Raw genomic sequence first — 281,392 nt, forward strand, 5'->3', positions numbered from 1 at the left:
GCAGCAACAGTTGTCATCACGGCATTTATAGCAATAACCGCCGCGTATTTTTATTCACGCCATATGATATGGCAGGGTGATATTATATCGTAGCTGGATTAACTTTTCTCAATATTTTTTTTAGTGTTATATATCCATCTTGTCGTTTTAGTCAAAGAAGTTTAATCATTCTGAAAACACACACACAGAAATTATTATTTCTTCCTCGTATTTCATTTGAAATTAATCCAGTATAGATATTCCTGTAACAATCGCGTAAAACTACGTGAGAAATATCTTTATTTTTTTGCATAGTTCGCATATTTTACGGTCCTCGTGGAAAAAAGTCTCTGCGTAAAAGGAGGAAAATTTTCTAAACCCCGACACAAGAGAAACTTTTCTGTCATTACCGCGACGCGCGATGCTTAAATACAGATGCTCGGCCGTTCCCGTCTGCGTTGTATTAAAAGTCGAATATCGGAGTCTGAGGTTTTTTTTTCTCTCTACCATTCGTTGTGCATATCTGACGCGGCGCGGGGGCTGTACACAGACTTTATAGGAGCAACGTGACGGGAACACCGAAACGCTCTTGACTAGGAAACGTCGAATAGCAGCTCGGCTCGCGCCGTAGAGCGATCCGAACGAAATTTGACGCTTAACGAAACTCTAGTCACAAAGGCCCGGGCTGCCAGCAAATAGCCTATCTACGGGTTATCCCCGGAATTCGACACTGAGACCCGGGCCGTCCCGCGTTAACGCCGGATAGATATTCCGCCCGGGTGTTGCCTTAGGCTACTCTAGGATGAAGCTATGCCCATAAAGCTGTAACATTCCACTTTATCCTGCTTTGCGTGCTTATAACGGCCGGAGTGGTTGTTAGACATTTATAGCGAAATGTGTTATCGAAGGAGGGTCATCTCGGCACAACGCAATTTGACGCAACATTGTACTAAACAGGCGACAGAATTAATGCTTTCCGTTAGCTCTCAATGTTTCCTGTCCGTTGCAAGAATTTATCCTTGAATTAGTATCTTATACCTATTTCTATGCTTGTATAAAGTTTACGGAGAATTACAAAATTTGTTCAAATTAATACCTTTGCTTCAGCTATTGTTGAAATAGTTAAATGCTTATTCGATATATTCTCACAATAGGAAAATTAATGTACAAATTATTTAATAGCAGAATTGCAAATCCCCGAATTCTCGCTTTGTTCTCCTCGTTGCAAGAATTCATCCTTGAATTAGTACATCTTATGTTTCTGTACGCGTTAAGTTTATAGAGAATTACAAAATTTGTTTAAAATAATATATTCACTGTAGTTATTACTGAAATAGTTAAATGCTTATTCGATATATTTTCACAATAGAGAAATTAATGTACAAATTATTTAATAGCAGGATTGCAGTTCCTCTTCCCCAAATTTTTGTTTTGTTCTCCTGCTCCTCTCCCCCCCTCCCCCTCTCTCTCTCTCTCTCTCTCTCTCTCTCTCTCTCTCTCTCTCTCTCTCTCTCTGTGGCTTAGATCTATATAACTCTCAGCGCTTCATTTATCATCACGATGAAAAAGGACGTTTCGGCGCACGTTTCCCCTCGAGATATCCGTTACTCCGGGCTGTGTGCAGTATAACGATACTGGCACGGAATGTAACCTCAGAGTGCTCCGAAAATCGGTGTACAGAAACGCGCGCGCGGCGTATCAGAGCGAATTAAATTTCGTCTCCCGTCTGGCGGGATCGTCTTCGTCCCTGCCTTAATGCCGGCGGTTATCTCTCCGCAGATAACGAAAGCTGACGTTCTCCTGAGATAACGAAAATGTCCCCGAAGTACGGCACCCGACAGTAGATATATATATCCGCTGGTGGTACAGACCAGAGTCGCGGAATCCGCTCACCTATTCCGCAGGGGAACAGACTTGCGATTACGCGAGGGTGCGCGATTACGCGACGTCGTCGCAGGGCTGAAGAGGAGGGACGCGGAGCAAGAAATCGCAGGAGGGTAGACTCTAAACACACACACACACACACACACACACACACACACACACACACACACACACACACACACACACACACACACACACACACACACACACACACACATAGTGAGTGAAGTCAACTGAATCTCGTTTTCGTTCTCCTCGATAACCGGACGTCTTTGATAAGGACGCGGGGGCATCTTCGAGACCGTCCAATATTGAGCCGAGTCTGAAACGTGCCTAGAATCCCGTTGTTAGCAGTAGCTTCGACTATCTTCTTATTAAAATGTGTGGAGGTGCTGTTTATCAAAGTCAAATTGGTGACAGACATTTCACGGATGGAGCTAAAAACGTAATGTTCTTATCAACCTTCCTTTTTATAATCTCGTCTTTGATATTGTAAATATTTTTTCTAATGAAAAAGTTTCTCTACCTAAAGACCTTACGGTTGCATGAAGCACAGCATCACGTAGGTTAAATGAGAAAAGCATGAGGCGACATGACTTGAGGATTAATGATACCGGAGCATAGCAGCGGAGATTTGCATAATAAGTAAATGGTAAATAGCAAATGATAAATTGCTGTAACTTGGTAAACACAGTCGAATCGCGAAGTCGATCCTACATTTTCATTTACCTATAGAATGATTTTCTGATATTGCAATATGTTCCTTGCATTCGTCAGTTTTTAAAGATCTCATAAAACATAAAGAGAGAATTATCGAGATTCAGAAGACCGCGAGAGTAAATTAGTTATTCATCCGACAAGCTGGTTATTTGGCGTGAAAATAAAGTAAAAAAAAAAAAGAACATGAGCAACTTTATCTTTACATTCGGTTTACATCTACGGTGAATATGCTTTTTACGTCCATCGTTGCGTAATGTTAAAGCTTGTAACTACGCCGTGAATGGTTCTCATAGCCGACGGTAAACTTTTTAACGATCGATGAGAGCATTAACGGACTACCGTGATAAGCAGCACTGTAAAGAGTGTTTTATAACTGACGGACTGGAAAATTACGACCGTATCTAATCGAAAATTATGTAAAAATGATGTCGCAGAGTCGGGAAACGCTTATTTGTGAGAACCGATTTAAGTTTATGGTGAGAAATCGTCACTCCTTTGATTTATTATTTATTATTCCCTGTGGATGCGGCATTATCACGATTAACGCTAAATCGACGCGCGCTTTATATCGTGTCTCGCGTGCTAATGATCCCTCGATGGCGCGAGAGTTATAAACTCAGCTTACGCGTACCTGTTCGGATTTATCGTCATGTTACAAGTCATAACTTCGCCGTCAGCTGTGTCGTTCGAGAATCGGAGCGACCTACTTATCACTCGTGCGCTTGCGCCACTGAATGTGTGTGTTCTCGGTCACAGCACCCCCTGAATATTTATCGTTAACATATTTAACATAATGTGCGATATGCATCTGCTTCGTTTTACGTCCGAGCTACAATTATATCGAGTGTCCATCATAATTTCAGATTGCAGGTAAATGCGCTTTGACTGCACCCATCAATATTCGAGTTGCGATGATGTCAAACGTATAAATTTGCTGCTGGAAATCCCATGGAATTATCATAAAAGAGATATAAACAATAAATTCTCTGACTTACGATAAAATGATATTTTGCGAAAAAGATATTTTGCGATAACAAATCTGTGAGAACTGATTTTAATTTGTCAGCGCATAATTTAGTATATTTTTTTTCGACTAACTCTTTTCTGCGAGAGAGATTTAAATGTAATTATTTTTAACTTGACAACTTTTTTTCCTTTAATTGTTTTATTTTTAAACAGATTTAAATTACACGAATGGCAAAAGAAGTTCGCGCATTTGACAGCATTTAGCGTTAAGGATCATATATGATCTACTTCATATTACGTGGCGACAATTAACAAGAAATTCCAAACTTGCGGAGGAAATCTGTTTTCAAAGCGATGACACTCCGAGATATCGGATAATATTTGACGATGAATTAACTGTTACCAGGTTGCCGTGCTCTACATACCGTGCTTTATAGTCTATAGCATCCGCGCGCATCGATTATCTCCGCTCCAATTACCCGTGGATAATAAGCGGTTCGTATCTCGTAAAGAGGCAGCGCGATCGTATCGCGTTCTCTAACGCGATTCTAAAGTGCAAGTGAAGGGTAGAATCGCTCTTCGGAGGGATATGAGGAGGGATCGGATCGGCTGACTAATCCACGGCGAAATTATAAGGGAAGCGTACACACATATAGTCCCGTATCTAGCGTGTACCTTAGGTGTTTAGCGTGTCTCGGGCGAGGTGAAATGCCGAAGATTTTCCCTATTGCGTGAACGTCTAGCTGAGCGAGTAAAAGGGAGAGAATGCGGGTGCCGCGGCGCGGCGACAGAGTAGCGCTGTTTAGGACAGCTCGCAGTTAGAGGAGGGTATCTGCAGCCGACCGATGCGACGTCGGCAACTGTATGACGAAGAGGCGGAGGAAGATCGAGATAAGCACTCGAGACAACCGCAGGAGCGATTTAATATTAACGCGGATGGCGGCGTTGATTACACTCCATTGTGCCTCTCTCGCGCCTTCGGTAATCTATATACGGCCGCGCGCGCACCACCGTGTGATGCATATACCGGTCCGTATATCAAATGTGTCCGTACCAACGGAAGCGGGGACCAGGACCATTCACGCCGACCCTAGGTGGGAGAAAGACGGACAGGATGAAAGGGACGGGGAGGAAGAAGCGGGCAGATAACGGGGCAGGGCGTTTCTGAATTTCGGCATTCGGGCGGATTTCGTTGCCTAGTGGACTGGCTTTGAATACGTATTCTCTCGGCCTCGATTTTCTCTCGTGCATTTCCCCGTCGTGCGTATTTCCTCTGAAGATACCCCTCTGAAGTTTCATCACGTTCGATTTTTTCGACCTCGTTCGCGGCGGCCCCGAGATCCTCTTGCGATTCGAGTCATTTTTGTGATCGCAGAGTTTCGCAAACATTCTGGATTATCAATACCCATCTCGGAACTGTCGTACCTAGAATAGACTAGGTCACTTAGACGGTGCTTCCGAATTAAATAGGTTGATCCAGAAATTATTTATCGATACCGAACGAAAATGTCTGTTTATTCTTAGAAGAAGTAATTTGATTTAATTGATATTAGCCTTTTTTTATATTACATATTATCCATGTAGAAAAGAATTGTCCGTATTTGATTGTTCGATCAACGAAATGCAATAGCATTTACTAATCGTTTGCTCATTTGAACGTCTACTCTTCCGAGCTTGATGGTAGTTAAATTGAAATATCAAGCCTCACTGTCATGTGTCGTGCCGTGTATACGAAGCCCAGGTGCGTTTCGTTGAAAATTGGAAGGCAGAAGAGCAGCGGAGAATACGGCTGTGTCGGCGCACAAGAATGGCGCGTGATTAGCATGTCTTTCGGGATTGATATATATCCCTGGAGAAGAACGTGACCGCGTTTGCAATCAACGTGTCGCTCCTCCGGGCTCAAAATCGTCATCGCCACCTGTCGATTGTGCAATTTGCGTGGTCGCGCGTCAACGCGGCACAGATCGACGACCATCGAGTCGAGTCGAGTGCGTGTGTCTCGATGAAAATTTAATTACTCTTCGGATTTAGCTAAATCCGTACATTCGTTGATCCAGAAAAGCTTCATTGATTTAATCACAAGATTTCATTCAATTCTCAAAATGCTAGAAAGTATTATCTTGAATCTTTAAAAGTTCTAGAGAAGATTTTTTTTCTACAATTAGCAATTAGTGTTTCCACTACTTTTTGTGAATTTCTTGTGTCGCTGATTATAGACTTGAGACGAAAATGTGTAACTTTGGAGTAATGTGGATCTATTATTACACAGCTGTATACATATATATAGAGAGATAATTATTTAATAAAAATTCACACAGATTATTTAATTTTTCTACTCGCGTGACACATCTTTTTCCTTTGTCAATAATTGATATCACGCTCGCGTTAACAAGAAAGATTATTTCTCTTGGATCAAAATGGTTATGCAAAAGTGCGAGATGATTACATTTTAACGAAGTTGTTGGAAGTAATCAAAAGATTTCACGATAGTTTTTATAAAACGCTGCAGTGCAGTGTAACGATACGTTTGCCGGTAATTTATTTCTCTTTAGCGACGACCTGTTCCAGTTGTGCTTTTATCGTATCATTCAGTAAAGTGGGGCATAGCAACTCGGAAAGCAATTGTATAGCACCGTTACGATTGAAATTGAAATTCCATAGTGTTTCCTCTGGCGCCTATAGTAATTTTCTGTTCTATTTGATATCGTTATCCAAAATGCAATTAAATATTACATATAATCAGCCGAAGCAAAGGTCGTTTTGTCCGCGCATATTTCTCATATTCAACTGATGAGATAAAGGTCTACAGCCCCATTTATCTCAGAAACTGTGTCTGAATATAAATCTTGTTTGCCGAGTAAAGTGTGCGTTTTCAGCATGTACTCTTTGTTCAGTTCGCGGCAATGTAACGTGACTAGCCGCGTCAGCTCGTGCATTACATGAGCGCTCTCTTGATAATTTAGTAGTACGTCCGGCTTTCGCCGTTGGCGTAAAATCCATTAATTTTCTTTCGGACGCGATGAATATACCGGCGCGACGTTAATTAAATCGTTATTCGGATTTCGCGCGGTAAAATTAAATGCGAATTTAAACAAAATCCTCTTCCGTGCGCGCTCCGAGCGTTCGCTCGCTCGCGCGCACGCGTACGTGAGTGTCTGTAGGTTTTACATTGTAGCTACGTAATTTAGCTTGACACTTGTATTCGGAGCGTGTCGGATTGCTCATGGAATTGCCGATAATTTTATTTAAATCCTGCCGTTACGAATTGGCTCGTCGCCCGTGATAATTGTGCACTTTATTTTTTCCACGGGCTTTGTTCAACGTTCTTTATCTCGAAGTTTCAATTAATTTCGGAGATACGTTTTTTATTATATTGACTGATTACGTTTCAACCGAGTTTTTGATTACGAACTGATGCTAGTTTAGCAGAGCTTTCATTGTTATTAGTTAATTAACAAGTTCACCAATTAGAGATTGCCGGAAGGCACAACCCGAGAATTTTCCTACATACAGCGGGGTACTTCCATCAGCGGATTAATGAATGATTCAGTGATTCCAGAGCCGTTCCGCGTAAAGTTACGTAAGGTGTTGGAGGACTTTTCGCAGAGCGTAAATGTTTAATTGAAATTCCGTCTCCTGATCCGTCCGTTCTCTTAAACAGGAGACACTTAAAATATGGAGATATCTTTGTCCAACAGAAAAGGTGCTCATCCATTTAAGGAGAATTAATTACCAAGATATCTATATTCAGCATTTATCAGTTACGGTAAGATGGCTTAATTCGATATGAGAAATTTGATATGAGCTATTAGATTATAATTATGAATCATGCATCAAGATATTACACATTACTACGCTATTTTGTATGAATCTTGAGTGATTATTTCAAGAATAACACGCGACGAGCTTAATACGACGAAGGAATATCGAGAGGTTTTATCTAATAGGTGTCGTCTATGTATAGCGATTTTATATTTGGATTCTCGCTCATATAGTTTACTTTTTGAGCGAGAATCACTTACAAGTTGTTGACCGTTTGATCATTATTACTGGAACTGAAGCGCCAAGTTTTGCAATTTCGTAAGTTACGTAGTACTAGCATCGTGTAACGGATGTCTCGAGGCAGCTTGCTATCCTCATTCACTGCACGATTCTGCTGACGGGCAGGAAACGATCCATCGATCAATGGTCCTGCCTCCAAGCATGCGTTCGTCTATATACTTGTCCTGACGCGAGATCAAAGCGAGGCAACCGGGTTGAGTCCTCAGGGTCGGCGGCCTCCAACCATCCTCGGCTTTGCGAGAAGGATGTTGCCGTGCTCGCTACGACCTCTCACTACGGCGAGAATTCTCCTACGGCAGAGACATTGACATAGTGGCACTAGCTCTCGGTTAAAGGCGGCTCACCTCTGACCCTCGAAGCACCGGCAGATTAAGGGATGAATACACGTATAGACATTAAACCGCCGGCGCAATGGCCGGTGTGTCGACCGGGAGGACGGGACGAAGGGAGGAGCGCCACCTGATTAGCATTCTAAATTGAAGCGCTGCGGTCGAACGGTCGTCGTGGAGCAGGTCCAGTTTAGCTTGGGGGTGATTCAGAATAGAATCCTCTCCTACCCTTCTCCGTACGCCAACCCCACGCGGTCTGGACAACTCCATGTCCATATCGTCGTCAGTCTCGCTCGCACCGTTCTCTCGGTTCCGTCCTCCTCGATTCTCCGCGATCGGCCCATCAGTTAGACCGGGCCTATGCCATGCACCGCAATAGGTTAGACATTTGCATTAATCGGCAACCCCTCGTGTAACCGTACCGGGCTGGACCGCTACCGATCCCGCTCTATTCCCCCCCCCCCCGATTTATTGCGACATGAAGTATTCGAGTGTACTTAGTATTGGAGAACCAACTGATCCACGGTCACTACGGATTTTTCATCGTTATCATTATCCTCTTTCTAATGACCTCACTTTTTTGCCATCTCCATATTAGGCTTCCGTTCAGGATTCGTTAAGTCCGCAAGACTAATTAGTGACCAATTGTGATCTATTCTTAAAATAACGACAGAGAACATATATTTATTTAGATATTTATGAAGCTATTTTAATTAAATAAATATCGCGCTTTATAACAAAAAAAGAGAGTAATAAAATGAGAGTAGCAGTAATTTGCTCTTTTATGTTGCAACGTCTAGATCTAGATTAAATTCATATAGAATATTTGATATTAGCTATTTGGAGTTGACTAATTAGGCACATTTATTTGAAACAAGTGGTTCAAGTTAAAATCGCACATTTAATAAGTAGATTACAATTTTACAATCTCATATTATAAATGTTTATGCTTATATAGTTATCAATTTATGAATTCAATTAACTTTGCGTTTAATGCAATATTTGAAAATACGCTTTTTAAACTCTCTCAAGGTTAGATTGCCATAAATTTATTGACGAGTATTTTAAACAGATGCTGTTAAAATACGTGATATTCTGTCAATATTTTCTTATATTTTTCGATTTTTATATTTTATAATTTTTGGATATAGAATATGTTTGAGTGTTTTATATAGGGGAGACCTTTGCTATAGCAATGAAAATTTAATTGACTCAGTATTAACTCAACTTTCTTTTTTCGATTGCGGATATTTGGTTTTTGAGGTAATGGGGCATAAACAATGCACAAGCCGTAGAAAATCAACGGGACGTTCGCTGGTATACGACATGAAGATAATACAGTCAGTCGTGGTGCAATAACCACCAGTCATAACGGGTAGGCTGTCTCGCGAAGAGGGATAGGGAGGGTGAGACAGAGAGAGAGACTGACAAATGACCGACGATCCCGTCTTGTAAAAACAGTTGCATTGGCGGATCCTAGCCTCCCTTTCTCCTTTCCGACTCCGGTTCATTCATTTCCTCATCTCGCGGCCATTTTCTACGCATTCTGCAGTCGCCATGGTGACGCCCGCCGCGGGTGATTATAGCCGGTACCGGCTAAAGCCTTCCTTAATTAACGCGGGCTTAAGCCATTTTCGTAACGACGTTGCCTCTGGCGCGCCTTACGTAACGCGGGCAACGCATTATTCCGCGCATATATGCGTATATATACATATATACATATATATATTTTTTTTATTATAATTGCTAACAATAATAATGCTTATGAATTTATTGTTATTGACAGAAGAAAGCGATTATTTATGTAATATGATATATGCACAAGCTAACGGTAGGTCGATTCATATTCTATCTGTGTGAGAGCCGCACAGTTTATGTATTTATTACATCTTCAAGTACACACGCAGCAAAAGTACACGGACACGTATATATAAAAATTCACGAGGGACCTATAATAAGGTGCAAACATTGCCGCCTGCCTTGTTTGCCTGACGATAAATTTACTTTCCATAAGATTAAAGAGGCAGACGCGTAGGACCTTAAAGAGACTCCGCTAAGTCAGTTGTAAGCCCGAAGCATCCGGCGGAATCCTAGCCGTGTGTATACGATTTTTTTGCAAGCACGAGTATCTCGTGAGTGCAAACAGCCGGTTTCGTATAACGACGGAAAAGGTAAAAAGTAGTAATGCCTCTCGAGTGATGGTAATCGGAGGCGTAATTTTGAAGCATTACGTAATTATTTCGCGCCGTTACTCACCGAGTGTTCGAGATTTCTGCCTTTGTGCGCGGTAATTCGTACATGTACACAGGATACGATATAATTAGCGGACTTAATACGTCCGAGTTAACGTTTCCAAAACGCTGAACCGAGCCTTCATTCGCAGCTGCCAGCGTGGCGCGACTATTAATCGTCGCTAATGCCGGCAAAGTTGATTATCAGCGGTGGAAGGGTTCTCTCTCTTTCCCCCCCTTTTCCTTGCGAAACTGGGTTAGTTTGTAACGTGAAATATCATTTAATATCTTTGTCCTCCCGGTTCTGGATTGACGGATGATTACGTCGAGCGAGGGCAATTTTGAAAAACCATCGGCGTATCGATCGATCGTAGCGCGGACACGAGCGCGCGCGTTGTAATTTCCTACTATGCTCTCTCCTCGGAATCAGGTTGCACAACCCGTGACAGCTTACGAACAAAGCCGTCGCTCGTTATCCGCGATCGCACTTGCTTATATGCTGTAGTTCGGGATGATATAGGGGCCGCCGTGAAATATCGTTCACGCCCGCCATTATCGCGAATAAGCCCCTGCATATATGTTGTAAGGACGTACAAGGCTAATCGAGACGAGACCGTCTGCGCGGGGCTCCAGCTTGATTGCCACGAGCTTCAAACGCCTTGTAATTTTTTAGTCCGTCAAACGTTTTAGGCATAAGTGATGCACAGTTTTCAAGAAAAAAATTCGACGGGTGCTTTTATATTAATAAACAGCGGATGATTAATATTGTACTTTCTGCAGTGTTATCGCGTTTCCGCGTTCGAATCGAACTAAGGGAAATAATGTCGTCTTTCAAAAATTTATTAACACATTGAAATAGTATTACATAGCGCTTAAGATGTACCTTGTAATTCTTTTAATATTAAAGATGTGATTTTTAGATTCTGTAGAAAGATATGTATCACATTGCTTCTATATAATATTTTACAATACGTCTTTTATATACGGTAAACGTATCTGAATTGTATAGATACGTTCACCGTCTAAATTCACATTAGGGATTTTGTTACGATAATCATGACGTCGACGGTAATTGTGAACCTTATTCTCTTAAAAATAACGTTGGACGTTATCTGAATAGCGTTACGGTGAACGATGCGTGCACGCGCAGTTTTGCCTTTCGACCGATAATGTGAATTTAGACGGTGAACGTATCTATATAATTCAGATACGTTTATACCGTATCTGAAAGACGGCATTGCAAAAACTCCCTACAAATATTAACTACTCTATTGAAACAATACGATTATCGTAAAACATTGAACAAACAAAACACATAGCGCAGTATGAACATGCGCAAGCAATTGCACAACCAGTTGAAAAATACGTATACCACCCGGGACAGCTTATATATACATTTTATCGCGGCGTATTCATGAAACGTGCGATAACGATATCTCGCTTGGCGTTTTTCTTCGTATACCTCGCGACGTGTTTCTTTCATGTGAGTGAGTATCCACGAGAGCCACTTGAGGGTAACAAGTACGGCACTCCTATGTTTATCCATGGTCATGGTTATATGTAATTTTCTGTCTTAACTGTTCCGGCATCATTTCTGACGCGAACAAATTTGTATAATTCAGAGAAAACGTACGAACTGTTCTTTTCTATTTTTTTCTTTAATTCAAAAATTAGGTATCGAGTGAAAACGAAAGACACCCTTGAATTTTTAATCACCTAACGAATAATACACTATGTATCTATTTTGTAATTTTGGTTCTCTAGAGAGAATTTTGACTACTTCCGGAACATGATTTTAATTGGAATTACGCGGAGCGGAAAGGAATAAAAGCATTTGAGATCTCGTGCTTTTCAATATATCACTTTGCGGACATTGAAGACCACCAGCTATTTGACGAACAGTTTCAGCGGAGTTTAATTCGGTTTTATTTGCATTTCGCTTCCTTGTCCTTTCAATTACAGAGAGGAAGGTAGATGTGACCTTTGATTATGGTAACTTGCGATAGAACATAGGATCTGGCGATCTTTGTACATTAAAAGTTGTTCGCCAATGGAGTCTTCCGATAGGGGAATGGGCGCTTCGGGCATCCTCTATTTAAGGCTGGCACAGTGACAGCTCGTGAAAGGGCGTACTTTCCACGCGGGCATAATTTAATGAGAAAGCTGAATAGCTCAGCGACTTTCGAGACGAGTATCTTCCGCCAGTTCCGCCGAGCAAGATTAATGTCATAACAAAAGATTACGTAGGATTGGCGCCTCCCTCCGCCAGGCTAATAAAAGCGTCTTAAGCCACTCGATCGATTACGTTGAAATATTAATGTTAATCATCGGCCGGATAGCTGTATCGTGGTTACTTACAGTCAGTTTCCAAGCCGTGGACAAGCAGATTGATTGTCGCGAAATGCAAGAAAGTTTTATTAATCAAAACTTAAGACAGCCTTTGTCGTGCTACAAATTCTCCTGATTTACCCGAAGTTATAGTATCAGTAGACACAAGTTGAATTTACAATTAGACTTATATAAAGTCAACAAACTTGAAAGTAATTGAAAGTGCGATCACTTCCACAATTGTGTATATTCTAATATAATAAATTTTACGTAGAGAAAAAGTTACGCAACATTTAAAAAAATATATCAAACTTGAATATATATTTGAATAATTATAAACCAATATACACGACAGAGACATATTTTTCTCATTTTAATTTAATATCAGGGCATATGTAAATAATTGTAGAGAGTTTGATTGCATTACATTTTCAGCCAGTCTTTTCGCCGCTGACAAATGCGATGCTGTAAACCATCCGTCGCGCTTCCCAGTTTGAGTTTATATGCATAAGTTATCAACAAAAACTTTAATCTCGCGGCTCGGCTTCTTTAATTAGTTTTTCAAGGGGATGCTCTTAAGAGCTAATGAATCAAAACGTCGCTAACTTGTAAGTCGCGCTCATAATCTTCCAAGCTTATACATTATGTAAGGTGCGTTTTAATATAGCTGATCGATCCGTTGATAGACAATTATCTGAGCTGCCTGCGTGTCGATCCGGTTCTCGTTATAAGGGCGCAAAGCGATTAGCTGCGTTACGCAGACTGTGACGCAACTCGCGCTCGCGCGCGCGCGGTTTAATTAGATAATCCTTTGCCGTGCTCGCGTATCGTATTTGTACCTCGTTTGTGCTTGCTTGCGGATTGCAGTTTGTATCTTGTGATGTTGGCACTGTGACGTAACGCGAAGTTCCGGAGTCAACATATTTAAAGTTTTAAGTACACGGTCCGCCTACCGCTACGCGATGTCGACTGTCGTTCGCGGTTGCACAAAATAAATGAAATGGTGACGAAAGTAGAAAAGAATTCCCGTCTTTGGCAAGTAAGACATTTTCGTCGTATCTTTTTATTACGTTATGTTCAACAATTAAAAAAAACTATAAAAGCATAAATAATAAAAATAGTTTGGGTAAACTCTGAAATTAAGTACAATATAGATATAAATTATGAGATATTACGTAAAACTTTTAAACAATTCTATAATGCTCGAAGATAGAAAATTATTATGGATATTATTATGGATGTTATTATGGCTAATAATGTTAAAGTAACTTTATTTAAAATTTATATTACACTATTTTTTATTCTCTCTCTCTCTCTCTCTCTCTCTCTCTCTCTCTCTCTCTCTCTCTCTCTCTCTCTCTCTCTCTCTCTCTCTCTCTCTCTCTCTCTCTCTCTCTCTCTCTCTCTCTCTCTCTCTCTCTCGTCTTGACGTCTGGCATTATTAATATTCTACATGTATGACCAGCTTAGTAAAGTTACACCGTAATAGTGATTTAATGTCACTTACATTCGCTATTCACTCTTATACGGCACACATATTTCATAGCAAGATTAGCGGGCTTAATCTTAGATAAGGGCAGAATATGGGAAGATGGTATTAGGATGTAAATCTATATATATATTACCTAAATAGTTCATAAGTAAGCCAATATAGCTCTCACCTAGCATGTTTATTAAGATTTCACTCAATTTTAAACATTGTTTATATTCCATCGGCGACGGCATCGTATAAAGTAAATTAAATAAATTTTAATGAAGATTATTGATTGTGTCTTGACTATGTCGATTTAAGAAACACAATTATAATATTAATTGTTACGAATTGGGAACAGCTCATAAGACTATCGATATCAAGAAAGATACGGACGATCCAAAGAATATAGACTACTGATAGTTATAAATCCAAGATTGCCTTTGACTTGATCCTGATTGCAATTTCGTGAATGGCCGCGTCCGGTGCACCGACAGAATTTGAATTACACGGACCGGTAGGAATTTATCAAAGGCCAAATATAGCGAAAACTGTCAGTCTACGATACCGGGTCCGTCCGCCGTAGGGTGCATATGCGCACCGTGGGGCCGCAGATGTGCGTACAGTATAAAATACGCTCGTACATACGTACGCATTCGGATACAATTTCGCGGGGATAGCGCGTTACACAGGCACACGGTAATTTATCCCGCGGAAATGAAAAAAGAGCTGGGTTTTCGCAAAATTTGACGTGGGAATACGCGTTGTCCGCCACTGCAGTCCGTAGCGAACACTTCGACGCTCGCGAGATAGACGTCCGCGCGCGCACCGAACAACATCTCTCTCTCGCAGAAATATTGTTTAATTAATTCTGAAAAATCACGTAAAACAAGCCTTTACACATCATATATTAATATCATCACATCACTACGCCGATATATTTATCACGAATATATAAAATCGGGTATTTGAAAATGCTAGGTTCAATATGTCTCAAAATCAATTTTTTGCTGCTATATTTGATTATAGAAAATACATTATCTCATAAAAAAAACTTTACAAGGTGAAAAATATACGCCAAGTACATAAAATACTGAAGTATTGAAATATTTAACAACAGAAAATACATTATAAAAACGATAATATTTTTCTCTTAAATTATTACAATGCCATAATATTTTTTAAATTGCAACGTGTGAGAAATTTTGCGGAGCATCGAATCAACGCAACATTGCGAATATATGATGCCACGAGGAAAAATTAAATAACAACTTGCTTATCTTTCTGCAACTTATTACTTAACTTCTGCAGTTACTTGTTCGTTGGCTTTGTGTAGAAACCGAGCTTGTGATAGTTGTAAATTTAATGTATGTCCGACATTATAATTTTAGGTGTCTCTAGGGAAGTTTCTGCTATTCGAGAGCATCTGTAAAAACGTTTGTTTGGGTATTGATCCAAAAAGCTTTATTGTGTTTCGTAGCAATCGATCTCACACATTTGACATAGAAAGTATCATTATATAGTCAATGTATGCACGCAATTTTGTGCGCTGTTATACGGCAATATTACGTTCTCCTTTTTTACCGCGCACTTAGTTATGCCGTGACTGGTTCCTCGTTATATCGTGACCGAGTCTCGCGCTCCTTTTCCAGTTACTTTCATGGTGTATTGCAAAGAGGTACCGCTGCTAGTCGACCAGCATGACGGATGCCTCTCATCCGTCAGGATCAACGATCCAATCACGTTGCAGAGGAATAAATCACACCTCGCTGTTGTCACGTGGAAAGAACCGCTTTCATCTGATTCCAAACGATCCTACGTCCATTCGCTTGACAGTTTATTAATTAGCAGCTATATCTAATTTTAATAATATGAGAAGATAATTTTGAAACAATTAATTTATCTTTATTTTTAATTTATTTATCTTATGCTTAATTTTGCAACAATTTATTTGCATAAAAATTGTAACATGACGATACTTTTTATACTAAAGATATTTATATGTAAGTATGGATAGTAAAAAATTAGCTGTTAATTTGATTATTGAAAAATATTGTAATATTATTCTATTATCACTGACGTCTCTAATTATTTCGGCTGGTTACAGCCGGGTGATGGAAAGCTTTCAGGCCTTTCACAATATTATAGTTACCTATTTATCGCTGGTGTGCCCCTTTAAAACCTCGTTAATTGCCAACGTACTGACGCCTGCATGCTACCTGCTGAAGACTTAATCTACGCGATCTACTTCTCGCGATGAAATGAACCACGTAAGACATGCACGACAGCGCGTTAATTAAGACGATGGATAGTGGAAGGGCGTATGAAGAATGATACAGTTTCGAGATAGATAAGGTCCTCATTTATTAATTGCGTTGAAGAAATTTATCAAGCATTGGTTACATTCTCACTGTCTTTATATATATAGATTATACATTCTTTATATATTCTTATTTCTAATATTTCTTATACAAATTGCACATTATTACTCATTTTAATTCACGGTGTGATTATTATCGCTCATTTCATACAAGCAGAAATTACAAAAAAATCAGTCTTCGATAACTATGTACATTGGAGAATTGTTATCACGGATTGTTATCGTTCTTTGATCGTTTAACGGTATGTTCACACGAGTGCGATCTATAATATTTTCTGTTCAGGAAACTGTCCCCGTGATTCCGCGGAAATCATGATAGCTTCGTTTCGAACTCTGATCGTGCGGGGATTCATGAAATCCGCGGTCCTCCGCATTGATGCAAAGTTTCGATTGTGGTTACGCAACTCGATGTCCAGCGTTCGGCATATCGCACTGCTGATCATTGATTCGAGGTAGATACGCTATTTCTCGCCGCGCGCCGCGCACATCAGCTTGCGTTTCCATTCCGATTTCCATATATTTCCTGCAACGAACGCCGCAAAAAAAGAATATATCGTCGCTAACGTTTGTTGCGCTCAGTGTGCTTTGTTCGAGCAATATTGTGGAGCAAACGACTATTTTTTTTCGAGATTTCCTTCCAAACGAAGACCAGTTTGGACGTTCAGTTAAGCCCGCTTTTTTAAAAAGTATTTAATTTCAATGGGAAAAGATGGACTTTATTTGATCTTTGTGTTTAATCCATATATTAATTTAATACCTTTATTGAAATCTGAGTTAATCAATTGAAAACAAAGCTTAAATAAGATGTTGTGTCTATCTTTGTTTCTATTTTGTTTTCATTGTTCGACATCGTTTTTCTTCGATTGTACATAGCTACTGTATTGTATGAATTTTTTTGAAAGAGAGTCGTGAATTGATGTCAAAAGATCACTCGATATTCAGCTATGTTCTTTGCGGTATGCCGAAACGTGTTTGCAGGTTGAAAGTATCTGATAGGTTGGCCAATGTCGCTGGACAAACACATAAAGCGAATTAATGAGGCCCTGTGTGCGTGGCGCACTTGTAAGCTGCGCGACTTGAATAATGGATGGGCTGACAAGACAAGCTTCGCGATATATCCGGACGATCTTTCTCCGTCCTCTCGATTATCTCTCGGTTTCCTCTTTCCGTCTGTTCGTCACGTTTCTTCGTGATTTTCGACCGCGCAGCCGGTCCAGTTTCTAAAAGGACAACGAACGTGCGTCTCATTCGAGACCAGCATTGCAAATACGTAGTTGATTTGTACGTGTTTGCGGTATATGATTGCGGTATATGATTTAGAAGCTAAAAAAGATTAACAAAATACGTCATATCTGGTACTAGTCTCGTTAATTTATTAAGAAATAAGTAAGTAATCAATCTAGAACATGATAAATGACAATCTAAAACACGAATGAATTGTTTTGCAAATGAGTTACATCAAATTTCCGTCGCAAACATATAAAAATTTACGCACCATTCGCTTAGATGATGATTTTTGCAATTTCAACGTCTCCATTCGAAGGAGATTTAATTTTTCTTTATATTAGATTTAATATATTAATTTCCTTATAGTATATTAATAAATGTTTATTAATATATGAAGATATTCGGATTCGTAACAAATTCAGGAAGAAATGGATAATGAATAAACCGGAAGAATCCGCCATGCTGAAGTGCACAATCAAATACAATATCCTCTCGAAAGGAAAGTATATATATTGCTAATTTAATTTTAATTCTCGTCGCTACTCGCAGAAATTTCCCCGAAGGCGGTGTTTGATTGAACTTCGTCTTCTTGATTTTAATGTGGTTTTGATGTTGCATCTTACTCATTGGGCAAACTTTCGGAAGGTAGGCGGAATTGCAAACAAATTCGCACGACTAGCACAACAAGCCGAGTAGCGCACGGCGATTTGAGGTCTCTCGAATCATCGTGGCCAAGGAGATATCGGAGATATCGAATTTCGCGCATTCGCTTTAATGGGCATCTCGTGTTCAAACCTGAAAAGAAGAACTGCAGACGGACGAACGGTCGAGTAGATAGATGAAGTAACGGATAGTGTCTTGAAGTTATTTAATTAGAGAAAGGCGACTGGCGCCGCGGAGAGAAGGGCGGGGGGGTACATAGCGAAGGGTGGCCGGAAAAGTGGAGCTACGAGGTGGAGCTTGTATATACGCTGTATATTGGGTGTGCCAGACTTAAAACGAAACGTCCTCTCTACTCTCAGACGATTTTGGAGTCGATATAGTCGTTTAGCGAAAACGAGAACGAAAATTAGGCGGTAATAACTACTATTTAATCAAAACAAATGACTGTTTCTCGTTTAATGTTGAATATTTTGATTATTCAAGGAAAAATTTATATTAAATAAGTAAAAGAAAGAGAAAAAGATATAGAGAGAGAGACAGAAGAGAAAAAAAATCAAAATTTAGTTAAAATAAAAAACAAAGAACAAATGAATATAAATCTTTAATATTTTTAGTATTAAATAACTTCGTAAACATATCATAGTAGAAATATCATTTTTCTTTATTTAATTTGTAATACTCCTGCTCCAAAAAAACATTTGGTACATCCGAAGACACCCTATATATAGACTAGAACGACAAAAGGAGGAGGTGGTAAGGTATGGTTGTATCTACAGTGAGAGGTCGTGCTCGAAGGCGAGTGGAAGGTCTGAGAACACGACATAGCCGTAATGATAAATGAGATTCGAATCATTAATTAACACAGGGACCTCCGGTGGAAGGCACGGCTCCGTGCTTGCGTTGGCTTTTACCGCGTTGATGGCTGTCAGCTTAGATTCAGATAACGATACACCACCGTTATTATCGTTCTTCCGTCGCAAATGGCGATTGTCGTGGCATCTCGGCTGCGAGGAATATAAATTAACTGATCGGCGAGCATCGGAAGCAAAGAAAAACTTACTCTTTCGCGAAATTAATTATTATAGGACAACATTTGTATAAAAGCACCCGCAAGAAAAATACTTTGAGAAAATTATAATTCAAACTAGTGTATGTAAATACGTACGTATTTATTGTATATTATTCTAAATTTAAATTTTAATTAGTTTGTTTTTAAATAAGAAATAGACTCTGAATGTTTTTTATAATGAAAGCTGGAGAAATTCTCATTCTTGAGAATGGATATTTACCACGACAGAGGGCACAATCTTGATTCTTAATGAAAGTCCGGATTACAGAGATTACATCGCAATTTTCTATGAGTAATCTATGCTTGCTGTTACATTGTCAGAATAAATATTTAAGCGCTTTTCGTGGTAACCACAACACTGTATAAGTAGTCATATATTGTACATTGCATCACATTTTTATATTTATATTATATCACACACGTACCATTTACTGCTATCAATCGTACGAGAGTTGCGCGGGATTCTCGATTATAACAAAAGTAAATCCATCAAGGAGTTTGAACGAGTGTTGGAACGGGACGTGCGTGGTTTTCTGCAATTTTCCGAGGTTTCCTAGCTGTCGGTACTTTGATTTCATACCACGGTTCTCCGTCTCCTCGATATTGCCTTGCGACACTGTCTGTCCCGAGGCACTGTGAACGAAATTCTTATCTTAGACCTCGTCACGTTGGAATCTCTCCAAGAGATTTTAACGCGAACGATTTTGTGCGGATGAGAAACTTTTCGTAAATCACGTACGTTATTGCGCTGTAAAGTTGCGTTCGTGGATTTAAAGTGCGGGCTTCAGAAAACTGCCATGCGAGGACTTTAGTTATATCCGTGCAAAATTAATAGTGCGCAAAAATAATGTTTAACGTTTTCCTGATATCTTGAGCCCCTCGTTAATTTCGTCGATTCTCGCGAGAAACGAACAAAATCGTATTTCCATTGAAAGTGTCACGCGTACGCGTGGTTTTTAAATAATTAGATTATCAACATGTAAAAATAATGAGTTTCTTGCCGATTTCTTGATAATATCAATCACACACATAATTTTGCTAAAAAGATATTGCCACCAATGGCTGTAGTGTGTGATGTTATCTTTACATTTGAGTGAATATTTCTTTTTTACACTTCGTTTGATAGTTGAGGTAAAGAACATTTCTACTGCTTTTCTCTATCACGTTTAGAACTTTATTTTAAAAAGTTAATTTTTTAATTTTATTAATTCTTTTTATTTTTCTGCTTGCTAAATAAGATCAGAAATATCATATTATTTGATGATATGTATTACAACGACATACATAATAAAACAAAATATATAAATTAATTTCTGGAAAGTTAGTTAAACAATATGACGCATATTTTAGTAAATCCATATATCCGATTTCATTATTATGTATAATTTATGTTTTTAGTCGCTCCATTACATTACACATCAATATAATATGTATTTGGAAATTTATATTTTGTATAAAACGTTTGTATAAATTTTGGACAATTAAATTTCAATTTTTAATTTGATAATTGAAGGGTGTGCCGTTGGAGATTTCAGTGCGTTGCTCTGAATCCGCACAGAATCGTATCTGCTTGATTAACGCACGTGTCGTATCACAGCGCGATAAAAGAAGAATAGTTTCCGTGACGTTACGTCGACCAACGAGGGCTTTTGGAGAATCGCACGACCGGCACTTTGCAAAGCTGTTCGGCGCGATTTCATCGTTACGACCTCTTCCCACCCCCTCGCGACTCCCTCTTTCCGCATAAACAGTTCGCAACGATGGCCATCCGATTTTACGGAAAGTCCTGCATATCAGAATCCTCATAACCGTCGCGTCGCGTCGCGTCGCGTCGCGCGCGCGTTCCAGTTACCTCGGAGACTCGAGACTGAAGGTGTCTCGTACCATTTCTCGCCCCGCCTTATCACGCGCTCGCGCGCGATCGATCCGGTTCGTCTTCGGCTCTCGCTCATTTATATTCCGCTCGTCTGGCACAGCTTTCGACTTTCCTAGGCGATGGTACCGGTGCGTGGGTAATCCCGTTGCAACGGCGAAGTTTCAAGTAACGATTTGACATTCGCCCTATAAGTAAGTACACCCGCCGTCGCCGTCGCCGTCGCGTCGGAGAATCGTGCCCTCCCACCCGTAATAGGAAGGAGGCGTCGGTGACGAACACGGTTGCGTAAGCACTCCATTCGTTCCCCGGAGGTTTCGTTAATATCAGTTTCACCGGTCGCTTGCGTAACGAGCCAATTCCCTGCCAGTGACTTGGGAAGACTTCCCCTTCTGCTACTTTGCCAAGGCAAATCCGTCGCTCTAAGCCGCCTGTGATTAACCCTTCTGGCGCTCCTAAGCGACTACTTCGCTTGGTTTCACCCGGTTTGTGTCAATTCAACGACGGTAATCGCTGCATATCGATTAGGATGTTTTCATAGTGACGTAACCGAGTAATTCGCCGGCATTTAGAGCCGGAGCTTTCGGTTTGCATTTATATAACGACATGACATATCTGATAAATATCACTTAAATGACGTGTATCTCGTAGAGATTATCTGGGATAAAAGAGACTTGAAAATTTTCAGCATATTTAAGTAATTAAAACATCCCACGTATGATGATAGAAAATTCTGTTGCTTTTTCCGATTCCCAAGAGCGATATTTTGACAGTTGTGGACATTTTCTAAGATTATTCAACTTTAAGTGCCAACTGTAATAACAATGGCTTCAGCAGTGAAACAACTGACTCTGAGGATTGAGCGAATCGAGAACGTGGCACACTCTTGCCATAGAAATAGACTCGTAAAGCGCAGTATTGTCTTCCGGTATTGTCATCTGAGAGCTTATTTTACGGGAAACGTAAAATCTCGCTCCGCGGCGTACGTCGCGCGTCGCGCGTGCACGCCGACAGATTCGGTTTCACTTTAACGATTACAGCGGCGCGTTCGGAATTCTCCATGGGGGATGTTTATGAAGCCTCACGTTCCGGCATATTTATTAGTGCGGTTATTCACGTCCGTGCGTCGTTTAAACAACGTTTCAATTTTTATCATCGCTCATGCGTGCCGCGTAATTGCGTTTTACGCACGATCGTACAAATAATTACGGCTGTAAATTCATTAATCGAACCGTGAGTATACGCTAATTCTTTGCGCTTGTTTCACTTGATTCCCTCGCAGAGCGAGAGGCGATTACGTTTTCTTCTTCGAATTGTCCCTCTTATCTAGAAAGTTCTTTTAATTATGAAGCAAAATGAAAAAGAGAAAATAAACATTCTTCTTAAATTTACTTCTTTCTTCGGAGGAAACCTCGCCATGAAAGGGTTAACTCGCTCGGAAACTGTATTTATGAGCGATTTATGTCTATGAAAGAAAAGGACGGTAGTCGGGCGATGAAAATTTTTTTCTCAATGTATATTTCTTATACTTACTTCTGTTTTTTCCTGAAATCTCCTCTTCGTATGTTCCTTCATTACTTACGTGAGGTTTATTTTATCTCATTTGACGCGAATTAGTAAATGCACTTAGCGTTTGTTTTTTTCCGATGCTCGTAAATACATTTCTTGACTTATAATTAACGTTTTATTAATAATCACATTTTAATTGTTTATATAAAAATTTAGTGTATTTTATAATTGATGAACATTGTCATTGCTATCTTATTTTTATTCACTGGAGATATTTTAAGCCTTTGTTTAAGGCCTTATGTTTTTAGTGCACAAATATTTATTATATATTTGTTATTTAGATTTAAAAAACAAGACCTATATTTCGCGATAGGATAATTACGAGTAATTATAACATAAAAAAACTGAATCGAAATTATACTCTTATCTTTAAGCGTATTTTTTCTATTTATTATGCTGTTCGTTATTTCACATTTTGATTTCTTTCAACGTATGCAATTCTTCGATAAACGACATGCGAATGTATTAGAAACAATGACGTTTGTCGCGATATAATACTTGCAATAGAGACTACTGTGCAAACTACCGGTATTGGTAGAAAAACACGTACTCTCGCTGTCGCATCGACAAATTTTCGTTGCGCATGGCACGATATTTCTTAAATCCATCCGAATAGCGCACAACAACCGTTATATAAACTCAGTTTTATCATAAGAGAATTTGTCTTAAAGCCTTAAAAAAGTATTTTCTCTTCAGTAATAGTTGGAAACTTGCATTAATATATTTTAAGATTCTAATTATAAATCTTATTTTACTATTATGACAAATTGCATATCAAATTTTATCATGAAGTTTTTACATATGCTTTAATACATAATTAGAAATTGCAGCGAGTGTTGCTTTTCTGATTGCTCTTTTTGATTATTTTAATGATAAACAAATGGTAGAAAAAATAACTTCCTCCGCCAGTGATTAAAACCACAAAAATTATTTTATTACTCGACTAACTGGCAACAATATAAAAGAGTAGGCACTACGTTTCGACTCTAAGTTTGAGTCCTTATCAAGTGCAGTGTGTCTCATGTGTCAAATTTCCAAAAGTTTGCATATCAAATGAGAAATTCTCCGATGCGACGTGTCATGCGTGTGGAAGTACTTCGGAGACTTCGGAGATAAACAAATGTAACATTTTTCCATGTCCGAACTCTAATTATAACAAGCTTCAAGAAATATTTAACGTTTATACATTTTACAATGCGTTATATTTCTAAATTTGTACTTTTGATGATCCACACCGAAATGACCGCGTCGTTAACTGAAACGCATGCCGTTTCCTCCATTTTCCTCCATATTCCTTTTCGCTTTACGTTCTACACTCGCAGTTTTTTGCTCTTTATGCTGGCCATTCGGTTCCATTTCGCGCGTTAGCTGCCACACACGCGTTCACCACCGTAACGTTCTCGCCCGCTGAGAGCCGATTTGGGAGCATCACCGTCATGCGTGCACACACTTGCACACGTGTGCGTATGCGCGAGACGTGTCACAGCAATTTCGAATGAAGTTTTGTATTTTCAACTATGTAGTTGGCGCTTTGCTATCGTCTGCAAACGAGCATACTCGCTCGCTTACACGGCTCGTATGAACATGAAATTGGTAAGCCTCGGTGACGCAAACTCGTTATTTTTCTACGTGGCTTGTGGCGCCCGCGATTTGTCTTCTATCGATTTTTACGACACGTTCAAAATCGATATTTTGCTTATTAATCGTTCTGAAAAAGCCAAGTTACGAGCAGTCTTTACCAAATTTTATATACTGATTATATATTGGATTTTTATTTGAATTTCTCTACACAGAAAAAAAGAAGTGTCAAATCAAAACTTATATATTTGTATATACGCAACGATCTATAATCTTCTTATAAGAATTTCAACTTCTTATTTTAACTTTTTTTCTTGGTTGTGCTATGTAAAATACTTCATTCAAGCAAGCTTTTTTCATTTAACACAATACAATCCCATTTCAAGATTTCCGCATTGAAACTCAAGATATTTTCAAATCAAGAATATTCTTTTTTTCTGTGTACATGTCGAAATAATACTCCGTACATTTCTCGCACATCTATTGATCTTTTTAGTATTGATATTATTTTCATAAAATAAATACAACACACATAGGTACAGAAAAAGAGAGGAAGATAAAGTTAATAAAATATTGACATTTTTTTAGAAACAGAATGTAATCGTTCCATAAAAGCTATGCAGAATTTTTTCTTACAAATAATTATAATTTCTGAAATATTATGTTTCTAAATATGAACAATACATGTAATACATGTATGTAAATTGAATGTTTATCTTATGACATGGATCGTGTTATCGTAGCAGTGTGGTATATTTCCTCATAGCTGCTCGTTGTGAAATGTACATATGTTAAGCATAACACGAATATTTCATTATTGGAATGAGATATTAATTTCTTTCTGAAGTACGCTTTTGGATTGCGTTTCCTTTGACAGCTTCGCTCAGTTTTTTAATGGATATTCCACTCCAGCGAAACGGTAAATCTGCGATATTTTTTTTGTTTTGTTTCGTGTCGATCCGGTGTCAAAGGCAGGACTCTCGTTTCGCGCGTTTTTGAACACAAAAGCTATAAACGCGCTCTTATTGAAGGTATTGCGCATAATATGTCAGAACAGTAGGTGAGAAAAGTCAATCTTATGAACGTAATAAAAATGTGTACACAAACGTTGCGTTGGATTACGCTTCAATCAGTCGCAAAGAACATTTCTGATTTATATTTAATATAAAACGTATATTGATATATATATGTATGTATTTTTTATGCATCTCGCATGCTGCATGATATGATTCTAGAAGTATATCAAATTTTAGAGGAAAATCTAAAGAGATATGCGCATCGCATGTGCATTTACAAAAGTTTCCATTTAATTTGGTTCCGCTTTGTGCTTGCCATTTTTATGACAATTTTCGAAAGCGGAAATTATTTTCAAGCGCATGGCACGCAAGAATTCGTCCGCTTTGTAAATTACATCAAAATGGAATTGAGGTCTCTCTCACGAATTCATAAATGATCCCGGAATATATTCCGGGTACTATCGAGTGAATTAGTTATAAAATTAACTCGTAATTGTATTGAAATATAATCTAACGGACAACGAAGATTGTTCGTTCTGTATTATAAAACTGTATATTTTATTGCAATACTAGGTTCTTGTTTTTTTAAGAAAGCAATTATACCAAAAAATATCTTTGTATGTAATATATCACAATGTTTATTTTCCGTTATTTTTTAATTATTTTGTGAAATGGAATCCTTGTAAACTTGTACGCAACCAATGTTATTTAATAATTAAATTGAAAATGAAAATATCCTCAGAGCTATAATTGCTTAATTATCGGAGCAAACGCTGTGTAAACGAATACATTTAATGCAATCAATTTACAAGAAACACTATCAAGTATATTTAGAAACGCTTTTATACGGTAATTATTTATAAAATCTATCAATGAAAGTTTTTGAAATTTTCCGCAAATATCTCGATATTGGAATTCTTTGAAAATGCCAGTTTACTCACTTTACTTTACTTCAGTGTATAATAACCAAGTTCTATATATATGCCGAGTGAGCGCTTCAATATCTAAATTTCTCTCGGGAAGAAGTCAGTTTTTTCTACCGTTCAAAACTGATCGCCATATACGCCGTATACGCATCACTTTTCACAAATCGTTCCTCGAATAATAACGATAAATCGAACGAGCGCGGTTAAGAGCGAAACGTGGTCGAACATCGTCGGGGGACGATCTCGTAAAACAAATCGCGAGTTTCTTTTTCCGGTATCGGCTCGCAAAGTACGGTCATCATACTTGGAAACGGCGTGCATATCTATCGTCCTGCATATAGGTGAAATATTTTGCTGCTTCAGAGGTGTTAAGGAACCACCCTGAGAATATCATTCGCCTTGGTGGCCCTCTCTCTCTCTCTCTCTCTCTCTCTCTCTCTCTCTCTCTCTCTCTCTCTCTCTCTCTCTCTCTCTCTCTCTCTCTCTCTCTCTCTCTCTCTATATCTATCGATCCTTCGTGAGGGTTGCTGCCGTCGTTTGTTCGTTCGTGGGGTGCAAGGCGCGGGGGTTAAGTTGGGTGCGATCTCTTATCGGCGCTACGAGCAGTGCGAGTCTACCCACGTTTCCCTTATCTTTCTCGCTTCTCCTGCCTGTGGAACTTACAACCCCACTCATACATACGTATGATACATATTGTCGTTTGAATGTACGAGCTGTGCGCTGGCAGCAGCGAGCTCGCCTATGAATGGCCGCTATCGACTGCATGTCGTCATCCACGTTGTCCTTGTCGTCATCGTCGTCACAGTCGTCGTCATTGTCCCCGATGACGATGTTTTTCACCGTTTTTCCATGTCAGGCACTCGCGTAATCCACGTGATCATTTTCCACGGATAACCCTCGGACGTTTCTGCTCGATGTTACTTGCACGATGATCGATTCTCGTTCGTACGTACGTTCGTTGGTTCTCGAGTCTCAACGATCGGTTCGTACTCGCGAACGTCGTAAATCGAGCGAACGGCGATCGATTAATCATCGTCGCGTACGTTCTTTCGTTTCTGGCTCGGATTTACAGAAACGAAACTTCGGGCTGTCGATTGTTTTAGGATCGATTGTACTAGCAGGTGCGCGATATGTCGAGAGGGACGAGTCCGGATCGGGATGAACGCAGGGTGTGATCGGAGGGCGATGTCTTCCACGGACGTTGATCGTTTCACGCTACATATAGAGGGGAGTAAATGGCATAAGAAGCGATTGAACGCTCACATACGTAACGGAGGGAGCTTATATTTTTATGAAAGATGTCGTTTCTTCATCTTTATTGGAGTAAGCTATCGCTTAATCGCATCTGCAACTCCTCGCGGTATCGTCCGACTATTAAAGTTTACTGCGAAAGACATTTGTTCGTTTTTGTTTGCATTCAGCTTTACAATACGCCATTATGTGGTTGCCATTCACCCGCTATATTACCCTTTCTTTGGTATATTTACGTCTCGTGACGGTTAGTTGATATAGTAAATATTGAAGTTTTTAATCCACTGCAGTAAAAATTCTTGAATAGTATTAAAAAATAGATCGTGTTAAACATTGTGTTCGCGAGTATAGTTTGTATATGTATATTATATCACAAAATGATTAAAAACTCCTTTATCGCGGGTTTACAGTCTCAAAAGTAAACTGGGATTAAGAAAACGGAGCTTCTATTTCCAATTCAAAACATTATTTCTTTACATAATTATTGTATTTGTCTTAAGAAAGATAAAAGAACAAAAGTTATAACAATAATAATCTCGACATCAATAAGTTATGTTGATTGTGAAGATAGTGGTGACAGTGAAGCGACTGCGAAATGCGTAAAGTTTCCGCTGTCTTCAAGATGACAATACCGTTCATTTTCAAAGTCGCTTGGTTAAAGCTAAATATTGCCCTTTTTTCAAGTTTGGAGCAAGAAGCTCGTCGATCGGAATCGGACTGTAGGAACGTGCATACTCACTGAACTATCGTCCGCTATATATAGCCAGCCGCTTCAAAAACTCAGTCAGCCGGACGAACCCGAAGTAGCGAAAGTTTTTCGAAACTCCGGCAGCGTGGCCGGGAACGGGCGAGATTGAAATACATTCGTTTTTCTCTTCTCCTTTTTCTCCTCTTTCTCGCCCGTTCCCGCTCCCTTCGTTTTTCGCGTCAGGATTCGTTGCCTTTATCCCGGTGCGCCATGTCGGATTTGTAATTCGGCAACTCGGACCGGGCCTGATATCGAGTTCAAAAGCAGATAAAGTTCAAACGAGGCTGTGTATCCCTGAGGGCTAATTTACACAGTTCAATTTTGATTATTAGAATTCCAGAAAATCATTCAAAGTAAAAAAGCCATTGATCGTATAAAGTGGAAAGACTTTAATTTCTTTTAAACTGGTTTTAAATCTTTTTTTATTGTGAACCTATATATATTCCACACAAAGTTTAAGAGCTCTGTCTCTTCTCTCTTTTCCTCGCTCTGCTTTTCAATTTATCACATAATATATTGTACAATACTGAATATATATGGCTAGCAATATTTTTAGTTTAATTTAATGCAAATTGTATTTTATGTAATAAATAACATAAGGCTTGATCGAAAGAATATAACATTACTTTTATAATTTTTCTTTTTTAATATACATCAAAAGTGATACATTTTAAATTTTTGACTAATTTTAGGATTGATACTTGTTCACAAATTAAGATATTAATTTTTACTTAATATTGATTTATTTCAAATTATGTAAAAATTTTTAACTTAAAATATGTTTTTATTAAATAAATAACTCTTCGATTAGGGCAGTAATGCTTGGTAGTATTGACAATGTTATGATATAATAGATAATAAAATGATATTTGTATAGAATAGACAAAGAGAAACTATGTTATAATGAATACTAAAAGCAAAGAAATTAAGAAAATGCAAGCTAGAGTATATAATACAAAATAACGTATGCGATGATATCAAATATGCGCTTGCACGTTGATAGGAATGCAAGTGTTTTAACTCTGACGTTTACAATTAGTATCTCTTCTCTCGTCAAGTAAAGAGCGTGGGGCGTGCGAGAGATTTTTCCTCTCTCGGAAGAGAGCTTGTATGAAGCATTTCAAAGACATATGCCTTTTACAACTACATCGGTCCCTTAGGAATACGAGGGTGTAAATCCACAAATCGGCCTGTTATTCATTGCAGCTCCCCTTGGCAATATGAAGGATCCATCAGGTTGTTAACGTTGAAGGGAAGAAAATAAAAAGAAAAAAAGCTATTACCACGCGTTATATAAAATGAGGAACAGGTTGTTATTCGTGAAAACTAATAAAATTTAAGCTGCTGATCCCCGGCAAAAGAAGATTACGCGGTATATAATTGCGTTTACACAAAAATGTCAATCTTTTATATTTATATATGTTTTAAATTTAGGATAACAGAAAAGGTGGTTTCTATAAAACTCGTTCCTACAATATCTTTTTGTTTGATCACGTTCTTATCAGGTGCTTATTAAAATTATTAATCGAGAAATATTGAAGACGCTTTATAAATTTATACAGCAATTAATTCTTTGGCTTTTGTGGTGGGTTTCGAATATTTCATAGAATTAATCTAGTTGAGCGTGCAATTCAGGACGCGGTTGTGAGAGTGCCGTTGCAAGGGTTACACGAGGGCCTCAAGGGCTGCAACTCGTAGAATTCGAAAGTTTAGATTGCACCTCCGCGCCTTGGTCCCAACCAATTGGTTTAGTAGTTTCAACCAGTATAACAATGGCGGAAAATGTCGGAATCAGGATGCACTGGTCACGGAAGTGATCTTGAGGCATCTCAAACGAATTTTGTTATTCTATTTATTTTAGCTATAAATGTTAACATTATAAAATATATGGTATTGTTTTGCAAATATTGCTTAATTGTCAAATTGTTTTCTGAGAATTGAGAAGTAATTTATTTTTAGTCTCTCTTCGTTTTCCTTGCAATTAATTAATATATTTCTTAAAACAATTTTGAGTTTAAAAAATAATATATTTTACATTTTAATACATATATATTAATCAATATTAAAAATAATATTTTAATCAATTTAAAAATGAATATACAATTCATCTCAATAAATATATCAATAAGACAACGATAAATATTTTTTAAAAAGCCACATTACAAATTAACGTTTGGAACATTAATTTTAATAATTTGAGATTTTAGTGCTTGAATACTTAATCCAGCAAAATATACATTTATATATTTTATATATTTTAAGCAATTTTAACTTGAAAGTGGAACAAGTTATTTGTATTATTGTGTTTCACAAACGTAAATCTCGTACCGTCGAAAATAAATATTTTTTTATCTGAGCACGAAATTGATAGTGCGACTATTTACAAAGTAAAACCGCAATATGTACTAGGTATGTGTACCACTGGCTAACCAAAATGTTTTGTTTTATCGTAAATAAATTGTTTTTGAAGTTGCACTAAACTGCTTTTCCTATTTATATTGTCTTCTTTATGCACACGAGATCAATTCGTGTATAGAATTTAATATATATCAATTACATTTATGTACTTTGCAATACTATGCAATACTAATGTACATATCCAAAGTAATTTATTAAATTTAGTTCTATATTAGTTCTCTTCTCTTTGCTATGTTATCAAAAGGATGTACTATCTATACGATAGTACACTTTTTTCATACCTATTCCAATTCATCGTGCGTATGAGACTAATAAGAAATTCTTTTTCTTATTGCAGGCTTAAGACAACGTCCTACGGATTCTCCGAGAGGAGGTGAGTTTTATATAATTGATCCATTTTTTAAGAAGAAATGATGAGTAGAAACAGAATTATTTATATATATTTTTTTTTTTAAATACTAACATGAAATTTATTTGGAACGATATTTGCTCGTTTTCTGACCACTACAATATTTTGATTGTAACATTTTAAATACAAATTCTGTGAAATTATAGGGAAGAATTGGATTTTTAGGAAGAATGAATAATAATGATATACGATATTATATTATTATTTTGTTTATACCAAGGATGTTTCTACTCGATTATTTGTGTTCTATGGATTATGTTTACGCGCGTTACAATATTAATTACATTTATTATCACTGTATTAACGTAAAATAATAATATTATCATAATTATTATCGTAATAATGTTTATTATTCATCACGAGTACCGATTGAGCATGTAACCATGCGATTTATACCGCGCGCCGACTGTATGCTACATCGAGCGTATGTAATCCGGCGTGCGATAAAGAATACAGATACCTATTCGATTTAACACATTCTATAGGCATGAAATTTAATTCGGAAATACGTTCAAACGAGGTACTGAAAGCGCTCGGACTAAACGCGAGTGCTAAAACTCATGATCGCTTGTACTACATTCTGGCACGCTCATTAGCGTAATTAGCGTAAATCTCTCGATTAATGAGAACGTTCTGCGGGCCTAGGTGGACGTGGGACAAACGATGATACGTTACTTCATTAACTTGTACGAAAATAAAGATGTTAAAGCGTGATTAAGGTAATTCGGCTTGCTTTCTCGTAACCTCATCGTAGCATTTTCGATCGAGCGCACGCAGGATTCGCGTTGCATTTTGCAATCGGACGTCGATTCTATAAATCTTGTAATTGTATTTTCTAATTGCAAATGAAACAGCGCAGCCGCCACTGTATTTCGAGCTGTTTGCCTGCATCATAATTGCGCACTAGATCGCTTTGCGATCGCGCGTTGCAGCGTGAAATGACGCGTCCGAAGAGAATATGTTATGGATTTCGCGACGAGCTCTGTGAGTGCTTTATCGATACATTACGCTCGTACAAGCGGCCATTCGCGTTTTACGGTCGGTCAGGGGTTCACAGAAGAAAATTGAAGCGGGCCGTTAGCGGCTTTTCGCGCGTTCGTTTCGGTACAGCCGAGGCTGTATCTCTCCCCGTCGCTAAAACGTTCCAATTTTTCGACCTTCGACTGCGATGCCGCGCTCGAACGGTAACGCTAAAAAATACACACGATCGCCGTACTGCGGCACGCGAATTATTTCCGATGAGTTCCAGTTTGATTTTTATTCGGGCTCGTGACATTACTCTTTTACGAAAACAATCGAGTTTCCGCACGCGTGTAAACACGCGCTCTATTTCGACCCTAATTCAGATTGCTATTAATTGAATTGCTGATATTTGTCTCTCTCTCTTGTTCCTGATTGTACAATTGCATGAACGACATAAACGAATTTAACTTTTAACTTTATAACATATATATAATTACTTTCGTGCCGCTTCGTACGCTTAGGTATCGATGAATATTCCAAAAATCTATCTGAAAGGACAGAAAGCGTGATCGTTCTCTCCAATCCTGCTCGAAAAATAACAAGTAATAGAAAATAAGCAGAATTATACGAAGTGACTGACAAAGGGAAGTTCTTTCTTTGCCATACACGAGCGGCAATCTACAGTAATGTAGCGCGTGACATTATTCAAATTGAATCATTCGTACCGATTCGTAGTCGTCGCCATCGTTCCGCTCCCGATAACGCTATTCTGCTGATTTCTCGAGTCGGAATTCGCGCCGCGCTGGAAATTCGCTATTTATCAGAGAGGACCAGGACATCTCTGGCGCGAGTCGTTAAAAAGTAATGTATTCCGTTAGCGGCATAGGCGAGCGGAATACCGACGAGAAAGGGGGCCCTTTTGCCAGCGGCTCGTACGGATGTTTTCGTCAAAGGACACACATACCGTATCCTTCCCTGCAGCTGTTCCGGAAGGGGGGCAAGTCTCTCTCGAGTTTGGGGTCGCTCTTGCTCTCTCATGGAAAGCTAAATTGCCCCCGTCTTCCCCGACGACACCGCTGAATTTTTAGTTCGTTTCTGAAGTGTTCCGCTATCACGTTCATTCGCGCAGTCGCGATGCCACCGCAAACGTCTGATAAATCAGACGCTCAGCTTAACTGAGCGTTCGATATTTCCCAGAGTACGAGAGAAGCATTCTACATGTGTACACGGAAATACTATTTAAAGTGGTGATTATATTCACATACTAAGTTCTTATATCTAAAATAGAATAAGAGAGAAGGTAATGAAATTATACCAAATTAGTTTCCTCATATTTTAATCTGAAATAAATAACAGACGCGATATTTTAAATTGCTGACGATTAAGATATCACTGAAATATTAACATCTTTTTTTAAACACAGAAATATGTGTTCTAACAAAAATAATCGTTCTCATGGTATTTTTTTTTAGACTTGGTTTAAATCGCAAACAACGATTCAATTCAATCTGTTTTATAGCTGCATGGAAATGCTATTAAATCTCCTTTCGCTTGTACTCATCCTTAATTCATTCTTTGCGCGCCGCAGTCTTCATCACAGCGTGACATTTTATTTAGATCCGGGGTAAGATGATGCCTGTGAACACCAAACACGGCGATAAATCCTGTTGAGTGCGTAATCGGTTCATCCCCTGGTAGAATGGCTTAATTTAAACAGCAGCGTACGGAAGTCCCCCGCGTAATTACCGTCACAACCGAAGTTTTGTTTCGTATCCACAACAGGATCATGCGACGCAAGGTGCGCGAATGTCGCGCTCGCATCTGATGCAACATGTCTCTTCCGACTCCGCTGTAATTAAGACCGAACGAATTCTCTCTGCTTCGCGAAAGTTCCGATTATTCTGCCGTGGACGACAGCAGCGCGCTTGACAATTTTTCGAGTTTTTTTCCGATACCGATTAAAAGTTGTGATATATTCCAGAATGCGAGAACTGCGAATTTTCCAAATTTATCTTACTTTCGCATTTCTCTCCTTCAAACATTTTAAACGCATCTCACTCGTCACTTTGTTTTATTATGCCACTATAATGGCTCTTTCATCATACGTTTGGCTGGAAAACATTCTCCACGTATGAAGAGTTACTGTAAACTTTTAGTAACTGTCGTCAATTCGGGATAACTCGTATAAACACGTTAGCTTATGTAAAGCGAGAAAGTTACGCGCTACCATTTTACGCTCAGAAGAGAGTATTTATTCTTGAAAGTTGAATTTAGCGTTTCTCAGCCGCGCCGAATTTAAGCCGTCGCGGAAAACTCAGGGATCTTCACTTGAACTGCCCTAATAGCACTGCTCGGCTACAGTTTATTTTCACGAAGGATCCTTAGTGATTCACTTCGCGTGTTCGCGCGGTGTATACCTAGGAGATTCGCCGCTTTTCACGGTGGGTAACGTTTGAATCTAACGCTCGTATCTAATTCCGTTTAGCGGAGTGACCGAGGTACGTTGACGGCGCGGCGCGGCGCGGCGCGGCGCCGCACACCACACCGCGTCACACCGCGTCGCGGTGTGCCCGCTTGCGGGAAAGTTTAAATTATCCTGTCCGCCGGGAGGAAGCATCTCTCTTCCCCGCGGGGAAAGGATTCGGATTGGTTGAGTCTGATTAGTTCGGCGGTTTTATGCTCGTTTTATCCCTACTTTGCTGCACTCTCGTCCTCTTTTTCTCTTTCTTTCTTTATCTCTTTATCCATCTATCTATTTATCTATCTATTTATTTATCTATCTGTTTATCTACCTATCTATCTTTCTTTCTCTTCTGTCATCGTCCTTTCCATAGTTCGATAACTATCGCGTTAGACTAAAGACTAAAGAGGCAAGTGATGTATCCAGTCAAGGTGTTGCTACAACTTTCCTTCCGAACGAACTAACCGGAAACTGCGAGAACTGCCAGCGGACAGTACCATACTCACCTTGGCCTTCCTCATCTTTCTTTTCCTCTTTCGTTTTTTTCCCCTTTACATACATTTTCTTTTCTTGTTCTTTTAAAACAAATACGAAGCATCGTATCGCGTAGCCGCAGAATAGCAATGATCCCCGCTTTCTGTTTAATCAAACCTCTCCGAATAACATCTCGATGGTTTCGGAAGCTCGTATCAATTCACATAATGAACGCCCGGAAGGTGTAGAAGCGGCTTTATGGATCTCGAACCCGTCTCCCGAGAGACGCGGTCGGCTTGGTTTAATCAGCTGGCGGATATTCCTACGATATACACAGCAAATTCCGAATCTAGTCTCCAAAGTGGCGGGGTATAATGCAAATGGAATTTCTCCAAGTCATCGGAAGTTCCTTAATGCGCATATTCGTGCGGCAGAAATGATCACCTGGAAATTTCTTTAACAGAAAATAGCTGCCACGAATTCGTTGCACGATGAATAGAAACTTTATTCTGTTACTTGAAAGTTGCAAATGGATAGAAGTTGTCTAAATGGAAATTTGAATATGATGTAGAAAAGTTTAACGCACATCTCGATCAGCTTTAGAAAACCAAATACATTGTGCAAGTGAAAGATAATAATTACGTACACGCTATGTACGCGGGATACGAAAATGTGTGATGCGAAATGAGCGTCCAGGGAGTCGCCACCTGTGGTGACGACCTGGATCGCGCCTGGTGCGACGGCCGTGTCGTGCCGCTGCCATAAACTATCGCTTCCGGTAAATCACGTTCCATATCTCGCCGCGTTGATGTGTATCGCGCGAATTAATATTTATGGCATTACGTTGACCGTGTCCTCCCTAACGCGCGCTCCCTCACGCTGAGACGCGTTCTCCAAGTGGGAAGGGTGGAAGCGTTAGGATTGACACGAGATTGCATTCGTATCAAAATGCGCGCTGCGTGGATGTCAGATGGTGCGCCCTATCCCTCCCGCTGGTTTCGAAACGACGGTATGGGAAAACGAAAAAAAGAAAAAAAAAGAAAAAAGAATATGATATATACATATATATGTTTCGAGACGAAATAAACGAGATGGAAATGAAATGAATTCAACGAACCGTGGAGTATACATCAAAGAGCGGCCCACGAGGGCGAGAGCGCGAGAGGCGCGAGCTCCCTTTTGTATAGTATGCTGCGGCAAATGGGATGCAGGATAAAACTGTTGGATTATTTTCAGCGATTCATCATATCCCAATCAGTCGCGACACAACAGATGCTCATACGGGCGTACAAATTTTGGATCTCGCGTAATCGGTTTATTTTTTTTTTCCAACGTTTAATCGCAAAATCAGATTTAACTTTCGGTTGCGGAACGTTGCTCAATTTTGGTAACGTTGTTTTGATATATTTCGTTGTACCAACTTATATTTCCGATAAAAAAAATTTCATTACAGATCGATATCGAAAGTTAATAAAGTTAAAGATGATATTGAGTTATGCATATGTAACGATTTCACATAAATTTATTAAAGATAATTGCGCGATAGCATGTTTGTAAATATTACTTTTTTATTTCCTTTAATTTTAGCTATAATGCACAATTTAAAAATAATCTCGCAATTTTTTATACGACATAATTTCTCTCAAAAAATTTTATCCACGTATTTAAATATCTCGTACAGAGAGAAGATAGATGCATAACTTTCGAGGCTTGATAATCTTATTGCGATTGAAGCATTGTACAAAGGATGTGTTGTATGTACTTAGCGTCGCAAGTACGCGGCGGGAGATGTGGAAATTTAGAGACAAACGCGGAAGAACGTGATGCGCGACTATTATTATTCTCATATATAGATCTTGCAAAGTTCTGCGGCCTGGATCTGCTGAAGAGCGATAATGAGGCGAGGAAAGCGCGCGAACTTGCTTCTCACCGAGACGCATTCCATGCTAATTCGCTCGAACAGCAAGTAGCGTCAGTACCAGATGTTAGACGGCGCCTTTCGGCTGAGCGTCTGCATTTCGATCTGGATCTTATATATCTTATAACGGCGAAGTTTCTCCTAAATTTGGTGCCTGACTAAAAATTTTAGAGGATCGTAGCAAAGTTATACCGCGCGTTGAAGATGTTTGATGTTTCTTGAAAGATATCTTTAAAGCTTTTTTTTATAAGAAAAGAATCTTTATAGAGACCTTTGACCGAAATTTTTATTAAAATAGAACGGAATAGTTCGAGTGAAAAGAATATTGATGTGAAAGATGAATATTGATTGCTGTTCGCGACCGCTGAATGAAACTGAAACATTATTCGTATCTGAATAAATCTGAAGGAGGCCAGCAACGCTGTTATACAGATTAATAATAATGATGTTGCAATCTTTACAATGCTATTTTTATGGAAAAGCAGATTACACATTACAAAAGCAGTTACGGGAACTAGTTAACTTAGCTGCGCACTAAAGTGGAATTAATTCAGTTTCGTAGTTTTATTTGCACTTTCTTTCGTTTGTTTCGCGATTTAATTACCTCTTGCTCCTTCTTAATAGACATTTTAAATTGGGTTACACGGATAAATCTCCTTTCATTTTTACACTCGACGGTTTTCTTCCAAACAATTCTACGAAAGTACTCAATCGTTAATAAAACGTTAATTCTCGCAATTTCCGGGGGAAAAAAAAGATTTATGGCGTTTTCGAGATTTTCGATTAAATTAAAGGCGGGCAAACGCGAATTGAAAGGCTTTAAGGATTGCCTCCGTCGTTAGCTGTGTTCATAGAGGCGTAAGTCAGCCTTTCGCGCACTCTTCTTTTTCCAACGGCGGAAGTACCGTCGATACTCGCCGGTAATGCAACTCGCGCTATTTAATACCGGACCGGCGAAGTATTTCCCGGGATCGTAGGGGCGAAACTCAATTAACAAAGTGGCTCGTCATCGTCTCCGGCGTCGAAGCGAAATCCGTTTAATGCACTTTATCTTTGTTGCCGCAGCAACGGAAAGCACTTGAAATCCGTTTAATACACTTATCTTTGTTTCTACAGTTTACGGGGACCGTTTTGCTTTTAACGTTTATTAAGTTACTGCGAAAGCGTGGCAAGACGTGAAGCGAATGCGTCGGCATATACAGAGGAACGGTTACCGGATAATCTTGTCAACGGCAGGACGGCAGAGGCTACGTGTATCTGTTCGCATTACATTTTTACACATACTTTTCACGGTCTTTCTCTCACACATATCTTCTTTTTTTCTTTCTTTTTATTGCGATGTGGTTAAACATACTGAGTTCCTAAGACAAAAATCGTTAAATAAAATAAAGAAGAAAAAAAACACGATAAAGGAAAACTCGATAGACTCTTATTGCAGACATATGCACGGGCTTCGAGTTCAGTTCTAATATCAAGTTCTAATATCGTCAAACACCTGTGCAAATGGCAATTCAAATGTTGAATTGTTCCGTTTCGCGAGAGTCTATTTTTACGGCGTGAGAACCTCATCGTGCATCGACCTCTTATATACATCTTGTTGCATAAAAACTCGCGAGATTTTCTCAAAGGGCGGACAACAAGAGGAATGAGAGCAGGCTCGAGCACCCACCGGGGCTCTCGATGGATCGGAGAACTTCTTTGTACCGCCGAGTGGATTCCTTCGTCACATTCGACAGGTGCGCGCACGCTCGAGGCTGAAAGTAGACGGCACTTTGCGCGGAATTCTACTCCGACTTTCATCCCGGAGGCGTCTCGAAATCTCCGGGAAAAGTCCGAGCCCTCGTTTTATCCCCGCAATTTTCTCTCCTCCGTTGCGATTAATTGCGCCGAATAATTTCTGGATTCCGACAGTGGCAGTCGTTCCTCGTAAACGGCTCGTTGGCGAGATAGACGCGAGTCATCGGCGACGACAACGACTCGAAATTTGCAATTAGAGAGACGGAGCACCCACGGTGAAGTCGTGTCCAGCTGGCCCAACCGTGGGAAAATGGACATGGACAATGGGCTGGCCGCCTAATGGAGACAATTTATTATTTTCAACTTCCGAGCAAGCTGTACAACGGGTCGCCTCTCGCGTTTTCTCCCGGCAGGAGAGGAAAACTGTTATAGTGATGGATCGTGGACCGTGGAGCAGACGGGGTTGCGGAGGAACGGAGATGTGCAGCGGAATGAAATCGGTCGGAAACGAGGAGCAAAACTAGACGAAGCAGCGAGTTAACACTGCAAGAGGGAAGATCCGAGACGATTATGTTACCACATAATCGTGCACCGGACGAATTCGCCAGTCGGGAAATCGTGCTTTCGTCAGCACGACTGATAACTTTGACGCGTAACGACTCAACGTCGCTTTTACGTCTTCATTCAGGTTTTTATACATTTGGGATTGCTCCAATTTCGCCGGTGTTCTTTGTATATATGCAAATCTCTTCTGCGAAATCTCCCCCTGATGATAGATGTTCGCATATTTGAGTTATCAAATGCTGAATAATTTTGCAAGATATAATAGTGTATATTAATTGTTTATAACGTATACGTATTCTAGTAATGTAAAAAATGTATTATCGACGTTGAAAAGATTTGATTTGAAAATTGAAGAGCATTTACACGTTGAAATGTATATCCTAATAAGAGTTTCCTCTCAATTCGGGTACTCGTGCCGCTGCCTCTTCTTCAATGACGGCACGCGGTGGAATACCGATTCTCGGATGCTCGTATCATTATCTCGACCGCGCAAACAACGCAAACCGCAGTCGTACAGCTATATAGACGCTACGGACGAATTGCAGAACCGTCCAGCCTTTAATGCATCGCCAAGCGATGTTGTTTGTCAATGGCAACGGGACAAGAGGGAACTACAAGTGCGCGGCGGGCGCGCTCATGCACACGCAGTCACAACATATGCGTATACACGTGCCAGAGTTGCCGGGGATTGCGAGTCGCAATTTGCTACAGCCGGAATTCGTAAGGCTGGGTCTTGAATACAGCCGCGGGGGTGTGTCGAGCTAATTGGCTGCGGGGGCGAACTGGGCCACCGCCGCGCGCGGGTTTACTACCACCATACCGCCACTGGCATCAGCGTTGGCATTTTGTATCGCGTGTCGTGCGCGCGAAGTTTCCGACATCGGTGATTTTAATTGCGCTCGGAAAATCGGTTTGCGGTGCGGCGCGGCGCGTCTGGGCGACGCGTTCAAACCGAGCCTGATATGAGTTAAAAATTACGAAAATAAAACGCGTGCGCGAAAACAAACGGAATTAAGTACGCGACAAAAACAAGAGCGGAATTTTTCGTTTTTCTTTTAATTTTTTTGTAATCCTTATTATTACCTATACGTGATGACTTTACGATTACGCGACTCGAGGCTTTGTTCGCGAAATCATTCTAATTTCAAAGTATCGAAGAAAGTTAATTATCTATTCTGTTATTGTACGTGTAGATTTATTGTACTTGTGATATTTAGCGCTTAATCAATATTATTGCGATTTATGCTCGCGTCGTCCTGTTATTATACCATTTGCGATTACGGTTATTATCTGAGCGTGATGCACATACTCTGATATTCCGGATTGAATAATTTCTTCATCGTATGGGCTCACCTGTCATCGACATGCAACGCGCAAATCGGCGGATATCGAATCGGCGGATATCGAATCGTCGAACTTCATTCGATCTTGCCGATGGGGTCAGCGGCCGAAACGCGGGCCGTACCATGGCGAACGATTTCAATTTCACTCTCGTTATCGATCTTGCTGCACGGAACGAGAGTAGGCGTGCATCACACGGAATTAAAAGTTTATCGCCCGTTTCTGGAATACGTAATAACTCGGCGCGCTAACTCGTGCCACGCGAAAAGTTGTTAATTCCATTTACAGAATAATTTAAAAAAAATATATAAACTTTTAAATTTTTTAAATAATTTTTTTAATTAATTAATTTGTAACGAAATGTTAAGTTAATAATTTTTGTTCTTGAGAGACATCTCGTATATGTATATACAATAGAATTTTAATTTAAATCATCGTATTATAGTTTCAAAGGAATTACATTCAATCAAAAGCTTTTGATCAGGAAAAATTTATCGCAAATGAGTCAAAGGATCCGTGGATAAAAGGCTGAGTTCCGCTAGTCGCGGAATACTCTGTATCATACACGTTATTTTATTCCCTACTGCCACTGGCACATATTCGAGAAACTTCAATATACGTTCGCAATTACACACGATATATATTGTTAGACGTGCATAGAATATGAGAAAAAGCTCGTTTGTATTCATTGCGAGGAATATCGTTTGCTGTATAGATAATCTTAACGACACCGGTTATCTTAATAGGTATCAGAGACAATCGGCTATTAACGATATCTAAGCAAAGAATGATCGCGTGTTTTAATCTATACGAAAAACTGTGGATTAAAAATTTTGCGTTTTATAAAAATCGAAGATTGATTAGGTCTTTAATATCATACGACTTCTTACGCCCGCGCCATCGCTTCCCGCTTTACAGTACAAGACACCTTGACATTAATGATCCTCTGAAATTAAGTGCACGTGAGCGTTTTTCACGAGCGCGGACGTCGCCGTTAAATATCCCGCTCGGTCATGTCCGGCGTACTTTAGAGAGACGGTCTGGAGGTTTTATTTCGATTTCGCGCTACACTTATCGATTAACGGCTATCTCTCGAGAGTGGCTGCGGGCTACTCGAGTCAATCTGTCGACGGTGAAAACGTAGGGCGAGCAAAGAGGGAGAAAAAGGCGAGGCACGCGAAAGGCCAAGAGAGTCGAGAGGCAGGCGAAGACTTTGGTACTTATCCCTTATTCTGCGGCTAAGACTGAACTGAAATTTCTGCGGTAGGGACGAGTAGTCGCGACATGGAGGGTGCGATCGGAGAAACTAGGGGGAGAAGAAGAAGGGAATGAGGAGAGAAGGAACTGTGATAGAAAAGAGGGTAATTGGTCTGGCAAGAGAGCGTCTCTCGTCGTCGCTTTTTCAGACAATTCCAGACGGACATTTTAGCCACCGTCGTCGTTTCCTCTCGCCTCTCTAATACTCGTTTCTTTCGTCGTGGCGCTTCCGGTTTTGGCCGTCTGCACTGCACGAGCTTGAAAATATTCTCTTTTGCCTTTACCGTCAAACGATCATGTAATCTCTCTTTGAACGTTGCTAGAGATAGGCCTTCGAGTATCGCGAAAGCGGAAATCGCATTCGCTCCGAGGACTCTCGCTAATCTTATTAGTTTTTCATAATTTCGCGATTTGTGCGGAGGATTTCCGCTATATTACTCATAGTCAGCACGCTGAAATATAATAGAATTCATGAGGGTTGAAACGTTTGAGAAATAACATCCCTAATTGTAAATTCATGGTTATAAAAATTATGTTTTGATCGAGAGTTCCACAATAGGGTAACAAGCTTTTTACAAATATCTTTTATCTTTTGCAAACACGATGACATCTTTAATTATGGAATGTTACGCAGAATTGCTCTATTTATATTATTTAACATTATTAAAATGCTTTATATGCAACTTTATTGAAACTTAATTGTTGCATACTTAATCAATTCTTAAATTTTTAAATCATATATAATTATACCATTTATCTTTAAAAATGTATATAAAAAGATAAACTAACGATAAATATGAGACAGATAATTGGTAATTTATGCGTGACTATATTGTCATACTGCGTTTAATTGCAGTCGATATTGATATTACACCAGCAATTACTATACCATGTTTCGAGATTAAATAGCGACACCGAGTGCGATTGTTCTTGAAATGAGGTCGTGAAGACTCTCGATTCCGCGTTTTCAAGGCGTGAAAGTACTATTAGCTGTCAATATTTTCACCGCTTTGCCACCTTTTCTTTTTTACAATTGAGTTAATACCTTGTTGAACAAGTCTTTTCAACTTTTGTCAGATCGTTATTAAATCGCGGTATTAACGTCGCATTATGTTCCCGGAAAGCTCGAGAGAGCCAATAAAGTGGATTCTTTAACAAAAATTCTTAATGTTCTTCGAATTATTTCCTAATTGAAAAATGTAACAATCACTAATGTATAATTAATTATCTGTATACTTTCTATAAGATTGAATGTCATTCATAATTATCCCATTTATTAATTTATATAAGAATTAAGTCACATCGCTATTATTCTACATGTCTCTTTGTCAACAAACGAATCGATTCTATTGCATCGATTTTCTTTGAGGCATACACGTAATGTAAATGTTGAACTCTACACTCTCGTAATATTCAAAGCAACGTGCTATCGATCTAGACGTACCGTAGTGTTACAAACTTTGTTAATTATGTTACATTAATATAATTAAACGCGTTTGCAACAAAGTTCAGTCTTTTCTTCAGCTTGGTCGTTAGCTTATATAAAAATAAACTCCATCCGTCATTCATACACTTTCGTGATCTCTGATTTTGTACATAGATACTTTTTTTCCTGGAATTATCTTTTGCTTTATGATACGCCGTACAATAGCCAGTAAAATACCGAAAATAAGTTCTCCTTTCAGATCTCATTTTCGGACTTTTGTGCACTAAAATTGGCAATTTCGTCGTTGTTAAGCCGCCAAAAATCGGCTGATATCGAAATTTTTTTACAAACTGCTAGAACCGCCGTGGAGTGGAATTGCAGCGAAAAATCGTGCCCGTGATCTCCTCTCCTCGACCTAAATTTCATCTCGGTACGACGCATAGAAAACAGCGGTAAAAATAGGTTACCAGAACGAGAGGGCTTTTCATCGAATCTTTCGAGTATGCTTCGAGCATTTGAAGAAGCGGGCAGCATTGTTTAATGAGCAACGGAAATGGGAGTAGTTGAGCTGTTCGTTTTGAGATTCATCAGTCTGAAAACTATGCGATTACAGTATTTTTACAGTAACTGCAGAGTAGAAAGAAGCAAAACAATTATATGAATAGTTGTCTTCACTATAATGTCATTTATCATTGTCATAGAAGAATTCTTAGACATAACATATGTGCATATATGTGAACAATTGATTAAGTAGGTATAACACATAATATAATGACATAATACATATGATGATGGAATTTATATAGAATCGATAATCACCGCATGTTTCCGCCAATTAAGCAGATGTTTAACAATGCGCGATCGTAATTTAACGTTTCGTAATGCGACTTTAACGTTTCATAATCAAGCTTTATTTGCATATTTTTAACGAAACTGGTATATACCATGGATAATGTGAACGTTGAATTGTATGAAAAGGTTGAATTATACAAAGCATGCAATAAATACGAATGCGAGCAAATGATATTTCGACATAATAAAAATACAACGCTATTAGAATTCATTTCCGCAAATATGAAAATTTATGCAGTTGCTATCGATTAATCGTCCGATGTAACGGCAGGATATGTCGGCTGGATGTTCGACACGATTCTAGTTGCATCATATTTTATTATGACGCGAAACCGTGCCGTCAGCATATTTCGTTCGATTTCATTGTGTACGAATCTCTTATCACAGCTAAGCGTAACTCTGAAACGGGAATACATTGCTTCCTATTTATAGAGAGGCGGCTGTCCAACCGAATTTCGAATTAACATTTTCATTGGAAAGATTTGATTGGAAAACGAATAGTGTTCCGCCGAGACAAGTTGTCACGATGATAATTGAAAACATCAACTGAATCGGTTAATTTTAAACTATTAATTATCTATACACGGAAAGAATTTTTCGTTATATTTTACCATTAAATTCACTACAAACTTGGGGCAACTTGACAACCAAATATTATCGGTAGGATAGGAATTTTTGAAATATACAAGAGACATTTTACAAACAACGTAATAAAAATTGCCAAGCAGATTGGTAATTTTTGAAAAATTATTAAAATTTTACTATATATTTTAGTAAAATTAATCAGACATTTTATATTTTATGGTGATAGATATTAATATATATTTTTTATTATGGTAAATATTAATTAGAATAGCTCGCATAAAATTCTTCGTAATACATGTTGTTCCGCGACTACCACGATTTTCAAGGTAAATTCTAAGAGGAAATTCTCTCTGTGTAGATTCATAATTTTTACTAATTACACATTGTCTGTATATTTTTAAAGTGCGATATTTAGAATGTTATAATATTCTGCAAGCAATTTACAAAGTAAAGATAGAGTAAGAACGAAAAGATAGAGAGGTACATAGCTCTAGAGAAAGAGAGAGAGAGAGAGATTTTTAAATTTACAAATTTTATTCTGAAGAATGGAAAAATGATATGTAAGAGAGAATTTTAAAGGTTGTTTTATTTATTTCATAAATGATGCATACATATATTGAGCGCAAATTTGATGCCATTGTAGTGGTTGCATTTCAAATTATCTGATTACCGAAGTATTAAACACCAAATTCAATTTATTCGTTTCACTGAACACGGTTTCCAGAATTTCTCCGATAATGTCAAGTGTTCTGCTACTAACGTTTTTAACAATAATTACTTCGATGTCCGATTCCATTCATTATTTATTCATAATTATTCGTCAGCTTCAATTAAGGATTCAATCAATTATCCAGATTCGAAATAATAGAATTCTAGTCGAAATGAGACCGACAATTTCAATGTTAATTATCGCGCGCGACGTCGCTTAGTAGCATGCGCCAAAATTCGATTCGGTCTCGACTCGATGTTTCTCTGCGATATATTTAAATTGAGACGTTTCCACAAGTTACCGGCAGTTATCACGACAATTTTGGCCGTGACTCTCCGCAATGTATCCCGGTGCGGCGTTCCCGCATCTTCAAAGCGCCGCGCTGGGTCGCGCTTTAGCCGAGAGCAGTTTTAACGAGAGTTGTTTCGGGGTTGTTTTGGCAATTACGAGGAAATTACGCAGAACAGACCACCGCATTGCTGTTGTGGCGTTATAAAAGCCATGTCGGAGAAGGCCTCGCCTCGCTTATGAGCGACGAGTTAACGTTCAATTTACTTGTCGATGACGAAGCCACAGTTTGCGACAGCGTTTTTTATTCCCATAATTTTGCATAACATTAAAGATCGATTTATATTGACAGCAATTGTCGTATAGCTTGCGAATTGTGCTATAACAATAATATTCACATATTTGTCGGTTAATGTTTATAATAAAAAGAGCATGTTCCTTCTCTCTCTCTCTCTCTCTCTTTTAATACTTCCTTTTGTTTACGTATCTAGCGAAAAAATGATTAATTTCAGACCCGGAAAAGTCATCTTTTATCCCTTGAATGAACTTTTTAAACGGGAGGCGGAAATTTGCCGGGAAAAGCATTGAAATCGACACTATGTCGGATACACGCCGAGCGTCGAGTGTATCGCGATCAGGTTGATTATTTATTTACGGTACGCCGTCGCTTATTCCATCGACCGTTGTCAATTACTCAACGCGGCGCCAATGGACAAACAAGTGAAAAGTGGCAATCACATAGTGCTTTCCATTATGTCTTCAAAGAGCGTTGCGCCGATGTTGTATAATATTAATCTATAATTAGCGCGTCGCGATATTTAAATACGCGCTCGGCGCGGGATGTACGTTAAACATTCAAGCGCGTCGGCATTACAGCAAAGTCGGCCGCTATTTTAAATTCCGTTAACGCAGCTGCGCTTAAACGCGCGGGATATGGGTCGCAAATGTAATATTCCAGTGACGTATCGTACCCGCGTGCATTATATTGTTTGTAAATGGCGATCGGCTAAATAACAAACAACGCTACAATTTATTACGGTACTGTATCGCGACCTCTGTAATCACAATTTTTCTCGCACTGATCGAAACCAGTATAACATCCTGCGTGTATGAAAAGAGAGGAAGAGAAAAGAGAGATAGATAAAAATATGGGTTCCCTTATCTTTGTCATTGTACGTACGCATTTATTGATTCCCCTAAAGGAAGGGAGGATAGAGAGGGTCACAAACATTATCTGTTATAAAGAATCTGCAATACAAGAAACTGCAAATCATTTATTTCGTTTATGATTAACAAATTGTAGCTTATAACTAATGTTTACCAATTATTTTTTGTAATTGTGCAATTCTGTGCTTTGCTTATCAAAAAGAGATAAAGGTCGAAAAGTACGTGTAGTGCTACATAATCTCGATGTATCGAGAAAGACGTCAGTTTCTTCAGATACGCTTTTTCAGTTCTTAAAAAGAATAAATTTCTTTGAGAATTTATTTTTACAATCGTTTTGGAATCGCACTTCTAACACGATGCAAAAAAGCATTATAGAGGAGACGTTGGGATAAAATATATCAACCATCAATCATTTTTCTTGCTATTCGATAAATTCGTTCAGACATGTCAAAATGTGAAAGGAGACCGAGCGAGAGTGAGGAAGAAAGAGAGAGAGAGAGAGGGGAGTGAGAACAGAGAAACCTCGTTGTTTCTCCTTTATCTTTCATCCTCGGGATAAATCTCAACGAGCACCTTGACGTGCTGGCAGATTTAGCGGAAAAAATTCGTGACGCTTATAACAAGCGGTCGTTTTGCACATCTCGCTCTCTTACATGAGTCAACCGCGACGCTCATCGCCGGAAAACGACGATGTCGAGGATGCACTTGAGAAAATATACGAACTACTCTCTCGGTCATGCCTCTCGTTATCCATTCAGCTTCATATGCTTTCGAGAATAGGCGACTTTCACGATAGAATCCAGATGCAGCCGAAACACGAATACGTCACATCCGCATATAACGTTCGCGTACTTTCTTCTCTCCGAATTTACCGAATGTGCTAAGTTTAGGCTGGCGGCTGATGAGTAATAAACGCAATACGATGTAACTTGGCAGCTGACTCACTTGAGTTTAATCCGACGCAACTAGAAATATATATCAAGCTTATAACTCGCGTGATTTTTAAGATTTTAACATCTAGCCGATACTTCTCAATACCGTTGCATCGTTAAAAAGCTTAAATTTTTACTTCTTAATTATAACTATGAACGCGACGTTCGTTTTTCGTTGGTTAACGTTTATTAGAATGAAGTGTGAGTAAAACATGGCAGACACGATAGATTTCGCGGCTCAACGAGAGTTCAAAGAGCGAGAACGTATGTACTTCCGCCAGTTCCTCCCTCGTCTCTGCTACCCTTTTCGCCGTCTCTTTGCACCTTTGGGAAAATGTCGCCTGCACACATAATGACATAATGCATATACCCTTTTACATATGTATCTCGTTAACCGCATTGAGTTGATTTCAGTCGAGGACTACCTTCGTGCACACCCCTTACGAATTGCGAGAACATTTCTCGGCAAATAATTGTTTCAATTAATTGCGAATGTTTTTATCTTAAAACGTAGCTGTTATTTTTATTGCAAAATATATAGTATAATTTATTACAACGTATTGTGATAACTATAATAGCGAGATCAACATAGAAATTAAATGTATTTACGTGCATTTCATTGCCGCGATTTAATTTGCTTTTTAGAGGTGAATCCTCGAGTTTTTGAGAGTTCAAGTACTTATATATTCCGACTCAACAATTTCGTTTGACTGTACATCCTTTTTTTTAATTTAAAAGGTTAAAAGCGCAGGCAAAAAGCACAGAAAGTCAAAGCACAATTAAATTTCCGGTTTTCCATTTTTGAGAGTTTGAGTTTTTTCTCGTGTACTTTTTTATTGTTTGTCCCATTCTTCGTTTGGACGAGCATTCTACCGATCGTCGAGAACAAAAGTACGCGAGACCAGTCCCGTTTCCGCGGCCTGGCCTCGATTATTATTACTCGTTCAGTTCCTGTCCCCATGAACTAATGTAAGATACTTGTAATTACATTCAAAGAGGCAACTCTCGCGATATATTCTGCATAACTGCGCAACCGAGAGCGAGGGAATATTCGTGAGAGAACAGTCATCGGCATTTGCCGAATAATTTAAGACGTAAGTCCGCGGAGATATGCGCCGTATACCGACACAACACGGTTTGTTTGATGTAACACATTATAGAACGAGATACTCCACTTTGTAATATACTCGAGGGATATGTGTTTCGCGGTGGTGCCTATTTTTATCAACGCGACCTCATTCTTATGCGCTAAATGTCACATATTTCTTATGTCACGTATTTCTTGCCGTTTTTCTCTTCTCCGAGTTCTTTCGATATTCAACATTAAACATCTTGAGCAATAAGCTTTAAATCAAACATTTAAGTTTAAATAAAAAATAAATTCTGTTTCTGTTTATTTGGTTATAATTATGGGTTTATTAAACTCTCGTAATTCTCACTTGGTCATCTTACAAATTATTCATCCCTTAACATCGGAAATTCCGATAATTCTTCCTTCTAGTGTCCATAGTTCAGAGAAACTGTACGACATATATCGAGGACACTGCATAAGTGATTAAACAGCCGGTTGCAAACTTGCAATCGTTATTATCTATGCATGTCAATTGACGGTTCATTTATTATTCGCTTTATTACTTATTTACTTCGAACGTGACTGAGTACATCGAACATCTGTTACACGAAGTCGCGCACAACGATCGATTTTCGGCGGCGAAACAAAACTCGGAAATGTCAATTCTTCTCTCATATAACGGCGACGTGTCACGGACGATGTGTGCTCGCACACTCGTTCGCTTGTTCTGTATATACTTGCAATCGCAGCAGGACCAACAGCAGCAGTTGCATCGTAAAAAGTTCGGCGGATTAACGGCACGAGAAACAGCTCCAAACCAACCTCCATGGTCGGAAGTTTACGACGTATCGTCGAGATTGGCATACTTGCCCCTCTCGCGCGCAAGTTCGGATATTTACCGGGTCGATTTTACGCGACGGGCGGATTGTGATCGTTGACATTGGACGTATTTCAACCCGTGTCCCAGTTACAGCGTGACGCGCTTTTTAAGTTTTGCATGCATCAGAAATCTAGGGCGGCTGGCGCACCCCGTGCGACCGCCCCACTTAATTTCACTTTCGTCCATCTTTTTCCAGCTGCAGCTGTCGCTTCGGGAAATTGCAAATTCTCGGAATACAGTGTGCCTTGATTGAAGTCTATTTTAAGAGATCCTATGATTAAATCGCTCGCTGTTTAAATGGGATAGCATTATAGGAATGAAAGATGCCCGTTGCAGATTTGTTGTACTGCACGAACGAGCTCCAGTAAGCTTTGATATTTTTTAATTAATTGCATGACTTTTTCATGCAATAACTTCTGCGAAAGATAAAAGATTAGACAAAAACGCATATGCAATAACTTCTGCGAAAGATAAAAGATTAGACAAAAACGCATATGTGTAAAATTTTAATAAATATGTAAACATATAAATAAATAATACGTTACTAATCACATACTTTATCCCAGCAAAATCATATTCTTCTTTTTTTTTCATGCAAACTTGGCACACCGGTGTTGACTTTGAATTAAGTAGAATCAGGACTTTCAGCGTTTCTCACGTTCTCCTTGCTCACTTAAGAATCTTTCAGTTCTTTCGAGACCCGATTTTAGTTTCGACTCACAAAAGTTAGGAAGATCCGATTAAGGATAGCGGTAGCTACATGGAGTTACTTGAACGGCATCGAAAGTAGTTACGGCCCGTTCTAACCAGGCTTGACCCATTGTACCGACACAAAGAGATCTATGTCGATGGATTAAATGATTAAGCCCAGCTTAAATGTCCAGACGTAGTTGGGTTTCTTGCTCAGTTTGGTGGGATCTTTCGGTCAGCAGACCAGCCTTTTCCTAACAATCTCCAAGATCTGATTGCAAGTGCGCTATGACGCGCGATATGGCCCATTAATGAACATACGAAAGCAGTAACTTTTATCGCGGAACGTAATATCGCATTTCTCACACTTAAATGTTCCCGATAAAATTACTCGAGAGAAATTGACGTATATCGCGTAGATTGTGCCAAGGATTTGCTCGACTCGTGAGCTTAATAATTTTCACGTTAACCTCGAGAAAAGTCGGAAACTGGCAGAAAATTAAGAAATAGTATTCCGGTCGTCATTGACGCGAAAATATACCTACGGATAAATCGCAGATTTTGACGAAGCTGCACGTGTCTGACGGACGAAACTAATGGTTGATACAACGAAAGTTCTACTTTGCTTCGGCAGTCCCATCTTGACCGTTTCAACGAAATTACATTGACGTTGTTCCGGCACATGCCAAAAGGTCAATTCGCGCGACAACCGATCTCTGTGTGGGCTACCGAGAAGCACGTGAAACGAATACGACAGCGCATCAGTTTCTGCTTTGTTACCACCCACACTCCTCCCCTCAGTTTCCTTCGAAGTTATAAAGTTTACGTAACGCCTCGGAAGCGAACGCTAGCGCAGAGAGGACATCGGAAGTGAGATGCGCTTTCCGACTCGATCGTTGCTATCCCTTTGTGTCGTATAAGTTCCTCTCGAGATCAATGCAACCTTCAAACTTTTCCTGACATAACGCTCAAATGCGTGCGCGCGCGCGCCCCTTTACGATGAATTCCACAATCTGCAGTTACATAACGAGATATACATGTATATATACAGATATGTTAATTATTATTAATATATTGATTATACGATTGATTATACGGTTTTGGGGATGCACTTCATTATGAATTTAACATAATATCCAGATGATATCCGTTCGGATCAATTAATTAACGGTGACATATATTCTTTAAAGCGGTAACTAGACACCTAATAGATTGTAATTGATTCAGATGAGTTCTGAACTGTGATGCGAACATGTACTGTAATCATTGCCCGTGACATCTGCGCGGGATTGTATGATACATGACGCCCCGGACGCTGTTGGACGCAGTAGGATTTCTGAAGACCGATGGGATTCCGTGATTCTCGACTATCGCGTGACAAACTAGTCTCGTAATCGCGACTCTGCAAAGACAAAGACATATACTCCCAAGAAAGAACGACTACTTAGCTCGGTCGCTCTGGGTGGTCTGGGCATTTGGAATTAATGGGCAGTTATATTTCACTGCCGTTTTCTAGCATTATCAACGTATTCTTCAACGGCAATTTTAAATTGCTTGCATTTATATCCTTTCGTGCGATAAACGATCGCTTAATAATTTTTTTTAATAAACGCAAGACCTTCAAAATTAATTCTTACAATTCTTGAAGTTTTATACTCATTGTCAATAAATATTCTCAAGAGATGTGTCAATGTAAATTACACTTATACACTATTCTTTAAATTCAATATTAATATTCCAAACATTGATGACATTAATGTCTATCAATTTGAGCATACTACTACGTGTACTATTATGTATAAATTTTTCTTAAAGTTACATATAAATTTACTGTTGACCTGTTCAAAGTGTTGGGCAATCCCCCTGCATTTACACAAACAAATCAAACTCGATTATTCGGTCGCATTGTTTTCCCGACTTGTTTGTTTGACGATATTTGCTCGTGCACTTTCTTCCTCGTGTCTCGGCCCGCGAGAATTGCTTGCTCCCCTACCGGGGCGTCGGAGATAAAGTGAATCTCTTAGGATGTGAATCTTCTCTTAGGACGACGTGATATCGTCAGCGGGTCAAATGCTAAAATATTCACGTTTATCGCCTCGACAAATGCGAGCCTGAGAGCTCTGCATATTCTCCCGCGTGGGGGAATAGTGTCAAGGTATTACCCCGAGCTTGCTCGCTTGGATGAATCCTGTGTTACCCTCTTTACGCGTCAAAATGTGTCAAGTCCTCCGGATATCCGTCATGATATCCGCCTTATTAAAAGTTTGCCATGTTTGATACTTTCGGAAGGACAAATATCAGTGCCAAATGGCAACACGCGCAATTTGTTTGCATTATTCTGACGTATCCCGGATCACCGTCGTTGTTTGTGCGCGAAGTAACGAAATGCATTTCTTCGTCCACACATCACCCGCAAACACATTTCCGTTCTCTTACTGGCCTTGTTATTCTATGTTGTCGTTGCAAAAATGAAAATTTTCAGAATGTTTAACGCACTTTAAAAGACACTGCATATAATTTGAAAGTATTTTTTATAGAAAAACATTATAAGTAACACTAAAAATATTAGTACTCATAATAATTCATTCTTCGTATGATTCAATTTATATATATATATATATATAACGATTGATATATATCTCCAGAAATAAAAAATTCATGAAAGTATGCGATCTTGTTTGATGAATTTTAAATATATATTGCAATACGTATTGATCAAATATTACGTACAGAGAGAATTGAAATTATATAAATATTTTATATAAGTTTCATTCTGTGATTTGTCACTGCGTTTTTATTTTACACATGAAACTTATAAAATATTGCTTTACCGAGTCGATCCACTAACAATGCAAATCGGAATAGCTTCATCATTTATCGTCCGGATGACAGGCACGATTGGCGGATTATAGAGTAGGTTTTTAAGAATCTAAACTCGCGTATGCACACTTATCTGATAGCATTAAAACGTTTATCACTGGAAATTCGCTTCGTAAAAATTCACACGCTTTGGCGATGGTATGGACAATTTTATATGAAGTCAAAAGATCTCTGCAAATACACCTTTGCCTCGTGGAATCTATTTGCAGGGAAGATATTTGTCCTTTCATCTACTGCATCGGAGCATTATTTACAACGGCGAGCTCGCTCTCTCTCTCTCTCCCTCTCTCTCTCTCTCTCTCTCCATGTTTGATGAGAGTCGATTCGAAGATCGTGCAAAATAAACGCTTGTCCGGAGGAAATTCGATGGCGCAAGGTTTCCCAAGGCAGAATATTCCGATGAGTCCCCGACGATCTCTCTTTTTCCTTCCATATAATAGGCGGCTTGCATAGGAGATAGCGGAATATCATATGAGGCATCTCAGTATGCGAGCCTGTGTCTACGGCATCTTGTCGATATGTAGATATTTCTCGTCGATTTTTCCTACGGATTTTCCACGGGCCCGCAAAATTCGCGTGAATTTAAATTCGATGCTGCCACGTCGTCGCTCGGTAAGACTCGTTTCCGACGCTCGTGACCTCTCGTTAATATTAAACAGATTTTCGTTCGGCCATGACAGGAGTCATTTGCTTACGTGATATATCGATAAGCGACACGAAAAATTTAAGGTGCTGCAGAGCGGAAGGACGGTTTAAATGTCACAGGAAGATCCGAATGTCTATATTACGTTATTCTTTGTGAATTTTTTTATCGCGTCTGTAGAGCTATAAATAGCTTTGATTGATCCTTTGCGAATCAAACTATTTATTGTCGCAAATGAGTGAAATATTTTGTCTTCGACTTTAACGTAGATTCAAATGCTTAAAGACAATTACAACGCATTATGTCGAATCCAACTCGATACAGAACCATAAAAGATTAAAAGTTGCATCTATCATAATCACAATTCAAATTATATAGACTTTAATATCAAGAAACTTCCACATCTTCGATAAATTATGACGGGCCAAATTTACTTCGGAACACAACGTACTGCGATATTTAATTGTACTTTAAAAATCGATTCTCATGTCTAAAATACCTAATATCTGTGCACCAACGTAATATTACTTCATATTCAGAGAATAACTCTCCGTTCTCTTATTCACGTGTAAAGCAGACAAATTTTGCGATATATTTGATAACCGTATAACTTATTAACCGCAATTAACGGCAGCGGCTCGTGTTAACGCGCAGGACAATGTCTTAACTATGTGGAACTTGGAAATAATACGATTTCAAACTTCTCGAGCGAAATGTTCTAACGAAATTATCCGTGTCTTGCGCACGTCTTTGCGCGCGACAATTCATTCATCGAAGAAATTATCTACCAGTATTACTTTATCGACAATGACGATGACGAGGCGATGGCGGTACATGACATGTTTTCATCTCTTTCGTTTTTTAGATTCTGTAATATTTATTATAATATTTTTTCGATGAAATCTCTTTATATTTGAAATGTTGAAATGCGCGCGAATTTATTGAAATGAATAACTTTCACATTTATATTATACTCATTTTTCATGTTAAAAATCAATGGAAAATGAAAATATTAGTAGCGCACTTGGCAATGGAATAAAATAATTAAATTGTCGAGAGTATTATTCCTGGCAGCATTAATTGCAAGCTGAATTTCGGCAACCCTTCAGTTGTACATACTTATATACACTTGTACTTTGTATGGCCGGCAATACGCGAACGAAACGCACGCGAGAGTTTGTCGCAGACTTGGATGCTGTTCCCGCATACTGCGTGGAGTCGTGGCCATGGGCCAAAAATAATTTCGGCATGTTGTCCCACGACGCGTCTCTCCCTGAGAATCACGTCAGCCGGCACTCGCCGCCAAAGGATTGAAAAAGGAAACCGAGAGGCCGCGAAATATTTTTCGGCGCCCGACGTCGTGCTTTTTTCGACCGGGCGGAGTGTGAACTCGCGTATACAAACTTTCGTGCGTCCAAGGGGCGGGGGGGAGAGCAAAGGATATGCCGTCGCTTCCTCCATCGGAGTTTCCGTTCTCTCATCGAAACTGCCACTTTCTTTTATGGCATCCACTTTGTTCTCCGCGGAGCTTTTCCGACAAAGAGCACCGCAGGGGCGATATACGCCATGAGGCAAGAAGGAAAAAGAGTGACGTGGGTATAAAAGGTCCGAGATTCGGCGGACAGAAATAAACAATCGTAAACAGGGGCCGAAAAGATCCTGGGAGGACGCGAAAAGGGCACCTCGTATAGCGCGTAAAGACCTATAGACAAGTATGTTTGTCCTGTAATGCGTATACGTGGTGTCTTGAGCTTACTATATTTTCTTATTATATTTCCAAACAAATCTGGAATCGAATAGCCTCTTACCGGAAGTCTGATTTGGCATCACGTATTATAGTAGAATTTAACTTTCAACATTTAATATCTTACTAACGCAGCTTGAAATTCCAAAGATATCTAAGAAAACTCGGAATTTAAAAAAAAAACGTTTTGTTACCTGCAATGCTTGCTTTTCTAAAATCTGACTTATCAAATTTTGTTACATTTTTTATTCATACGGAAGAACGAGTGATATTTCTTCGATCTTGACTCCTGTTGTCTATATAATGCAAAGTATATCTCACATCTGGGACACCCTATGCAGAAGGCTGGATTCGCACGATAGCTCGCGATGTCAGTGGCTTGTTGCTCGAGGGCTCGAAGATGGTCACGTCGGTTACGAAGGTAGAGAGAAGACACATGTGACGGGGAGAGGGAAGGGACGCTCAAAAGAGAAAAGGTCGACGCTGGGATACATATTTTATAGGGCAATCACCGCCGACCCTTATCTACGGTTTGTTCGTTTATCTCCCCGCTTGCTTTAGCGCTCTTCGTGCGTCTTTACTTATCTTCCGTTCCTTCCCGTGAGACTCTTCGAACGAAGCGACTGACCCTCGCCAAGTGGCTTGGAAAGATTTGCGCGTTTACTAATGAACGGTGACGTTCCGCTGGATGTTGTTTAACTTACGCTTCGATAAAGTTATTTCTCGTACGGTATTTCTTTTGTCGATCTGGATAACTCTAACATTTTTCCAACATGATTATTCCAACATATTAATGTAAGATGTTCTATTATTTTTCACGTTGCGCTGTGTAAATAATAGAATAAACAATAAATCTATATCTTATTACATATATGAGGTAATTTGTGACGAATACTTATAAGTTGGACTTGGAATAAAAAAGATACATATGTTGTATTTTTTAAATTATAGTTGAAAGATCTTTAAATACTTTAAATAATTTCTATGAAAATATTTTTGTACAAAATTATAAATCTGTTAAAAAATGTCATAATTTACATTTTACGTGATAAAAAGTGTTATTAGATTTTCAAATATTTAAAAAGAATCCAATAACGATAAATAAATATTTGTTTCTTTAATCGATTAAAGAAGGGTGTTTAAATATATAGGATCAATCAGTCTGTCTTTATATTTTAGGCCTACTAAACTCGAATATGAAGCTTAAAATAAAAGAAGACTCTATTGTTCACAGTTACCGATTTCATATGTTTTTCTTATAGGCAGATTTTGACCCTATTTCAACAATCCTTTCGTGGAAAAGTTAAATTCTAATTATTGCTCTTTTGCAGAATATTTTTGTTTTGCTATATCCTCATGATAAAATTCATGAGAACATGTTGTCATGTAATATTTCAAGCTTAATAGCTGTTAAACAAAATAAACTATGAAATTACATCGCATTTAAAATTAAACATTTATGAACAAATAATTATGTTTATATATGTCCGTATAATACGTGATATAAAAAATTAAAGTACGATATAAATCAAAAATCGGGCGTGATAACGAAAAACGCAGTGGCACCGACAGAATATTTGCGAATCATACCACAATTCGCAGCCGCGACATATCGAACGTGCAAGAGTTTTTAGTGATACTCTATTGAATTCGTGCAGCGCACTTTATACGAATATGTTTGATTTCCTACCCTTGCCGCATTTGAAAACTTCGCTCGGGAATGTTTGAATGGACCGTAAACGAGAACGATTCCACGGCTTTGCCGTGTGAAACTCGGAAAAAAGCTGGCACCGCCTGTCGAATTGACAGAGTACGGTGGGAGAGGCGAAAGATTAAACGCGAGAAGGGGAAAAGAGGGAATCCGCAATCGCGTCGTTTGCTGGTCAATCCGCGACAAAGATTTTTTGATACTCGACGAATAATCGTGGTTAATAGCACCAATAAATCGCAATAACAGGGAGAAGAATTCTTCTAAAAATAATTATTTATACATATCGCGTTTTCTCGGATTTCTTGCGATGTAGATCACCGATATACAATGTGACAATAATTTCTGCGATGTAGGACCGACTGGAAATAGTCGACCTTTGAGATGAAGCCAGAGAACGAGGCGTGCGAGAGAAATGCAAAAAAAAAACGTGAGTAATACAAGAAATGTGGAAGTAATATAGGAAAGCGTTAGTATATGCACAAACCAGAACAGGTTTCGCCGGCGGGTCAGTCTGCTTCGTTGAATCTACATTCCCCGGAGCACTAAGAATATTGCACCTCTTTGTCGATGCACAATCGTCTTTGTGCGAGCGCTTCTTCCCCCTCCCCATCCTTTTTCCCAGTTTTCTTCCCTTAGACCTCACAAAGAGTCAAGAAGGCATATCGCGTAACTTATGGAAATCGTAAAGCTTTATTGAAATTATGTAATCATATTGATTCCTAAGAGCTTATCGTATTATCTGAACTATCGTGGAATTTCAAAAATAATGATTGACAAAAACTGAAATTTGCTATTAAAAACGTTCTGTTATATCTGCAAGTATTTTATTATGTTTAGCGTATTTTACATCACTCACATTATTTATAATGTGATGAAAATATATTAACCGTGTGTATTTTTTAAAGACGATGACGATTGTCATTAGTGACGATTTACGTGCTTCGGGAATGCTTTGTTTGTCTCCTTTGACAAACGAAAGTTGATTAGATCTGCGCTTTATGCGCAATCTAGGACGGTTCGCGAAAGTACAAACAGCACACACAGATACAACGTTGAAGGAGACGCACGTCTTCGACATGCGCGCGGTGAAATTAATTCGGCACCTCTCACTAAGTACTTAGACAGTGGAATTAACGAAGCTTGTATGGATCAGCCAACTCAAACGCAATTAACTCAGTAATTGTTTTCCGTAAACAATTCTGGAATTACCTGCCTCGCTTTTCAACGTATTCTTGCCAGGATGATTTGACGTGAGTTTTCCACGTCTGATGCCCATCACAATTATTGACGTATAAAATGTTTTAGTACAGAAAACGTTGCTTTCTGTTGTATTATTATTATTACTTTATATCGAAACGCGAGAAAACGCAATTGCAGTTAACGGATTTATGAATAAAAAATCATTAGATTCACTTGTTCAAAAGATTAAAAGATGAAGAGGGAGCGCTCTTTTTCTGCCGTATTTCACCGTCGGTAAGAAGTGCGCACGAGGGTGATGAAAAGACAGTAATGATGTATATCTGGTTTGGTAGCCGTGTACGATTAAATGACCGAGAACATGAAGCACCGCAAAAAGCGGCGGTGGATTTATAATTTCATTGGCAAGCGTAGCTAGGGCGGAAACTGGCGCAAAAAGTACGATGTGATTTCCGCTAGAGTAACTGCAAAGTTCGCAAACGTCATACCGTCTCTGGTGCACTTTGAAATTTTATGTTTGACTTACTACATCTCGCTTACTATCCTCCTCTCATGAGAGGCGCGATTCTGAATATACGGACGTTTTTTCATGTCATGTAAATCACCGCAATCGAGATGAGAAACTTGCGGTTTGGTGTACGTTGCAAAGGTTCGTTGCGATCGATAAATTGGCGTGCATGCAGAAATAAAAGTCGCGTTCATTAAGATGCGACAGTCCGTGAAGCAATGAATCGAGTGTAAATGGGCAGCAGTGTTACAACGAGATACTTTTCCTATATTTTTCTATAATGCACGTGGGGTTGTAAAGCCATTTACTTCTCTTGAATTATGAATATGAGGATTAGGAGTGAAAAATTGATAATCTGGAATAAGACAAACGTTAAAAGATTTGTGAAAAATATTAAAATTAATTATTCAGCTAGTTTCAAGTTAATTTTACTTAAATAAGATTTTAATATATACAATTCTAAATTATCAAAATATTTTTTTTAATATCCAAAGTTATGAAAGTATGAATAATATATACGGTTAGAATTAAGGTATCTAATCAAACTTTAGAGCTAAAAAGATTTATTTCAAATTTTTGGCAAATAGATAGATATATACGTATATTTTTGTATATTTTTATATATTACAATTAAATTAGTTTAGCGAAATAAATATCACGCAATTGACATTCGATTGTAAGACGCGGCAATGGATTAATGGATATCTAAATAAACATCTAAATAATCTTGGTAAACATGAAAGGATATATAGAATTCTCTTATAGAGCTACTTTCAAGTCGGCGTTAATCCGTCCTTGCAGAAATAAAAGCTTGCTCTCTTGGAAGCTGCTTCCGTCTTAGAGTTTCTTCTTTCTGGTGAATCACCACGACGAAGGTCCCGAGGGGGTGGCTCTCTTCGCCCGTTGATGATAAGCGGCCTCTTTCCCGCATCGCGGCTCCGCGGCCGCTCCTTTACACAGCGCGCGACGCAATGCGCTGCCAGGTGGTGACCATGTAAAATGCATGAGGGTCGTGTACGGCGTGTATACGAGCGCCGCCGGCTGGTAACCAAGCCCCTTTCCCCTCCTTGAATGTGGGAATTAAAACGCAATTTCCCCGCACAAAGCGGGACAGTTTATGCTGGGCCCTTCTTTCTCTCTCAGCCCTCTTTTCTTTCCGCCCTTCTCATCCTCCGCTCCTTCCACTTCACCACCGCCGTCTCTACAGTGCGGTGTCTGCTTAATGAAGCTTTCCCGCGAGGGCTGCCTTCCTTCTTTTTGCTCGGCCGCAACGCATTACACGCCGCTTGCAAGCAGCGCGTTGTTCCGTCGCGAGCTTTGCGTTGTTCCCCGCGTTCCGCTTCTGTTTCTACTTACTTGCCTTGTCTTTTTCACGACAGTCGTGACCAACCTTTCCAACACTTTTCGTCGGCGAACCGACTCTCTTAGTCGCACTTCCGTTTCCGCGGTCGTTTATGTGAAAGTCGCTTGCTACCGCGTTGAGTGGTTAAAGGACGTTTCTAGACAGACCGTGTACGACTCTCAAGAACGGTATTCTCTTCTTTTTCAGCGAGTTTCAATGCCTAACACGCCTGTTAGTTTGATAGTCCTTTCGTAACCTTTTAAAAGCATTAAAAAAAAAACAAGAGTATGTAATTTTGGGAAGCGTTCCAAATAAAACTGTTCCAAAGAAGTTTGTTCATATTTTAGTATATTTTTTAAATATAATTTATTTTTGTTTGTCATCAGTCTACTATCCTTCTAGATCTGAATTCGTATTACGTTTCTTTCAGTCTCTTTCATTAACATTAACAACGCACTTCATGCAACTTGACTTTTTCCCGCATCTGTGAATAAAAGCATTTTACATGCATACGGTGACTATGAGCATTCGCTTATGCAGAGGAATGTGTAGTACATTTTATTCATACCCAATTTGAACATAAACTCCTCATCTGAACACATCTTGACGACGAGGTAGAACCTAGGACTGTGAATAAACTTAGCTTTCTTATTCATATAAAATGTAGTTTATACTCGCCGTTCCCGGAATATGAGTTTATACTCCACTTTCTTCATACAGACCATTGTCTCGCCTCTGTCTCATCCCATTTCATCATGCGAGCGTCCTAAACCTGCAAATTCAAACCTCCAACGTGTTAGAGAGATGTGCTAGAGGCGAAGTCAAGAGGCGGCCAACGGTACTCGAGGAAAATCGAGTGAGAATGAGGCGTGTGCGTGTGTATGTGTACGTGTGTGAAGTCGAGTGGCTGTGGAACGGAGGGGAGGATTCCGAGATGGAAGTAAACTCGGTTAAGGGGTCGCCCGCCCCCTGCGGCCCTCTGCGTGGGTGCTGTGGCCCGAAAGAATTGCCGGTTGTTGCCTGTGCAGTGGATGAATGCGATTTTCCAAAGAATTCAACCGTTCACGTCCTCTCCCTCTCTCCCTCTCTCTTTCTCTATTTCTCTTTCTCCTTTTGTCTAGAACATAAAACTGCATGCACGTAACTACGTACGGGAACAGGTGTACAGGGTGTTTTCGACGGATTGTCGTCGTAAAGCGTGATAAAGTTGGCGCGTACGAAAGTAAAACATATGCCATAAACTTGTTTCTTAGTTACGATAGTACAATTTTACGTTACACGTTTTGTTTTTTAATCCACTTTCTAGCTAGTAATTTGAGTAAATCTAATATAATGTAAAAACTAATTTCTAACCAACAATTTTTTCCAATATTTTATAAAAATATGCGTTTGAGATTAAAACACGTTCAGAATAACGAAAGAACAGGAAATACTTGTATTTTTACTGTCCGGAGATTTTGTCGATTCCTCGCGCCACGTCATCGTCGAAACGACGTCAAAAGAGCCGCTCGGCAGCGTTTTTAGAAATCACATTTCGCTTCCGTTCCGATATTTGTACGTCAACGCCAACTTTTGAAAGAAGACATTTCAAAATGCATACGTGTATTATATGCAACGGCGTGCGACTAAACCTGCGACGCGGTGGTTTGTCCGCAAACTCATGCGACGTTGTCGTGCGCGTACTTGCTCGATTACGCTAGATGCACCCTGTATACATGTGCACGTATACATGTGTATATACAATAGAACGTACCATACGTGCTGTTTGTGCCAGCGGCTCCTCGCGCGTACGTTGTAAAAGCGTAAGGGGACGTAAATCTCGCGTCGACATAAATTCCTTTATCGCAGCCCGTCTTGCAGCGAGAGCGCGCGATGCCCGGCCAGTTTCTTACTTTTCTCCTTACTGCGAGTCTCTATAGGGTTCTTACAATCCACGGCGACATGCGTTCCGGGATAACGGAGGCTCCGAAGCTCCGTCGCGTCGCGGCGAGCTACGCCGACGCCCTTAGCAAATATTAGTTGTAAAATAAATCTGGCAAAGTTGGAACCGTGCCCCGACGATAATCCCTTGTTTACTGCGGGGAATAGAGGTCCCGGTTAGCAAAACGACGCGTAAAAATATCGTATTGTCTTCGATCCTATAGGGATCGCGCTCCAATTTTGCAGTGTTTCCGCGATGTTTGTTGGATTGAATACAGCGGCCACGATACACAGCGTATTCTCGCGTGAGAAAAATTGGGAGGGGGGGGAGCATACCTCTGATATAAGTTTATTAAACTCTATCCATCATCTTGCACTAAGACAGATTTTATATTAAAATTACGACATGAGGTCTAAGTGTGATTAATACCCCTAACTACGTTATACGTTTTCACATCTTGGATGTCATTTAATCGAAAGTCTCATAGTCATTACCTCAAATTCTGTAATTTAAATCTAGGGAAGAAGTTACATTAAAATAAAAAGAATGTCTTGTGTTTCTTTTTTTCTAAATTATATTTAAAATCTTCTCAAGATTTGTTATTATTGTCGATTATGTGTAGAATTGAGATATGTCGTCCGAGTTTGTAATTACTACGGTGTTTCTACTTAATTTCGCATTATTGTAAAAGACAATAAGAAATACTTCACCTAAATAGAGAATCAAAGTATAAGAGAGACAAGCGCGAATATCATTACGCGCGCGTTTAAGGCAATCAGTCAAACAAACATTTTTTTCTTTCTCTCGGGCTTTCCTGTTCCTACTGTCTGAAAATAGAAAGACGCGGATAGAGAAGGCTTCGGGATAGGTGCGGGATACACGTCGCGCCAATTAACAGTTCGCGAATGTCGCTCGAACGGCAATCGAGACGACGGTATAAGAGGAAACCAATTATCTATCCGAGCGAGTGGCTGCCCGCCAACGCAGTTGTTTCCTAATTGCGCCAACGTCCGGCTATTGCGCGCTACGCCCCGTACACATCCCTGCGGAAGCGGCGGCACCCTCTGATCGAGCAGGGTAAACTTTGCCCGAATTTGCGTTCGCCCAACGCGTGACGGCAGCTTTTCACAGCCTACGTGATAGGAATTTCATTCTGGAAAACGTGTTTTGCGTCAGTAAGTTACGTATTTCCGCTTGAAAAGATCGTTTATACTTTATTAAACGAGGAATTTAATCGCACATTGACCAAGGACCACGTTTCTTTTTAGATGCTCATAACGAATCAAGTCTGCTTTACATTATATGTATCTTTTGTTCGAACTTATACCGTAATGTACGTCGTATTCTTTTTCTCACATAAATTATCTTACAATAATGTTAGAAAAATGGAGTTGTTTATCAGTGAGTATAATTATTAAAAGATTGGAACGGGAGCCTCCAGGCTATTTTGTATGTGCCACGTAATTTCTAATGGAATTTTAAAATCGTCTTACCGTTTTAGCTGCTTTCCTAAGCGTAATTATAATATTAACGAAGAGGCAGGATTTTTTATATAAATGCATTATTCTTGCTATACAATTTCTATTTTTTATCAGAGCTTTCTTCTTCGTTTTTCTCTCACAACTGTTTTTATGCATTGAGAAAAGAGTTTTGAAAAGAAGAAATATTCTTGCTATTTTATAGTTAATAATACTTGAAAGAAATTTTTTTTTATATCGTGTGCAAATATTTTCTTTAAAAAACAAATTTTTGTTTTAGATATCATATAATATTAAAAATTGTAAATATGTAAAAATATATAAGTTATACTTTTTGTATAAGCCATGTTGTGTAGAATAAAATTTTTTACCCCGCGTTTATCTTCTACTTTTTTTACTTTTTATAAATATTAATGACAATATCTAAATATTTATTATATTTTCTCCAAACTTTTACGCGAAAAACATAAAATTACTAAAAAAAAACAGGTGCGTTTATTGATAGATTAGCAACACGTTACATTAATTAAAACGGTACTTACATTAATTAAAACTGCTATATTACATAATACGAGTAAATACGAGTAAAAAAGCGTTAGTTGAATCGTTATCAAAACATATTTGTTATTCGTTCACTTTTTAAAATTATTAATAAAGTCTTGATGAAAATCCAAAATGACCAAAACGCAAACGCAATACATAACAATTTAATTAAACAGTAAAAACAACATTTATAAAAAAAACGCGAATGTCCATTTTGTCTTCGCGACACACAACCGCGTCTGCTAAATTACAGCTGGGGAAGATGATACGGAGCTTAAAAATAACTTGAAAAGTCTCGCCTCCGTCCAGTATGTAATAAGCGTCCAACGCTATACATATAGTGTCAAAGATAACCGTGGTGATGGGAGGAAGAGTAAGGGAGAAGGCCCGATAACGCAATTCGCCGTTCGCGTAACAAAGAGCGCTCCTTTTCCAGTCGGTGCACATAGCGTCGGGATTGCACATATACGTATATCAACGCGAGCCACGTGTGTGTCCAGCGAGAGAGGGATACGTATACATAACGTGAATACGTTCGTGCAATATGTCCGTGAACGTGCGACGGGATAAGGATAGACGACGAAGGCGAGCGAGCTCTCGCTCCGAGACTGGTCTATATATGGCCCATCTTCCTCCGACAATGGCCCGCGTAAAACAGGTAGGGTAGGACGGGAAACGGCATCTCGTTGATACAGGCCAGGGAAAGAATTTATGGGAGTTACCGGGTATAAGAATAAGGGAAGAGGCGGCCACCTCGCATTTACGTCTCCGTTTTACTATCCCACTCTGCGATTTGCATAAGGTGCACCCGGCTGGTCTTTCTCTCTTTCAATCTTCCTATCTGCAATCCGTTCGCTATCGTTTGGCAAAATGTCCCTGTCTCGATGTATCGCGTGTTACGTTAAACGTGTACGAAAGCTGCGATGGCGTAGTGCGAATTTCGCTTTCCACGCGAGAAGTCGGAACACTAGACAGAAACTTCGAGGAAATGTTTTAAAATTAATTGAAGAATGACTAATAAATGATAGAATCAAGCATTATTTGATCGCATTAAAGTGATCACGTTATTGATTCTTGAAGTGTTTAATTAAAATTTAATTAATGTCAAATTCTACTTAGAAAATGTACCAATGATTAAACGTAAGCAAAAGTAAGAGATGGGCTCATTGTATTATAGCTGAAAAAATTATTCTTATTTGGAAGAGTTTTACTTGGAGATATTTCCTCATTAAGCCGTATATAAATTCCGCCCCCAGAGATATTAAGGGAGTTTATCTTCCTGAAAGTGTTAATTAAGATTAATCGATCCGTATACAAGACGTTTTCTTATGTGCCTTGCTTGCTACGCGATCACGGTTAATCAAAGTATGATAATTAAGCGTTCAGCAGGGAAAGGATTTTATATATGCAAACACACGTACGTACACGCACATATATAGGTATTGCTCTAAACCGAATTATTATTTTACTAGGCGTCATCGATTCTTCCAAGGTTAATATCGCACGTTTCGGTTGCACCTGACGCTAGATGCTGACATACTTATGAGGAGCATTCTTTCTCGGATACTCGTCCTTATACGTTATACCTTTCGCCTTCGTTTCCCGTCGAGCATTTTCTCGGTATTGCTCCGTGCGTCTGACCTGATTCGCCGGATTCCACTGAAACGCTCGACTTACGTCTGACATAGATTTCGTTTTACTACTGCGCTCCGTGATCTCTCATATACATATTTGACTATTTCCAAGATCTCCGCTAAGCATCGTCATCCAAACTCCGCATATGCACTTTTATTATATGTTCTATAAGAAATATGTTAACATTGATTAATTTTTAATTAAATTTCTAATGAAATATCGAATATCCTACTTTAAATGCCAGACAATTTTCAGAATAATCTCATGTCTTTGAGTCACATATCTACATCTACAATGTACAAAGATGTCTAATATTACGTTCTTCAAATATCTGCATTATCGATCCCATTATTATATCAAGAAGTAATATTATTCTTACTAAAATTCGGTTTATGTAGAACGGTATCGATTTATACTCAAACAAAGGGTGTTTACCGGAACATACGCGGTAGTTAAGTAACAGCAATATCCGTAGCCTAGTTCAGATACGTCGTAAAAGTTGGCGCAATCAACGCACGAGCATTTTCGCGAAAGCGCGCCTGAGTGCGCGCTTGTTTGTTCAGGACTTCGCACGATGGGAAGAACGCCGGCGCGTTTCGGGACGATCAACAGCGCGCTAGAAGTACTTAATTCGAAGAACGGTTAACGTTAACTTCGGCCGCGACTTGGAGCGAGATCAAGCGCGCCGTCGAGTATTAATCACGCGTAATCTCGCGGAGCTGGTGCGACTGAACCTCGATCTGGTTCCAATTAAAAGGGCCGCGGGAAGCTCTCGGAAGCAAATTGGCGCCGGGTGCATCCCGCGCGAACCGGTTCGTTGACTTTAATTTCGACATCGGAACACCTACCGGGTTCTACTCTTCCCATCGTCCTCCTTCACCCCCCCCTTCCCCCCTCTAACTAGACACCCCTCCCGCGCTCTCCGCGCCACCGTCCTTTTTCTCGCTTTATCTCGCGTTCCTACAGTTCCCGGCGAGCCGGCGACCGCGCCCGGAATCGACGACGTTTACGGAAGGACGTCTGTAATTGGATGGTCCCGCTTTATTGACGGTAGAATTAGCCGCCTCGAACGTGCTCTCCGAGCACGAGACGCACGGCACGGCATTCCGGGCCGCGATCCCGATTTCCGGCGAATTTCCGAGGACGTTGCGACTGCCTTTTCCGGAATTTCCGTTTACGCCGTGACGGATCTGTCAGAATCTGTCGTCACGCGCTCGCGTCACGATGTGATCGCTTTCCTCGATAAGCTTCCTGGATTTTCCGCGTAATAAAACATCGCATATTAAATACTGCACTCTTACGATATTAAAGCGGATATCCCGTGCGCGCGACATGTTAGGACGTTTCTTCAGCATCGAGAAGAACCTCGCTTTCCATCTTGCGAAGTATGCGTTCGGGAAATATTCTATATTGAACGTTTACGTAATAAGAAATAAAACAATTTTTATTGCTCCGTCCGGGATACTTATGTAATTTATATAAACGCGCAAGCTAATATATATTTGATCACGTTATTTCTGAATTTCATCGAAATGAAACGCAATAATTCTTCATATTTGTATAATCGTTGATTTTTTTTATCAGAATATCAGAATATTATATTTTGCTGTATGTATCTATCTCATACTGTACATATAATCGAGATCCGTTGAAATTTCTTTCTTGTCCATGCGGAATATGTATAGACTTTCGGAAAGAGGAAAGGCGGACAATCTATATTTGTATATCGACTCCCCTTGCAAACTCGGCCTCGATGTTCGAGTATGGTAATATCCGGCAGCACCTGATGGAAGTTCCTGTTTTTCCGAAGTCGCGCTCTATTAAAGTTTTCCTGCCTGCCTGTATGCCGGGATGCCGGGAACGAGGATGAGTTCCTGGAGCATCCGCGGACCACAGAATCATCCGATCCATCCGGAATGCGGCGGGGTGAGCGAGACAGAAACAGAGCGCGCAGAACCGGATTGTAAATTAGAATCCCCATAAAGCGTAAACCAGAACGCGGCACAGGGGTTGCAAATGGCGCTCGAGTCTCAGGGGTGGTTTACGTTACCGAAGGGTGCGAGTGGGAGCGGCAGACACACAAACGCAGCCGGATAGATGGCTGCGCTCTCTCTCTCTCTCTCTCTCTCCCTCTCTTTCTCTCTTTAACAGTGCAGATTGTTAGTAGACATTCGGAACTTCTTACTAGCGAGTATTACTTCGCCTTCGAACTTTTGTCGATGCTTTCAAGCGGTCTCGCATTCACCGTTTCGCTCTCTTTTCTTCCAATTTCCGCGACATACGGCTCCTCTCTTATTTCTAGGGCCATGTAACGATCGCGTATCGACTCTCTTACACGGACGCGGGACGAGTACACGCGTGCGCGCAGAATCGACGAATCCTGCAGAGTCCGCACATTTCTTCCGACTTCGTTCATCATTTCCGCGAACTTCTTTCCTTCCTACGTGGATTTTTCTCCCTCTAAGGCTTCCCGGATCGTCGGCTCCCGGCTCCCGGCTCCTATCTCGCAGCCGGGAATTTCGATTCAGCTGCATAGGAGAAATACGTAGGATCGGCTGGAATTTAATTAGTCGGGAAAGGACGACAGAGCAGTGAAAGATTTCCATCGCGCGCGCGGACGTATATATGCGTACACCCGAGTGTGCGTATGCGAGACGAAAAGATGTTTCAGGAACAGGCTACGAGGATCGTAGGCTCGAGCGAAGCGCGATAAAAAGAAGTCGTTATTCTTTTTTTATGCGAAACTCGATAAAAAGTGGAAAACGCGTGATTCTCCATCGCACAAGATAGCGAAACGTGGATAAGCGATATGAGCTCTCGGTCCTCTCCATGCGCGATAAAGTTAAAGTACGGCATAGTCGCTCGATTTGTAACGTTACGTTTAGATATAAAATTCGTAGGCCACGATGGCAGAGGATAGTCGCCTTTTATGACGAATAATAATGTAAAGTGCCAGGTGTACTCCGCGACAATTTCCGAGCGAAAAAGTGCGGCTAATGTCGATCTCCGACTGCTTCAGGATTTAAACTTTATTGGTCGACTTATCCATTTACAGTTTAATCGTAAAATGAGAGAAGATTGGATAAACGCTAGCCTGGCAATTTATAAAATAACCGACGAATATTTCTCTGGAATTTGTTTCCCCTACGTTTTTGCGTGTGACACAAGAGCTTTTCAAAATTTTAATTAAATTATTATCGTATATACATAGATATATCTTTTTGTGCTTTTTTTCTACGAGCATGCAGTTCTTGCTCTAAGATTTATCATATTAAACTTTGCAGAGAGCAACCTTCCTGAAAGGAGATTGGACAAAAATATATATTACTATAGCATTACCGTGACCTAGCAGTATAGTTTGCTACATATACAAGGATTGATATATCGAATAGTCAAGACTATTGTTAATCCCGCTGTATAATGCATGGAATAGCGGATGAACGGCCTCCAAGCCGGGTCGCAGTTATACCACAATGCAACTTCCGTTTGTCGCAAGCCATCAATATATAAAGCTCATTGAATCACGCTCACCCTTTCGAGATTGCAGTATTTACCCAACGATACAAAGGCTGCTTTAATCCGCGCAGTCATTTGCGAACGAATTATGCCATTAACCCTCAAGCAAGTCGTATTCTTGGAAAAAAAAACTCGCTACAAAGAAGTGAAAAGTTAAAGCCAACATAATTTATCTACTACATTCTTGCTGCTTTCATTACAAAAGGGTAATCATGAATTATTAATTACGAAGTTTTTGATAAGATTATAAGAACTCTTGGCTAGCAAAATCAGAGTTTTGTAACGGAAAAGAAGTTCTAGTAATAAGTGGATTTTGGTTTATTTCTGGCATCTGAGTTTCTTGAATTTTATCTAAACAATTAATTATTTTGAAGAATTCATTCAAGATTTTCTCATAAAAACTAGAAGTTGAGTAGTTAGTTGAGTAAGGAAAATCTATGTATATAACAATTTTCATATATAAAACGATCTATATTTTCACATATATAGCATTACATTTCTTAATACTATCAAACGTGAAATTTATGTTGCCATCAGTTTCATTGGCACATATACGACGCCCGCGGCGCGGCGCGTCTTGCCGTGCAATTCATCTGTTTCCGACGCGCACAGGCCGATATGGATGCCATTAGACGACGACGCGTGATGCTATCGGCCATGTAAACACGCGTGTGCGCACGTCGACGTGAGTTATGCCCGATAAATCTCCGGCGCGGACCCCGTTGATTCGGGCTTTCTTCGGGGGCGACCTCGCCATTTTCTGGTCGACCACTTAAGGATTTACGACCGTTCGGATTTGCGCGCGAGATATTTATGCTCTTGTCGGGCTGTCGCGGTTAGCTGCTCCGACAGTGCGCCGCGCGCCGGTGAGGCTCTCGATCGCGACAATTCGATCCGGCTTTATCCATGGTTAATTCCAGGAAGTCTACGCTGCCGGATTGTAATTGAATCGTCACGCATCGTGTAAGGCCATTGATTACTTCCCGCAGATCCCCGAATTACCGCGCGCATCGACCTCGATCGTTCGCGATGCCCGTCACGCGTCTGGCTATCAGTCGTAATTGTAAAGACGAATTTACATGGTTCATACTTGACAATTCCGGGAGAGTAATCTAAAACGATTTAACTGAAAGAATTTTCGAACCGTTGCGTTGACCAGCAAAGATTAAGAAGAAATAAGATTTTAGCATATGTAACTATTATAAAATTTGTTATAAAATACGTCATGGAATTGTAATTAAAAGATGTAATATCTAAAGGAACAGAAAATGATGATCATTTACAAGAGTTTGATCGTGCTGTAGCACAACTTATGAATATCTCAATAATGAAAAGCAGGCGCAGTTATAACATATGCGATTTAATACAAAAGTATTTTCGTATACATTCAGAGATATACTAATGGTTCCTCGCGTTAGTTACGCATCGCGTATAACACGGCGCAAAATGTCGACTGTACAAACACTTGTAAATTAAAATAATATACTTTTGTGTTACCGGTGAAAATAGCGCTGCACACGAAATGCAGGAGCCGCTCGCGGCTTACATCGCGCCGCGCGTTTAATGCATGCCGGAAAAATATGCGCGAGGTATTTGTCGGCTTTTATTTCGCTGTTACGAAAATTGGATTCTACGATATGATGTAGAACAGTACAATAACAATAAATAACGCGGATGCATGCGCTGCATACGATAAATAATTTACATGAACTTATGAACTTTTGTAAAGAAGATCCTAACATCGGCGTATTTACATCACGATTCGCACATGGAATACTTGAAGGAAATTAAACTTGACCCGTTTCTGCTCTAATGGAGCCGTTGCTAAATTTTACGTTAATATAGGGGCTCGTATATATAAAAACAATAAATAATTTATTTACATCCGGTGTGCATATCACGCATGATTTATGTAACTTATTAACCTTCGCAAAATTATTTAACGCTAGATGCTTTGCTTTTATCATTTTACGATTTTTCTGAATTATAACTTGTATTGTTTTTGTGACTGACGGTTACATAAAAGTACTTGTAATATCTTTCAGCGAAATATCGTTGTGTCTGGAATTGACTGTTGCGAGGTATCATGCCGTTAATAATAACGTTTTTACTTCAATCGAGCCAACGTAAATGACATTGAAAAATACGTTCGTTTCTCGGCGCGATAGATAGAAAAACCTTCGCTTTGTGATCTGTTCAATTAAATTTCGTAACGGCATTTCTCGATTTGTGCTGCATCGGTGCGCGCTATGAATGTCGCACGCAATATTAGAGTTATGAGTAATATCTACTTTGATGCCGCGTTTCTATGATCCCCGTCGCTATTTTTCTCCGCGCTCTTTATTGAAAGGATAAAATTCTCATATTGCTACGATGCGTCGTGATTGCCCGGCGTCATTTCATTTTTCCAATAAACTCTGCACAGCCAAGAGACGATCACCCGGTCTCTCGCCCCTCTTTCTCTTTCTCTTTTTTCCCCCTTTTTTCCCCCTTTTTTCACGTCGCTCTTGGATTATGGGGAGAAAGAGGGGAAAAAGGGATGACGGAAAGAGAGATGCACAAAGAGAGGCTAAGAGGACGGACTTCCGAAGGAAGGAAGGAAGGAAGGAAGCGAGCACGAAGAAGGAGTGCTTGGTGAAGTGTCTGGGGTCGGGGAGCGATAAGCAGATTATCCATCATGGAGCCTGTCAGATCGTATAGAGAACCTGCCGCGGGTGAAGAACTTGCCTTCCATCCTACTAACTTGTCATAATATTAATGTTCCCGCATCTAAGCCGCCTATTTATAAGATAATCTAGGGATACGAGGACCGTTCACCGGCGCATCGCGCAAAATTGTTTCGTCTGTCGTACCCCATCACAACCATCTCTCAGTTCCTCGTCATTTCTTTAATTTCGTTATTGTTACACGCGTCGCAATGTGCTCCGTTCCCCTTTCATTGACTTTTTACCATCGAGGCGTCGGCGTCGCGTCGTTGCCTGTTGAACTGTGCGATTGTCACTTTGGCGTATGACGCTATATCGATAAATGACACCTATACGTTCCCGGACATAAGTCGGAAAGATAAGATATAATAAGGATAACGCGAGCTCCCGCTACTCCTTCTCCAGGAGAAGATGTGGGAGAGGAGTCTCTCCGCGAGGTCGGTAGCGTCCGGTAGCGAGCAGTAGAGTCGGAAAAGCAGGAACAAATTCGCCGGTGAATTACTCGCCTTCCTGAATCCCCGCCGGCGCGGCGGCGGAGGATACCTACCTACCTACCTGCAATAATTTATTTCCCGTGGAATTCGTTGCATTCTAACGGGGTGATAAATTAAGAGAGATTCAATTGTTTCAAGCGAGCGAGCCCGCGGGCGGTCGCCGCCCGAGTCCGAGGACTCCCGGAGGCAGATAGGCAGACAAGGCCGATGAACGGGCAGGGATACCCAGGGAGGATCGGGCGCCGTGATCGTTTCTTCCTGCTCCGTTCGCAAATTCGTCGAACGGTTTTACTCGCTCTCGGACGTAGATAAAAAGAAGGAAGGGTAGAGAAGAGAGGGGGGCGTTCGCCTTTTTTCCGTATATAGCGTAACGCTGAAATTCTACGGCGAAGCGCGGCCATTGTGCCGGCCGATCGATATCGGCTTGTTACAGGAATCGTAATCCCGGGCGCGCACGCGAAAAGACGCGGCTTTTATTTTCAAATATAAAATAACACCATAATATCGGCCGGCGTGCAGGCAGCCGGGATAATAATCACCGCACGAGCGAGCGCGCACGAAAGCCGCGGTAATGCATGAGGAAATATTATGGAAATATGGCACGTATTATTGGACGTATTTACTGACGTTCGCCGGCCGCGGCGAGCTGCCGATGGAAAATCCAAAATGTCCGAAAACGCCTCCCTGGGTCTCACAGACGTACCTGATATCCAATGGAATAGAAATATCCGCTTGACGCTTACGTATATACATATGTATTTTATAGATTAAATACTCTCGCCGTGTACATTTCAGTTGACATGGAATTTATGCCATGCATGCAGCTGCCTATGTCGAGCTCGCACAAATATACATATAATCATGGCTACTTTTCACTTTGATATATTTGTATCGGCGTGTTTTAATGTACACGTCAAATACAATGTATAAATACGTTCGATCAAACAGGAGCATTTCATGGTGCACAAATGAATGGTATACTACAAATAACATAACTACAAATAACATTCCAGGCTTGCCTGGCTACCCGATGTATTGAATTTATAAAACTGAATTTTTGTATATCTACATATTCTCGCATAGCAGGTGATGGTAATTTTTTTTTTATCAAGTGGAGCTTTTAACCATATCTTTAAATATTAATATTTAGTATTTGTTTAGTGTGTGTGTGTGTGTGTGTGTGTGTGTACGTGCGAGACGTATCGTACGATGGAGGAAATATCTTTGTGCAGCTTTTTATAAGTATATCTTTGAAGAAGTAGAATATGTTTTATTTTCTTAGGGGGTAACTGTGTATTATGTATATGCGTGGGAAAAAAACGATATATAGACTTTTAACATAGTCAAAATCATCGCGTCTACATAATTTTTCATTATTTCCAGTTCAAACTCGTGGCTAGTACAAAATAGTATATAACAAGGAAGAATTATCGATAACGTTACGTCTAAAATTATCACTTAAAATTATTTTATCGAGTTATCTATAGCGAATTATAAATTGTCTGACATCGGTCTAATAAAGAAAAATATAGAAATAGAGAAATAGAGAAATAGAGAAATAGATTATATGTAATAACTTAATAAGGAAATAGAGAAAAGAGAGACACAATGATCTCGATTGCCTGGATATAAGGATTTATCATTCTCACGTCACGACGGCGCCACGAATGAAGCAATCGAAACGCGACGAGAGTTTGCGCCACAAAGTGGAAGTCCGGAGCCTTGAGGACTCGAGGAATTCTCAGTGTGGCGTAGAGGATTGGCGTTGGTGCTGTTTAATCGGGCTGGAAATCGTGTTAGGCGATTGCGGGTGCCGCGCGCACCGCTGTGTCGCGCTTTGCATTCCCGATATAAATTGGGAGCAATTACGTCGTTTGAAGTGGGCCATTAAGCGCGGCAATACGGGCGAGAAGAAAATCGCCGTAAAAAGGACCAGTGAGAAAAGAGGAACGGACGCCTTCTCTCACCGCTTTACGGAACACAAAGGATGGTAAATAAAGGATCTCGCAGAAAGAGGCGAGAACGAAAGTACAGAGAGCGACGCGCCGCTTCGCATGCGCCACGACGACGTACAATTGCGTGAACGTGTGTGTGTATGTGTGTGTGTGGGTCTGCGTACAGGATGTTTCACGTAAAATAGTCACATATTCTCCAGAGATTTTGGATATCTTCTTATCCAAATCCATTATTAGATTTTTTCGCATCTTTTTGGCAATATTTTATGTGCTACATAGTTTTTGTTACAATACTAATACAGAAATGTTTCGAATATAATTTATTATTGTCAAGAATTCTATTTTTGTTCAATATTATTTAGATATGCGACAGAATTGCGTTTATTTGGAATATCCTGTATGATACATGTATATATCTATGCGAATATACGTATACGCAAATGCGCGTGTACGTCTCAAAGAAGTTGCTGAGAGAAGAACAGAGTGCGAGAAAGCGTGAGTTTGCTCTTTTCACGAAATACCTGAAATCGTGTCGCGTCGTAACCGCGAGGTCGAGAATGCGCCACGACTGCGCAGGGTACACTGGAATTTTCAATATTGTGCCGGGGGATTGCCCTGATTAATGAGACGATATGGCTTCCGGAGACGTTGTTTGGTGCCGCATGCGATAGTGCTGTGTGCGCATCGTGAAAGCGGGGTGGAAAGACACCACTCCGAATACCCTTGAGATCGATTCACATACCGCACGCGATCTTTCGCAAAATACGGCCGCTCGGACGCCACAATTAAAGGAGAAAGCTGGTGCAGAAAGCGCAAGATGTAAGCTCAGGTTTGTTACAAAGAACTTCAAAGTTCTCCGTCTTTTCTATAGTCTTTCCGATTAACAAGAACTGCTTTTTTCTCATTTGCCTCTCCTTCTTCATTATTGAAACACAGCAGTAACTATTGTCAATTAAGCTTCTTCCCTAAGCCCTTCTTTATTTCATTTCTATTTATTTGTAATCTACAGAAAACTCTTTAGTTAATAATTTTCATCACGACGGGAAATTCTGAAAGTCTTTTTGTAAAAGGATGTAAAGCGTTGTAATACAACCGGTATAATTTCTAGAATAACTTTTCTCGTCGAAAGATTTTCTTTCAAAAAAAGAGAGAGAGGAAACTGTTTTTAGATATTATATATACATTCTGCAAAAGTGGCCATACAATAATATATGTGATAGTAGTATGCGGCCCCTTTGATATATGCGCGTACGACAAATATATTCAACAATTTTGCGTATTGCAACAATTTGATATGACATGGAAACCGGAATTTCATTTTTATTGTGAAACTCGGGGTGAATGCGTCACTTGATATAGCATTGTATTTCAGTCATCATAAGTATCAGTAAGATATAAAGCGAAAGATAATACCGATATATTATTGCTTTGATTATTGCCGCACAAAGGAGAAACGGTTTACAGCGTTATTACGCGCGTCACTTAGAGCGAATAACGCGGTGCAACGAGTTTGTTCGAACGTCACGAGCGGAATTATTACATTCGCGTCATGCAGTAAATTCTTTCGACACGTGTATGTGTGCAACAAACGCGTGCTTTTCATGCATCATTTTATATTGCAATATTCCGACGCGACATGACCAGGAATTTTATTCCCCTCGCGAAATTCAAACGGATGCGTTAGGTTTCTGTGTTTTAACTATCGTTGGTGATAATAAATACTAATGTACGTAATTAACGTAATTGTAGCACAATCCCATATTACATAATAGAAACATGACTATCCAGAAAAGTTAATATTTGGGAGATGTATCGGGAAGAATTATCTCGATAATAAATGGTAAATACCGTTTACCATTGGTAACGTCAATTTGTAAATAATTACTCGCCGGCGAATATGATGATCGAATGATTTATGCAACGAGAGGACGCTCATCGAAATCTGCGGTATATCAGTACTGATTGTTAATTCAACAAATAGTGCTAGGATAATAGAGATCCATTATACGGCTCGAATTCCCGATTTTGAAATACGGGCGAGTATGCCCTCGTTTAATTTTCGACCGCTCATTTTTTATGATAAAGTTGAAACGAAGAGCGAATCGAAATGAATTGCCTTTGTGTCTGAATACACGATAACGTAGCCTTAATGAAAAACCCTTCGACATTTTGCGAGGAGAAATCGGTTGAGCTGGAAGATTTGCCCCGATTACTGAAGGATGCAATATTAAAAAGTCTGACGCACTTTTTAACGTTCAAACGTTTCAACGTATCAATAACTGGTACACATACTTGAAATTGGTAGATAATCTTAAGAAGATTAATGTTATTAAATTGTATACTTGTGAATTCTACATCAAATTATACGAGAATAGAAGAAGAAAGATTAATTGCAACCTTACAAAGCAACGTTAGTGTATAAAGCATTTAATACTTACTGATGTGTACCATGTATTGTGTAAAATCAAATTTTTGTTAGAACATATCGAATTTAATTTAGGTAAAAAGTTTGTTATATAAGTCCATCCATGAAATTGGGGATTACTGATATTTTTATTGCGAACGAAGGTTTAGACGTGATTTTGAAAAACGCCCTAGAAAGACGAGGTAAGAGACTGCTCTGGAATTTACCGTCCTCCTCCTCTTCTCGAGCCGGGAATACCCAGCTGTATCCCTGGCTGGGAATATCGGCGAACGGTAAAAGAGGAGCTTTCCGCAGGAGAATTCTCCGATACGAATGCCTGCGGGAGAAAGAGAGTAGAGAAGCGCCCGGCGCCTCGCTTAATTCGCAGCGAACGGTGTTAGTGTGCGCGAGCTGTTCAGTGCCGGGAAGGCAACCTGTTAGAGAGAGGTCCAAAGAGAGCACCTCAAGAGTGAAAGAGAGAGAGAGAGAGAGAGAGAGAGAGAGAGAGAGAGAGAGAGCTCCGTTGGCCGCATACTGACGAACAGATAAATTCGTTAATTTCTCGCGCGAGAGAGGGAGAGAGAGAGAGAGGGAGAGAGAGAGAGAGAGAGAGAGAAGAGAGAGAGAGAGAGAGAGAGAGAGAGAGAGAGAGAGAGAGAGGCGAGAGCGGGAGAGAGAGGGAGAGAGAGAGAGAGAGAGAGAGAGAGAGAGAGAGAGGAGAGAGAGAGAGAGAGAGAGAGAGAGAGAGAGAGAGAGAGAGAGAGAGAGATGCGCGACCCGTAAGATTGATTCGTGATAAATCCGAAGGATGTAACGTTGTTTACGTCGACGTAACTGGCCGATATTTCTCTCGACGTCTTCCTTCCTTCCTTCCTCCCTTTTTCCTTCATTTCTTCTTTTATCGATATCAAAGTCCGACAATGTTTCCGTTAATCCATTACACCTGACGGATGGCGATATATGTTGTTCTTAATGAAATTAAATCATTTGATAGCGATAATGAAAGTAATAAAGTGATCAGAGGAGTTACAAGATTAGCTTGCTTTCAAATTTGCACACACATTTTCCGAAACTGAAGTTATTTTTAAATTCAAATTTAAATGTGAAATATAAGTTAATATGGTACAAATTAAATCACGACGAATAAAACAATAGGAAGCAATGTAAAATATTTTATATCGTTTTAACAATAACGTTTATGTTAAAAGCGAAGAGAGATCAATTCGATCAATAGCAATCGCCCAAAATAATATGTATATTAAATACTTGTAGTATATTAAATATTTTGTATATTAAAATTTTATTTTAATAATTAACTTCTGTAATAAATAACTTCTATGTGTCATAGATTAAAATTCAGTATTTTAATTCTTATATAGTTTGATTGAAATACAGCACTGAATTTGAATTCAACGTTTCTTACAGAAGTTAATTATTAAAATGAAGTTTTAATGTGAAAAATTATTAATTATTGTTTATATTAATAATTCATATTACTAATTTACATTAAATTAATATTTTATACCAATAATTATCAGCCATTGATATGAAAAATTACCAATTACACTTAGAACTCCGATTTTCAAGCAATTCTAAATAAATCTGCGAATTTTATTAAAAATTTATGACGAATAACAAATAATCATAGGTAATTGAAATACTTTTCATCGTCTATTCGTTAAACAACAATCTGTTTGTTTCCCAAGATTCTAATAACAATATTAGTTTTCTTGACACGAAGTCTAAACATTGCTTCGCTTCTTAGGGGTTTCTTAGAGTTCTAAAATCTCATTATTATTAGTATCAGGTATCAGTCCGACAGGGCGTGTTTAACGCGTCGTGCTTTTATTTCTGGCGACGAGAGTCGTGTGCACTTTTTAGGATTCAGCCCCGCGTTCGCATCGCGTCGACTCGTGCGCCAATTATATCCGGTTCATCGAGAGTAATTCCGGCCGCAGCCTCGCGCGCACGTATGCCCGCGCGAGTGAGCGCGCATTCGTGCGCGGGTAATACCGTCACGTATTACTGTGTGTACGGACGGAGTTGCCCGAAGGGACGACACGTTAATTTGTCTCTTGTCTCCTTGCTACGTACCATGAGCCCGATGCAATGCAACGCAACGCTACGCGACGCGACGCGACGCGACACGTTATATCTCGGTGAGCAATTTTCGATGACGTCGTCGGGCACGACATGACGCGCCCACGCGATAGCAAAGAACCATCGATAGATCATTAGTCAAATTCTAGCCAATTTCGATTAATTATTTCGATCGGTTGAAATGCAATTGGAAGCTCGGCTGTTGCCGATCAAATTAATCTTGCGCCTGCCTACTGTACGGATCCATTAAGGCCAAATTTGTTCTCGAATATATTTATATCATCTATTTATCAAGTAGGATAGAATCAAATTTTCGCGTGTTACGAAATCATTAGATCTGTGATTACTTGTTATTTTTATACTATTTTATTTCTATAATGCTCGATTATTTTATAATAAAATAATAAAATAAAACTAAATGTGAAAATTTAATCGCAAGTAATTTTGTGTAGAATAAGCAAGTAGCAGTAAATGTTCCTTTAAACCACGCCTCGTTCTTTCGCGAATATATCGATTTTAAATATGCATTTGCATCCCTACTTGACCTAGTCTCAGACACTTCTTACCACGTATTCGCTTCAAATACAAAAAGGTCGTACATGTGCTCAATATGAAAATTGCTTTTCCATAAAAAAAAAGTAAATTCCTGTCGTATAGGGAAAATAAACTTCGATTTACCGTTTCTATTTACGACGTTATCTTCTATTTGCCACGATAAAGAACTCTTTCATTTTCGCAATGCAGTTTACGCAAGATATCACATGAATTTCCACGTTAGTAGTTTAATTTAAAAAAGTATGTAATAACGAAAATGACAGATAATTCATGCATGAAATTCTTTTACTTTTTACATAAATATATAAAAGCGTTTTTTTACAATTGCATGTTTTGTGCTTTTAAAATTTTTCTGGAACATTTGCATAATTAAAATTTATTTAATAAGAAACAAATCTACATAAAATCTGTATTAAAATGAATCTATTTAGTACTTAACTCAAGAAATATTCGAGATGTTCGAATAATGAAAATATTATTATTACTTAACATAGCACAGACAATAATGTACGTAAGCAAAATCACGTATGTATTGAATTCTAAATGACGTCTGTACTTGCGAGGAACTTTCAAGATTTTGTCTTCGAATACCGCACATAGACTGCACTTACGACTTACGACGCATAGGCCGACAGCTGTATTATTCCAGAAGTGCAAGACAGTTCTGATCATACGGATCTGCGAGAGTAAGCGATATAAGCGCGGGAGAGCGCCGACAAGACAGCGAAACTTTGAGGAAAGCGACGGGAGTTTCGTGGCGGAAACGATGAACGCGCGAGGGACGACAATGGGAGTCAATCAGGTGGGCGTGCTCGCGTGTGGGTGAATCAGTTCGATTATCCGGTACAGAGGCGCGATGGGGGCCCGTAAGCCTCGCGCCATACGTATCATTCGGCTGTACCGAAATTTTGCATTTGCATTCGCAGAGGGCCTGGCGCAGGATGTCTGTTTCGGCGTGCAGTTAGTCTAAACGCGACGCGATGCAGCCAGGTTGAGGCGGGTGAATGTTGCAACGACGTTACCGTAATAGGGTCCGATTAAGATGTAAATTCGGGGCTGGGTCTCCGCTCGACAATTTAACCGGGTAACCGGGCTAATATTAAATAAAATGCAGGCCGCGCTGCGAGGAGAGGGAAGTAGGACGTAGTATAAAAAGTGAGAGAGAGAGAGAGAGAGAGAGAGAGAGAGAGAGAGAGAGAGAGAGAGAGAGAGGGAAAAGCGCAGGGAGAATTTTATTATGTGAAAGAGAGAAAAGGAGACCGGATGGAGAGTAACGGAGAGTGAGTCGTCAACATGGCTTTGCGCGGTGCAACGCTTGAAAGCGGGTAATTTTCATTTGAGAAATTGTTATTAAATTCTGCCGCTCTGCCTCGGGCGTCAGCCTCTGTCTGCCCTTATCTTTTCCTCATTGCTTTCCGCTTTCCTCCCTCTTCCGCATCAGGCGTGTTTTCCCTCTTCTTCTCCCACTCTCGTTACTTCGCTAGCGTCTTTTCATTCGCTTTAACAACCTTTTCTCCGTCCGCACGCGATTGCACGCTATAATTTTGACGAGCTACTGTCCCACTTTCCATTCTTTCGCAAGAATGCCCCTATGCGTAATTACATAATTTTCCACCGCGACGGAACGACTTGAAGAATATCTCGCCTAATTCTTACGGCGCTTTGTCTACCCAGCTGCGATACACGTATAAAAGAAAACATTTTTTTATCTCGCGGCGGGTCTCGAATATTAAAACTTTTCACGCATATTATCCGAATACTTTATTTGGACACACGGTACGACAAGCCACTTGAATCGCGATATCTCGGAAAGTAATGGCAGCTATACAGCGCGGAAGCATCTGTTTTAATGGTCACGCGCAAAGAGACATTTTCGCGCCGCGGAATGTTATCTGTGTCAATAAGTTCCTCGCCCGTTCCCGGGGACAGAGAGTAAGTCGGCTGTCTTTAAGCGTCGAGGGGCGCGCGGCGCCCGCGCCGCTTACACGTACACGTCATATAACAGCGGGAACGTAATTATTTGAGCTCATAAAAGTTATCCGCGTAAATTCTCCAAGCTACTCGCCCGGGCGTAAACTTCGCCGACTCCGCCAAGTCGTTTATTACGGCGGAAACGAATTACGGAATACTTGTAGCAGTTCTTGGATCTTCCTCTCTTTGCTTGTGCGCGCGCGATACAGCGACATCGTCGCGCTCGCCCAATTACTCTCGAAGATATATCCCGCCGCTGAATAATTCCCGAGCAAAATAATTTGATGGCCACTAAAAGCTTTTGGAATTTTTTCGCGATGGCGAACCCCTTGCCGGCCTATCCGCCGCACTTACTTGCGGCTAATGCAAAGATAATCAAATTGGACTTTGATTTTAACTTCCGAGTTTCGTCGTTGAATAGTCCCTCGATACGAGGTTGGACCACCGAACCACTCTTTCGCTCGCGGATTATAAAACAGGAACGTCTAATATAGAATCTGGAGGGCAGCGATGTAAATCGTATGTGTGTGTAAGCAGCTTATTGTAACTTAATCGCTAAAGACGGATGTTCGTTCGGTTTCATCGAGCAGGATCTTCCGGATGATGGTTAGCGAACCAATCCTACTAGCGAATGCACGCGAGAATACGATAGCTATAGCTTTCTACAGAATAACCAGAACATTTATGTGAAGATACTTCATCATCCCTTCTTATGACGATAGTTCGTTTATTTAGACGCTAATGTCGAATACAGATTAGACTTCAGTCAATATCCGAAGGAGTAAGTATATAAGACGAAAGTGATGTCTTTATTCAGGAAAGAAGTTGTCATTTTTTTTTTTATGTATCTGCTCTTTATGTGTCTTTTTTTTTATTATGTAAGTGAACTTACATGCTTCACGAAACCTCGGTGTCTTTTATTACGATACACGCATCACATCGTGCACGTGTGCCACACGTGCACGCATTTAAATAAACGCGCTATGAGAAAAAAAGCGCGGGTGTGCGAATTCGAGTTGCTAACGTCTGCTGTCGTCCATTTCGCAACACAATGCACTCGCGACGATGAGGCCAGACACAACAACGGAATTTCCGAGACAGCGGTACGGTACGGTAGATGGTCGCCGGTAGTCCGGGAAACGGGGAAGTCGGGAAGCCTCAGAAAAGTGCAAATAAGATTAGGCGCCCCGGAGTCGGGGCCGCGGAGAGTCTCACCTTTCAACGCTCGTTGACGGGAAACGAAAGCAACGCCGATGCGGATTCGGTGCCGGATGGCGAGATTGGCGAGACCAAACGAAAGCAGACGCGAACTAATGCACATCCGTTGCGGCCGACCTCGTCCGCGCAACGCAACGGCGTGTTCACCGTTCTCGCGAATCGATCTTCTCCTGGCTGCGGGAAAACGCCCCGGCTGTCGGTCACAGTTGTAACGTGTGCAAAATGCGCGATTTATCGCCGCTGCGCGTCGATACGCGCTTTTGCAACGTGCGCACGTGCCCGTGACCCGTGACTGATTAGGAAGCTGTACCGGATATCGTGATACGCTAGGTGTGTCAACTGTCAACAGTTCCTTTGGATAGCAAATTCATTGACGAATTTGATATAGTTTCTTTACCAAAAATTTTATCGGAGGCCATCATTCGATCGCAACTTTTCAACATGTTACATTATAAGTATATTTCGATAATTATGTTGGAATATGTTGGAGGACATGTCAATATATTTTAATATTAATGAAAGTACAACAAAAGTAGCGTCGACTAGTAATTAAAAGTAATTCAAATTTTCGACTCTGCACGTTCTGACGAAATTCAATTTGTTAAAATTTATCGCTATCTTTAAATGTTTAATTAAATCAAGAATTAAATCTGTATAATGAACTTTTCTTTGTAAAGAAATTAATTCTAAAATCGATTCAAAGAATCTGTAATTGAGAGAAATGCGCGATTTATGATATATACATATATATACTAAATAATAATAACTGGTGGATGTCTATACATATATTTTTTGGTTTATTAGTGTTCCACAAACAAAATTTGTACAAATACCTCCAAAATGCTTCATAATAAGTAATCGAAGCGAACACATTTGTTGAAATTAATTGGATTCTGCAGTATTGATTATAAAATTTTGTAATTAATATAAAATAAATCATTTATGCTTCACGCACTTATCGCGTTACTAACGACATACACAAAAAATTATTGAATAATAATTATAATAAATTATTAGTTTCATATTTTTTTATCGGCATTTTTATTCAATATTTCTCATTAGCATTTATATCTCTGCGAAATGCGCACGTCGGACGGCAAGATTCATTCGCGATACAATTTGCGAAAATTTCGTTGCATATTCTTTTCGTTCTTTTCTACGTTTCACGCATCCCGGTGGCTTATATGCGTCGCGAAAGAAGCTCTGCGTGCAACAGAATCGACTCTCGTGTGACATTTATTTTCGGAGAACACTTCCGCGGTGGTGCAACGTGATAAGCGAATTCCTCGGCGATTCGTGCGCGGCGCTATCACAGAAATATATAGCGAGGTCGCGTTATATCCTTGACCGAGGCCAACTTTATCGCAGCCGAAGAATGCAATTACTATTTTCGCTTATTGCAGCCATGACCGGTTAGCGCATCCCTCGCCGAGGAGAAAGTTGTCTCGTGCATGCGCGAGTATCGGTTTTCGAAGTCGTCTACAGATGGCCGTTCAATTATCGGTTTCCGATAAAATTGCTGTGATACATTACATTGCGCCGTATCTATTATGACTCGACTGCACATCGTTTATTCTAATTTTACAGTCAACTTACCATATCTTCGTCATTAGTCGCACCACGATGGATGACTTGCCGGTTCTATGTACGTCAAATGATCAAGAATCGATGGGAACATAAAAACTGAATGACGTAACGGATGATAATTTATGTTTGTGTCATTATCTTCTGCCATTTAAAAGAGTGATATTCCAGATTTATTGCAGTATATCATGATTATGCGTTATATATTTTATATAAGTTTCATTTCCAATAAAATGATGAATGAGAAAATTATTCGTTACAGTATTTTAATATCAAGTATTTTTTAATAATCAGTAAATAATTTTTTAAATGTGATATTAAAATAAGGTTTAGTTGAAATCAATTTACACACATTATTCACGTCAATTTTTACGTCTTCCTCAAGTCTTTAAGTTCACTTTATTAGAATGTATATTTTAATCTTTATTTATATTTCGAAAATAACTAAATTAAACACAACTGTCAGCTTTTTACTTTAGAACTTAGTATACTATCTTCAAGAGACGCAGTTCAGAATATTTTAAAAATAATGCAGGAAAAACAGAAAAGTAAGGAAGGTACGAAATATGCACACTCGTTCGCTCGGAGGTCCGTAATATGTGTGCTCTCGATATTATACCGTGATTTGTATTATATACTCGCGCGCGGGACACACACGCTCTTCCTGAAATCGATCCCGCGGATAAAGGGACACCCGACGTTGCACATGAGTGCGGCGCCATTTCTCGTCACCGTTACCCGCAATTTAACACGCGACTACGATTGCGGCGCGTGACGGCCGTCAATTTTCGTTCGTGGCCGATTTACTGTATGCACGTTACTCTGGGCGTGCGAGTTTTAAATTCCCGCGAACAGCTCAATTCCCGAACTTTCTGACGCGCGATTAGTACAATAATTTCGAAGCCTCTTTTAAGCCCTTTTTTTCGCACATCCCTCTTTTTATTTTTTTATTTTTTTTTACACGTTTCATTTATTTTGCAAGAGGAATTTGTCGAACACTCTGAATATTTTCCATTTATCTCGATATTGAATGCGACATGATGCGATATTGAATGCAAATGCGCACTGCGAATGGTATAAGTGAATAATCTGTGAATAATTTTTGCTATTACGGCGCGCGAAAAATATAGCGCGCCCATCTAGCAAAGCACGTTACATCGCATACGGCTGCGAGCTTCAATCGTTAATGCAGTCGGTTGATTCTACATCGATAGTGTCGGAATCGTAAATGCGAACATGACTGTAAACAAAGGCTCTGTTACAAAGGGCTTCGTTCATTGCCGAATGCGAAGTGAGAATATGAGCCATTGAATTTTCTGTCAACAGAACGGGTGCGCTCTTTATCGCATTGGCTGCCTCGCCTGCAGGTAGTCTGCGTCCGCCCGATATTTCGATTCATACAGGTGATGTTTCTCGCTGGGATTCGTTTGAAAGGGCTGTTATCTGGACGTAGGAAATTTTTACTGCGTTAAATCTTTCGTCGCCAGCACCTCCAATCCCGAATGTTCTCTTTATTGTTTGTAACGTTTAAATATGTAGCTTTAGTACGTAAAATAAATTTAATGTGGATGATCGTTGTTCAGGCCTGGTTTAAATTGTCATTTCAATCATTTGGTTCCCCCAACATATCTTCGTGTCAAATGCTCGATGTTATCGTTAGTATCAGAATATTGATAATGAATCCTATAGAAGTCCGAGAAGCGTTCACCCTGAACGAATGGCCGAAGCGCGTTTCAGTGCAGGGGTTTACTTTCTTTCTTTAAGTAAAGTTATCGGTGCAGGACGGAGTCGGATCGAATCGCATAGCGTCACGTCGCGCGACTTATGGCGCTTTAGGTGCTAGATGCGTTGACAAAGCGATTTGCCTCTTGTTACCTTTGTCACGTACGCGAGCAAGGCGCTCGCTAAGTTGCTGGAAGACCGAAGAAAGCTCGGGGAGCTAAGAGTACGCACGGGAGTGGCTCGAAGAACGAGTTTTCGAGTCGCGCACAGCATCGCCCCCGTCCCCCTCCGCTGTTTACCGAGCACGTAACCGACGCCGCGCGCCGGTGCCTTTGCGACATTCCAAAAATAGTGTAACGGGTGTGACATTCGTATATCTCGCTTGATAGCGCCTGCTAGGAATAACAATACGCCCGTTGCAGAACACACCCTTAAAATGGTGAGCGTATGCCAAGATACCGCATCCCGTTCGATGGAGCCAGTTGCGCATTCTCGTTAATTAAGCGCAAATAAAGCGAGAATATATGTTCATTGTGTGTTGGTGCGAATATCTTATAAATCTTTGCTTTGATAACCATCAAATTTAATTAATTTTAAAATAAGTTAATTAAGACATATAGATAAGTATATTCTGATCGGAAGAGAGATAATAAAGTTACAGGATATAATTCAGGCCATGTATGAGTCGAAAATACGGTATTTTTCATTTTTATATGAAAATAATTAATTGTAAGAAAATTACTACGATATTTACTGTAATATTATTGATGTTTATGCAATGAAGATCATATATTCTGTAAGATTAATAATTACAGACAACTTTTCTATCTTTCACGTACAATTATCACACATACACTGCACCGATCTTCAAAACTCTATTTATCTGTAGCAATTTAGCCATTACTCAAAAGAAGCAAAAGATCTCTTGCTTTGGAAACCACGGCAGAAACATTATTTTCTTTGTGAATTGATAACGGCCGTATCAAATTTACATAAGCAAATTGCTGTTGCGCGCGTTAAGCGAGATATACGAGCGTGCACCTCGAATGAGAAAACGTACGCTCATTTACGCCAACAATAATAAACTTCGCCGGGCAAGAGGAAGAGCGAGGTGACCCCGTGCAATCCCCCCTCCCCCTCCCGTTTCTCTCCGCGACCAACAAAAATCGAAATAATTTTCAAAGGAGAAACAAAAGCTACGCACGCTGCACCGACGCGACGTTCGCGCGTAGTAATAACAGCGCCGCGCGCCGCTGTGCGCTGTCGGGTCCGACGGGTGAATCGAGCCACGAGTATCGGAAAACGCTAAATATCGTTCGCGTTCCCGTGGCACTCCGTGTTCCGTGTCATTCATTTTATTTGATACCGAGCGTGAGAGCGGGTACGGTCGCGGTAACCGGTGGGCACGGAAAAATCGCAGATGCGTCCGCGCGGGGCTGAAATTGCGCTTCGCCATTTTCCTTAATAAATTTGCATGCGTTAATTACTTCGTTACCTTATCAACGAACGAATATTCATGATGTTCGATGTTGTAATTTACGTTTTTTTTTCCTCTCGGCTGCGCTTCCTTTCTTCGATTTAGATGCTGCATTTGAGCTTTTTGAATGAGGAATAATGCAGAGCATATTATTCCTCATATCTCTCGTCATTGTTGACATTATATGTATTTTTTATATTACTTTTGTTATCCGTATATTTGTAGGGGCGAGCAGTTTTTACATAAAAGAAATTGAAAATATTAAACGCTAGCGCTAAAGCATCGCGATCGTAATGAATGTAGAAATTCGACAAAAGCGAGGAGAGGAATTTGATAGGAACGCAGGATTGAAAATGGAGCGAATTCCATTCGTAGCGATGAAATAATGGCAACGTCAAGATAATTGTACCAGCGCGGAGAAACTCATTGACACATTTTGGCATTATATTGAAAATATGGGCAGAACTTTTGAGAGTTATGCAGATATACGTGCGGAAAATTACAGCGCCGGGCGCAATTTTACCCGATGATTCGGACGCACGGGTCCGGATATAACCGGAGTGGAAATCAAAGATTTTACTCAAACCAATCCCGATTCTATTTATCATGCCGTCGCGTCGTTTCGATATGCCATTTTCGATCCAAATCGCACCCCGACAGCGATCGTAATTCCGCGGCGATGCGGACGTGCCGGAACGCGCAGCGAAAGAGTGGAGGAAATGGTAACGAGCGATCGCGCGTATATGAAGAAATTACGTCGCGAAATTGCACGGAGAGCGATAAATCCGCGCGCATTAATCGTTACGTCGTTACGAAATAAGAAATTAAGCGCGATCGATGGGAATCGTCGGGCGAAACGAGACCGAGGGCTGAACGTCACCGTAGCACCGCGTCACCGATACATTTTTCAATACCCATAATTTCTGAAGAGAGTGCACCCGCTCTGCCGCCGCGCCGCGCGCCGCCCTCCGCGCGCCGCCCTCCGCGCGCCGGCCACATCCGCGATATCGTTTTCTATAATTCCCCCCGAACGGTAAATCACCGCGGCATTACCGTTATCGGGAACCCGGGGCCCTGATTAATCACGCCCCAGAAAATCCTGTTTTTCCTCGCCGCGAAGTAGAAATTGCCGATGAAATATTCATGCGCGCTTCAAACAGCTGATTTTGCGCGATTTAAATGACGCGTCCGCGTTAAACGAAGGGCATAGGCGGAAAGCTCCCCCAGCGCTCATTTATGCTCGGCTTTTTTTTCCGCCCCTCCTCTTTTCATCCTCGTTATTTTCTATTCGTCTCGTTCAATTGGATTTTGATGCAGCGTCTCTACGCGGTGTATCATCCGTTCTGCTCTCCCGTACGCGTGCCGGTTAAAATATATTCGTCGCTATGAATAGTAATCGGACAGCGCGCCGATAATCCGCGCGGTATAAATATATTATAGGCATTATACAGCGATATTTGTTAACCAAATCTCGCCCTGATCCCCGAGTATTTACCGCGCTCGGTTATTTTTTCTCTCCTTCTCAGCCGCGCGTTTTATGCGAACGGCCAATAAATAACGTCTAACGATGTATGTGCGTGCGCGCACACGCGCATTATAAACCCCGGCGGCGAATGATTTCAGGTGGAAATGCAGCGATCTGCAAAGTCTATTACGTCGTTAATCGCGGATGTTATTTTCGTTTCCGCCATTCCGCCGTCGACATCGCGTCAGGGCGTTTATTTGCTCGCGTGCGGCTGAGCCCTTTCGACAGCATATAAATCAATCTCTGCGCGATCGCATAAATCTTTGGTGGCGCGCAGCCTATGCACACACGTATCCCCACGTGTTGCGGCATGCTTAATGATCTGTGATCGTATTTTTCAAATATCGCCCACCAGGGAGATGGAAAAAGAGCACTCGACGTGCCCGGATATTCTTATACAGCGTTAAAAGCTATCCGCGGTGACCATTGTTCACACGATGACTGATTCACATGTAAAAGCACATTTTATGTAACGTCATTCGAAAAATAGAATGACTTGCACGCGAATATGACGTATTTCAAATAAATCAATGTCGATGTACATATGTCAGTATAAAATTGACAAACGCAATACTAAAATCTAGGAAACGTCAACGTAGAGCGCAGTTAAGCACTGCCAAAATATATCATTTTAGATTGATTTTGCCGATATCAGTATGTACAATCTTTTGTTTCTTACGAACAATGTGTACCAATGTATTACAGACTTCAAATCGCTATTCTTAATTTAAGACATCTTGGGATTAGCTTAATATATCTCATGTAATATATATATCTTTCCTCACGTGTAAATATCGCGTGAAACGCTTACGGAATGAATGAGCCATTTTTCGTCAAACTCGAAAAGTGCCGCGTTTCAGAATATTTACACGAGTATTGATCCCCGTGTATGTGCCGAACTAGTACCTGGTACTAGTGATTCTTCACTGTCTTTCAAGGCGTTCGCTGCAGACCCGGATCATTATACGAGATACCGCTGACGGGAAAAAAGGGAAAGGATTATATCTCTATATTCTACCGGATCTATTACATTATGTTCAGGCTTTACCATCACCTCTTTGTCAGCGCTCAAAATAGGCAAGGTGTGCCCGGCGGAATCCGGGATTATTTGCAAAGAAAGGGAAAGGTGAAACTGTGCCGCGTCGGAAAACTAACGCGCCACGCGGTTGCTCTATTCTCGAATGGGAAAATGGTCGGGTCCGCGTTTATATGGCGAAAGATGCGTTCAATCCAGCCAGATGAAAGCTATTGAGCCCCAAACTTTTTTAAACGGTTTTTCTCCTATCCTGCGACCCTCTTTATCCTCGCGAACTGAGTTTGCCTAAAGAAAAGGGTTCCGCATTGATGAGCTGCTTGTGCGAGACATATAAAATATACGTTGTGTGCTATATTTTTCGAGCATATAACGAATCTGATATAATAGGACTTGTTATATGTAATTGGAAGTTAAGTAAAATTTATTATTGCCTTCTGATAATATAAAGATAAACGCAATTTACCTGTATACCCTGAATTACCATAAAATTTTCTCTTAAGTAATGTTTTGAAAGGAAATTTAAGTTTTGTATATACACATACGTACATTCTAAGATAAATTATGAAAAATTTGTAAACAATACTTGTGATAAATTAAAATTATACTATAAACGTTTGTGGTTTGATGTTTTTTCATCGGACTTGTAGATTATCGTTCAGTCGTGACGTACCGGCTGCGGTAGCATCGGCACGGTGCCATTTAGACAGAAGCTACTGAAGTTTGTCGAACTTGGCGAACGGTCGTCACATGAAGGATCCGTCGCCTTTGAAGCGTGAAAATTGCACGAACAATAGGACCACGTTGCGAGAGGGAGATGGAGCGACAAGGCAAACGGTGTCGGTGTCGGCGTCGGCGTCGGCGTCGACGCCGCGGGGCGAAGAAGGAAAGGCCGTGAACCACAGGGAGATGATGCGGTCGGCGGCCGGAAAAGCGATGGGGGTTGGAAGGAACGGCTCGCTTTACCGTGAAACTTCTGTCGGTCCCCCGCGCGCGCGATATACTTTCCACGGAGTTTAACCGCATTCGCGCTCGTCGGGAGCAGATTTGTAATTCGCCGGCACACGTCGTCGCCGACCTTTCTGCGCGGTGACCTACTTCGCCGGTATTTATTTACGATGCGCGACGTCGCGGGAGGAACTTATAAGCGGCTCCGCAGGGACACGGGAATGCGATCTTTAGTCACCGCGAGAGCCGCGAATAAGGGGTGTCGGCCGTCGTCGAGAGAAAAAAAGGTCGCGCGACTCGCGCGCTCTCATTGCTTTTCGACGGTTCTCTCGGGTCTAGACCGACGTCGTGTGAATGACGATTTTATAGGTCGTAGCCGAAAGGCGCTTTTAAAACTTCTTTTCTCGCCTTTTCTCGCAGAAAACTTTTCATTTTTCCAACAGTACGTTAAATGAGAGAGGAAAGTTATCAAAGCGAAAGCTGAGGTCGAGTTGATGAAAAACAGATCTTCATTTTTCTGCAAGATATACTTTGATCGAACAATTTTTTGTAACATATTCCGAATTTGTATTGCGTCGAATGACAATCATTACCGAAATATGGAAGAAATTTGTATATCGTATGCGATTTTATTCTAAACTTTAAAAAGAAATAAGCATTGATATAACCACTATTTTATATTTATTTTTATTTAATACAAAAAAGTTGCAAATTGGTCCCTACAATGACGAATACAAAATAATCATTAACTAAAAGAAAAGAAAATACATTCTGTGTCGAAGCTAATTATAATGATGTGAAGCATAGCATTATTCCTTCAGTGTCGAATTAACATGCAATCTATGATTTTATTTTTCCTTGCTTTTATTCTACTGAAAAGCACCATTTTCTTATTATAACAATTCTTCGTACCGTGAAAAGCAAAGAAAAGTAAGGCTCTCGAAAGCGGAAGTCAGCGATGCGTGCTTAAAGAATTTGAGAAAGTTGGCTTCCGACTTTATTTTATTATGTATATATCTTACGATGTATATATGTCGTTTCTTTATTTTTATCCAATCAATTGAAGTTCCGGAGACGGGTTAATTGTAAAAACTCTTGGCCAATAATATCTGCAAGAAAGTTCGCGGCATTCATCGATTTTCTTCCTCTAATTGATTGCAATCGCTAATCCGATCTTTGCTCATACCTCCATTTCTTCTTACATTATCGTATTCTCCTTTTGTTATCAGTTAATCTACTTTCAACTAACTTATTGAAGGTAATCTTTGCGAATTTGCATTGTAAATAGTTATCCTTATAAAAATACGCTAAAGTTATCTAAACGAAAATCGCTAAACTGATTTATATCTTTAACACGCGAATTTCTATCTTTAACAGTCGCAAATAACAACAAAAATTGTCCTCCGTTGTGACATAACTTTACGATATAATTTTCTGCATTATTTAACAAAATTTTAAACAACATATTAGCATTATAAAAAATTTTGTCAACAATGTTAATATACGCATAATAAATATGAAGTGGATTGAGTCGTGCAGACTATATTTGATGGACATTGTGCTACGACTATGTAGATTTCAAGGTATTTGAATCAGCATAGAAGAGCATAGAAAGAATACGAAATGTAAGAACGTCGTCTGAAAAGATTTCGTTTGCACATCCGTTTTTCTTCTGTGCAATGGCACGGTATTTCCTCCAATCTTTATCTTCCTTTATAGCACTTTTATTGAAACTTCGTTGTTATTTCAGGCAGTTCGGAGATAACTTTCATTTACATTGAAATTTGCAACTTTGAATTTGCATTCGGTATAGCAGCAAATTTAACTGAAGAATATAAGCCGAGAGCGCGGACTACACATTTTTGACACCTTTCACACGTTAACTAAAGTCGTGCCGTAAATGAATTTTACTTCAGTAACGAAGAGCCTTATGTCACGGCGCCAGCAAACTGCTGGTTAACACCGCTTTAACTTTGATATCATATTCAGCTTTTTAATAACTCGCTTAATAGCGTTATCCACAAGTGTGTGTCGCAAGCAAAACGTGTTTAAGCGTTATACCGTAAAATAACGTAAGTATTGCAGCTAAAGCACCTTCAAGGAAATTGCTCGTATAAATAAAGCATTTAAACTTCATATTATAGTTTATATAATGGACATATTATAGTTTAAATTTCCCTATGGCCTATATGTTAAGCCATCATATTTTTTTAAACTTCTAAAAGAACCTCCTAATTAGATGAGATTGGCTCTTGCTTCTAAAATCACAATGCATAGTTCTTATGCGAAATCGTGATTCCTCCTTGGATCTCTTCCTCTTCTGTTTTTTCTTCTCTACTTGACTCTTCCTTCGATCTTTCGGTCGCTGATAACTTCTTTAAGTTTGCATTCGAAATGTTTCCAAGAAACTCCAATGCGGAATGTCATTGCGTTTTTACAACGATTTGTGAATTCAGGAAGAACAAATTACCTGCAACGGTATTTTAAAGTAAGTTTTATCGACATCTATCAACATATTAAAACATTGCATGATCTATAAGAAAAGCTAAAAAAACAAGTTAACTTGAATAATTAATGAAAGATATGCTTTTGTATACGTTACTTGAAATATACGATATCATATCAACTTGTTATTGTGTGATATTTTCAGAGATTTTAAACATTAAAAGATTACTAGCATTCTTTCTATTATTCAACCACTCATAGAAGAGTATAAAAGAAATTATTAACGAATATAACGATTTTTGTTTCTTAATTTTTTTAAATATATGTATATAACTGAAAATAAGTGTAGAAAGTTTTTAGATATACTTCGAATGCCGCATATCGGTAAATGATGCCGTTTCTTATACGGAAAAGCGCGACGAGAGAACCCTGCACAGTTCAGCTGGTGTCGCCCCTACTCGGGGCAGCTATATCGTCCGTTTCATCGGGGACAAGCTTTTCTTCGAGGAGTAACTATCGGACGGGACTTGGCTTGGTTCCATTACACCCGTAACAACGTGTTCTCGCGACTTCGCCTCGTTATTTCCTGGCGCTTTCGTCTCGTAGGATCTGCGACGAAGATCTCGCCCACGGGGTTTGCGCAACGGACTCGAACAACGGGCAACGTAAAGGTGGTGATGGTGATACTGCTCTCCAATTTGCGATTCGAACTCCTCGAATCCCCTCATCCGGAAAGACACGACAGAAGTTTCCCTCCCCCTCCCCCTCCGAGGACGACGACGGGATATCTATTAATAGTCCCCCCCCCCGTCCCTTGACATCGCGCTCTCATCGGCCGAACTTTATAAACGCACGCCGGAAACCTCGTCGTTCACGACTTGTTTAGACGTTCCGCAAAGTGTTCCGTATTGCGAGGCTCAACGTCGAATGCTGCGGCGCAGCACAATGTCAGAGAAGCGGAAGACACCGTCAGAAATGCCTCGTTCGCGGTGGAGGCCTCATTTCCGTGTGCATCGCTCTATCGACGTTTTCGAGCGCAGGAACAGTTGCCCGCGTTTGCACGGGTAACTGACGCGCGCGTTGTAACTTCCGGCGACCGCTGGCGTAATGTATTATTTATACTAGAAATTCTCTCTCTAATGGCAATATAGTAAAGTCAAATATTCGATTCTGACCATCAGTCTTAACATTTTCCGGAACTGTAAAGAAATGTTGTCAAAATTCAATGCAATTCAAATAGATACATAAGCTTTTGTGTTTAAAAATTTTATATTTTTACATTTTATACATCTGTTTGCTGGAATCAAAGATCATTTTAATAGAAATTCAAGTGAGTAGAAAGCTTCAATTTATCTGTTATACGAAAAAATCAAAAGCAAAACCCATGATAATAACGCATTTCTAGTTTGTTTTCGATAATCTCAAAAAATTATACTCGTAGCGTAGACAAGGTTTCAGAAGAGTATCTACATTCTTTGCAAAATATTTGGACGAAGTACACCGCGTTGATGTTTCCCTTTGCGATTAACACAGCTATGAAAAACTTTAGTAACATAGATCCAAAAACGTCATACAGTAAACAGTCCGCCATCCATTATTAAAATGTCATGCTAAATTTGATGTGCATTATTTTCGGCTCTATAAGGACTCAGTATCTTTCAATATTTTCGGATAATATTAAGTATTGATTTGAACTAATTGTAAGCGTCGGCTATTTTCGCGCCGATCCTAATCTTAGACTTCAACAAATATTCTTAGTCTCATCATTTATAGACATCGTTAAAAGGTGGTTTAAGCGATAACGGAGCAATAACGTTCTCGCAAATATATCAGCATGCAGCAAAAAACTATGTAATTTCTTCTGTATTGCATAACGAATTAACGGCGAGCATTGACCTTAGCGAGTATTCTTAAAAGTGTTGATCGACGCCGCATATTGTATGTTTCGCGAGCGAAACCTACCGCAACGGCAATTCTATTAACTACGGGTGGATATAGAAAATTTTTTATTTCGCCAGTTTACGACGTGCGCGGCCGTATTACCCATCCGCGTTACGCCCGACGCCCATCCTTTTACTTCCCTTCCGTCCTTAACGCGGGCGCTACTCCTCGCTTTTTCTTCGCCGCGACGCGGCGAGTCGTTCACCGCCGGTGCAATTCCCTCTGCGACGCTAAATGTGTAAGCGATAAAAGTATCTCTGTTGGGAGAGAAACGCGTCGTTTTATGTACCCTCTGCATTTCCTTAAGGTCCGGCTAGATATCCGTAAATTCGTGAAACGTTTTCAGGGAAAATCTCCCCGCCCGCGAGGAGAGAAATGTCTTTATGTCCACCATTCAACGACGTCGGAAAAGCCAATTGCGAATTTTTTTTAAACGGGTCAACAAACATGTTCTGCCCTGTCGTCAAGTTGTCGGATTTTAGGGCGCGCGATCGTTTAATAATTGACGACTAATTACTCCGCAAATAAATAGAATACCATATTGAAGAACGTAAAATAACAAATTCTACTCGCTAGAAAACGCGAAATAATATATAAACCAAAATACATAAAAAGTAATATATATAAATGCTTTAGTTAGAAAATGTCGACTTTTTGCCAACTCTTTAGTTATTTATTTCCGTCTTATTATATACTGATCTAGTTTGGCAAATAACGCAGATATCGATTTTCGTGTCACATGGAAAATCGAGTGTCGGTGCGATAACAATTACCACTAAACGACGGACGATGAGCGCTCGAACGGGAATACGAAACACGGTCCCCGCGCAGGCCACCATCAGTACCTCATTAATAACGTCAGTCACTCGTGGCACCGGTGATTTAGCGGGATCGCGCAGACACACGACAAGTTCCTCTTTCCCCTCTCGCCCTTCCCCTTTCTACCCCGGAGATCAACGGGCTTTCGTGAAAGAGAGAATAATGACGCTCGGCGTTGATCTTAAGCCCCGAGTTCGTCCGCTCGCGAAATTGCGATTAACGAAGACGCTTTCTTCGCATCCCGACGACCGTCTAACCGATAGCGGCGAAATTAAGCGCGGCGCTTATTTATGCGCCGCAATTGACGGTAACAGCCAGAGAGAGTGTCCGTTATTAAACACCAGCTGGCGAAATTTCCGCCCGGTACGGGTAAACTGCAGCCAGAAGCGTGCCCGCGATGTAATCTTAAGTGGAAAGCAATGCTCTCCCATTACACGGTGGCTTGCGCTTTAATTAATCTTTCACTGCTATCGGAAACTTGCAACTAGACCTGAAAGTATCCGCTACCGCTCGTAAATAAATAAAATGGCTTCCGATGGCTGGTGCTGACCAAGCGAGAGGTTGGCATGCCTTTCTTACGTGTATCAGATCCCAGAAGGGTCGTATCGGAAAGGGAATCTATTAGTTACACATGCACTACCCTAGAGTAGAACAAAAGGAACACGTCGCCGAAATCCGTGCTCCTTTAAGTCACATTTATCAATTGCAGCTGTATTTCCTGAAGCTAAATTTAAGCCGATATATTTTCTCAGATTACAATTTGGATCAAAATTTTAAAAAAGCACGCTCAACATGTATTTAATAGTTTCAACGTATATATATATCTTGAAACTCACCAAGATATTCTCAATATTGTTACAAGGAGTTTTGGAAAGAAATTGGAGCAGCATATTGACATTTCGGTTCCACCATTTTGTAGCTCCGCTTTATCATTCAATAATCTGAAGTTCAAAAATCGCGCAGCCAGCAGGATCGATCCCGGAGTCTCTCCCTTTCGCGGCCGTAATTTATGACGAGAAGCTTGCGTCCGCTCGGCAATTGTACCTTCCTCAGTTCGCTAAATCGCATTCCCGCACTTGGCATGGGTGGTCGGAAACCCGCGCACCGATTATGCAAAACGATCGAACGTAACGATAACAATTAAGTGGAAGTGTTCGTGGGGCGGCTAGCTAGCTAGCTAGCTAGCCAGCTCGCAAACGCGAGCGCGAATATTGTATTCGCTTCCTCCCTTTTCTCGGAAAGCTTTGGACACCGCGGGGGATTGACTTCCGATCTGGCACTGCTCGGACTTACGCGCGCATTCGACGCGAAAGTTCGCGTCGCCGCTCTCTTGGCCGGGCTTCAGAAAACTCGCGGAAACCGTAAGCTTTGCTTGGCAAGTGAATCAATCACTTGGTATCTCTCGAACACCGGGCCTATACGCGCGCGCGTTCCAAGCGATTTGCTCACTACGGAGATTTCTTCTGGATCTATAACGTGGCCCGCCGCCAGAATGGACCTTTCCTGATGGCTCCAGCTTGACACTCGAAAGATATATCCGTCGTTAAAGGCTCGGCGTATAATAGTCTTAGCGCTTTCAACAGCGATTGTTTATTGCTCTCTGATTGCAGGGGATATGCGCGCTATGTATCACGCTTGTATATAACATATTGCGTAGTTGTATATTTTTATCGTTACGTATCATTCATATAATACGTATAATAATTATCGTTTTATCTTATAATTGTCCACGATACTCTTGCAGAATCTTTTTCATCCAAATCGGAAACACTAAGATTATTAAATACTTGATGAAATCTTGACAAATTTCTTCTCGATTATTTTGTTGAAACTCTTTATGGTAGTTTGTGAAAAAATGTATTTTTAACCTTAAATTAATTCGAAATATTTATGCGCGAAAATTAATCGCGTTTTTATTTTTACTAACTCACATTATTTTCTATTAAACATCAACGCACGTCTCGATTATTTACTGTACACTCGCACATCTCGAGCGGTCCGAAAGGGCTGTCTGCTTCTGAATACGAATACGTTCGTACTTCGACACTATCGATTCCTTGGAATAATATCCATATTGCTGTCGGAGGAATAGTCACGCTATCGGCAGCAATGTTTACCAGCGGAAGCCGTCCAATCAGTGCGAAACCCTCCTCTGCCCGATGTTCGCCGTAGATCCACTCGATCATACGAGAGGATCTGACGACGTGGTCCTTCTCCCGACATTTTTTACGGTCGGACAAGCGAGCGATGTCCGGACGTGAGTATCCTACAATTTACTTTACATAGTCCGCGTCCGTGTTCGTGCCACAGATCGCGTTACCGGATTGATTGTGAGTCCTTGTGTGTAACAACGTTACGCTCTCGTAATCATCGGGATCGCACGCGGCTCGTGGAACGCGCGTGGCCGACGCGTTACCGCGGAATTAATCAGTCTCTATCTATATTAGAAGGCATGCCCTGCGGTCAGATTAGAATCCCGACGGATCCGTTACGTAGACGGACAGCTGTGCCCGTTAATGGAGCCCGATCGGCGGTCGTGCGCGCCGACGACTATCTGCGCGATAGTCGCTAATTTAGCCATATCGGGCAGGACTTGAGCGTCGCAGCGGCGAATAATCGCGCAAGAGCTCATCCTGCGGAAGAGCTTTATCGCGCAAGTAGCTTATCGATTATATATTCCTGTGCGATCGACAGATAAATCCGTTTGCCCAAGATGCTCGTATTATCGAGAATAATCGATTATTTTCGGTAGTGATTTGATGGATAATTAGTTTTATCACATATACTACGGTGCTTTCTCACACAAACTCGTTCTCACGAAATACGTCATCCGTGCAGAATTTAACAAAGTAACATATTTTATTCCGTAGGTTAAATTAGAATTTAAATTTTGATTAAAACGAGATGTGTGTTACGAGCTGCTCAAAGTAATGTCAGAAAACTGTCGCTTGAGAAAGATTAAAATTATTTGGTGCACGCAAGTCGTCGGTGACCATAAGACGTAAATTCCTTTTCCTCGCTGCTTCCGTGTAAAATAAATACTACTGCAGGATTTCTTCTTTTTGGATATGTGCGACTGCGGTCGCTCTGCCTGCAACACAGCAGGCAGATATCATAAGGCAGATATCAACGGGAGATGCCGGCCTCGACTTTATAATTTCAGATTTTTATGAGGTTTATGCACGCCTGACATCTGCGCTCAACAGAGAAAATGCGGGATATTTACTGAGGAAGCAAACACGGACACGGCAGGGAAAACACGGAAATGCAAGGAGCGCTGCAAACAATGTGTTACTTCTCGTACAAAAAAAATAGAATTGCACTCGGCGTCCATGTTTTTTTTCTTTTTGCAAGTTTAAAAAAGAATTCTCTCTCTCTCTCTCTCTCTCTCTGTTTTTCTCTCTCACTCTCTCTCTTTTTAGGACAGAATTTTTTTTACGTATTTCAGAAAGCGTTCGTTCTCATCATATAAGTTTTATATACTAAAGATCGCGAGTTATATAACTTAAATTGTATAATTTATATAACTTAAATTATGCGAATAATTTGAACTGCTTTAGTCGTGTATAGTCGTTATAATTGTAAAACGTACCATAAATAAAAGATTGCGCCGATTTCGTTACCGAGAAGTAATTTCTGTGGCTGTGAGTCGTTTGCATGAATTTCCTCGCTTTTGACGCCGGATGGCCGATGCAGTTTTGCCGAGCTTCAAGGAAGGTCCTGTATCGACTTTCGTAAGACCACGCGACATCTTCAGCATTATCGCTTCTCGAAACGCGACGGTTATTTACCCTGCGGGATATGAAGGGCTTAACTAGCAACAATGCAATTACGTTCGCGCGCTGTTTGCGATCGCGAATGAACGGAATTGCATTAGTCGCTACGGGATAATATAAAAACAAAAGTCGCCGAGGGTGCGCGGCGCTGCGCGACGCGGCATGGAGTTTTAAGGCAACAGCAATAAGAGAGAGGAGAGAGCGCGCAGTTTATAACATATCGACGGTGCTTAAAAACAAATGGATTCCCAAGTGCCCCGGGAATGTTTACGGTCGCCGATGGTTACCGTTATCGTCGTATCGATCGTAACGATTTCTAGTTACCTGCACCTGGCTCAACACGTGAGAGGCGGTCCTTTACGTGCAAGAAGAGTTGCCTCTTGTTTTTCTCGCTTAGTCGACGCTCGCTCTTTGCTGGATTCGCTTTAACGAAGCTCTTCTCCTTTTTTTCGTACGATGGTCGATAGTACTGCGGCTTAGAACAAAAACTGATAAATGACTCGAGTCTTATCGCAAATTATTGCAACTGCGTGCAGTTTTGTAACGGGGCTAATAAGATAGTAGCATTTAATGGCACATAAGTTTGGGGTTTCTGAATTTTTTCTAGTTTATATTAATTAAAAAATTGTTCTCACATACAAGTAAAATGAATAAAGAGTATAAAAAAGAGTCGATTCTCGTACTAAAGAGATATCGATTCTCATAATCAGATTGAGAGGATGTTACGTGATCAGCGACTATGTCCGTGTAAGATTACTTACTTCTTCTTCAAATACTGGTTAATTGTAGCTGGTGTGTTTAAGAGACTTACCTAACGTTCATCCAAAAGTTGGTCTTGTCAATCCAAATTGAGGCGGGCATTGCGGCCATCGGAATTAGTACACGCGGATCGGAAGGACAATCAGCCTGTAACTGCCACCACGCCGAGAGAGTATTACGAGAGCTTAGCCGATGACACCGTGAATGGGGATAAAGGGTGAGGAGGGGTCGGCGAGAATCGAAGGCAGGGAGAGATACGGAGCTGAGCGGAGATAAGCGGTGGGGCAGAAGCGCGCGAGCCTCGATATCGAGAATCACTCCCCGCGTTACCGTCAGAGATGATCGTGCTGCGAATTCCACGCGAAAGATAGATTCCCTTGGCGATATACACCCGGCAATACCGAATCTCCTCCCGTTTGCCTCGCGCGTTTGCTTGCTCTATTTCTCTCCCGCTCGCGTCTCTACGTGTTCCAGGGATACGGCCTGTGATCTTTGCCACTTTGTATACACAGCAAGGTCATCTTAGCGTCTATACGCCGTCTACCAACGGAGCGTAGACGTACGTAAAACCCATTCCCATTTCTACCATTCGCGACGATCTCCTCTGTATGTGATACGACTGCCCTTCGTGTCCGCGGCGACATGCGAAAACCTCTGAAGACCCTCGAAACTTTTCATCAGTGAACGACGGACGTCCTTGGCGCTCCGACGCTCGTTCCTTGGATCTGAATGCGGCGGGATGAGACACGGGTTTCGTTGATACGTTCTGGGACCGGCTATCCCCGGGCAACGCAAGACAGGTGGCTATAATCGGACAAACATAGAGTGTGACGTGTGCATTACCACGACGTAGCGAAAGACGATGCGGTAATAAAATATCATGAATCCCGTACTCCTCTTTCTTTCTCGCTCACAAATACGCTTCGTATATTTTATTCGTCGCTGCAGAGCTGCGAGCTCCGATTACGCGCTTTGATCATGTTCGGATTAATTTTCGTTCCGCTTCCATTCCAATATCGTAGCGAAACGCGTGATAGAGGATTCCCTGTTGACCTAATTACAACATTGCGCGAGTATCCGTTGGATTAATTTGTGATCAATCATTTCTCAGTTATACCTTTCACAACAAAAATTGTTGAAGAATCGAATATTATAAATTGAATATCGAATTGCGACTATCATATTACGTATACGTATATTGTATTTTTAAAAAATATATATGTATATATGTATACAGGGGTGAATCTAATAACTGAACTGAGTTTTATACATCTCTATATATATAAATATATATATATTTATGTATATATACGTATATATTGTATATAACTCTTTTCTAAGTCAAGAGAGAAAAAAATGGTAGGGAAAAATATAGTATCATCTATCATTGTGTGATTAATAATGCGCCGATGCACTAGCAAAATGCAACTACAACTTCTTTTGAAATGGAATATATTTTTTTATCGTAAATTGATTCTTCTCATTATTCCATGAAAAAAGTATTAGAATAAGACAATCGAAAGGAATTTTTCTTACGGATATTTATAAAGGATAATGTATATTTGTGGAAAGTTTATTTCAGGAAATAATTTGAAAGAACGAATTACAACAGCTCAAATGGATTGATGCGTTAAGTATTTGAAAAAACATAAAAATAATAAATCAAAATACAGTAAAAGATTTTCTTTTGCCATTTTTTTCTATCGTGACTTAGAAAAGAGCTATAATCTAGCCCAGTTACTAGAATCATTCTGTGTATGTAATATACCGTTTTACACTCGTTTTATCGTACGAATATAATAGAAAATTCGTAAGCTAAAAACTTCTATGCATCCTTGATAAGATCGTAACGGCGCGGCGCTCGAGAGAGTATTCGCGCTTAAAGTATTCCTCGAGAGAAAAATCATCTAGAATTCCGGTCGCGCGACCGAGCCCAGCCGAGAGAGAAAGAGAAAGAGAGAGAGAGAGAGAGAGAGTAAGATTAGTGGTGTGATAACATAAAGTAGATAACAGCCAAAGAGAGAGGCGGGCGTTACTTCGCGTCCTTCGCGAAACTTGGCTCATGCGGCGCGTAGTATTTCGCGGCACGAAGTTGCAGAGCTTGCCTCTCGCGGTCTCGTCTCGCCTCCATCCGCTCCATCCGGAACGTTCGACAAATCTAGTGCTTCGGGGATTCGAGGCGTTGCCTGTTGAAGTTTACCTGCTCCTCTTTCCAAATTATCGAAATTCCCATGGCGGATTCGTGTATTTCACCTTTGATGCGCGATGCGCGACGAGAGAATAGCCGGAATAGCGGCGCCGGCGGTACGTTGACAGCACGGATGTGGTAACCTAACCTAACCATCTCGTGGCGACGCGAGAGAAGCCCCGCGCATAGCGGAGAAGGAGTTTATCCGGTGACACGAGGTGACAAATCCTTTTAACCGCTTTATTGTCTCGCATTGTTGTTAATCGCGAATGTATCAACAATTGTTACATTGCACGCAGGAAAGCGCAAATCGCGTGAATTCCGCTCAACCCCCTCATCGTTGGTGATTATTAATTCTGGCAGATGCGGATGAGGAGACATTGACCGTGACATGTATGAAAAAGAAACCTCCGGTTGGTAAGATTTGATGGCTTATTTTGCTTATAAATTAACATGGAGTAGGTATCTATTTTGAAATTTTGTGTCGGCAATTTTGTGTTGAACGATATAATTGCGCTAACAAGTTTCCTATAGCGCGTCAATTCTACTCTCTAATCAAAGCTTTATCGCCTAGGTCGTGTTCTCGACTAAATATACACGCCGTAAGATCGTTGCATCGTCCTACTCGCAACGTTTTCCTTTGAGAGGGCCTGGCGGTGTCAACGTATATTTCGCTTGGCCTCCACTTTCACTTTCTGCCATAGCGACGTGCTCAGATACAGATCGCGGTCTGTTGACATCTATTGATCATGACATGAATAATGAATGGATACACCGCTTGAATAATGCATGCATCAACGTCGAACAACATCCACTCGATAGCAGTGTATAACTAGCGGGGTATACTATTGGGAACGTTGATGAACAGAGGCCACTCGCTATTGGCCAGCACCATGGATGTCGCTACGTGACTGTAGGACGATATATTTTCTTTTGCGTCCAGTGCAACTAAAGCTAAAATCGAATCGAACGTTTTCGTGCTTGTCCTCGGAAATGATAAACATTTGATTTCAATTGTCGAGGCGTCACTCCCACCCCTGAATCGTTAAATTTTTGCACGAGGAACGTTCATCGTACGTTTACAATCGGATTTTATATAAATTCTCTGAAAAATTCATTTATCTTCATATTAAGCAGAGTGTATGAGAGAACTAGCAATTGATATAATTGTAGTATTGCGGAGTATTATATTTATTAAGAAAAAGACATTCAAATATTATTACATTAAATTTACTATGGTCGTAAGTCGAACAACATTATTATGATAAATAATATTTTGAACTAAACTTGCTTTGTAAATGTGATATATATGAAAATAAGCTTTGGAAATAATTTGTCATTGCTAGATTGCGATTATTAAAATGCAGTTAGCGTTCGAGTCTTCTTACATTCCAATGTTTAGCAATGAACGTTTTCTCGTGAAATTACATTTACTATGATAACAAATCAATGATCATTTAATCGCAACGGAAATAAAATATGCTATAAACGCTTTCGCGTTTTTTCATTGTAAAGTTTCGCCTCTTCGTATTCCAGTTTAATAGTTCTCGAGAAATAAGAAGAACTTCGGTTGTCAGCTCGTCTTCTGCGGAATCTGCAGCTTTGCGAGGGCTTTATACGGCTAGTAAAGATAGAATCAGTATCCTATTACTTACGGAGGATATATTTGGTTCTTCTCCATACTAATACTTTTCTCTTAACTTGCATATTTACGTTGCACATTAATTAAACAGAATTGCTAGCACTAAGTAGGAATCATTTAATTATCTACAATATCTTTACCACAGATAATATGAAGAAATAAATTTAAAGCTGTAATTAATCGCGCATTTATTTAATATATTGCATACAATAATACACATTTTTATTTCTCGTTGCTATCGCTTTCAGCGTGCTTTATTTTTGAAAAACAATACTTATGCATATATTTAGCTCGGGAAAAATTAAATCTCTCTATGATATTGTAAGGATACTTGTTAAACTGCACGAAAGAACACAACAGAAACTCGTCTAAAGAAGTGTAGAGGCTAACAGTAGCTCTAACAGAGGCTCAAAAGAATGGAGTGTGTGCTTTAGCCGTTAGGTAAGAGAGAACGTTAATGAAAGAGCCACCGTAGAATTGCCTCGTGGCATGCAAACAAGTTGGGCTGTCGGTCGCCCTCAACTACTGGCTCGCTACAGAGGGATTGCGGGACTCGCGGCTGCAGGATGAGAAGGCGGGTCCCGGGAAGAGAGCTCTTAGTTGCGTTAGGTTAGGTAGTTGTAGCTATTTGCGGCTCATCGGAACCATAATTAGTTTTCCCCGTTGAAGTCTCGGTCGACCAAGCTCGATAGGCAGGCAGTTTTAGGCGAGGGCGGCCAAGCGTGCGGAACGACGGCGGCGCCTGCTCGCCGCGCCGCGCCGGATAGAAAGTGCCCTTCGCAACGACGTTCTTGTCGCGGCTTTATCAAATTTCAGGACCGCGCTAACTCGATCAAGTCTCAGTCTTCAGAATATTTACTTTCCGGTGAGGCGTAGAAGCGTGATGAAGGCGGACGACTAATCCTGTTCTGTTGTTTCGCCGTAACAAACGGCTAGATAATTTATTCGCCCTTTGAATTCGGGCAGCGCGTCGCTCTCTCTTCGAGCTTGCTTGTGAGTGTTTATGCAACAATGCGCAAAATAATACATTGCGTTTATTTAAACGCGTATCTGCGCTTCTTGTCTCAGGATTCAATTTTCGAAGAACATCCATATTGCAAAAAAAGCGTAAACTCTATCGATCGAGGGTTTTACGTAATTACAGGAACTATTTAATTACATAACCCGGCGTACAAGTACATTATATCCTAATTAATCTCCCTGTCCGTCCAGTTAATCAATCGTGGCCGGGTGTAAAACAGTTACAGCCGTTACAGCAGTACGTGGTAAATACCGATAATAGTTGAACTCGTGGTTGAAGCAGTGATTTCTTGCCGGGAGGTCACGCGACGGTTTATCCAGAAATACTTAAAAACCGAGACACGCCGAGAATACCGATAATAACAAAAGCGCGATAAGGCGACGGGCTATAAAAAGCGCGAGGGAAAACTAACGAAAAATGAAATCACGGTAACTTTCTTTAACGGTGACCACGTCAGAGAGACTGACGCCATTATACCGCGTCGTTGTTGCAGGCTCCGTGAACGAGGCTGGGGTTTTTGCGCTACGAGGCAGGCAGGAGGGTAGTCGGCGTGCCAGGCGAACTACCACCAGCACGACGAGCACGACGTCTGGCTCGACGTTGATACCTTTACCTGATGAAGTGGTACAACCCGCGGCCCTTTTGGCCCCCGAGGAGGAGTCATGGTCTACCAGTTCTTCCACCACGACCAACATTGCTCTATCCTCAGACATGGCCGACACGTCGTCCAATCCGCCGCTGGAGCTCGTAGTGAAGCCTCACAGTAAAGTCATCTTACCCTGCGAACTGGAAGGAAATTACTCGAGATTATTGCTGCCAGGAGCAAGGTAACACGCGTTCCCGCTTTCAGTCGATCTGCCAGTCGATTATGAATTGTTGAAATAACATTTTAGTTAAAATTGTCGAGAGCATGAAGTATATTTGAAGTATTTTAAATATATGTCCGCGTCTGAGTGAGGAAGTATCGTGTTTAAATTTCAAATAAACGCGTAACATGATATGTAATCGATAATCTCCATTTTCTTCTTTTGTCTAACTAAAGTAAGTCGTCATATCTTTTCTCCGCACATGTCTGTATAATAATATTCCCTCATTATATTAACGCATATATTAATATCCGGTTCATTTTATAGCAACGATAACTTTCGCGTTGAATACGTCACGGTCAAATTATTCCCTTTACTGAAACAAAGTCGCTCTCTGTGATAGTAACGCGAGTACGGCTGAAGTCCCTTCGTCGCCCGAAGATCGGGCGTAACGAAGTTTGTTAGGTGAACTAATAATGCGGACGCCGCGCTCCTTGTCAGAAGTTACAGAATACGACCGGCGACGTGGCTGCACGAGGGTAGTCCGGTGGATATGATCACGATAGACACGAGAACGGAGATGAGCGGAACCGGGCACCGGTACATCGGCGACTCGACAACCGCGCAATTGCACATAGATAACGTTAGATTAGAGGACGACGGTGTGTGGAGCTGCACGCTGGAGGACGACCGGGGGAAGATCCTTTTCGGCAAACCGGTGAAACTGGTCGTGCTCGGTGAGTGTCTTGCAATCTCCTTCCTGATGTTTAATCTTTTGAAGTCGAATTAACACCAAAAGTTGAGCCCTTTATGACAAATATCTTGAAAAATTGAATGCCGTTTTTTCTTCGTACTGCACTTATTTATCTATGTTTCAATCAGCATTGTGTATAAAATATGATTATTATGATCACTGACCACTTCACTATTGCATAAATAATTTAATAAATAATTTAAGAAATAAATACATTCAATAAACAAATACTCCATTTTAATTATGAATTGTGTTGTACGATTGAAAGAAAATATCTCAGGTAACGCATATGTGAAATATTTGATGGAGTCATACAAAATTTACATGTAAAACGGTTTGAAATATACAATTATTTATCCGCATGACTTTCTATATATATACGATATTGATATATTAATTTATAATTTGTGCGATCGATATTACTCGAATATTTTTGACGTCTAACAATTAACTGAAACGATTGTGCTGATTTGATTTATAAATCGAAATAATGTTCCTTTATTAAATAATGTAACATGAAAATTTTTTACCTCGGCTTTACAAAAAAGTGGCGAATTTTTTGAATATAACGCATTTTTATGACTTTGAAAAAGTGAGATGTATGCGAATTTTTTTCAAAACGTGATTCTATCTTGCATAAAGCCTTTCAATTTCGCGCGAATGATTAAATTCTCGCAAAATTCCGACTGATAAAGTTTTTTAGGAATGTGCTGGATACATTTAGGAGCGATAACATACGAGAGAACAATTTTTCCGCAGCGTATAATCGAGAAGGCAAACTTTTACTGTTCCCAACATTTTTCATTTTTACATTCCACATAATCCTTTCCTTAAAACTATCATCGCATTCAAATAATAATCAAAGACATTTATTATTTCAATTCTAAAAATAGTAAAATTTTATTCTCATAAAAGGATAAAAAGCATATAAATAGAGTTTTTATCGCTCGACAATACGTCAATTTCTAAATATTTTTCTTGAAATATCCAATTTTTCTAAAAAAAGATTTCTTCCTTTTTGATGTTTATACTTTGTCATGGTCTCTCTTAGCAGTATTTGATTTATCTATCTTAGTTGTAGTACTGACTAGATACTGACTACAAGTAGAACTTGTAGTACTGATTAAAATTTGATTAATTAAAAATTATTATACAATATATTAAGTGACTTACTGCAACAAGAAACTTCTCGGCATTTCTTACCCTTATTGCACCCAGATTCAAGTAATATAGGTATCGTAAAAGTGTTGCCGTTCTTAAGAATTTCTGGCAAGTAGGTCGGACCTCCAGAAATCGGAGGAAGAGACGTTTCAAGCTGCCTGAACCGCTGGTAATGGCAGAATTTATGCATATTAATTCGCACCACTTGGACCCGGCGCGGGCGCGGCGGTCGCATCACTACGACATGAATATGCATTCGGCCTAAAAGTTCGTCCTAAAACATTTTACCTTCCTTTTTTTTTTCTTTTTCCTTCGCTAGACGGACGCGTCATTCGTTCTACCGGCTGCACTTGTCTCCGCGGCGAGGCGTCCACGTTTACGCGAAGCAATCGCGGCACCGGTTAACGCGCGCGTGACGCTTTTCGAAAGCTCACGATCCTCCGACGGAATAAAAGCTTGCTTCGTGGCCTCGCTCTCTCCGTTCCTGTTTTTAATATTCAACCGCCAAACAGAACGAAGACCACAGCGAGCTTTTATCTACCGTGGCACGGTACGTTCGCTCGGGACGCGACGCGACGCGACGCGACGCGCGTGTGGTTGTACACTCTCTTCGCATGCATTTTTGTGCGTTCTTCTCTGTGCACCGCCTGATTATTCCTGGTTCACGGTGATGTTTATTTTTCGGTTCTCGCGCGCGAGCGCTTTGCACTGACAACGGTTTTTACTGACGGCAGTGTTCCTCGCGACTCCGCTTAGCACGGCACTTTTAAATGTTAACGTAGACCGAGATATTATCTACGTTATAGAAAACTTTTTGTAATTTTAATACTTTTTTATGAAGCATTTTCAAACTATTTAAATATACGAGAACGGTTTTTTGGCACTAATTTCTTGCGATCTATAAATATAAATACGATGAGAATAATGAAAATGAGAAAGATATGCAGAAGTTCGATAAACCTTTTGATAAATGAAATCTACTTGACGTTAACTAACAACTGTAAACATTATCTTGCGTGTTAGTATATATCTCGAGAAGTTTAATTCATGCATATATAACTGGCTTATAAATAAACGCTCACGCAATATCGGGAAATGGATTTGGACTACTTCGAAATAAATTCTGAAAACGTGACCAATTACTTTCTTTCACTTCCCGGCACTCCGACTTATTTCGCGTATCTCAATGAACTCCATCGACTTCATAAATCTCCGGATTTATATCTTCTCTATTGTGCCTTTCGCAAACCGGTCGGGTAAATATGAAAGAAGAGCGCTAAAAGTTGCCTGCCGCATGAAATATGGCATCGAAATCCGCGCGGCGCACGATAAGACGTTGAGTACACTTAACGTCTACCCTGGCGAAATCGAGAAAAACAAATCAACTCTGGGTGTTCCAACCCGGAAGCGCGCGTCCAGCACGCCAATGCGAGCACAGTAAGCTTTCATTGAAATGCAATAGCTTGTATTTCTTTCATACTTTGTTTTGTACATTATATACTTGCCATACACTCCATCGCAAGATGAGAGATATACCGCCGTAGTTGTATACGCTAACATCTACGAGTGTCGCAATAAACACATTAGATTTGATCTAACAAAAAATGCTTTAATTATTTAATTTTAAAATTATTTGTCTTATATATCATAGTTTCAATCAATTTGTGAAAAATTAATAACATAATTATGATTTTATAATTTGGAGAAAAGTACTAACTAACAAAATAAATAAAAAGATAAATAAAAGTGTACTAAAAAACTAAATAACAGATATATGTAATAAATAACAATATATAAATTAATAATCAACAGTATGTTAATTTTATGCTTATTTTATTCTAATAATATTAAGATTATCGTGTCGGATATTGTTTCGGCTTTTAGGAGCTCTATCGATTATCAGAAAATTTGGGTCAATTTACGATAAATTTAATGGTGGTCGCAACGTCGGGCCGATGTGACACCTTTTGACAATAATTCCATAATGTACGTGGTACATGTTGATGATTATCATGTTTCTCCGGTTATCGAACTTAGCTTTAGCTATGTAACGCATGTTGCTTATAGCTGCAACATAAAGCTATGAAAATGAGAAAATATACAAACTCAATTTGCAACATAGAAATTATTTCCCGATATTTTCGTGCTCGCAATATTCAATTATAAATACATGGCATACTTTATTTATCAGTTTAAAACGGCACATTTCTATGCGATTAATATTGTCAAATGCATGTTGACAGAGTCATTATAATTTTGCAATTTATTACTGTTAATTTAAAATGCAGAGCATCAGATCGACGAAGAGCGTTAATCAAAATGCGTGACGATAAAAGGGATTACAGTGAACCAACAAATGTGAAATGCTGAAATAAAATACATACGCAAATAATAATAATTAGTGGATGTAATGTTAACAGAAATAAGTTATAAAAGGTTATTTAGAAGAATTATAGAAGCAGATTAATGGAAAGCTGATTTTAATAGATTTTCTTTATTGTGCATGTTAAAAAGATTATATCAATACGAAGTTTTAAACCTATTTTTAATAGTACTTCACAAGTGATCTCAATATCGTTGCGCATCTTTTATTTCGAAAACGACCCTGGGTCGGTTCGGGGAAATGCATCTGAAAGGAGATAAAACGCGAACAAGTTTTTCTTTAGCGATAACATCATAAGGCACGTCCCGCGAAATCATCACCTCTACTTTTCACCGATCATTGGAAATTCAGCCGTTTTATCCCTCAGGCAAAGCGCACGAAGGAGGGGACACACGGGTAACGTCCGTCTGCGGCTGATAGGGATAGATTTGCCTAACGTTACCTGGGTGCTCGACGCCGAAATCCGCGAGCGAGAAAAAGTTGAGAATAATGCACGTTTTATGCGCGCGGTTGTCAGGTTCCTCGTATTTTACTCGACAAATAGACAGGGATGTTAAGGCGCTCGTCCTTAACCCGGACATTCGGCACACAGACTGTGGCTTCCTCAAGATTCATCTTCAAACCATCCACACACATACACTCGTGCAATCTTCCCTGCGCCTCTTCGAAACGTCTTTCGTACCCTCTTCCCTCCTACTGCGTTTTCATATTAAATCGAGATTCGGATTACGAATATAACGAACGTTTCTTTCATGCATTTGCCATACCATTTTCTACTTCAATGCTAGTTATTTTTCGTATTTTATTCCTTTCGATCTCTTGTTAGCCTTCTTTGTATACGGTTCTTATATTCTCTCTTCTCTATTTCTTTTATATATATATATGTATATATACATATATATTACGTAACAAATTTTGTTTATGTATTTTTATCTATTTTTGCATCAAAGTTTGCCCGCACACCAGTAATAAATATAGATTTTTCTGTATCTCCCACTTCCTCTTTTCTTCATTGCTTTCTTCGTATTTTTCTCTTTTCCTCTCTTAAAGGGAATTCAATTTACTGCCATCCTTTCCTGTTTGCGCGTGTTGTGGAAAGATCTGACGTCCACATTTAGCAGTTTACCGGCACTTGCAATCGTTATCACTCGATCTTTTCGATTTTTCATTTAACTCTCCATCGTGTCTCCCTACCCTCGTAATCTTTCGCTGCTTCTCTCTCTCTCTCTCTCTCTCTCTCTCTCTCTCTCTCTCTCTCACTCACTCACTTACTTTTTTGCCTTTTATCTTTCGCTTTTCCTGCGAGCTACCACTCTATAAAGCTGACAAGATCGGTATAAGGTACAGAGAAATCTTGTTGGTCTGGCGCGAACAGAGGGCATTCCACTGTCTGACCAATATCGAACTACTCCCCTTTTGGCTGACTATACGCGTGTCTCTCTACTGTTGCCGGCCAATGGCGGAACTCCATCGATATACATATAGAGCTACGTCAACGAAATTCGTGGCATTCCACTCTCTCGTATCGTCTTTCGATTGCGCTCGACATCGCGGCGCTTTTTGATTCATGTACATATCGATACCGTTGCTGCCTCGAGCATGTTCGACCTCGATGCGATTCGAGGAAATTGAGATCCTTGTCACAATGTTTTACGATTCTTTCCTTAAAAAATTATGTCCTTAAGCATCGATGAAACAGTAAAGTTTATTCGGAAATTCTTGCCATTCTACGCACGTGCACAGTGCACACAATTCATATGTATGTCATTGCTATTCTAGGAAGATTAATTACTTTATTTTGTACATACAACTTTATTAATTTATTATCAACATTATATGGCTTAGTATATAAAAAATTGCTGTATTTTAACTCATTTTATATTTAAAAGAATTATTACTATTTTAATGGCTTAGTTGAAAAAAATTTATTGCATATTTTTAAAAATACACGAATGCAAAAATAATTAAAAAATAAGACACCTAGAACGACCTGAATATTTAAATTAAATTTATTTCTATGCTCCTGTGACAACTTATTATTTGTCATTTTTAGGAGGGCAATTATCATGCTCATTATTTTCTCGCGTGCGCGATAGCATTCGAAAGTCGAAAGTGCACGGTTGACTCATTCGTCTCTTTCCCCCTTTCTTTTTTTGGCGTGCACTTTACTGCCATGCGACAAAAGGAAGAGTTTGCCAAAGAGACCGGCGTTGCTCATTGTCTCTATCGTTGTCATCGTTCAAAAGAGCGGAAACGCCGCGCTGCCTGAGCGCAAACCCGCGTGTCGTGAATAGGACGGAGGACGTTTACACGACGTTCGTAACGGTACAGAGGTCATAATAGCAAGGCGTACGCGTGTAAAACACACCGGCCGCGTGCAGCTCCGCGTACAAGTTTCAGACGTGGGGGATTGTCTCTTCGCGATTGAAAAAAGAAACGTCAAATTGACTGCCATGCAGCGATTGCACGCTGTCACTTTGTACGTCGCACGCATAAACGAGAACTGTCACGCGGTCTTTTTGTCATTCACTCAACAATCGGTCGCGAATGTGCGCGTTGACGCGATTTATTCGTGACTTTGTCAGCAGGCTGGAACGATTAATTAATTTTCGGTAATTTAAATGTAATTGTCGAACGTGAAGGTACTCAAAGCTGTTAAATAAAATCAGTAATGCCCTGTAGCACGCGTGCGCGCGAAAATAATTGAGTTTACTAACGTTGCGTGCTGTTAAAGTACTCTCATTAAATCCATCATCACTGTTTGTGATTTATTACATGTTATTTATGATTGATTAGAAGTAACGGCAATGCGTTCGGAAAATGCATCAGTCAAAAGCTCTTTTATGATTCTGTTGTGCTTCCACTTCATCGTGTGATAAAGTGGAGTCGCGGCAAATATGTCATCCTGATTGTTATATTCTAATTGTTGCTATCTCAATCGGTTTTGAATGATACGAGCAAAATGTTGCTTGTCATAAGAAAATATTTGAATTTGTGAATATAAAACTGTCTTTATTAATATTCGCTTCTGCATGATATGTGAAGTGAACAAATTTGATAATATATTATTTATGTTATTATATTAATAATTTATTTGTTTTCATAAGTATAATTTATTCGTCAATATGTAATATACTATAATTATATGTAAATATCTCTTTTATTCTACATTATTTTCCTCGCATGTCACAGTATAATATTTACATATTTTGTAATTAATTGTTTTATAATTAATCGTTTAAGATTTGTAATTATATTCATCATAAGACCACCGTTATTATGTGGAAGTTAAGTTGTGTAATACATCGCGGTAAATATTTTAATAATAACCAGTAATTGCTTCCATTATATAACGCTTCGAGTTCGCGTTTTAATAAAGTGAATTTAGCGCGATCTGCAAGTAGGATTCGCAAAATTTGATGCAAATGCTATTCGCGAATAATTCGCTATGTCGAGTTACGTGCTCTCGTAACTCTCCATACAGGCTCAACGCCTTTACACTCAAGTGCAACGTTAATATGCTCTCTCTCGTACGTACGAGTCCGTACGAGCCAGTGCGCGATGTGCGACTCGTACGCACACTTAGACAATCATTGTTCCAGACCGATAGAACAAGGGGACAGTGGGTACCGGGGCATTAGCGCAGGTGGAGTAAATTAGCGCATCAAAGCCCAGCGCCATACTACATTGCCCAGTGATTATTGACGCGAGCCGAGTATTGGCCACTAACTACCCATTGAGTAGCTGAAGGTTGCCTCGTAATTAATGGAACAGTCAATGGGGCATCCCCGAGCTGTCGCCGCATCGTGATGTAACGTTCACCTTGCTTTCTGATGTATCTCCAGCGAAACGCGAATTTTTACTCCACCCGTAATGGCACATTATTTCGAAACCATTTCAAAAGAGTGGTGGCTCGCCAATTACATAAATTTTATTTAAATTGGTACAGCTCATGTTATCTACAACTCGTTGTGTGTATGTGTGTGTGTGTGTGTGTGTGTGTGTGTGTGTGTGTATTTCATAATTAATAAAACTCTGCTGCAACGTTATTTCAATTAGGACATACAGTTATTACGTATTAATAAAAAAAATGGACGTAAATAATAATTAATGAAATAACATTTTAGTAACAATATTAATTATTGGCTTATTGATCACTGTATCATGTGTCTACATGCGACGAACGAATCTTTTTTTTTTTACTGACTTTGACAATCAAGATTTACGAGGCGTTGAAACTATATGTAAATGCACTGTTGTCCATTTATCTCGCGCTGGTGTTCTTGCGAGTAGCAGATTGATCGGTGTAAATTGCATACGCATTATGCACCAGGTAATTGCCCATTTATCTCGAAAGACTGGTATACAATCACGTCGCGATACGTGTATATAGGTAGATAATGTATCCGAAGACCAGCGCTGTGTGTCTTGTGATTTATGTAGTGCAAAAGAGCAGTCGTGTTAATCGTGTAATTAAGTTAGCCACTGATTTGGCGTTCTAGCTCTCTCGTGACATATCACATTTTCAACGACAACGTTCCAAAGTTTGAATTTCAAATGCAATTAATGCCGAATTAAATACTATGCTAATTTCTCCGTGCATTTTATATGTAATGGCCCAGCGCGTAATGCGGGATTTCAATATATGATACGCAATATCGGCTTTTTTCATTAGCTTATTCGACAGAATTAAAACAGAAATTAATTATTAATCGTCTACGAATAGGAATGCAATTACATTATAATTGCCTTTTAATGCAAAAAATGTGTCTTTGAAATCATTACATTTTTCGTGTTCTTATGATACATCTGTCTCTCGCTGTATTGTTTTGTGAGATCGTTTGAAAACCGATTAAATATCGAATATCGAATAATCATACTGACGATTGAACGACTTTAAAGTATACAAGTATGTATACATATACATATACATAGACGAGAATTAAAGAAAGCTATCTTAAAAGCTGCCTTTTCGTTCTTCTTTTTTTTTGCTTTTTTTATTTTTCTTTTTTCTCTCTATCTCTCTCTTCTCTCGCTCTTCCGCCCCCTCCCCTCTCTCTCTCTCTCTCTCTCTCTCTCTCTCTCTCTCTCACTATCTCATCGAACATATTCGAGTGTGTGCGTGACGTGGATGTGTCGGTAGTCCGTATTGAAGTGGAGTGGTAAGTCAATAACCCCGAGCTTCCGAGCGGCGGTGCACTCGAAGGGCTGTCAGTCGAACCGAAAGCTCTCCTGGCTTTACGACGTTATCGTCCGTGTGCATTTAGCGTCGGTCAGCGATATGCGACGGCCACTGTTTCCGGTGTTAAAGAAAGTGCACTTTGGCCCGTGCAACGCGCTAGTTGCCACGAGCGCGACGCGATTAACGATCTGCAATGAAAAGCGCCTCTGTCGCGGAAACGCTTGTTGAGCAAGCGCTTTTCCTGCCAGCGCGCAGTTAGATCTCTGTGTCGAATCATATTATTTTTATATTCTCCGTTGATTTGCCACCATTGAATATGTAAAATCAACGATTCATGTCCATTTTTATCAGTATAGATTAACTTTGATCTCGGTTTAACTTACTTTTTATCTTTTTCTAGTTCTAAGAACCTTAGAGATTAAAGTTAATCCGTATTGATAAAAATGGACGTTAATCGTTTATCTGTCGTTTTCGCGATTCAACTTTAACTGTGGTATAATCAAGTTTTGTAAACTTTTTCTAATTTCGCTTTTACAATTTATTTCAGCATTATAATGCATATTGTATTGTAGTTATCGTCATAACTACATGTGCACTTATTGCATATTCTTATGTATTACAGTAAAAAGTGTTGGTGCGCTCAAATAATCTTGTTTCTTCTCTATTAGATTATACTGAAATCCGATACACTGAAGTTCGATACAATCGTTACACTTAATATTTCGTGACGCTGTAAGTCTGCCGAAGTCGATAACAAGATTTATCAAGACGTAGGATAATGCGTCTTGATCTTTTGAGCCCGGTTTACTGCACCTTCTTGGAAATAAATGGTTTATACTGGCTTCGTTGACTCGCTTCATCCGGCAACTTAATTAATCGCTCGCGCATTGTGCGTCCGCTCTCATGGTGATTCTGGGAACGGGCTTGCACCGCAATACACATGCCATTGTTCTGTTTTCTGGCCTGCTAGGAACGCGATAATTAGTTGGCTAGGACTGGTCGTTCGGCTGCTTGTTCAGTTGCCGCGCAAACAGCTGCGGAACAATCTCTGGTGTTCGATAGGATTTAATGATGAAGCAAGACCGCAATCCCATTCGTGATCTCTCGACCGTGCATATTTGTTTCACGATGTGTGATGGTAACGCGGCCAAGTTAATCTACATTCTCCAGCCTGCATTCTCCTTTTCTCATAAATCAAATGACAAATCTTGCGAATTGAATGTTAAATTTTTAAAAGTATAATTCTAAATGAGCATAATAATTAGGTAAACTACGAAAGATTTTAAAATGACATTTAAATGTAATTCATAAAATAGCTTACATTTATTTGTTTCTTTATTTTTAAATTTAATTTACATTATTAGATAAAATAATTATTTACAATTAGATAAAACTTTGTGATAAACTTTTTCGTACTACGAATTTTTTCTTTTTTTTTCTTACTTTTAATGAAAATGTTTCTTTGTCGATATTTGGAGATTTCGTTGAAAAGAGGATGAAGATGAGAACAACTGAAATTGTGTGTACTCAAGTTTTTATAGAACTTCTTGTACATTTTTAAGGTTGCATAACGACAGGAAGCATTATTTGAAACGTTATTCATTCTCAGCATACTTGCTTCCAAAAAGATAAAAAATATACTTTTTGTACATTCTCGTGTTCGAGGTATAGTAAATATTTTTCGCTTGAAGGTTAAAGGAAAAAGAAGCGCCATCAAATTATATCTCCGCTGTTTCCTGGTGTTTAATTTTAAGAAGCAAGAAAATCCCAGCGCTTTTGTGGTACTCATCGCCCGTGCTTATGCGACTCATTCCTATATGTGAGGTTTATACTTTATAAGTTGATAACGGGGCTCAGTGGTGATGTCGGTTTTATACGACGGATTCAATATAATGTTCGCCAGTGTCTTTTTTCGCGCATTTATTTAAGTTTATGAGGCTATTTTTATGTTGAAAATTCGTTCTGATGTAGTTTTATCTAAAATAGAATCTCATATTAGGTAATATGTTCATAATATATATTCTTTCTATTTTGAAATTCCAAAACAATTAGATTTATATTGATGTATGTACATATTATATTGTATATTTCTATCACTCGATAAATAAGCCATGTATAAAATTTTAAACACAGACAAAAGCAAAATGTGCAATAAAAATTTGAAATGAAGAACGAATATTATGAGATTTTATTACTGATGTGAAATAGCTTATAAATTAAACCGTATAAAGTCTCGTTATCCAAAAGCATCTTCCAATCGAGCTTTTTTATGCGATAAATTTTATTGAAAGAGTTTGTTTCTTCGTATTGGGAAACATTTCATCAAAGCATCAAAGTACTTTGACGAAATACAAATAGATACTTTTATTCCGATTTTAACGATACTCAATCGTATTTCATATTCAGACAATTTCAACAACGACAGTTTCTTATAATCATATTGTTCGTAACAATAAGATTTCGTTCAATTTTACCCATCGCATTAATATTATCAGTATTTGAAAGATGGCGCATATATGAGTAATGCTCTTTAAAGCTTTCTCCTCCGTAGAACCGGAGCACGCGTGGAGCTTAAAAAGGGTGCCCATACAGATGATAGCGTATTGAAAAGTCGAGAAACCAATTCGAGCGACATAGATCCAAAGCTACCTCTGGTATTGAGTATCTATTCAATCGGTCCCCACGGATCTGATTTCCGTTTATTACCACGTTGCTCGAGCAGTATCACATCTTCAGTTAAGCGAAAAATCGAAGTGGATATGAAAGTAAAAACAATTTTACGGCTGCACTTCATCTGAAAATTTGTTTGATACACGTGTATATTAATATATTAATTCGCAAACAAATTGGTTTTCGCGTATTGCCTGTTTGTCATTCTTTCCCTCAGATACTTTGTATCTTATAACTTTTATATGTGTACACTGATCTCCTCTACCTTCTCTTAAAATCTACGCTTTATAATTCTTTAACTAATAATTGATATGTACTTTACTGCGTAATATCTATTTTCTAATTAAATATAATTACAAATACATAAAATAACGTAGTATGTGTACGCGAGATAAATTATCCTGTATACGAAAATATGAATAATGAGTTTCATAAAAATTTGGAAAAGTCGTTAGTTAGATAATATATTACAGCATTGGAAATGCGTCTCTCTCACATAGGAATTTTCGCGAATAGATGAGAAAACTGATGCATTGTGTACTAGTGGAGAGCAGCGGAATCCCATCGACGTATTTCCGTTGTGGGAGTTTGGCGTGAAATCCTCAATACACGTGCAACGTGTGAATAAAATACAGAATGAACGTAACGCTAGTTTCGTTTCGTTTCGATTCGAAAAATTGACAGAAATAGCGCATTGCTATTTAATTATTACAATTCGAATTAACAGAATTGTCTTGTCATGCCGACACTCAAAAATAGTGCTCAAGTTATTGCAATTTCATAATTACTATTTTATCTCGAGAGATACAATTGAAAAACATCTCTTTTCCGAAAATAAACCGTTCTAAAATAATCGTATTTATAAGATAAATTATGTAGAAACGGAAATGTTAAATTATTCAAATGCTGTTCGATATTAATGGAAAGTTGATATAATGCACGAAATCTGTCTAGAAAAAGTAATGAGACTCATTCTGTAAAAATATTTATTATAAACTTATTTATAAACTTAATTATAAATTAACTTTATCTCCTTCAAAATAATTCCCTTGGAAAGCCACACACCGACGGAAACGTTGTTTCCACTTCTGGAAATAGTGCTGAAAGTCTTCAGCTGACACACAGCCTTCAGTTGGTCCGTCACGACCTTTTGAATGTTGTCAACAGTTCCAAAATGGTGACCACGGAGTTAAGATATGATTTTTGGGAACCGAAAATAATCATATGGACTCACAAATCAAGGGAGTAAGGGGGCTGTGGTTTCACAAGAATATCCGTTATGGCTAAAGATTTGTTCACAAAAAATGTACACATTTTTTGCATGCCCAAGTCCTCAGTCAGAATATTATAAACAGTCTGGTGGTTTAAATTTAATTAATTACCAATCATTCTCACCGTCAAACGTCGATCAGATCTGATAATGCTCCCTTTGTCACATTTTCTCAATTCGTGCAGTGCTTGGTCGTCCAGAACGGGATTTACCTTCCACAGTCCCACGGCCACTCAAAACTGTCTTGTACTATCTAAAAATCTGTGTCCGGGTTAGAACTTGATCTCTGTTTTAACTTGTTAAATGTTTCCGTCGCGTTGTTTTTAAGTTTGACACAGAATTTGATCATGTAACGCTGCTCGATATTCTTGTATTCCATTTTCGGGACGCGTCCCCAAAACATACAGTTACACAAATGTTTGTAGAATCGTACGTGTTGACGTTAGTCGACGTTATCAAGTTGAAACTTGTACTGAAGGGTAGAGCAGAAGTGTAGGTTGATGCAGTCTTGGTTTTATAACGTTGTTAGTTCTTGAGAAAAAAATTCAAGTCTTATTACTGTCTCGTATTAGTAGCTCGTATAGACATACCTCGTATTAGTAGCTATTCTGAACATTTTTACTGTCGTATCAAGATGTGAGATATTTTTTTGGATCCAACATAATTTCGATTATTTATGGCTGAGTATAATATGACATCTGATTGATATTTAATAAAGATTTCATGACGTCTTCTCGCTTCTTTTCTATACAGATTGATGAAAAATTAATTTTATTTAACTATAAATAGCATTTGCCACATGCTATAACTTTCTAATAAAGCATTTTGAGAGACTTATGTTTATAAAACATTTTCTTCTTATTTCTACTCATAGAATATTCTACTAAAGTTTGTCCGGAAAAACTTGGGATACCCTGTATATTGTTTACTTTATAAAGCATCACCTAATAATCAAATAACTCATACTATTTCATATCAGAGGGAATTTTTGTTATATATTTTATCTTTTTTTTTTTATAAAAATGTAAATTGTAAAGCATACCTGTCGTGATCTCGGTTGAACATGGTTTTTACTTTTTTTGACATTTCGTAACAATAAAATAATTTAATGCAATTAATTTTATTGTGTAAATAATTTATTTTTTCAGAATCTAATATAACTTTCCTGCAGCTAATATATACGCGCAGCCATTTATATTTTTCTGACGCCCTAAAGAAGCTATTGGTTGTGTGAAATATAGAATTTTTGGAGAGATGTTACTCTCTCTTTCTTTTTCGAAACATCTGTCACGAGTCTAAGTTTATACACGTACGCGTTTGTGTATATACGTGTGCACGATCCGCAGAAATTATGACATAAATCACACATCCTTCCATTCCCAAACACCCGCGTCTTTCTCCCACTATCGCGCAGCCAATTGTCGATTTTTCTCAGCGTCGTAGAACTCGCACCCCATCAATAAGATCGCTCTCAAAGAGATTTGCCAGCGGCGAGCGATGGATGGAACGCGATGGATGATAAATATAGGGCGGCGCCAGGGATAGGGGGATGCGTATAAAGCACTGAAAAATTGACACCACCCAGCCGAGGTAACGAGCGATCTCTCCGAAGTATATAACGTCAGTCGTTAGGAGATTTCGTCCTTTCGCCCATCTCTACGCTTCGTCTTCACGCTCTCTTCCCTTGTCGGCTCTTCTTACCATCTCTCGTAACATCTCTCCTAGTCACACACACCTCGCACCCTCTTCGTTTTATTGCGAGTACGTGAGAGATTAGTGGATTAACCGCGTGCAAAGCATTGCTGATCAAAGCCTACAAGAAGCATTTCCGGATGTAGGGACCATCATCGTCTTACTCTCAGGAGGAAACTTACTTCCCATCGCAATATTCGTTTGTAAGAGCGAGAGAGAGAGAGAGAGAGAGAGAGAGAGAGAGAGAGGGAGATGCATGTTCAATTATTCAGATAATTTCAAGTGACTTTTAATATTACTATGTCGAACAATCGTAAAACAGAAAAGCTGAAATCAAAAGTGATTGCGATAAGAGAGATAAGATCGTTGATTTTTCTCGTTATAAGAAACAATCGTTCATTCTGTTACTTTATCAATGCACAAGTGGAAACTCGTAACAAAGAACGTGCTCATTCACGCAATCGTTATTGACAGCGAGAGGTAGTCTTGCTTTTCTGCAATAAGAGTCTAGATACTCAGAGGCAAGATCTTTATTAACTTTCCAGTTGGATCGACACGCAAAGTATATTTTTCCGTATCCGACGCGCTGCATGAATAAGATAAAACAGGTGGGATAAAACCACTTTCAATTTTCCCTTAATACCGAGGATAGAGTCTCGTGTATCTCGAGTTACAGGCAAAGGCAGAGTGTGATTGCCACTGGAGCCTCAGTAGTAAAGGAAAATCATTTCACGCTCCACTTGTCTCGCTGCTTTCCGTCTTACTAAGGATAGATCGTTTCGCGTCTCGTTAGCATCCTGTTCCCCACGGAAATACTTTACTGTGATGAATAACTGTTTGCCGTATTCATGTGCATCGGTACATTTTTTAATACCACGCGCATTCTGATAGCATCTTTAACGTCAGATTAATTCCTACAGTTTTTAATATATTATGAACATAACAAAACATTAAGAAAATGAAAAGAAAGATTTATTTGACTATATTTTACTATATTATATATTCTTATGTCGAGTCACCTTTTTTTTCGTGTAATGCTGTGTATATTGAATCGCCCTATCTTTGTATAACATGCTAATTACTGCCAGAATTAAAACTCTAACGTCATTATCGCTCGAGGAAGATTACTTCCGGATCTCTCTTGACTTTTCGGTCCCGCGTACCTTAATGCCGGGGGAATAAATGCGCTTCGCGTATCTCGATGGGCGTCGCGCGAAGGCGACGTAGTAACCCGGACTGGTAAAGGAAAATCATTTCACGCCCGACTTGGCGGCTCCTGTCCTGGCGGGAGTAGTCGATCGTTTCGCGTCTCGTTAGCATCTCATCCATCGCCCGTGTCTGCCTGCCTGTCGACCGCCGGCGGGCGAAATTTCGCAGCGCAGCGCAGCGCCGTGCCGTTCCGTTCCCTCGGGCACGCTCCTCCTCTTCTCCTCGTCACCTCTCTTCTCCCATTCTCATCCATTCACGATCTATCGAGAGAATCCGAGATTTCCTCTGAGGAAATGTGTGCGAAACTAGCGCGACAAGATAAAAGCGCGTCGGCCGCGAACGTGTCAACGATAGCGAAGCTAGGCCTCTTCGTCGACGAACGTTGATTGGGATGGCGTGGTGCCATTCGAATACGGCTTTTTCGTCGCCGAATCGGATGCGAGCGAATAAGTCGCTTTAAATAACGGGCCGATAGGCGAGCGGATGTCTGCATTTATTCAGTAACTTCGCGAAATTTCTTTTGCCCATCTCGAAATATGCGTGCGAGATGTCCCCATGAAATACAGCGGTGTAAGGTAGTGGAAAGTCGTCTGTTAGTTGCGTAATTTTGATTAACGCGTGCTGCGTTTCGCGAAGTATTACAAAATGTGATCTCTGATATATCTTTATCATTACACATTTGCAATTATAGTAGAGTCTTATTGAAATTGAATTTTTTCTTTAGACAATAATATTGAGAACTTTAACATGCTGTAATTTCTATTTAATGCAGAAAATAGTTTTTTATGTATAATAAAAACGATTTATTTGATATATATATTTTATTTTATATAAATTTTGATACTCACAAATATTTATTATATTGCAATAGTGTTATATTTACAGTGTTTATTTACATTCACTCTATGCATTTTCCATCTTTCTTTTCTCAGTCATCTTCATTAAATGAGTTTTATTTAAATAACGTTTATCCTTAAAATTTTAAACATGTATATGGCAATGTTTCATAGTCAAGAGACTGTCGGGGAACTTATACGTCGATACATAAGCTCGGAATTTATTCACGATTCTTCGATATACTTGGCGGGAAGTATTCTCGCAAAGTAATCCACGTCGGGGCAAAAGGTAATTTAGTACTTGTTTTAAGTCAGGCACGACGAACATTTTCCCGGGGTATAATAGAGAACTCTGCGTTGGACTTTTATCGTGCGCGCGTTAAAGCGACGAAGTTAGCCTCGAGCCGATATAGCCGGCAATCTCTGCTTTATAAGAAGCAACATTTCTTTCGTATGCTTTCCCCGCCGGGGGTATTTGCATTTTAAAAGAATCATTCCCTATCCCATTCAGCCAACGTGCTGGATAGACCCCTTGAAAAATTCGAGACTGTCGGGCTGGATGTCAGACCACCCCTCACGTCGGTTCACTGTAATTTGTGGCGTCCGTGGTAAAATCTCGACGAGTCTACCAGACGAGGCGAGGGTCACACCAGACACGTTCCAATCATCAACCGCATTGTGAAAAAATAATACGAGCTGTGCGCAAGGGAAATAACTGGTGTGACCGCCGATCTCATTAAATGGGCTGTAATTAACAGGGATTTTATCGCGGTATATTAATGCGCAATTAGTAGGAAACAAGAGCAAGATTTCAACTCTTAACTTTTGCGCAGCTAGTTGGAGAAGTTTGGATGACCTTTCGATCGTAATATCTTTTTCCGAAAAATTGAACCAAGTTTGAATGATATAAAATGCAGCTCACTCACTTAATATTTATTCTAGATTTATTATTACAAAAAAATTTCTTCTTTTTTTACTCACAATTAAGTCGGTTTGTTTATTTCTGTTTCCATCACTTTGCAAATTGGTCATTCTTTACACTTTCGGATACATATAAACGAATAATTTCTTAATCACCATTTATGTTAATGATGTAATGAATAGAATAAAATTTTAATATTTTTTTTATTTTCTTCAGTGAATTTATGTATTCGTATTTATTACAGGCATTATACAAGAGTGACAATTCTAAATCGCTTTATATATTCGTCTCTGATCCTTAAACTGATCTTCAAACAAAAATATGAATTTTATAGGACCCGTTGCGAGGAAATACAATGTACTCGCCAGTTTCGCATAAACTGTTTTGGCCGTTCAAAGAATTTGCAAGCGGCCGTTTTCCATATCAAAGGAGTGCAGATGCCGTACCAGTTTTGCCTACAACCACGTCCGATCGCTCGCGGGTTTTCCCATGTTCGTAATGAAACATTAGACGGCCCTTTTTTGTACCTGCGCTTCCATTAGCTTTATATCAATTAGCGGATCGTATAAAAGTTAATTGGCGTTTCAAGGGCGGAATAATTTTTTTCCACGTTCCCCATTCACGCCGCCATTTGCGAAAGTCGGACGTTCATGGCCGCGGGCGAGAGACAGGAAAAGGGTGACTAAGTAGTCCAATAACGGTAGGGCTTTGCGTTTCATAGCTCACGGTCGGAAGCCAGCCGTTGTAGGAGGAATTTCAGGCCGTCTCGGGCCGAGGGGATGTTCAAAGACCGTAGAACGGTAAAGTGAAATATGGCGAATTTGCCTTGGAAATTATTGCGATAAGTCTGAGTGGCACTTAGGGGTTCCAATTACACACGCGGGCGTTATCGCGACGCGTGACGAAATCGGAGTTTGGACGTACCACTCGCCATTGTGCGGAGCGTCGTTACTTCTCGGTGATTTTCGTCGGTGTCGCGTTCGACGATCGGTGAATTCTCCAAGAGAGGAGATATATCTCGACGACGATGCGACGGATACACGGAAAGGACGTGCATGGAAATGGCAGCTGACGAACCAACGAGATCCGTGAATATCGCATCAGCAACGAAACTTGCTCGAGACATGAATTTTGAAAAAAACGACGAATAGAAAAATAAATAGATCGTAGGTAGATTCGGGAATCGAAAATAAATTTGTGATTTGATCTAGAAATCTCACGGCTGTGATAATTGAATTGTAATAATTGACGTCTCAGCTGCATGCGCTAAGAGGAAGCGAAATTAAATCCTGCAGTAGACGTAAATAATTCAAATTCTGACTAAACTTGTTGCGAATGAATCTGGTCTTATTTACATATTTCCATCGCTATGAAACATGCAACTCTCTCTCTCTGTCTTTCTATCTCCTTCCCTCTCTTTCCCTCCCTCGCTCCCTCCCCGCTCTCTCATGTATCGCTTCCAATACACGATATCATCTATCTATCGATTATGTAAACAGATTGCTAGCAATTGTGATATCGTAATGGAATCGTTCATCGACACATTTCCGAGTTAATCAGCGTCAGTTCGGTTTAACTTATTGTAAATTGTCTTAATCCGATAACTTTGGAATTGCGAAATGTCAAACTCAGCGAAAAGAATCATGAACGTCACAAATGATTAGTCTGCATCAATATGATTCAGACCTTTTTCCATTTCTCGCGTTATGCTTCATGATTTTGTCGATAACGCGTAGCAAACACGTAGGTTTGATCAAATTAGAATTCTTGTATGACTCGTCTCGCGTTGAACTAGAAATCTCATATTGTACAAAGAGTTAGGATAAAAATAAATCAGATTATAATGACAGATTGCCGGGCTTTCGCCAGAGAAAGATGTATCAGTGATGCTCGCCAAGATTCATCATTGAATTTTTCATACGCGAAGACGTAAGAGCTTAGCGTTCCGAGAGCACAATCGGATACATGACACGTTCCGATTAATGTAGACAAAAAGTAGGACGTCTGTTCCACGAGAACTCGTTTTCCTTCGAGTATTCACTGTTTGAGTATGTGCACCTGTTGCGCATTTGTTGCGCACGGCAAAACGCAGCGGATTATTCTTTTTGGCGGCGCGTATCACCGCGTCAAACATCAAGCATTCGTATGCAAACGTACTTCACTCGCGTGCAACGACTTCTAAGCACGCACTGCTACGAGATTTAACTTACGATCGTGGGAGTCACTAACAATCTCCATTACGTTTTACATCTTTCTTATAAATACGGTAAAAAATCACGAACGAACCAATTACAAAATTAATTCAATTAATAATGAATATCATAACATTTCCTGATAATATGCATATAAAATTTGTATTGGTATTATACTCTCTAAATCTGAATAATTGAATAATCACTGATTCAGCAGTACTATTCACTGATTCAGATTTAGAGAGTATATATTATATATATTTTAAAATAAAATTAATTTGATACACTTTATGGATATAAACAATACAAAAGAAAATTTACATTTTTATTAATGGTATATATTAAATTAAATAGAATTATTTTATAAGAGTAACAAACGATATTACTTCAGTAATATTGTTATCTATAGCTTTTTTAAATCAAAAAAAGTAATTTAACCGAATAAGAGGACATTCACGCTAAATATAGTCAATGTAAGTTATAATTTTATATTTCGTATTTCAGTAAATATACGATGAATACATGCAAGTGTATGATGCATGAAATGGAAATAGAAATATTTAAAAAGCCAAATTTAATATTTGGTATTTTATTTAGGAAAGCTGAAATATATTCATTATTACAAACAAAAAAAGTATGTCATACATTTTTCAATTTTATTAATCTTGTAAGTTATATAATTCCGGAAATCTCTCTCTCTCTCTCTCTCTCTCTCTCTCTATATATATATATATATATATATATATGATTTTTATTAGATATATTACGGATATTATTAGATGAATGTTATTAAGCATTATTGATTTCATTCTGCTACGATTTTTGATCGTTGAATCTTAGTCTCTTAAACAAGCCGTCGATGGTTAATAACGAGCGATCGTTTACCGTCTACACCTTTCCACGCCAGAAAGGGTTGACGGCGTAATATACCGAAAGTGTACCGTCAGCACAGATTAATGGCGGGTCCTAAATGTTTTCGACGGCGTGAGTTCATCAAATGGGAAACGTCGAACACGCGCACCGAAAGGTACGAGGATAGCTTATGGTCCGGGATTCTCCTACGATCCGCAAAAAGTGAGCAAGCGAAGGAAGGAGCTAATCTTTCCGCATCAAATACAGCGCCAACGAAGAGAATCACGTGAACGGTAAAGTCGATTGAACGCAGTGATGCGTGCGAGCTTGATTCTACGAGAAGTTTTTCTCCGGCGGGAAGTCTTACGTATTTATCGGCCGTTTCTTATTACACATCGCGTGCGGGATTGTATGAAATATGATTATATTCTTCGACTTATATGTCTAATTAAATTAAATATCAACTGACATTCTTATAGGAACTGACATTCTTATGGTTTTAGTTACTCTAACTAATCTTTTTCTTCGATATAACGAAATAGACGATTTGTTTTCGATAAAATTAAATAAAAATTCTGAACACTAAAAGATTACTTTATAGGAAACTGTACATATTAAGCTTCGCTTCTATGACTATACTGACTTTTTTTCCGGAAGGGAAAAACGATAAAAGCATATAGCAGTATCGGAGATATTGATCTTATTTTCAAATATAAAATATTCTTAAAACGAATTGCTCGAAATTACGCTACGCTGCAAAATATCGAGGTTCTTACTCTGAATGTGTAAGGTTGGAGGACGGTTAGTCGTGAGAACGTGCTATATTACGCTCGTTTCGTCAGTCATAACTTGATAACGACAACGGAAAGTGCGATTTCACTTCCCCTAAATAAAAGCTAAGCGCAAAGTTTTACGATTCCCGACAGGTACTCGAGGCATGTCAATGACTCTTCGCCTTATTGACAGTTCCCAGTAATCCGGATACTTATCTGTTAACAGAGATAAGGGTTAGACATATCGATTATCGAGAACAATCTCCCGCGCTTGATTGGATTGCATGCATTGATTTACTTCATTTGTATTTGCCCTCTCAAGAGAGAAATTTATTACACATCGCGATGCATTATATAGCCGACGTAATTTTACCATAATTTCAATCTGCTTGAATTTAATAGACTTTAATGATACGACTGCGTTTATGATAAAACTGAAGGAATGATTATGAAATCAATGCAGTTTGATATCCCACAATTTTCATGTATTTTAAACTTGCTTCCGTTTTCTTATCAGCAACAGGAGAAATTAAAATGTTAATTGAGTTTATGTGTAAACGATTAATAATGAAGACGAGGTGCTTTGTTATTCATGTGAGCCTCGAGAATACGAGCGAAACAAAATATCGCGTTTAATAATTGTCCGTTATTGTACGTTATTGCATTGGAAAAGTATTTGAGAAAGAAGACGGGTCGTTAAGGCGTAAACGCTGCGGCGTTTAAACGACTTTCAAAAACATTCCACTCTTCTCGCGAAGGCGAAATTACCGAGACTTGCTCTGAATATTTAACGTTTCCTTCGAGTTTCTTGGATACCGGAGAGAGGTGGCGTCTCGAGACAGACATACTTTCCGTCTCGGCATCCGCCAGTATTGCAACACGCATTTAAGAACTCCCTTGTCCCGCGTTGATTCCTTCATTACCAGAAAGTGAAGTCTTTCTTCCTTAATCTCCAAGTTATTTTCTTTAAAGAGCGCATCGTCCCTCCAGTAATTAAATCAAATTTCGAGAGAATTTGCGTTCGCAACTCTCCTCCTCCTACACCCCGATACAACTTCAAAATATTTTTCAATCTTCAGCGCTCGCATATAATAAATATTTGTACACCGAATACTTTAATATACTACGCTAAATAATTTCCCCTTTACCTTGCTATTCTATGATTTATTATTACTTTGCGTTACGCAAAGAAAGTATAGAAGTATCAAGTTTCCCTTGTTTTAAAAAAGGAGAATAATACTTTATCCAAGTTGCTTTGAGCTGTATTTTTTGTTGTTTTTAATAATTATACGTACGCACATAATCGCGAAGTTATAGGTTATTATAATTTAATTATCGTATTATTAATGTTTTCTACGAGTTGTGGTTGTTCCCTAATTAAAGGTTTAAATGGATGTAGGTGCGTTTTGGTAATAATAATTAAAGTTCATCAATTATAATGTTCAATTGATAGCCATAATACTATTATCTAATGCTATACCTATGCATAATATAATAATGTTACGTGCGCAATACAAATATATCTGTAACTAAATCAGAAGAACTTAAATTTTGTAAAAATGTAACGTGTCTCATTCATCTACTTGCTGCTAAAAAAAAAATAACGCAAATAATTTTACTGCGAATAACACTTTGTAGGATTATTATACAACTGTTATGTACGTATGATACGTCCGTAAACGACAAACACAGTATTGTTTCATATACCGAGCAGTTCATTTGTTTTCCTTACACTTGACTTTCTTTCTGATCTCAAAGCAGGACGAAGGACGCGCTCGCGAAATATTATGAAATTTTACGAACTACAGGCCAACTGGGATCCTCCTCGGGAGCATATACGGCGCCATGTGCCGCGAATGCGTTTCCATCTACGTCTTGGGAATGTTTCTGGCGTTATGTTTTCGTATTAACACCTGCTGTGGACCCCTCCGTCCCTCTCCGCCCATGCACGTCCGGAGCACTCTCGGAACGTTGGTATGAGTTCCAATGCGACTCGTACGTTTCCTAAATCCACCGTGGCGTTGGACGTAACCCCCCGACGACTCAAGGAAAATTTCTTTCCCGAGACCCTATTCAGACGACCCTTTTGATGTGACGGCCAATGTGCGAACGTGGATTTTTGGAAGCTCTCCAAGATCGTGGATCACATGATCATTTCTTGAAATTTAAAGCACGTCGTGTTAACCAGAAAATTTTCAAAGGTCATATTCCATTCTTAAACGTAAATTTGCAACTTAGATATCCCAATGCATCTAAATTGCAAAATTTGTATCTTAAATCAAGAGTCGTTTAGAATCCGGCTCGCAGTGGCTCTCGAACACTTGAATGGATCTTATAAAAGCTCTCTCTTTTTATATTATGATGAAAATTCTCTTTCAGGATACAATGTACGATCATATAAATATCTCCTGTAATATTCGGAGGAAATATCACTAACGATCCACGCGATGCGATACATTTTATTACCGTTGTCGTTTTATTACCGTTATAAAACGATTTAATTACGTGATTCGGATTGACACGAATGTTGTTGGGTCAAATGCGGCTTAAGCTTTTGTTTCCTGATTTTTCTATTTTAAATGGTGCATATGTCCAATCTCTGAATGTGTTGGGAAAGGATTAAACCTTTTTCACCTCGTTTCGAGTGAGCAAAAATATCTCTGTCCATGCTAATACCCACTTGCGCGATATTTTGCCCGTTACCGCTCGAATCTAAACCTTTAATCTTTATCATGGCAATAAGTAAAACATAGCTAACAAACTTAACTACTAACTTACGCGATACACACAAACACGGCTATAAATATAATAACGTTGTTGTACGCTATTTTACCAAAATCTTGAATTGTACTTATTTAATCTATTTTCTAGACAGATATAAATATCATTTTTATGAATTCTTTTACGATACAAAATCGTGGTTTTATTGCTAAAAGATCAATAGCATTTATAAGAGAAAAATAATTCTGTCCGAAGTACAGTTGTATTACATCACGAAAATGTGTGTGCAATGGTATATAAACGCAATTTATTTTTCTCGTTTTGACAAAGATAATAAATTCGTATTTAACAATGTATTTCACATTTCAGAACGGCCACATTAAATCTTCTCACGTTAATATGATAATTAAGATATCTATAATATCACACGTATTAAAACACAAATTTATGCGCGAGGAACGGAAAGCCGTACTTCATGTTACGGAGAGAATTTCATATTTTTGGTATAGATTCGATTTTACAATCTTTCAACGCTCATGGAGCAACATACGTTCGTAGGGGAACATATAACCGTATTCACAGAACGGCGCGAGGACCTTTCTTCCCTCCAAACCTTTTTCTCTTTTCGATTCGCGATCGCGTTACATGGTTCTGGAATCTTTCCAAGGAGCCGGCTCCGCGATTTTTAGAGCGAAGATTGAGGCGAAAAGTGTATGCAAAGTACCTCCGGATTTTCTGAGATTCTTGATACGTTTTCGGGACTTCATATTACTATCTGGATAATATGGACTTGACACATTCTTCTCGTTGTTACATGAAGAATTTTTCCAAAATCGTACAAGCTCTAACGAGACTTAAAGCATTCGTTGCTATATTAATAAAAAATATTTTTTAAATAATATGCGTAATAATAGACAAAAAATTTTAGTGAAAATGAAAAAAATCTTATCTCTTAAGAAAACTTCCGATATTGTAAGAACAATTATGCTTATCCAGAATAATTGTGATTATGTTATACTTTCCAATGCTAAAATTGCTAATTATAAAATTATTCATAAATCGTGTACATTTTCTGTTATGATTTTCCGTATTCGCAATTAATTTTACCTAAATTTACTAAAAAGCAATTGATATTGGACAGATTAATATATTGGCAGGTCAAATAATAAAGTACGACAAATAAATAAAAATGTAATTTATTAATTTTTATTAGATTACAGATATATATATATATATATATATATATCTCTCTCTCTGTATATATATATATATATATACATAATACATCAATAAAAGACGCTCTTACACTGTGATGGACTTGCTAAGCTTTCGATAATATTAGTAGGATTAACAAGTATTGAATCCATTCAATTTTTATTGTTGTTTGCTCGACGTTTCTGACTTGTTGTTATTAGACTGTTAATATACCACGTAAGCCCAAATGAAGAAATTTCTTGTATTTACTGGCTGCATGTCACAAATGTAAAAAAAGCCGAATATAAAGTATTATAAAATTAAATAAAGTATATAAAAGATATACGATGCATCTCTCTCAATGTGGATATTATTAATTTTATATATTTAGTTAACAAATTGAAAAAGAACACAGCCTCGGCTATTATTAAATCTCATGATATTATTAAATTTTCCGTCATGCCTGCGCCGTTTTACTCGGTGCTGCAGGTGCTGCCCGCGCTATATTTTATTACATTAAATCATACTGGAGATACAATTACAATTTCTGTCTTTAGAAAGCTTTGCACGTTTCCTCTTATTCAGCGACCTATTTCGAGAACGTCCCTACCATCCGTCTTGGCAAGGCCGACAGTACGAGAAAATTTAATGAACGTGACTAGATCTTATCGAAGCGCGGCGGGAGAATGGCAGAGAAGTCAACTTGGAACTGGGAGAGATTGGCACCGCGCACCGCGCGCAGTTTATATAAGACAGACCTGACTTTTACGAATTTTCGATTCTCGCGCCGTAAAGCAATCCGCTGCAGTTTGCCTCATTCTTTTTCCGTCTCCACCGTCGAATAAGAATTACTCACCACGTTACTCTTGTAATTTAACTTGAATTTGTATAAATTGCTGTACACAACTTTCCTCGAAGCATTGTTCAAGTTCGCAATTTTCCACGTAAATTTAAATAGCGTTAAATAGCTTCTCGGTGTTTTCTCTCTCCCTGCAGGTCTTACAATTTACTACCGATATCTTAATGGAAGGTAAACCGGCAATTTGCGGTTCTACGGGAGAGCTTGTAAAAAATCGAAGCAAATACGAGTCCCAAATGAACGGAGCGCGGACGGGAAACGTTAAGTTATAACCGAATTTACCGACGTCTACTTTTTAGAGTGTTTACGCCTCTCACGAGAATACCCCGGATACCGGACGATTTGCATCGTTAGATTTTAATTACGCATAAGTTCCGGGCGCATTAAGAGTCGGGGGGCCAGAGCGAAAAAAGGAAGGGGAGAAAAACGGGATAAAAACCCGAGTTTCAAGTACATTAAAGCATCTCGCGGGTTTCCTAGGAGATTCGACGTAGACAAACGGTCGGATTACTTCTCTCGCGAAGCGAAAAGCGCGGCCGGGTAGAACGGGGAGCTACTCCTCTTTTTTTTTTGTTTTTAAAGCCGACTCCGAGTTGCCGACCAGGGGCTTAATCAGTTGTTAGCCCAACCTGGCCAATTGAAAGTTGGCGAAAATTAAAGAGAGCTTCGAGGGGACGTATCCGGGCTAATCTCCCAAGGGACTCGCGATTCGCGCGAGCGATTAAACCAACGTCGCAAAATGAGAAAAGGAGTCGTACTAGGAAGTTACGCTCTCGTACTCGGCGTTGTCGTAAAACTAGCCGGTTTCTCGCAGCGTGCAATGCCGCTCTGTAAATTGCGGCTCTCATATGTTGTGCTTTCTGCCCCTCGCTGCGTCGCGGTGTGTTCACGTAAAAAGTCCACCGTACGGACGACTTTAATTTACGTCGTCCACTGGCAACGATAGCACGTCTGAGACTAAAAACTATTTCGCTCGCGCGTTTGGTAAATCTGATTAAATGCGGCATTGCACTCGCCTCTAAATTGCTCGCCTGAGACGTTAACGCTGCATCTCATACTACACGCTGGTAATATATACTTTATGATAGCCGCGTCCGAGGAAATAACAACAAAATTGCTCGATTATAAAATGCAGGAGAATTTTGTAGTGCATAGTTATCTTACTTTGAATAAATGCAAGTAAAAATGTTTTTCTTTTCTGTGAATAGTTTATGTTTTTAAGTAGGACCCGCACCTCGCATATGTGGTTACGTCATTCACTAATATGTTATCTCCCCAGCAATTTTTGTATGGGTTACCGTGTACGCCACAATAGAATTTTCATTATCATGAAGAATAATAAAATATCGTGTAACATTAAATAAGACTAAGCTCACGAATAGTACGAATTGTATGCTTTATACGTTATTATCTATTATAGGATTATAGCTATTCAAAATTTTATATTATTAGAATACTACAAAGCGCGCGCTTCGCGTGCGCTATTTATTCTCGACCACTATATATTTTTAATAACGTGTATGAAATTTAATCTTCACAATTATTTGACATCACGTATCAAGATAACCAAAATTAATTACGATAACCTGTCATTTGTGAGTTGTCAAAACACGATTCCGGCGCTGACAGTTATTTCTCGCAGCACAGAGCGCGATGAAAATAATATTTACTTTTTTACAAGTGCCTTGAAATTTTTTGAAAGCATCGGCCATCAGTAATCATGGCGATCGACGTATTAAACGCGTTGTATTGTATATCAGAGATTTTTAAATACTATATAAAATCATTTCCTTTGCGTGGCGCAATAACCGCTCGCGTCCGACCAGATTTTTCAACGTTACGAGGCCACTAATTGAAGCGGTTACCGCATGGTTCCTTGTTACAGAGGCACCTCGTGGGACGTATCTGCTGATAGATGGCCGCCGGCTGGATCCCGGAAACCAGTTTGTGCCGGTGAAGGAAGGCTCGGAGCTTACTCTCGAATGCGCAGCCGAGGGTGGAAACCCACCGCCCATCTTGGCGTGGGGCATGACCTTGTCTCAAGCCACTTTAGACGGCCCGGAACAACCGCCAGACAACCTCACCGTGTTGCCCTCAACATCCGGCAGGCACAGCGGGGCTCACCTAAAGGTCTTGAGGGGACATCACAACGCCACCATCGTTTGTGTCGCCCGCCACATTACGCTGATGATACCGATGAACGCCAGCATCCTGCTCGACGTCCAATGTGAGTATTGACGATACGAAATTGCATTAGCTATTACGTTCGAGATAATCGCGTTCTAATGCGATGAACGGAATTCATATTTTATTTATTTTTAAAAAACTTTTTAAATAAATTTAAAAGAGCGATTCTTTTCTTTAATAAAATATTAAAGTCATTTTTGTTAATTTTTAATTTTTATTGAGTTTCTTAAGTAAGGACACTTCAAGTGTTATTTCTACCACAATTAAGTTGACCAAAGTCAACCGAATAACAAAGTTTTGTCTGTCTACATCTGTTTACTTCTTTGAAGAGATTTTTTTTTCAATCTTTTGGTTTAAAATATCTGTGTAATTAGACTTCTCCGAAAACTCACAACAAACCGGTACAAAAACAACAGAAAATAATCAGCAGTTATCATACATATGCATGAGCTTAAATTGCGTTTTGAGATAGAGCGAGCGCGAAGTAATTCGTTTTTGCTCAGGGATCGACGGGCACGAGCCGGTGGGATTTCCGCGATATTAAACCTAGTTGCACCATCGTGTCGGAAATGAGTACAACAAGTAACGCGTGTGTCGCGTCGAGGGCGGCAGACGAGCCGCCCGCCCATCGAAACTAAAATATAAACTTAATTAAGTCTGAATCCGACGGTACTCGCGACTTGTTTTAAGCGAGCCTGCGAACCGGGAAGAAGCGGCTCCCGCGTTGTATTTGAGGTGCGACGACCGTGTTGCAAGAGCTGCGGTAGAAAGGGGTTGCGGTGACGGCGTTGGGGAGAGTTGGAAAAGCGAGTGACTCCAGGGGTGACGCCGTGTATTATGCGACGTGGAGGTAGTTTATTTTGCGTCGTTGCGCCTCTTTCGCCACTCTCGCGGTCTCGGAAAGTCTCCCCCGACTCGCCCTTCGCTACCCCTGCTTTAGGGAGTGGTCCAAGTCGCCGAAAGAAGCTCCTCCAGCCGGTTTCGAGCCAAACTCCGAGGGATTAACGGGAGTTCCGCAGCGCGCGGACAAAAACTGGTAGAAGCGTGCGAGCGCGCGCTCGCGCCACCCCCGGCGCTCTTTTTACCGCGCGTCGCCTCTTCGGGCGTTTAGGGGAGGCTCGTCGAGGCGAGACCGCGAAGATATATCACCCGAAACTGGTTTCCTCCGCCTTCTCCTCTTCTTCAATTGGAGAACTTCTCGGGCATCTCGTTTTCGCTCCTGCGAGTTATAGAGTAGCACGTATTCGCGACTCTCGCTCTCGATCAGAGTTTCCCAAATTAAAAGTAAATTAGAAGTAATTTTTTTTTCAAATATCTGGTTTGAAGTTAGAAGAAATATATCGTACACAGAAAATTTGAAAATATCGATTTTGAATAATTAATAATATAGTTTTTGGATGTTGCATTATGACTAAGCTGCAGTCTCATAGGGAAACGTTATTTTAATTTCAATAGCTTTACGAATATCTGCATTTAGGCGTCCTGTCGCGCGAACCACAGTTTGGGAAACCCTACTCTAGATTATACGGAGACCGCCTTGAATTCCGCCGTCGCGGACAGTTTTTCTTTGTGGTGGGTGTAAGGGGAGCTCATTGTACACCGACATTATTTCGCTCTTTTAATTCTTTCGCGCCTGTCCGAGTGCCACGTCGTCCGGCGGCCTGAGGCTGAACGAAAACTTACTCCGCGAAGGAGAAAGTTCGCTGCGAGTCGTTTAACCGCTGGGGAAAAAGGCGACGAGATATACCGAGACACGTGAGTTTTCCGTCGGGGACTTTCAAGGACACCGCCGATCGACCACGTGATTAATGTTGCCTTCTCTTACAATTAATGAACTTTAATGCTTGTCTTGGAAATGATATTTAACAAATGATAACTACAGTTTATTTTATATTTATCGTAGAGCATTAGATCTTTCGGAGAACACGGTATAAAATAAAATAAAAATAGCAGACGATTTTCAATTATTTTATTTAAGGGAGTATTTTGGTTTGAAAGGTTGTAAAAAAGGTATTTTTCAGAAATTTTTTGCAGGGAAACGAAAGAAGCGAATAACGCTAATCTTTGTTCTTTTAGCCTTATTTTATAAATTTAATAAAAATATATTTTTAAAATAAGGCTAAAAGAACATGCAATGTTTAACGTTATTCGCTTCTTTCGTTTCTCTGCAAAAAATTCCTGAAAAATACCTTTCAAACCAGAATACTCCTTTAATATTCATCGCAATTTTTCTCCAACTTGATTTGTGAAAATCTTCGCGTTCGTCGTCGGATTTGTGGCGGTGCGGATACCTAATTTCAAAGACGATACGGGCGCGAGCAGTCGGGCTGAAACGTCTCGAGGATGCAAATTTTCTAGGCGAACAGCTTGCATGCTCAACGTCTTAGAGCGAAGACAGGATGCGGGTGCCTTACGGGCGATAGTGATATCGTACGGATCAGCCGTACGTCCTTCCTCCGTCTTTCTCCCTTACTTTTTGTCGCGAATTTATTTCAACCGTATTTACGTACTCCGGCTGTCGTGCCGGAGACAGGACAGAGGAGGTACATTTGTCGGCATCTGAGCGAGCAAATTTTCCGGTAGGACGGTCGCCAAAGGCGCCAAGGCTGTCCTGGGACGCCTTTATGACGCCGGGGTGAAAGGGGAACCCACGTGGTGACCCACTTTCCATATCGTCGCGGCGCATCGTCGTTTGTCATTACGCGTAATGCAAGCTATTACCGGTTGTCATCGCCGGGCCCCTTGCCTCCGTCCCATATCGAATAAATGATTTTACTTTTAAATCGTACCGCGACCGACAACGCGATTAATCATCGTGGCGCGCGTTTGTCGCCCCCTTCCCCCACGAGTCGAGTCGCGCGCGGCCGCAGCTATTTTACATAAGTTCGACTCTCCCGGCCGGAGTATTCGATTTGTACTTGCCGGCGACGGCCGGAAAACGCGATCGGATTCGCCATAAATCACGCTGATTTTTGGCGACATTCGTTATTTGCAACTGACCCGAATACGCGCGGCGGCAACTTCCGGTACGGGTCTCTTCCCGGCCTGACAGCGCGCTATGAATATGTAGCGAGCGTAGCCGTAAAATTGTAACCACGGTTGGATACACGAGCGAGCAAGACGAGCTTCATCTCGATGTACATTCTAATCGATCTACTCGCGGCGCGCGTGCTCGCTTCGTTAAATCGAAGATTCGCGCTGTGAATTATGTAGAAGTTTGGAAAAAAGCTTATTGTTCTTCTATGCGGTAATTGACAAAGTATCGTCCAACTTTATTCACCTTAATTCTCAGCAGATATCGCCGAAACTTCCAACTTCGACCCTCTTGGGCTTTTATGATACAAATTATAAAAATTGATTAAATTATTCGTTGTCTCAAAAGTCCAGATATTTAAATCAATGCAGTGTAAGACCAATAGCTATTTTATTTTTATCGGTATTATCGAAATAATTTATTTAATTTGAATTTGTAGATATTATGTAATGTAATAGAAGGCTGTTTTATATGTTCAGATACATCTTTGCTGTTTCTACGCAGCGTAAAGATTTGTAAAAAGAAAACACTATTCTCATAGAGATATAGTCTCGCAAAGCTCTGTATTAAGTCGTCAGTTATGATAACAAATAATAACACTTGTACGTATTTGCACTTGAAATACTAAAGTACTAATTGGCACTTCAGGAATCTGTGCCGCTGTTGTCGTACAGAAACACTACTGAGTCGTCCTCGTTAGTTACAATGAGAATTTAATCGCTCTGAAAGAGCACACAAATGCAATAGTATCCTACATAAGTTATATGACAAAGCGCTGTTTGCACAGTCGCCATTCGTAATCCGATTTCAGCTTTGAAGAAGTAATTGCCGCAGATTTGTCGGGTCAATGTATCAAATAATTTAATACTCTATTGACAGGCAACACATTCTTTTACGCACATATTACGTTTAGAATTATTGGATATATTTACAGGTTCTTATTTATCATGAAAGAAAAAAGATTCGATATTTTGTGGCAAAGCTATTAAATTTAGTAAAAATACGGTTTTACAAATATTGAATAATAACAGGAATATTGAATAATAAAAGGAATAATGAATTTCGACATGATATTTTAACGATTTGCCTATTTTTATGATTTGGTATTGCAAATTTTAACATAACTTTGAAAGCGTTTTGTCTGGCTTACAGCTATTTACTGTACTTATCTAAAATATGTAGAGATGATTGCTTGAATTTTTCTGGTCGTGGCTTGTTTTCTCTACCGTGCAGAAAATATGCAAATAACGTGATCATCATGCTTATCGCGTTCGAGTTTCGAAACTTTTTTGATCACTCTCAGACGCGGCGTATTTGACGCGCGTAACGTTCAGAGAAGGACCAACATTCGTTCAAGTCCACGCGAAAGTTCACGATATTGGCATGGTACTTCGGTTAATAAGATGCAAAATACTTGGGAACTAGCCGTCGCCGAAGACGACAAGCGAACGAAGATCAATATGCATTCTGATCATGAAACGCAGTCTCGTAAGAATGACGTAATGTACTCGTAAGAATTACAATTGTATATAAGTTTCAGAACGTACGCTAACTTAATTTTTGCTCTGAAAAGGGTATTATAAACCCTTCCACGTGATATGTGGAAATTTCAATTTTTCTAGATTATATTAACAAGGGATTTGTGCGATATAAACTCGCAGTTTTCTGACATTTACCACACGTGTTTTAATTAAAATATTCTTTCATATGAATTAATTAGCATAAGCAAAAATTAAAAGTAATTTAGCTTAGCTTAGTTTTAGCTTTTATAATATACTTTGATCAGATCGTATAGTTATCGTCTGTAAAATATGATATCGCATTTTATTAATTTTATTGCTGTCTGATCAAATTTACTTTTGCGAACTTGCTTCCCTTTCATAAAATCCGTTTTATTAAAAATCTCTCCCTCTCTCTTTTCTCTTTTCTATATTAAAAAAAAACTACGAATAAATAAATCATGAAATTGAATGTTGAAAGCTATGGCAGTTTCCAGCACGCAACAATTGTTTCATCGCACCTGTCAACAATATTTACTAACGACAAACAGCGAGAAAATGTTTTACTTGAAATTCCAATTCCCGATAACTTTTTTTTTTTTATTAAATCCGTGTATATCGCGACGTGTATCGTTATGGAATTCCGAGCTGCGCTCGCTGTTATCGGTTTTGGCAGGAAAGATTCGTTACGCGACGATATCGGTGATTCGGATATACCGATCAATCGGGATAATTTAATGAAAAACTAATGTCATATAGCCGGCGGCTCTCTCGTACGGTGCTTCTTAAATACCCCAAATATCAACAGGTTGTTGATTTCGCTGACCGTGTTCCCGGGTTATTTAGTTCACCTTTGGACAGGTAACTGCATGTGTGAATGTGGACGCCCATGGGTACCTGACATGGGACACACACCTATGCGTGACTGCTTTCAATATCCGATCATAGATACACACACGTGCACATGCACATAAATATACATATTTCGTTATACGCGAACATAAAGCTGTTACCTGTCGCGTAGATTTTTAATTATTCCTTGCAACTCGCGTGCAAACAACTGGAACCGTCCTTGTTTTACAATGTGCGACGCATGTCTCATCGCTCTGTTATCGGTCATTCAGGCCCATGAAAACGCATCAATTACGTATTCGAAGCTATATGGACTGTCGCGCGTCCGCAAAACTCGTATTTGTTGTGCGACGTGCGCGCGGTACGATATGATATAGTATACGTCATGATTAGCGTTTACGTAACACGATTTACGAGATAAAATACAATCCCATTGCGTATGCTTAAACGCGTATTAGGTGAGCTACGAATGGATATGATTACGGGACGGTTACAAGGGTCATCAATATTTTATATGACATTTAGCTCGCCGATATCATTTGCAATTTGCACGAGCACGAATGGCGCTCCATTGATTTGACAGGTTGTTACGAATTATTATTACTGCATGTTTTGCCCGTAATGCCGGGTGACTGTATTTCTGACTAATTCATTTCGTGTGTAATTCGCCATCCATTGGGCTGGATGGCGTAATTGTAGAGGCATCCAGACGCGGTAATGAATCTCAAACACGATTATTACTGGGACACGCGGCGCAACTTCATCCGTTTCAGCGGATCCCAAACACGATGATCTGTTTGCATCCAGAGAGATTAAATTAGGAAATGATATGGCTGAAGTCTTTGATCTGAAAAATTTGCATCGCACTCGATGACAATTAGAATTGAACGCGAATTGCAGTCACGGTCAATTTAGAATGTCGCGCGATCGCGCGTTTTCGACGATATATTAATACCGATGGACATTTTCTAATGCGCAGCTGCTGTCACTTAACGGCTCTTGTTTTTTTTTTTCACAAGCACTTTTTGCACGGCCGTACTTCGCAGAGCGTGTCGCAAAAATTCAATTCCGCGATGCGTTTTGTAGCGCTGTCGTACCAAATTTTACTCGCGCGATATTATTTTTTTTTTTCCAAGAGTGTACAAGTTAGCTCGTCGACAATACGCAATTCGACAGTGAATGTTTTGTATATGTCGATAAAAAAAAGGGAAATAAATGGTACGGACGTGACGTACTAAATAATTTTCTCGTCGGACTGCTTTATTCGACCATCACATCTGTTATTAAATATAATATTATTTAAATTCGTTGCATAAACAATTTTTAAATAAAGTTACATTTTCTACAGTTGCACTTAAAAATCACAGAATCTGATAAATGATCACTTCCATTTATTGTTATTTATACAAATTGTTTTTTTTTATAAATAATTATTTATATAGTTATTTCTAAACAACTTATAAGTACCTTTAACTTTAATATTAAAATATATGTATTTACTATGTTGGACGAAATTTCTTTAAAGTATGTACATTGCAGATTTTAGTATCAATATGTAATCTTTATTCATCAAACTGTTGATTGCATCTGTCGGCAAAATTACAAATGTCCTCGCAACTTGATATCCCGGGCAATTATTCATTACGATCACGTATGACGGCAATTTCGCGCAGAAAGTCTTTTCGGTTGATCCACGACCGGAGTCGGTCTGCCGGCAAACCAGTAGGCCAAAAATTCGATTGCGGTCACGGTTGGCGGAATCTTATTAACAAACGAGCCCCAAGGGGCTTTCTACCGAGCACACCACATGTCCGTCATTTCCACGGGATGATACGTGGCCCGTGAAAATGACGCGATTGGATCGGACGGAGACACGTGTTTAATAAAACTCGTCGTGCGCGAGATCGAAAGAGCCGTGGGCCAGAATCGAAGCTATGGGGGGATCAGCCGGGATTAGTTGAACACGCTGAATCCGCCCGTCCTCCGGACGCATGAAAGGGACACCTATAATTACGTTCCCCTTACGGCGAGAGGACGCGAAAAGCCTTGGCGTAAATGACGCCGATACTACTCTTTTTCAAAAGGGACGATATTGACGAGCTCCCGCTTTCGTGCACGTTCTCTTTTCTCAGCGATTTTCATGAGGGAATTATTCGCGTATATGAAACGTGCGTTAGCAAACAACGTCACATTTTCATATTGCTAGGATGAGATCAGACCGTATTAACGGACAAAAGGAATTATCTTGTTGATTTAATCGTCTTTCAATCGAAAGACGATTAAAGCTATTTGTACGAGCTTTAGCCTGTTTCAGCGTGTTCTTTCTCGAAAAGTGTAAATTTATATACTGTCATCAATTATTCGTACCGTAATTCTGATTGAAGAGCTTAAATCCTTCTGTGACAGGTCGAGATGCGCGATATATCATTGCTGCATTAATTATACCTTCCTGCATGAACGTGCTAAATTGATACATTTCGGGGTTATATATCTCACTTCAAGGCAGGAGCTTCACCTCGTTTTCAAACTCAATTCCTTTCAGTTATTTATTTACTGTTAAAGCGGTTGGTTCCGCGGTTAACGTTCCCGGGAACGTCTATAAATATATTCGAGCATTCACTCGCGTGTAATGGATATGTACACTTGGATACGTACACGTTTATGTGTATTCATATCGAATCCATACGACGGTATAAGGAAGGATGGGAATAGAAAGGTGGTCGTACTTTTTTAATGGCTGAATCAGATGTGAGCGCGGAAAACACTTTCCACACGTTCCATCTCTTATACCCCGATTACCGTAATGTTACAGCAGACGCGAAGTGCAGCAAATTAGAGAATTTTTTCTCTCTTTCTGCTGCTCTATCCCTCCTTCTTCCCTCTCTGTCTTTTTCTCTCTCTCTCTCTCATAGTATTTCTTTACCACGATGTGAAAATGCGATGCGGCCAAAGCGGGTTTTTCTCAGACTTCTCCTCGCTGCGCGTGCAGCAATTTAGTTTCGAAGGCGGAACTTTACGGAGGATCATCTTCCCTTTTAACATTACGAAGTATGCAGGTAACGAAGAAGTTATTTCTCTCCACGTTCTCCCCGAACCCCTAATAAACTCTACGAGTTTTTACTGGTCTGCCCTGCGCCTATTTCGCACCTACTATAAGCTTCGTTCGTACACGCAAGAGAGAGATGAGCTGTTCCAAATATTTTACAAATTTATTTGAAATATGTGTAATATACCTCAAATATAAAAAAGATTGCAGATTTATTTGAGTCAATTTGACGATATGAATGGAAAAAAATAATGTAATTTAAAATTAATTGTATATTTCTGTAACCAATATGACATTTATTGTAAAACAATGTAATTTAATTTTGAAGTTTTTTTATATCTATCTTGTTAGTAATTACATTATTTGATTTTTATTCACTTTATCTTTTTGATATCACACTCTCACGTGATATGTTATTTTACCGAACGTGATCTATTGTTTATAAGTCAGTGAACGAAATTCCAGCTTCATTAGAACGGCATGTTTTGTATGTTGGATATATAGCGGAGAAGTTTCTTTAACGAACGATAGCATCTCTATCGACCGCGTCTAGATAAAGTGCTTATAACAATGGCGCAGCGTTTGCGTATTCATTGGCAAATCTACCATTCCTCCTGCAACGGCAGCGCCCGGCGCGTCAATGTCGCCCTCGATCTTTTTAAGTTTCTCCCCCTTTTTCCCCTTCTCGTTTTTCCCTTTAGCTGTCGTCAGCTGCTTACCCGAACCAGGGTTCCCTCAACTTGCTCCATCCATATCGTGCTTGTAGATACTCTCAATCAATCATATTTAGATCCAGCAGCTCGTGCTTCACGATTCATTTATATGGACTCTCTCGTGAACACCTACGTGCTCACGTAAAGATGTTTGTGAGTCACGTACGTGTGCGTAATTCACGCGCGCGGAGTTTTATGCGAAAGCGACGTAACGATGGATTCATACCCATTTTCTTTTACGATATAAAGCGATGTTTTTTTTTCTTTTTAAAGATGCTCATTCTGTTACAGTACTATTCACGAAAACGTATTGTACATTTAAAAAATATTTTAACATTTATTAATATTTAAGCATATTATTATTAATAGTATCTTTTCTAATCGAAGGACATATCATTTAGAGATCTTTTTCTAATTTAATTTTATTTCTATGAAAACTGTAACATGTTATCGTTGACCATATAATTTGCTTCCCTGAGATTTGAGCTCAATAATACATGAAACTCTTAGGATCTCCTCTTAATGAAGGGTATGATTTCTTTATGATACGAGGTAAATCAGTGTGTATTAAGGGTCGTTATGTAAACTTTGTAGGGTACAAGATCGTTACACGTTCTAAATGATTAGATGGCTGATTAGCTGGCATAACTGAATATCTAGTTATTGCACAACCGGCGATCGATCCAAGTAATGAGATACAGTTAACCGTCCGTTTAAACGGTACGATGTGAATCATCGAAACCGATCAGTGCCGTAATTTATAATGGCACGATCAACTCGAGAAGATCCTACGATTGTTTCTCGAAGCTAGCCCGATATGTGAACTTTATCTGTCTGATTTGCAATGAAAATTCGCGCCGCAATGTACGAAGTTGCTTAGTTTAGATACCCCTCAGGTGAATCCCATGCAGTCATTCCGTCGGCGTAGGATGGTTTGAATCGCGAAGCGAAACGTTAAAGGTTGAAGCGATCGGCGAAGATAGCGAGTCCGAATTACTATTGCTATAGCCATTAAAGACTATTTTCCACGGAGATCTGACCGATTTGGCTTAACAATGGCCTGGGGATAATAGAGCGAAGAATAACAGGTATTTTTACGTTCGGGTTTTTATGTACTCGGTCTTCCATTCTGTCTCTATATGTTGATAAACATTAAGATATGTTTATGCATACTGCGTAAAAAATTACTGCTAATTTTACATCGTAATTTACATGTCAGAAAATTATGATAACGATTGCGAATTGCAATGCCATCGAGGCTCCAAAAAATTATTTGATTTTTGAAAGGGATAAGATTATGAGAGAGTAGATTAATTAACTAGTAGGTTAATTTTTTGTTATGTAATTACGCCGTAATATTTTTTTAATAAGTTTATTAGGTAAAAGATATCTAGAAAAAAAAATTTATATATTTAATCTGAAATCTCTCCCTCAAAATAGGAAGTGTAAACGAAATGGCAATAGTTAAGTAAACCAATTTGGATTCTTACGATGGTTACCGCGTATTAGTGCATATGCCAAAATTGGCAATCAACTAATTTTCCACTAGCTGGATTACAAACCGCCGAAACCGCTATGGACTACTGTTAGTTTACAAAGCAAAAGCCGTTAGTGATGCTAACAGTCTGTTTCCATGTTAACGAGCGTTCGCCCAATGTGGGCGCGCGTGTTTACATGACTGAAATCTGGTAATTAAGATGCGTCGATATCGATTCAAGGCATTTAGCGAAGATAATAGCGTGCACTTACTTGAAGTATTTCACGCAATCAATTGTAAATAATCATGGCATTGTAAGATCATAAATTTGTTAGGTAAATTGGCAATTTAGGCATGTTAATTTAGGCATGGAAATTCAGGCATTCCTACCCAAAACGATCGGATTTCGATTATGTCGCTACGTTTCGTCTACGAGGCGCACACGTATACTCGAATTATTTTTTTCATTTTTAATATGTTTTATATACTAGAAACATAAAAGCTAAACGTATAAAAACATTACGCAAAGTGCCGAGTTACGTTTTGAATTCTTGTATGTCTGAATAGCGGACAAACGATTGAAAGTTTTCCTTGATAATATAGATGAAAGCGGAGCAAGTGTATGAAATTAGCGGTTAACGTCAATAATGTCTTCTACACCGACAATTTCCTCTATGTTGTCGTCCATCTTTCGCACAGCGGGCGTGGGCAGCGTACCACGACCGCTGTTCAACGATGGATTACGGAATGAGTAGCCGGAATGAGTTAGAGCCGTTAACGACCCGCTTTCATCGAAGAAACCGCGGGTTACGGGCGCATAAATGTCGCTTGCCGGAAGTTATTTGCCACTGAGACGTGCAGTATCGATAAATTCTTGATGAACGATCGATTGAGACCACTCGATGTAGACTGATGGGAGCTAATATCATCACGATTACGTTTAAAGCGTATCTCATATTTTGAGTGATATTTCAATCAAACGTGTAATTTCCGTCATACGAATACGACTATAGAATGAGAAAAATTTTGGAATGACTTGAGAAATAATCTCGAGCTATTGACGTTCTGTCCTGTTTATTTCTGTAAATCGTTCGGTTAATTACTCGACAAATACATTCGTAACGGTTTATTGAGATACCGTCTACCGGGTTCGGTCATCGTCAGATTACGGAATAAGCCGCGTTACCGTTCCTAATGATCGGCTTTCACCGACTATCGCCGATATGGAGCGAGCCGCGAACGTGACCTGTCCGAATTCATCGGGCAAAGAGAGGCGGGCCGGAAGACGAAGTGTGGCGCAGTTTCTATTATCGGCGACGAGTACCTGTGCTGATGGTTTCTCTCCATTTCGCAGAGGTAGATTCCGCGCGCGCGCGCCATGAGTTTCCCGATCACGTCAGCGCCCAAAACTTGGTAGGGTTTAGTACGTGCCATTTCTCCGAGGTACCTGCGTGGTGGGACTTGTAATTGATTTACAAGGCTCGCTCCGCGAATGGCGGAGGAGGTAGGAGTTGGAGTTTCTAGGGCGGACCGCGAAGATGTCTTCCGCTATCCTGTTAAAGGGTCGACCCCTACTGCGTCGAGAATCTCACGGGAAGATCCTCCTTCGGGCGGCTTTCGCGCTCGATCATGAGGAATTAGTTAGGAGATGTCCTTTGGAACCTCAGGCAATAAGGTTTCAGACAGCGAAGAGCACATGACGAAGGATAGATCAGATTAGAGCAATGTATGTCGGATATTAATATTTTTCTCCTTTTCTTTTTACATTTTTTTGTTCGAAAACGACGAACGTCGCTAATGGAAGAACATTAATGTCAATTTGTGTAGCGAGACAAAAAAACAATTTTATTTATTACAAGAATACTATAATTTTCTCATTGATGTACTTTGCTTCTGTGCAGTTTAATCAATTAAGCTATGTATTTACATTAAAATACATAAATTTGCGAGTACGATAATATCATAACATAGATTTAATCGCACGAAATTAGTTCATAATTGCCATAGATTACCTCAAATTGGATAATTTTAAGTTCATTATTATATTATATTTTATATTATAATATCTAGTTTTCAAAATGTATAACGTTTATCTTTTTATGGAACAAGAGTCAAGTGGTGCGTTTAAAATGAATCAGATTGCATGTTATACCTACGCGATGCTTTTGAAAATGGACTTCAATATCCGATTCGATAGATGCACCTGGTTCGACGGAAGATAAAATCTCTATCTCTCTTCTATGTGAGCATATTATATAAAATTCTACAAAAATGTATATATCTACATTATTTAAATAAAACTTAGTATATATAGTTGGCGTAAGAGAAATTTATGATATTACGTTAGACGATTTAAAATAGCAAAGTTATTCTGGATGACAAAGAAGCATCTGTAAAATTGCAAAAGTCTAGAACAATAGCTTCGGATACTTTATCTATTGTATTTCACTTGCCTCAGCAGCAGCAACTTCATTTATATCTTAGGAAATCATTGTTATCAGGGGACGTCGGAATAGCACAGAAAGAAATCTCATCAATCATTAAGCCAAGAAAGGATTCAGTCGGGCGTAGTTCATTGTGGCATTCTTTTTTAACTTCCTGAATAGAATCGAAGTTCGATCTTCGACTTGAACGCGCCGCTATCCACGCGAAATTGTGATTTTATAGGTACAGTTGCTTTTCCAGAGATTAGCGTTATAATAGATGCGACGGATGTGAATAAATGAATCTGTGACAAATTTTAATTAATAATTATATAATTTAATAATTTAATAATTTAAATTAGCGTATAAATATAATTCAATTAAAGCATTGCACATTTAAATTTGTATACGCATTAACATGAAGCATATAATACATCGTATATATTATTCAAAAAATATTGAAGTAGAAGAAATAACTGATAAAAACGCAATTTTAAATAATTAATATTTCATTATGTGTTATATTCAACAATAAATTATTGTGTTATTTAAGATTGTATCATATAGTTATCTAGACTCCAATATAGACAGTTGAATTAGAATCGCGACGATGAGGGCCATATCGCTTTATGTGAAAAATCATAAAAAATTAGTTTATTATGTATTTTCAAACTTTGCTCCCTTTTAAGATAGAAACTGGAGCAAAGCTGTATTACGAAAGGATCGCTGTTTTCTCGTACCGAATCATTATCCGATTCTCGAGTTTGCGCTGCGATTTCTTCTTAGAAGTTACAGACTACTCCACCAACACGAGCGACTGCAATTTCCTGTCTTAGCTTAGGGTCAGGTGGAGATGTTAAGAGCGGGGGGGGGGGAACTAAGGTGGCTTGGATAGTTCTCGCGACGTTGCACGGCCATAAGATATTCTCGGATAGAACGCAAAGTTACATTACCCCGACTAAAGGGGGATTAGCGAGAGTTGTCTCCCGGCCAAAAGAGGCCAAGACCCATTACGCCGTGAAGGAGTGTGATTCTCGTTCGCCCCCTTGATTCTCTTACCGACTTCTACTCCTACTCGTATCGGTCTTGTCTTTCGCTCGTCCCAAGTTTCGCGGAAAATACCAGTAGTTGCTGAAACTTGTACGAACAATAGCAATGAGAGACACGAGAGAGAAAGTCGAACGACACGGCAAGAAGAAAGAGTAAGGGACTGAGACTACTAGCACCGTAAGACAGGAGCTAATTCTCCTTCTCTATCTCTCTCTTTCTGTTCCTCTCCCTCTCGCATGGCCTCTTGCTCCTTCGCCTCTAGATCCTCGATCTCAGCTTCCATTGAAAATTCATTTCATCTGTCGAATCCCATGGCCAATCTTCCTTTCCATTTAATCCTAAGATGCCGACTACGATATCCTCTTCGTCGATAATCAAGGATCAGGAAGATCGCTCGCTGGCGGAAGTTGACTTGTCCAGGAAAGGGGAAGCCGAAGTGGCAGCTGACTGCATTACTTTGGTTAAGTGCGCCGGTGGAAGGGACGGTGATTTCTCTTTCGTTGATCCCCGTGATCCGAAAATGTATGTGTACTTCTCTAAAAAATAAATTTTTATTTTACATGAACTGCGTAAAATAGACACGATAAAGTAACGGCAAAGATGATCTCTTGCACACGTTGAACAATGCATACTAATATCAATGTAAAATTTCGCGATGTACGCTTTTTCGCGTCTCATTTGCGCATTCGCGCATTTCTTCTTCCTCGCCTTGCTGATGTTTCCCATCGAGGAAAAGATTTACGACCAACGATTTAGTGCCCTCGTGTCTGTTCACTATCGTAATGAGAAAATGAGAAGGCGATATTTTAAAGCGAGATAAAGTCGCGATTGTGGCGCGAGGTGAACAAGGACTTGTACGCCGTCCCTGCGAAGCATTTGCTGCTGGCTTACATAAAGAGATAAAGTAAGTATAACGAGGAGGAGCGCGAGGAAGGGCGGAAATTGGCCACCCGGCGCCAATCGGTCGGAAAATTGGGTTACATAAACATCTTTTGCTCTCGTACCCCCATCTTTGTTGCCGTCTTCTTTCTCCGTCCTCCCACCGACGCGAGGGACGATATGTACTTTTTGCTACTATACATGCCTTCGCGTCTTATCGGCATCGCGTTTCTACGATCTTCATCCTTGTTTTCAATTTCTTCAAAATCGAGGATAAAACAACGTCCTGCCGCTTTAAATTTACATCGGGTCTTAGGAGGCCGCCTCTCTCGTTCACCGGGCATTACGTTATCGGAATTCGATAATTTAAAGCTTTCCGCTGCAGGCCGTCCAATAGAAAAGTAGTGCGTAGGAAAATTCTTCGCTGCTCGCCAGAAAGTCAAAGATGCCATCTCAACGTGGAATGCATAAAATATAATTAACCGTGTCTCTTTCTCCCCTCCCCCCCCTCTCTCTCTAGCTCTCTCTCATCGCGATGCAAGCAGCCTCTCCAATGTCGTGACTTAATAATCCGCGAAATCCTCCTTATCTCTTCGCCAACTCCTCATCTCATTCGAACTTGTACACGTCTTCAATCTTACGGCTGATGTGATTTTTATGAAATCCGACCGTGATCCTCACGCTGTTTTGCGCTGTTTACGACGAGCAGGGAATTCATATATCCGTTGAAGTTCTTGCCGAATGAAACTCTAAAATCGCGCGGCGAGAAAGAAGCTACCTCATGAAAGAGGAACTTTGTAGGAATGTACGCGAAGTTGTATGTAAACTTCTTCAAGTACTACAGCGTGCTCATTTGCATCCTGCTATCTTTCACAGTTACCCTTCTTATAACCGGTCTGCATCGCAAAGGCACTCGAATTCCTGTTCGTCAGCAAGTTCTCCGTATTGTAAAGTATGTATATCTTCGTTTTCGATTAAAACGCAGAGTAGACGATTTGTTTTTTAGTGAACTCTCATTTCTCACGTTATGACATATTCCTCACATATGCTGTTTTTAATCTTTTACCAGTTACCTAAATGGCTTATACATATCTACCTGTAATTAATATATTTGAGTTTGAAGTTGAAACATAGACATTATTGTATGTATACGTTAAAATATTACAAATAAAGAAATAGATGAGTTTTAAAAGAAGAAACTGTTTTCCTGAAAGCTGTTTTTAATCAGCTTTCAGGAAAACGCCAAAAAATGTATATGAAATCATATAATATTTACCTGTCTTTAAATGCAGTTTGAATATAAAGTTTCAACAAGCGTATTAAAAAACCAGATGAAAATATCCGTTATGATTATACGTTCATACCAAAGGATCGCTGTGACTCTGCGATGAGTGTAAAAGATAATTGGCATCATCTCTGAGCGCTGGCAGCTGTTTGAGCATCGTGGCTTAATAATCATTTGCATACCTTTACCTGGTTCAATGTAACATCGGCTATCTAGCGCGGCGTCGGACTCTCCAACTTTTCTCTTTGTAAACCGACAAACTTAAGCTCATCAGCTTTGCCAGAGCTGAGCTTCCGCTTTTTCGTCCATGGCTATGGACGATCTCGAGAGGATGGGTCTTGGAAAAAAAAGGGAAGGAAAAGAAAGAAGAAAAGTGGTCGCGCACACCCACGTGTATACAAGCGTGTGCGGGAAAATGATTCGCCTCGGCGGTGTTGGAACAAGACGCTCGAGAAGAGGTAACCGTGCTAATGAGCTCCGTCAATTTAGCGAAGACTGGCTTATGGGCCGTAAGCTTTGCTTAATATGAAGTAATATCGCCTGCTACCCTGGTTATAAACCCGTCCCGCGATTCCTTCAGCCTCAGAGGGAAATCATCCTCACTTCACATTAATAGAACTGAGCCGTGCAAGTTTTGTAAGTAGCATCGTTACCTACAAAAATCCTAGTCACGAAGTCTTAACACCGCAATAAAGTACCTCGCGCAAGAAAAAACATTGGTTTTTCTCTTTTTTTTTTCTTAAGCTAGGGCGCTTTCGTAGACGCGCGTGAAGAATTTTTATGCTTATCCTTATCGTAAGATTATTTTTTATAGGCGCAGTTTTGGAGTAAGGGCAAGAGATTTTTTTTACTAATATCCGCAAAATAGTACATCCTTCAGCAACTTCAAAATGTCAAACGCACGCCATGACATCCACATGCGAATTTGAAGATTTCACACGAATTTCCAGATTTGAAATTATTGACGCAGACTCAGAAATATATAAATAAAATATTTAAATATTAATCCAATCGGAATATAGAAAATGAAAATCCTAGGCTTTTATAATATTGAAATAATGTTTGATAATATTATTTATAATCGTTAAATATTATTACTATTTATTTCAAAAAATATAAAATTATTAAAACGTGATTTTTCTTTACAAAATCAAAATTGTTTATCTTCACATTTCAAGATCTAAATTCTATATTATTATAATATCTATAAAAATATATATAAAAAAGCTAGAACTAGAATCTAGAAAACATTATATTACACACACACACACAAATATTGTTCATTAGTATAAAATATTAAATACATTAATTTTATTTACTAAACAGATTCTGCAAATTATTTCCTCATAATAAAAAATTGATTCTTATTCCGTCATTCAAAGAGCGACAATTTTGCTGTAATAGAAACGTGTATTTTATTCAATTTAGCGGCAAATTAAATTCGCTTTAATAGCAAATTCGCATTTTTATGAATAAATTTGTTCACTGTCAACAAGATTTTTACATTTTATTAATAAAACAGTCTTGCGCTGAAAATTTGTTCGCTTTCATGTTAAATACTAGCGGTTTTGTTGCGACAGCGAAATTATTTTTTCCTATGTATACATATACACACATGCACACACGTAATTATGCTGGGAAAACTTCAAACGTATACAGCAGACTTTCCTAATATTACTAGGAAATAACGCGCAGTATATATCGCAAGTTACATGGCGTGCAATAATATGCATAAAACATTTCTAATTCCGGTAGAGAATACATGTGTCTTTTCTCCCTTTCGTGCAAGAAGATACATTCTTGATTCTTATTGAGCTCACGTAACCGCTCTCGCGCAAAAAGTCTTTGACATCACTAACGGCTGCTCGGTTTATTAGTATTCCAAACCGTTGCGAGAAACGAAATTCTAATCATTGCGGAACGATGTTCGTTAGAATTGGCAGGATTGCTAGGGCACGACTTTGTACCAAGACAAGCTGTTAAACTGAATTTTTAGCTCCTAAATCTACAGCGATTGTTTCAAAAGAATTTATTACTGTAAAATATCTCTCAATAAACTAATTCTGACTAGAAGTATGCTTTATCGCACGAAATGTAGAGAACAAAAATTCGAGACACACGGCTATATTTTATATGTATATTAAAAGAAAAAAGAGAGAGAGATATTTTACCTGTGCTATATATCCACAAAAAGCAGAACTAGAGACAATTATGAAGATAGAAATTCTCCGCGTCTCTATTAGCTTGCTAATGAGTTTAAAACTAGCCTACCGCGGTTGACGTCAGGTTAACGCTCATCTTTATGCGTCTTCACGGTTCAGCTCTCACAGAGTTTTCTTTTGAGCTGGTTTTTACTATCTCTGCCGGAACCTTAACGCGCCTGCCAGCTACTCCATCAGCTCCACGGAGCGTATTTATATTTCACTCCGAGGAGTAGCCGAGCTTCTTCGCTATATACACGCCGCTCATTATACGAGTAATTTCACTCGTGCCAGCAGTACTCGCGGCGTTACAACGGTATTTACTACTGTATTATTCCGACGAATCTGCCACTCTGTCGTAAATTACAGCGCTTAAGCACGCGTTCCGCCATTCGACGTCTTACGACCATTATTATCCCTCCGGAGGGGACGCGAACGACACGACGGAAATGTAGATCGTGAAACCGACGAAAATGAATATAACTCCGACGACCGTACTCGACTCTCGTATTCTTCGTAAAACACGAACCTGCAACGCCGGAAGCATATCGGCAACTGGCGCGCACCGATGAGTCTCGCTCGCAATCTTCGGGTGCATGCATGGCGCGCGATAGTTTAACTATCTCGTTAAGGTAAGGTCAATAATGTTTTTACGGTAGACCGGAGTCACCGCGGGCGGAGACAGGCGTTAGGTCGGGGACCAGTTCCGGTCCAGTGCGTAAGTTTGACTGTGCATCTCCGTGCCCGGCGACACCGCTGCACCGAGCGAAGGTGCCGCAGCGTGGAAATTTGAAATTCAGATTAATATCACGAAACGCGGAATCGTTAACGCTTGACGTAAAGCCACCCCGGCATTACCATATACACGCTGTCTCACGCAACCGGATGTGTATCCACGAGGTCTCGCGTCACGCGTATATTATTCGCGTGCGGTATTTACCCTCCCTCGGTCGGGTTGGGCTCGCAGAAGCCGCGAGGCTTTCAATGAAACGACGTTGATTCTATCAGAAAGTAGACACAGGCGTCTACGCTCTCAATAGACCTGTGATTCTGAATTGGATACATTATTCCGTTCACCTTTTGAAAACTCCCTTGGGAAAAGGGATGCTCCCAGATTAGTACGAATGACACTCGTGCACGAGTTGCATAATAAAATATGGCTACTTCACGACGAATATTAACAGTAAACTCTTCTTGATTCTATATATATAATACGAGAGAGAGAGAGAGAGAGAGAGAGAGAGAGAGAGAGAGAGAGAGAGAGAGAGAGAGAGAGAGAGAGAGAATCCTGAAGTACATCACTGATAAGAAAATTACACAAGTCGTATTATATCACTTAATATAAAGAAGCACATTAATATAGAAGCAACTATAATTTGATTAAAGTTGGACTCTTTTTACACATCTAGAGCAGTGAGTTTTTATGCGTTGATAAGAAAGACATTAGAGAGATTACTGGTTGGTCTCTCTTGAAACATTATTTTATCTGTAATTGAGCACGTCCATAAACCAGGCATCTGTTTTCTGTCTGTCACTTAGCTCTTTTTCTGATTAAGACTTTAATTCTTTTTCAGTTAATTATAATGTAAATTTGTACATCTGTAATATAAGCAATATCATTATTTTTAAAAGCTTCTAGCTAAACAATATATATTATTTAATAAAAGACTGCAAAAAAACAAGATATTCTTACGTGTTAAAAAACATGTTATCAGTTAAAAAATGAATTACATATATATGTATGCTTGTAGATAATAATATAAATCCGCATAAAAAACATAAAAGATTAAAAATTTGTAGTTTATCGCTCAATGAAATCACCGCATCAGATTCCGAGTCGACAAAACAATACTTGGCAAATAAAATCAATCAGGATAACTCTGATTTTGAAACATTTTTCATTGACAAATCTGATAAAACGTTCATACCACAAAATCTTTAAAGTCTCTAAGGTAAAGTCTCGTTTTGCGCAATCGGTCTGATGCTTGCGTACCGGATAAACGGCCGTCTCTGTTGAAAAGCTCACGATTCGAATTATCCGTAACGCAAACTACTCCCCGACGAACCGTTTCCCCAACCGACATCGTCGGTTCGCGTCGTCATTATTTACAGATGCCGTCGTTTACACTGTCGACGTCGTGGTTTAAGCGCCAAATGTCCGCGTTCCGCACACCGACGCTGACTAACGTCAACGAGTTTACATCGAGCCTCTATGCCGCGATCTGCCTAAGTCCCGGATTACGCGTTCCGCGCGGCAGCGGCATGAAAATGTTCCGCGGCAAAATGAGACAGGTCGCGCCCGGGTTCTAAAGCACAATTGCGTCTGGGCCTGTGCCATAACGTTCTGCTTTTGTGCCGGGATCGACTAGCCGCCAGTTTGCAGGAATCCCCCTCCGTTCAACGGGCGGAAGTTTGAAATTGTTGAAGAATTTTGTGCTCTCGTTTGTGGACGGCTCCTAAACTGCGGCTTGGCAAACGTATAAGCTACCGACAGAAATTGAAGCCAATACATTCTCAATAAGTTCAGATTCTAATATGCTGGTAGAAATGGAAATTTATGTGTTTACGTAAATAGCGACGGCCGCGGCGTGACAATTAGGATAAAATATTCTTTTTCGCGTGTATGACATCGAAGATTGAATAAAGTATCGAAAATAATATCTCGCGTATTCTGAAGGCGTAATAGAAACATTTCAATAAAAAGAGGGGATCGCTTTAATTAAAATATATTCTCCAACATATTGCTATTGGACCAATTATAACAAACGCAATTATATTTTTTCGATATCTTCATGAGATTAGCACATCTCTGCGTTAATATCACCGACTGTTTCCCCACGCAGCTGCAATTGCGTGAAACCAACTTCGCAAATGAAATTCCTTCGTCATACGAATTCGAACTTATTTTCGTACGACCGAAACCCCACCCCTTCTTCGCGGTCGAAGTTAATCTCCAGCGAAGTGTGACGTATAATGTGCCATCCCAGCCGACTTTTCTCGCGTGTATCCTGTTGCCGGGCCGCATTAATATCACTGTTAACGTCTACATGCGGACAGCCCTCCGCGCGACTGTTTCTCTGACTCTGCCCCTTTGCTCTCCCTCTTTCTCGTTTTTTCTTCCTTCGCACAAGCTACAGCGAGTTTTCGTCGCCGTTTCTCACTTTTTCAACTCCCGCGGTGAACCATCTCGTCTCACCTTCCTTCGCGTCGCTCATCCGACCACCGCCGTCGTATATAATTCCCAGGGCTGGTCGAGGACGAGAGATTTCTACTACGTACATACATATGTGCGAAATGAACGTCGGCTGTCGTTGTGGACGACACTTCATTAAAGCGACGGGCTGACGATTTTCCTTCTGTCCGGCCGTCCGCCGCGCCAGCAGGCACATTCCCTTCGTCCGTGAATTAAAACGACATATACCACGTCGTTAGAGGGTCTTTTATCGCGGATTTATTCTATGAAGTGGTAAAATCTTGATGCGGAAATGGAGGTCGGTCAGTTTTTTTTTTTTTTTGTTGAAATGACGACGCGTGCGGTCTAAAGACGTTAAATTATCGGTAATATTACTGAAAATGTGCAGTCGGACACGGTGATTGCGTCCATGCATGTCGATTTAAAGGACACGTTTCTTAATCGAAAAAGAAAAACAAAAGTGGCATTGTGCGGTGGACGACTTGCTCGCAAGGGCGTGTTGCGCAGTCTCAGGGAGCGCAGGAAAATCGATATCACTGCGATATCGCGGAAGAGCTGCGATTATTTTAATATCAATTTAGATAATGGCTTTCAAATATTTACGGAAAATCAAATTAGTTTCATCAAGTTGAGAGCCATAATTTCTACATAGCTAATTTGATTTACAGTTGTATGTCGTGAATCCGAATGGAATCAATTAGGTACTGTAGAAAGGACAGCATAATCAATTACATTTTTTTTTTCTAAAAAAAATATGATATTAAGATAGAAAATTTGTAGTAACCAGATATTATTCATATATTATCCGTAATAATCTTCATGAAACGACTGGTTTACTGATAAATAATTACGACAGCCTTTGGAGTCGTAATTATTTATTATTTCTGAAGAAAAGGTTGCACCTCTTGTGACACTTGCCCTCTTTGCACTGGTCAGTTTTATTATACGAAAATGAGATTCCGATGAAATCAGTAAACAGCGCGCGCGGTTATTCAATTGCTGTGGACCGAGCCGTCTAGTTTCCGCTCTATTTCTTATATCGCAAGAACTGACGGGGCGCTTCCCGCTCGGACAGCTTCGTGGGCGCCTCACGTCGACGTCTAAAGTGGTGTATTCCCTGTTGAGGATATGGAGGATATAGGATATCTTATACTCCGGGGAACGCAGAGAATGTACCCTCCACGTTCCCGAGTATATTCTATAGAGACTACACCGCTGTAACACCAGATTCTAGTTACGTATAATTATATAGCGTATGCGATACACATTTACTACATCTACAACAACAAGACTTGATGTAAGGAGTTAGACTAAGAACATTGTTACGCGATTACGTACGTGTATCTGTACTGAAATGCTTAAGCTAACAGTGTAGGTATGTAGATCGACCGTTCGTGACAAAAATCATTATCGCAAAGACGTAATTTAATAACTGATAAATAATTTCTTCCTTTGCAACTCTCTTCTTTTTATATTTTTATTATTTTGTAGTATAACGCTACGAGATCGCTATATATCTACCTCTGCGAGATATAACATAACTTGTTTCAAGTAAGTCCAGGTACAAGTAAGTTTCTGAAAGCTAATAACTACTGTATTCGAGAGAGAGAGAGAGAGAGAGAGAGAGAGAGAGAGAGAGAGAGAGAGAGAGAGAGAGAGAGAGAGAGAGAGAGAGAGAGAGGGAGAGAGAAAGAGAGAGAGAGAGAGAGAGAATGGCATTAGAGGGAAGTAGTTTGCGAGTGCTTAATCGAAGTTCGACAACGGGTCGAATAAATTTGGTTCATACGTAGCCTCGAGCAGCAATGCGAATACCTTTGATATCGACATAATCGCTATTCGAAGTTGAAGTCTTCATAACCCTCTGGGGTCTCCTCAAAGGAGCACCGCTCGCAAGATGAAAAATTCTCATAAAACTTCATAAATATTTCAAGGATTCGCATAAGCGGGCAATTAGGCTGAATTAGGGATCCCCGGAGTAATATTGCTTTTTCAAACTGACATCCTTGAGTTTCGAGAAGGTTGATGGTGTTTCTCGATAGTATTATATCTACGAGCTTGCGACAGTGTGCAATAACAGTCTTTCGCTTTCTTTTCTTTCTCTCTCTCTCTCTCTCTCTCTCTTTTTCTCTCCTACATATATTTATTATTTGTTCTTTTTGCACAAATTTATAAATAGCATAGCAAAGTGGAAAGATACCACAAGATATTCAATATACGAAAAGTGCATGTAAAACAGATACCTACTTTGATTCTATTTTCTTTCCGAGTTAACTAACTTTGATACAGTATACGTTTTTATTTATTTCAGTTATTTATCTAATTAGGTACATTAGTGCTAATAACATTAATTTAGCTTTAAAAACTTTTCTTTAAAATGTGATAAAAACAAAATAAACATTTTTATCGTACCTTAATTTCCGAATATTTATTATCTAATCGTATATTTTTTTACTTGTCCTTTTTCAATAGAATTACGTCCATTTATTTTTTTATTCTTTAATTACTTTTTCCGCAAGCACGTATTTTATTATCATTTCTATACCATCATTGCCTTTTAACAGGATCGACATGCTGTCATTAACCCTATTGTTTTTACCTGTCCTAACACTAACACAATCAATACATTGTATTCACAAGCAAAGTATGCAACTCTAAGCGACACTGTGTTTCAACCAAAATCCGATTTGCATCGCGACTCCGCCCGATGAATGCGTTGTTCGCAGACACAGGTTGCATATCGTCCCGATTACAAAAGTGCACGCGAGCCGACTAGCTTCAATTCACACGCGTCCGTGTTTTGTAGGCGCGTCTGGCTTGAATAACACGGCTACGAGCGAAGCCTCATGCGAAATTGCACCGGTATGTCGGCTGCGTGGTGGTTCCGACTGATCCGAAAATAACTTGTAGATTTGTGAAATGGCACGGTGCGCCGGTGTACGCGATAATATCATCGCGATATAGTTATGGCGGTTCAACCGTGTCTGCCTCCAAACCCCCACGGCGATAAAACAGTTGCGCCCCAGACGAGCGTCGCATTAAACGTATGTCTGGGATCGTGGAGGTCCCACAGTGAAAATTCTACCGCTTGTTTCGAATCCCTCTAATGTGCATACACACGCGATCAAGTGTTTCCATTATTCCCCGCCGCAATTTGCATCGCGCTTATCGCACGCGTGTAGTAGGTACCGTTGTTCGTTTACATATTAGTCCACGCTTAGCTAGTCAGGGTTAAGGACCGTATTATCTCTATGACATTCGACATCTTGTTAACTTTTTACATTATTTACATTCGCAATTGTTAACGTTATCGTTTATCTTGAATTTTACGCCCATGATTTATTTTCAATAAAGCAATCATTCTATTCTGTTCTTCGAACAAATGGCTCACCGAGATTTTTGGATATGACATATCTGCTGGCACAGCGCTGGCTATCTCTAAGCACAATCTGGCATGCAGTGTCGTATACGGTGCATCAACCAGATTAATAGCAGCTTAATAACAGGCGGCAACTCTACGGTACTTGGTAATTATGTAGCAACACGAGAATGCTTAGGTAGGTAACAAGGACTGGTATAGCTCTCGCGCGGTAATTCCTTGGAGAATAACTGCTAGCTTAAGGGCGCGCGGAAGCTGCGTGAACTTGAGATTACGATTCGGCACTGAAACGAAGTCGTTGGAGTTTACAAGATCAGGTGCCCAAGTTTCCCTTATCGCCTCTTATATTCCCTTTTGCACAGAGCAATGAAACAGCGAACAGTAACTTTACTTCAGACCTGTTTCGATTTATGTAACGCACACGAATTGACTAAAATATTTGGATCTTTATTTGGATCTTTATTGAATATTTAAATAAGTTGTGTCTAATGTAAATTTAACGTATTGTGAGTATCATTTACTACTGTTTGATGTAATCTTTTATATCTCCAATTGTAACTGCATATCTTGCCTCTATGTTTATAATACATTAATATTTTATGATATGAGGATCACCGACGGCATTTTTCATGGCATCTTCAGTTTCCATCCTTTACGTCTTTCCGGATTGTTTGTCGGAAACGTTTATCTCTCCCTTCAGACTATGTTTAATAAAGTCACGCGGCATACGTGCCACGGTTGAATGGGAAAACCGCGCGACGAGGCGTTATTCAATGTCTGCCTCTTTGGCTGCCAGCCCTTTGTGTACCCGACACGTTACGAGGGCTTAATTTTCGCACGTGGTGCGCGTTGCCTATTGACCCAATAAAGCCGGACTTAAACTTTAACGGCTGCCATCGTAAACCGCGGTCGTTTCGATGTGCATAAATCTGCTACATACCGGTCATGGTTTAGCACGGCGGCTGATACAGACGAAATGCAAGATCGACAGAAATCTGTCTGTCGTCCTCGTTTCGTCATCCGGATAATCGTGATGAATTATGACGAACTACGTAGGACCACCATGAGAAACAATATCAGCTTTCGAGCTGTCAATCGAAGAATAAGAATTCAATAGTCAATTATAGTACTCTCCAAATGATTAAATTATGGATTAAAAAATTGTAAAGAGAAAAGTCTAAAATTGGATACATTAATGAGTCAGCATTAATAATTAAGCATTTAAAAAAATATGCAATTTATTATACGGTTGTTTCGCTCAGAGGCAATTTATTTGAGGAGGCGGAGGAATGTCAAACGCGTCCCGTTTCCGGGTAGCGCTATACATAAAACCGACTGTAGAGAGCTGTTCGGCGCAGATGACACCATGATGCAACCGACGAATTTTTGTATGCTCTCGGTGCTATCCTGCGGCTTGTATTCGCACTACGCACGCATCCCCGCCATTTCGTCGTTTTGCAAATATATACAACGAACATTATCGCATTGCAACGAGAGCCATTCGGTGGTTTGTCGTTTCAATAACGACGCAGTTATACCGATGATGGTTGTTTAATGATTTGCAATCGGCCGACCGCGAATCGCTCTCTAATTTTTTTCTCTCTCGCTGTTATACCTCATATTCGAGTACCATCGTATCCCCGTTTTCGCGATCGACGCTTTTCGCGCTTCTTTGGATCGATGTCGGTTTCCTCTTGATTTAAAGCAAATTAACACTGCTGGCTGTGTCGTTTATTTTGATTCGCGTAAAAAAGCAATCTCGACAAACAGAAATGGCATGTCGAATACAACAATAGAAATAACAATGCTGCGTTACGTTGAATTCGTAAAATTACTTTTACGAACGTGAAGTTATGTTCAAAGCCGTATTTACCATAAAATTATACCTGCAGTCATTTCGAGTTTTATGCCTCCGAAGTTTATTCAACTTCCATACGTGTAATTTCGAAGATTTACTGAAATTCGCCTCGTCAATCGTTATTAAATTTCGCATAAGAACAATATAGATTCTACGTACATAACAAATTTCAGCCGTTTAATAATGTCATCATATATTTGTGCGTTCTACCTTTTCTACGTGCACGCGTTCACGAAATCCTCTCTCCCGCAGATCGTATACAGGTTTACTTAACGGCCCGTATAAAGTTTACCGGCGTTCCGGCTGAAACAGCGGGAGAAATTTCTTTCGAAGAGATTCATTGTATGTGAGAGATGAGGACTTCGTGTCGCCTTAAATATCCGCGCGGTCCGACTCGTACGATTTGCGCCGTGTTGAGCAGGCAATTACTTGCTATTACCGTCCAACTTGGTCAGTCGGTATTGCTGATGAAGGATAATACAAATGAAAAAATAGAAGATACAAAAAATTAGCAAGCATTGCGTTGCAAATTCAAAAGAGAACGCTCGAAGATCACGAGCTGTATGAAGAACAGAGAGTGCAGTCGCGGTAAAAAGCGCGCTTCGGTGATATTAATGGATTCCTGTAAAAGAGTTTGGCGGAATCGCTGATAAAAGGATTTTATAGCGCCCCACGTTGCACATTGTCGATCCTGGAATAAAAGATGAACGGTAGTTTGCGGGCGCGCTTTAAAGTTCTCATCAAGCGATCGAGGTCTGTGGGACACTTCTGTGTCTCATTGTTCCCTTTGTTTGGTGTTTACGCTGTTGCACCGGGACTACAGTGCGGCGTGCCCGGCGGCTACGACGGACCGGGAAGAGGAAGGGGAACGAGCGAAACGAGGGAGTGAGGTCGTCGGGGTGCGCCGGGGAGAGAAGCTTTCATTAAGCTTGCATTGTCCCAGCACCGCGCTATTATAGCCGAGTGAATAACTTCGAGCCATCCTGGTAGTCATGCCGCCCTTGTCCCCCCCCTCTCTCTCTCTCTTTCTCCTTCCTTCTTCCTGCGTCGCTTCGCCTTCCGTTTTATCTTTCTCCACTTTTTCGTTTTTCCATCTCGTACGCCCCATCCGCGCGCTATTTTGCTTCCCTCCGCGTTCCGCTTCCGATATTCTGCGCACCCCCTTCGTGCCCGCGACCCTTCTCGTCACGTTTTCCAGCGGCTCGTCTCTTCCTTCTCTCGTGCAATTTGACGCATCTCCAATTTATTCCGCGACTTCGGTGGCTGGCTGTCCCGTTAGTCGCGGCGCGATATTAACGAGCCGAACGGTGATATAACGGTAACGGCAAATCGCTCGAGCGGCGCCGGAATGGGCATCGAGCGACGTCCCGCTCGTCGGGGCGCCAACAGAACGCGTGGATATTTCCACCATTCGTCGCGTTGGTGTCGATGATGGTACGGTGACCTTTTAACGAACACAACCTTGGCGCTCGTAAAATCTTGATTGTCCCGTTCGTTAATTACTTGCCGCGACCTCGTTGTATCTATACCTCGTTTGTTCGGCGACAATTTTGAAAACCTCCCCTTCTCGCCGCTCTTCTCGGCCGTTCTCGGCCGTCGCCCTATATACACACTAACTGAATATGCCTGAACTCCGTAATTCGCTTCCACGTTGGTCGCTAATGACATGGAAGGGAAAGGCCGTACTGAACGCAAAAGAGAAAAAGGGATGATTCCCAGAGGTAACGGCAGGAACGCGTCACCTCCGACGATTACATTTGATTTCTAGAGGTACTTGATGCGTTCAATTACTTCTTCTCGGGATTTGCTTCTTCATTATAACGAGCATTCCGTTTTAGCCAACGTTTCTCGTTACTCTCCCTTTTACTCTCTCTCTCTCTCTCTCTCTCTCTCTCTCTCTCTCTCTCTCTCTCTCTCTCTCTCTCTCTCTCTCTCTTTCTCTCTTTCTCTCTTTCTCTCTCTTGTCGCTTCTCTGCGCTATATCTATTTGGTGATGATGTGAAGTTATGTCGCTGCGCATAATGTCGCTCCGGGGCGGAAAGCTGGTTTGTATTCGGGAAGTGAACTCCGCGCGAAAGCAGGTCACAATGAACTTCTATAGTGAAAATAAGCATCCTACGAGGTTACCTACAAACAAACTATTTAAACAGATATTTATAATGTGAAAAGTATTTTCACATTACTGAAACGCGCTGAGTAAATTTCGGAGAGAGCACTACTGATCTGGAAATGTTATTTAATTCAACCATAGAAGAACGATATCTGTATCCAGGCCACATTTTGGAACAAAATTGAATGTACAACAATGATATTACCGAAGAATGTTTTATTACTATTTTTATATTCAAAGCAGACAGCATAGTTATTCAATATGACAAAAATGTTGCCCTGCGATACAAAAAATGTTTAATTTTTATATTTATATCATATCATTTATATCATTTTTTGATTGAATTTACTAAGATATTAATTTATTTATTTAATCTCTTTTTAAGTAAATGTACATAATATATTTCTTATTTTTGACGTTTGGAAAGCAATGATCAAAAGTGATAAGGATGGAAGTCAATTGAAAGATTTTTCTATTCGCTATTGTGAATTGTGTATGTGTGTGCGCATCTCTCAGTAATCTATCTTCTTAAAGTCTACTATTTTTATTCGAAAATTGGATATTTTCGTGCACGTAGGATTCAATCTGCAGCAGTAGCCGATAGATCCGTACGTAGAATCTCTCTCGTACAAAGAATGACTTTCGAATGCGTAGAAATCAGATTACATTGACCAATACATTTCAAGATTACCGCGGAAATCTTATTCGGAAATTGCGAAGTACCGAGTTCACAGACTTGCTATCGTCCGCGAAATAAGATTGCAATTCGCAATTGTTGTGACCTTCTGAATTACTTATTAAACGACTGTTTTTATTTTGAATTTCATTATAGAATTCATTTAGAATTTTAGATGAATATTACGCGAAAGTAGGGCAAGTTGAAAATAGAAAGACTCTTGTATTTTCTGCAATTTAGATATCTACGATGTCGTATTTCTTTTCAAGATAGTTTGAGATTATGTTTCAAGATAGAATAAAGAAGGTGGAATAAAATTGTACTTTATGTCACTTTAATTCGATCTGCTTGCGGTGCAACAATGGTCCTAATGTCTTTGATTTTTCTTTCCTTTTTTTGGTGTTTCTCTGTGATATCACAGAGTATATCGACCTCGTGGCATTGACACTAATTGTCACTTAATACCTGTTTCAGATACTCCATCGTTCGCGATAACGCGTTTACCTGGTTTTGGAATTCCGATCGTCGAGGGGATGTCTGTCAGCCTGAAATGCGAGGTAGACAGCAATCCAGCCAGTACTCCAATTTGGCAGCGCGGTAAGTGGCGAGCGAAAAAAAAGGAATGGAATTCGCGCGCGCGCGCGCGCGCGCGCGGTGCGTTTCGTCTGGTTTCTCGAATTGGGCCCGGAAGGACAACTAACTTACTAATTTAATCAAGTTTAGATACGTTTCGCGCAAAGCAATCCTGTGTAAAAATATAACATTTTTTGCATGCTTTTTAATTTTTAAATCGTGCATTATGCGGAATAGAAAGAAGTATGTTTTATTATTTATTTGATACTTATTTTCTTTTTTATTTAGTTACTTTCTTAGTTTTTGTTTGGTTCTTTATTATGTGAAAAAATGAAAAATTGCATTTCTTTCAACTAACGATGCAATGACACTCGTTATTCATGCTGGATTATTTGCAAGGATATTGAATGGATTGTATATTTATTCATTCCGAGCCATGCGTATTCATCACAATCAACATAAAATATATACATAAATAAACATATTCATAATTTACTTGTAAGTTTTTAGGAAAGAATAGTTTGAAGGATAATTAGTTAATATAAATAAAGTAATTATAGTTAATATAAATAGAGATTAAGTTGGTAAATCAATATCGTTAATATCTTTTTTTTTTAATTAATTAACGCCACTTGTTTCCTCGCACGAAGTTCTAGCGATCTCAAAACAGACCGTTATAATAAACGTATTATACGTTTATTATACACATATCACGTTACATTTTATCTTTCATTTAAACTCTACCATTTGAATGGCGTGGAGATTAACTCTTCTCAGCAGTAACGTTATCCGTATTTTCCACGGTGGGTAAATTTTTGGCGATTTAAATACGTCCGGTAATGAGATTTTTAATGAGTTACCGCCGCTACAAACAGCCCCTTACCCGAAGCGAATTTCAACCTAGTAATTTACATCGTACGTAAACAAACGCGCCAACTATTTATTAATTTCAAATAGATTTTACCTTGATAAAATATGAAGATATTGCCGGCTTTTATGAATTCTCGAAAATTCAATAATGCATGTCACATGTGAATTAAGATAGTTATTTTTAGATATTCTTTCCAATCCCAAACAAGTTTTTTATTTTTATATAAAATTAAAATCTGAACATTGGTTACGATTAGATATATTCAAGACTGACTGCGATAAAGTTGATGAAATAATGCACAATAATCTTTTATGAGATCTTTAGCAGGAAAAACATCAATTACGAGCTAATCGAAGAGAGAGAATTTTTTAAACCAAAAGTAGCAACAGCGGAAGCTTGAAAAGAAATTCAACCTTTTTTTAATCATCATTCTTTCTAACATTACTCGAAAGTTTACGACTTAGAAAGGGTGCTTTCAGTATGTCCCGTATACATATATGTACAACATATATTCGCAGGCAGTGTTTTGGCAGACGGCGAGTTGCGAAGCGCACGTGCATTATTTCGTGCAACTCCCCATTCCCTATACAGCTAGGAAACGCGTCACGTTGTAGGTAGACACGTTAGCGCGGGCACGTGTAACGGCAACGTGAGCATAATTTAATCACTGTAAACAGGCACTTGGATGGGATGGAATCTGATGCACATGACCCTCGGCGTAATATCGGCCTCGTAATAACTCTAAAGGAGATGTAACTTATCTGTAAACGCGCGCGTCAATGCACTGATAAGCGTAACACGGCTCTAATTGAATTATCGAGTTATCCTCTCGCGTTAACCCTTTCTAAACAAAATGTTCTTATCGATTCGCGAAAAACGCGGCTTATGTGATGCGCGTGTAATCACAAACTAATAATGGGATCGTAAAAATGACTTACTTGATTAAATTTGTATCATTATGAGGAGAATTTGGTTCTTCCTCATGTAAAATAAATGAGCTAACAATGCGATTGCGGTATTGAAATTGAAAGACTAATTGTGTAGATAATAGAGAACGTGAGCTGACAATTATATGCGAATTTTACTATATATATATATATATAGTTATACGTACATATTATAATATAATAATTATCGCATGGCGCGCAAATAATGTTTCGAAGTAATAATATTGTAAGCGCCATTCTTAATGTATTATACCTTGCAAAATGCACTCTCTATAGAGCCGGAGACTTTCCTTTATTTCCATGCGAAATCCGCTATAACGTAACAATCGCGCACTCATTCCTCGAGAGAAGTAATTCTCGCGTAATTAAACCATTACCAACGATATGCTTAGGTGAGTCAAACGCATGTCGCCGCTCGCGGCATAATAACGTCGTCCTTAGCTTAGGGGTTTGAGGAAGACGAGGGAGGGTTCCGAAGTTCTCTGCATTCACGCGATTTCCGTCAACCTTGTCGTCTCAGCGTCTCACCTCCCCTAAATCTCGGGGATCCCGGGCTCGAGAGTCGGGGCGGGAGGTAAGGTGGTACATCCCATAATCACATTATTACGTACCGCAACGGGCGCGACAACTCTACCACACAGACGCCGGCAGAAATCGGGACAATGGACAACCCCACGCCGTCGCCGGTCCCTTTCATCCCGGCAATTCTCGCCGGCGCGGCGCGGCGCGCTTTCATTCGGCTCCCGATAGACAGGTGTACGCGCTCGATATTATCCCCGTCTCGATGCACCACTACACGCGGCTGCAAGCCGCGCCTATTTCCGCACTGTAAATTTCGTGCCGGCGTTATATATAAAGGGAGACTTGGCGCGCTGCGGCGCGGCGCCGCGCCGCGCGCCTCGTCGTGCCGTACACGAGCAACGTCGAGGAAGCTGTTACGCGACGCGTGATATCGGAGCAGCACGTTGCTCCATCTAATCTGCCCTATTGGCCGACACTTGTACGAGAGAAAGAGATAAGATAACGGGAGCGATTACGCGGATACATCAGATGCGACGTGAATGCATCGCAATGTCCCAGGAATCAGAACAAAGGAATTGTGTATCTACTGGTTAACAATTGCAATAACTTATTGTTTTATTAACATCAAATTGAAATATATTCCATAATGTACTTTTCGTATATGTATAAATGTGCATATATACTCTTACAGAAAGAAACATTATTTATGTGTAGAACAATCATGTGTGAACATTGTTTTTTTATTATTTAAAACGTGAATAATATCGTTCCTTTATATTTGACATTATAATTAATCAAAATGCAACTTGTGGTAACCTGTGTGTTCCAAAAAATAAAATATTTTGGATATTGTAAGGAAAAAGTCATTCTAAAATATAATTGAGCTTATTTACTTCTTTTCTAGTATTTAATAACAATAATTAATTTAACAAATAATTTCTATATATATAAAATGGTTGATCCTGATGAAGATGAGTAACAATATGACACCGTAACGACGGATTACATAGCCTTGCACTTAAAATGTAAAGTAACTAAAGATTATCGTGATTTGCAGCACAGAGTGTTTCGCGTTATAATTAATTCGTATTAAAATTTACAAAAAGACGAACGAAAGGGGGTACTCAGACGCATAGACTCATTACCATTTGGCTGTTCTTTGTCGTGGGAGAACTCACCGGCCGCGGCCGCTTCTATGGCCTGATAAATATTTAAAACTGTCTATAATTCCCTCCTTCCTGTGAGCAGTTCCTGAACGTTTCATGGCACTTTTAATCCCACCGTTATTTCATATTCCAAGCTTAATCTGCCTTATCTCCCCCAATCGGGGTGTTCATTGATTGGAATAAGCGATATAAATCCGCGTTCCGTGAGAAATTATCATCGTAGCGAAGCAGAAGAAATAAAATTTCTACGGAGCAAAAAGATATAATTGACATCATCTGAAAATTAACGATGAATAAACGTGAATTGTGAAAGAAGAAATTTTTATACATTATACATATTTTTTTTATCAAAGACATCTGATAATTTTACTTCAATTTCAATGGGGATTAAAGATTAATAGTGCAAAGTTAAACTGCATGCACTAAATGGAGATAATAAATAATTATACTTTCTTTCCGTTGCCACATATCGCTCATGGCGCTTCACCTTGGTTACTTTATTAAGTTAGTGACTTTCATGAAGCAATCTCTCAACTTGATGCCTTCAGCTAATGGGGAGTAAAGCAGTAAAATTTTAATAATCTCGCTGATTTTATATATTTTCCTAAAGATCCCGTTTATATAATTCATAAAACCGCACTCGATTGGTTACAGGTAGTGTGATCAAAAATTAAAAAATTTTTAAGAGTGTAACTTAAAAAAATATAGATCTATCGAAGCAGAGCTTTATCTTCCCTTTAATTTCACAAAGTATACTTTTATTAGTAGCAGCAATTCAATTTGGATTACTGCAGTTAAGATATTAATATTGAAAATAAAAAAGCAGTAGGAAAAGATAAAATCTTTGGGCGAAAGAAAACTCTTTTCAAAGAGGTAAAGTCCGAAAAAGGGAGATGCTCCGTCTAAGATACTCCGTATACGAATCGCTCATGAAAAACACAGCAAAGTAATTTCGATAAAGTACATCGGCTGCTGCCGGATATCTGCTTTCAGCTTCGCGTGCGGAAAGCAATATTATCCACGTCATCGTTTTTCATGAGTCGTATAATTTTGCATAATGGACACCGCGTAAACACATACGTCCATCAAAGAAAGGCGCGCAATAACGTTTATTTTTATGAACCTTTCGCCAAGAAAGTGCGTAGGTATGTGAAAAAATTGTCTTTTTAGCAGCGATGCATCATCGCATAGCTATGAAATGCAGTGGCGCATATTTATACACTTTAAAAAAATGCTTCAAACTCAATACTATTTAAAAATCAGTAAGCTATTAAAATGATTTTTATCTCGCAAAGAGTCGATACCATTTTTATTAATAAAGAGATACGCATAAAAATCGGCAGAATTTCAGAAAACATTCGTTTATTATGTGTGTATTTTAATGGTCAGACCATGGCACGCTTTACCAAAAACGTTTTGCTGTCGTATACATAACGAAAATATGGAATCGCATGAAATCCAGCACTATAAATTTCACAATACGCCGTTGTAGTCACGGTATTAAATTTCGGTTACGTTATATCCGTGTCACAAATACGGCTCTCAATATACATATACAACCAGCAAAAATCTGTTTACCCATTAAATTCCGCATATTCCGTGTTCCGTTATCGCCCGGGTCATTAGCATAATTAAATTGCATAAAGCGTCGTGTATTACGAGATGTTATTACACGAGCCGGTTTGCTCTAACCAGCCAACTATATTTTTATTAAGCCAAATTGAATCCCGCTCGGCGTTACCAAATCGTATATCTCCATCCACTCTCCGCCGCGATTTCGAAACCTTTTTCGGAATTAAGGCTCCCGCCCCGATTTGGATTCTGGAACAGGATTTACGGTGTATACACCGTCGTTCGTGGATCGGTAACGACGTTGCTTTTTAGCCGGTGCGGCGAATAAAAGCTCACCGCAGCATAATTTCCTTTATTCATCGTCAATCAGCGCGGCTTGAGCCGGGTAAGATAGGGAGAACGGGGGCCGCGGACGAAACGAAGAGAACGAGAGGGATTTCCGCGCGGAGTTCGCCGGCGAGACCACTTTCTTGATTAGACCGTACCGTTTAAGCGGGTGAACCCATTACATTCGTTAAACGTACTCGCTGCGCCGACCAACTTTTCGCCTAGGTGCATCCCGTCCCGCGCCAGGGTACTGCACTACGCGAGTCAGCCGCTTTTGCCATGCATTTCACTTCCCCGAGTGAAAATCGGAATCGCGATTTCTTGCTGTGAACGAATCGGGCAGGTGTTGATAAATATTTAAAAGCGCGCCACCCTGCATTCCGGAAACGCGAGCTGCATTGCGCTTCGACTACAATATGGGAAATGGATGATTTTTTCCGCGCATCACGCCGATCGATATATCTCGTACTTTGATTCGATTAAAACGCAAGATAATTTCAAATGGATCCTGTCCTTAATCTGCGTTACTCTGCGCTAAGTAGTTTCTTTTTGAAGTAAAGCATTAATGCAGAATATAGAGTAATAATACCAATAATTCCGATATTAATTATATCATTTAGCATTAAGCATTAATTATAGCATTTCACATACAGCGTTAATAATATCATTCAGGATTAATTATATTTATATTATATCGAAAATTCTCAGTGCTTAGTTTCGACAGACATTCAGAAAGAACTGAAACTATATTGAAATAGCTCTGTTTCGCTTTTATTCGCGGATATTATTATTCTTTCTATTCAGCAAATTCGCGTCGGTTATAATCAATGCAAAGAATCAGCTCGTACAGATCCAGTAATGGTCTCCACGAGAGCCAGTGCCGCACACGCCCGAGTGTTCCATCGAAAAAGCAACCTGAGTTTAACGCGGCCGATTAAATCGCTTTTCAACCAACTTTTTTAATCCGCCCTTCCACGTTCGTATTCTGCTCGTTAAGAAACACCTTTTTAATCCCCTTTACGTAGCCTGATCCGCGTAGTATTTACGCAAGACTGCCTTTTCGATCAACTTTATACGATAGGAGTGGAAATTACAATTTCTCTTGAATTAATCAGAAAAGCATGGAGAGGCACTCAAACGAGAAGCTCATTCGCGACGCAGCCCGCCGCGGCCGTCGCCGCCGTCCCCACCGCCGCCGCCGCGCCGCCGCTACGATGAAGTACCATCAGCCTCGCTGCTGGCGTAAATCACAATCGCGAATAACAATTTCGAGATTCGATAGAGATTTCGCGCAGCGCTCTATTCACATCTCGAGTGAATCACGATCGTCTTTCCGTCTCTGCGTCTTGAGTTATTTATTGTCCGTTAAAACTTTGAGCAAAACTATGCTTCCCTTGACGTACCGACGAAGTCGGTGCGATCGTGCGATGGAAGTGTCACGAAAATAAAGTGCGCGTTTCTACACTATTTGATATATATGAGGAGTCGAAAGACCTGTAAAAATGATTACGCTGAAAAGACGAAAGGATTTATAGTCAAATGTTACTGCACTTTCTGTTATTCTTTATGTCGCACGGCCAAGAATTATAGATTGAGAAATATGTTGTATAACGTTTATCCTTTTACAATTATCTGTGTAAATTTCATTATCATTTTCAAGCGAATTAATATTAGCTCTCTGTGTCGGCTTTAGAAACTTAAATTAATGTTAATAATATAATTTTATACTTTAATTAGGGAATTAACTGACTATTTGAAGCGTTAACTACTTGCCGCAAATATCGCATTAGAGACTATATAAATTGAACGACAAATTAATGCGCGAGTTCTTTCGGAATATCGATAAAAAGAATTGCGTTATCAATCTAGGATCTGAAAATTCGAAAAATTTGACTGATTGTGTAGTTGCGTTTATCTCGTTATTGAGTTACACAAAACGCTGAGAACAGCTGCAGCCGTCACTTTTCGCTGCGATCAGCCGCGTACGAGTGATAAGAACTATGATGGACGACCTGTTATTACCAAACGTCAGAAGGCACTGCGATTTCTACAAGAATTATTGCCAAATACTGCTCTAAAGTAACGGTTTAGCTGTACGTCTGACGTGCTGCGACTTTTTATACCGCGGATACTCTTATATCATACACCACGATAGAAGAATTAGGTACTTAATGGCCGCAGAAATCCCTAACATTTTTTATGTAACATTGTACGTGAAACATAAATTTGTCAATTTTTGGTATAAGTTCGCGACGCTACAACTTTCTTCAGTGTATCTATTTTAATGTAAGATAATAATTTGCCTATACGACTCATAATGATCAAAGATTAATTAATTAAAAATTAAACTTGCATATTACATTCACACATACAGCTATTCGCGTAGTAACAATTTTCCCGAATAAAAGCCTTTTTCGATTGATAATGAAATACTCGGCTGTCAATCGTATTACATTCGTGACATTAATTATTTATTTAATTTAATAATATCTGAAATTTGATTTCTCTTCGAGAATAATTCTGACCTCGCTGTTAAATTAATTAAACTGCCATGTTGCCGATATAGTCGTTTGTTCTGTGTGATGCTTCGGCAACGAATATCTCTGTGATCGCAGATCTTATTTGATATATGTGTGCTCCTCCAATTCTGCTTGCGACAGACAATATCTTTCTCGTGTCAATATTACTACAGTCGTGAGCAGGGGAAATCGTAGCCTTTTGTGCGAGGATGTATCGCGGATCGGTGAAATAATTTTTTTTTCTGTGTGCACTGGCTACGAAATAACTAGATTTATTAAAGTCGTCCCCGTCTTCGTATTACGTCCGGGCAGACTGTATAATTAATCGGCAGCCACGGGACGTGACAGAAAAATCGACGTCCCGTCGTCGTGACGGATGACGCCGCGCGGCTGCGACGGGAAGCGGCTATATGTGAGTTATCCTATTAAATATTCAATTATTTCTGCCTTCCACTTCTGACGTCTGGAATTCGCTCGGCGCGACGGCGCGCGCTGCGCCGAGCCAACGCCGCGCCGGCGGCGGCGGGGCCAAGCTTAATCCCTATTCATAGACTCAATCGAGTGATTTCGAATAAATCCTTCCCAGCCGTTCCGCGAGATCCGCTGCAATTAAAATACTTTAATATCCTTTGGAGCACGTATCCGCCCCGGGCAATGCCTTCGCCGTCCGCGAACCTTTTCCCCAAACTCGCTGCCGCCGCCGCCGCCCATTCCCAATTTCTTTTTGGTACGGTTACTCTTATTAAACGTCCCATTCCTTCTCGAGAAAGCACGTTCGCCTCTCGTTCAAAGCCTTTATAGGGAAGGCAAGTAAGGCAAATTCAGACTCTCCCGATTTCCCGTATTGCAACAAATAGTCGATTTCGCAATATGGCTTCACAAAGCCGGGATTCGCTTTGAGACTAAAGGGGAGTTTACACACGCAATGATTAGTGGCGCCAACTGACTGGCATTCATTGGCGCCAGAAACCGACTGGCAAACTCACGAGTGTTTACACAGTGATTGGCGTATAATATGGAAAATATTTAACATTTATTAAACACACAGTAAATGACAGCAAGCATATAACCTCAAATTTTGAGGTTATATGCTTTGGCCAATAACCGCCAGTAAACGCCACATTACTAGCGCCAGTATGTATTAAGTGTTTACACTTGCATTGTTCCTCAGTTCCTGGCGTTAGTCGATTGGCGCCACTAATCATTGCGTGTGTAAACTCCCCTTAACGAATGTTTAAACGATTAAGCTAGGAACTAAGCCAACAGGAACTATGCCATTCCCGGATGTGTAATTTGTGATTGTATCCAACGTGGTGGTATCCTCCGAACATCTTGCAGCATGTTGGGGAAACTTTCAAACAAAGGTCGAAGTAAAAACGTAAAAATAATTTATCATGGTTCTGTCGGATGATCTATTACGCCGATACATTGGACGCAGGAACATTTTGCAAGAAGAAACGGGAGCGTCAGCTGCGTGAAATCGCTTAAGGGAAAGTCGATCTTTATACGATTATCATTCGGAGGTGGAGCGAGGATATCAGAACTCCAATGATATATTCAGAATAATTCAAGGATACCGTTCCGAGTCCGTAATTTTATTAACTTTAAAGTCCGCGCTTTATGTCCTTGTATCCTTTTGTCTAAAGAAATAATTATCAGTTGCGGCAATTTATAAGTGTACTTATTACTGATGTTAGATTTTATTTCTTCAACTATATTATGTATTCTTTCTTTTTATTTGCCAACATGCCGGATATTTTAGCTAAACATTATTTAATAATATTAGCATTTTATGAGTGACAACATTATTTTTGATAAGGAGAAAAACAAAACTGGTATCATATTTTTTAATATTTTTTTATGCACCTTTTGGACAGTTTTTAATATTTTGGTTATGTAACAAATCTCCTTTGCAGTTTATACAGATCAGCATTTTATTCCTGTATCATAATATTTTTTAACACATATACGTATCATAATATTTTTCAACACAGGTATCTGTGTGATACGCGATATATGGAAGATCGGTTTTTGTTGCACGTCGCTGCGTGTCAATTTTTCGTTACAGCGTTTAGAAAATCGTGTACACTTTTTATGTAATTTGACAGGTGCGCTAATCCGTTACTAAAAAACAGGTGCGAAAACATGTACACGTGCTTTGTAACATGATGCGCCATGTCGAGAGAAATGCGTTCGTGCACTGACCAACTCCGCCCCTAGATTTAAAAAATCACACGGATATAGATATAATTGCCAATATATTTGCACAGAAAAATTGTAGGGCGATAATCTTGGTCTCGTTTGAAAGCTATGATTCTACTGCTTTCCAAGAGGGTCAGATTGTTTATCTCGGACGATTAGTTTGCGAAACATCGTAGGTTAATTACGAAAATAAAATTGCTTTTGTCACAAGAATCTTTATCGTTGAAAATCTTTGTCGTTGAAAATAGAAATCACCATATGTTTCAATTAATTTATCATTATTATTTTATGTCATAATTGTATATCTCAAAAAATCGATTTTTTTTTAATAAACGAAGAAAATTATTGGGACCTTAATACACCGATAAAAGCCTGTATGCGAAACACACTTATAATTTACCACGCGAGAAATTTTCATGTATTTAATTTTGGCAGGAAATTCTTCGTCCTGCATCTCAATTTACTTCGAGTTGGCTTCGTTTATTTCCCGGCCGAACTTACCACAGAAATGTCATGCTTTTTTTGGATCAAGTCACGGCCTGGCCCTATTTCATGCGAAACGGCGCCGCATCTCACGAAGTTCGCCAAGGATACTGTACCGTTAACACAATCGAGCATGCCTTGGCAATGTTAAAGGCGAGCGGTGTCTTTAATAGAATAGCCCACCACCCTTCCCGTGATTATGACTGGCCTATATAAAAGTTTCGCCACAAAACTCCGTCTGGCGATACATGGAATCCGCTCCTTCTCTCTTTCGCCTCCAGTCCTTTCTCCGATATCTTCCCGCATTCCTCGCCTCCTGTGTAATCCTCCACCTTTCATGTGAGTGTGTCTTCCGACTACGCTCTCTCTCTCTCTCTTTTCCTTTGTTCCCCAGGGTAGTTCCACATTCGCCAGAGCGGTATACTTTCAACTAGCCAATCCGACAGCTGCGTCGAATCCGCGGCTTCGCTGTAACGAGGTCGATGGTAGAGGAGAGAAGGGATGAGAGCGGTGATGGTAGAGCCGAAATAGTGGAGAAAGAAATAGGCTCCGGCTAAATGAAAATTTCGGCGATAAACGGCAAAAGAAAGGCCAGCGGGATTGATACCGGCTCTCTCGGAATCATTTCCACATTTATGAATAAGTTGAATGAATGTCCTTTTGGACTCTTCTTTTCGGTCGCCCTCCACAATTCAATTATTTTCTTTTGGTATTATAGCCATGGCACTTGCATCAGCAGTAATACATTTTTAATTCCATTGCAGTGAGTGATGTCGCGCTCTAAATTGCCGTATTGCGTAATTATCTTAATTATCTTGTGAATAATTTGAACGAGAAACATATGCCAGCTTTCACCTTTTCTCTCTCTTTATTTCTATCCCTCTATCTCTCTCAGACAGTTCGCCAATACAACTTTAAATCAATTATCCAAGAACATTTAATCACGAAAATGATATTTCATAATTAATATAATAGTGTTATCTAACGGGATGGACCACGTCATTTTAGAAACGCAACAATTTCGATAATAATATATAAGTAAGACAAAATCATTACAGGCCAGATTTAACAAGACATCATTAACATCTTTTATAATCTTGTCTAAAAGAATTTTTACGATCTAATTAATTATTTTTGTGTCTACATCTCTAATCCATGCTATCATTAATGAAGATCCACATGTCATATTCTGCCAAAACAATACATTCATAAACAAACTTTATGCACATTCACACAAGAAAAAAATAATCTAATAATTTTAAATCTATTAAGATTGTGGAATTAATTAAACTTTAACTTTTGATCCGCTTCCTCTTTTCGACGATTAATAACTAGTAGTTTCAAGTAATTAATGATCGAATTGCGTGCGCGGCAATTGTCTCTATGAAAAATGTCGCGAAATCATGAACAACGAGAGAAGTCGCTTGCAGCCGAGACTCGCTCGGCTGACGCGAACTGCGCGACGACGTTAACGCAAATCCGCGGACCGTGCGTGCTGTTTCCAGTGCGTTAATTCGTATATCCACCAGCTTTCCGCTTGTGTTTCAGACAATGGACCGCCCCCCGTGGAGCAGAGCGATGACGGATGGTTGAACTTCACAAAAATCACTCGGGCCGAGAGCGGCTGGTACAAGTGTTACACGCGGCATATGCTCGGCATTTTCACCAGCATCGGATATTTTCTCAACGTTCGCTGTGAGTAAATCGTTGTCACGCCACTTTGTCGCTTTCAATAGCGTAGGATTTCTCGCGCGGGATTCGAGCAGGAACGTCAAGTTAATAAATGTATCTCCTTTGATAAAAAAGAAAGAAAGAGTATTCTTTTGAAATAATTTTGGAGAAAGTTTTCATAATTTAACTTGCTAAATTGAGATTTCTACGATTTTTACGACGCTTTCAATTATTAATTTTTATAATCTTACAATTAAAATAATAGACCTTTGCCGGTAATATGGAACTATCGTGGTTGACAAAGTAATAGACGATATATTACAAAATGATTTAATTAAGGATATGTAGACATTTATTTTATGCATTGCTTTTTAAATAGCTACTCGACAGAATATAAAAGTTTTTTTTACAAAATTGCGATTATCAAGAATATGTTTAGATCTCTTATATGCAAGAGACAAATTTGTTTGTATTGACTATATTCTTGACAGTCCGTCAAGCTGTGCTTCTATCTTTCTATATGCATTTCTTTTTTCAAAATTAGTAAATTAAATGTCACGTAATGTTATAAATATGTATAAAACGACGGTAGCGCCTACGAAAGATAATTACGTCGCAGTGCATTTTTGGCTGATGTATTGTCTATCCCCTATGCATTTGATAGCGCTCGAAGAGACATTCCCCCTGATTCGGAATGCGAAGGGGGTCGTCGCTGCAGCCAATAACCGGATACCACAGTCATTTGTCAAGGGCGGAAACCACCGAGCCAACCGGAAATTATCCGTGCCCCGTCGTGAAAATTTGCAAATTTCCTACCTAGCCCCATTCCTTCCATCTTGCCATTATAACCAGAGGGTGATGCGCACCCTGCATCTCAAACCTGCGGCCCTCGTCTCTCCCCCATCCTCTTGTCTTCTATCTAGTTCTCTACTCTTCTCTATCACTCCCATTCCCGCCCCTCTCTCTCTCTCTCTCTCTCTCTCTCTCTCTGTATCTCTCTCTTTCTCTTTCTGCCCCTCCCCTTTTCTCTCTCGCGCTCTCTCTCCCGATCTCTCGTCTGCTCCTTCGACCGACGATGCTGGATACGGGCTTCCGAGCACCTAATCTCTACGCAATTTAGATGGCTAGAGAGCACCTATAAACCAACCATCCTCCTTCGTGGGAATTATCGATTACACTGCTACTATGTCCTGTTCGAATCTCCTCCTGGATTACTTATCCGCCGGATAACGTCAAGGCGGGTTAAACCGACGCGCTAATTTCGCCGGCTTGTAGACAGTCTACAGATAGGACGTAGTTTAAAGGGACAGGAGTGATAAGACCAGGGCTATCGACAGCCGAACAGATTTTTCTCGTGACTGTTACTCTCGTGTAGTATAGATGATGCAAACTTACATTATTTTTTTATACATTACATTTTCATGTAATATATTCATGTATACTCATGTAATATTCTATATAATACATGCTTAAGTATAATTGTTAATTTATTAACGTTAAAAAAAATTTATCATATATTAAAAAAATTATCTCTATTAAGTCCATAATAGTGATACTTGATAATGTTCAAACATTCGATTCAACAAAGCATCTTGGATGTGCATAATTCAATTAGTAGGAACACGAAAGGCATATCAAAGTAATTAGAGATAACGCGATCATAGACGGACGAGTATATGAGAATCTTAATCACCTTAGCGCACGCGAATCGCATTAAGATTTAAGACGATCACAAGCCACCACCGTAGAAGAAGAGACTTCAGATCAAATTTGGAGATAACGAGAGCCTGTTGAAGAGGGGAGTAATGCTGGCTGACGAAAAACGTCAAATTACCGGCCTGATTACCGAGCCTTCCGTTCTCTCCCTTTTCCTTTCCTCTGTTTGTTAAAGCGCCACAGCGGTGGTGTTTGCTGTAAAATTCCGAACAAACTACAAGACAAACGAGGTATAGTTGGGAGCCGAGCGAGCGTGAGAGGAAGTGAAAGCCTCCTATCGCATCCGCACCACTTTGATCCCTTTGTTTTGCTATAGGATGAGCTGGAAGATCAGCTTGCTAACTCAAAGGACTGCTACGTCCTCCCATTCCCCCTTCCCCGCTTCTTTCTCTTTCTCAGCCGAATTCCGCTGTAGCAGTCCGGCTCTAATTCCCGAACAGAGATACGAGCAACCCCCTTCATCTACTCTCTCGCCCCCTCTCTCCGCATTTCCTCTTCTCTCCCTCTCTCCTCCTCCTCCTCCTCCTCCTCCTCCTCCTCCTCCTCTGTTTCTCTCTCTCTCTTTCTATCTCTCTGTCTTTCTCCCTCTTTGCAATTGTGGACATAGCGCTAGCTGGAGAGCAAACAATCGTAACCGTATAATTCCATAGGTGGAATCGGAAAAGGACGAGAGGGATGAGGAAGGGTAGAAGTTGGAACCGACAGTACGCAACGTCGCGGTGGGGAAAAGATTTTGTCGAACCAGGCACGTGAGGGTAGAGAGATATTGCCTCAACTTTATCTCTCGTACGTGCCGCTGATTTCTGATACTCGAGTAGTTCCTCGATGACGATGAACGATATCGAATCAGGAATTCAAAATAATAGCAAAAAGTGAATTTGGTGAAAACTCTTAGGCACATTTAGGATTCGCAAGAGCTACTAATTATGAGACACGCTTTAACATTTCTTTTTGCGGCGTCAAGGAAAATTCATATTTGTATACTTGCGGAATCTAAAAAGATGAAATATGTGTAACGACAGATGTAAAAGCATGCTAAGTTTTTAGGTGACAAACAAAATCCAGATTTTCAAAGATATTACGATATTTTTATTGTGAATTGCCGCGTGTTTTATCACATTTTTTACCATATTCACAAAGTATAAAATGTCTAGGAAGGAAAGTCTGAAAGTGCCGTTTTAGATGTGCGTTACGTCCACGTTGTGAATTATTTTTCGTGCATTGTCTTATTCTCCTGTATGCCCCTATACGTTTAAGTTCGAATCTCGAGTTTGCCACTCGTTGAGAGATTTAAATCAATGGCATTTAGATGATCCAGATATGGAGACCGAGGCGGAAGCGCTGAACGGCGAGGCGACCGATTCCCGAAGGATGGAAGTGCAAATCGGTGGTGCTGTGACCCTCGAGTGCGACGGCGGCTGTTGGGGCCACGGGCCCGGAATGGATCCGGTGGGAGGGCCCGGGCCTCTCGCTCTGAGCCGGGTGGTCTACCAGGAAGCCGGGGAGTATCGATGCGTCGCGCCCGATCGGAAAATGCAGGACACGTGGCGAGCTCAGTTACCCTATCACATCAAGGTTACCGGTAAGTCCGATAAAATCTCTACCAGAATAGACTGCCAGGTTTCCCGATGTTTGCATTACGCGGTTTTTCCCCCTTTCGGCTTGTTTGTGTATATCAGCGGCGCGCGCGTATACGTCCCTCTGGGCACTGGCGGGAACGTTTTTTTTTCCTGTCCGCGAGTGCGCAAACCAAATGCGATAGAGATTATCTGAAAACCGATTAGACGTTCACAGTGCGCGTCTGCGAGTTACAAATTGAATTGCGATTCACATGACGTTGATAATGCGCGAGATGCATTGTTGCCGCGATTGGTATCTGACGAACATAACATTGTGCGGCGTGTCGCATTGTACCCGGCTGCATTGTAGGTTGCGGCTAACTACCTTGCCCGCTATCTGGTTCTAAATTTAATTATAACAGTCGACATTGAATTAACTGTGTTACGGTGTAACCGTGTTACGGCGGTAACACATTAATTATCGGCTTAAACTTTTGACGACCTGCTGAGGAGTATAGCAAAACGTCGCGTGGAGTTAATGCATTCCTTTAATCCGTTTAATGTAGTTACATTTCGGCAAAACAAATAAACTGGAGCAATACTCTAATGGTATAATTTGTGCATTTACATTTCATGTACACTTGTGTACACGAAGTTTGTTACGGTACGTACGCGGTTCAGCGGGTCAAATAAGATACTCCATTATGAAACGCGCGAGTCGAGTGAAGAATTAAAGGGCATACATTTGACAGAAATATCTAAAACTCTTAATGAATTACATTATAATTACGTATATCATAACTACATCGCATCGAATAGATTAAATAGTTAAATGCTCCAAATTTAAACATGTCCAAGGATAAAGTTTTCTCACAAGCAACTAAAATGCAGCAAAGCAAAATCCAAAGCAAATACCCTTTAGATTTATCGGAATTACAATCTGTCGTTCAACCCCCTTAGCTTTAATTGGAAGTTTTGCTAATAGTATTTTGTTATATCAAACAAGTAAAGCGCAGAAATATTTTTATAATAAATTTTAAGCTTTAAGAATCGCATAAAGAAATAACCTACACATCGATAATATATCGCTTTCATTTAACAAAAGTATTTTCACACTCGTTAAAATTTATATTGTTCTAAATCAATATTATTAGAAAAAATAATGCTAAGGTGTGAGGTAATAATGCAAATTTATCTTTGTTTGATTCGAAAAAAGACACATCACATTTTAGTGACAAAAATCCTATGGAATGTAAAAGCGGGAGGCAGAAATTTTTGGTTCGTTACATTAATTTGTCCTCTCAGATAAAAGCCGTTGCGGCTAGCATTACATTGTAATTATGATAATATTTTTTAATGGATATGGCCGAATAATAACCATCGTAATGTTTTAATGTTACCACGTGAAGCCACGTGAAGCCATACGGCTAACGATTGCATAAAACTTACACACCATGTGTAGAGTAATTAAATACTTTTTCACCGTCACACATTGCGGCCGGAAGGAATTAATTAAACGATGAGAATGTGAAGCATTTTCATTCGTTATTAAAGCTTCGTAATAGCTCTCAGTATCATTTGCTGTACATCGGACCGCGCCATAAGGTCATAAAAATATACGTATATTATTACTTTCTTGTGTTCTCCGCGAATTTTATCTCTAAGTATTAGTTTGATACACCATAAATGACTGAAATACAATACAAATATGTGCATTATACAATACAAACATATTGAAAATATTATAATATGTGAATCGTTAATACTTATATCATTTCTCTTTATATAATATAATATGTATTATTTAGAATTTATTAATGTTATATATAATGTTGGATGTCTTTAAAATTATTTATTTTATGCTTATTTTTTGCTAATTTTTTATTCAAATTTCTTAAATAAAAATTATAGAGAGTAAAGATATTTTGATTTTCATAAAAAACATTTATTTGCATCTGTTTTTAATTCGAATACTCAACTGGTTATTACTGTTAGTAACAACTATAGATTATAAACTATGAGAGCATTTACATAAATAAAAAGAAGAAAAGCAATTATATTAAGTTATAATAAATATCGAAATGTAATTAGCAATAAAATATTTTAATATTTTACAATTTCTTTGGAAACATTGCGCGTAGATTAATATAATTTATCACAATAAAATTTAAATGTCTAATATCTTTGGTCAAGATATTTTTTTCAATAATTGTACACTTCCAGTTTGAAACTCGCATATAGTCTTATCATTTCGAGAGAAAAGTCTCTGTATTTACTAAGAGTACGTGAGCTTTAGTTTCCATTCGAATTGAAGTTGAAGTCCGAATCCGATTTCGAATCTGCGCGTTTTTACCCGTCGAGAACCTCGAGAGACTAAACGGAAGCGCGAATGCTGATAAAAGTTGAGGATACATACTCGGCGCAACACAGATACCGGTCGCTTAGATGCGCACGTAGCATACTCTTCGGGGATAGTGGTCAACGGAACGTGACGTCGTATAAGGCGAGCAGAATATCAGCTGCGGATAAACCGGGCCAAGTTAAACGTCTTGAAATGCTGCGCTTGAACGCCTGGATGATAATAGAATTACTTATAAATGTTTTGCTTACACGATATTAATCGGTATTATCAAAGTGACAATTACATATAAAGAGACTTTGATTTAAAAATTTGTGATAATCATGCACGTGACAAAACTTCGGATAGGTTTGCTAAAATATTGGAGCTGTACAAATAAGAATTAATTTGTATAACTGCCTGTATTTTGTGTATTTCAGTAATAGAATTTGACTTTTACGACTTAGCACAGTATTACTGGAATACATTTAAACGTAATATCTAGCTAGACGATCGATAGAATACGCGTAAACATTAATAACGACTCTTACCGATAACCACTTCTGAACCACGTTACATAGTCGCTACTTTGGAATTCGCATTCGCATTCGCGACACTATGAAAGAAAACAACTTTATGACGCGAAATGGGAATTGTTGCGTCGTAAAGCAGACTAGTGGCCCGGCATACTCTATCGAGGCGATTCCCGTTCCTTCCTTCGATAAGAGATCGATATAGCGTCGAACCAAGAATCACAAGGCTATGTATTGGAAATCGTGAAACACCCTGGTCGTCCCGCGGTTTTACTGCCACGGTATCCCTCCTGTTTGTCTTCGATTCCTCTGGCTGGGGCAACGGTGAAAGAGCACCCTGCCCAAAACTGTCATTGTCACAGCAACGTCGAAGGACGGAACGGTCATTCGGCGAGGAGCGCGGATGAAAACGACGCGAGGGAAACGACGGTAGAGGGAAAGAGGCAGCGCGGAAGAAAGTTTGCGAACGTTTAACTTTTCCATTCCTCCTCTGGGGTCTTGTCCTCGTAAAACGGTTCCCGGACATCCTCGCCGACACGTCCGCCCGCCCTCGTCCAGGGCTTATAAGGGTGCGCGTTGATCTGTCCGAAGGGTGTGCAAGGCACGTAGCAGCACGCCGCGATATCTCGTTTCGTTTAGCTCTTAACGAGTTTGCACGGCTCCCGAATGGCTCATAATTTTGACCCGGATTTTCGTCTGAAAACTTGAATCGCGAGCGCAAATTAGCCTCTTGTTAATTCTCCACGCGAAAATTGAGACTAAAACGCACGGTTAATGTCAATAATACTCGAATAATCCCAATCTGGATTTGAATCCTGATTACATACAGTATTAAGGCGTATATGTTACTTATATAGGATAACAAAATATATTAGATACACGTACTTGGAGAAATTTCGACAGAAAAATGTGGAAGAGTTACGAGATCTCTAAAAAATTTTCAATTTGGCATGAATTCATTCTTTAAAACGGAAGAGAGCGTGTCAATGAAAATAGTTATAGTCAGTTCGATGATAGAGAAAGAAATCAATAAATCGATTGGACGAAATTTTTATAGAAAATCCTCGCTTATTCTATATTTTAGGGAATTCACCAACAATTTCTTTTAAATTCCACCATCGTTGAAATTGTTCTCGCTCGAGATTTTCGGTCGTATTTCGCGAACGTATCATTCACCCGATAAAGAATCACAGGTACCCGGATGAATCCATAGACGACAAAAAGACACTCGTCCATTGAAATACGACGACGTTATACGTTCGCAATTGCGAGAGACGTTGGGACAGTTTCGTCTCTCGGTTTCAGCCGCGGATACGAGACCATGGGAAATATCGTGTATGCCCGGTTATTTTCCCTCGCCCTATTTACGCGACGATGATAGATGCAGAACGTTTTCTTTCTCTTTTACCCCGCCCGCGTATATCCCTCATGGCCGGCGCGCGTTCTCTCTATCCGCTTCTTTCCTTCCTTCCTTCTACCACCATTCAGCCCGAAGCAATCGCTGGAGCAATCCCGACTTCTTATTGATTGCGGCTCGGGGAACTCGTGCGTGTAAGGCGCTCACAGCCCGTCCGCGTCGGTCGAACGTTCGCTATCCCGGCGAATGCTTCCTACGTCGTTTCCATGGAAATGAAAAGACACAGAAGGCACACCGAAATTATTTCGCCGTCGTCGATCGTCGTAAGCAATAATTTTTCCACCTCACTTTATCACTCGGCGCGTAACACCTCCCTCGGGGGTCGTACAACGCGCGAGATATAAGCTCTCGCTCGTTCGATATCAAAATATTTCGCTGCGATCCTAATATGTATTTCTCTAGGTTGTCGATCCTATTTCCCGGCTTCGCGCTTTTCCAATTCCTCCAGTAATTCACTCGACTTCGTTCGTCGTATCTTTTGAGAAATGCTGCTTCCCGAAATTTTCTGACGTCTCTCACGCGGAATGGAAGATTAGAAGTTATTGGAAGTATATACGGGAAGTGCAATCGATTCGCCAATTATGATAGCAAGATACTGCCGATTCGATTGAAATTTCTATTAAAATTACACCATTATTTTATGTATTATATGGATGTATACTTTTATTTGTATATTTTCCATTTTATCCTCGGTAATATAACGAAACAATTTAAATATTTCGTAGTAAAAAATCAGTATTGTTTGAAACATTCGCCAGGATATATGTTTAAACTTCTGTTCTCAAACTGATACACGCAATAATCGTGCAGAGATCTTTTGTTCCTTTTGTACACGTTGTTTCCGAATTGACCAAGCATGTAGCGATACGAGAGAAGTGTGGAGATGAAAACGCGTATCGTGCAACTTCAAAGCAACCATCAGTTGAATATATTATGGAAGCGCCGTACGTGCGGTTTGTATGATATTCGGTACCATAGTATGCGCGGCATGTTTGCAATAATCTCGACCGTACTTAAACGTTTGAAACCGCGATACACATTCACCGCACATCCCTACATATGCACATAATTTCTCTGCGAAAAAATAGGTAAATCGAAAAAAAAATGATGGAAACATATTTTGTAGATTAATAAATCCTCCTCTTAACGTTCTGTTTTTATTAAGTAAATTGTTTTTCGATTTCCAATTGCTTTTATTTGTATTGAAATTTTATTTGTATTCCTTGAATTAAAATTTAAAAAATAATAAAGTATTTCTTCCATTAAAATTGATCTAGTTTTGACGAACAGAAATGTAATATTGGAAAATTAATCCCCAGCGCAGCTTCTTTTTAATATATCTATTTTTCTCTTTGCGATTATACTTTTTGTGCAATTAGCAACTATGTGAGTACTCTACTTTGTCCTTAGCGAGAAAATAAAGCGGCCTTTGATTATTGTCACGGAATACGCTTTGGCTTTTGCTGAGAACTTTGATCAATGGATTTTATGAAGTTTGTCTGGGGACAAAATAATACACGTTTAATTAGAAAGCAAAAAACGAAGCAAAAATATTTTTACTTCTTGCCGTATACTTGTAGAGCGAATCGGTAAGCTAAAAACCCTCCTCGTGTACTACGGCTTCATCAACGAATCAATAACAGATGGCGATTAATTCTGTCTCGATGCTGGGAAACGAAAACTAAACTTGAGGAGTCTGTTGCTCAGCCTACCTCTCTACCGTTCGCTACTTCGTTAAACGTTCATTAAATCTTCGCGTCTTCACGACCTGAGATAAGGATTTTTTTTCTTTAATTGATCTGTAATTAGATGTGTTTGGATTAATGGTAGAACTTACGTAGAACTTTCGTATGTTCTCGTTAAATCACCGTCCAAGTTCGTCTAGCGAATACCACGTGCAGCTATTCGTTGTAGAAAATTCAAGCTTCTTTAACAAACTAAATGGCACTGTTTGAATAATGTATAACCGGATAAATATTTTATAACTCGAACAAGTTCCCAGTGAGGGAGAAAGAGAGAGAGAGAGAGGGGGAGGGAGGGAGGAAATACAAACAATTTTCATGTAAAATAAAGCTTAGGTAACTGAGCTCGGTACTTCGATAATTGAGCAACTAATTTTCCTAAACTTATTTAAGTTCTCTCTCCTTTTTCATGTTTCGAATTTTCTTTTCTTATCTTGTTACGTTCTTTGCTCGATTTCTTGAACTTACAATCTTGTCGTTTAAATGATGGATTTTTGTAGGAAAATCTAATTAAATCGTTGCAAAAATGCAACGAAAATTACAATAAATAACTAATCAGTCGTCCCTTTCGGCGTTTATGATGCTTTAACTAGAATTAACGAGAAAGTACTTAACAAATTTGCGTTAGTACACCGTTGTCGCGTCGGGAAATTTCTATTGATCTATAAAACACTTGCTGGAATCGTGTATACTTCGAATAGATCGATACAACTTTCCACCGTGGCGCAGATAACTGCCTCCTTCTCTGTGGGTCCGAGTTACCCAAGAGCTTTCCATGGTTAACCGCCGGAGAGTTAATTTCACCCGTACACAACGATTGGAACGGCGAATGTGCCTCGTACCAGCTGTAGCGAGCAACTTCGTATTTGCATGCTTGATAAAAGGAACGGTCGGATCTAGTCATTTGCGGAAGCCGCGCGTAAGAAACAAAGACTTGATTATGCGATCAAAGCGGAGAGAAGGAAAAATGAATCGCCTCGGGTTCAAAAGGCATGTCTTATCACGGCCGCTAACATCTCACGGCGTGTAACTGAATCTTTTAAAAACCAACGTCAAACCTACGTTTACAGATAGATACCTCTCCGTAAGATCCATCCAGCTTCAAACGCGCAGATCTCGCGCAGAAATTAACTCGTTTCATTATCCAACGATGTGGATAGTAGATAGACGAAAGAACAGCTTCATACCTCGTACTAACGAACGCACTAAACTTCACGGTTCATTAACGATAACTCGGCGAAACAAAAACTGATCTCGTATAATAAAGTATATTATATACTTATATATGAGCACGTAACATTAATATGTACAGATTACTCATCGCTAGTATAATTTCACTGAGGAAGAAAAATGTTTGAAAAAAAGAACACGACCTCCTGTGAAAATAACTCAACATAATTTCAACAAAATCTAAAATGTGGAGAATAATGTTCGGATTTTATACAATGGTAAAATTATACAATGGAATTATATATCTCTGTAATACAAATAGTTTCTGGAAAAAAGTATTCAGAACATATGCCAGTTATATTAATATAGGATATATCATCTTTCTCACACACGAGGTTTTTATATGAAATTTCGGTTTAATCAATGTAATATAAAGTTACAGTAGTATAAAATTACAGTAGTGACATCGTCGCTAATCACCAAAACGACAATTATTTCGCAAAAAGTAACGACATTACCTACGTTTATATCCATTGTCAGTGTACCCGAGCACGGTATAGAGAACGCATGGCCGATTAGATTTAAATTCACATTGCTATGATTCACATTGCTACGTCGTTATTCGAACGAGATTCGGACGATGGGAAATAACGACCCGAGAGACGCAGCTCTGTACGCTGCATACCGGGCTCAACGCGGATAGAGAAGGGTCGGGATGCACGTAACAAAACGTAACCCCAAAAACGATGGTGTACACGGGTTCCCCGAGGGAGCTGTGCAGCATTCAAACGAATCGAACGACATACAATCGTAACCCCGAAACGTGAAAGCCTGACCGCAGCTGTAAAAATCCTGCGTTGTCGATAAAAATTGCCTTCTAACGAAGCCGAGCTCGAATGAGCCTTCGAACACCCGGGGAAATTCTTTTGCGTTTATATTGAAACTTGCCTCTCCACTTGTATAGCGCCATTCTAAAAAAAGAAAATACGTTATTTCAACGAAACGTTATTTGAACTTCACACATTTCTTTTTACTTGAAATAATTATAACCGATATTTAATTAAGCGTAAGAGATGTCAAGTTTTAAATAAAAGGATTATTTCTATTCGGTTAATTTTCTGTTGGAATGTATATTACATGATTTTGAATGTTGGATTAGCAGAGTTAATCTGTACATTTTATTTCTATAAATGTATTTCTATATTATACAAATTTTACAATTTCTTTATTATAATCTTGAATCTAAAATGATTACTATAAATCGCGAATTATACAGTTGCCATTTATTTATACCATCATAAAGAATGATTATATGAATACGAAATACATATTTTGTTAGAAACAATCATAGGTATTAAAGTTTATCATCATCATAGTTTTCTTTATAAATAGTGCATCCGGAAATAATTACTAGAATTACTTTGTAAATAAGTAAATAATATAAAATTATATATATTAATTATTTTAAGATAAAGTTTGCCTCCAAATCTGAATAGGAGCATGCAAATTTAAACGGTAAATACTGTAATCTGTCTTTTCGACACATCACAATTCAATTAATTGTAGCATAAGATTTATATAGCAGTCAATCACTTCTGTTTAAAGTTGATCAATATTTTAAAATAATGCTATTATATACTCAACCCAATGCATTCAATATAGCCCACATTTTTCCAATCACATTTATGTTAAATATTTGGATTTTTATACTTTTTTATGTTACTCCTCTTAGTTTTAAACTTAAGGTAATGTATCGCATAATATATCTCTATTTTTTCTTGTCTAAATTTGATTTTTTATTTGCACTCAAATGCATTTTCTTGTTCTCAAAAATGAAAAAATATATATAAAATCGAGGGAACATGACTCATATCAATATGAAAAAAATTGGAAGGTTAAAAAGCTTTGCAAAATTATTTTTCGATTCTTTCACTGTTCTAATTTGGTCGAGTTAGGGTTAATGTAACTTTGATTGAATAATTCGTGGAAAAGGCAATCGGCTAAGATCACCAATATAAAGATAAGATTTAATACTTGTCGATGAAACTTTTTGCTGTGGCATCACATATATACACGTCTGTTCGGTGATCAGATGATGAACGACGTAGCTGCGCTATTTTTACGCCACTACTTTATCGCGAATGCACTTTGATGCTGCTATACATACATATATATATATATATATATATATATATACATACATACATATTTATAAAGGATAACGTGAAAAATTTCCTCTTGATGATACGAACGATATTTTAGTTACACTCTTCATATGGATAACTGCTTTCAGATCATACGAGTGATACGAGATCTATTTTGAAAGTAAAGAACATTATTTCCGCGTAAGTTGATATTATTTAAAAGAGAAGATAGAAAATTTGGACCGTTCTCTACATCACAAGCTGCTTTATTGAATACATATGTATTTTTAATAATGGTAAAATAGTTTTTTAATTAGTTGTATTCTACAATCAGGAAGCAGTCCTTCGGTCTCGAAATTATTACTTCGCGTTTTAATAAGATGAATATGACATTGTATAATTATTGCAGAAAATATTCCTAGAACTCGTGTTCCTAGAATAAAAAATACAAAATAATGTAAGTTAAACTAAGAACATGTCTTTCACACTTTCCTTTACTTTCTTTGTAACATGCAAATAAACTTTATTCCACTTACTTTCAGGAATAAGAATCTTGTTGCAAATGCCTTTTGCATTTTCATGCTTACAAATGCAACACACAATACTTTGTTACTTTATTTAACAAGAACTTTAGAGAAGAGAGACTTTTTTAAACTTTTTATTTTTATTGTTAAACAAGACATAATAATGAAGGACAAAATAAAATTAATAAGAGAAAGTTAATATTTCTTTTTCTCAATTATAGTAGTCGTGCAATCATGCCGCGATATGATTTCTAATTTTATCAGTTCTTTCCTTCTGATGTATGAACTCCGGAGTTTCGATGGCGTTAATCGACTTATGAAATATCACGGAAACAAATTATTTGGTATTGTCGATGACACATGGGAATATAGCGGGGCCCTTCCCTTCGCTTGTGTCCGGAGAGCCTGCGGAGAAGAAGGGTGGATGTAATCATCGGACGCCTCGGGGGAATGATGCAAGGAAACGGGGTCTTGGAAGTCAATGACTCTCGGTCGCGTCTCCGTTCTCCCTTGCGACTGGGCCCCCGTCAGGCGGGATTACCTTTTTTGTCATTCTTGTCACGTGTATCTCTCCCCTAACCCATCCTCCCGCGACTGGGCCGTCCCCGCATCTCTTTCTCTCTCTTTCGTTTTCACGCAGTCACGCCGGAAAAATTTCCATTCCGTCGCTTTCTCACTCGCTCAATCGATACTTGATTAATTCCATCTTTTGAATATAGAGATCGCGAATAATTATTTATGGAAGCGTCGCGTCTCCGAAAAGATGAATGTTATTTCGGAGCTTACAATACCGCGATAACGACACTTGTCAGCTCGAGAATACACGTGTCTCTTTTATTAGGAAGAATGCAAATTTGTGGGTGCATAATTTATTTCTTTGTTTGCTAAGGAAGACACCAAACTATTCTGTTTGAAACACTTCGTCTTGTTTATATTAACACCTGAATAACTTGTAGGTATAACCATTACTATTACCATTGATATATAATTTATATTGGATTTAAGTTTTAAGTTTTATTAAAACGATATTATCTAATCTTTAATCTCGTTTCCTCTAATCGTTTTCTAATTTCCGAACTCCAACTTGAAAATTTTTTGCCGCGAGGTTAACGAAACCAATATGAAAGATTTGACCTTCCCTTTGATTATCCTTCATCGAAAACTTTCTTCTTGTAGCTCTCACGCTGATGAATATTTGATTAATTCCGCCTCTAGAACGCGGGGATTGCGAACGATCTCACATTCGAGACGCGTTCCGCACCGGAATTAAATTTTATTTCACAGACCAGCGCCGTGATTGTTGCGGATGCAGGCGGTAAACGTTTACTTTATTCAAATTTTCAACTCTTTCCTCTCTCAATTACTCTTTCAACTTCGCGCAATAGAGTGTGATGCGCTTGATAAAATTCTGCCGGAATATATATATTTCAAATGATCCAACGAATACACAGTGCATAAAGCTATAAGATGGGGTCCTTATAAGTGAAACCAAGCCCCATTCAATTTTTTATTACTTCAAAGAATATTTTAATTATTTGCAAAATTTTTATATTTTTTGGAAATAAAACAATACAAGTTGGAAATAAAACAATAGCAGAGACTTGCTGGTAACTAATTTTACAGTACAGTTTACTTTGAAGCTTCGTTTTTATTTCAGGATTCGCGCAAGTTTATTACATTTCTAATTAAAATATAATGAATTTCGGTCTTTACGCTGCTATTTCTATGTGTTATTTCAACAAACGTATTAATCTGACTTAGGAGCAATTAATTCTACCTTTTTTTGTAGACGACATATTTATGCTCATTTTTAGATTTAAGTTGCATCATACGCGATGTAAATTTAACGATTGCCGATTCACGTAGACTCGCCTCCCTCATTGTGACAGAAGACGAATGACGGAACATTTGTAGCGTCTAAGGAGGATATCACGAGACTCGCCTTCAATTTTCGCGATAGGGAACGAAACGGCTGCTGTTTAGTATCGCGTCCAGTGTCGCGCTATGGAACGTCGTTCGCAGGGAATTTAATTAATGGAGAGAGGAAATATTCGTTCGAATTTAAATCGAACAACGTCAACCGTTTTAATCAAGCGGCATAATTATCTTCCTGGCGAGTGCAAGGGAGTTAATGAATCTAATTACAAGCCGGAGCGAATAAACATATTTTACAGCGTGAATCGGATAGTTAATAGGATGATAATCCCATCTCCTCTCCCTCCCCCGTCCGCAATGTGTAATCTGATTTATAGCTTTATATTGGATACTCGCACGACGACCATTAATAGTGCTATACTTACTATAAAACTGTACTGGCAGCTATTTCACTCCGTAACGATCGCGGTGGCAATTTAATAGTCCTGTAATTAACATGCCGAATGCATCCAGAATGCGTTTCACCATTAACGAGCGGAATTGAGGAAAGTTAAACAAAATTCATTCCGGATCTCTTTGCCATACTAATCGAGAGATTCTCGCTTCAGATTATGGTCCACTGGAGTGGATTTTCCCTACCGTGGGATCGTTAAATAGTTTAATAATTTAAAACAAGTTAGTGTGACTTTATTTATTTTACATATTTTTTCTAAAAAAAAGTAACAATTATAATTTCAGGAATTTTGGTAAATTGAATTTTTTGCTGGAAAAGTAGAGCGTTATATATTCCATCAAACTGTCCGGTGTTCAAAATCCATGTTTACCTTGTTGATAAAATATAGTTTGTTTGGGAAAAGTGATAAATATAATTTTAGGAGTTTTGATAAACTGAATTGTTTGTGTTGCTGAAAAATTAGAGAATTATATATCCTATCAAATACTATCTGATATTCAAAATCCACGTTTATAGAGATAGAATATACAGACTGTTTGGGAATATTGGACGTGCAATAGATACTACATAAATCCCGGAATTAAAAACTTGTCGTATCAGCAATTGTTCCTAAAGCTTTTAACGGTCCGTCCGTCGGTGAGAGACGAAGACAGGAACATAATAAAAGCGCTATTAAGGAATCTGACGAGATCCGCTATGCAGATTAATCGTATTCCGTGACCCGCGCCTTGGCTGAAGAATATCGCCAGGGGATATTAGATATGCACGGCGAGACGCCGCGACCATAAATCAATTTGTATCCCGGCCGTAATGTGTTCATAATTCATGCTTAGCCTAACATAGCTCTATAGGTGGGTGTTGAAAAATTAATGCAGCGAAAATGGCCGGTATTATTCCGCCCCGTTTCCGCCCGGCCATTGTTCCGATTGCTGCTCGAATATCAGTGTCTTCGAATTTGTTATCTCGCTGAAAACAACCTCGTTAATTACACATTCTTATAAAGCAAAAAGCACAACGACGATAATCAAAATATATCACTGTGCTATTAAACGTTATTAATAATCAATATCTGTATTTACTGTTAAAAGCAGATATACATGTCTATGCGTTCGTAACATTTCATTAGCAAAAATTAATTCTCGATTTTGATTTTTATCCTACCCTGTGCTATTAAATCTGTGTACGATTGCAATTAGGTGGGAATTTTCTGACCCTATATATATACATATATGTGTGTATGCTTCACGTTTATATATTATTGTATCATAGCATTATTAACATTCGTTAATGAAAAATTTTATTGAATAAATAAAGGAACAATGACAAAAATAATAATTACAATTTTTTAAATTCTCTACCACTGCTAAATATTTATCATTTTACAATAATTTTATAATGGCATAGTATCCGTATAATAATATAAGGCACGATGTAATAGCTATTAACTTTAACACTGAGTTATATGTTGCGACGACGTCCAATCGTTACAATGTTCACCATGGACTTCACTGGACGCGCATTCTTAGGCAGATGCGAGAATCTACAGACAACAGCATTGGAAATGAGCACAGCGGGCATAGTACCCATCGTAATACCCACATGATCTCTCGCTCGCCATACCGCGGCGGCTGCTTATTCAATAACAAACTCAGCGCGCATATCCGCGTCGAATCAACATACAGATAAGTTCATTCATTCGTATCGCGGATGTGCGCGCAATAGTGGCAACGGCAACGTTATTATCCGCTCGCGCAACAGCGAACACGGTTAATTCAGGGTTGTTTCGAGAGCGTGAAACGAGCCGCCGCGATGTACCGGCGGGAATTGCGCGGAGTTACGCGCGATTCCACGTAATAGTGTAATGTCCGTACCGTATAGCTGTCACATACGCGCGCGACCCGCCTGCTGTAGCTCTTTTATTTCTCCTCCTCTCCCCCTTTTTTTTCCTCTTTTACGGTGCCACGCGATTCCAATGACCGCCTCTGATGCAGCGGTAATTCGGTCTATCGACCGATCGACTGTCTCGTATTCACGGAGCGCGTTCGGAGCGATCGTTCTTCCATCTTACCGCCGATGCAGATTGACCGGATCTTTTTTCCCCTTTAACTCTTCTCGAGCGAGAAACCTCGCCGACTGTTTTTGCGTTCCGAGCGAATCATCGTAGCGTGTCGATTGCTCGGTAAATTGCATTTTCCACCGAAAGCGCCATTAATCTTCCTCTCGAAATGGATGGCTCGCACGTCTATATGTAAATATATAGCTACATACATTGTATATGGTATATAGTATGTAGAATATATATATATAGTATATGTACACCTGTATATACAATATTACATCTGTATATGTCCTGCTTTCTCTCTCCCTCTCGCGTGCACTTTTTCACAATTCATTTGTGTTTTAGGAAATGTCAAGCGAGCCCGCACGTTTCCATCACTCCTAAAAATGTTTCCTTGCCACATCTCGCCCTCCGTGAAAAATATTTCATTCGTGTATAAGCTACGCTTGACTTCTTACGAAACATAATAGAGAAAGGGCAACGTGGAACAAATATATTTTTCTCGTAGTTTTTTGTAATATTACGTTGCCCGTAATATTCATGATTTTATTGTATCCGCGTATCGACCAATTTCGCCCAGCATCGCAGCTTCCTAATTCGTTTTATACGCGCGATACATCGCGTGACTTATCGCGATAGGAAATTACTTGTTCGCTGGCGTGTTGGTGTTAATTTATTCCGAGTACGGGGTTTTTTCCTTCGGAAAGTTGCCAATTTAAATAGAACTATATTTATTAGCAAACACATAGAAAATATTGTTGGATTAGCGTGAGTAATTGCAATTCTGGAAATAATCCGGTGTGAAATTCAGAAGCATTCTATGCTAAACACAATAAATCTTTCCGCACACAGCGCGTTCTATTACATTTTGTAATTGATATTGGGATAACGAATGCGAGTGATGAATTTTCGCAGTTCAATAACTCGGATATTTACAATCAATTTGTCGAATATCGATTCCATCGATTGCTCACATAGGCAAATTAGATTAAAGAGAAAAATAGAGAGAACTTATTTCTAGTATATTTTTGTAGGCACTCATATGGCCATAGAATTGCGTTAAAGCACTATTTGTACAACGATACGATTCTATACGTGTGTACGCGTTCTTTGAAGCGGAATACTTATACTATGCGAGAAGAAAAAAAACAGAATTTTTGTATTGTACATATGTTTATACGTATACGTGCGTAAGCAGATGCGCTCTGTTATTATGCGCATATGCATGTGCCATCATGCGTATGTAGATACCATAATGACCGTGTATTCGAGGAGCAGAATCCTTAGTAGTAGGTGAGACGAGCGGAGCGAAGAAAGCCGCGGAGGATCTACCTTGTGTTCCCAGATTTCATGCAAATTTGATACGTTTGTAACGCGCAGTTCTCTGACGGGTCTCCGTGAGTAGATTCTCATTTGTAAAACTATCCTGCAAAAATATGTCTCTGATTAGTGGCGGAATCCGTCTGTGTGTTAGCACAGAGAGAAATCTTGGTGCGCTCCGGTAGCTAAAAATTATTTAGATAGAAAACACGCCTGACGGAGATAGGAACAGGGACTGCCCTGGGAGACTTTATGTAGAAAATTACAGTGATCTATCATCGGCTTCCGTGAAAGAATTTGCCAAATGAAGCGTCTAGAATCTGCGTCTACTATACGGGCGTGTATTCCCTTGTGGTAAAAGGCGACGAGATTTTCAAAATAACAATTTTTTTCTAATGAAACGTGCGCCAATTGAATTTTTGGTTGCATAAGAATGAGACATAATGCAGGGAGAAGCTGCACGGACTTAAGAGACGGGACTGCAAAAAATAATTCAACCGCGTCGTGGATTTCGTGAAGCGTGCACGTAAATCTCGTCGAAAGTCCTATTCTGACATGAAATTCCGCGCACGCATAAAATGCAATAATAAACATCTCTGATTGCATAGAAACTATCAAGGCCGGGCTGAAAGAGAGTTTTAACGACGACCGTCTAGTTGGGTGCGAGTGCGAAATATATAGATCGAGTAGAAATTAAATGCTTTTGTATTTAGTTCGCCACTACGCGCGGAGTAATTGTGTAACACGGCCGAAGCAGAAAGTTATTATCGCGACAATTCTCGCAGCTCCTGCAATTCCTGAAGTATTTTGCATCGGCGAACTCGAATCTTCCACTACCGTCGCCTCGAACTTTACGACTTATTACCAGGTTATATTGTGTACACCGTTGCGATTCGCGCGCGTCGCTGGAACGTCCCTGACTTTCCATTTACCATAAAACGCCGATCTTTAACTACACCCGATAACCAGTAATTTCCTAGCTCGTGATTTTTCCGATTTACGACTGCAATCCCCTTTTAATCAGGAAAACACGTTTACGCTCAAGAGACGCATGACTCTCGCGTGCATTAACGTGATCTAAAGAAGGGACAGGGGTTGAGTTTATCAAGATTCAGATTATCTTTTACTTTCTACCGCGTTGACTTAACATTCTTGATGGCTAGCGAAAATGTAGCGAAGTGCAGTGAAACGAACGACTCATGAGATCATCAACGAACGTACATTTGTTGATAAAATCACGATATAATCGTATTGACAGAGGAATCGAATCTCTCCGCGGCCGAGCTACCTATTGTTAATGAGTCTCGTCAGCATCCGCACGGCGCGTGGCGTCTCGCCGTTCTTCTTGCGATCGGGCTTTAAATTATTTTGCCGACGCAGCGGGGATTAATGACACGGAACACGATCACCGCAGAAAACGTGATTACACCAGTCAACATTTGAGCGGAGCTCGTCCGGAGCTGTGCGCGGCGGAAAATTCCTTTTTCCCGGGGCCGCAACAATAGCGTCGTGACTCCCGGCCGTTGACATCCACGCTAACACCAGATTCCGCGTCGTCAGGTACAACTTTCACGACGGAGGAATACGACTTCCGGTCGGCTGTCAGCCCGAAATTGATCGATAATACGCAGCGCACCGGCCGCTTGTCGCCGACAGTTGGCCAGCACACATCTCTCTCTCTCTCTCTTTCTTCTCGAGATCGCGTACATGCTCTCGCCGCACACACGACACGCCCACGTGAGCGTCGGGATCGAGTAAAATGTCGCAGTCGGAGGTACAATTACTCGCGTTTCACACCCGCTCTCGGTCCGCAATCGCGTTTCCATTCCCGCGCGTCGTGTTTCTCAGCTTCGTCTTTTTTTCCCCTCTCCGCGGCCATCGCCAACAAGAACTTCCTTGCAGTTTCCGCTGGCCGGGCTCGCGTTAATAGCCCGCAGGCGAGCTCGTCGTCGAGATCGCGCGTATCAATCGCGCCGGAAAAAGATAATGTTTGATCGGAAAGTATACGGTGCACTTGTGTTAACTGTGATGATAAATAAATCTGATTTGATTAATTTGTTCTTCTGAAGTTACAAAGAATTAACGCACGCTCAATGTGTCGTTTTACACCAAACAGATAGCGAATAATTTTCGTTACGTTTATTATTAATTCATCGGTAAGGAAAAAACATCTACATTCAATAATATTATAAAATTAATTTTGCAATTGTTAATTTAATCGTTGAACCTTTGAGAAATACCACATAGTCAAAATGCCGAGGACGCAAACGACCCACATGTACGGTTGCACGGTTAATTTTACAATATATTTTAGAATAGTCTTTGTTCTAAAAAAATTCAATCTTTTAATCCCAAAATTTTCATTTTATATACTATACGACTACTATCACTCTCAGTTTAATGTAACACTAGCAGTGCTAGTAGTGCAGGTCAATCACAAAGTCGACTCTACCTTCACACACATATTCGATTTCTTCGAATTTAATAAACGTATAAGTATCATGAGCCATTATATTATTCTGCATACATCAACGAATAATATATACACATTATTTTCTCAAAGAAAAATAAAAAATAAACTAATGTTGAAATTTCTGAGCGAAAAGAGAACTTTTTTTTAATGTGCATTTCGGTACATCACCACGATAGTAATAAATTAGAGATTTGCAAGATGCGCTGTACTCAAGTTTAAAACTAGTAATCCGAAGACATTAATGTCATCCGTATGGGTACGACTACCACATTTTACGTAGAATCGAATCAATCGTTGTCGATGAAATCTGACGGCACGTTCTTAATTGATTTGCACGGAAATCTAGCGCGGTGCGAGTTGGCTCGTATCGGTTCCACCGAATTCGCTTATAATCCGATTTCGCCGCAGTAAGCTGTCTGTTGGCGTGTACACGCGAATCTGGAAGGTAAACCCCGTAGCAAGGAGGTGATCCGCGTATGTCACGATGCAAATGTTTGCTTACTCGGCGAGTCGAACTCGTCGGCTAGTTCGATGCGTCAGGAGCGCAGCTGGCATCGGACGATACTTCTCCCCGGTGTATTGAGCGTATATTTCCGTACGAGTTTCTCGAAAGAGGTAAAAAGCCGAGGAGAAAGTATAAATTAAGGATGATAGATTAAAATGCAACGGGAAATTGCATTGCAACTTTATGTGTGTGTGTGCGTCTTGATTTAAAACTTTTATCACATTTAAATTAACTTTTAACATACTTGACGTTTTTATCCAACTTGCTGACGCTAATTTGAAAGTTTTATTAATTTTAAATAAATTATTTCGTGTTATTCTCCGTTTCTGCCTGTTCATAAACGAATCCTTTTATCCAGATATTTATTTACAATCATGCTTTCCACTTCGCGAATATCCAACTTATACGTGAGTTCGCGTAAATGAGGGACCGAGCTCAATTCTGGCATTACTTTACAACAATTTATCGAGCACACAGCATCACGCAAGGCTGCAATTATCCTCGATCTTACGCAATCTCTCATCTCCGATTTCAACTAAAACCCATGGTTTTGGCAAAAAGCACGTATCTGGAGGCGTAGAGGCGATTACACGCGATTTCTGTCACGCGCGTAATACGCCTGGTAGAATAATCAGTCGCGGACCGATTCAGACATTTATCGGATTTCACAGCTTCTCGAATCTGAGACTTTCTTTCTAAAGACTAACGAAATATTTTTAGCCCGAACGCAGAAGATATATTTCTATTATTTGTGTTAATTTTCTTATCTTTATGTAGTAATACAATTATGTAGTAATACAAAATTACAGATTTGTCATTAATAACTGAAAAATAATGACAAAGAAAATATTTGTCAGTACAGTTCGCGTATTCTGAAAATCTCAGTTACGCCGTTGTTCAATAAACATGCGTGAAAATTCACTCGAGCGGAAACGCAATTCGACCGGATGTCGCATTTTCCCACGTTACTTCCGACGGAAGTGCTCGAAGTATTTTCCAAAGCTTTTATTCTATTGAATATTCAAGGATCGGACGAACTAGCATATACATATGCCTATAAAGCGCTTCAACCGTGTCTCCGAAGCTAAGCGATCTGGTAGATCGTAAATCCCCCCAAAAAGAGAATAAAGGTCGTCCACCGATCGCGAAGTTTATGCACGTGTGTCTACGAAATAAGACCAAAAAATTACCTATTTCCCGTGCGAGTCAAGTAAGAGGGTCTGCGAGGACACGGTCAACTCCCGAATTCAGCACAAAAGAAGATCTTCCCTCCTTGCATCCTTTTCTGCCCACTGCACTCCTCTTTCTCTTTCACTATATATCTATATATATATTTTCTCTTCTTCTCCCTTATTTTCCTCTGTCCTTTTCATCTACGAGTGTTTGTGCTAGGTGGGTCTTATCCGTTATATACGGCTACGAGGTTAAAGGTGAGGAACTGGCCAGTTAGATATATTGCGTGGGTGTTGAGTTTCTGCGGCGCCATTGAGATAACGGTAATCTGAGAGTTGCCCTCAGTCCAGTTACGAAGAAAGGGTAAAATTGAAAGACTTCCATCGAAAGAGATTGCTCTTCACAAGTTTCTGGTTAAAAATATCTCGGCAGGAATAGCGCGAGTTGCGATCTTTGTCTACGCGTTATTCGCGCAGGTGGAATCCTGCATGCGTGCAATTTGTGTTAGATGGGTCTTGTTCACGATTTAATTTTGCATCTTTACACACGGAGGCACACGAGTATAGATTCACACAGAGGCAAGATGCAAATGACTTTGAGTACATATTGCATGAAAAACTGCACCACGTGTATCATGAGTTTCATATAATGAGTAATTAATATCTCATGTTTGCAAGCTAGGATAGAGAGTCAGTGATTGACTGTTAATCTTGACAAGAAGAAATGCCTGAATTTATAACTATATAATAATTAGATAAATGTGTCTCGTGTTCTCTTTAAAAAACAATTACCTATATTACTGTACAGCAGAATGTGTCGCAAATCGTGATTTGCGGAAGTGATGTCTCGTATTAAAACAATATAAAATTTTTTCGAGGAAAATAGCTTTAAAAATTAAATAAGTAATAAAGTGTTTACACATTTTTCTAAAACTGTAATGAATTTCAACGATTTTTTAATATTTTCAAGTGTAATAATCATAGAGTGATAAATTTGCATAAAAAGAGATCTTTTTATATATTTCCCTTAATCTTGATTACAAAGTTAGAAATCCTCATCAATTTAATCAACGAGATAACAAGTTAGTAGCACGTATTCCCCATTACAATTGTACAATCGTTTCGTCCGGAGACAATTCCCCACGACAGATAAAAATTCTACTCCCTCATCCCGCTTGATTCCGGTCGTTGACTTTCGGTGGATTCTGCCTTTAACAAAGGTCAACGATTCCCGAAAGATTCGCCACCGCGCTATGATATCGCGTCGATCGCAATCTCCGCTCGAACGAGGTCTTATCGCGTCGTCCGGGAAAATCGAGAAGGTATTCTCTTGCTTTTCGATAGTAGTCGTTCGAATTCGCAATACCACCAGAGAATCGTAAGTACTCCTTTGTGTCAACATATTTCAATGAATATCTACTTATGTCGCGTCGCCGCCGCACGGCGAACGTAACGATACCGTAAACTCTGAATTTAACTCTGAATTTTACATCGAGAATCTCGCAAAACGTCATATGGAATCATTTTGTAACCATGCAAATAAATAACTTTACGCCACATTTATGGCTAGCTTTTAAGACTTAATGCCTCTTTAAAAAAATTTGTATTTAATCTTCAATTGATACGCAATAGTTTCTTAAATCTCAGCCTCTATTGTTTTGTTTTAATCCTCTAATTCAGTAAATAGTTTCCAATAAGTATTCCTTATCCTAGGACCGATATTTATCTACCTAGCTATTACATAAATCACGAAGCAATGAGAATCCCAGAGATCCCGCGGATTCTCTCGCGTTCAATATTAATCGTGATTATGACGGCAATACTCCGGCATCGTCATCGCGATGCGATGGTTTGCGCGTATAAACCGTCTCTCCTTTGTAATAACAACTTTTATAGAGAAAGTTTTACGGCAGCAAGCTTCCTCTCACTGCTCGGTTCGAATGATGTTTTCGCGAGAGTTTCACGCCTTTCGGGATTACGCGGCGAGCCCTTCGTAATCGAAAACCCATGGCACCGGAATCGCTCGCGTACTCGAACGAATCACCACCGTCCTTCGGTTTCCGTCGCGCAATGGCTTCGTCAGTTTCCCAATAACGGCCAATCCCAATTTGTTCGTCAGTCGTAGTTAGTTGTGACCACTGACAAAGACATACTCAAATCTCGAACATTATTTTCTAAAATATCAAATGTAGACTAAACAAAAGTACAAAAGTTGATATCAATGTTAAATATAACAAGCATGAACAAGTTTGAACGAAAAAAAAATTATATTGAATATTCCTCTGTTTTATATTAACACAGAAAAATAAGGGCCGAGAAAAAATTGTGCCAGAGATACATAAATTTTCTCATACATTTATAATTTTCAAATTAAAATTTTTTGCTATAAAATATATTTTTACGATGTATTAAATGTATACAAAAATATTATAAATAATGTATTACTGCTAGAATTTGTTGAAAAGATTTCTAATAATTCTTATAATTTTACAATTTTCTTACAGTTGTTAGCGTGTGACACCTCTTATTATTCGCTAGTTGTCAGATTAAAATTTCATTAATTGGGATTAGAAGTTAATTCAACCGTTCGTCCATGCTTCTGCCTTTATTCCACATCAAATACGATGGATTAAAGTACAAATTATTTCAGACCTACTATTCTAACGCTGACAATTCATCAGAGCGTAAAATCAACACATTTATATCGAATCCAGGACGACAATAAATTAATAAAGTCACTCAATAAATGTCGACGGCCGAAAACTCTTGAGAAGTAATCGTGACAAAACTCATCAGATATCTCTGTTCGACTATTTGCGCATTTTACGAGGTTTCCCTCAAACAAGAGGGTTAGAGTCCGTTCAATGAGCTGTCAGCTTGTGACGCGATAGATGTATTTATTTGGCCAGAACCCTTAAGGACTGCTTTTATTACTGCCACTCGTCCACTTTATTTCCTCTACGTGACGCGTGTGCGAGCTTCTGATAGGATCGCCTCTGAGAGAAAGGCATTTCTTTCGGACTCCATTCTTACTAGCGGAATAGGTAATAAAAGAGAAACGATATACCCCGTAAGTTTCGAGATTATCTCGAACCGCAGAGCATTTATTGCTCCCACCGCGTTACATGGGGGCGAAAAGTTGCCAAAGATTCTACGAAAACGCGAATGAGCCGTTCGCGTAAGGGCGAGTAGCATTCGAGCATCTTGGAAATTAACGTAAAGTATTGCCTATGTAAATTTATTCTTAAGAATATAGAACGAAGTTCTACAGGAAGAATAGATAAAACGGAAAGATACAAAGTTCTTAATGCTTTTAACACTTCAACTTCCATGTCACCCATATCTGGGTAACGCGTGAGTTTCTGCAAACACTCCGTCACTCATTTGTACATGACAGTTTTATGTACCCTGTTAAGAATAATTTTACTAAGTATTTAAAACATTAGAATAGTATAATTTATATTAAGCATAAAAAAACCAAAAGTATTAAAATAAGACACTAAATTTATTAAAAACATTTGACACATCTATTATGAGATTCCAAATTTTTGAAATCTGGTATCATCTTTAATACTTTTATCTCTTATGAGATTGCTTGGCTTAGCGAATACGCGTTTCGGACTCGCAACATGTTAATCTTTCTCTTTCTCTTTCTCTCTCCCTCTCTATGGAAAATACGGCACTATATTCCTTGGGATATGAATCTTTCTGAAAGCGTCGCGGCAGCAAAGTTTTGCCGTTTCCGCATCGCAAACATCACGTCTCTTTCATTAAGCTGAGAAAAGAACCTGCGAAATAAAATGGCGTCGCACACCGCGAGTAAACAACAAGAGATCACGAATGAGTTTCAGCCCTCTTCTTCTTAATAAGCTCGGTGCTGAACGACGGTTTCCGGGGAGTTTGGAACTTATCAAAATTCACTTTCATTGTTCGCCGTAGCTTGATGATGATTCCGGCTCGTATTTCGGATGAGATTTTAATTGCTGAATTGCCACCGCCAGAACTTTCTATCTCGTCGTAAATTACGACCATATTTCGATGCCGCGAGCAGCTGATAGATCCTCTTATTCACACGTACCTATTATTATAATTGTTTGATATATCTGTTCTATTACTTACATTTAACATTGTCAATCCTTTCTCGCGTAGTTAGACTATACGTCTTAAAAATATTTCAGAGCATAATCCAAATGCCTAGACTTATGAAAATATCCACGCATTTCACATTTATATGTTTGTCATCCTAATTGTAAGTAAACTCTCAAACCTTGTCTTCTCTAAATAAATAAAAAAACATACTAGCCAAAAGAAATCAGAAACTAACAATAAGAACTGCACGTGGATACCTCCTAAATCTTTTGCATTCTGTACCTTAATTTGGCGTTAAGGCCTGTGTCGTTAAGGCCTCCACTTTGACTGAATTGGATCAGCTGGAAAGCCGCAGAATCATGCAGTGAGTGATTATCGCAGGGAAGAACATCGTCACTTGGGAAGACTCAATTTCAGCGGCTCCACGACACGAGTTACCCTCCGCGCGTGGCCATTTACGACTCGAACTCTCTAATTCGAACTACGCTGATTGCTATCGATCGACGCGGCGCGGCAGCGCGATTGCCAGCGTCCGTCCAATCGGTTTTGCGCTTCATTGTCGTCGGAACAAAAGCCGGCTCGGCCCGTTACGACGGACGCGCAGACAAATGTCGACGATGGCGGCGGCGGGCGGACGCGAAAATCGTGATTTTCGACTTCCGGCCGTACTTTTTCGATGCGGGCGACAAACCGGCGCGCTATCGGCGTGTACGAGGGAAATCCGACGGGACCCCGACGACTTCCGTTGGCCGGTCGACGGGCGTGCGGAGGGATCGATCCGGATACGCCATTGTGGGATATTGAACTCTTTTTTTGCGCCGACCGCTTGCTTGCGTCCCGATTGCGCGCGCTGCAGTCGTGATCCGAAAGAGCATTCAAGTGTGCAAAGATCGTGCACTTAAGCGTCGTATCCTGTCGCGCGAGCGAACGTATAAGTTTCAGAATCGATCAGGGAGCCATGTGCCATGTACGCCATCCGCTTGCTTTATTATTGCCGCGGACGGCGAGCGAGATGCGCGGAAATTTAAAGTTAAGAAATGGATACACGGATAGAGTACATTGAGTGTTTTTTAATATAAATATTAAATGCAGTTTTCAAGACGATACACGATCCGCGTGCGCGTACAAAATAAATTTAATATCTGAGAGAAAGGTTCCCTGACGCTTTGACTTGCGCGTCCTTTGGTTATTTATTATATACCTGGCTGACGTCACACTGATAAATATTAGATCCACCCTTGAAAACCGAAAACAATGGCGTTACATAATGCAGAAACCATTAAAAATTATTAAGAAACACATTACTTTTTCGTTTCTCTATTATTACATGTTTTCATATTACATTACAAAGAAATTATATTATATTTTTAAAAAATATGTTGTTTACTGTATATTTGTAGGTATATATACGTAATATTCATCTTGACGATGAATTGAATTTAATAATAAATCGCACGAATTGTGAACTGTAACGGGTCTTTTAATGATAGCTTGGATTATATGGTGCTATACTCAAGAAAAATGCCATAAACCGTACTTTATAGAGAGACAAATGTTGTAAGTGAAAAATGTGGACGTAGGTATTTCTCTTCGTTCTATCGTTCACCTTTCGTAAGACGATTCGGACTCTTCGATCTATTTCATGAAGGTGAAAGGAGCCAATAGAAACGTCACGTTTTCTTCTTTGTCGAGACGCTTTTCAAGACGTCAAGCCATGTTAAAACGTTGCGTTACATCAGGAGCTCGGGCGAAAGATGCTGTTTCCACGAATGGCGAATGGCCCCTTTGCGCAGGACGTCGTAGGCAGTTGTAGTGCATCCCTGCCACCTTGCTGTGTGTCTTAAAGGACTTGCATTTGAAAGGTTACCTTCTCGACTAGTTAAATAAGTCTTTCTCGTAGTTACGCAACACGATATCTTTTGTCTTAAAATTGCTTTCCTCATCATAACGTCACGTGTACACGCACCGGCAAGAATGATGTTCCTCGGCGGCTAGGTATACGCGGCTCACCCACGTTTCTGAAAGGAAAGAAAGGAAAGCGTTTTAAGAAACTTAAAACGTCAGTCGCATACGTAATTAATTTTACTACATGCATATAGTATAGTAATAAAGTCCAAAAGCTTTCAGCTCAAAGATATTAAAAAAGTGATATAAAATGAAACAACTATTTTTATTTTTTAATATATTCATCCTTTAATTCATTTCAATTTTGTCGAATTAATTTTTTTATACCATTAAAAAAATATTTTAAACTTTTGTTTTTAAAATGATATAACACTGCTAAGATTACATAAAAGTTCAAAGTTTGGAGAAAATTTAATATACAAAATAGTAATAAAATGAAATATATATATAAATTTCTGTGGGATCTTTTAATTTTAGGGGTAATTATCCTACATATATATAAACATACTTCTACCTCCATAATTTTAAAAATAGAATTGAGATTTGCTTTTTATTTTAAGAAAAATATTTTAAAACGTCTTTGTATATAAAGTTTATTTGATAATATTATATATTATATTATTACAACCTGTGCATGTATTGTTATAATCTAAATCAAAGTCTATTTCTTAGTAAAACCCGTTCAAAATTGATGATATTGCATTCGAAGCACTAGAATAAATCATAGTAAGAAAAAAGTAGTTAGATTTAATAAGAGCACAAGTCAAATTCGAAACGCTCAAGCATATTATCTAAGATATTCTGTAGATGTATCCAGACACAACACACTGTGTGCGTTAATAAAAAAGTTTAATTTTATACTCGTACATGGTATCATAAACGCGGCACGTGGATAGAACATGTATGTGTTCCAAGATGAAAGTACGCATCGCTCGCTACACGATGGGCGTGCAAGGTAATTCGTTCGCAACCTGTTTATATTGTAGTCGGACCGAGACGCCTGTTTATCTGACGAAGGGAAGGACGTACAAGTGGTCCCGGCGGGATCTCAAGATAGAAGGAACGTCCGCAGTGTGTTTTTCACGAGAACATTGCCTGCTCTTGTCGGCGAAACCGAGTTTCTTCAAATTTTTTTTTCTGCCCTTTTTTGCTCGAGTTGCAATCTGCGAGTTACTGTTTCTTGCGGTTGCATCAGCGATGCGCCGACCCGGCTTTTATCGAAAACGTGTGGCTTTAAAATTCTGTTCGAGTTTTCCATTCTTTCTATCTGCGCATTTTATCATCCTGCCATTTCTTGCTGACAATAATCCGCCTCGCGAAAACACATTTTTATTTTTATGTTAAATACGTCTTGCTGAAGGTAGAACACGTCTATCTTGTAGATGTAGAAGATAAGACGCATATTACTTTACAACCAATAAGCGCAATAAAAGTCCGCTGTAATAACGCTTAGATTGATTTCTCACGCACGAATGAAGTGGTTTAAACTTGGTAACGTTGATATTGGTAAAGTTACATATACGTATATTTGGGCTCGATCAATTCCACTTTATTTTTTATGTTATAGGCATAAAACGCTATAATTTGTAAGAAGAGAGGTAATGGATCACAAGTCGTCAGTTTACCCGGATTGTCGACGTAACTGTCCTAATGAATATAATCCTCACATAACGAGTGCTTATCAAAAGTTGCCAAAGATTATTATTCTCAGATTATCGTTAGTAACAGCAAAAATACTTCAGTGCTGCGATAATTGCGCTTTGGGATTACGCGTTTGTCATATGCAACCGGGCATTATTAAGTAACGATCGATGCAACACGCGGTAGCGATCTTTAACGACGATCCTTAGCGAACCGTTTCTCCTTTATTGTCACTTAGCTAAACACGCGAGCTCGATCAAAGGCGTCATCCATAATTGGACCGTTTTCCATGCCACTGACCAGAGTGCCCACTAACCTCGGGCAGTTCGAGGCTGGCCGATGTTTCTCGATATCGATCGTTGTACTCGAGTCAAATGCTGCTTACGATAAACCCAAGGTGCACTTGACATTACGTGACCAATAATTCGTAACCTCGCTTACCTCTCACTACCCAAGCCCATATCATATAGATGGAATTTCATCCAATTGCCTAAGTACTTCTAATAACGTACAGAATAGTTCGCGATTGATTAAATAAAAATTTTATGGACTAATTTTTTGCTTATATATTTGCAGTCACTGCTTCATTGTTGACAAATATAAATTTGCGCGTTGTACAGAATCGAAAATTAATAACTCTTCGTCAATTAAACCGCAGACAGATAATAAATTGTTTTTTAAATTTAATTTCAAGTACAATTTAACAGATTTGTAATTTAAGAATTGGTGTTACATAGATATTTAATATTGTGAATTTAATTTTACCCTCATTTCAACAATATGATTCACATATAAGGATTGAAAAAAGTTGCGATTTATCGTATTTTCCCTAACGGAATTTATAAATTAAACATCGACAAGCTTTCGATAGTATCGTTGTATCCGCATAGTAAAAGCAGCACGATATTTTTATATCGAGAGAGGATCGTTGGTATAGAGGCCGACATTGTTGAAACAGCAGATACCAGATAAGCCTACGTGGTTACTGTCGAGTGGTTGCTCTCGATTCGTCAGATTATGCAACTTCGATTTTCTATATCCAGTTATAGGGACGACATCGAAGCTCCATTCCTGCGGCTGATCTACAAACTGGGTCAGAATGAATTGTCGATGTATTGCGCCGTCATAAAAGTGTTTAGTGAAATTTACGTCCACGTTGCGGGAATCCTTTTCTACGATGTAATGTGAGAAATAGCGCTTTCGCAGCTCTTATAGCGCGGTATCTGCGGTTACACCAACGCTTCACAGAGCACTTTATGCATCTGGTACACTCGCAGCGCGCGTTTCTAATATCTACGCGTATGCAAACGTTAAGCAAATACTGAAACATCGCTTCTGGGTGTTTAATTTCAAAACCGAATTAATATAGAATCCGTATGGACCGTCAGCGTGGTATTTTCTAAATATTTTATCTCATCCGACACTGTCTTAATTAGTGCCTGGAAAAATCTTTCTGCCAGACATACACAAAACCTCTCGATAGACACAGGTAACTGTACGTATCAGAAAGTTATTAATTTATAAACGTGGAGACGATTTTATTTTGATTTATATGTGTTATATCAAAATATATACAGGTCTGTCTTAAAACTTCGTTATAAGTATATTTTCAAAATATTTATTCCTTCCATTATATGGAATATGTAAATATGAATTCTTTACTTAAAAAATTTCTGTATTATTATATACTTATATGTTAAACCAATTTTTACAATGTTTGTTTAACACTTTCATAATCAATTAATGAATATTCATTCACTTTGAAACAACAATTTTATACCTGATATATCATCTCTGTGTTGTCTACCCTGTGGGACATGTCCGTACATGTTCGATCCGAACTACCTTTATTACGTAAGATCAAATCATGATTGCTTCCCTGCCGCAAGGCTCTGCTTAATAACCGATGTATCCCGTCCGTTGCTTAATACACATGTTAAACACATCTATATGTGTTGTTTGCTCGCTTGTCTCTTCAGCCTGAGGCACGACCATCATGATAGAGATGAACACGCTGAAGGTGTCAAACACACTACCTCATCATATTCGCCGAACATGATCGTGAATGTGCGGTACGTTTCGGTCATGGACTCCCAGCTTTGTGTCTGACGATCGGTGCGACTGCGTTTGTCAGACGCTTGTAAAAGTGCATCACGCCCTTTGTGAACGTTATCGTATCCTGAAATATATCGCCGCGCACGGAAAGCCAGCTGAAAATGTAACTTGAATTCGTCATTATCGAGCTAGAAATATTTAGGAATTTAAAACATATAAATAGATTGACAATTAGACAATATTTCAAAAATGATTATAAACATTTTTCTATATTTCTATTCACATTTGTACATTATACAGAGTATCATGTAAGTTTAAACACGAGCTATGGAAGTATTGATAATAAATATCTAAATGAAATCGATTATACTATTTTAGTTTATAACGAATATTATTGAAATACATAGCCTGTAGCCTGTAACTCGGAAACAAAATCAAACAAATGTTTTACACGAACTTTTTTTTATTATTTTTATTGTCCTTAATTCACTCTTGAAGTTACGTCCACATATATTGAAACACCCTGTATGTGTACTTTTAAAAATTTATTCGATTAAAACACTTTATAAAACATATAATATAACGTATTGAAACATTTTGCATATTATTACGAGTTGAGTGATACAAGTCGATCGATGGTCAGACATAGGCTCGCCTTGCTTGAAACGTAATTCTTTCCGATGCTATAATGACCGCAATTAAATGGTTTGAGATATAACGATGAAAAAATATAAATAAACGGCGGTATCAAAGCCGTTATTGTGATCAAATCCAGATCGGCGGGGTAGGCGCAACAATTAGCGCACCTGTCAACATCATTCGCGGCCGGGTATACCGTCGCGCGTATTGTTCACGCTCATTATCTCACATGGGTCGTCGCTTTATTTCTTGCGGTGCATTGTGACGTTAACGCGGTGTAGCCGGTGCGGCTGGCGTTGATTAGAAAAGCCGGGGCAGTTATACGGCATACGTACACACCGCCCGCCCGATGTTGGCTACAGTTAGGTATGAGTCCCAGGGCACTCGTTATACAGCCCATTGATTTCAGAACTCTATTACTCTATTACATGGTGGCTTTCGTGATTGCCACGACCGACGATCGGGGTACGCCGAAAAATACACCTCCATGAATCAACCAGCGCTTCCACGCGCGCACGCGCTCGTGCCCGTGTTTTGGACTATAAGCTGATTTTAATCTGCCGCCCGCTTATATATTCCACGCGGAAACGGACTTACATCCGACGTAATCACAACCGGTTATCGGTGGCCGGGCGTTATTACGTTACCGCTCGCTTCCGGATACAACCTCGGACGAAGTCATTAGGACCGAAATTACGACATGACTCTCGATGTATGCAGAGAAAGAGAGAGCGAGAGAGAGAGAGAGAGAGAGAGAGGGGGGAAGACAGAGAAAGAAAAAGGTTTTCTCTCAACGAAACTATTTTGTCCTCGGAATCCGTCGCTGGAAAGGAAGATGAAGTATCGCGACGAACTTGAAAGAAGTCGCGGCGAAGTAACCGACTCGCCCGGGCGCCGGTTTTACGCAAAGTGACGCGGCTAGAACTCACCGCGACTTTGAGAAAAGCATTTCCCGCCTGCCGGTGACACTTGCATAGAGCCTGGTGCGCAAATTACATTGGCCCCGGAGCTTTTCCATTCGCACGCTCGAACATTGTGCGATGTAATTTTAGCCCTCCTACCCCTTCCCGCATGACACTCGTGGATTCTTGCATCGCGATGGAATCCGATGAAATTAAGGCGACGTAATTATACGTGGTTATATACAGCGTTTATTTAATTACATATTTTACACGCTTATTGAAGTCCGTACAATGATAATTATAATATGGTGCTGCCATAGTTACTGTAACGAGTTGCAAAATAATTTAATTTTCTATCATGCATTATATTGCTTTGAAACATCTCCCAACTTTACATGTTTGATAGCTTGCTCTATTTTATCTACCCCATCGCAACTGTAATTTCATTAATATCTGCACTTTTGCGTCATAATATTCAATTCGCCCTATCGTCTGTATATGTGCTTCTTACAAATAAATTCTCATTGTGTCACTATTACGTGTATTACGCATTATTTATAAGAAGACCTAATAAACTTTTATTTGAATTCGCACTGAGCATTTGGAGCATATAAAATGATACGTCAACATTATTAAAAGATACGTGAAATACTTACGAATGCATATACGCGAAGCATTTAAACAAAGTTTAACTTATCATAATGTAACTTATCATATATCAAATGCATTTTGTGTTCGTTACGAGCATGCTACTACGCAAGATCGCGTGATTATTAACCGTAAATCCTAATCAAGCCTTCATCAGTTTACCTAATCGATCGGTTCTACAAAGGTAAATGGAACGGCTCATTATCGAGCGGCACATTATGCAACGTTGGTCGATCGGAGAATGGTTCGCGTATATTGAACGCGAATGAAAGGACTTGAGAAAGTTTGCCATTCGATTCACTGCCGTTATCAGATGCTCCGACAACAAGCAAACACGTTTATTAGAGCGTTATCGGCCTGAATGTCTTGAGACGTAAATCGAGACTGTCGCTCTTCTTCCCGATCCGATCAGTCGGCCGCTTGCGCAATTTATTATGTTTCGTCTTTCTCCTCATTTAACTCGGGAAATCGAATGGAGATTTTCATTTGGCGATACCGGTTGGGCTCGGTAATAATAACAGCGGTCTCTCACCCTCTTTCTCGCCTACAGTCGCTTATCGACCGTTGTCCCACGTAATTATTATATTCGCGACGACAAGTCGCGTCCGTCCCGTCCCGTTCTTCGTTGCTGCGTTTCTGTCATTTGCACCCTCGTCAGCAGGCTGCCTTTTTTTTCTCTCGACGCGTTACGCAATATCTGTCCGCCGCACTCCTCATGGATCTGTAACTGTATAATATGTACCTATAATATGTCCCGGGATGACGGATGCACCGCGGATACAAGAGCGCGTATTAATTACACGACAGGATGATTCCGGTCTGGGAGATTAATTAGCATTATTGTCGAAGTGAAAGCTGCATAGATAATTTTAATCCCATTGGGAGCGCGAAAAGAAAATGCTCGACTCTTGCGAATAATCTCGGGCAGGAATTAATTTGACTGCGATAATCCAGTGACGTTGACGGACGTCAGACATTAGCGATAGTATTAATATTTCATATGATCAAATAACTGACTTCTGCATAAATACATGGCACTGTGCTCGTTTTATGCATTCACGCGATGCGTTTAACGCGAGTTTACTGGCACAGATAGATTAAATTATTAATGTTGGCACAAACAGTTATTTGTTATTATCTACAATATCAAATTTATATTGATAATATCCCCATTCTGTGTTTAATTATGTACATTTCGAATAGATCAATAATTATTCTAACGATAACATAGTAACTATTATTGTTTTAACTAAGTTAAAAATAATATTTAATGTTCTTTATTTGTGATAGATATGTAACTTTTCATTTTCTTTTAGAACATATTTTTTAAATTTATACTTTAGGAATAAAACTGGTCAATTATTTAACGATTTCTAATTGACATCATAAAATCAGAAAGAAATGTGTCTTTCATTTACATTTTCGTTCATATGGAAATTATGATATCCACAATATCAAGATTTAAATTTGTTGAAATAAATGCGCATATTGTCTTCTACTTTTGTGCTATTGAACGCGAAAAATGTATTTATTCTGTTTGTGAAAACTCGAGAGTACAGAAGTACGTACGAAGAAAAGGCGCCATTAATCGATTTATGCTACTGCGATAATAAGAAAAATTCGATCGAAACAATACCGGGCGACCAGTGGAATACAAATGATCGTTCTGGCAGCGCGTTGCCAGCTCTGAAAATGAAACGTCAGAGTCTTCCAGGGACAATTTCTCCACGTCCAAACCGGTCGACATGTTCGACAGTAATCTCAGCCGGCTCCGTGGGGTAGATCGCCCACCCCCTTTCTTCCCATCCCTTCAAACTCTTCCTACGGAGTGGCCAATCACGACGAAATCGCGTTTTCTACTGAAAAATTCTGCCGATCATGGCAGTTGTCCCGAAGAATTTGGTTCACCATTGTTCGCCGATGAAAACACCAATTCTGAAATGTTCCGCACAATCTCGACACGATTATGACAACGGACCCTCTTCTTTTCATCGCTTATTATCTCTGACAGAATTTCTTTTCAACCATTTCTCCTTGCCTAAATAATTCAAATATCGTAGCGGTATATTTAACCAATTTTATAACGATTAACATTTTTATCCTGTATTTTTTTAAATGTAGTTCAAACATTTAAAGTGTTTGTGTAATTTGTGTTTTATTTTAAAAAGTTATCATAGACCAACAAACTTGTAATATTTTACAGTAAAACTCAACGTGTTGCAACTCAAGAAGGAAGGATTAGAAATTGTATTAATGACCAAAAAATGTTCTGATGAAAAGAGATCATCTTTTTTGTGGTCAAATAGCTTTTGTACGATTACAGTGTAGATCCCTGTTGCCATCAAGCTACCGCAGTGCGACCCGAGTGCAATCTGCAGTGCCGTGTTCCCCGGTAGATCAGGCAAAACCTCCTCTTAACTAGAAATCCGTCTCGTCACTACCGGAACTTCCGGGTATCGTTGTCTGGGAAGTTTTCGACGATCGCAAAAAAAAAACCCGGTAAAAACTTACTTCACGATGAAGGAAAATTACGCGCTCGCGTCCCGAGGTCTTCGCGAATCGATGAATTCGTTTCTTTCGGCATTGAGATTGGGCGTATCGTGGCCGTTTCTGCACCACGTCATTGTATCGCCCTGCCATTCCCTGAGTTTAAAGTGTTAATATCGCGCAAACGTTTTCCACTCACCTCGATGGATAGAAGCCGGACAGACGAAGGAGGGGACTCGGTACCTCTGGTTTCCGTTTCCTGCTGCAAGCCTAGTTCCGCCTAGTGACGCTCGGCCGCACGTAACTCGGGAACAATACCTCGTCCGGCGCCGTGAATAATATCGACAACTCCATTTATACTCGGGCGTTGCCGAAACGGCCGGCCCGAGCCAGAGAAAATGTCTAGCCATTACTCGGCCCGACGGACGCTAACCAGCTACGTGCTGCAGTAACGTAGCCGAATCGCGCCGAGAGCGGCACGGCGCGGCCTCGGCATCCGGAGATGTTTGCCGGGTTTATTGAAACTGTCGATCGATATCGGCGATTTTTGTTACCATTACGTCATGGATGGCGTAAAAACAAGCGTTAGTCACCGGACGGGTAGGGTTACGTACTTCCGTGTTCCGGGTTTTAACCCGGAAATTGCTTGAAGTGGCAAATTGAAGCGCGGTTATTGCGCTATAGTATTGCAATTCTAAAAGCCGCTTGCACAGTCGAATAAATACATATATATCAGAGATCGCGATATTTTTTTTTGGCGGAAGTTCTACAATTTACGTACACGGTTCTCTTTTAAATTTTAATTTATTAAAAAATCTTCAATTTATTTACGCTTTGATGGCAACCGCCACTCTTTGTATCTTTGCTCCTACTTTTGTCCCAGATGAGTTGCTCGATACATCCGTCATTTCTGATTTATCTGCATCGTTACGTAACCAGCTCGCTCGTAAGAATATCGTGTTGCTTGAGAATTCCCATCGTCCCTCCGATGTCTCTTGGAAAGTACCGGGAACATGGCCGCGAGCTATGCTTTCGACTTGTTTTTCATTTTAACTACCACAGTTATGTGCTTACAGTTTGATCGTTTTGCGATTGGGAGGGAAGCGTAAAGTCGCAACGTCAACGTCGTGTCGTCGTTGCGAAACAGGAGGTCGCATCCAAGACCATCGCGAAGGCGAACCAATCGCGGCGCGCTCTTCTTTCTCGCCCTCATACGACCCTCGAATATACGACGCCATATTTTGGCACTGGCGCGGGTCGTTTTATATATTTCGTATGCATGTGCTGTGCTGTGCTGTGCTGTGCAGCTAGGGTACAGCGCGATGAAGGGGAGAGATGGAGAGGGGGAGGGAGTGCGAAAGGGGCTGGCGCAGAATGATTCCGGAGCGCAACGGGGTCGACGAACGGGCATTTCGCGTATGGAGTTTGGACTCGCCGCTTCACGCTGCATTCAAATTGTATTTTTCCCCTTCCCCACAAGATAACTTTCGTCCGATATTCGATTTCGCCTCGCGATGGGGAAGCGTCCTGAAAAATGACCGGGATGGTATCAGGCGAGTTTTCGCAGGCGCTATATATTGCCATTAAGGGTATCCGGAAAATTATGAGAAACCGAAACACGCTATGCAACCAGAAAAATTTTTCAACGTGCACACATTGCGATTTTTTTCTGTTCGAGGGAAAACCCATCAAAAAGTTTTAAAGCTGCACAAGCCGAATCGCAATAATCTCGACGAATACGAAATAAAATAATAATTGCGAATTTCGAAATATGAACTATAATTATGGATTATGGTGACGGTTTTTAACGTAATTAAGGGGATCCTATAGTGGAGGCCGAACTTCCTCGACGTCGGTAGTGTCAACATTTCTAATTGCGAAAACATTCGCTTTATATAAAAATTCTACAATGTATTGTTACAAAAAGACTGTGGCGTGGACGGCGGATTACATCCAAAAATACGATACCGTTGTCAGAATTAGGTTTAGACTCTAAACAAAAAAGTTATCTGTGACAAAGCATATCACGCGGCGGATAGCGGCGCTGCATTGCTAGTGCACGTTTGCAATAATGCTTTGTCACAGATAACTTTTTTGTTTAGAGTCTAAACCTAATTCTGACAACGGTATCGTATTTTTGGATGTAATCCGCTGTCCACGCCACAGTCTTTTTGTAACAATACATTGTAGAATTTTTATATAAAGCGAATGTTTTCGCAAGTTGACGCCAAAACAAATGTCGGTATTACAGACGACTTTAGGATCCCCTTAAGGTGAGATTAAAACGCGATACGTCATTTACGTTTAATAAATCTTAGAAAAATATAAATTGAATTGAAATCCGATAGCGCTATTGACGTCCGTTGACGAGAAAAGAGATAACATTACATTTCACGGTTCAATGCTTCCTGATAAACCGCTTCGCGACGAAACATCTTGGCGCATGTTTCACGCATCGCCCCAAACTATTGTGCAGCGATTGAAACTTCAGCAACACAGTCGGCTCTTCCGGCCTTCTGACATTGATGTAGTTTCAACGTTACGAAGAAAGGTCGCACAACATCAGCTCGAAGGCAAGCACAATAATTGCTCATCGCCCGTGAATGCTCGATACGCGCTCCGCGTATACGATAAATGGTCGCACAATGGTCGCACAATTGCAATGGTCGTACGGCGCGAATCTATGAAACCGTGAAATATTAGTTAAATCATCGCGAAAAGTTGCGCATAATCGCGCGTGACTTTTACCCCCTGTGATACACAACCTAGATTATTCATACAATTTGAACGCGCCGGCTGCAGTAGACTATCTGCTTGAATTCGACGACGCTTGCAAAAACTCGACCACGTCAGGTATTCGCGAGAGAATAATAGTATCCAGGAGGTAATGCCAAGAATTTTTTTTCTTCCGTCCCGTCGCATCTTACGGAGCACTGGATTGCGGAAGGATGAAGAGAAAAGTATACAGAGGCGCATCACCGCGGGTCGAGATTTCGAGAATGAATGTTGGCACGTAGGCCGCACTTGTTGGTATTCGGAATCACGGTTCGTATTTTCGTGGGAGAGATATTTATTCCTTCTTGCCAATTTTGTCAATTTATGTTGACAAAATTCGTACACACACCAGAACTGTACTTTAATCGATCAATATCTCGATAGATTGTTTATTAAATTGAATTAAAAACCATTGCATCTTGCAGTTTAACATAATCACCTTATATTTTATTTAACGCACATGTTCGTATTTAATGATATATTCGATGACTCTAACAACTAATAACAATGCACAAATAATGTAAACGTAAAAATTATACACAGTTATATTCGTTATTATCTACATTACGGCATTATCTATACGGATAAAACTTTTTTAATATACGGCTGTTTGTATAAAAGCTAAAGCTTTCAAATTAGATTTTGTTTTCATATGTTTTTGTCATAGTCGTTTATCAATGAAATGCATGAATAATAACTATAGATTGGCTACGTACCAGTTTTTAACTGCGAACTCCCTACATTCTCTGTGATGTGCAATTGACAAAGTTTTGCAGTAACCCCGTTTTACAGACAAATATTGACCGCATTAAAGAGTCGCGATGAGGCTGAGTTCGCTGTCTGTCGTCGACGAGACTGTAAACGTGACATTTAACCATATCACGTTCGCACATACCCTCCCTATCGCATTAAACAGCATTCCTCGCGTGCGAGACGATAGCCGCGACACGTACTTTTTCCATAAACTTTGCCGACACGTAATAGGCAAAGTTATCGCCGTCACGCGTCGATCAATTTCCACTCGGATGTCGGGTTATTGGCGGTAAACTTCGCCAGCTTCTCGCCGTGCCGAATAAATCGATAGCCTGGAGATTGCTTTGATTAATGCCGTTCGTATTCACTTTTATGTTCATCAAACTCCCGCTTGTAGAACGACATTTAGATTTACTAGTTTCAGAATTTTTATTAGGCTTTTTCCGATATTCGCTAAATCGCATTCGATAATAGACCAATCCGCAAAACTTGCGTCAACGAATAAACGAAGAATTTTGTTCATTCTGTGTTCGATTTTCATGTTGTATTATCTATGTATAAACTTTCTCATCAATTTTGATGGTATTTTGACATCAAATATTCTGACTATAAAGCACACAATATTTCTAATGATTAAAAAATCGGATTGTTATTGCGAAAAAAATAAATATTGCACTCAAAACGCTCATTAATTATGTTATATGATTTCTTTGAAGATTTTCAAAAACCGATGTCGCTAAATTGTGCAAGCAGTTTTTGAATAATTCCCTGGGATACACTTTATATGCAAATAATATCTATATCAGACATTTCAATTTGAATTTTTACGGTATAATATACTTTATGCATAAAAGTGGGATTTTATATAGACGCTTGTATTATCTAAATATTTTATTTAATAAAAATATAGATGGTAATAAATAAGGTATAAGAAATGCGTATGCGACATCCTTGACGGAAATTATTACTGATTAGATAAATTCCAAAATTCATATAATAAATTATATCTTTGTATAACAACACTTTTGGACTTTACTACATATAATATTATATTGTAAATATTACAAAAATATTCTCTCGATACATCGTATTAATTATATCGAGAAATTAACAAGCACCAAACGCATATTATCATCGATATTCGTTGCTACAACTAACAAGCTCTTTATAATTTATATCGCATTGTGTTGGATCCTCGATCGATTTTGCGGAACAAAATAAAATCCTTTTGAGAGATGTACGTGAGCAGTCACAATGCACGTCTCTTTCCGCACTCGTAACCGGATCGGCAGAATTACTACTAGTCCCGAGATGCGCTTGAGCTTCTCGGATTCCGTATCCGAGGCATCTGACGCGCAAGCAAAGTAATCCGAATCCGTAAGAATACCGAACATCACGCTCGGGGAGTCGCGAATAGCGATAGTCTGCTGGTACATACAGATGCCCGTTGCATGACGAGTCGGAAACTCGTTCGGACAACGCGGCCGGATCCGGTGCATATCCTTTCTTTATGTAGCCGACCCTTTCGATTTAAAGTTCCGCGGCGGATAGGGGCTGTGTATTACGACTGATAACGCTGTCACTACGGTATCGTCAAACTTTCCTACGTGCTACGTGCAACATTGTCGTGCCTGATATCCCTTATAACGCCGTGTTGTTTCATTAAAACTTTGCGATTCCGCGCCGCTACAGTAGTTTTCTCTGCTGAAACACACGGGTGACGCGGCTAATCTGACTTTCAAATAGAGATGCGCGCACACACAATGAAATCACGAGTTTCTTTAAGATCATCAATGCAAACACATTTGCCGTATTCGAGACTCCCTTTCCTCTTAGAAATTCGGTAAAGCAATCGGGAAACAGATTGCTAGTAGCCACGGGGACCTCGGAAAACTTAATTACGTCATTATTCTGCAAATTAATCGATACCGCAATAACGTACAGATTCCCTGCTGACTTACGCTGCTAGCTTAATTGCGCTCCCTACGGCTCTGTTAAATAATAAAAAGTGAATGCACCTCATTACTCTTTTAACTCGTTCGATGTCAAGCCCAGAAAAACTGTTTTCGGCAACAAATTGCCCGCTTTCGCTGCTGCTGTTGCAACGGCGTACAAGCTCTCGCACCATCTGCCCTACAAGAAGCTTCGGAATAATTAATATCAGCGTATTGACACGCACGATATTCTACACTCTACAGCATATGAAAAATCGCTATGTCCGCAATAATTAATGAGAAGTAAAAGTTGTTGCACGTAAGGTATTATAAGTAAACGCCGGCTCCTTATTCAGCGTTTCAAAATGTTTTTGCCCTTCGCTAATTTATGAAAGACATTATTAAATTTCAAAATTATGCTTAGGAAAGTTTTCAGGAAAATTTGTAACAATTTTTGGCGATAGACATTGCGAAGCGTCATTATTCTAGACGATATTTCTCAGCTATCAAGCTGTAGTCTACTTTCCACGTTGTATTTAACGATATATAATGGCTGCATTTATTTAATTACTTCTGTATAGAGAATGCGATAGTAAATAAAGGCAAACGATGCTTCCATCAGTAAATTTCTCGCAAAACAACGTACAGACTCTTGTTCCACCAACAGAACACGACATGGTCGAAGGCTCCCGGGAGAGTAAGTATCGAAGTATCGATACATTACTCTGTACGGTTCTGAGAACACAGATCGCTTCTCAATTTATCCTAGTTAAATATTTAAATTTTCGAAATGACGTATCAATTAAATGATCAAAATCATCTAATAAACAAATTTGATATTACGATATTACAATAATTGCTATAAAATTATGTTGTAAAATGCAAATCATATTCTATAAAGAATGAATAATATAAAATATATGTTGATAAAGTTACACAATATAATAAAATTTTCCAGGAAATAAATAAAACCGCAAGATATTTATTGTACTAGACAGTCACAAGTTTTATTCCGCAGATATTCTGCGATTATACGCATCAAAGCATCGAACGTTTGAACGACAGCGATTTGCAGATTGTGCCGACCAGTAATGCGCAGCCATTCAAGTAAAGGCATAACAATAAAGCTGGACTATTCCGGAATCTATCTATTTTTAGCCATCCTATACATTTATATGCCATTCGTACTCTCATTCCCACATACTTCCCAGACATTGCGCGAGCTTTTATGGGACGATAACGCCACGAGCGAATGGGGGGAGGGGACGAATATCCACGACCTCCCGATAATTTGTCTTGTTGCCACCCATCCACATCTGCCGGCCTTTGAAAAAGAGTGGGAAAAGTTGGATGCGAACCGATAGTTGGGAAAACGATGTATCGTCCCGCGGGACTTGTCCTCCTCCTCCCGTTCACGTCCCTCCATGAAATCTCGGTTGTTGCTGCCGGTTTTAAGAGAAACGAGAGAAGCTGATAAGAATTCCTCGTCGTATTAACGGATACGCAAATTTAATTTGACTTTTTTAGTATATTCCCGTCATATAAATAAAATTAAATATAAAACTACTTAATCGCACAAGTTACAATTGTATCGATAACCCTATACTGCTTCTAACATTTTTAAATTCGATAATCATTCGTTATCGTGCTTTTCTAATATCATACTTTTTGTAGATAGACAGGCGCGTGTATTTGGCGTCTTTTTACACCTTTTTTTAAAAAGGTAACTTTTATAGATTATACAAACTTCTACATATATTAACTATATATTTTCATCTCTCACATTTTATCTCATCTAAAAACAACAAAATATTACTAAAATATAATTTAATTTCCTGCATAATTAATTCTGTAATCAATAAATTAATTAATCAATAAACTGGATTGTGTATCGTACTTCGTCTTTTTTATGCTTATATGCATATTATTATTGCAAAGTTCATATCCTACGCACTATATTAAATTTCGTTCGGCTAGAAGGCAAAATCGCAATCATCCGATTAATTGACGAATAATTGCGTATTATGTTTCGCGAATTTCGTTAACGGGGATGGAGATTTCGAACGTTTCGCCGTAATGCAATTCAGGACGATTCATTCTTGATGTAAGAGCGTCTCCGGCGGTGAGAAGAAGAAATGCTTTCTTACCTTTTGGAGGAAACCTCTCTCTCTCTCTCTCTCTTTCTCTCTTTCTCTCTTTCTCTCTGTCTCACTCGCGACATTGACGCTCATTCCTATCTCTGGAATCATCGTAATTGGCTTTATTAACCGAGTCCTCCTTTCGTATCCAATTTCAATTATCGTCCCCGGCATTACGCGCGCGATCGCGCGCTCCGAGCGCGCCGAGGAGTTTTTGCGCGTCTTCTCGTATTTTAATCCCTAAATTAGAACACGTAATTACAGCGCGCTACCTCGGTTTCGCACAAATTGTAGTTTGAATATTAAAACTTTGCCGTATAATTGCTCGTTGGTATTATATCGTTGATGTTGCGTTATGGCGTTATCGTTTACTGTTATTATAGATTAATGTTCTCTTTCCTTCTTTTATCCTTGTTTGTAAAAAAAGTTTATGTTATTTTATTTAAAGGAATGTTCAGCGAATAATATTTAATAAAAAATAAGTATTTCACAAAAAAAATATAAAAAATCAAAAGAGGAACTTAAATTAATCTTGATAAGAGATAATTAAGTAAACTGAAATCACTACATTAAGAGTATATATCGAAATAATTATTTATTGCAATTATAATATAGAATATCTTAAAATTATCTTATTTTTATAGATCTAAATTACTTAAAAAGTTATTTATATTTAGTTATTGATTTATTAATTTGAGTGTGCATATTAATTTTGATATTGTTCCTAGAAATAATATATATTATATGTACATTATTATAATAATATATAAATAATGTCTTCTTAGAATATCGAGGAAAAGAGGGAACAAATTAATATTAATGTAATATATGCTAAATATGACAGTTAAAAATAGATTTATCTATTCATCATTTATTATCTCTATGATTGTATATTAAACTTCGAATTTCTTTTTCGCCATCGAGAGAAGCTATTTTTAAAATATGCACACATATGCACACATAGGAGCTTATATATCCAGAATGATATCCAGAATGAATCCAGACGTGAACAAGTGTACATCATATGTATGTTCACCATTCCCTTTCCCTCTCGCTTTCCTATTTCTTGATAATATATCGAATCGAGAAACTGCCCAGCTGCGTCGCACTTCCCTCTTCTTCAGACACGTTGCACATGTATATTTCTCACCAGCCAAAGCGCAGCTGATCGAGCATATCGATAATATAAAGGCTATTTTGAATGATAGTAGCAAATCGATTGAATTCTTCAAAACGGAAGTTGCATTCGTGCACAGCAAAAATGCAAAATATAATACAGTATCGAAACAATATGAAGCATTTCGTAAATCATGCAGAAATTAACTCATGAGATATTAAACGATGATCTTGATCATTCGTGACATTTTCATTGTTACGAATTTTATAATCCGCAAATACGTCAACAAGGCTGAGAAATTATAAAACAGATAAATTATAAAACTTTTTGTCTCTTGTTATAATCGCAAAATATTAGGATGACATTTTCAACATTGCTGCGAAAAACAACGTAGAATGTAGCAACTGCAGTAGCTGATTATGCTACTTTTTAATAAAATTGCAAACGCGTAATAAAAAGAAATTCGTAATACCGCTGTCTGCGCTGCCACAATAATAAAATGTAAGATAATGAGCTATTACTATAATACGGGACAAGTGCAATTTTCAGCTCTCCATTTTCCAACTTCCTGGCCGGTCGACTTTTTAACGCTTCTCGAAAAGTGAATTAACTCATAAGCGTTATTAGATATTTAATAAGGGTGCGCTAATGTCTGCGCGGACACACAGGATAGTCGGCGAAAGTACTGGCTAAAGCCTGCGGGATAAAATTTCATCTAATAACCCCGATTAAGGGATTAACCTATATTATCCGACAAGTTCGCGCGGCAATGTCGTTCTGCTCCGGGAAATTCCGTGCCTCTCGCGCAATCTCGCCCTCCGCAAGAGATCACCTCCCATCCTCCTCTCGTCCTTTTTCCTCTCTTCCGAAATCTCATTCAGTCGTAACATTTCTCAGCGTGGATCAGCGACGTATACTCGAGCAGCTCTAGCTCCTTCCTCGCGATTGATTTCTTCTACGCGAATTTCCTGTGCGCAAAGACCGTGGAGGCCGGACGTCGGTACGCGGCGCGGGTCAAAAGAAAGTTGAGCTTTCGCGACGGTGGCAAAAGTTAAAGAGTCCCCGCTCGCGTCTCGCCTGCCCTACCGTTGGTTTATTCAGCCTCTCCTGGCTGTTTATTTCCGCGAAATCGGCTTTTATACCTCTCTGACAATGCCGTCCATCGCCGAAAATGGAGCAGGAAATGCAATTAAGGCGCCGCGGGGCTCTACCCGTTTTCCGCTCGCACCGTTGCTACGCCTTTTATCTCTCGTTCCCGTTCGATAACTGAAAGGACACGAGCTGTTTGATATGTATCTGCCAATTCCATTCTGAAACTATATCTCGCGCATAGAGTAGGTGTAGCGCGCAGCATATATCCATTGTGCCTTCAGTTTTTGATATTTAATTTTTCATGTAGCCGCTCGTTCTGGTTTATATCAATATCGGACGTGGCAGAAAACAATTGAGAAGCATTAGACATTTCTTTGAAGATAATATCAGAAACTTGACTTTTTATGAGTTACTTCGCCGCATGTACAATATTGATTGTATAATTTTTTTTTTATTTAGATTTTAAGTGAAAAAGTATAAATCCCTTTTTCATTGAAATATAAAACTTTTTATTTTTTGTAAATTTCTCTATACTTTTGTATTTTTATATGACTGTTTTATCATAGTACAATTTTATTTCGATAATCTACAAATATTCGTAAAATCGGTTATAAAAAATAATCCAATAATGGACATTCTGCAGTAATTATCCAGCTTTTGCAAAAAAAACTGTAAAAAAATAGTGTTTTGTAATTTATCGTCGTCTGTAATTATCGTAACTAACAGACCTGGCATGTCAAGGCTCTAGTGTTTCAAACAATGGCGTACTGTGTCACATGACGCGAGATGCCCGAAAGTTATCGTCGGACAATGCGGACAACAAAATGCCAAAATTGGCGGACCGAAAAATAACGACGCATTTTTGTGAGGAAGCTTTCGCCGGCCAGCCGATTCCGCGATCCATTATACGACGCATTGTGACAGCCTATTTTTCTTCCGTTCATATAAATATGACTGCGCTTTATATCCCATCATATCGACCTCCGCCGTCAATGTTTTTTCGAAGCAGCGCGAACGTTGCTGGCTTCCATGCGAATGCGTTCTCGAACGAGTGGTTAATTAGTCATTCGGTTGCGACAATGCCGCTCGAAACACGGTCACTGCAGAATTTTAAAACTTGGCCGCCACCATTTACGCAATACATGTAATACGCGCCGTCGCGCCGCCGCGGCGCGTAAATTTCGTCTCGTGACACTCGTAACTTTAACTACGCGGACGCATAAGTTTTCGAGCTCGTGCGGAGCCGCGTAAACGTCGGTGCAACCGGCTGTAAATAAAATTATTGCCCGCGCTACGAGAGTGAAACCTCGCGACTGAGAAAAGTTTCTCGTAAAACTCTTGCCGGATGGCACTTCGCCTGATAAACGCGTCGTTTTCGCGACGCGGCAATTATCCGCGCCGGAAGAGAAACGAGGCGCCGCCGATTATTGGTATGTGAATTGCGACGGCAAATATATATAATTCACCGTACATATATCACAAATTTTATATTTATAATAAATAAAACCATTTTTTTTAAATGGCTAGAAAAATGGATATCTCTCCTTATATCTCCTTCAGTGAAACTATTTGCTATATTGAAGACTTACTAAACACGACTAAATGTGTTTTTAGAACTGTTGAGCTATTTTTTTTTTTAAGAGTTTGGGATTTGAACGATTAATCTATAATAGGCACAGTAAGAAGTTTTCAAATGTTTTAAAAATAATAAGAATATAATTTTGCGCTAAAATACGTACACTTGAATTCTTCAAAAACAAACGTAAGCACGACGACAACTTTTAGTTCGTGCTCACAAGAAGGAAAAGAATTTTTTCAACGAAAATATCTTCCGCGTTCTCACGATAAAGCAATAAAAAAGGAGCATCGACTAGAAAGAACAATGCATAAACTTATTAGAGAAGAAGCGGAAGTCTTGCGGGGAGCTCGTACGATGTCCTCGAGGGATCGAGGAAGATGCGGTGAATACGTGGTATGGAGAGATGCTGCGGCGCGGCGGCGGTAATGATAGTGCTTAAAGAAAATGTCCCGGATAGAGCGAACGTATAGTATAATATGAAAGAAAATGGAAAAAAGCGGCATTAGGGATAGATAACAAATTTAAGATGTTAACTGATTATCCTTATTAAGAATTGAGAGGAAAAAATGTATGGAAAAAATACTGGCAATATTTTATTGCAGTGGATTACAAGCTTTGATATATCCATTAAAGTAAATATTTTAATTTTTATACAGATCCAAATTTTTAAAAATGTTTAACGGAATGTTTTAATCTTTCTCTGTCGTCAATCATCAAAAGGCACAAATGTCAATATAACGGAATGGATATCGAATATGATAGTAAAACATTTACATACTCGCTACGCAAAGCGAGCACTGTCAATAGCGCTTTCAGTGTTACAACACATAGTAACAGTCAATGTTTGGTGATACCGGTCATTCAAAGTCGGTGATAAGTGATAGAAACTGTTTTATATCAGCCGCTATCATCGCGCGAATAATTTCACATGCGAGATCATTCCCCAAAGTATCGTATGAATACCGAAACCCATCACATCCCGCCGATAAAATGCCGATCCCTTGGGTCGAACGTATCGTTGAAATCGGAGGATCGACTCGAGCGAAAAGAATGGAACGTTTTTCATCGTGTATGCCGATGATAGTAATATCGAGCGCGTCCCCTTGAACATGGGTGAGTCGTATTTGACGACGATTTCTAAGGTTTATTGCGAGGGTACGAGTCGCAGTAGGGGCAATAGTTCGCGGGTATTCTCTCGACACAATTACGAACTCGACCTTTCATCATTTTTCGAAAAGGGTCACTTCTTGAGGGTAAGGGTGCCTTTCTGGAAAACAGCGCGTATCGTTTACCGTTTCCAGAGATGAAAAAACGAAAGTCCCGAAAGTTAAAGAGGCAACACACGATCACCAGACCGCGCCAGTGTTAACTTAGGACAAATTGAAAGCTCGAGGGGCAGACGACTAGCTTCAATTTGGTTTCTTGCTGATTCCTTCTCGTCCTGTTGGCTTCTCGTCTCTATTCGCTTTTACCTAAATCATAACCGATCGCTTATTGCGTTTACAAGCGAAGGGAATCGTGAGAAGAATTTTAAGAAGAAAACTGAAAACAGCGCGATGATACCTGAACGAATATTCGTACCATCTCCTTTGAAAATCATTCCGTAGCTGCATTTTTGAAAGAATATTATTTAAATTTTCTGTTATATTCGATCTTCGACGATATATATGTTTATAAATAGTATATAAATATATATGAATAGTAAGAATAGACATGCAGAATTACCATATATAAAAAACACAATGACAGCAGTGCAATAAATGCTTTTAAATTATGAAATTACATTTCCTTAGCAAAAATTTGTCTGGGTTTTTTCTTCTTTAATTTTTAATCACGTAGCATCTTCAATTTATGTTGGTAATTGGGTTTTGATTAATATTTTACCCTCATAATTAAAATTTAATTCAAACTTTTCAAGTATATTATAATTATCCTACTCATGTTTCTTAAAGTTAACTTGCTATAATATCTTAAGTTTAAGTGTGAACTTGAAATTAATTTTATAATTAGACTCTGGTTGCAATTTTGACAAAGAAAAGATTCTCTAGCCCGGTTGTTCCAAAGAGGATATTGTTTTTGTGTTTATCACGCGTGATAAAATAAAAGAAAAAGAAATGGAGGAGGCGGTAAAAACGCGAAAAACTTGCGCAGCGAAATATAATTAATCCAACTTTAACATCTGTGGAATTCACGATTACCACCTTGATTTTAATAAGTACCAGGGAACAATGGATAGATAACTGCTGTGCAGCTTGCTAACGCCTTGAAACAATGGCATCGCTTCGCGGACGTTATCGCGAGTCTGAATGGGCGTTGATGCTTATCGCCTTGAAGTACGAGTAACCGAGTGAATCCTCGCACGGATAGCGTCAGAACTTTGCGACGATGTATCGTTCCCCCTCAGGGGGAACGATCCCGTGTACCATGATTTCCCTCTCTCTGTTTTCCCAGAAATTCTAACCCGACGTGAGAGATTGTCGGAAAATATTTTCGCCAGGTCGCCGGTTATACCAGTCCCAACCGGTACAACAAGTGGCCTCATGCATAATAATCTCATGATGACTTGCGAAAACTGTAATGTAATTTTAATATATCTCTGTCTTCCTGGAGCAACGCGCAGTCGTGGTGAGAAGCTTGGGAACATCTTTCCAAGCCAGGCAACGATGGCTGTCGTCGATCCTTAAAAACGGTCCAAGTGAGCTATAAAAGTTAACGTTTACGAGTCGTTCTCAGCGCGCAAAATGGTGCGCTCTATTAAATCAACGAGGATATTTATACTTCGAATGTCACCGAATATTACGCCGTTAAATCCTCTGGCAATCCCTCTGGGGAGTTTACCGCACGTCGATGCCATGCATGCATGCCGAGACGTGTCTGTAATCTTGCGGTAATCGGGACACGTACGTTGAGCAGTTGTTGTCACCCGAAGCGCGACGTTGCCGATTTCGAGATTGGAAATTAATGAATTAATTAGCAGGCTGTTATGCTCGTGCACGAACATGAGAAAATAATTCGGTTTCGTCACAGTCGCGAAAGTAATTTCACGGACAAATTACTTTTGAATTGGACAACTCTTTCACAAATGGAATTCTTTTAACGCCACGGCAAATATCTGCTCCGCTTGATCGTTCCTTGCGCGCGTTGCCTGTCTAAGTCTAAGTGGAACGTAAATTAAAACTTAACTTATTTTAAGATATAATATAACGATAAGACATCACAAAGTAAAATGCCATCGCATAAAAACTTACCGCAATATCGAAACATAATAATGCCTGTTTTCTTTTTTAAAGAAAAGATATTAGTTTACATTTTTGTGAAATAGCATACCGTGCAGAAAATTTTCTTCCTAGACGTTGCCTCGCTTAATAGATTTAATAATGAATCGCTACGAAGAGAATTCAACAATCTTCAAATTTCAATGGATTAAATTCTAAAAGCTAGATAATTTGAAGATATAAATTGAGATGTCTGATTTAAAATTATTAAAAAATTAATAATTATATTTTTTAAGATACACGACTACAAAACTTTATGTTATGGCAACTTTTCGCATAATTCGGTTTAATTACCAATTAACAAAAAATTTAATCGGCGATATGATCTCTAAGGCTGTCTACAGTATTACTTCTTATTCTTAAGTTCCTTCTTATATTACGTAATACGTAGAAAGTATCATGAAAGCCATCGATAACGAGAAATACGGGCTATCGATCCGCAATTTCTTTAAACGACGGACGATGTTCGGCAAGAAGATTCAAATCCGTGTCGCTATCGATCTAAACTTCGCGGCAGACAAAGTGCAAACCCTTCGTTCCACAGCGAACGATACGACGTTCGAATCGTCACGAGGAAATTCGTTACTTTGACGATCGTTCCCATCGAAGCTCTTTTTAACGGCGCACAATGAAATGAATCACGTTGCCGTTGTAGGCAATCGTTTGCGATTCATTTAACTTGCTAAGAGATTTCTTCCGGAAACGTCATGGTGCGTTCCAAGTGCCATCCAGGAAAGGAAATTTTCTCGAAAAAGATCCATTTTCAGGAAAGGACGTCCCGTCGCGTCGTAGTTGAACACAGCTCGTGGATTGTCGTCGTGCTCTTCTTGCCTAAGCCCGTCGTCGACTAACGATCGTTAACACTCTCATAATCATTGTCGCCAGTTGTGCACCGTGAAACCAAATGGCGTGCATAGCGGACCGACCATTCAGACATTGTTTACGGTATTTCTCCCCAATTCTGTTCACAATTCGCGCAAAAGTTCTGTTTGTTACGATATCTATTATGCACTTAATCCTGATATAGTCATACAGTTAAAAGAATATATGATACTTTAATAAGTGAATACTGATTAATATGCGTATAACACAGAATAAATATTGACATTTTTGATTGTTGAATGAGACCTTATGTCGAATAATAATCTTTTGTGAATTTTATACATTCTGTCTCTATGCTTTTTAAACCACGTGCCGGTTACTATTTCATAAAATTGCGTTTTAAGACCAAAAATGTCAATATTTATTTATTCAAAAATATATAAGTTAAAATAGTTTTGAAATCATATAATTATTACAATTCTTGACATGAAAATAATTATAAATAAAAATTTAAGGCTGGTAAACAGAATACCTAAGAATATATAAATATAATTGCCTATGAGATTAATAATTACAATTATGTATATCAAGTTTTCATTACACAGTTTCGTTAGAACCTGTATTTCACAATTAACACGAGTTCAACCAAAATCAATTTTGAGAATGTAATCAAGTCCCAAATTATTCAAATATTTGTAACTACTAAATAATTAACTCACGCGATTAAATGTAAATTATAAATAAATATTCTAAAAAGACGACTTTGTTTCTACGAGGTTTTTGGCCTCGTTCACTTCAGCAGGCGCAATCCTGGCACGCAGATCACGCGTGGCACGCATCTGCATAATTCACAGGTCGGAACGACACCGTCATAGGTGCGTAAGAATATTCAAAAAAGGTGAACGCTGATGAAAGAAAGCTCACCGCATGAATGAGCTCGGTAATGTCCCGTATCGTCCCCGTTATGCGTTACTGGTAAAGCGGGGCTGACGGAAGGATGGCAAAAAGACTCGCCCCTCGGCGCAGGGACAAGAACCACCTCCAAGATATTCGAGCAATTTCAGCCGTAGGAATATTCATGAACGATGCTGCGGTTCCTGGCTGTACTGTTCCGCTTCTATTCACTCGACAGACGAGCCGGTCGAGGTCAGAAGGCTTGCTTTACGAAGCAGGAAATCTGTGCAGATGAGAGGCCATCTAGAGAAAAAAGAAAGAGTGGTCGGAGGCATGGTTTCCGTGGAGCGGAAAATGGGCCAAGAGGGACGTCATTTCACCGGGGTTATAAGCAGTAACATCCGCGCTTCAATTAGCTGGAGTGCGTGGATTAAAGAGCTGATATTACAGTGCAATTTGTCATAGTAACTGTCTGTTGACCAATCGGTTTGAGCACTTGAATAAAATGTACGAGATAATCAGACAGATGCATAAACAGAGGACAATAACTTCTTTTTTTCTTTTACACATGGTGCAATACATCAAAAAATTGCACGATTTTTTACATTTTTTGTGTCCACGTACAAAGAATTTTGACTTGTATTAATAAATAATTGCTCGACAAAATAAATAATAAACATAATTCCTTGATTATCAAAGAGAATAATAATATACTGCTTTTCTTAGAGAGAGGAAAGAGCATCAAAAAATAAATTAGCTGAATTATGCGACTTGCTACTCTTTTAATTCGTTATTTCACTCACTCGGAGCACGCTTTAATCCAGTCGTAAAGAAAAACTTAAGAACATTTGCAATACCATCTGAAACTCTGAACCTTGTTCCTGCATAATTTATTTCGCAATGAGAAGCGCCTCGTCCAATCCGAAGAGGAATCTTTTTTTTTTGTCGAGGCGAAGAAAGTCAAGAAAATCTTGTTTTGTTCCGATTCCCTTGTCTGATTTTCCGGCCCGCAAACGCTAACTCGCGAAGTCGAAACTCTATCGACGAAACCCTCTCGTGGTCGATGACAAGAGGAATTTCGAACGGTAGTGCGAGACAATTTGCGGAATCGCGATCGCCTTGAGGTTGGGAAATTGAAAACCCATGATTGCAATTTGCGCGCGCGAACACGCTGCACGTCGCGGTAACGTGGCTGAGGGCTGCTCGCATTGTCGTACGATGTGCCAAGTTTCTGCGTTTCGATCGCGTTGCACGTCTCGTTGGATTTCAAAGATGTCTTAAGGCTGCGCATAAATCAGCGGTGCTGTAAACCGCGTTCCATTAAACCGCTGTCCTAATTTATTGTCAGAGCATCCTTGATTCTTGAAAACAATCGTGATTATATTAAAAAAAGAACATAAACAAAATTTAAAAAGTTATCTTGGAATTAATTCTAGATAGTTCAACATTTTTAACTGCTCATTATAAAGTTGTATCGAAATTCTTAGTTCTACTTGAATTTATTGTCAAGAATTTAATTTAGAATCTGTATTTCATTAATTAACACGAGTTTAACCAAAATCAATTTTATTAAAAAATGTAATCAAGTTTCAAACTATTTAAGTACTCCATGTAATGCTCAACAAGCATATAGTACGTATATATACAATTGTAACAATTGTCAAATTAATTTGTTATAATTCACTGCAAGCTTTCCTAAGCATAAATAAAAGAACGTCCTTATCAATAAGCGTCGATCGCGAAGAAGTCGTTATGTTATTTTCATGCCGGCTGAACAGTGCATATCGAAAAAAGCTCGAAACACAATATTCTTGGTTACTACAAAATTGGGACTCCTGGGCACAGAAACTGACCTTGATGGTGCGATCATATCATGTAATATCATAAGTGTATCGCTTCACTGCATTCATCTCGTATTAACTGTCGATATAATCTTCCGTACAAATTGTTTTATTTTGCTATCATTTACGGTCAGAAAAAAAATTACGATTAGAAACGTATTTGTTTGTGACTTTTAATTAGCAGATCTAATCGGTATAATTGTTTAAAAACTTTGTTTGATCCATTTTCCTACATCTTTATTTTAGACTTCTTTAATCCATAGACGATTTTTAAAGAACTGCCATAATTTTAAATATTTATACTTTCTTAAATTCCAGATTTTTAATCCTTTATAACTTAAGGTCTGTAGATATCCTTACAATTTTTCAAACATGCATAAAAAAGCGGACGAACTAGTCTGTTAATTTTGATATAATTCTGGATGATTATATAATTTGTGCACAGTATTCAATATGAATACGTGCACAAAAAAGAAAACTATAACCGATTGAAAAATAAAAAAAGGCTATAGCAGAAAAATAATTCGCAGACATTAATGACCGCGGCGCGAGGGATCTCGATTCACATCACGCAATCGATTCGCTTCTTTTATCATACCATCATTAATATCTGTGATCAACCACCAAACGATCTTTTATTAACGAGGCACAAGGCGGCGAACAAAGAGGACGATATACGTTTGAGATGACAGTAGTGCTAATCGGCGCTCCCCCTTCAGGTCGTCCCTTGCCCCGGAAGTGTCACCGAAGGTTGAATTTACGGCCGAGAACGGGTTCAGCAGGGGTTACCGGATCCCGGCCGTACACATTTCGGCTCCAGAACTTTTTGGAAATTTATTACATTACAGTAATATCTATCACCTCGCTGACGCTTCCGTTAAGCAGGAGAGAAACAGGTCTGTTTTGAATAACACGATCTATCTAATAATATTTAACCGTATTAAGTTATCATTTAACGATCATAAGCTTATTCGTTTCGAGTGTTTTCTATGTTTTTATACACCCTTGCGTTCTTCCCTTTTTCAAAGATCTGAAAGATGCGTGCCTTGTGTAAGAAAAGTATGGAAAATATATGACGTAAACAAATCCTATATCTGTCATCACGACATCGTTTGCCTTCCATTAATAGCTGTCTATCTCAGTCCATTAGCCTACATTTGCGGTTTATATCACTCAATCAAAAAGTAGCGATCTCTACGTAAAAATTGCTGATCTAATTCATGGAAAATTTTGTCTTTGCGTGCACTAAATACTGTGTTGCCTTTGCTTAAACTTCGTATTTTCGTGTAATCCATCAAAATACCCATCAATAAACATTTCCGGAAAAAATAAAGATAAATCGCGGGTCCGTGAAAACGACGCTCGCGAATTCGATTACAGTGGGTTATCGATCTATATTCCCCGCTGTACTATGTATTTAATTTACAATACGTTTTATGAGCCACGATTAACCATGCCCGAGCATTAACACGCCAGAAACGCCGACAGTGATGCATGTGCCGAAAAAGCTGCACTATAAAAGACACTCGCGTCTGACAATTCTAATAATTGGATGCACGCGCCCACAATTGAAATAAAATCGTAGAATACGCCCCGCATTAACGGACTATTTGGATGGAAATTTATGTCGTTAATAAGGTACAAAGCTCTTAGCAAACGCAAAAAGCGCCTACCCGCGCCGACGCCGCGCCGGAGGGTAGATTTACGACCGCAGCAGGAGGGCTGGCCGTGCTGGTTCGACAAAAGTTAACCGTTTTTCTCGTTTATTTTCGTTGCAGGGCCACCCATGGTTCATCCGTCGAGTCAAACGGTAACGGCGAACGAGGGCGAGCCCCTGGACATCATCGTCGAGTTCTGTGCCCGGCCGAGCTACACAAAGGTTCTCTGGATATCGGAGGAGCGTGTGTATACGCCGGATGCACCCTCCCGCGACGGGGTTCGAGCACTCGCAATCGAGGTAAATTTGCACCCTTTAAAAAAAACTAAAAAAATGACGCCAACGTGTACACGCGTCCCTCGTTGTATTAAACATTTGTACAAAAGATTTAAGATTAAAAACTATAACCCCAATTTATACTTGTCAATTACATCTAATGTTTCAACATTTTATACTTTTACACACTAATTAATAAATCCTTTTATCATATGCGTATAAAAGATTTTATGTAAAAAAAACTGACATCAACTAGATTCTGTAAAATTAAAATTACTATAATTCTTTAATATGAAAGCTATTATATTGTCAAATAAAATCGTGCAAAAATTTCATAATATCAAAAACTGACAGCTATTTATAGATTTATAAGATTTATTTCTTTTAATTGTCAAGCTCCAATATTTGAAAAATTTTTATATACAAAACAACTTGGCACTGCTGGACCTAAAAATATTTTTAGTCAATAAGTAATGGATAGATACTTTAGTCACATAAGATATAGGTCTCTAGCGATTAGAAAAAGTTAAATGTTAAAATTATATATACTTCTGAGCGGCGCATACAATAATATAATTAATAGAACACTTATTTTAATAATAAATCTGACATTGTACATTAAATGCGCATTTCCAAACGAAAAATTTATTGAAAAAATATATTCGAGAAGAAACACGTGTTAGTTTCTCTAGAAGTTTAATATCATCGCGGCGAATGACGAACAGAAAAAATTTTTTTATTGCTTCGAAATAATTACAACCTTTGTAATCTGATCATTTTGTTTCTCTCTATTAAAAAAAAAACATTTTTATTCTCGTATACTTGCGAGTAAACTAATTTATTGTTCTTTTCAAGCACGCTTCAACAGTCGCATTTCCACTTTACAGGAGAAAAATAATTATAAATAACAAATACGCACAGAAATTACAAACTTTACTTTACGAATAAGTAAATAAATAATATGCACCAGAATTGCATAAGAAGTAAGTTGATCATATATTTACAGTTTGTAAATATTTGGTATCCACATTGTAGCAATATTTAGCGGCTTAATACGTTAAATTATTTGAATATTCCTTATTCACATAAAATGTTTTATACAATGTTTTATCGCTGTGTATGAAATAACTAATTGATATTTCTATCAATCGTGGATGTAATTACATACATTATAATTACATATATTAACGAAAACTGCGTTGCTTTTTACTTGCTTATTGATTCAGGTCTGCAAAACTGGATGAAATAACAGAATTTTATTAAAAGGAGTGATCTGATTTACTCTGTTTTTGATAATTTTCTTTTTTTTTTCGGCAATCTCGTGCTCTCGTGCGCTGTAAAAATGCCGCGCAAAAATGCAATTCGCGCGTCCGCTGAAAATCCGTTGTCTTTTGTAACACGGGGATGACGTTCGTATCCGCTCGGGGATTACACGCTCCCCCGGGGGCGTGGTTGGTCCTTCGACGCGAAAATTATGCCGCTATCCCGGCGCGGACGTTAGCGCGATATCCGAGGTATTGCGACGCGACTCGACAAAGCAGAGGGAGAAAGCTGCCGAGAGGGCCGGCAACGGCCACGCTCGCCTTTCGCTCGTGAGAACGGCGGAAAGGGGGTGCGGAAGCGGCAGTAGGGACGGTGACGAGATACTACGGGAATGTATGCAGGCCGGTTCGCGCGTATGCATATACGCGCGCTTATTTCATTTCCACAGCCAAGCGCACTTCTTTTTCCGCCCGAGCGGAGACGGAATCCGCGCGCGCGCGAGCGCGAGCGCGAGCGCGAGCGTGCGCGCGTGGAGGAAGCCGCATCATAAAGGACGGATTAACCATTTTTCCAGGAGTGCCGGGCGGACGCGGACAATGCGACGGAGCTTTGCGAGGGATTTGCCGATGCACCCGGCGTTGCGTTTGTTTTTATTAACGTTTGATCCTCTTCGCTATGTGAGCGCGATAGGGACGCGCAGTACGATTTCGCGGTGCGAGTAACGATTGGCTCGGTCGATTCCATTGAAAATTGCGGACTTTATTGGGAAGCACGACGATGCGAGCACGATGTAGCGTCGTGTTTACATTACTAGTGGCGGATCTCGCGTCCGTAGATAATATTTGTGAAAATACATCTTACACCGATTACAGCATCCGCGCGCATTATTCCCCCGCAGCGTTGGACTTTAAATAACGCGTGGCGAACGTAAACCAGGCATCGATGTTATAAGCGATTTGCGCGGAACAAAATAACGTATCGTATTTTAACAAATAATACAAAATGTAATTACGATTTCCAGCTGGTGTAGATTCTTTCCGATCATCGAATATTGCGATAATATTATCGGATATTATTAAGATGCTCTTGAGAATATACTTCATATGCAAAATATTTTCATAGCGCCGTTTATGTATCGATCTTCTTTTCGCGATAGTATTCTACTGAAGGCTATTGTACGTATCGTATGGAAACTTTTAAAAAACTTCTGCATAGCATTGAATGGTGATTTTATTGCTGAATCATGAAAACTGTAGATACAGAGCAAAGTCGATCGTAACCAATAAAAAAAATATATTTTTGTGATTGAAACATTTATTAAGAGGAAAATTTATTAATTATTAAATAACTTTGTTGTACTTAATCGAAAAGCTATATGATTGTATTTCTCACACAGAGATACTTAAATGTATTTACTTTATTTCATATATCACAATATTCATTATTTTCATAAGGACTATGCTGTAAACGGACATAGGTAGCGCAAGCAGAAATAGACCGACAACAATTTATGCTTATTCTATTATATATAATTTCATGTTAGCATATTTCTGTATATAAACTAACTTCAAAGAAGTTGTAATTATAATAAAAGAATTTACGGATAAAGGCCAAAATATAGCCTAAGTAAAGTTACTAAAATAGATAAAAAAAATTTAAACTATAAGGGAGAAAATCAGGAGAAATGACAATGGGATAAAGTAAAAGAAATATTAAATATATTAGCACATAAAGGATAGTAGAAAACAGAAAGATAGTAAAAGAAATTAGACATAACAAAAGTATGGATGAAATAGGAGATGGAAGTTTACAAAGAGAATAGGTTAATGGAAGATAGAGGAACGCTAGAAAACCTCGATAGAAAAAGCTTGAACGTACGGACAAAGTAGAATACGTTAGTAAAGGAATACTGAGTAAAGTAAGGAAAACGGACAGCGAGATAGTTTAAGAGGGAAAAGGAAAAATTGAAAGCCAGAAAGTTAGAATGCGTTAGCGGAGAAAGTTTGAGCAAACTAAAGAAGGAGAAAGAGAGAGAGAAAAATAGATGAGGAAAGCTAACATGATAGCGTAGTAAAAAGGACAGATATATATATATGGTGCGTGTGGTAGAAAAGACAGAAAAATGCAAGAAGATAGAATAAGATGAGAGCAACAAGAAGAGGAAGACGGGGAGGAAACGCAGCGAGCGAGACGCGAGATGATTCGCAAAGAGGGGTGCGAAAAAGGAAGGTAGGATGATGGCATGATGCAGGGGAAGCTCGTGAATAAAGGATACAAAAAGAACGGGTCGACGGGTCTCCGCTGTGCCGAAAAGGATGGTGGTCGAAGGGCAGGGGGAGGCTGAGACGCGGGGTGAAATGGAGCAAGAAACTGCCGATTCCTTGCATACGAAAAACTCGCAGGACCCCCTGCAACGACGACAACGACGACTCCTCCGTCTGCTACGAATCGCAACGATGAAATATACCGCCGTAAGACGACATCAGTTTTGCCGACGAACAGCACGAGTCTGTGATTCAATTACGTATTCTTCCCCGTCCGCGTTATCGATAAAGTGAATGCGAGGGAAACTCCGTTGCCTCCAATATTAAAAAGTCACAATAACGTCGTGTACATTCGATCGGCTCTGTGCGACCAAAGCGGAGAAGTCTTCCACTATACGCGTTCTAGTTGTATGCTAAAATAAGACCGAAAGCAAAAGTGTCACGTAATATTATGTACCTCCAATGTCGCAATAACGGCTACAATAGTACACGATATTTTACGATGTCCTGTTTCATTTAAAAGTTAATGAATAAATGTTTTATATCTTGGGATGTATCTTTCTCTTTTCATCACCAAATAATCATGTCAAATCACAGATATTCATGCAACAGTTAGAGATACACATAACACATTTTGACCAAATATATTACTAAGTAATTCCAGATGTCCAGTGCAAATTTAAAACATTTATATTAAAATAAGATACTTGAAGAATTAATTTGTTTTTCTTAAGCTTTTTTTGTTCAATTTAACTTACATAGCAATATGTTAGATATATCTTATATTTATAAAACATACATGTTAAAATATGAAAATTTAATGTTTATCGCGACAAAAAAGGTCAACATCTTGGAATGTTTTTATATGTGTCTTTAAAGACACAATATAAAATGAGAACTCGGGCAACAAAAACCTGGAACAATAGCCGATTAGCTACATCTAATGATAAAGAAAAGGTTAATAAATCTTTAGTCGTATCAATACTTATCAAGAGGAAATTTTACCTTTCTTTCATCGTACAAACCATCAGTATTGCTCTCTTATTAGGGTCAATTATCCCATAAACCGGAAGTTCCGTGAACCTATGATCGGCTTAATACGATTGATTTTTCCATGAACAAAGAAACGAAGTCAGAGAAAAAGAAGTCATTATAGGTACTAATGCGGAAAGTAATAAAACGTATTTTAAGGGGATGAAAGATGGAGAAGACCGAGAGGATGGGGGGGGGGTCTAAGAAGAAGCAGTCGAAGGTAAGATGGATAATTGAAGCGAGAACGTAGAACGACGCCGGAAGTTCCCAGTTTCCTCTCGCCGGAAGTTTTACGTGAAAGTTTAATCGTAAAGAGAGAACGAAAGAGAAAGAGACCATGTCCGATAAGAGGACGACTGGATGGACGTTATCGAATCGCAAGTTAATGAGCATTATGCGATAAAAACGTCTTAGTCTGGAGCATGACCCGCGGCAACCAGATCTCAATAGTTTAAAACGCCATGAAAGCGCCATAAAAACGTCCTTCATAAAGATCTTCGCGAGCACGAGCTTGGTACCGTCACTGTGAATTGTAGATGCCATTTTACCTTAGCTCGTTACCCTACCTTAGCTTGTTAAAGAAAACTTTCGGAATTCTCTCTATAGCGTCTCGCTTGACATCTTATCAGAGAACAAAGCAGCTCGATATAGGTCAACCTCAAGCGAGTTCGTTCCCTGCAACTCGTGACGGCAAATAAGAATTTCAGTTAACAGGAAGAGGCTTTTATCCTGTAAAATGTATATAATCATAAAAATGTCGTACTTAATAAATTAAAAAATATAATAAAAGCTCGTTCACTTTCAATGGCAATGTTAAAAAATCATATAAATTTATTTAAATTTATATTAATATTATAATGTGATTTTATGTGTATCTTTTTTAATAGAATTTTAATTTTTGATGTAAATAAATTTCATAAAAGAGAAACAGAAAACTGTTTTGATAATCAAAACAACGGTTATCTAAATATGAATATCAGATGAATAATATATCTCGTTGCCCCAATTTATTTGCATATTAACACGTTGAAAGCAGCGCTGAAATTCTTCACTGCCTTGAGTTTCTTGGTTAGATATGGAAGACACGCGCGCGATAAAGAGCAATTATTCATGTCCCATTTTACTCTTTTACAGGACGGCGGCACGGAGTCATGTTACAGGACGACCCTGCGTTTCGAGACGATTCAGTGGTCCCACGCGGGAGAATGGTTGTTGCTCGTCCGTTCATCGGCAGGGATCGCCGACGCTTCCGTTCTACTCAACGTGACGCACGCTTCCGGTTACAGTCATGCCCACATCCGATCGGCGAGTATCACGTATCTTCTGCTCTGTTTGACCCTGCAGGCGATCCTGCGGGAACACCGTCGCTGAGACGACATGCCCAATGGAGATTTAGACGGAAGAAACTTTGGCAAAATTCCTAGAGATACGGAAAGCTCGTACGTCAGCTTTCCCAATGGCGAGAGGAAAAAAGGGAAGCTTCTTTGTATATAACGTCGAAATTCTTTCTCCGAAAGAATTTCCCCCCCGCGCGATTCTCGCGTCAACGAGACGCACAATTTGCTCGACATGCCGCGACGCGACACTTGCGTGTCTACGACGCCGACGTTACACGAATACAATGAAACCACGGATGGAAGCTCTGCTGACGCGCCTTCGGCGCGGATTATTACGGCCTCGGTGTGTTCCTCGGATCTCGTGATCGGTCCTCTTCTGTTCTACTCCGGAACGCGATTCTGAAAGACGCGTTTACCAATGTACGATCGCGCGAAAGCGCACGGACCGCTGCCGTCGTCGTGTGTAAAACCTTAGGCAAGCTCGCGTCCGCACGAACGAGTCCCCGTGTGATCGAGACACGATTAAAATTCGATTTCTCTGGCCTTATATGTGAGAATAGTGGAGGAAAGATAGGAGAGAGAGGAAGAGAAGGGAAAGGAAGGGATCGCGCGGGCGACGGGATACGTATTTACATAGAGTGAAAATTTGTAAACTATGAATCCGTACGCGCGTGTACCGCACATACGCGCGATTCGCCATACATGTATATACTTGTATAGGTAATAAATAAATAAGCCGATGTTTGCGAATTGTGGAACGGTGTTTCCACGTGTAGAGATCCGAACGAAACGGTGACCAATTCTTTACTTTTTTCCCCCCCTTTCTTTCTTGCCGCTGGCGAATTTTTCGCGAATGAAAAAAACTAGATACAGTCAAATTGCGGTCGAACGAACTCGGATGGATCGACTTTGTGCCGAACTGTAATGTATTAATATTGCGAAACAAATCCGTGACGCAAATACGACGAGCGATACTGCCCGTAATAATAACGAAATAATAAAGTTTGAGCCGGCAGGAAGGTGTGACGTAATAGAATAAATAAAAAGATAATTACAAATTTTAACGAGGGATACGCGGTCTCCTGTACGAAAGTGTATGGACACGCTACCGGACGAGAGAAACTTAATTGTGCAACGTCAAATATTCCCAAAGATAGGGGCGACTAAAATAAATTGTTGTATATTATTTAGAATAAGTAGAGTTTGATAGTATGTATATAGTGACTGTAAATGCGTAGGCTATCGTACGCCCGTACACGACGAATTATACAGTGACGCTGTTAGAGATATATTTATTATTCGTTGATATATTTTTATAAAGTTTTATTTAGCCATAAGTTCTCGTTCGCCTTCCCCCCCGAATCTCGTTCGCACGATCACAATGCTCGTTTCGTTGATTGAGGCAGAGGAGCAAAGCGGCGGTAGCCGCTTTGCGTTACGAACGTTTCAACGAGAACCATTACAATAAAGTACACTGTGTCCTGTGAACGTCCTAAATTGAATTTAGCTGTAGCTCATCGTGAGAAACATGGACATTGTTGTCTTTGCGATACTTTGATCTATCCGATTGGGAATGGGACGTAGCGCGGCGTAGCGATCCCCGTTCCAATCAATTCTTCGCTTCTTTCGAGCATCCTTAAGGTAACTTTTTCGTAAATTCGGTGGTTCCTAATTTTTGTAAAAATAGAATTTGTACTCGGCTTACCGACGACTAATGCTAAATCTTTGTCGCCGGTAATGTCTTACCCGCGCGCGTGACTGCAGTCGGTACTATCTATAGATACGAAATAAACATACCTGATGTCTTCATGTTAATTTAGTCGACTTTGACGAACCCGAGTTTTTTTTCAGATCGCTAAGGTGTTACAAGTAAGCAACGTGGTGTAATCGTTGTACCCAATGATGCCTAAGAGTCCAATAAATGATATTTACAATAATCGCAGTGTATATATTTATGATACTCCCTTTATCATGAGCGCTCCTCCACGTTTTCTTATCCCACTTCAACTCTTCCGCTAATATTCTTCCATTTTTTACTATTTAATACAAGTTGTTTGCGTTTATATAAGTTAGAGATTTATTATTTGTTTCGTAAAACAGAATATTCAATTCGCCATTTCCAACAGGTCGTTATAATTGTATTTGTTTGACAACTTTGAACGGCCAAAACTACGTTGTAAGATCAATCCAATGAAGAAAAGATTTTTTTTACGAGTATAAAGATAACGAAACTTTAAGGATTTCTTCGTGGAAGGTTCACGAGAAGAACACGAATTGGGTCTCTCTAATAAAATAAGGTGAAAGCTTCGGGTAAGCTCTAAGTGGAGGGAACGAAGCCGCAGATGCAGACGAATTACTTTCACAAAGAAATCACGTGAAGAATTCTTCCAGTCAAAACGTGACCGACTTTACAGCCATTTCTTTTCCAATGGTTTTTCCCCGCGGTTTGAACCGCGATATTTGAGACTCAGTCTGTTCTCTATTACTTCTACTTCCGGCCATTTCCTGTTATTCCGTGAGATTTATATCCGATTCTATATACGGAAATGTATTACGGAAATCGCGTGCGTTCCTTGATAGTTTTATTAAAATACCTACAAAATTACCTACATAAAAAAGGTAAAAAAGGACTATCTAGTAAAGGACTTTACTAGATTGATATTAGAATGTTGATATTAAATTGATTTACATAAGAAGTATTCAAATTCGTTAATCTTGCTCTTTTCAAAGCATTCTTGAATCGCTAAATTGGAAATTCGATTAACAAAGAAATTCCAATGAAAAGTTTCGCTCATTGTTAGTTAGCGTATCATTGCCACTTGATACCGCATTAAGAAATGAGTTCTCTTTAAATTGCATATGTCAGACCGAAGCGCGCCATGTCGCGCACCACATTTGAGAACGTTCCTCGCTAAATTGCGCCACGTCGGAATTCGGCGGCACGAAAATTGGCCGCATTATGCCCCGCCAGGTACACACATATATGTGTGTGTGTGCGTGTGTGCATTATAACATACATATATATGACGATGAAAATAATTTAATTCGCAATACCAACACACGCAACGTGCCGTGGCGAATGCGCCAACCAAGTCACGTGTAACAGTCGCGTTAACTGGCGCGTACACGTGTATATATTTCTCGGCTTAAATATAACAAGCTTTCGCTACGAACGTCGCGGTAAAGGCAGCAGGGCGAAGAGGAGGAGAAAGAGGAGGCAGTGGGTTTCAGTTTGCAGGAAGCCCAGGATCGTACCGCCTCTTCCTCCGCGCGCGGCGGAACAATCCGGCTTTGTCTCGTGGAAGCGCGCTTCCTACATCACCACTACCACTTGGCCACAATTTCAGCTTTTTAGACGTTACCGGCAGATTGAAGAAGCTACGAGTGCTAAAAGAAGTGAAACGATATCGTTCAGGTCGTTCTGCGCTTTAAACGCGACGTGGACTCGATCTCGGGTCTCAGTTGGCCCACCGTTAATGATAATTACGCCGTTTGCGAAAGATTCGATTAATCCTGACAATCGCAATCCGATTTTCACGGAACAACCGCCAGATATTCGTCCATTCGTCGTTCTACTACGTTTCACTGAATATTTCATAAACCTCTTCAATATTTCTTATCCAATCTCTTCGTTTCGCTTGACGAATACAAACGACGGCTATGACAATGTATAACTGATTGTGAGTGGTCATAAGAGCGAAATCCGCTTAACGTCGATAGAATAAAAATGTGACGCAATCGGCTGTTTAAACTAAACGTCAAACATTAATTTATTACGTAATTTATTATGTTCAATTCCGTCTAATCGTTTAATGTTTAATACTAAAATTAATGAACGGTATAAATGTAAATATGACACTTAAAAAAATATCTTCTTTCTTTTCATTCTTTTTTTAAAGATATAACACATTTTAACACGCAGTTCTTCATATATCTAAATTTCATTCCTTTCCATTTAAATCCTCGATTTTCCGGGTAATCTTTGGCATGTGAGACAACGACACAGAGAGAAATATTTGAAAACTTCCCCGTAAGTTGTGTTCCTACAAACTGTATATTCGTGCACCGAGCCGCAACATCGCATTATCTCGGGAGATTTGAAACTCGTATGGAGAAAATTATGTTAGGGATTTTCGTGGCTGAGTCGGCGGCTTCTTGCGATCGTCTTTGCCCTTAATCTTACCGGTCGCAGACCGAATCGATCCTGCTAATACATAATGGATCCCCGAGGCCTGTGATCCGAAACGAAATGCTCTTGTCCAATCGAATTAATGGCGTCGACAACACTTTTTCTTCTCCCTTCCCTTTCCTTCTGGCTAAATTAATATTGCGGAAATATAATGCGTAGAATCACATCTTTGAACAGCCACCGTATAAGGGTTATTCTGTCATCCGTTCAGAAAATTAAATGGGAAAACTGGGCATAAAAAACGATAACTTGCGAGATTTATTTATTACATACTTCCAGAAAATTAAGAAACAATGTTTGCTTTTAAAAGCGACAGATTGGTGACACGTATCAGACTACACTATAAAAAGTATGTAAAAGTACACAAATAACATTAACGTAAAAATTATACTTTTTATAATGGAAAAATATATATTTTTAGCATTTGTCATTCATGTGTCATTTATGTAATTTAACATATTTTTAAAACAATGTATAAGAAAAATCGTGTTATAGATGAAAACTTGCAACTTATTATCTATTACAACTATCAAGTGTGGTTTTCCTCAGATATATATAATTTTGTTCAAAAACTTTTGTCACTCTATTAATGTTTAATAGAGTTGTGTTAAAGTAGAACTCGTTTCTCGATGATACCAAGATAAATTTAGTGAAGTTTCTATTGAAAGTTTGCAAAAACTGCTAACGATCAATTGCTCAATATTAAGACAAAGAGAGTATTTGCTATTAATATTTCCTAAAACTCGCCAGATAATTATTATAATTTATATTATTATTTATATTCTCTAGTTATTTAAGCTTAAGTATAGTGAAGTTAGATACGAGTTATATCCCTTTCTTCTTTCGTGTTATCTTGCACAAGCTTTCGCGAAACTCCATAAAGAGCAACTTCAAGAATATGCAGTTTAAAGTCTCGTGTTATCTTCTCTTGCTCGCGCGCGTCAAAGCAGATTTAACAATAAACTCCAAAACGGTATTACATTGCGTCATTATTCTTGAACGTTATGTATTGTAACAAGGAGAATCAAGAATGGATGGTGCAAAGTTCGATTATAAAATGCAAAAACTTACGCAGAGCTTATTCCACAAGTTCCAAAATTTTATCATCCTTTATAAGATAGAAAAATTCCATTTTACACACACACACACACACACACACACACACACAGCAGATTTAAATATCTGATTAGAAATAGTACAGGAAAGTCTTAACTGAATAACTTTCTTAGATTATAGAATATCTACCTTGTGTGAATTGATTGTTTCAAAGAAATAACTATTTAAGTTATCATGCGTTACATCGCGTTAATTAAACTCCTCTACCTACTTAAACGTTACCATGTCATTTACCATATCATTGTCAAACTTCACTCGGTTATTGTATTAATTCTTCAAAAGTTCGCGGACTACCATCCACAATTAAACAAGTCCCCTCATTAAGAGCCGGGAACGAATAGCTATCTTTGTTGCGATATTGCCGACATCTATCTTACCGCAATGTCCTGTCCCCCCGCTGAAAATCAAGTTCATCAGAGGTAGACAATTAACAAGGGCGAAGCTACCGAAACGCTCAGCGGCGGCGCCTTCGTTCTCGAGAAGGACGTTCTCGAATAACGCCTACGTGGAGCTAGTAAATTACTCTTAACTTCTCGGAGGGTAAAAATTACGGAGTTGTAAGGCTAGGAACACCCGGGGAGGGCTTAAACCTCCGTCGCCTCGCGAGGGGCCATAATTCTCGCGCTATCTACACAGAAATTGCTCCTTGCCTCGTCCGGGCTAGCAGCCACCCGCGGGAATCGCTCGTCATTTATTTATTTTCTCACTTCCCACCGGGACGCGCACGTCAGAAAGCGCGAAAGATATACCCGAGGACATACGTGATCGAGAGTGCATGCGCTGCCACGCGCCATCGCTCGTCCGCGCGAAATGCAGCGGGGCTACACCTAATATTCGCAGAGCGATCAATTCAGAAGACAAAGAGTGATAAAAGATGAGTCGGAAATTATGATCATACTAAGAATTGCGTCAAAAATCCAATCTTAAGATTGGGAATAATGAAAAAATATAACATTGCTTTTTTTATAACACTTATACCGATAAAGAATGTAAATTATATTATCATATTTTACACATGTGATTCTGCATTTAATATATATGTACTATTTCTGTCATATTCTTGGATATTTTTTAAATTGCGGATATTGTTTAATAATGTTACAACGATCTATGTCGCATATTATAAGGTTAAAATAAAAGTTAAAATTAGAATTATTACATAACGCGATTTTGCTATAAGTATACTATACCATTCCGTTACAAATTTCCTTCCGTTACAAATTTGTTTTGTGTAAAAACCATCTTATTAAATAATATTTTATATATAAATTTTCAATAACGTACAAGTTCATTATTTACAGCTTAATCTCCATAAAAGGTAGTATTATAAGGATTCTGTGTAAACGAGAACTAAACATCTTTAATAACAAAATCTATATCATGTTTCAAAGTAGTCAACGTAGTTTATTCTGGCTCGCATACCTTTGGTGGATATTCGTATCTCCTTAAACTCGCATCCCTATAAGAGCAGAAGCGGTAGAAGCGCTTGCGAGTACGCGGTAAAATCGCGCTCTAAATGCTAATTCGTCCATTTTCTTGGCTCGTCTCATGAAATCCGTGAAGGACCTTCGCGTTTGTAAGACCACCCGCTGAAAATTCGCCCCTCGGTGTAGGGCTTCAGGTGCAAGGGAGAGATATAAGGGTCGGCTCAACCCGTGTCGCTCAGAATATCAAATTATACGTGGTAACGTCGACATGATAACTTGCCAGCGTTAAAACATAGAAACTTTACCAATTTGCCGCGACACGGATGAAATGATTTCTTTCGACGAAGAGACAGATAGCTAAATGGACAATGAGATAAGGGCACACGAAGATATACATGGTATTAATAAAAGTTCCGTGCTCCCTCCTCCCGATCGAATACAGATACATGGTACAAATCGCTTTCAATTAAGTTAAGTGCTATTGCATTTCAATTAATCGTAAAAATTGGATGCAGCTTACCAATCCCCGACAGCTCAAAATCAGAAAGATATTTTTATTTTGTTCGAATTCATCCGGAGTTTACCGATACATTTAGCTTTCCAGTTAAATAAACAAATCACATTATCATAAGGATATTACTCGTATATTTCCCTGATACTGGCAAGAGGAAAATAACTCATCATACACGCAACGCGTATTAAATAATAAAATATTTTATAAATGGAGTGTAAAATTCACATTGCAGCAGCACGTTGCAATTCGACGAAAACCGATAATTTAATAATTCGTATTATGAGATACAACTTTCGGCTTCGATGCATAAAAGATATTGCATTCCCGTGACGTTCCCGAACATCGCGATACTTTGTGTAACGTTATATTCAAAAACTAATGAAACCGTCGAAATCGCGGCCCGACCGACGTGATACCGATATCGTTGAGGTGCGTGAATTACAGCGGAATTAAAAATCCTTTGTGAAAATCAGTGGGGCCGTTGCCTTAACGCGCCAGTAACCAGACGATGGCGTTCTATAAAACCAGCGCGTAACAACCGCCATTACCTCGCGCACACATCGACTGACGCGGGCGCGTCGGACAAAATTGCTGAAACGATCGTAATGGAACGCACGCGGAAAGCGCTGCACTTACCCATTGCACCGTTCGCACGGACGGGGGTGAGTCCGTTTAATTTCGATTCGGCGCGCAGGAGGGTAAACGCGCGGCACGGAGCGCTACCTCGAAAAAAAGGCTCGGACTCGAAACGTACCATCGTCAGTGAATAACACGTACGTCGGCGTGCTTTATTTGTTCGCAATAAATGCCATGGCTCTCCCACAACAACTGAACTACACGCCCGCCTGTTATTTTTCGAGCTCGCACGAGTGCAAGTTTCACTCGTGTGTATTATATTTTTCGAGATCGTTCACGGGGTCTCCGTGATCGGCTGATTGCGCGTTCGATGGAGCATGTATAAAAGATGATAGCCGCGTCGATTTACTATTTGATTTTATAGTTAGCCGGAAAGTAAAACTACGGTTCCCGTCGGACGGAAAATAAAAAGTGCGAAACGAAAACGTGTATGGGGTACATTCGATCACGCGGTTATTTGAACTTCCCACAGTTTTCATCGAAGTTACTCGATTCGCGTTTTCCACCTCATCCGATTCGCGCAACCATATTCTGAGCGCGCTGCAATTAAAAAAATATACAGTCGATGGAAGTAATTTACACGTAGTTGTAGAAGCCGGAAATATCGATTCGCAGTCCCGATCCGAGTCTCATTTATCATCGATGCCCCATTCGACGAGATCGAGAATATAAGTTGCGACGATAGGTCCGGTCTTCCGACGTTCGGTTCCGATGATATTCTAATCGGAAGCAATATTCCGCAGGCTCCCACACGGAGAGAATTTTCTCTTAAAATTTACCCTGAAATCACGGTAGTTGTGGGACAACATGTACCACCAAGAATTTTATGCGAGCTATTCTGATTAATATCTACCATAATAAAAAATATTAATATCTATTACATTAAAATATAAAATATGTTTGATTAATTTTACTAAAATATATCTAGGAAATTTCAATAATTTTTCAAAATTTAACAATCTGCTTGGTAATTTTTATCACGTTGTTTGTAAAATGTCTTTTGTATATTTTAAAAATTCCTTGGTTGCCAAGTTGTCCCAAGTTTGTAGTGAATTTAAGGGTAAAATATAACAAAAAATTCTCTCCGTGCATAATTTCACGAGATAAGCTTTCGTATCTTCGAGCGATAAGGGGCGCGAAGCTTCGAGGCTTCCGATCCGAGTTGACGCTCGCGGATTTATGGTCCACGAGCCCACACATACACAGTGGGGCGCGATGCTGTGTCGCCTCGAGAGGGTATAGATAAAGGTATAGGAAACATAAATCTTTACGATGGTAGAGGGCCAGGCCAACGACGAGTGCCCCTCAAAGCGCGGCCGACCGGCTGCTGGCTCGTATGATTTATTTATTTGTCTCTCGTTAAAGTTATCCGCTCGCAAAGTTTCGCGACTCCTTTTGTCGAGAAGTCGTTCGAACAGCGAACGCTCGCCTCGGATACTTCGACGCCTCAACGGCCGAACAATGCGCGAACGTACAAAGGAGAACTTCGCGTTCGTCTAGCAGCATCGCTCTCGATGGAAATCGAGAGGCGTGAATGCGTGAACGCGTGACTCGTATCGAACAAGCGCACACGACTTGTCGTTTGGAAACTACTCTCGCCTCTTTGCGCTTGCAAATTTGTATTTTATTGTATATGTTTAATTAGTGAACGTGCGCGAGCGCGCACGAATTCCGCAAGTGGAAATGCGTGCGGTACAAACGTGCCCAAAACGTTACCGAGATAACGCAGACCTATCAGCAACTCGCAGACCTATCTTATGCAAAATGCACAAATTTATCATATTTATATATCAGATGCAGATAATAGAAACCATAATAAAAAAATATTATTTCTAGAAGTTTTGTATCATGATGAACGATCATGGATTAAATAATCAAATTTCAAAAACTTATAATCTCTCTATCATTTAATTTTAATTAAACTAGAAATAATTAAGCTATAAATATAAATAAAATAAATAAATATAAAATTAATGTTGTATCATTTTGTTGCTAATTCAAAATTGTAGTGTCCATATCATAAAATAAAACATTAAAATAACTCATGTTCGATAAAGAGTTATCTAGATAACAATCATCTTTACATCCATTCGTAGTATCAAAAACCTTCGTCTTCTACAACTTGAATAAAAATTACGTTTTAATCGTAAATTGCATTTCTGTGACGTTCTGCTTAATATCGAGATATGCGTTTGTGTAGTCAACCATTTTAGGATCAGCTGAGAGAACCTAGCGTAATAACAGCGGCGCGTGCCATCCTAGCACGTTTCTTTAATCCTTTCATCCGCGATATGGGTCATGCGGCATGTACTTGCGCGTGCGCGCGAGGATACGCGCGAATGTTCCGGTAAAGATGCGAGCGCGCACTGGAAGAGACGAAAGCTCCCGAGATAAAGCACTCGTTCGCGGGATCGTTGCCGCACTCGTTGTCGTGGCACTATTCGAGCGATATAAGCTTATTTGACTTTGCGGAGGTATAATCCATTTCGCACACTGTGTTCCTTGCGCGTTGAACTGGATATATGAATACACACCGCGAGAGTACCTTCCCTTCCTTCTTCTATTCCGTTGCTCCCTTATACCGTATGCAATTTTTCCTAGTTTTGTTTGCACTTGAAACACTCCCAGAGTACCTTTCCGTGTAATCTCGCTCATACTTCTGTAAGATCATGAATAACCTGACAGCGGCGGACTGCGATCTCGATGCGATTTCAAAAAGCAGCGATAACGCCCACACCGCGGGCGAGCAGACTCGCAGGTCAATTAATTCGACGTGCAAATATTTTCGGTCGCGGAGCATGATCTGCTGCGTCATAATCATATTCGATATTAATTTGCGTAATGTATCGACATGTATCGACATCGCGTTGTTTGCGTTACACGCGATTTTTGAACGCGGTTAAACCGCGATCAATATTGTCGATATTAAAGCTGATTATTTGCGTCGATACAGAATGGATATTGGTCCAGTCGGGACTTTGAATCTGATGAAAGTAACCAGCACGACAACCGAAAATTCTTTCGCCAATCAAAAAATAATATATATGTTCTTAACATTTTCGCTAATAGTTGCAATAAGCAATTTATCTAGATTCGTTGTGTATTATTTCGTCCCTTCGTCTATTTTATTCGCAACTCCGTTTTCGGAGTGACTGATTTCGCGTTCGGGTTACGAATGCGATTGTTTCCCGTCTTTTTGTGTATTTTTATCGGTGACCTCGCAGAATACTGACCAACCTTGCAGATAGATGTCCCATGGCGCATGTAAATATTCGCTTATGCAGTCGGTTTCCTCGCCGCGTCTCTCAACGAGTCGATATTTTCCATCCTCGTTTGTCACACTGATAAGGATGAAAGTCGACGATGCTGATTACGCGGTCATCTTTCCAGGCCAGGGGGACTAGGTCGATGTCAAACCGGGTTTGCAGTTTATCTTCGTGACACTGAAGTTGTAAGCGCATTGCCATACCAATGTCACATTATACCTATGCACCGATTCTTTCGGATAGGACATACATAGGATGTTCGAGAATTTACGTACGAAGTGACTGAAAATTAAAGAATTATCGAAAGAAATAAAAACTTCGGTCATGAAAACAACTGCCGAAAGCTTCTTCTCACACTTCTTTCAAAGTGGATTTACTTTAAGAAAATTGTATTTAAAAATGTTACTTTAAATCAATTACAGTGTAAAATAATTATTTTTTAGATTTAAAAAAAATATATAGAATCGTCCGATCATGTTTTGCTACGCAAATTATTCAGGGAACAATAATACGTGGGAGTAGTGGTACATTCTGTATAAGTATCGTGCAAACCGTCGTTGTTTCTGTAAGTTATTGCACGAGCCCAATTTCCCCAGTACAAAAACTGCACGGAAAGAATAATAAATTCTAAAAAATACCGATACAATTCGTTTCGGATGCGCACAATATGCATAGCTTAATCGAACTACGTTCAACAAAATCCACTGAGATATATGTAATGCAAGTGCATGCTGCATTGCACCTGATATATACATATACATATACAATGTACATATACATATACAGGGTGCTTCAAAAAAATGTTAACACTCATATGGAAGTAATTTTTTAGACAAACAGACCTGATAACACAAGATAGCATAGTAACAAATGTATTTTGTCTTCAAAAAGTCTCCACTTCTTCACCATCATTGTCAACACATTTTTAGAATCTTCTCCATGTGATCTCCAGAGCCCTGAGGTATATTTCTTTAAATATTATTGCAATTACATTTACAATTTTCTGTCGGAGATCTTGCACATTGCAATGATGATGGACAAGTGGAGCCTCTGTGAAGACAAAATATATTTGTTACTATGATATTTTGTGTTATTAGTTCTGGTTCTCTAAAAAAGTTACTTCCATATAAGCGTTAACATTTTTTTAAAACATCCTGTACATATACATATACAAATACATCCTATACATATACAAATGTATATAGTACATTTATGATTGCGTATAACACTTGTGACCCATTACCTGCAAATAGTTCTTGTTTATCACCAAATAAAAAATAAAAAAGCTTTCAAGAAAAATTAGATCAACAAATGCTTCTTCATTTGTAGATGCTTTGAAAGATGCTATTTGTCATTAATTAACCCACTAAATCTCCAAAATTACGATATCACAATAAAGAATAATACTAAGCGATATATATTCCTTCGAGCCTACTTTGTATCCAACTATATAGATTTCTGCACGACTTTCATAAAATGCAATATCCCGCTGGACTTTCATAAATTCCAATATCGTTGATGCAAAAAGTTTTCTTGGTCGATCGAAAGCTGCATCCGCGGTTTGCGATCGAAATCAATGGAAATATCGCACTGATATGCGCAACGGATGCATTCACGAGTATACCGCGGTATGCATGTGCAGATATATATGTGTATTGCATTTAATCAAAGCTTTTTGTGTATACAAATGCGATTGAATGCGCTCAATGAACCGCTCCCCGGGCGTCGCTTAAATTGTTAAACGAATTTCGTTCGTGCATTATATTGCCGATCGACGCTACCCACGACTTATTATTTCGTTGATGCCGCAGTATACCAGCGGTGAGTTCCATTAACGCTCCCTTAAATACTTTATTGAAGTTAATGGAGGCTCGTGATTATCTCTTAACAAGTTTTATTTATATGAGGCGCCGCTCCGCGTCACGACGAGACAGTCTGGCGTGTGTGTCAAACGATTAATTCTTCGCCTACGTATCGATTATGTCCAATTATGCCGGAAGGCTGAAATTGCCTTAATGATGTTAAACTTTTGAAATGTATTAATTACCGGTGGTGGGTTTAGCGACGCACGAGATATGTATATATCGAGAGCGAGTAAATTGACGCGCGTAGCACTTCGTAAATAATCGTAAACCGGCTAAGCGATTTATTGCGAACGTAGATTGAAAAATTTACAGATCAATATTGACGAATATTTTTATTATACTTGTGTACAGAAGTAAAATTTCAGATCACTATTTATAGGTCTTTATTTCCGGTATGACGAGCCGGCTGCCGTGCAATCAATTCATGCAAGAGGCGATATCAATCTCAATTTTCGTCAAACTGGTTGCTTGTTGAAATAATCCCACGCAATGCAAACAAATAATTCTGCACGATTTCTCGATCTACTTATATTTCAATTTCAGATGCAAATGTTATTCATATGTATAGTTTTGCACAAAACAAAAGTTTTATAATCCATAGAAAAAAGTTTTATAATCCATAAAAATTGTAAAAACCGCAGAGTTTTACTACAAATATATCATATATTCAAATTACAAAAGCTATTTGTTATATTTCAAAACATTTTATGCCAGAAATATTTGTAGCTGTCGAAAAATATAAGCATATCAGATTCTACCAATTTCGATTTATCGGGGATATTACGGCACCGTTCGCTTTCGAGAAACTGCTTGATTTCGGGCGCATCGGGTCAGTTCCCGAAAAAAAAGCCTCGGCCTATATGTATGTATATCGCGCACGTAGCCGACATTACGATGTCATTCTGCGAGCTCGCTTCAACGAAATTTAATTTTCCTTTTCATGAATTGGACTGTGATTGGCTCCTCTTCCTCAATAGCTGCGCGCCGGGCAAGTTTCGTTCGCCATTTCGCTCGCTTCCGGTCATAACCCGATTCGTGACAGCCTATGCAGTCTATTGATACCCCTATTGGACTTCCAATACTCTCGACTTCTGCAATTTAATTTTCGCAAGGACCACCACGTTACGCCTGTGGAGTTGGCATCTCGTTTTTAGAATTTCGATATATAATTGATAGATTTCACCTCAAAGTTTCTTCAAAAAGTAATTTAAAAAATTCTGGCAATTAAATTTAGAAACTACCGATTTGAAGGATCAAAAGATGCCAGTTTCATATTTTCGTTACGCAGAAATAGATAACTTTTCATTTTTTATTAGGATCCGTTCCACATCAAAATGTTAAATAAAATAGTAGCTGATGGTTAGCCATGTTCATTAGATAGGTATATATCTATATAAATAACAGATATTCATCTGTTTTATTATAAGATCGTATCACTGGGCTAGTAATAATTTTCTAAGTATAGATCCAGTACATTATTGATTTTAAAATATATTCTGACTCACCTATCCGTTCGCGTGCAAATTGTACAAAAATAGAATTTAGTGATGCATATAAAAATAACTTTTGTAAAATAGTCAAAATGTAATAGGGTAAACTCGGGTAAGATGGCCATACGAAAGATGGCCAACCCAATGTTCATTCGATGTTTCATGGCGAGCTAGATTGAAAGAACATAGGTTGACCATCTTTCCTGTATGGCCATTTTACCCGAGTTTACCCTACAGAAAAAAAATACAAGAATAGATAGCTAAATATAACATTCCACGGAAAAATAAATAGATAGATAAATAAAAAATATTTAAAAGAAATGACGAATAAAAATAGAATATTAATTACGATAAAATTTAGAAAGTTACAAATTAATGTATCATAACATTTTAAACTAAACAGGTAGATGATAAGATGGCACAACGGTAATGAATAGCTTAACCTGCAAAATTCTTGTAAACTGGCTCTGGTTAACAGTATAAAAATAATATTAAAGTATATATAAAATAATATAGCGCGATTGCTATTTGCGAGCATGCGATTACGTGAAATTACAGCGGAAATGTATATCTAAATGGAGAAAAAATATGCGGCAATTGTTCTCGGAACTGCGGGCCGTCAAGGTCTGTCTACCTCAAGTGTATTGAACAAAACTTTTGTCTGCTTGGCCTCGGTCAGTGACTCCTAGTATCTCGTAACATCTAACGTTCACGACCTTACCTAGGTCGTGTTCGTGAGCGGGCAATGCCACGCTGTCAAAAATCTTCTAATCACAACCTCGGAACTGACTGCACGCACGCAACACATGGAGGAAGTAATTTCGAACAAGCGAACTAAGAGAAAATTAAGCCGCGAGTCTTTCCAACCAACTTTTAATCATCTTAAACAATCTCCACAACATCACATAAATCATTTTAATATTTTGTTTATTTTTAAACACTATAGGATACTTTAGTATATTAAATTCTAATCATATCTCTTCTGGACGGTAATATTAATCGCTCTGTATTTGTATCTAGTTAAACCAAATTTAAATGTGTTAAGAAAAAAGATATATAATTTACGCGCATGACACTTCATCATAACTCGACATTATAATAACAAATATATATATTATCTCAGCAAGAAATTTCTCACGTGTGGAGCAGATATTGTTCAGTCCCCGTTTAACGGAAATATCATACGAAGATATCTTCGACGTGATTTCAACCGTTCAAAGATGAAATTAGACTTCCGTGTCTGCCGTATTATCTCATCTACGAGTCTCGGGACGAACTTGACCGGTTACCAAGCTACAGAAATAGTTCGCGTTACCTGCTGAGTGCAGGTAACTCGAACGACTCCCACCGCGTAGGTGAACCCCAACGAGGGAAGGGAAAACGAAGGAGGTGAAATGACGTTAAGGTGCGCGGTACTAGATGCAAGAACCATAGTATCGCAGGACATATAGTGGGTCAAGTTCAACGGAAGTGGATGGAGTAATAGCGGAGTTACTCTCGCTTTCATATCCCCGTAGCGCGTACCTGTGATCGCACATGCACCTGCATGAACACTTGCGACGTATACATGCCCGACTCCCACGTGGACACGGAGCACGTCTCTTGGCACGTGCTTTCACCGATTCACGCGAAGTTTGGAAAGCAATTTAGCGCAGTTGCACATATGAACGATAGCTACCCAGAAAATCAATTGTCTCATTAAAATTATTATCAAACCCTTAACATTATCATCATGAAATATTCATACTTCGTTCATGGATATTGAATCAATAGAAAAAAAAATTATTATCAAACCCTTAAACGTCTACTATTATGTGAAAATCTTCCAAGATTTTATCTCTCAATAATGTAAAGAATATTCGGTGCTTTCGTTTTTCTTTTTATATTTTTCATCGTACGTTTGAAGTCTTTGTTCCATCGTTATCCTTACATGTGACACATGACCCTTCTTGCTCTCGTCATGGAGAAAAAGCCAAGGGATATGTAGCCCAGAGATATCACAAGTATCACAACAAGGAAAAACAAAAGATATACATATCAATGCCACTGCCAGCTATTCAAGTACGTGTTCTACATTTTCCATTGATGTCTGCGGGCAATCTCTTTTTTTTTTTCATTAACATTCATTGAGTATCGTCACGATACGGCGAGATAAATATCAGAAATAGTTCCTTCTAGAATCGGTCGACGCAAAATCACAAACTCTATCTTCGTCTTTGGAAATTCAGTAACTAGATGAATATCTCCGAAGCTATAAGTCGAAGTTTTGTTAGCGCTGAGATGAGCGCACGAGATAAATTTTAAGATGGATTGTGCTCCCTCTGTATGTATCGGCTATTTCTTTCAATTCTTTTGAAGGATATGGCATTCTATCACCCGAAATTCTGGACTTCTAAATTTGCATAAGTGAAATGTTAACAAGGGAATGTCTCCCTAAAAATAGAAGAAACAAATTCCTTGTAATCACGTGCCACATTTTGCCACACTATTTTTTATTCGAATTCATAAAAGTATCATCGAATTACTCGCAGGGTGTATTCGAAGGAATTATTATAATTACGCAATCTACATATTGTTATACATATATAGTATGTAACAATTGGTTCATGAATACTGGGAGTCAATCAACAAGAAGCAATTACAACTACGCTTGCAAAAAAATAACTAACTAAAATAATCTTTTATTTGCTATTGATATTGATTTCTGGAGTATTCTTTTAGCATGACATCTACACTGTGAGACTTCAAAATCACAGTTACACCTTACCGCGAAATTAGAAATAGGAATAGGAAATTTCTCGGAACCCCACCAATCCCGTAATTACGCTATTCTACCTAACGTTGCTGCGCGACCTGTTACGAAACTCTCTCGTAAACGACAGCTCCCGTTTCCTGATTATCCTGCCCACCTGTCACAGCGATTACTCGTAGATACATAATCCGATTGCCGTTTGCCGATGACAGGCGACGTCGTACAGAACGTATGCACGCGCGAGCTATGATTACATACGATGACCGTGTTTATTCGCCGCAGTAACCGGTACCGGACCATCCGAAGATGGTCTGGAGCCGCGATGTACGTGCAATTCACGTAATAGCAATATATGTGTACAAGTTCATGATTGCAATCACGATCTCTGACGCTGCTGTCTACTGTACATTTGCGATGCGACGCGTATTTCGTGCCTAAAAGCATCATCAAACGCATTACGTAAAATTATAAATATGCGTAGAAAGAACATTAAATATAGCTAATGCATATTTTGAAAGTGTATATGTCTTTGAACATGGCATATGCAAAATCATCTTTAATTTTATTATTAGGTATATCAACAAGTATAAAAAGTACTTCTCGAGAACGAATATATTCCGAATTATTCTGAATTATACATTATATAGAATAAAAATTTCGGAGTTTTCATGTTTGCGCAGCACATAAATTTTTCTCTCAAAGAAAAGAGACTTTAGACTGTATTAGACATTAATCATAGATAGACATTGTAATTTGTAATTGTGTGGCTCTGCAGATTTGGATTCCAAACGATAGTCAACCTTGTGCCGCACGTATAGCGAGCATGAAATGCAACCGAAATAAGACTTATAGAATCATGACGACGAACATTGACACGTAAAAATTGATAGAAGCTAAATTAATTTCACTTTTATTACACATGTAATAATTTTAATGTATAATTTAGTGCTCTATTGATCCTTCGGCCTTTGACCAATCTACAGTCTCGCGCGTGAGAAATTTTCGTTAACGTTCGCCTTGAATATTACGCCAGGGTCGCCTCGGGCTTTATCAGTGGATTTCCGCCGCGAACGAACACACGGGTAATACCGTGTGTATCGATGGCCGCGAGTCATTGTCGGATCTGAAGTTCACGGCCTCGCGACACGCCACGCACCGCGGAAAGCGACGATGGCAAGGGCGATGGGCGGCGACAGAGAAAGAAATCGAGACGAGAAAGATGCGATCGCGGTTGCACGACGTATAAAGAAGCGCCGGCATCAACGAGAGTGCGACACTTTTTGATTGCCCTCCGACAAAGCCAGCGGATCTTCGAAGCGAGATGTTCGGCCTGGCGCATCCGGGATTCGACATGTTGGCGCTCGTTTTATTCCTCGGAGTTTTATTCACGCGAATTCAAGCCGAATACACTAATTGTAAGTAGAACCCTCGCCAATTAATTTCTGTTTTACTGCTAAATGAGATTATAATGCTCCTGCAAGTAATATCGCTTAAAGAAACAGGGAATATTTTTAAACACACATAAGCACTAAAGATTAATGTGTATGAAAATAAGTTAAAAAATTTTAACATTCACAAAGCAAAATTTCTTATTATTTTCTTTAACTCTGACTGCTGCTGAAGGTATTTTTAGTACGACGGAAAAAAAATTCTTGCAGGAACAAAATAAATCTTACAATAATTGCGAGTTTACGATGAGAGACTATATCCTTATATATTTTATAATTATATATCCTATAATTAATTTTCTAAATTTGTTTTAAATACTACCTATATTCATAAACAGCCTTGCGATAATTAACAATTCTTAATGAATAAAACTGCCGCATTGTTATTGTTAAATTCTTTCTTTATTAAATATTGCAGTTTTTTTATAACTAAATATACCAATAAATATATCAATAAATATTATTGTAATGACGACATTTTACATTAAATTACGTTTATTTAAACGTTATTTTATGCTTTCAATTCTGCATATTACATTTCTTATTCTCCAATTATGCAAATGTTATATTTCACGCTGCAGCACGCAACTTGAAATATGATGCCCGCGCGCGCTGTGTCTTATTACGCGTTGTAATAGTAATAACGAAATGTTCATAAAGCATATACTATCACGCGCAAGAGGCGCTCCCGCGTACTTATTTTCGTAGCTATCCATGAAGTGGAACCTAAAGCCTCTTCTGTGGTTCTCAAAGTTTAGGTAGCAAACTTACTTTATCAAACTACACAACATCTATGGCAAACTCTGTATTAGTCAGTTCACTCGAAACTCTGAGAAGCTCGCCAACTATTCCCGTTGCAATTAATTTTTCGAAATAGTATATTGTGCACCAAGGGGAGAAAGCAGCGTTTTTCAGACGAGTGTGAAGTTTGCCGCCCGAGCCTTTTTTCTGAAATATTGATAAATATCTTCGAGAAATATAATTATTAATCAATTTAATTTTAACTTGCAGTTCAACATATTATTTAATATAATAATAAAGGCTCACAAGATTAAAAATTAATCGAAGAAAATGGAGCATCGAGCCGTAACAAGGTGTTGGTGTTCATACTCTCTAAATTTCTTGGAGTGGGAATAGCGCCACTCCGGTGAGATCTCACTCCAAAAAGAGTGAAATCTTACTCCAAAAGAGTGAAATCTCACCGGAGTGGCGCTATTCCCACTCCAAGAAATTTAGAGAGTATATTCTATATTAAGTAAAACTACAAACGTTCGGACCTTTATAGGACCATCCTCAATGTCGCATAACAATTAAGGGCCAGTTTCACAAGTGTCGGTTAACTTTTAATCTTAGATTAACTCACTCTTGGTCTCCTTCTAACGTCCCCCTTAGAAAAAGACGAAGAGTGAATTAATCTAAGGTTAAAAGTTAACCGACACTTGTGAAACTGGGCCTAAGTCATTCGGTTAAAAATTCGGTTAAGAAGTTAAAATACGTTACAAAAAAATTAAATTAACGCAACAGTTGAATCGCTGAATTAGGAGTACTGTAAAATTGTAATAATTTTATCTATTTAGTTTGTAGTTTTTACTTAAATATAGAATATATGAACACCAACACCTTGTTACGGCTCGATGCTCCATTTTCTTCGATTGATATTATTTAATATTTTATTGATAAATTCTTGTGATCTCTCAAATCTTCCATTGTTTTATATTATTATAACGATACACAAATGTATTTTTATTATCTCGTATATATATACATTTTATATATACATAAGATAATTAATTTAATTATATATGTGTGTATAAATACATATTAGAAAAGTCGAACATAATTTCATTTTGCATTGCTAAAACCTCTAATAGATTATTGACTCATTTATGAAAAGAGCGTCGAGGTGAAGCAGCGAGATGCCACATAGTTTATTACACTTCGACTTAACTAGCGTGTGCGCGTTATTTGACGGATGTATTCGTAAATATCGGTTTAGTATTCATAAAAACAGTATTAAATAAACGATGGTAATTACCAAGTAAATGACATAATAGAAGTCACGTAGAGGAAGTTTATTACAAATTGACGAGTCTCGTTGCAAAGTCGGCATAGGAAACACCAAAATGTATTTTCCAATGGTTGGAACAGCGGTCGCATATTATTAAGTGCATTTTATACTACGGTTCGTTGCCGCGTCTGACGACGAGATCGACCGATAACGGCCGCTCTCGAGCTTTTCTGCGGGTTGGCATCCATTTAGCCGGAGTGGAGGCATTAGACGGCAAGCGGAAGTCAATGGAGAATTCGAAATAGAAGCTTGCGGATTACGTTGGAACACCGGAAGTTAATAAACCGAATTTAGTGTTCACCATTAGCGTAGCTAGAATATTCGCTTCCCACTGCCAACCAATACTCGAGAGTAACTTAACGAGAGACTGAAGCAAAAGAGAATAATAGAAAGAAACATGATAGATCGATCTAAATATATTCTCGAAAACATTTGTTAAATATTACAATTTACTATTTTATTTTAATTTCAAGCATATATTTGGCACAATTTAGATTGGCACGATTAATATTTTTTTGACTAATATACAAAGTTACTCAAAAGTTTCTCATCCTAATATCGATTATAAAAAACATAATTTAAGTAAATAAAATAGATATTTATCTTTAATTTTTAAGACAACACCCGAAAATATTTTTCAATAACTGTTTTTATTAATACTATTCGAATATTTGATGCAACAAACAACAAACAGGCAATCAAGCAATTAAACACTAACATACCAAGCATGAACTAATCGCATGAAATTAATATGGCTAATAGAGCTTGCAATCACATAATTGTAATCTATCTGGTCACAGATAAAATATACGCCTTGCTAAATCATGCTTCGATGAGTTTTAGACTAACAATAAGTTCGATTTTTCGTTTGATTTTTCAATTGTTTAATAAAATTTAGCAGATTATTAGATAACTTATTGTACAGCTTACAAGATTCTTTAAGGACAAATCTTTTAAAGAATTTTAATTTCCTTTTATCGAAATATATTTTTTAGCGGATTTTGGCACAATTTATAATGGTCTTTTAATATCGATTCCGGTTATTTCAAACAAGTAGCACAGGGATGGGTAAATATTTCATTCCGCGTGTCAAATTTCGACGGCCAACCGACTGGACGATCGAGATAAAATGCATGCACATGGAAAAAATGATGGAATTAACGCTCCGCAAAAAATTGTCTCCCATGTTGATTTACGTCCGAAAAAGCTCCTGTGCCAGAGACAGCGCGTTGATAGATTATTTGAACAACACGTCCCGGTGCATAATGCAGGTTGTATAGTGTCATTATCTCGTTTACAATTCACTCTTTGGCACGAAACATCAGATAGAGCGCTGGCGCCCGGGTGAATTTAATAAAGGTAATTATTTGTTTTACCGGCAATAAAACGGCCGTTTCTATCAAATATTTAGGCTCAATATTATATGGAAGCAAAGCAAAGTGGTTTATTCATCAGATCGATAACTACCTATCAACCGTTCCTTCGCTGAACAATTACATTGATTATTATAAACATTAATTTCACGCATCGTGACTGAATAATCAACCGCGAGATTATGCAACATACCGTGGGTGCAATACAACGTTAAAAATAATTACTCTTTCATACCGTCGCGGTCGCCGAGACTGAATAACATTTTGATAATTATCACCATTCGACAGGCCGTAATCAGGATCTGGCATGCATTAAACAAATAATATTATTTTCCGAAATTTTATGTCCAAAACTTCTGGCATGCGTTATTTATTTCGCATAAATATATACCTTAACATTATTAAAATATTTTTCGTAAATTCGATTGACTCGTTTTAAATTCAGCGATTTGTAACTAAAAGGTAATCGGTATTACGTGGAAAAATATATTCCTCGCATGAAATATTCGGCTGGGACACTACCGTTATTTCGGTCGATAAACAAATTTGCGCGCAAATTACGTTGCTGTTACATCGCAGTTTACGATCACTCGAATATATGGCCGCGTCAAAAATCGAAAAAATGTGGTTTACCGCTAACAGAAAAAGTAATGATATATTTCATGAAAGTGCTCAAAATTGAGGAAATAAACTTTGTCGAATGACGGTGTGAATAGTTCCAGGCTATAAGAAAAAAATACCAGTTGTATTTTTGACATCGACACCTGCTTTTTCGCAGTCAAAAAGTGAATACATGTGCAAACTGAAGAATTAGTGGATAAGCCTTGCCGAAGGCCGGAAGTTGAGAAATACACGACCTCGGTGTAGCTGAGTAACTCCAGATTTTGTCAACGACCATTCAATGTCAAAATCATGACGGACGATATCAGGAAGGTTCTTAACCTGCTTGAGGCCGCAAGAAGTCTCCATAAACTTCTAATGCCGGCAAACTGACGGCTTATTGAAGAAGATACAGAAAAAAGAAAACACGAACCATCCATTATTTATGCGTTCCAGTGATACAAATATAAATTATAGAAACATATTTAGTATATATTTAGAATGTATTATATTTTTAAAAAGATTGATACCTCAATTCTTTTTAAATCAAATTCTTTTCTAATATGCACTTCAAATACTCTAATATGATAAATCGTGAAAATAATGCACTGATTTTCGTTATTATACACATATAATGGAAAACAATTTGTATACCTTGCCTATCGAAAAGATATTATTGAAGTTGTGGAATTTATTAGCTGGGAAATTATCGGTGAGATATAAGTACGTTACTCTTAATACGTATTGAAACAATTGGAACGCTTCCCTTTAAAATGCCGTCGCGTTAAATGCATTACGGTACGGATTTTGGATTTGTAACATTTTAAATTGGCCCAGAGAGAACACTTAATATAATTACTCGGTGAGTAATCTGCAAAGCACTTTTTATCTCGTTGGTTTTTCAGGTGAGATATTGAGCCCGAAATTGTTCCGACAGATGTCCATGGTTATCTCCAGATTTATCTTATCGTTGGCAGAGAATCAATATCAAACGAAGTATAATCTCCTTCATATCTAACGTGTACATTGTCGCAAACGACGTCATTAACACATTCGCAGCCGCTGACGTAATTTGACGTCACTTACGATCTATAGTTACTGCTGACGTAATTTTATGTAATTTTATATTTATAGAAGGGCAGATGATTTTATGATTCGTATTTATGATTACTACAGCTATCTAACAATAAATCCAAGTTCATCAAAATGAACTTTTGAACAAAGTTGAAAATAGTTTTTATACAAAAATGAAACAAATTTTCACGCGGTTCCCAATTTTAAACCGCGCGCTAGAATCACGGCTGCGAAAGTGTTATGGGGATTTGATGTTAATTATATGCAATTTGAATGATCCATTTGAATGATCGTTCTAATTGATCGGTTAAAAAAGCAAATTATCATAATAAATACTTGTCTCTCAGCGACATGACATCATTTCTCGCACATTATGTCTTCATGGATTCGCATACGATCTACTTTGCCAACACAATAAACGCACCGCAACTTCGACTGTCAAGATACCGTCGATTTATGGCAGGCTTTTCCAAAAACATGCGAAGAGAGAGAGAGAAAGCTTTTTTTCGGACACTCCCCGAACACAATCGACCCGGCTAGAAGGATAAACGGGGTGCCTCCGCACGCTAAACCTGGTCACCAAAGGCATCGGTTGTATTATCATGATCCCCAGGCTGCTTTTGACATATCTATTACGCGTTTCGGAATAGAGGCGACTTCGAATTCTATGCTACCAACGCCTCCCTCTCGGCCGCTTCGACGTGCTTTCCTCGCCCGTTGTGGAAGAGCGACGGGGGTGGGTGGAAATGTGGTGGTGTAGGCGTAGAGGTCCAATTAATCAGTCGAGGCGTGAAACGAGAGAGGGATCGACTTGTGGGTGGGTTCGAGGGGGGAACGACGAGAGGGGTGCGGGGAAGAGGGTAACCAGGGCGCGCGGGACAGGGACGTTGCAGGGATTGTAGTGACAGATCCGCCGTATCTGTCCCTATCTGCTCGGGGCATTAAATCCGTGCGCCAAGCGTTGTGTCGCCACGAGAAGGGATTCGCTCGAATCGGTTAACATTTCGGTAACGCGGCGATTTCGGATTTCAATTAAATGCAACACAAACAGACGCGCCGCGTCAATTAGATCGCACCGAGACAAGTATTAAGAACGCACCTTCGACTTCTCCGAGGTCACTCGAAAATGAAAAAAAAGTCGGTATGAGGTTCGGTTTAAAGTATGTTACTCTCAAAAGTGTCTGATGTATTGCGAATACTCCTTAATTGATTGATCGAGCCAATTGTTTGTCTCTCATACTTTACGAATATGTATCTATATATACATGATTAAATCAATTATAAAAAAGTACGAATCAATTCTTTCACAATCGGAGAAATCAATTCTTTTTTTCTTCTGAAAGATGATTTACAAACTGGAAATATATGGTTTGGATTGTGTTTTATTAATAACAATTTGTTATTTTTTTTCAATGGTTTATTATATTAGAACCAAAAGATTTAATAATGATTTATTATTCGAACCGAAATATCTAATAATAAACCATTGAAAAGGCTTTTCTATATGTTCTTTCTACAATAGTCGAATCAATTACGATCGACGTAATTGGTGCAATCTAATTATTATTAATTAATAACACAATTTATGATTAATGTCTGTGGTATAATGATATACAATTGCAGTCAAACGCGCCTTCGCTATGTGACCGCATTTATCGTGTTAACGAAATAATAAATGGTCTTTCTTTTAATTAATGTTGATATAAAACTATCAGCATATCTTTATTTCTCGAGTTTCTTCAATTGGTATAACTATAATATATTAATGATCACTCCTTATAATGTTTCAATTAAGATTGTGATAAAAATGGCAAACATACGCGAAGCGAATTTAAGTATAAAAGTTTTACATTTTTTGCATCGATAAAAAGCAAATTTTTCGAAATTTTTTTATCGATGCAAAAAACGACAGACGATATTGTTTCTATAAATACTTTTATCTTGATTTTTCACGATATTTACGACAATCATGAATATTAATTTATAATCTTATAATTCACCGTAAATCTCTCTTCAAAGAAATTCCATTTTCGAATTAGTTTGTATAACTTTTGATAAATTTTATGATTATAATCTATTACATCTATCCTTAAAATTAATCGCATTGTCACTCATCTTCCGACATTACTATTATACATGGAAGTCGCTCTACTCATTTACGCCACGTCACGAACATTAATCATCAAATACTAAGGACGATCGATAACCTGTCAATATGCTCTCGTCAACAAGAGTGCAGATGGTAATTCCCTACGGATCGGAATAATCGAAACATGGACCGATGACCGATACTAACAACATTTGATAACAATTGCGATGTTTCAGGCGATCCTCGGTTCTCTTAAATTTCCGAATGAGTTCGCGAACAATTTATCCCTGATGAATAAAGTATTGAACGAACGTAATGTGTTAATAATATTAGTAGTAAAATAAATAATAAAAAACGTAGGATAAAAAAGTTGTAAAATGGGTCCTCCTATTTATAATACAGCGCGATTCATAGATATGCAATTTCGTCGAAAACTGGTGACGGTAAATTCTCTTGCATGGAAATATATAATAAAAAAAAAGAAAAACGAAAATAGGAAAAGGCACTAATTGTGAGGAAACGACGCGGCGTTAATTGGATGTCCAATCAGTCCTATAAAAGTAAAATGTTCTTATTAAAATAGAAGGGGGACGGACGATGGCGTTCGCTAAGAGTATTGTTAAATAGATTACAGAGCGCGTCATCCTATTTGACGACTCCCTAAATACTTTCAGTGTGCCGATAGTGCCGATACTCGTCTTCGTTTCATTTGCGCGACAAAAAGTAAAAACGAGATCAAGCTAGTGTCTAAGATCGTGTCACTATCGATCAATGTTGGTGGCTCGGGGTATCGGGCGAGTTGGGTATTTGCACCAGGCCTCGCAACGAGATCGCCAAGGCAATTAATCGTTATCGAGCATTAATCGAGGAAATCCGTATTTGATAGTGGCAGATGTTCCGTGCGGTAGGAGTGAGAGGACACGAGAAGCGAGGATTGTCGGAGGTCAAGATGCGGCGCCACGCGAATTTCCATGGCTCGTTTCCATAACAAGAAAAGGTGGACACTTTTGCGGCGGCGCTATTTTGAATGACAAATTCGTATTAACTGCTGGACACTGTTTATGTGCGTGAGTAATTTGTATTTTAATAATTTACATATTACAAGTTGTAACGCTGCATTTTTGTATTGTATAGGTACAGAAATCGCAAACTTTTGCAGATAATTTCTGATGATTTTTTTAACTGATATTGATGGTTTACTGTTTATCATCGAAAAAGTGTTTATCTTAAATGACTCAGAAAGTATTTAAATCCCCGCTATTAATCTGTATATTAAATAAATTTTTTAATGAATTAATTAGAAATTTTTCAGAATTGAAATAAATATTGCATATAACAAAGAATCTAAAACTTATTTGTTGTGTATAATTATTTCAATTTTATATATTTGAAATATACTGGTTTCTGTTTAATTCTTATTTTTATAATCAATGTGTCTGCCAAAGAAAATTAAAATTGTATAAATGAGAATGGTGTGTATTAGTGACATAATACTAAAATACAATAGCACGTCTTTAATTTTGATTATACTCCAGTAACAAGTTTTCAAAAGATGCATCTTCATTAACGGAGTACATGCATAGAGTCTGTAAAGACTAAGTCCTTTACAAAGTAGGCTTTAATTTCAACGGTCGATCTGAAACTTACAATTTCTTGACAACTTTTAATAGGATGCTCGCATATTAAATCTCGTTAAATCCGTGCCAAAGGCCTGATTTTTATCTCAAAGATTATCTATGTATAAAAGTATTCCATTTTGGCTATTGAGAATTGTTATTGCAATCGATTTTGTCAGTTTTTTTCACACAATAATAATAATAATAATAATAATAATAATAGTTTGACCCTTTATAAAACTTGAAAACTTGCAATAAATTATGACAACTTTCGACGCGCTTTAAAGAAAAATTAATTTCAGATTTTTACTAATAATAATAAAAATAATCTGATTCTTTTCGAGATTTAATCGATAAGATATTTAATGTTAAAATCTGATAACTTGCAATAACTTATGGCAACTTTCGACACGCTTCAAAAAAAAATTATTTCAGATTTTTCGAATTAATAAAAGAAAAATTAATCTGAGGCTTGTACTGATTCCTGATTTTGATATTTCAACCAGATTTACGTTATCAATATATTTTCAAATATTTCGAAATTTTTTAAATTCAGATTATATACCTACATATAAAATACTGTCAGTAATTATTCAAATTTATGATTGTGTATGAGATATGCGCAGGTTTATCTCATTTACAAACGATCCCTCTTTTTTTTAAATTGCTGCTATATACCGCTATTATATCGCGAAAAATAAATCACGCTCCTCAAAGGGAAAAGAACTTGATACGCACGTACAAAAATGATGGCTGACATAAAAATTATTTTAAAATTTAACCGATGTCACAGAAATGTTTCTATATGCCTGTTATATAAATATAGCAAATAGATATGTACCGTATGTGATTTTTATCGTGTTACTATGTCAAGCAAAAAGTTTCAAATAAAAAAACAAAGCGAAAATCTCACAACAAACATTTGCGTAAAATTCGTCAGCGTGTCGCTAATTAATCAATAAATATACAGTTCCTAATATATATATATATATATATATATAAACACTACAAAAAAGTTAAAGCTCGCAAATCTTTCTGTATATTGTACTAAGCGAAAAATTATTCATTGTATGTCACTAAAAGTCTATCTAAACTTCCAGCTCTTGCTTCCGACAACACTAAATCAAAGTGAGCGAATGGAATTTGAAGGAGTTTCTTTTTAGTACGCGTATTATAAATGAATCACTATCACCACGCAGCAGACGAGTTTGCACGGCTACACCGGCAATATATCCAGGATAGCTTTCGTGTAGATATAATTAAACGGGCGAATAGACCCATAGCCGGGTGGGCAACAAAACGTACAGATATTGCGTATCCCTCTTGGTCACTGAACAGATTACAGAAGAACGGGCTGGAGAGGGCAATAGAGGCTGTTCGGGGGCGACGAGCGACCGTAGAGAGAATTCAGCGTCGAGTTTTGGCCTTGTAAACCATGATTGCGTGTAGATTACAGACCACTCGGTAATTGCTAGCGGCCATGCAAAACGTATGGAAAGCGCTGCAACAAGATGCGAGGCGGGAGGGCGTGAAAATAAAGGTGGCTTTGTCCACTATCGTCTCACTTTACCTCATCCCCCTTCCCTTTTAGTTTTTCTCTCCGCGCTTGGTATCATTTACGCGCAAAAATAGACAACCCGACGCTCACCAGTGATACCTAACGCCTCGTTGCGCCAAATTTATGGCGACTAGATCCCTTGTTACCGTGTATCGAGAAAAAAAATTGGAAAAAATTCATCGCAGCTCTCTCTTGACATTTTTAGAAATTCCAGCTAACATAAATGCAACGGTGGATAATCGGTTTAGAAATATTATTATATAATTCAATATTTGTTAAATAAAAACATTGCGCTTCCATCGCATAATCATCTCTTTCAGCGTCACAGCGAATTTAAACCTTCGAATGTAAATTACTAAAAATTTGTTCTAAAATTGCATGCCTATAAAACGGGAAGTATTTTATCGAATAACATTTGTTATCTGAAAAGAATTCTCGTCTAAAATTGTGTTTATATTTTCGTGCGGCACAAGCCGTGAGTATAGAAAATGGAACTTGTTAGGCTAGTAAATAATTAAATAAATTATAACGCGCTATGTTCTATCGAATTAATGATGTGGCGACCAATTACTTTTAATACAATATGCGCGCTGTGAATAATACGGTTGATTAATTGTCACGCAAGCAGGTATGAATTATGTCCTTGTATAGTGATACAAGAACTGGCAGCCTAGCGACGCAGCGTCGATATATCTCGTTCGGCGATATCCTACGGTAAATTAATGTTCAGCAGTACCTTATTACCAACGTCATTCTGCGTGCAACGTTGCGTAATTCACGAACGCGTCTGTGTACCGATATACCAGTGCCAGAAGAGCCGCACGATTTAACGAGCCGGATCGAAATTAATTCCATTCGATTTACCGATTCGGCGTCCAATTAATTTTTAACGAAGCTGCCAATAGAAAAAAAATCAGTCGTAGTCCCGGGTAGCAAATATTATTCGTACAATGAGAATAGAATGCAACTGTGATTGTGTAGACCGAGCAATTTAATTAACCTTTATTTTATTTTAATAGACTGGAAGGATTACATCAATGCTATTCTTCGTTTTACTTATCTTTCGAATAAATAGAAAAACAGTACAAAAAATTTAAAAACTTTTAATAAATAAAAATACCCGAATTTTGCACGGACCTATTCGAGTATACTAAACAAAGAAAGTAATAAGTGCAAATCCCAACTTTGATAGCAAATTGCGCAACGTATTTGAAGTAAATTTTTCACGAACCGAGCTGCCGATTTATCTCGAGCAAACGCTCGACATAATAAACGCTGGCTTATTATATTAAACGTTTGCCTAAACAAATCAGCATTGCTGTCGTCGCAATGCATCTCATTGCAACGAGCAACGGTCCCCGCTGCGATCCGCCTGAGCGCTCGTGCATTTTAATTGGAAGGGTGCGACGCCGAGAGAGAAAAGAGAAGCGAGTGCCGGAGATGCATTGAAAGTAAACCGTATAATCCATGAGCCGCGGAACAATAGCGGGGACTCGACGACGATGGAAAGGTCCATTAAGGCGGCTTTGTAAGGAGCGGCGGTGAAACAGGGCCTGGAAACTTAGAAAACGCTCCGCGATAAACTCCAGAAGAGCGTGAGGGAAGATATGCAAGGGGTTACTGACGAAAGTGGGACGGGTTGACGGCACGGGCTTACGAAACACAGTCACGAGATGCGGGACGGGGGCGGAGGGCACGCGGATGGAGCGGATAGTCCTGATGGAGGGGGTGCCGTAATATTGTTAATTATTCAAAGGTACTGTGGACCGATTAATTAACTGAAGCCACTCTAGCCGGGTCAGGCATTCAAGAGAACTCTGCAGACGCGACGTTCGAGCGGGACAAAAATCCCGGTTAAATAATTACTGACGTCCAAGGGAAAGAAACTGCAAAAGAGCTGAAATTCGTCGGCACAGTTAAGGGGGGTTTAGGCGGGGAAGAAAATGGAGAAATACATCGATGGTAAGGGACTTTCCGCCTCGAATATTTCTATTCTCGGTATACCCTAAAATTGTATGGCGATGATTACTCGCTGGTGTTCCGATGTCAGACTTGGATTCCTTGCGAGGAAACCAAAGAAAGAATAAGGAATACCCTTTTGTTTTTCGCTCACGATTTTTACGATGCGAGAATAAAGATTTTTATAGGAGGCGTGTAAGTCCAACGTCTCGCGGTTTCCCAAATATTGAAATTATTCATTTCAAACTTTTTAGGAGATTTTTATATGTGACACATAAAACACATATATAAAAGACGTGCACATATGTCTTGATCATTTTTTTTGTTCTATTTTACTCGAATATAATAATTGCAATAACTAATAATTTTATCTAGATAGAATGCATATTATTATTCTTTTTCATAATGATGCATTATTGTCTTTTATTTTCTGGATTATTGTTTTAAAAACACAAGAAAATGAATTGGACGCTTCAATTTTGATTGCATGTACATAATTATAATATACCTATTATACCTACGAGTATATTGCTTAATGCCAATTAAAAAGTTATGTATCAATTAATCACGTAATTTATACTTCTCGCATTCTGTAACACGTATATTTCTTTTGAAAAAAAAGAGAAAGAGAGAGAGAAGAGAAAAATATTATCAGTTCAATAGCACTTGCTAAATAATATGTTCGCAAATTAAATATTTTCGTCTTCGCTTCAATTTCAGCGGCACGAACAAGATTCCAATAGGACAATTACGTGTCACTTTGGGCGAACACAATTTAAGGGCTCCAGAAGTGCCGGCCGCAAGACATGAAAGCGTCATAAACGCGGTGTTGCATCCTGGTCACAGGTGCGGCAAGTATGTGGACGATATTGCACTGCTGGAACTCGCTAGACCGATCAGTTGGTCGGAAAGCGTGAAACCCGCATGTTTACCTGTGGCCACAGGAAAACCAGGGTATAGTGCCTTCGGCGGTATGGAAGCTGTAGTAGCCGGATGGGGATGGCTCGGAGAAGATACAAGTAATTGTGAGTAAATAATTGTCCCTCTTTCGATACCGAGAAATTACGTACGGGGCGACGGCGCGCGGCGCGGCGTGACGCGGCGGCGCGGCGCCTCGGGATTAGTTCTCGTTACATCAGCTAATCGCGTACTTTGAGACTTTGGCAAACGTAACGTCATTATAAGTTACCAAGACGCCGCATATCCAAAGTTCCAATTCGTCGCGTAATTCATCACATAATACCATATAATTTAAGAAAAGAATTTTCTTTTAAAGCGTTATGAAATATTTAATCTCGCGTCAAAACGATTATCAACGGCATTTACGCGTTTTTGAACGCTTTCGATTTCTGTCAGTTATCAATAATTGACGTACTTGGAGACTATCTTCGTATTTTTATACGCGAACGCGATTACATAATTCACGGGTGGTGAATGAATCTCTGTTAGAGACGCGGCGAGTACGCCGAGATCCTATTTGATCGTCGACCAAGTTGCGAATATCAGGGTCTTCATAAATACCTAAGATACATCGGTAAGCTTGAAGTTTCGATAAATCTTATCACGATAACGATCGGAGCGACGAAACACGCGCCAAAGTTTCCATAATCACCAAAGTTCCTGCGAGCGTTGAAGTCCCATAGCGTGGAAATATACCAACACTCTCTCTCTCTCTCTCTCTCTCTCTCTCTCTCTCTCTCTCTCTCTCTCTCTCTCTCTCTCTCTCTCTCTCTCTCTCTCCTCTCTCTCTCTCTCTCTCTCTCTCTCTCTCTCTCTCTCTCTCTCTCTCTCTCTCTCTCTCTCTCTTTCTCTCTCTCCATCTGTTTCTCTGAATCAATAAAATGGACAAGATCATTTTACTTATAGAACACAAGTCATCAAGATGCATATTGCTTCCACGAAAAAGTTATTTTAATCTGGAACGTTGATTTCGAATTATAAAGATTTTGTACGTTATGTATTGAATTATGAGCTTTGATAAATGTTTCAATAAACAAAATTGCTTAATACACTATATTCAATAATTGTCTAATTTTACGTAATATTTTGTGTCTTCTAATCAATTTCAAATTGGTATAATTAACTAGACTCATTTAATAGCGTATATTAATTACACTCTTATATTAAAATTGTAAAGCATTTTAGATATTATAATTAATGCAACAATTAGATTATAACATAAACAAGATATTTAGCAATTATTAATTAAACTCATCCGTTAAAATGCATTATGGCTTTCCATGAATAATGTTTGTTATGTTTTCGTGAATAATGCTTTGCGTGTAACAGTTCTTCATAATGTGTCAGCAACATGATATCCATTTATATTTAAGCATGTAGCTTTATTAAATTTAAACATCATAGATATGATTTTAACATTTGTAATAATTTTGAAATGTTTTCTCGGACATTGAACCGTTTGCATAGTCGAGCTAAATAAGTCTGTTTTAATGATATTCGGAGTCTTGTCTTGGGACAACGACGAACGTAAGCAATAATCTGTCGGCGAAAGACGCGGCGCGTGCAAACGGCATACAAATCGCTATTATGTTCCAGCCAAGAGAGCGACCGTGCTGCAGAAAGTGGAGGTTCGCGTGGTGACGAACACTGTGTGCGGAGAATGGTACGCGAGTCAGGGCAAGTCGATCAGCGTTGGTACGAAGCAAATGTGCGCCGGCTGGGAGGAAGGCGGGATGGATTCCTGCTATGTAAGTGAAAAAGGCGTTCGCCGCGAATTCACCTTTCGGTCGCGCGAAACATCCGCGTGAGATGCACTCGCATTTTTGCGTTCCCGCATCGCTGCTCGCTCGGCGCCGCTTGTCAATCGCCCGATCATGGAATTCATGGTTCGTCGGGCGGGCACGACGCGAATTTCAATAAATACCCACGCTACCGTGGTAATGCGCATACAATGCTGTTCAGGCATGATAGCCGACCATGCTAGATGATACTGGTCCCCGGTAATTGGATCGTATATAATTGCATTGGCCTCGCTCTGCGGATCTCCAACGTGGGCCGCTATTTATGCGAAATTGTAACAGTAGGGACTGGAGAAGGAGCGATAACGTTTATTAAAAGAACGAGGAGTATTATACAAGCTACGTTGTCACCTTGATTGCTCGATAAGACATAAAAAGATATTTCAAAGATTTTTAAAACAAAGTTCTCATTTATATTAAGAATGAATAACGAAAAAATAAAATTAATATTTTTTATCAAGTGCATGTACTAAGAAAAAAATTTTTTTTAATGATTAGTAATATTCAATTTACTAAAATACACAAAACAAATTTGCAATATTTTTGAAAAAATAAATTAATATATGGATTGATGGCCACTGTTGGTATGAATATTTATACGAATGCATGCACACATATAGGTGCATACGTTATATTTATCTAAAAATTATGCTACTTTTCTTTTTATTTTAAGAAATAGATGAGATGTAGGCCGTATGTCATAATAATTTTGAGAGCCAATGATTTCCTTGCTATATTCCCTTGTTCCATATCCTTCTTAATGAGGACGAGATATACACCTTCTTCAACACGCAAGTACTAAATTTAGGTCGTCAATTGAGACTAACAGCAGTTCCCGCGAAGGAACCTCCCATGGGAATCCTATCACGATATTACCAAGTCGACGTCCGTCGGAACAAAAATGAGAATACCATCCCCGATCTTGTCCCTGATAAGTTTCCTTCGGATCTCTACCGCGCCCTTATCAGCAATTTATATTTCCTCCAGACGAAGATATTCCTGAGAAAACAATCGAAAACGGACATATTGCTTTGAGATATATCAAGGAAGAACGAAGTCTCGAAAGTACAATCTCGCTGAAGGTTCCGATGGGAGTTGAGATGCGCTAGATTTCCTGTTTACCTCGTTTGCGCGAGAACTACGACTGCGGCAACTATAAAAATTGATTTCAAGATATATTGGACGTAGCGTGAATCGGAGTTGAAGAATGTTATATAATACATTTAGCGTGTCGAAAGATGATCAATTATTTCTCTAATAATTTCAGATATCTTTTTAATAGCTGCGCGAGAGAGATTCCGATACGTAAGACGATCATTTTCTTTAATCTTATTTCAAAAAGTTTAGTAAATAAATCAAGTCCTATTGTTCAATAGGAGCATTTTAGTGAATTAAATGGTATCCTCATTTAATAAACTTTTTTTTAAATAAAAATATCGAGATTTCAACATTATTTAATCATGAACAGTTAAACATTTTTCCTTGTAGTTTTTCACAAAAGAGAGGAAAAGCGCAATATATAAATTCTCTAGATTATTCAAACGATATTAACGCATGGCGCGAAATACCGATGACAATAAACGTAGTAGTACCGTTAAAAGCCCGTTTCCATCTTGAGAATTCCCAGAGACGAGATTTACGATCCGGATCCGCGTGGAACGATACCGAGACCCATCGTGATGGATACTCCCGCAACCCAGCAATCCGTATTAGAGCAAGTGGAATTTGCACCGCATCGTTTACCATAACCACGGAAGCTTACAGGACAACTGCATGCATCCTGTATTTTATTCTAGGCTGACAGCGGCGGGCCCCTGATGGTCGGAAGTCACCCTACCGGCCCGTTGATGGTCATCGGAGTGGTTTCGACTGGTATTGGTTGTGGCAGATCACGACTTCCTGGCATTTACGTAAGAGTTTCCGATTATGTCTCTTGGATCACGCAAGAAATGCAGTCTGGCCGATAAACCTCAACGCGGAAGAAAATGCGAATTTCCGTCTCGCTGTTTTGACAATTTCGTTTAACAGTGAGCTCGGTTGTATATACAGTGCACACCGCATTGATAAATGGGACAATTTATTCAAAGTCATTTTCCTAAGCTTATATATCACAGTTACTGTAATATAACTAGAGAAAGAAAGTTATCAGTAAAATAATGAGCCGATAATTGGACCATTAAGATCTGTTATATGGTGACGTTATCAATATTTTACCATATTCACAAAATGTGATAGTTAGCTAGCAAAATAACAAATGTGATGATAAGTGTTATTAGTTTTTCGGAAACGCCTGAGATATATTTATATAGTTTAAGTATTATTTTATATATTTATTGTTAAAAATCTATCATATGCAATAATGTCATTTTGCATTTTGCATTTTTCAAACATGAAATGTCTTTCCTCACATTTGATAATTAATGTGTGGCACAGAGAAATTAACAAATTAAAATGGACAGATTTATTTAAATTTAAAATACCTATCTCTTAAAATAAAAAAAATTCTCTTAAATCTATATATTCCGTAGAAAAATCAAATTTTAAAAATGCACACATAATGCGGTTATTTACACGACAAACATGTAAATAATTTATAATTTTTGATACACAAAATATCTGAATAATCTTCCTATCAAACCTTTGATTAAAATAATCGAATCAATTTTGTGTTCTACCAGTAAAATATTATATTAAACAATTATCTTTACAGAATATGGCCTTTTCCATATTAAAAATATGATGCAAGGATTTTAATTAAAAATTATTTATTATTGCCGCACTAAAAATATTTTTAACTTAAAAATGACTATTTTCGATTGCCAAAGATTGTCAACAGTATTCAAATAATTGTAAATTCCTATGTCGAAATATACGATCACAAGAGTTTAGCGTCAAAAATTTTTCTATCAGAATGCGATAAATAAATGCAGCTGATGGATATTCATTATTTAAAATAAAAAACGTACTGTAGAGATGAACAAAAAAGATTATAAAACTATTTTCGGATAAACCCAATAATTAACGTAAATTCGTTAAAAAATATATGCGTGCAATTATTCTGTAGTAGTTAAATAATTATTTATCACAGACTCAAAAGAAAAAGGCAATGAACTTGATAAATTCTATTTATGGCTAATAAATTTATGAAGTATCCTTCTCGCGTACATGTTACTCTTTAACGATAAGTTCTTTGATCAATTTGAAATAGAATTTTTCTCTCGTGTGAAAATATCTTGACGAGTTTATCTAATAGAAGAATTTTCCATTTTTTTTAATCATATCTGTTTTCAGTATTAGTTTTTTTTTTTAGTATTATATCTGATTTTAGTATCATTTTTGAAATTATATTGCATATAACTAAGAATTCTATTAAACTACTTCCCATCTAAAATTAACTGTAGTTTCGTAAACAATTTGGCTTCATAAAGTTTAATTTGCAAAAAAGATATTTTTAACTTATAATTTGAAAATTATTGCACGATACCATAACATTTTCGCTAAAGAAAAATTCTCTTCAAATGGATTTAAAAAAAATATGCAAGAAGTGGAATTCTACATATTTATCGTTATATTCATGAAACCAAAGTGTTAAGCCTTGTGTACACGATACTAGAAATCGGTCCAAGTTTCGGTTTAAGCCAATCAACTTGCAGCTCTTACAGAAAAGCAGCAGTTTCATTGGCTTAAACCGAAACTCGGACCGATTTCTAGTATCGTGTACACAAGGCTTAATAAAGAATGATTGTACAAAATAATGTTTGTGATGAAGAATATATCATACATATTAAAAAATATGTATAAACAATTCTACCTCTTTCAAAGTTGTATTTAATCTAGTCATTTGTAGAGAATAGTATAGGTACATAAAAAAACAAATATATCTCATATCGATATAAGACGATGAAATAATATCATTGTACAATAATGTCATCAAAGAATGTTAATTTTTCTTTAGAGAATTTAACGTACTATATGTATTTATTTAAAACTGTCTATACATAAAAGAAAAATAAAAACAGAATAAAAATAAATGTTAAATTATTATTAATATCCCAAAAATTAATTTGCATCCCACAATTCCTATTAGTTAAGTCATCAATATATAGGGAGATTTTTCGAAATACGTATTTTACTAAATTAATGTTTAATCATTGAAATCATAATTTGTTTCCAACATGCACTTCAATTACGTAAAAGGGAAAATAATACACATTATGGAAGATTTTAACAGAATGTATTAACGTATACTCATATCCAAATTGTAATTAGTAATAAATTATAACACAATCACACTCTTCTTCGTTTTCGTGGCCTTTGTGGATTCCAACTTACTCTAGTATCATCCGTAATTGATACAATGTTCAATCCTGTCATTTGAAGACCTTTTATAGAAGACTGAAAGCCATAAAATTTTCCATATTAAAACATATAATCTACCGATAGCTATAATGTGCAGAAAATAAGAAATACTTTTTGTAAGATACCCACCATTCTACCAGCCCCAATACCTTGTACTCGTACTCTTATTGTGTTCACACCATATTCAAGAACGCGCTGAAAAATAGACAAATATATACATTTTAAAAATAAATGCATTATATACTTTTTTCTTGTTTAGTACAACGCATCATGTTTTATGCACAAAACTTTAACACAGATAACATTCAATGTATGCTTACATTACCAAGAGTCATAGCTGCTTGTTGAGCAGCAATGTTCGTCCCTTTCTTAGCATTCTTATAACCCTCTATACCTGCCGTATGCAGCGATAATACTTTGCCGCTAAAATTTGTAAAAGTCATAATTGTATTGTTAGGAGTTGATTTTATATTGATAATATGCAGATCCTTATATGGTACACCATTGAAGAGCCGATTCGGTGTATCTTTATCAGGAAATAGGTGTTCCCTGAAACGTAATAAGCATAAAGATTATTTCCTGCGTAATTGAGAGATTAATAAAGCACATTTTTAGTGGCCACAATGATAAATCCTTTCTTTCTATCCATTTAGCCAAGATAATACAAATACATAAAAATTTATCTAACATTTATCTAAGATTGTTGTACAAAACTAAAACAAGATTAAGATTGTTATGCAAGCTTGAAGAATGCTATGCAAGAGACAAGTGAAACTGGTACTTACTGCTGACTAACGTTGGTTGTCTCGGGCATAGTTTCTCCCTCAACTAATCCATATTTTGAGCTCTGGCCGACCTTAAATTTTTCATTCTGCGTTCGAATCTCTTTGCTGCATAACTGGGTAGTGCAAACATTCCTGGAGGTTATGACACTCAAACGCGCATACGCTGAGGTTAATCGGCCATCGACCAACGCGCTTTCTCGTAATCCAAGAAATTTCGTCAACCCCAGCGCGGACTTAATCATCTCGATTAATTAGCCGAGCGATATCTCAACCTTTCATTCAAGGAATGGTGTCAAATCAGTGCGAGTAAAGGAGTAAGGACTAAGAAGTAGATAAACGATAAACAGTCGTGCAGGCAGGTAATTACTAAACTATTGCCATCTCTGTGCATCTCGCAAACATGGCGAAGACGGGAACAATACCGACACAGCGTAACACTGCCCGAAACAACTGATTTATCGATTCCTGGCGACCTCTCGTACGCCAGCTGAACTGAACTCTCGACAGAGTCAGTCGGTATTTCTGAGCCTCTCGAATTTGACCGACATCCAGCTTGTGAGCTTCAAACATTCAAAAATCATTCTCGCTCGATATGCACGTTTATTGTCGCGATACAACGAGATTGCATAATGCAATAGATTGATAAACTCGGCGATTCTGCTTAAATTTGTTACGTCCAGGAGGGCGAACAAAATAATTGCGTCTTCGGAAACGTCATAAATTAACAAACTATATATTAGTGTGCTGATAATAGAAAATACAATATTTAATAATTTGTATATTACGCGTAATCATTCGTCAATTAAAAAAATAATGTTTACAAATATAATAAAATTTTTTGTGCAAAATATATTAAACAGTCGATAAAGCAGAGGAATGAAAGAATTTTATATTTTTAACTGCTATATGTGCTACATAGTAATATTTTTTAATCAAGAGTACATACAACTTTTCGTGGAAAATGTTCCTCTTGAGTATGCGAGTCGTACGAAACTTTTTGCACAGAGACAAGGTTTCTCGAGATGAGAATTT

At 39.1% G+C, this 281,392-nt stretch overlaps 3 protein-coding genes and 1 long non-coding RNA gene across 6 annotated transcripts; 2 read left to right on the forward strand and 2 right to left on the reverse strand.

Moving 5' to 3' along the window:
* The first annotated feature begins 103,084 nt into the window (after nt 1-103,084).
* On the forward strand, nt 103,085-243,354 carry Tei (irregular chiasm C-roughest protein teiresias). Of its 3 annotated transcripts, none has more exons than XM_071717634.1 (10): nt 103,085-103,368; nt 103,450-103,567; nt 106,307-106,640; nt 107,124-107,356; nt 135,175-135,516; nt 165,623-165,745; nt 177,879-178,025; nt 181,027-181,299; nt 235,367-235,545; nt 241,215-243,354. In XM_071717634.1, exons 2-10 carry the CDS (start codon nt 103,546-103,548, stop codon nt 241,449-241,451), a joined length of 1,890 nt encoding a protein of 629 aa, XP_071573735.1. In that variant the 5' UTR covers nt 103,085-103,368; nt 103,450-103,545; the 3' UTR covers nt 241,452-243,354. The 3 variants fall into 3 exon arrangements, with proteins under 3 accessions (XP_071573735.1, XP_071573733.1, XP_071573734.1); XM_071717632.1 differs by having other exon boundaries at nt 103,086-103,368; nt 107,121-107,356; XM_071717633.1 differs by having other exon boundaries at nt 103,086-103,368; nt 103,450-103,563; nt 107,121-107,356.
* Nucleotides 206,393-213,598, reverse strand: LOC139779308 (uncharacterized). Its single transcript, XR_011719855.1, has 2 exons — nt 213,414-213,598; nt 206,393-207,109 (listed from the first exon to the last, which is right to left on the reverse strand). It is a non-coding gene; the product is annotated as an uncharacterized lncRNA (long non-coding RNA).
* Nucleotides 243,355-259,993: 16,639 nt separating the features above from the next.
* LOC139779309 (clotting factor G beta subunit) lies at nt 259,994-277,500 on the forward strand. The gene is made up of 5 exons (XM_071717635.1): nt 259,994-260,087; nt 268,211-268,391; nt 273,178-273,482; nt 275,014-275,165; nt 277,013-277,500. Exons 1-5 carry the CDS (start codon nt 259,994-259,996, stop codon nt 277,181-277,183), a joined length of 903 nt encoding a protein of 300 aa, XP_071573736.1. The 3' UTR covers nt 277,184-277,500.
* A 1,928-nt stretch (nt 277,501-279,428) lies between these two features.
* Mrps11 (mitochondrial ribosomal protein S11) lies at nt 279,429-280,735 on the reverse strand. The gene is made up of 4 exons (XM_071717631.1): nt 280,361-280,735; nt 279,896-280,124; nt 279,705-279,770; nt 279,429-279,611 (listed from the first exon to the last, which is right to left on the reverse strand). The coding sequence occupies exons 1-4, from the start codon at nt 280,600-280,602 to the stop codon at nt 279,504-279,506; spliced, it is 645 nt and encodes a 214-aa protein (XP_071573732.1). The 5' UTR covers nt 280,603-280,735; the 3' UTR covers nt 279,429-279,503.
* Nucleotides 280,736-281,392: the final 657 nt, after the last annotated feature.

Source organism: Temnothorax nylanderi, unplaced genomic scaffold (genome assembly GCF_030848795.1).
Source record: "Temnothorax nylanderi isolate EJ_2023f unplaced genomic scaffold, tnyl_v1.0 TNYL_tig0219_pilon, whole genome shotgun sequence".
NCBI lineage: Eukaryota > Metazoa > Arthropoda > Insecta > Hymenoptera > Formicidae > Temnothorax > Temnothorax nylanderi.

Excerpts from the sequence above, each read along its gene's own strand:
- Mrps11 (XM_071717631.1), bottom strand. The coding sequence starts at position 280,602 with ATGATTAAGTCCGCGCTGGGGTTGACGAAATTTCTTGGATTACGAGAA. Across the intron at positions 280,125-280,360 it reads ACAACCAACGTTAGTCAGCA|GGAACACCTATTTCCTGATA; the intron begins GTAAGTACCAGT and ends ATTACGTTTCAG. Across the intron at positions 279,771-279,895 it reads CAGCTATGACTCTTGGTAAT|CGCGTTCTTGAATATGGTGT; the intron begins GTAAGCATACAT and ends TCTATTTTTCAG.
- LOC139779309 (XM_071717635.1), top strand. The coding sequence starts at position 259,994 with ATGTTCGGCCTGGCGCATCCGGGATTCGACATGTTGGCGCTCGTTTTA. Across the intron at positions 268,392-273,177 it reads GCTGGACACTGTTTATGTGC|CGGCACGAACAAGATTCCAA; the intron begins GTGAGTAATTTG and ends CTTCAATTTCAG. Across the intron at positions 275,166-277,012 it reads GCGGGATGGATTCCTGCTAT|GCTGACAGCGGCGGGCCCCT; the intron begins GTAAGTGAAAAA and ends ATTTTATTCTAG.
- Tei (XM_071717632.1), top strand. The coding sequence starts at position 103,546 with ATGAAAAAGAAACCTCCGGTTG. Across the intron at positions 107,357-135,174 it reads GGTGAAACTGGTCGTGCTCG|AGGCACCTCGTGGGACGTAT; the intron begins GTGAGTGTCTTG and ends TCCTTGTTACAG. Across the intron at positions 235,546-241,214 it reads TTCGAGCACTCGCAATCGAG|GACGGCGGCACGGAGTCATG; the intron begins GTAAATTTGCAC and ends ACTCTTTTACAG.